The 274076-nt window shown below is 39.1% G+C and overlaps 6 protein-coding genes across 25 annotated transcripts; 3 read left to right on the top strand and 3 right to left on the bottom strand.

Moving 5' to 3' along the window:
* Positions 1–12999: 12999 nt before the first annotated feature.
* Positions 13000–88439, top strand: tjap1 (tight junction associated protein 1 (peripheral); the record flags this gene model as incomplete). Of its 8 annotated transcripts, none has more annotated exons than XM_079473865.1 (11): positions 13038–13360; positions 38250–38377; positions 53483–53542; positions 59873–60068; positions 62557–62585; positions 69724–69885; positions 76199–76265; positions 79704–79733; positions 81442–81549; positions 82916–82999; positions 85174–88439. In XM_079473865.1, 8 exons carry the CDS (start codon positions 59913–59915, stop codon positions 86596–86598), a joined length of 2061 nt encoding a protein of 686 aa, XP_079329991.1. In that variant the 3' UTR covers positions 86599–88439. The 8 variants fall into 8 exon arrangements, with proteins under 8 accessions (XP_079329995.1, XP_079329994.1, XP_079329991.1 ...); XM_079473867.1 differs by having other exon boundaries at positions 13049–13360; positions 59882–60068; XM_079473868.1 differs by lacking the exon at positions 79704–79733 and having other exon boundaries at positions 13028–13360.
* Positions 88440–94348: 5909 nt separating this feature from the next.
* On the bottom strand, positions 94349–103310 carry lrrc73 (leucine rich repeat containing 73). 4 transcript variants are annotated; one of them, XM_079472633.1, is made up of 7 exons: positions 103149–103310; positions 102938–103042; positions 98826–98986; positions 97940–98062; positions 97538–97638; positions 95969–96164; positions 94349–94719 (listed from the first exon to the last, which is right to left on the bottom strand). In XM_079472633.1, the coding sequence occupies exons 3-7, from the start codon at positions 98887–98889 to the stop codon at positions 94646–94648; spliced, it is 558 nt and encodes a 185-aa protein (XP_079328759.1). In that variant the 5' UTR covers positions 98890–98986; positions 102938–103042; positions 103149–103310; the 3' UTR covers positions 94349–94645. The 4 variants fall into 4 exon arrangements, with proteins under 4 accessions (XP_079328759.1, XP_079328758.1, XP_079328756.1 ...); XM_079472632.1 differs by lacking the exons at positions 102938–103042; positions 103149–103310 and adding exons at positions 95828–95900; positions 101373–102236; XM_079472630.1 differs by lacking the exons at positions 102938–103042; positions 103149–103310 and adding an exon at positions 101373–102236.
* An 889-nt stretch (positions 103311–104199) lies between these two features.
* Positions 104200–108306, bottom strand: yipf3 (Yip1 domain family, member 3). Its single transcript, XM_079472635.1, has 9 exons — positions 108015–108306; positions 107529–107738; positions 107322–107428; positions 107193–107238; positions 106932–107024; positions 106673–106804; positions 106337–106450; positions 106096–106219; positions 104200–105568 (listed from the first exon to the last, which is right to left on the bottom strand). Exons 1-9 carry the CDS (start codon positions 108084–108086, stop codon positions 105438–105440), a joined length of 1029 nt encoding a protein of 342 aa, XP_079328761.1. The 5' UTR covers positions 108087–108306; the 3' UTR covers positions 104200–105437.
* Positions 108307–109147: 841 nt separating this feature from the next.
* Positions 109148–118651, top strand: ncoa4 (nuclear receptor coactivator 4). 4 transcript variants are annotated; one of them, XM_079473279.1, is made up of 10 exons: positions 109148–109332; positions 112845–112971; positions 113653–113793; positions 113915–114003; positions 114203–114311; positions 114865–114942; positions 115035–115166; positions 115331–116269; positions 116548–116640; positions 116736–118651. In XM_079473279.1, exons 2-10 carry the CDS (start codon positions 112846–112848, stop codon positions 116739–116741), a joined length of 1713 nt encoding a protein of 570 aa, XP_079329405.1. In that variant the 5' UTR covers positions 109148–109332; position 112845; the 3' UTR covers positions 116742–118651. The 4 variants fall into 4 exon arrangements, with proteins under 4 accessions (XP_079329405.1, XP_079329406.1, XP_079329403.1 ...); XM_079473280.1 differs by having other exon boundaries at positions 109152–109332; positions 114868–114942; positions 116736–118647; XM_079473277.1 differs by lacking the exon at positions 109148–109332 and adding an exon at positions 111319–111502 and having other exon boundaries at positions 116736–118647.
* A 6071-nt stretch (positions 118652–124722) lies between these two features.
* Positions 124723–129679, top strand: LOC306903471 (uncharacterized protein). 4 transcript variants are annotated; one of them, XM_079472655.1, is made up of 2 exons: positions 124723–124792; positions 126529–129673. In XM_079472655.1, exon 2 carries the CDS (start codon positions 126611–126613, stop codon positions 128003–128005), a length of 1395 nt encoding a protein of 464 aa, XP_079328781.1. In that variant the 5' UTR covers positions 124723–124792; positions 126529–126610; the 3' UTR covers positions 128006–129673. The 4 variants fall into 4 exon arrangements, with proteins under 4 accessions (XP_079328781.1, XP_079328778.1, XP_079328779.1 ...); XM_079472652.1 differs by having other exon boundaries at positions 124740–124864; positions 126529–129679; XM_079472653.1 differs by lacking the exon at positions 124723–124792 and adding an exon at positions 125463–125684.
* A 14683-nt stretch (positions 129680–144362) lies between these two features.
* qkib (QKI, KH domain containing, RNA binding b) lies at positions 144363–213907 on the bottom strand. 4 transcript variants are annotated; one of them, XM_079472556.1, is made up of 7 exons: positions 213220–213810; positions 194248–194390; positions 177697–177813; positions 165065–165208; positions 148485–148572; positions 147719–147979; positions 144363–146759 (listed from the first exon to the last, which is right to left on the bottom strand). In XM_079472556.1, the coding sequence occupies exons 1-7, from the start codon at positions 213359–213361 to the stop codon at positions 146656–146658; spliced, it is 999 nt and encodes a 332-aa protein (XP_079328682.1). In that variant the 5' UTR covers positions 213362–213810; the 3' UTR covers positions 144363–146655. The 4 variants fall into 4 exon arrangements, with proteins under 4 accessions (XP_079328682.1, XP_079328681.1, XP_079328684.1 ...); XM_079472555.1 differs by having other exon boundaries at positions 145027–146759; positions 147719–148003; positions 213220–213907; XM_079472558.1 differs by having other exon boundaries at positions 145311–145539; positions 213220–213411.
* Positions 213908–274076: the final 60169 nt, after the last annotated feature.

Here is a 274076-nt window from a genome sequence, read left to right on the forward strand (position 1 = left end):
AACTAATGTTCATCACCTACCCTCATAGAGTCTGCTGCTGTTTTCTATGTCAGTATCAGGATCCTGTAAGTCAGGATCTTTTGGACTCTCAATGTTGAACGCAACTGTGCACTGTGGTGTTGTTTTCTGCCTGCGAGCCTGGTCCCCCTCTTCTCATTTTCTGTATGCCGGGCATCCGTCTTTGAAGTTATTTCTGCATGTGTCTAAGTTGCAGACAGCATGAAGAAGTGGCTGATTGACCTTCCCTTCACCCTAAACCTCCCTCTCAGATGGAGGACAAGGTGGCGCACGCGCCCGTGCATTTCACAGCCTCTCACCCCGTCCCGCTCCTGTGACTTGGGTTGTCTGTTCACACCCTAAACAAAGTCCTGTGTCACTGACAGATCGTAGCGGTGTATAACACCGCCTTGATAAAAAGCTTATATTCCTCTCAGACAAGAGCATTGTTTCGAGTTCACTATTTGAAGGATCCTTAGTCCTGGAGCCTACATCCTTTATTGCCTCCAGGTCTCAAAGTTATCAGTTTTGATTGATTTTCTTCTAAAGCCTTATTGTCTTATTTCAAGTGTAGTCTATCTTAATTTTATGTCTATGTTTTTCCACACCAGGGCTTCAAGGCGAAGTATTCAAAGACTCAATTTATGAAACGGCTAGACGATGGCAATTCATTTAGATCTCTGAAGCTTCTTGTGAGACGTAAACTGCTTCTATGGCCTTGACATCCTGGATCACTTTTTATTATGAAGACCCAAGGTCTCAAAATACTCCTAATCCGCTTGACATCTGACTGTGCACAAATCCTTTTGTTAGCTCTCTATGATAGGTGGAGGCACTTAAACTACATTGGTCGAAACTTGACACACACAAAATGAGCAGCTGAACTCACACCCAGTTGACCTACGACACCCAGGTACTGACGTGGCATCCCCAAAAAGGAACTCCATTGGAAATACGAAAGTGTTGTGGATCTTGGCTTCTTGATTGTAAGTGCATTTTTTCTTGCTCTTTATAGAAATGTGTTTTGTAAGAAGATCCCATTCAGGACATTAACACCCTTCTTCCAGTGTGCAACAAGCTTGCGGTAGGAATTAACATTCCATAGTTGGGATGCTCATCTCCTGTCACGTATATCTGGATGGCGTTTGAAGCACCTAGTGCGTAAATGTCCTCAGACTTCATGGCCCAAGGGATCTGGCCCCATTGTTGTAACCTAATCTTGTATCTCATTGTTACATTAACTGCAGGCGAAGTGGTTAAGAGAGATTGTGTGGTCTGGAAGAAGGCTAATTTTGACCAGATGGGTGGTGACTTTGAAATAGCTGGCGGTTGAGAGGTGGTACATTTAGATGTAAGGTGCAGCTGTGGGAAGCCTTCTTCTCTAACTGGTAGTAATCTGCACAAAATGCATGATGGGTTATCCATCAGGTGGTCTTGATAGCTGTTTTATAGAATGACTCTCACATATGCTGAGGTGAGGTGCTACTCTAACCACCTGGCAGAAAATGCTCTTCTGTTTATGCTGCGATGAGATTGGCGCTGCAGAGAACATCAAACACTCCACACTGAAGGCAACCTTGACCCCAGAGCAGCTGGAGATAGAGAGGAATACAAAAGGCCAATGGGCATTGGATCCATGGATGGCAAGAATATACACACCTTTTTGTGCAAAGTGTTGTGTAAAAGTGTGGGTGGACCTTGTCTACAGTTCGGTCAGATGGACTTTGAAGCAGTCACAACTTGTGAATATTCCCGGTGTTAGTCCAAGAGAATTGTGTTTAGTTTTGTTATGTTTTATGAAAATGACTAATGTTATAGGCTAAAAAGTGGATAAGATATGGCTAAGCAAAAAATATGAATGTTAAAAAAAATGTTTATGGAATTTGACTGTTTTACTTTTGAAATGCTGTCAAACTAAATAACTTTTGGCCGTGAATAAATTATTTTAAATGTTTTTTGAAATACTACATTATAGTAATTTTACCTTGCAAAAAAAATTATTTGACATATTTTCTGGCACTCCAGCTGCTGGAAAATTACAGTTTTTATGGGTATTTTTAAATTATAGCTGCATAACAAAATAATTCTTTGTTCATTTAAAAAATGCCCTTTTTTATTAACAAGTATACCTGTATGCTTTGTGTTGTTATAAAAATGGTAATTAATATATTACATTTATACAGATTTTGTTAACAGGTAATTCTTGTCATTTTAAAGTGGCCCTAACTCAAACAGTTTCTGTACATCTCATGTTAATCTTGAGTTCACAATTATCCCATTTGATCACATTTACAAAAGACAGCTGTAAGATTATTTCCGAAAACATGCCTGGAACTAAGCATGTGCGCACACATTGCCAAGAAAACAGACATCAGTTTCACTTACCACGTGCGGTTCATGTCCGGCATCTTTTAGCGCTGGGACCGCCGCTCCATCTATCAGTTTCAAACGATCTCGAAATCCAGCATTATATCCACCGCTTATATAACTTTCATCACCCAAATCCAGCAAACAAACAACACAGCTGAACTTCGCGAACATAGTACTCTCACACTTTCTGAGAGTGAAAGTGTCTTGTGCGCATGCTCCTTTAAATCTAAATGCTCTTTTATTGAACCTTGTTACACCACATATTAAATATGAATTATTAGTAGTTATTTATTAATTATTTTAATGTGTGTTTTATTTCTTTAGATGAACAACAAAATTACATTTTCTGTGTTGCGTGAAAACCTGCGCAACTTGATACAGTTGAGTGACAAGCAGCTTACACAGTAACATGAGCTTTCTAACTCCCAAGGAGCATCACAATGGTTTTGATTTACGACCACAATGTACTTGACCTTCTCACCTCAAGCAGCTCTCTGTGTCTCAGAAGACAAGCAGTTGCATGATGCTCTGCATAAACTAGGACAGTTCACCAAACAAACCTAATAAATGTTGATATAGCGCTACATCTTGACACGTCTGACATGGTGCAATTTCACCATATCTAACTCTATTAGTTCATTACATAAAAATGTGTAAAGCGAAACAAGTTGATAGATTTTAAGGTTTTCAATTTCAAATGAGTTCTCTAAGTGATATTGATTCTCATCTCCTTGGGAAAGTGCCCTAACCAGGGGAACAGTCTGTGTATCAATTTTAATCTAATCATGAAAAGAGCTTCCTAAAAGATCAATGGAAATCCTTTTCAGAAGCAATCTAGTGCTGAGCTATGGCTCTCTAATCCATTCCTGACCACATGACTGCTGTTCTCTTTCCTTCTTAAGCTAAATGATACTGAAAAGTGACTAAGACAGGCTGTCAAACTTGTCTGGAGTCTCTGTAAAATATGAATGAATATGGCCATCAGCTAAATAGCGTGTTGAAGGAGTAGCACGTGTACAGAAATATGGAGTATGTGACATCTGATATTTAGCACAGCAGAGCAGAGGACTTGAGCTTCATGATTCATTCTTACAATTTACAACACTAGAGACATACAGTATGGAAAACATTTCTAAAGTGATGTAATTGATTTAATATTATAATAAAGTTTTTATCGAATAGTCTTTTCTTACTGAATCTTCCTTTATCTCATGTAAAATCCATCCATCTACACAAATCTTTATCCCATCGACATTCTTACTTTCTAAGAGCAATCACATCATCAGATAGCAACAAACATATTCTTTCTATTCTATCTTTGAGAGATTGTTATATGAGATAATCGATACTTTTCAGAAAATATAGATGCCGAAATAGCAGCTTTTGAGTATTGATGTAGCGATACTGCAGTATAGATGTGCACATCCCTACTTTAGGATTCAAAATTGCTCTTCACAACCCTGCGGGTGATGCCACGGACACTACCTCCATGTTTTTTACAGTTTCTAGCTAAAAAACGACACTGTAAAAATGTGTTTGTTGTTTCAAGTTAACAAATTAAGTTTCCCGGCCTTAAATGTTTTAGTTAATTCAATGTAAAACATATTGTTTATTATGTGAATTTGATGCAAAATTGTTATGTTAACTAATATTTTATAAATATTTATACAATTTGAATTATCTAAGAAAATTAAGTTTCCCGGCTGCTTAAAAATTTAAAGTTAAAACAACTGCCTTCATGCAGTCTTAAAGCAGCCTTTTTGCCAATAAAATTTGGAGACATTAGTTAAAGAGAGAGTGACACCTGTGATGCTTAACTTGGGATTTAATTTAACTCCTCCAACGGCATGTGGTCTGACAGACGTGACCAAGATTTTGTGAACCGTTCAAACAATTACCACAATTTTACAGAGAACCTCTTGTTGTCTTCATATGTCAAACAGAGGTTCATTCCCTCCCGCACACGTGTCTACACTTGCTGTAAAGTGCTCAATTGTGCTGAAATGCCACAAGCTTGTGAAGCTGAAAACATTTACCTTTTCTGTGCAAAATGAGGAAAGACGACAGCCCCAAATAATTCCTTTTTTTCTTCTTTCTCTTAGATCACCATCCCAGTCCTCAATGACAGTAACACAAACTCCCCGAAGCTGTTTATTGCTCGCTGCACTATATCAGCATTTTCACTCAGCCCTGGAGTGCAACAGTATGCTCACAGGCAGCCACCTGTCTGTTGAGCTATCCTCTTCCAAACGTCACGCTGATATTAAATGATAATGCAGATGTGACTGTGCCTACATGTGGGATACATACAGGCCAACTAGAACTCTGTATGTATGAAAAAAGGGAAGTTTTCAGAGCTTCGAAGTTAGTTACTAACACGGCCATGAGCAGAACGCAGTCATGATTTAGGCAGTTCATCATCATATAAGGAAAAGTGAGAGGCGAGATATATCAGATCTCTGATTTCACAGCAGTGAGTGACAGCCACTGTAAACCTATGGTGGTGGGGGGGTCATCAGAGCTACGTCTGTGAATGAAATCAGGGAGTGATGGGTGCAACCAGACCCTAAGTATGGGGCGCCGTTTGTAAAATGAAATGTGTAGAAAAAAACTGTCAAATTTCACCAGATTTAAAGCTAAATCTAAACGCTTTATCTAAATCAAAATCTTTAATGTAGACAGATTTTTTATGTAATTTTGAAATGTTAAATCTAAATCTAATTGTTGAATTAATTTTTTTATAAATCTAAATCCTACATATAAATGTAAATATTTTAGGTAAATCTTGTTTTAAATGCATAAATATAAATACCATTTTATACAAATAATCTAAATGTTAAATTTAAATCTAAATGTTGAGCTAAACATTTAGAGAACATGTACAATCATACCGCCCTTTGGATTGCGGCAATCATGACAGAGTAGCGCGCCCTTACATGTCACCGTAATAAACATGATTCAACTTTATTTTTTTCTATTATTTATGTAAATCTAGTGAAATGTATGTAGTTTTGTTAGTAAATATGACTAATCTGACAGGTTTTTGGTACACATTTCATTTTACAAACAGTGCCCCATACCTAAGCACCAGAAAATGAATTTGTGGATGAATTTTAAACTTTACACTGTCTTTGCATAGGAACATTTGGAGTGTAAATAGTCACATGACCAGAGCTTTGGCTTTCTGCAATCTGACAGGTGCATTTTGGATATTCTGAAACCCTGAATGAAGTTTGAAAAGTCTCTATTTAAGTGAATCAGTTCATCTCAATCATGGTCCTCTCACTCATGCAGTGTTCATAGCCTTGTAAAGTCTCATTTGTGATACCTGTTCAGACAGTTATAGTTCACCTAACTCATTCTCTATTTGTTCCAAATCTGTAAACTAAATGTCTTTGTTCTGTTGAACACCGAAAAATATATTTGGAGGAATGCAACCAAACAGTTCTTGGATGCCATTGACTACCATAGTATAGAAAAATGACAATGGCAGTCAAAAGTGCCCCAGAACTGTTTACTGTCCTTATTTGTGTTCAACAGAAGAAAGAAATTCTAAAGTAATTGTTCCCTGGTAGTCAATGGGGTCCAAAAACTGTATGGTTATAAGCATTCCTCCAAATATATTTCTCTGTGCTCATCAGAACAAAGACATTTATACAGATTTGGAACAACTCAAAGGTGAGTAATGATGACAGAATTTTCTTTTTTGGGGCGAACTATATCTTTAATTTGTTATTACTGCGACCGCAAAATGCCGTATTTTTGACAGATTGTACTAAAACTTAAAGATGAGTTCATATTTGTACAAATTAGCCACAATATAAAATAGTCATGAATTGCCATGAGACTGTGTTGGTGCCACCATCATCAAGTCCTGACTATTACCTCTAGCTCATCTTCAAAGCAATGTTCACTGAAGTGTAGTAGATCAGATCAGATCACATGAACAGTACCCCACTATAAACACCTCCTCAATCTATTTTGGAAAAGTCCAGATTTGGACTCAAAGAACAGAAGAGAAGAAAAGATTCCCCTCATGATACCAAAGCAGGCTGAGTCACTGTTAAGTGCTTATAATAACCGGACACCTGATCTCTGACTGCTGATGTGGGGCTGAAGATGCATCGTAAGACATTGTGAGACATAAATCATAAAGACAGAATAGGTGACAACCTATGTCAGATCAAAAATCCTCATGTGAAGAAACTGTGAACACAGGAGCCAAAACCATTAGAATTGCATTCATCTTTGACACTATCTCTATAAGCATTTTCTTAATTTTTCATAATTATTACTGTACAATATTTTTGGTGCTTAGCATTAAATAAAAAATTGTGTAGTATCTTTATAGTTCTAAGTATTATAAATACTACCATGATGTACAAATACTCCACATTAGTTTACATTACTAAAAATATTTAATATTACACTAATTAGAATAGGTTCATTAAATAAGTGTCATCAAACAATGTCACAATGCAAATTTCTTCGTCTCAGTCTGGTTTTGTAAGTATCCCCTCAAGATACAAAATCGTCAGCAAGTGGTGCAATTTTCATTAAAAATGCAATTTTAACAACAGCAGTTTCATACCAAATGAAAACTGTGTCTAATCCTGAAGGTAAAAGGTAAACAGAATACACAATTTCACAAAAATGTCCAGTCATCGCTGTTTCATAAAACATCAAGTTGCTGTTTTCCAGCTGCACCTGAGCAACTGTAACACTCCCAAGGAGTTTCCATAATGCATCTGGTGTCTGTGCGCTGACCGGAGTCCATGCAGTGAGGGTGGTAAACCAAGCTGCTATTTCAAGTGTGACATAGGGCTCTACGCCTTTGAAGTCTGAAGTACAAGAAGATGACTTTTATACCGACGCTGTCATCTGTCAACACCTATATATTGAAAGATGAGCAGTGTATATCACAGTCCTGCTGACCTGAGCAGTCTAACGTATTTTTCCATTAGAGATGGGACCTTTGGACAGACTAATATCACAGACCTTCTAAAATAACAGCAACGGTTGTAATGGAGGGAGTGGGGTCAAAAGACGGCAGCTGCAGAGGTCTGTAGTACGCTGGGAGTGATGGACATGACGTTCTTCGCAGCATTGTCCTCAGGAAAATTGCTTTGTGTGGGTATTGTCTTTCCCGATGACTGGCTTATTCGCACTTGTGCTACAACGCGTTGGAATGCAAGAACGCTGAGGTTGAGGGGCCGTCTCTAAGGTCCCTGTTGAGAACGACCAGTCTGTCATTGTTGCTTGTAAAAATAGCCTCATCATTCTTCTGAAAGCAGCTGCCTGCACGGCTGCAGGGCTGCAATCTACCGGGACAAAGAAGAGGAACAAAAATGGAGCAGTTCCCTGATTACTGATAGCTGATGAGAACACGCCAAGTGTTGCCTTAATGAGAGTTAATGAGCGTCTGTCTGATCTTTAGCTCACACAAAGAGCCATTCAACTGATTATTATATGACAAAAAGAGATGATAAGAGAGGATACAGAGATAACAAGCGACTAATGAGGAAGAGAAAACATTTGACTTCTTAAGACTGAAAGATTGCTTATTAAACAGACTAAAAAATACGTCTGTGCATTCACAACTCAACATACTTTCGACACCTCTGTATTCTTGCAATAACAGATTCAATTTCAGTAAGAACTAGACAGTTTTTTAGGGTCATTATTTTACCTACAATAAATCAATTTTAATGTAAATACGTGTTTGTGTTGTTTGGGACCAGTTTGGTACTTATATTACCAAATTATAAATCAGAGAGAAAATTATATTTCGAAAAATGTTGGTAACCAAACAACAATGATTTCTGTTATGTGGACACAAAACCCGACATTTCTAAAATAAAACATACACTCTTAAAGGGGTCATATGGCGTGAATACATGTTTTTCGGTGTCTTTGGTGTGTTATAAGTTGCCCATGCATGTATTATACACGTAAAATGGCTAAAATTAAAGTGTCGGAACAAAAGATGCATTCTATCTAAAAGCGAATGCTCACCCAGACCTGCCTGAAACGCTTCGTGTAACCACACCCTCACAAATCTATGTCAGTTTGTGTTATGATTTGACTAAGACCGCCCAAATGTGTACGTACGTAAGGTGGCCGTACCTGTCAGTACAATTGCTTTGGAACCTTATGTGGCGATACATTAAAAATAAATATTAAATTAGAAAAGATTGTAGCAATGTGATATACAGTAGGCCTATGTGTTTCTTTGAACCATTAGCAATTGTCATGATCACGGGTGGTGAGACACGGACAGAGGACCCAGGTCCAGACAGCGAGTAAGGGGTTAACAGATATTTAATAATGACAAAACAAAGACCCACGAGGGGGTAATAGAACAAAACATGGATACAATAACATGACAAAACAGGACTAAAACTAACTACACTTAAACAAGACAAAAATTAACTTTAAACATACACTACAAAACTAAACTATACTATACTATACTATACTAACTAAACTAACACAACACAGAGGAACTCACCAAACAAACCGCAATGAACCAGCACAAGACAGAAGACACAAGGGCATTAAATAAGGGACCAAATCAAGAGGGGAACAGGTGTAGGGCATAACGAGACAGGAGAGAGTTTATGGAAGGCCATAACTGCCTCTCTCCACACAAAACATGAGACTCTGCCATGATCCTGCCACTAAACCAAGAGAAACATGACATGATGCGGCAGAAGCATGACAAACAATGATGAATTGACTTGATTGTTTTATTAGTGTATCTATTATTTATAAGTTTGTGTTTGCATGTGACAGCCTGTGACCTTCTGAGGAGGGTGAGTTCAGCTGTAAGAAGTGATGATCCTCCACAGCAGAGTTTTTGAAGTGATCGACTACTAATACTGAATGTATTATCAATGTCACAGGCCAAATCATTGAAGTCATTGACAACACCAGTAGTGGTATGAGGAATACTGTATTTTACTGCACCAGAATATGCATAGCATATATGTTGGAGCCATATGCTTGGATGGTATAGTTTTTTACATTTTTAAGGATCTAGATCCCATTATTGCAACATCAAATATGTGTATACTAAATTATATACCTGCGAGTTTCCAAAGCAACACGAGGAGGCTAAATCATCTCAAACAATGTGAGATTATTCATTTAGACATTAATGGACAAATATACTGACAATAGTATATCTGTCTACCATAATGTACTGTAGATTCAGTTATAGTATATGTGTAGGCCTATTTATTACATTGAAATATAATATAAAAACTGCCTCGAGAGAAGCGGTTGCTTATGTACACAGTAGCTACATATTACTGCTTAACATTGCAGTGTGGGCAGGTATATTACGGGAGTTTCAAGATTTTGGTTCAAGCTGCTGGTTCATATTGCTCTATGCTGTTAGTAAATAAAAAGGCTATATAATTTGATTTAATAAAGTAGATGCAAACTGTAAAAATACAGTTTATTGACATTATGAAGAGGCGTTTTTCCAGCGACATTAGACTGCATGTTTACATACAGAAAAGCAATACAATCATTTTCATATGAAAAAAATCATATTTTAAAAACGTCAAAGCAGATTGAATGTATTGATTCATAATTTCCTTTATATTTGAAAAACCCGTGTGTACAATATTTCTTACAAGCACCGTTTCCCCTATCGGTTTATTATTAGATAAAATAACATTCTGAATGTCTGAGAACCATAAATGACGTGAGTTGACCAGTGTTGTTTGGCTCTAAATCACTAGCGCACATCCTCCCCTTGTGGCGTCTCTTGGTATTGTCATGAATTGTACCAACGCAAAAAGCCCGTATAAAGTACATCAAATATGAACTATTGAACTAAACTTTATTTGTTAATAGGTACATCAAATTACAACTTATACCAACAAATCTTAGATGCATAGTCTTGTATGCTTTTAGCAGGCTCATGTTCTTAAATCACATGCAGTTCAGCCTGCAGCCTGCATCAGTGTGCTTCATTGTTATTTTTACAGTTTGGTTACCGCTATGGTTTCATGTTTCATAATGATGTTTACCAAACATAAAGGCTAGATAGTTACAACCACCCTTATTTCTCTGAGTATGCACTTTTCACTCAAAACAAACCAGACTCCTAATGTATCCTTTGACTGTAACCAGCAGATGACTAACGTGTTTGTAAATGCTGACAGTAGATGATGCTTTGCATTTGGTATCATTTATCATCTGAATAAAACATGTCCCGGTCATTTCAGCCCAAAAGAAACCCATCCCAACCCCTTTGTCCAACCATTCTCATAATGTTCCCAGATTTTTTAATTATTTAAATAATCTTTGCAATTATAGGATAAGTATCAGATCAGGTCAGACAAAGTAAATCAGGTACTATCATGATGTACTTCGCTATTAAAAGTCAAATATATGTACACTGTATATTTTTTACAATAATGACATATGACTTGAATTGTAAGGAATGTGTGATTGGTTGCACTACATTTGAAGTTCTGAATAAATATATTTTGTTACATTTTGTGTGAAATAATGTCACAATCCAAAAAACAAAATGACATTTCTTTAATATACAGTATGTTATATATCTTACGAATAAATGTACTGTAAAAATGTGAATATATGAGGTTTAATAGTCTTCCACAGATATTACAGTATGGGTCTTATTGATTTGCTTTAACATTTCTTCAGTAGCCAGGTCTTGGAACTTTGGCTGCTTTCTTTGGCCAAGGCCCCCCCAAGAGGCCATTTGACTGACAATGGTCAGAAAGTCCTTTTATTATTTTACGTAATCATTTCCCAAAAAGCATTTTCCAACACTTTATTAATCTACATGTAGTAATTTCAGGTAAGTGGTCAAGTATGTGGTTTCATTGAATCACACATGAGATATTTCATCAAGAGTCTTCTGGTTTACTTGGCACCTGCTGGTTCACTGTGCGATCATACTTGTTGTCTTTTTTCAAATGAGAAACAATTATAGAATTATAATTAAGAAACCATTTTATTCTCATGGTATATACATGGGCATAGCTGTGTTGGTGTAGATTTTAAGAGATATGCTTGAATGTGTGTATAGGCACTGGCAGCATCATGACCACAGGTGTACTCAGAATGAATCATGGTTTGAGTCATTTGAAGTCTCTCCTCTGCGCTTGAAATGCAAATGTTTGCCTTCACAGCTCTCCGATACAAGGCAGCAGGAGGTCTGGGGCAAGTAGACCATGACCCCTTAGAAGCACATGCTTTGTGCCGGCTGTTCTGAGGTCAGCTGTCTGCCTCTGTAACAGACTGGTTCAGCATTAGTATTCAACCTAAAACTGACACTGGCTGTCAGATGAAAGCCGCTCGTCCTGAAACAACAACAGCACCTCATCTCACAGAGGGACTCTTTACTTCAGTGAACAGAGTTCTCCTTTAAATGCTCTGTTACACTCAAACAGTGCGGGAGAAGGGCTTCATTTATTTGATCTCTCTTCGCTTTCCCTCACCTTAAAGGGATGGATAGAGATTGTTGGTCTGGCTACTGATACAAGACATGAAAGGGAAGTATAGGAGAAATTAGAGCAGATTTTCTTTTTTGAACAATAAGAATTTGCACAGAGAAACCAGGAGTCAGTATTTCGCAATGACTTTTGGCCAGATCTCAGCACACTCCCATTGATGATGCAATTAGCTTTACAAACATACTCTTAGCAAGGAGGCAAACTAGCGCCCATGACTGCCATCTGGTGCCGACATTTCTCTCCAGGAGATATCGTGTAGCGTCGAGACCTCAATTTGAATGTTACAAATGTATGACATAGGTCAAAGTTAGATATATTCTTATAAAACTACTTGCTAAGTCGTTAAAACGGAACTTTAGCAATAATTTCGATGTGTGTATGTATGTAAGTTTGTCCTCAAGGTGGACAGCGAGTGGCTCAAAAATGAGACGCTAAATGTATTAATCTCAAACACAATTCTATTTCATTATTCAAATACTTGAGGATGTGATACAGTATGTGTTTTAACGTTGTTTTTTATGTTACAGGCAGTGACGTTTGCTACAACAACCCTATAGCTTTAGAGTTAATATAGACGATTACAGCGTCAACTAAATACGTGCATGGGCCAAATTTAAATTCCGGTATACCTCCTCAAACAATCAATAACTGTTGGGTAGTTTTTATTTCATTTAATATAATGAATGTACAATAAAACATTAATATAAATGAATATTCATGTACATTGTTTCAACAAATTATTTTATATTTAAAGACACCGGGGCAGGCGCGCGAGTCCATTTAAAAAGGAAACAAACAACCATAATTTATATTTAGTAGATTAGTAAATACAAACTGTTGTTAATTACAGTGTATGTAGGCTAATTGCTTTTCAAAGATGTGCAAAGATGTACTTAAAATTAAAGTTCCTATTTAAGAAACGAGTTTTTAGTTGCAAAAGAGGGTTCTGGATATTTTTGACATGGAAGCACAGACATACAATATTTTTGGACATTCCCTGTCAAATAACACGTGATCAAATCAAAGCACCAAGCCATTGCCCTCTGATACCATTACTTTTCTTTTGTATAGGTGTAACTGCACGTATTGCTGGAAGAAAGTTACATGACGCTCCTGCCGTCTGTCTCATCCCAAATTCCAACACGCGTGACGAACTCATCGCGTCGCGTCAGGATTCCTGAGGATTACCCGGCGTGCCCCGCGGGAAAGATGGCGCTGGACGGGAGTCGATGAATTTAAACTTTATCTGAAATCTGCAGCAGTGGTTATCAACACCTGCTTTTAGCGGTAACGCTTTTCACATCCACAGGCTGAGATATTATCGCGAGGGTTCCGCGATTGAAGGAGATCGCGGAGAGATCGCAGCGGACGCTAGCAAGTGTGTTAGCCAGCGAAGACGAAGGAAAAGCGGGGGCAAAGTTTATTCAGTTTGTGCAGGAGTCACCGCGGATCTGCATCGAAGTCTGGGTTTAACTGCTCAAGATCTTTTAGAGGTAGGTTAGAAGTTAATACTGTTAGACGGGTGGATTTTAATAGGTATTATCAAATCTATTTTCATACATTTTTTCTATACGCGGGCCAGTCACAGTTGAGATGAACTGATAAACACAGCAGTGTTGTACAGAACCTTAACAGGAAACCCATCTCATCAGATATCTGCAATGCTTTTAGATTATGTTGTGTATTAAATGGTGAAGATTACTAATCTTTAAAGTGCCAATGCCGGCAAGGGGCATGGCCGTGGGCAGTAATAAAAATAAGCCCGTCGGCTGTGTATTTAATGCGTGTCCCTTCTATTCACAGTGTTCTTTCTAATTCACAGAATTACAACAGTATCCTTCCCTATGTATTATTTTCTTCCCCTCATCGCAAATATACTCAGTTTAATGCTGCCAACCAGATCCGTCTCGTTTAATACATTACTGTTTTTTACGGCTTTATCTAAATGATCTGCGACGCGATTATTACGCCGTTGCTTGAAAAATGTAGTACAAGTGTAATACGGCTGTAAAGTAAAGGCGAATATTTCGACGAACATCGCAGTTGATGCTGTCATTGCGCGAGTGCATTATGGAGACTGCACAGGTAAGTTAGCGCAATGCTTGCGAAAGCTGCTGGTATACATGCGCGTAATCAAGCTGTCGGTTTTTGATCAGTACACGTTTCGTGAGCGATTTCTCATTCTGAATCTTGAAATGCCTACTTGTTCCTGTGCATCAAATATTTAGCAGCAAAGATGAACTGCGATCACTGAATCGAATCGTGAATCGAATATGCGGTCAGGTACATCGCGAGTGCACGATGATGTCAGCAAAGCAGGAATTGTTTGAACGTCCCTTTTGAATCATTAGTAACGGATCATACGGAGGACTTGCAGTTAAACTCGCACCTTGGCTGTAATGCACATTAAAGTGTGTTTAGCTGTCATCGATAGTCATCATAATGTTGATTCTTTTAGACTTTTAGCGTGCAATGAAATAAACAGAGCTGTTTCAGTAACGTTAGCCACCAGTGTTGTTATAAACCAAAAGCGTCACTAATCCAGCTCTGCGTGAAGGAGATCAGCGTTCTAGTGTCATTGATTTCTCTGGCTGTCTTAAACCCTAGTGAGCATCCTACCTAGAAAGGAAAGCCATTAAAACTTCAGAAAAAAGTTTACTTGACGTTCAGAATTGTTTTGGTTCTCTTACAAAACTGTTGCTGTTAGGGTTGTCACAATATAACTTGTATTCACAATAACTATGATTATCAATATTATTTTAATACAACACATATGACAATATTGTCAATAATTCAACTTCTCTTTTACTTTTTGCTTAAAGAGCCACAATATGTACAAATTGTCTTTCCCCTTTACTCTATTTTGAGCATGATTAGTGGTCAAAAACGAATTTGACTTATTTAACTTTACTAAAACATTTCAATAGAAATGGGGATAAAATCATTCAATTATCATTCATTCTTTTGGCCACAATAAGTGTGAAGGGAAAATCTTATATCGTGACAGCTACACATTTGCAAAGAACCAATAACTGCCGAGTAGTTTTAATTTAATACAATCAATATACAGTAAAATTTGAATGTAAGTTAAATATAAAATAAATTGTTATATTACTAGCCAGACCGATGGACGCATACCGGAAGTTAACTTCAGACCATGCCACGCTTGTGTGTCTGTAATGTACATGCTATGTACTTATTGTGTAACTGTGCAGTTACTAGGTACCAGCACTGAAATGAACCCTATAGCTATTAGCTAACTCAGGTGAAAAAAATATATAGCTGTATTTTGTTGGGAAAGAACACTGTCATTCCGCTGCAAGTACACTTACTGTGAAGATTAGTACTTTGATGGCCAAGCAGGTTTCCGTATGGCCAATGTAATGCCAATATATATATAATGCAAGATGAAAATTTTGTGTATATAGCTGAATTTAACAAATCTCATTTACACAAAATGGTTTGTAAATAACACTTAATACTGGATTTATATTACAATTATTGATGATATCGTTAATCTCAAATTGGCCTGTCCGCTATATTGTATTATCACTATATAACAATGTAGTGCACAGCTCAAATGGTTTTGAGACCTCAATAGACAAGAGGAATTATAGGTTTTCTTTGTTTAATGTTTGTTTAAAATTACCGCCAAGCTGTTCTCAATCCTCCTCTGTGTTTATTGAGTGTGCTTACAGTGAGTTGATAAGTCATGCATGCCTCAGTCATTACTTACAGATGGGTAATGTCGATAAGCAATCAGTAAAGTGCCATTAGATTGGGGCTGAATATGTTGCTTGCGAGGGAGAACTATTCAGTCTTGATTGTTTTTTAACCATGCCACGGAAAAGCATTGAATTTATTTCAAAATTCAATTTTTACACATAAATTGGCTATTGGTTATTGGGATAAGTTTAATTTTGCTAGCAGACGTTACGAATAAAATGGCAAACAAAAAATGGGACAAACATGTCTAAAATCAATAAATAATCCTCTAAAATAATTTTGCGGCCAAAAATCAAAATCAGTAAATAATGGGCTTAAAGGTGTGCTTTCGTGCATGTGTTTCCTGGGACAAAATCTTCCTTTTCTCGGGCCCCCAAAGCAACATCCAGCAGTCTATTTTATCTCGCTTCACTCAACGAACGTGGGTTCTGTTAGCACATCACACGAACCGCTGGTGTCTGTCGATTCTTTGAGAGACTTGCCTGGTGATGGTTTGCGAGGATTTGTGCTAGGCGCTGGCGTAATAGCGCCCCTGTGGGGGTTTATCAATTAGGAAAAACAGCCAGTGTGAAAATGTTTGAGGAGGGATTTGTTGAAGGATTACTCTGTCAAGTAGCGCCGCGTGATACTCAACTTCGCGAAAGAGATACGGGTTGTATGCAGTCTAGAGTGTTTAATTGATAAGGGCGTTGAGAGACAGCTAATTGTTGAACGAATGATGCTGTTTAGCTTGCTTCAATTATGTAATGTGTAAAGTTAATCAAGGGCTCTCTGGTGTTTAGTTGAGACTTTGTTTAAAGTACATAGTTGGCATCGTCACATTCCCAACCGGTGCCTGTTGAACAGTTTCACTGTCAGCTTTGGGAAAAATATTTGCACAATGATTTGGATTGATTGAGATGCTTTGCTAAGTCATTGCAATGCAGATGATATCCTTTTTTATTCATTGTCTTGCCCTAGTTGGATTGAGTCCTGTATATTAAGATACATTAAAAGTGTGTTGATGTTGACTTGAGGTGCACTCTCAATTTGCAGTGTAAAAAGGCATTTGTAAAATACGAATGTTCTGAAATGTTCAGCTCTGTGATTTGTTTTCCATATATTTTTGGACCTCACTGTGAACACCTGCGTAAATTGCATAAATTCAATTGATTTTAATTTGTGATAAGATTGGAGGGTGGGGATGTGTGCGTCATCATACAGGCGGTGTTCTGTCGATTTATGCTACACAGGGTCCTGTCTACGTTCTCTACGTCATGCACGCGCTTGTGCATGACTGCTTCACTCATAAAGCAGAATTTGTGAGTTATCTTTATCTATCAGTAGTATGTATGGCAGAATCTGTGACAAAAAAGCGTGTGGTGTTATTTTTAATTGAGTGGCGAACTGAACAACGATTTGTAACGTATACATTAAATCCTGAGTCTGGAAGTTGAGATGGCTATATTATATGATTAACATTATAACATTATCTATATACAGAGACTAAAATAGGGCATTCTGCGATTTAATGGCTTGAAACTGTACAAAGGGCTGATCTAGTCACTGCTGAATGCATGTATTTAAATGAACTAAAACTGCAACATGCAGCGTTTGCAAGTACCTTGATTACATAATTAATGCGGACAAACGCTGTATGAATGAAGTAGATGCGTCTAGTGGATTTCCATACAGGAAATCTCCTGATGCCACAGGATTCTTTACCTTTTGTGTTCAATTATTGTTCAATGAATTATGGCCGATAACAATACAACTAAAAGTTTTCCTAATATAAACTACTCAAGGGCTGCCATTTGTTAATGCCATCTTATTTTACATTGGCATAAGACATTTGCACAAAGCATCGACCTATTTTATTAAATATTGTTTAGGTGACTGTTAAACTAAAGAAAATTGTACTGATATTTCCAAAATTGGTAATTATAATAGTTTGTTCTTGTGTTTCGAAAAAATACATGTAATATATCTTCCTTATTTTTTGTTCTTGGCTAATCACATGCCTGCAACCACATCTTCTGAACTTTAAATAAGCACAAAGAACGCTAGTGCTCGGTAGTTTGTATAGTTTTTGCACACCCGGTTCATCAAAACTGCAGCTGTTATAATCAAATTTTATGTCTTTGTTCTTTTAGCCTTCATATTTAAGCACCATCAATATGAGCTGTTAAATGTCTCTCATATCGCAGTTTATGAAGTCAGTTAAATGCATGAAACATTTTTTTTCCATTTAGCATTAAATACACCAAACCAGTGATGCTGAAGATGACCTTGGCATTTGAAATTAAAATTTCAGATAAACTGTATTCTTCAGTGTTTGCCCACACTGCACAGCTTTTCATTGAGAAAACACGTCAGGCATTTCTGAGGATGTGATTGGGGTTTTACTTTGAATACATTGCTGTGCTGAATGTTTACTATAGTTTCATTGTTTCAAAGTAATTTCCATGGTTTTCATTCAAGTTCATTGACGTGTCATGGTATGTGAATGGTACCCATTGGTATACTATGATTCCACCACAGTATTACTCAGGTCTTAATCTCAGCCCGATTCTCCATTGACCTTAAAAGCAGCACATTTCTTCTTTTTACTAAATATTTGTCGAATTTCCAAGTAATACACACATTTAGCTATCAGTAAAAAGACCAGTACCTTGTGTGCTGAGATACGACCTGCATGTCTTGAATGTTTGAAACCTTCTTTGCTCAAATAAAATATTTTTGTACAGGAGAGCGTGAGAGTCGTGAGGATTGTGTGGAAACATTCCTCAGCTTGGCCGAGCTCCCATTCTGCTGGAATGCTCCTCAGTAACAGCCATTCAGTTCTTGTGGAGGTTTACCCAGCACTTGTTTGCTCTCTTTGTCAGCCTGTCGGCTCTGTTTTTATGTTTGTTGCTTGAATCCAATTATCTTTGACCTGCAACACAGCGTGCACCTATTCTCCATGCCGCAGACACAGGTTACTGATAATTTCTTCTTCTATTGGTTCTAAACATTCATCAATTATCATGAAAGATGTTTAGAGGTTTTCATTTAAACGCAATGAAAGCGCCCATTATCTGGTAATGACTAAATAAGCAGTTGAAATGTCAGCTTAAGGTCAGTACTTTAAAAAAGGTGATGGCTTGTACTTGCTTTTTAATTAATTTCATGTCTTCACCTCAGATTTGTTTTTGCTATACCTTTCTACCCATCAATAAAGAGGATTCATTTTAAGGTTTAGTATATTTTCATAATGTCAGCCACTCAGTTTCTAGCAGGACTAATAGATAGAAATGTTTTATCTTTAGGGATGTTTGAATAAGTGTTTTGGAAAATGATTACATTGATGGACCGAAATGAAAATTCTTGGCAGAAGCCGAATAAAATTTAAACGCTTGGCCGAACACCGGACATGTTTTTCTATTTCTTCTATTTAATTAGCCAATTTTTTTTACTATTGCATAAACTGACTTAAAATAATATTGAGAAAAAAAAGATTGACCCCTGTCCCTAAATCAATGGAGTAACTGACTGCAGAATGTAATTGTAATCTGTTTGCCTAAAACAAAATAGTTCATTAAAAAGTGTCTTTCACATAAGCCATCATCCATTAAGGAATGCATGTTGAGGCTGATTGACCAAAATTTCAGTTCTAGTCTCTCTAAACTCTGCCCACAAAAGCTGACCAACTGTCCTCTCAGAAGGTGTACCAGAGATGCACAGACAAAGCTCGACATTCCATTCTGTGGGCACGCCACCACTGTGTGATGTCAAAGGATGCCCGGACCAGAGGACTAGACTTTTTCATTGTCTGCCATTTTGACGGCCAGTCTCGTAAAAAAAAAACGTCATAATATTTTTTCACTTGCCAGGTGATATGTACTAATTACCATTATTGTGGCGTCAACGCGACGTACATGTGTTCTCTGAACTTGAACTGTAATACTGTAATAAAAAAAAGTTATTAGTACAGACAAATGTTTATGTTCATATGTCCAGTCAGTAACAATGACACTGTTTGAGTGACAGATGCAAGAAATGCATCTTTGCAGAATCAGATCCACAAACAACGTTAGAGATCGCTGTGTTATTAAAAAGTGCAAAAAGATTTTCAGTTCGTTTTGAAACTATTGTGAATCAAATTAATCATAGTCGCCTTGTTTATACACGCCCCTGCCTCTGCACCGTGAGTCTCTGGTGATCCCGGGTGGGTTTTCCTTAATGGACGAGGCATTTATGAGTAAGGAATGGGAAACGTATGTGTCCCTTCACATCCCTTCTTCACAGGGCTGTCGTACCTCTGGTCACTTGCGATCACGTTCTAATGAAATTAGAGAACTCCGTTTTTAAAAATGTTCAAAAATCATGTTTCTTTATTGTTAATATCAATCAAACTGCAGATGGTTTGTTTAGATGAAATCCCAATACACAGTATGCAAAAAGTCAGTCTGTTCTTTGAAGACAAGTCTGGCTATCCATGGGGTTCAAGTCTCCTCCACATTCCGGTGAATCCCCCTCCCCTCATGTCTTCTTTCTCAGTCTACCTGCACTAGTTTTTGCCTGTTTTAACAGAAACCATAAATAGTAATCCTCACCGCACGTTAGGACTGACCACACATACACACCAGCTGCTAGAAGAACTCAACGTTCTAGAGATCAGAATAGCAGGTGGCTGTATAGCTCATTGACTTACTGCCCGTGTCATAAAGATGGCCATCGACCTGATGTTTACAGACATCATCAGGTTATCATTTTCTTTCCCAACACTTCCTCTAGAACATTGGTCACCTCAATAGTTTTGCTTGTCATCAGGACATTTCATCACGCTCCATATTTCAGCAGTTCTGTTGCTTGTGTGCAGCATTGCTTGTGCTTCAGCTTCATTATTATGCGTAGTTAAAGGAACCGTGCACCCCAAATTGAAATGTGTCTTTTACCCTCATGTTGATTCAAACATGATCTAAACAAGCTTCAAAATGAAAGAGGCAAAAGAATGTATCATAAGATGAATCTATAATTTAAACCAAAAATTACACCAATGATGTCTGTTATGTTTGGACATGCGATGCAAGAGTTTGAATTTTCTACAGAGAAAAGAAAGTTTGAAAGGTTCCTGCAAGGAAAACCGGGAGCCACGCGCATTTCAAGCTCCCTAACTCAAACCACGCCCATTATAAACTCTCTCTGGAATCGCGTGCATTAAAAGTTATCTCACTTGCAGAAAACTCGTACATTACAATCTCTGTCTTGCATGTGGAAAAGCCTAAGCCGCATGCATTGCTATCTGTCTTGCACGAAGAAATGCGTAAGGAACGTTTGTAATATTCATTTGGAACATTCATTGACAAACAACCAACTATCGTCTAAGGAATTAGTTATCGCCAAAATGTCTTCCTAAAATCGATACACTATAGTATTGTAAATCGGAAACAACCCAATCTCTTGTTCCTGTTTTTCTTTTCCACTCGTCATTCACTAAAAGGTCAAAGTGGGACGGATACATTTATATGGGATCGTGTTTAGGCAGAATGTCCTATTTCTGTCAGCGTTGCCCTGGAGCTCACGTTACAGGTGCGGCAGACGTCTTAAGTTATCTAGTTGACACAGTTGAGTACTTGCATTTCCATTACAATGACACGCTTTCATTCTCTCTCCTTGTAAAGGAATGTGTGAAGTTGACCAGTAGTTTGCAACAACGCTAAGCAGAATATCAGGAATCGTTGCAGTGGAGTTCAGGCTTGATGTCCATTTCTTAAAAAAAATATAAGGATCTATAAGGATCCAAGACCTCTGTTTTTTTATGGCTTTTTTATGAAATAAATATGCTGTTCTGTCCTGTCTTTATCGAATACAAATCACCTTTGCCTGTTTGAACCATTCCCATCGATGGATTCAGCTGTTCAGCCATGTTTCGTTCTGTTTCTGGCATTTAATCGCTCTTGAGCAAGTTTTTCAGTCTGGATCGTTCAATCAGTTCAGTCAGGTAAGTATAAATGAAACTTGGGATCAGAAACTCTGTTGAGATCAAAATGTTTCGTGGTATTTCTGCACATAGTGGAGGACAAGATCTGTCTGCTTCCTTAAGCCGGATTTCTCACAATCCATTGTTGTGAGTTTGCACTGGCGTTAATAACATTTGTGACTTAAGGAAGATTATTTAGTTTTTTCTATATGCTTGGAGAGTTTGATATCCGGTTGAATTTGAAGCTGAATATGAGAGATTTGGTAGGTATAGGAAAGAGCTGCTCTCCAAGTTTGGAAATGAATTAAAGCATCTAAAAGCAAGAAACGAAAAAGTTCAATTTATATTAGAATATTCTCAGCCGCAGTCTCTCAGGTATATCAGAGATGGGACCTGAATGAAGCGATAAATTGCCCCCATCACTCCTGGGGTTTGCTGGTGATATTGAACTGTTGATGAAAGAGCGTCAGTGTAGTCAGGACTGCATGTGTAGGCAGAGCTCTAGACTAGAGGTCGACCGATATTGGGTTTTCTCTGGCTGATGCCGATTTTTGAGGCTGATTATTTTTTTTTTTCACCATCTCATAAAATCGAATTAAGTGATTAGAAGTGATATTGAATTAAACGTTATAAATTGTGCCTCAGAGTGTTAGAAATTCTCTGGTACAGAAACAGTATTGATAACGTCAAGAGTTAACTGTAATAATTTAGCCGCTGGGCTTGTCACAAGGATTTGGTACCCGTTCATACATGTAACCTAAACTATGTGTAGTTAAGAGTTCCAAAAAGTTACTTGCATTTTCAAGTAGCATCATATTTAATCAATGAAATATATAAGGCTAGACACAAAATGAAGGATAAAAATCATTTAAGTCTTAAAAAGTTAGCATGCAGACTGGCGCATCACAGTGTTATGCCGCTGGTAATCTGTTTGCCTCTGTTCGTCACGTGTTCCACAACAAAGCTTAGCTGCTCACAGATGCACCTGCCTGTTAATCGGCCTGTATTTGTGGTACAATCGGCTGATGCAGATTCATTAAAAACTTCCCAAAATCTTCTGATCAAACGGTCGACCTCTACTCCTTTTTGCCACCAACTTACAATTAAGTCGCACCCTTTTTTTATAGTAATCATAATGACCTTGCATAATGACCTCAGTTGATGAATCATTCTATTAATTTGTCACTCTGTTATTTTTAATAGTCGGCTATTGACCACTTCATATTTGCGGCTTTAACACTTGCAAGCCCAATGAATAAACTTCAGGTAAAAATATTCTAAGAATGAGTCACGTGAAACATGTATTATGTCTTCCGACCTTGCTTTTGATTAAAGTGTGATGAAGAGAGACCGACATGTGCGGCTTCATTGCGCGCTGCACAGAATGGTCAGATTACGACATCAATGTTCCGTGAGAACGTTTTATAAGCATATGGAGCCATCTGTTCTTTTATGCCGTTTGGTCTGCGCAACAACGAATGAAGTCAAACATACACACTTTAGTCTGGAGCGCTCTGGTCACTCTTTCCTGCACTTATCACAACATGTTGTTCACCACTCAAATAACATTAAATGTTCAAATAAATCTTTGGCGGGGCAAAAAAAAAAATGTACGCACTCGCACTAATGCCAACCCTGTGAAATTTTACCTCAAACCTTGCGAGCATTTTGGTTACAGTCTAGAGCCCTGGAAGGGTTGTTGTATTTACACGTCCTAACACAGAACCCCCTGTGCCAGTGTGAGAGAGCGTTGCTAGAGATCGGAGACTTCCCCCTCCCACCTCAGGAAAACCTTGATTCAGACACAGGAAGCCACTCACACTTGCCCCCGAGCTCCGTCTGCATTCACAAATGGAGCTCTTGAGGGACTTGCTGGCATTCTGGAGCTCTAACATGACATGGACTGAGCCTGACTGCATTTCCCATTGTTGTTCCTCCTCTGCTGTTTTCTATCATGGAAAATGACAGCAGTGGCAGTGATTGATGGAGGAAATCTCAGAGAAGAAATGCATTTGATTTGATTTCCCCATGTTGTTTAACATCATGTGTGGGTGGTATGTTGTTGGAAAGAATTGATTTTGGATCTGGTTGTGATTCTGGTTTCTTAACAGTCTGTTAGTGATGCTTAGTACTTTTTATTTGGGCTTGGGGGCTTATTAGTTAAACATTAAAAATTGTACAATAAATTTTTTATATGTGGTTCACATGGTGATTCATTAACAGACTGGTTTGGAGTGAAAAGACTATGGATACGGAATGTTTTGTGACAGCAGGTTACCTTTTTCCACATCGAGATCACTGTGGCTGTTAGAGTCAGACAATATTTAGATTTTTCTTATCATTGAATTGAGCTATAAATCTACACCGCAAAATCAATATACAATTACTTGACAAGAAAAGTGATCTAAGATATTTAGTCTTGTTTTATGAAAAATAATATAAGTTATGGTAAAAACAAGCAAAATCTGCCAAGTTTTTTTTTCTTGTTTTTACCATAAGCTTACTCAATTCTTATATTTTTCTCCTTAAAAAGAGAATTAATATCTTAGGTCACCTTTCTTGTCAAAAAAGTGCATCTTGATCTAACAATTCTAGATATTTGTACTACAAAAATAAAAGATTTACCGATCGACATTCCCTTTAAAACGTATCATCTGAGGTGGTGAGATATGAAATTTGTTCAGTTGCAAAGAAATAAGCCATGTCAAAGAAAATGTATTTGAGCGAAACAAATCTTTTTTGACAAAATACTTTACTGTTTAGAAAGCAGACTTCTAGTCATTATGTTACTTTAAAATATAATATCATTTTGATTATGATTTATTTGTCAACTACCCATTTACATTGGCATTATCTACATTTGTGGCAACATTGCTTTTTCACTGTCGGTATCAGACATCGAAAACCCAATTTTTTTCAAACCCCATTTTTCCACTTAGCACAAATACCATTAGCTGAAAGCATCTGTAGGAGGTGCTTAGCACAGCAGAAGAACTGCTGCGTGTGTTAAATGCATTCATGTTTGTCTACTCTCACAGTCAGGAAGTCCACACCACTCTAATCTAATGGAGAGCTCCTTAAGATGAATGTCTGTCACAAAACATTATTCATCACGTAAGGCTTTCCATCATCCGTGAGGCATGTGCTTTTTTTGTTCAACCAGTCTCTGATAAGCTTTGTTTAAAAACATAGACGTCATATATATATATATATCATCAAACCTTCTGAAGACATGTCCGTTCAAGCTTTCGACAGTCTGTGAAAAACTGAGCATGGTTTGAACAAAGTCAAGTCTATTTGTTGACATAGTGCACATGTATTGGGTCAGCTGTGGCCTAATGGTTAGAGCGTTGGGCTTGTGATCAGAAGGTTGCCAGTTCTAATCTCAGTGCCAGCAGGTCATGACTGAAGGGCCCTTGAGCAAGGCACCTTACCCCTTATTGCTCTGCAGTAATGTGCCACTGTATGAAACTACTTGTAAGTCGCTTTGGATAAACGCGTCTGCCAAATGAATAAATGTAAATGTAAATGTTCACGTTTTTAATTTTTTGATGCTTCATCAGACAGTTGCTTGTAGGCAGCTCACTAGATTTTGGAGCAGAGCCGCACTGCAGCTGCCCACATACATCCTGATAATGTTAAATGATGTTGCACCAATCTACTGTTGTCTCTTATATCTCACCATTACTCATTACTCTCAAATTCACCGCTTAGAAGGTGAAGAGGGGCGATCAATAGCAAGTGCCTTTCTGATCCCTTATTTTGACAAATACATTTTTATTTTGTGCTTCAATGTTTTGCTGCCACATTTCTATATACTGACATTTCCAACGCTTAATTATAAAATCCACAAAAATCAAAACGGGCATTTAAGTCTCGGTGTAAATCCATTGTCAATGATGGCAGATCATCATAGCAAGCCCACACATGGATTTTATTTTGCAGTCATACCCTCCAGTGTTGCTCACTGTAAAAAATGCATAAATGTCATTCATCATAAAACCATGAATCAACGAATTTGAGCTTATAGTCTGAATTTAGGGTGAGGTAAGAGAAAAGATGGGGTGCTTATGTAAAAGCACACATAATTCGGGTGGAGGCACGTGGTTTTGTTTGCGTGTGTACAGTAAGTTCATTCACTGGCAGGCTAATATAAGAGACGTGACTTCACACTTGCACTGGAGTCTCCATCTGTCTTTGGGCTCGGTGTGTCCCTGCTCTGTACACAATCAGCTTCAGTGTATCATTCTGTTGCTCTTGTAAGGCAATGCAGTTAGTTTATTCTCACTTTAAACTCCAAAGTCTCTGTGTTGTATATTCGTGAGTAGTTTTGTATAGATTGTACCCGGTTTTGTGCTTTAAGGGACACAAGCTCGGTTTCAGACTTTTTTGGGGATATTTTTAAAATAATCCTGGGTGAGCTTCTATTCTGTTCTTCAAACTGTTGACTGGATTTATAATTCAGCAGCGATTTGAATAGTTTTCATGTGTCTTGTGCTTTGTCTTTCACATTGCTGTTGGATGACTTTATCACTCCTGAGATTTGATTTTGTTGATATTCAACAGACACTGGACTGGAATGGCCACAACACATCTACAAATGCTGATTTCAAATGAAAATTTGGAATGGTCATTTATAGGGGTCATTTGGCCCAAATACACATTTTTCTGTGTCTTTGGTGTTTTATTAGTTGCCCATGCATGTATTAGACACGTAAAATGGCAAAAATTATACGTTCTATCTAAAACCGAAACGCCTCGTGTAACCACACCCCCACAAATCTACGTTGTTTCATGGTATGACTTGACTAAGACCGCCCAAATGTAAACGCAAGTAAGGTGGGTGTACCTGACAGTACAATTGCTTTGAATACTGATGTTCCAAATATGGTAAGAGGCATTACATTTCCGTCACACGCTTGCAGTATTTGACCAATCACTACGCACTGGTTAACTGGCCAATCATGACACACCTTGCTTTACAGCGCGATGAGCTTTGTGAAAACATCTGTGTGTTTCAGAGAGGCCCCAAAGAGGAGATACAAACATGCACAGTGTGTGGAAAATACAGCGTTTTTGAACCTTAAATTGTGTATACACATCGCATTACATCTAAAACAAACGATAATGTTTGTTTTAGCCATGTCATATGACTCCTTTTATTTTTTCTGCAGTTGTAGTTATTTATGCTGAAAACTGTGGAAGGATAGGGCTTGACTGTGTATTTCAAACAACCATGTTGTTGCTTTGCTTAATAGCAGTTTCTTATAATATCAATCTCATCTTTGCTTGTTTGAGACACATTGTGCTCTGTAGGTATTACTTCATATTTCTTCCGCTCTCTCATGTGTTAATAATGTAATGTTGTACTGCCTTCCATGTATATATCGGTAATCACGGTATAAACAGTATAGAACAGTGGTTCTTAACCTGGGTTCGGTGAGTCAGTCTCAGGGGTTCGGTGGAGGTCAAGACACACACCCGACTCATATGATTCGTGATGACACACCCCGATTGGCCATCATTGGCTGCAGGTGATCACGTAACATCGCTTGGCCTATCTGTGCTGCAGGGAATTTGGTGCGCCCAGTAGTCGACTTGTGACTGTCGTGATGGTATGTCGTGTGATTTATTTCTTAATATTTTAATCCTTTCATACTAACTATGTCGAGCAAAAAAAGAATTTGGTCGGACGAATATGTACAATATGGATTCACGTGTATAACGGAACGTGATGGGAGTCCGCGTCCTAACTGCATGATTTGCAATGCCAAATTGAGCAATTCTAGTCTAGCACCGGCAAAACTAAGAGAACACTTCCTTAAGCTGCATGGAGATGGACATTTTTTTAATGGTTTTGTTCTTTAAAACACAGTGATGTTGATGCACGGTTCATTTTGTGCACCAGTAAAATATATACCTATGTTTTGAATTTGAAAAAAATCATATTTTATTTTTCCAATTAAGAAGGGTTCGGTGAATGCGCATATGAAACTTTTGGGGTTCAGTACCTCCAACAAGGTTAAGAACCACTGCTAGAAGAATTGCTACTGTACTAGGGTACGTTTCCCAAAAGCATTGTTTGCCAACTAAGGGGCCGTTTACAGGAGACCGTTTTCAAGTGAAAGCGCAAAGGGACTGATAACGCAAACTTTTTAAAACGGGTTTCAAAGTGCAAGTTTTTGAAAACCACGGCGTTCTCATTTCCGTGTAAACCCCGAAGTACGCAAGAATGAGAAAACGACATTGTGCGCATGTGTATTAGGTGTGGGGGTGTGGTATGCGCGTGTACATCCAAACACAACGAAGGAGAAATAAATACATCAATCTGTGTAAACGTGGATTGTTTTAATAACGGTGTCCTGTGTACGTGAAACTTTTCAAAACAGCAAAAGAAAAACTTTACCGTTTTTCATCGTGTAAATGTGGCCTAAGGTTGCAAGTTCCATCATTCCAGCATAGTTCATCAATTCAAGTGTTTCCAGAAACAATCGTTTCAACGATCAATCCCAAGCAGGATCGCAAAGTTGCATGGTTGGAACTACAGGTCTATAGCTGTGGTTAAAAGCATAGTTCCTTTTTATTATGACATGTAGACTTGCATGAATCATGCCTTTACATGCATCATGTCTTTGAGCAAGCAACATGCAATGGATTCTATATCCATCATTTGAAATATATACAAAATGAATTGTAGATTGTAGATAAGTTAAGAAAATACAAGGGTACAAGGAGTGACATGAGAGGAAACTTATGAATGAATGAAATAGCGTGACATAAAACAACAGATAACAAGAGTCGCTGTTCAATGCAATGCATGCTATTTACAGCAAGTATTTGACACTAATTCGATCTGAACATATTTATAGTAGACTAGAAGTCATTACTCCACCACCACCACCTGTATGGCGTCATCAACTAGATTGCGGAACCAACTTGGTTCAAATGATTGCTATTCGACAAAGTTACTACGGTAAACAGTCGTAAATACATTGTTAATTTCGCCAATGATTTATCGTACTATTGTGGTTAACCAGTGAGATGTCATTTTCTGGGAAACGCGTACCTGACTGACACAATTTCAACGTTCTTCTATTTTTAATGTTATACTGCTCTGCAATTTGCCAGGGTTAAAAGTGTCCCTACCCCCTTTGCAAATCATAGAAATGTAAAATGTTTAAGGATATAACCATGAAAAGGAAGTGGGTTGCATTAAAATTCAAATCCCATCTTTTCTCTTACCTCACTCAAATCTCAGTGCCAGCAGGTCATGACTGAAGTGCCCTTGAGCAAGGCACCTTACCCCTGATTGCTCTGCAGTAATGCGCCACTGTAAAAAACTACTTGTAAGTCGCTTTGGATAAAAGCGTCTGCCAAATGAATAAATGTAAATGTACAGAATGTCAGCAGTTTTTTGTTTAAATGTCTCCTACTTCTGTTCTTTTTATGTTGTTGCATTATATTATGATGTTTTTTACCCTTGCAAGTCATTAAATATCAGCAGAGCTTTCAAGTCACTCTAAGGTAATTACAGGTGCGTTATGTTAATTAGAGCAAGTTCTGACATTTAGGCTCCATGTTGTTCATGTTGTAATGGCAGAGCGTGGCGTCTTTTGATGGATTACTCGCGCGTTTCTTTTTAACAGAACAGATGCATTGCCATCTGATGCTTTTATTTAATTATTACATGGTATATCTTGGTTAAGTATCTTGGAAAGGCATAAGGTAGTATATAGCAAAAACATATAATTTTTTGTCAATTCTCCCCCTGTACTTTGTTTACAAAGGGCAAACTCAAGCCAATACAGTTTTTATAAAATAATTTTTCTTGATACAAGGAAGTATCAAGGTTTTATTCACACTTTTGACTTCTTCTCAGCCAACCCCTGGACTAGCGGTTAGCACATTCTTTCCGAGTCGCTTGGCTTTCTCTGCTCTCCGTGGAATAAAAAATAAATAACAACAGACTGACTTTCATATGATTGTCGGTACGAGTAAAGGAGCTGAATTTGATGCCGGCATTCACTGAACAGTGTTTCTGTGAACACTCGACTTGAAATGTCACTTGAGGCTACATGGACGTGGATATTAGATTTAAGATGCATATGCCTGCAGTTTCTTTAATGTCTTCCATAGGCAAGACAGCTTACTGTTCTGTGCTGTACAAATAAATTGAGTCCATTTCACACACAGTACCTGGTCTTCTCTTTACCCCAGCGTGTCTTTCTGGCTTTTGGTTCTCTATCCGTCTCATTGATGGAGACGGTCTCTGCTTCCTAAAGCGTGGATAGAGACAGCTCATGCAAGAGTGGTTCAGTTAGGAGCTGAATGAAAGGAGAACGAGATTTCTTTCTTATTGGCTTTATCTTTACGATCTTCTGCTGCTGCGTAATTGCAGGCCCTCTGGGTCAAATAGGAGCGACGTGTCATAGGTGTGAAGCAAACAGCCTTTGAAATGAAGCTGAGAGAGCAGAGGTGTGGCTAAAGACATGGGGTGCCTATTGCCCGACTCTCCATCTGTTCTCCTGCTGCGGAGGACCAGCTGACAGACTTACATTTAGACTTGAATCCTAAATAACATGAACTAAATTCACCTGATAAATTGTTACTTTAATGGTTTATATATATTTATTTTATTTTATTAATAATATAAGGAACCTGACCTATTTTGGGGTAAATTTTCTAATGTGTGTGTATTGTGTATCTGGTTATTGTTTATGCATCATTTGGTTCATAATGTCATGTGTTGCTGGCTTATTTGTGTTGGTTTGTGGACAAGTGTCTCATTGAGCATGTTTGCTGTAGTGAAGTGGGGCTGTTTTTGGTACAGTTAAAGCACATTTGTGCAGGGTAGAAGGCATGAGAGGTCTGGTAAAGTGCTTTGTATTATTCAGGTGTGTGTGTGTGAAGAGCAAGATCAAAATTAATAGACACTGTTACTCATTTAATTAGACATATTCAGTTTCATTAGCTGACGCAGACCTTAAACGTGGCTTGCACGCACGCGCGCGCACACAAAGACTGCACTTTTTCCCCTAATAAAATCATTTTTATTTCCCTGTATTCTGTGTTTTCGGTTTACTTTTCAATTGTTTTATGGTTTAATACAAATTTGTTATGCAATAATTTTATATAGGACACTAGTCACCATTACCAATATCCAAAATCCCATTGTGTAATTTGAACAGGATGGCTTTAAAAGTACTATTTTTTAAAACTATTTTAACAGTTTAAACTGTGTCATTCACACATGGCTTAAATTTGAGGCCCGTGCAGGGTTCTAGCAATGCATGATCGAAGCGATGTGAAAAAGGGTTAAACGAAGTGCTTGTGGCGCTAGATAAGCATATTTGAGGATATAGCGCAGAAAGATCATCATTATAAATGTCATGGGTGCACGAGAGGGGTACAGATCCATTGTGTAGATGCGCTGCTGATTTTTAATGAAAGAAATGTTGTTTGTCAAATTTCCCTATATGCAGATTGTTATTTTAACTTTAAGTTTGCGTGTCTGCGTTTCAACCGAGTGAGCGTGCACTTGTAAGTACAGTACTTGTTTGTGTGTGTGTGCTGCGCACATTGCGCTGAAGCAACAGAGAAGGGGACACATTTTGTTTAGCTGTGAACAATGGCACAACAGTGCTGCAGAATTCATCGTTAGAAAATGTTTTTTGTTGTTATATGAAATTTGTTTTGCCTCGTTTTAAGACTGTGGCGGAACAAAATAGACTGTGGCCGTCCCCCATAGTCTCGTCAATGAATGGGAAACTTACATTGCAGGGTTCTAGACTGAGACTAAATAGTCGCATTTTGTGACAGTGCGAGCATTATTATACAAGTACTCACTCATTTGAGACCTGGAAATTTTGAATTTCTTCTAGTTGTTATTTCATGTGGAAAGACAAGTAGAAGGCGACCCGCCACCAGTGCAGGCTGTGTGTGATAGTCACTCACGTGTCACTGATGTTTCCCGCTGACAAGCTAACACACAACATGAGCACATTACTACCAGTCGCTGTTTGCTGTGACGGATATCTTGAGCACGAGGATGAAGGATTTAATATGCGAGACGTTTAAAACAAAACTAACCGCGTTCAGGAAACTTAATTTATCTGTTGCTTACTTGAGACGGTGCTGGATCATTTCAAATCCGTTCAAAGCAAGAACAAATGACAGTGGAATGCTCTTGTAGTTTTATTTGATGTTATATTTGAATGTGTTATGTGAACATTATGAAAAAGTCTACAATATCTGTTGGTTCAAATTAATTCACATTACAGTCTTTCTATTTAGCACCAATCAATAACAAAGCTTAGACTTTGCCTCTTTTTAAATAAGCAGAACCGAATCTGCTGTCATCAAGTAACTTACCTATATGTCAGTATCAGTAATACAGTTACTTTGTGAGAAATAATTGAATAATTGCATTGCAGGCTGATTTAAAGTGTGCCCCAATTTTCTTTTGCTTGCGCTACTAAAAATGCTCCTAGAAAAAAGTCTGGAGCCCTGCATTGTCATCTCTCATGAAATATAACATGCTTATCTTCTCTTTGTATTTCACACCAGAGTGATTTGTATTCACTATGCATGTTAATATATTTTAATACTTTTGTGTTAGCGTGTCGCCAACCACTAGGGGCTGTAATCTTCACTCATTCCTCAATAGCTGCCCTGAGTGGTTCACTGTGATGGCCTGAGATTGTTTGGCACATGTTCATCTCAAATGAGAATAGATTATTACATCATTTTGAGATGGCAGGTATTTAATCGTAAGAGGCCTAATAACACAAACTTCTTTAGTGGTTGACTTGCAGACAATTGACATGTTTTATCTCTCACTTAGAATGGGAAAACTTGCAAAAGCTACATCAGTGTTGTGTAAGATATTTTTAAGACTGAAAATGTTTGTTAAACAGTTCAACTTTTGAGTTCGACTCATTTTATGTGATTATGAGTCGAGAACTCATTAGTATGAAAAATACAAAGGAACTGTTTTTGAAAATAAATGCTTTACACTCTTATCAAAGCTTTTGTGAACCGCATTTAAATTTGTATTTTAATTTACGGGATATATACCGTATATACTGTGTATATGTATACAAGTCAGTTTTTCATCAGACCTTCCGTGTTTGGCAGATTTTGAGCTGGCTGCCTGTTGCCACATGGTCAGTGGACAGGCCAATGTGAGTGAGTTTAGGATCAAGCGTCTGCTACAAATTGCACTGACTGCTCCCAGACCCGACCACGGACTCAACTCAATCTGTCACACAACAGATACTTGTGACTCAGCTTACCCCCCGCCCTGCTCCATGTGTGTTTGTAGAGCCTTTGCAGCTCCGACCCTGAGCCCATGTGACCAGCGCTGTGTTTGCCAGCATCCGAGGATCTGATCGGATTACGTGGTGCAAAGGATTTAAGCCTTTGTGTGGGAAGCTTTCTTTATGTAGACAATGCTTACTATTGGAAGATGAAGACAATTCTGTCATCATTTGTTCACCCTCTTGCCCATTTCAAACCTTTATGACTTTCTTTCATCTGCAGAACGCAAATGAAGATATTTTGAAGAATGTTGGTAACCGAACAGCATTGGGTCCCATTCACTTCTATTGTATGGACACAAAACCAATGCAAGTAAATGGGTGCCAGATAACAACATCCTACAAAATATCTTCTTTTGTGTTCTGTGAAAATAAAGAAAGTTGTACAGGTTTGAAATGACTAGAGACATATTATCCTGGTGTTTTCTGTTTTGCCTATACCTGCAGTTCTTCGAGTTTATTGGTTCTGCTTCAGCTTGTCGAAACGAGCCTGAAATGCATCATTATTTCCCTGCAGTCATAATGTAGGGATGAACATAAAGATCCTTTCATATTTTTCTTGCAAGCTTAAAGTCTCCCCCTTGATCAATTCAACCTAATACGTCACCAGATAAATCATACGGTTATTGCTGTTTTGATTCGTCAAAGGGTCGCTTAATGCTTTTCTGAGGTGGAAACTCAGATTTCTCAGACGGTGAGCTTAGGGCGGGGGCTGAGAAAGTAGAGATGACAGATGAAAGGATTGAATACTAGGCGTCATAATGGAGGTTGATTATTTTGTTCTGATTTTGGTGCCTGAAATGTTCTGGACGTCACGCTTTATGCACGTACCCACCTTCCCTTATTTAATGCGCCCTTCATCTGATGCCTCAGTAAACATTCATGAGCTTTCAGTGCCCATCCACAACTGTGCAGCTCTCCACTATTGACTCATTTTGATCTCCTCATCAAAAAAGATATTTTTATTGGTTTGTCAGTGTCATTGGCTAATACTGCTGCAGTAGTTATGTCCCGCTGGTCCTCAATGCGTAACGGCAAGTTTTACGTCCTAATCTGATTGCAGTGTTTCAGGCTTCATGCAGTCAGTCAAAAGCTAGATACCGTTTGTCACGATGTAAACCTGTGACAGCGTTGGGACTGAATACACACACATATAGATATACCGCACACACATAGACTGCACGTTATCACTGTCTGCTTGCCGGCACCGTACATCACAGTTACACAGATCCGTGTAGCGGTTCTATGTATTATGCGTTTATATTAGTTGAAGTGTTCTTTTATATACTTTATTTAAGTACCATTACAGGGTTATGTTACTCTTGCATCTATGTTAGCAATTACAATGCTACTCTGTTATGAGATATGTTTTTGTTAACTTTTCTGTGAGTTACAAATAACCACAAAACCACATACATTTGGTTTATAAGATTTTTTATATTTGCCATAAATACAGGACAACACTTAACTGTTTTAAGACCCATGTTGCAAAGCCTGTATGGTTATCCTTTTGAGCTATTTAAACGTGAGGTAAATTCGGTTTCTGAACAGTACAGCCATGTTACAGGTGGGTGTGTGAAGTCATCGAATGTTCCATGGTTCATACCTGTGAACAAGTCACATTCTTCTGTGATTTTGTAGAATAACCTAATGCAAACGTATGTTTATTAGTCATAAATGTGTATATGCATTTATATAATATATATGTAAATCTGAGAGGTAAAGTAATGAAATATACTTAGGTAAGTATATTTCATTTTTGAAAAGATGGTCCGTTCCGGGGAGGGAACAGTCAAACCTATAAATGGCCCCAGGACGCAGTGTAGGGTAGTCTGATGTACCGCTTGTCAGATCTCATTGACCTAGTGGTCGTGCAACGTTTTTATTTTGAAAAAGATTTTTTAAAAGTTTTTGTTTTGCCTTTTGTCTATTGCTTGTCACTTTGGGAGGCTCACACTAAATGGCTGCAAAAAAAATGCTGCAGTTTGCTTTGTCACTTGTGGCCTCCATACACCAGGAGCATCCTAACACCATTTGCCGATCTGCAGGCCTGCCCAGTATGTGCATCTGGTTTTTAGGAAAAGTATAGTAACATTTTTGGATTCTTTAAAGGCTTTGATTCTTGAAAGTAGGGTTGATCACGGCGAACGATATTTCCTTGATATGTTTTTTGGTAGCTTAAAAGCGTAAGCCTTCCTTTATTTTGTGCCAAACAGGCCTAAATGATCTTTCTTTTTTTTGTTATTCTGTAGCATATATTGTTCCCTTTTGCAAATGACAAAGACGTCAGTTTAAAACAAACTTTTGTATTTATATTTTTTATTGGTTAATGCAGAACAACGAAGAGGAATGAGGCACAAGAACGCAAGGTAGGCTATAACCCAACGAGATTAAGCTAAATATAAACTAAATATAAAATGGCAAATGAAACCAAATAAAAGCAAATTGTTCATGCTTGTTTGGTGCAAATTTACACAACCTGAAGGAAAAAATATAACCGAATGCTGTGAAGTTTAAATGAGCCAGTATTTTTGCAACATAGCCTAACTGCAATACGAAAGGCACCATATAATAATTTTTCAGTTATATGATGTATAAAAATGTGAGTTTAAAAATAAGTTTATCGTATTTTTTATGCAAAGTTTGAGAAGATTTTGTAGCATTTAGATTTTGTAACCATTTTGGAATAAGATAACGCCGATCGAATAAAAAACCTGTTAATAGGGCCTAAAGCATATTGCACATAATGCAATAAAAACCATAAATAAACATTTCGGTCTTGCATTTTGAAGTTTCGCATCAGAAACGAGTGATGGAAACGCCAGATTTTGAATTAAAAATTAAAAATTGAAATAAAAATTTTGCTTGCTTGAGGTGCTTTTTCATTTACTTAAAAAGGGTTAATGAGAGATGGAAATGCATTTGCAGAATAAATAGCTCCAAAAAGTCACGTAACTGCACTATGAGACGCCGTATCCTGATTAAACCAGAGTACTGATCTTTTTACACAACATCAGAAAGGTTGTTATGGTCATTCATAAATGCCTGAGCAAAGTCGCAAGTATTTCTGCAATTGCCTCTTAGAACTGTCACGACTGTGTTTCCCAAACAGCAGGCATCCTCAAAAGCACTGCATGCATTTATTGTGTTTCGTATATGAAAATTATTACAGTCAGTGACTTTTCTTACTGATATTTAGTGGCAGTTTATTAGTTGGATGGCAATGGTGCTTATTTGCAAAGGTTTTATGCAATATTCCAAATTCACAACTTTGTATGGAAATCTGGCTAGTCTCCGCACAGAAACACACAGGCTTCTCCGCAGCACGAGCACGAGCATGTAAGGTGCACACAGCGCTGTTTTAAGGTTGGTAAACGATCAAGTTTATTGAAGCGCTGTGTATTTTCGTGTTAATAGTTTAGATAAAAGTAATTTCAAGTTTAAACTGCGTTTAGAAGCAGACAACGCTATTCTTGCATCTGACCTTATATTTGGTGATTTGGATCAATAACATTCATCTATGATTTAGCTAAAGACAAATAGTAGGCCATTTTTTTGTTTTTGATTTACTACCGAAAAAAAATTACATTTTTATTTCCTTTTTATTCATAGCCAAATTATTTACGATTTATTTTAGATGTGTGTCATCACTACACAGCTTTTACGGCATTGTTTTTGCCTTATGTTCACACAGGTTGTTTTCCGGGACTGATCCCGTTAATGTTACTAGGTCCTCTTTCCTGAATCACTTTTTGGATAAATCAGGGATGCGTTTGCATTCACACAGAAGGCACTCTGGAAATTTTTTGGCAATTTTCTGGGATCAGCGGTCTGTGTGAATGGGGTATATGAGAATACAGACCGGTGGTCTTGCTTTGCTAAAGCAGGCATGTAATTGGTTTCCTCTGCTTTTTATTGCTCTTGCAGTATTTACTTGGTTGTGTTCAGGCAGCTTTTCAGCTCTTAAAAGAGTAAACGGATTAGTTTGCTTTCAGCGTTGTTATTGTAATTTTATGCAAATGTAAAAGGTTTAAACCTTTAAAACTTCTTTATGTAACTTTTGAGCTGTTGCCTTGCGGGCCTTTATACATAAGAGTTCACATGAGTTCGATTCCAGCTTGTCTTGACAGCTCATTCCTCTTTGAAACTTATTTTTGTTATAAAGGAGTTGTTTATCATTACACCTTTATGTGATGTAGAAGAAGGTTTGTACAGCTTTTTCCAATATGTACATAGTTTAATGTGTTTAATAGTTAAAAACTGGCTTGGAAAACATTAATAGTAGTAAAAGTAGTCCATATGACTTGAATGTTGATCTTCAAAGTCTGACAATTTGATGACCAATGCTTTCCATGAGGAAAGTTACAATATAAAGAAAAGAGCTGCATACATATACTCAATTGGTGTCTCAATATACCGGCATTGACAAAAAGAATGACATTAAAGTTTTTTTAATTGGCTTACACTCTAGAAGTGATACTAAAGGCTCAGTCAGTGAAACTGTTCGCTCATTTAACTCATTTTCAGACCAAGACTGAAAAACCAAGCTCACTCAGTTTGAAACCACATTTTAATAATAATTAAAAATACAGCTAAATAACACAATAAAAAGACAATAATAACACTTAGAACATATTTAAAAACAGTTATGTGCTTTGCAAATAAACTCATATTTGTTATTTATTTATTTCAATAGAGTTTGTGAATTCTTCTAGCTATGTTAATTGTGAAGTAGTCAAATTATGTCAGCCTTAGTACATACATAGTATGTGACGTTTTAAAGACCTGTACCTTTTAAAAAGGCCCGAAATAAATTGTTCATGTCAAACAAGAAGATCAGACTTGCATTGAACACAATGATGGAGTGTTGATGGCAGTTTGCCTGTTACAAACTGCCAAAATACATCACAGGTAATCTATATAGCAAATCTGCTCAGACAAAAACATCCTGGCGGAGACGTGCTGTTTGTCCCAATACATATATTTAAGATCTCTCTCAGTTGTTCTTGCTGTTTTCCCCAAAAACGTCATTGAATCTTGGCTGGTGGCAGGTGGTTTATGTCTGGATTGCATTGTCAGGGGAATATCCAGCTTTCTGCAGACCTGTCCCTCACATCCATTAATCAAGCCACTTTCCCCTGATAAAACACACATTCATTAGCATCTAACCGCTTTATGGCACCATCTCCGTCTCGGCCCCGGGGGAGCAGGAGGGGTCGGTGAATCAGCCTCTGTGAATGCAAAGCAGTCAAGCGGACGTTCATTTGAGACACGCTCCCGCTGTCCCACGGGCCTGGTCGCGTCTTATGACACTTAATCCCTAGCCCGTGTGATTGGCAGGGAGTTGCGCTGCCGCCAATGACTGCCGTGTTTTTCCATCACCTGCTTTTGTTTCAGGTCATTGATCGTTGGGGGCGGAGTAGCGGGAGAAAGAGGACAAGAGACGTGAGAGATTGAGTTTCCTTGGCGACTGGAGGGACACACTTGGGGCGATGACTCTGGAGAATGCAACATGCACACTTGAGGTGAGGGGCAATGCCATGCTGTGTTTTTGTAACTCTCTGTGCGTACGTCTTTAGTCTTGAATGTCGGGGCCACCTCTACCTGTCTGTGCCGGCTGTCAGTTATTCAGAAGTCTATTGGTTTCCTAGGAAATGAAAATCCTACTTTATCTCCAGCTCTGTTGTAACGAAACTTCTGTTAGGTGGCCATATCTTTGTTCTTGTCTGTTCTTAGGGTATTATGGCTGGGCTTGCAAATAAGAGGTGTTAAACAAAGGAGTGTTTACAAAGTGATTTACAGAAGAAATCATACATAGCAATTTTGGTCACTTTTAAAAAGCCACATTTAAAATCTAAGAATTCAATGCTTTGGATAACAACAAATGAAGTTTTAGTTGCTGTATATAGTTTGTACATGGTGTGTAGTTCATCACTATTTAACTAGGTACATGTTTCACTAACATTTGACCTGCAGAAAATGTTGAAATACTTATCCGTTTCAATTTAAATAAAAAATGAGTGTATCAAACTGTTTTATCATTCAAAATGTAGTGAAATGCAAAGACTCAAAATTTTGCCAAAAGAGCTCATTGATACCTACTCCCCGGTCGTGCAACGTTTTTTTCACGTCACTTGCGCAAATACAACAAACAAATCTCTCAAGTAATAAAGAGTGTGAACTTCAGTGTTTCTGCTACATTTATTTTGCCTTGCCTGGCCACCACACCCAGAATCCTCCCTTCCATTACTATATTGACACACTTTTCTAGGCCTGTCGCGACAGCAGCTTTTTGTTTGGTGATTTAATTGCATCAGAAATTATTGATTATTGTCATTTTATATTATTAATAATATTTTATGCCACTGATTAAGTAACGATAATATAATATTTCAAAACACCCGTTTACAGAACAAAGACATTTTAAAAGAATATTTGAACATTGAAATTAAATTGGAATGTAAATAATAACTGGAGGGTAAATGTTTCAAATAAATAAAACAGACACTTCCAGTCCTCAATTATAATTGGTTAATTTACCTTAGAAGCCGTTATGATGAAATTTAGGGTGAGCAGCACAGCACGATTGTATGTCATCATGTGGCTGTTTAAAATACACTTGCACAATTGAGCAATGAAAAACAATGTCTCTGTATCTGAAACTAATTTTCCATTCGTGAAGTGCCCTTCAAAGGAACAAAAACGCAGTTTGAAATTTGTCTAAAGTGTTGCACTTGACATATTTAAGAAAGTTTGCAACTCTTTCACTAGATTTAGTGACTTTTCCGACCCCTTTAGCGGCTTTTGTTTAGAAGACGCGTATAACGACAAACCTTGTGTCTTTTTGGATAAACTGTTCATTCAGTTGGAAAGTGACATCAGTATTTCTAGGCTTGTGCGAAATTTCGCTTTCCTGGTGCAAGAAACACGTCTGTTAGTGAGCGGTAGACTTCAGGGAGAAGCCAAAGATGTTAAATGGAAAGCATACAACCTAATGGCTAATGCTTATTTACATTGTCATTTGGCAGACGCTTTTATCCAAAGCGACTTACAAAGAGTTCGGGGAGCAATAAGCGATATGTCATACAGAGAGCAATAGTACAATAGGTGCTAATACAATGTTACTAGTTTCAACAAAAGCTAGACCACTACCTGTTGAGAGAAGAGGGTTAGTGTAGGTTTTTTGTTTTTTTCTTCATATGTCTCATATAACATCTCACTCATGGTCCTGCTTGACCTTAGTGCTTTGTTCGATACTGTAGACCATAACATACTTCTAGATTGCTTACACAATTATACCTGTATTGAGGGACAGGCACTACAATGGTTCAGATCTTACTTGTCAGACAGACATCAATTTGTCCATTTAAATGGGGAATCATCAAATCTAACGCAAGTAAATTATGGATTACCTCAGGGATCGGTTCTGGGACCCGTGCTGTTCTCCATATACATGCTGCCCCTCGGAAACATTATTAAAAAACATGGAATTAGCTTCCATTGCTATGCAGATGATACTCCGCTATATATCTCATCAAGACCAGATGATTCCTCCCAGCTATCCAAATTGGCAGAGTGCATTGAAGATATAAAACATTGGATGACCTGTAATTTCCTTTTAAATTCTAATAAATTCTAACAGAAATATTACTTATCGGACCAAAGACACGCAAACCGAAAATTTCTGATTATAAATTGCAAGTTGAAGGATGTTCTGTTACTCCAACAAATACAGTAAAAGATCTAGGCATTTCGAAATCACATCTCAAATGTCACAAAAACAGCCTTTTTCCACCTAAGAAATGTTGCCAAGTTACATAATATTCTATGTGTTGCTGACGCGGAGAAGCTTATTCATGCATTTATGACCTCAAGACTTGACTACTGTAATGCGCTACTTAGTGGTTGTCCTGCATCATCAATAAACAAACTCCAGTTAGTTCAGAATGCAGCTGCCAGAGTTCTAACCAGGTCCAGAAAATACGATCACATAACCCCAATTTTATCAACCCTTCACTGGCTACCCATTAAGTATCGTATTGACTTTAAAGTTCTTTTAATCACTTAGAGAGCGTGACACTTTAAGGCTTTATAAGATCTCAAAACGCAGGACTTTTGATAACACCTAGAATAACTAAATCCACCAAAGGGGTCGAGCTTTCTCATACGTAGCACCTAAACTCTGGAATTGCCTTCCTGATACTATTGGAGGATCATACACACTCGCTCAATTTAAATCTAGATTAAAGACGCATCTTTTCAGCCAAGCATTCACTTAATGCAAACTATGCTAAATAAACCACCAGGAGATGCTGACATTAGAAATTATTTTCGAGGGCTATAACAAGTTAAACTATTCATGTTCTGTGTTTTACCCTTTTTTTTCGTTTTTCCCCTGTAAAGCTGCTTTGCAACAAAGCAAATTGTGAAAAGCGCTATATAAATAAAATTTTATTGAGTTGAATGTCTGTCAAGTATTCGCCGAAGAGGTGTGTTTTAAGTCGTTTTTTGAAGTTTGTGAGAGATGTGGTTGACCGGACCGCATTGGGAAGAATTTTCCAACAGGAAGGAGTAGTAAAGGAGAATGAGCGGGAAAGGGATTTAGTGCCCTTCTGAGAAGGAAGGGTGCTGACAAGGTGCTGCTCGTTTGCTGAACGCAGGGTTCTTGATGGGGTGTAGGAGTGTAGTAGGGTGTGAAAGTATGCGGCGCAGATCCAGTGATAGTCCTGTATGCAAACATCAGTGACTTGAATCTGATCTGGCCTTCAACATGCCAGTGGAGCTTATGCCCTGGATGCCACTCTTTAAAGTGTGGTGATTTTATAAGACGATGTGTTTTGGTGATAAAACAGAACTTACAATAGAAACAGAAAATATGTAAATGACAACAGCTTTATTGGACAATAAGCTGTATGCAGGCCAGGGCTCTACGGTAACTTACTTTTTTAAGAGCACTTTTTTTTTAAGGAAACGTTAATTTAGCACTGTATAGCATAGGGATGGGCATTTTTCTATAATTTCATATTTGTATATCTGAGCTCATAAAATTCTAATATTTGTTTATTGAAAGTGGCCCTAACTTAGGCAGTTTCTGCATATCATGTTAATCTTGAGAATTTACAGAATAGTATCGCACCCTTCAAGTATCCGTAGAGTCTTTAGTTTGATCACAGACAGATACAGGTGTACGATTATTTCCGAAAACATGTGAAGCGTGTGGGGAGAGGGGAGGCGGAACTAAAGCACGTGTGCACACATTGCCAAGAAAACACAGACATCAGTTTCACTTACCGCCTGCGGTTCATGTCCGGCATCTTTTAGCCCTGGAACCGCCACTCCATCTATCAGTTTCAAACGATCTCCAAATCCAGCGTTATATTCACCATTTATGTAACATTCATCACCCAAATGCAGCGAATAAACAACACAACTGAACTTCAAGAACATAGTGCTCTCTCTCTCTCTCTCTCTCTCTCTCTCCTGCACACAAGTGAAAGTAACTTGTGAACATGCTCCTTCTCCCGCTCTCCATGGTTGATGCCTGGGCGTGCCACATGCTTTTCCGGGAGAATCATCCAATAAAGGACTTACAAAAGTTATTATGAAACGGATTTTCATGTTAGAAAAAAACTTTACGAAATATTCATAACGCATCAATATTATATCCTGTATATAGGTTTTTTAATGTTGAAAAAGAGAAAAACAAACTAACCCTAACTTATGGGTCATTCACACGGTATGTGGTGAGTACCTTTAAGCCGTTGTGGCTGCCGTTCGCAGCTGCGCCTGCCGCAAATAGCCTTGCCCGTTGAAGTTGCAGGATTTTGGATGCATGAGCACCATTTGCGCTCCGACAATCGCGACTGCCGCGTACATCTTTGAATCCACCATTACGAGTGTGAACAAAGGGAGATGGTCGCAGTGTAGGGCCCTGTGTATGTTAATGTTCAGAGAGTAAAATATAAACGGGTCTGAAGTTGATACCTTTAATGCCTTCATGCAATCTCGTAAATTCGATTATTCCCACTTAAACCTGGAAATAATTAATGGAACAGTGCTCTTTTAACGTTAAAAGATACTTGTAATGTTTTTATGCTACTAAATTGTGACTAAATACTTATAATGTCAGTAAATCCAGACTTTAATTTTGCGTTTGTGGTGGGAAATATAACTTGGTACCAAATAACAGTCCATTGTTTATGTGTAAAGGTTCACATGCATGTATATGGCATTAGAAAAAGATTATAACCATATAAAGGGATTTTATACCTTTTATATCTAGTGTGATTATACCACTGCTTCATGTCCTGAAACCATAAATGAGTGAGAGAGAAAACTGAATCTGAACTTCTAGTTATTCTAGTTACCTTCCTCAGGATCCTGCAAAATAAAAAAAAAACTTTTTAGTAGCTCAGATATATGAACCATTGCTGTCTGTGTGTTAAATTATTCATTTCAGGTCAGAACAAAAGTGAACATGGGCCAGTAGATCTCAATGCTGCTCAGCTCAGGTGCTTGTTAATAATGAAGGATCAAGCTCTAACCCTCTGTGGACATTTTCTTTTCTTGTTACATGTTTTATTCTTGTCTGTAGGTTAGGCTTTCGAAAGGCTGTTAAAGGTAAACAGATTGTGTAACTTCGTGATCTCGCTCTTTTCTTAGTGGATGAGGGCTATGTTAGTGTACTCTTGGAAATGTTCATGTGAACTGTCTTGTTAGCTTATCCTCCCAAATGCTGTTTTGTGTAATCATGGTTTTGTGCCATTCAGAATTTACTTTTTACAGTAGGGAAATTGTTAAGATTTTTTTAGATATCGGTACTTATCAATGCTGTTATCGATTCTACGGTCTATAATTCGATGCAAAAAGACATGATGTGAAAATATGTTAAACATTTTAAGTTTCTTTATTACAGCTGAGCTTTAGATCTGCAGTTTACAAATCCTGCTGAGCAAACAGAAAATGCCACATAGCAAAACGCGTGTGTGTTCCTTAGCATACCATTTACGGCACTTGCATAGGAGCACATCATAATGTAATTCAACATATTTACTTTACATAACTATGGTTATTTGGCTGGTAGACCGTATTTCTTTCTTCTTTTCTCGTTTTAGGTCTATATAAATGTAATTACTATTTTCCAAGCAAGTCATATTTTTTAATTATATGTATTATTTTTAATAATCTTATTGGACATTTACTTAAATTTTATTAGAGTAAGTAAATATACTCCGTGGCCGAATTATTAAAAATAAATTTTATAACTTGGTCTCAAATAAAGGAGTTTTATTTTGGCGGGTTGTCGCAAACGACTGTTTGACGGAAGCTTCCTTGTTGTGAAACGCGGTGCAACCATATCAGTCTTTTACTCATAAACACGCAAAACAAGCAGATTACAAATGCATCGCGGAAATCATATGGCCCTAGATATCATCCCTATGTTACACTATATACCAGTTCAGCATGAGGTTTAAATAAGAATTTAGCTATCAAAAGAAATGAAAATCCTTCAATGAAATGAAGTTGGTTCAAATGCGTATGGACAGTTAAATCGTAGACTTTCACTAAATCATGAACCCAGACGATGCCATCGCCAATTCCAACAAATGTTTCACTTTCGTCTTGTGGCGCTCGCTGCTCTGTGCTACGTGGTGCAAATCGCGTAAATGCATATGAACAAAGCTAATGGGCATTAAACCTCACACTGTACAGATCAGACAAGCCTTACTTTTTAACTTTTAACTGTATAAAGAAGATCTCGCCCAACCCTATCTCCTAGATGTGTGCTATCAGGCAATTGCTATTTTTACATTCTGAAATTTAATTTAAAATATATAATGTATATTAAATTAAATATATAGAGTAGGCTGTTTTTTAGTGGTTAGAGCATGGCGCTAGCAACACCAAGGTCATGGGTTCGATCCCATGGATTGCACATAATCAAATACAAATGTATAGTATCATGCAATAAAGTCGCTTTCTATAATATAATATATAATATAATTCTGCCTTTAAGAGAGCCAGGGTCTTTACCAGTGCCAGAACCCTAGTACATGATATACAGATTCACAACTTTGGGAGCTAGGGAGCTGATTGAGACACACCCATTGCCTTACGCTAGCTTAACCACTACGATGAATAATCAAGATCATAAAGATTTAACTGGGTTTTTATTTGCCCATTACGTCTCATAACAACTTTAAAGACTATTAACTAGATTTATAGTACTGAGATAAGGTGCAATCCATAGATGTTACATTAAAAACAACCCAGAGGATTTCTTCAAAGCCGTTAGACGCACAAACTATTTTATAGACATTTTTATTGACTTATCTGTCTTGTTTTGACAATTAAAATGGCTGTTGGACAACATATTGTCTGTCGTTTGAATTAGAACAGGCAGTGACAGGCTGAAAGAGTTTACTAGCTACACAGTGATATAGAGCAATATTGTTTTAGTTTGGGTCTCTTAAATCATTACAGCTCTGAGCAGAATGTTAAACTCAATGATAGAATAACAGCTCAGACACTGGATGTCTTACTAGAGCTCTGTTTCATATGCATGTTGCTACAGTTTTAAAGAAACTTGAGATGAAACGGACAAAGGTGAACAACTCTCATGGACAAACAGTCAGAAATGTTTATTTCTCTGCATTAAAAATATCTAGCGACTAGCGTAGTACAATAGGAAATACGAAATTACATGAAGACTACCAAAAGACAGTTGAGTAACCTGTAGTTCACCAGGAAGAATATAGGTCTTGCAACACCAAGGTCATGGGTTTTTAATTTCTATTGGAAACGTATTACGAACAGCTGGAATGATGACACTTACAGTATCAGCGGATCTGAAGCATATCATCTTTAGCGATCATCTTAGTGTTGAGTGTCGTTTTTTGCTCTGCCCGTCTAGCATTAAACTTAGTTGATCTGATCATGAAACTAGCAGATTGCCGCTGACATGTTGACGTAATGTTAGCGAGCTTGAGACATCTTCAGTTGTCTGTTGACAGCTTTTAGGTGCGTTCTTAGCAGAGCCACCCTCTGGTAAACGCATCACCACTGCATCAACAAAGAAAACACTGGGAATTGTTTTTGTTGTTTTTTCGACAACTATCGTACACACTAATCAATGTTCGAATTAAATCAAGTCAAGTCAGCTTTGTTTATATAGCGCTTTTGACAATTAAATTGTTACAAAGAAGCTGTACAAGAAAACATTGACTATAAGCAAAACATAAGGTTATGCAAGTCAAAACACGGGTCAAATATCAGACAGACTATAAATTCCTATATGCAGTGTTAATTAAATAAAACTATACAATTCTGGCAGCCCCCCCGGCCAGACAAACAGTGCAAAACAGTATGCAAACGGTGGCGAGGAACCCAAAACTCCATTGGAGGAGAAAGAAAACCTCAGAGGGAAACAACAAAAAAATAAAATTATCCCGACAAACAGACATTTAAGCAGATTGTAACATATACTTGTATGAACTCTTTTGAAAAATAAACTGGATATAAATGTGTGGTTCACTCTGTAAAACTTAAACCTCTATAATCTTTGTTGTTACTTTAAATGGTTGTTACTCAACCAACTGGTTGAATCCTTGAAACATTCTATTTAGTCAGTGGCGTTGCTAGGCCCTTTTTTTGGGAGCTAAAGCCCCCCTAAAGTTCTAGCTTAGCCCCTTAAAATATTGTACGTACAAGTCTGTACAAGTATTCGAGATCACTTTATAGTCCCCTTTTAAACTCTTATTATGAAAACAGCGGCAGTCTACGTTATTTAGTTCTTCAGTTCATAGCAGCACAGAGTGGATTGAACGTCATAAGCAGAGTACAAGGTGACATCTGCATCTTTGCCATTATTTGTTATAAATGCAGCTTACGTAATATGATACGGGAGCAATACAAGACCCTTTCTCATCCACTGTAGACGTTTTGTCTGCGTTCACCCCTCGTCACACTGTTAACTAGTTGTTTACGTTACCTCTAGCAAAATAAAATCATTTCACACCAATGACGGCATACTTAACATCATCATGCTTTTTTTGTAGTTGCGCACAGATATGTGTCATTCATCATGATGTGCTGTTTTATTTTTCTGCACCTAGTTATTGAGAGCTGATGGTAGTGTCGAGAGCCCCGGAAGGACGACGAGCAGATAGAGTAACTGTAGTTCAGCCTGGTGCGGCTGCTGTGTTATTTATTGTTCTGAGTTCCGAAGACGAACATTTTTATTATTAATTTAAAATATATTGTGGATGTAATACATGAACACGCAGTCATGCACAGAAGTGACAGCTGCTAATCAGAATGAATGGCAGGGAAAACATATCAATATCATATCAAGTTATTTCTTTCAGCAGTTGATAGTGACATTTATTATCTGGATATGTGACAGTTGTTGTCACTTTGAATTATAAATGTTGCAGATCGATAGATTAATGTGATATTAATTTAAATAACTTGTCTTTAATCTGTATATTCTTTCTGAAGTATTTATTTTAGTAATGTAAACAGTATGTGGTGCTAAGAGAGTGGCTATGTACAGTATTATTTATTTATATATATTCTCACTGGAGACTGAGCCCCCCTAACATTGAAAACCTAGAATCGCCCCTGTATTGTGATATTAATTTAAATAACTTGTCTTTAATCTGTATATTCTTTCTGAAGTATTTATTTTAGTAATGTAAACAGTATGTGGTGCTAAGAGAGTGGCTATGTACAGTATTATTTATTTATAAATATTCTCACTGGAGACTGAGCCCCCCTAACATTGAAAACCTAGAATTGCCCCTGTATTTAGTACTTTATTTACAACTTTGGTTTTGCTAATTCTGCACAGTACCTCTGCTCAGTGTCTGATATCCTGAAACCAAAATATCACCAAGTAACAGAGGTAGCACTTTTTCTGGGCACTAGTTCAGTGTCGGTCTGTTCTGCATCAATTTCTCCCATTTCCACACTGCGCAAGCCCCGCAAGTCACGTGACCAAGCACACGCGCCACCGCCACAGAAGATGACTCGTTTTTTTCCCCGCATATAAAATGGGCATTTTCCCCTTAGAATGTATGTCTTGTCACGTCCACGAATGCACTTGTTTCCTTAATATAATCGCAACATTTTGCCGTCATGTAATCGCATAGCCTGACATCGCGATAGAGATACGATATCCTAAACCTTCGGAATATATATATTATGATGTTGTGTATGCAAGATTAAAAAGATGCGTCTTTAGTCTAGATTTAAACGGACAGTGCAGGGAAGACTGTTCCAAAGTTTATGCGCTAGATAGAAAAAGGGTCTGCCGCCTGCACTTGATTTTGAAATTCTAGGTATTATCAACTGACCGGACGCCTGAGAGCGAAGTGCATGTGAGGGACTGTAATTTGAGAGAAGTTCACTCAAGTAGTAAGGAGCTAAACCATGCAGGGTTATAAGCAAGATTTTAAAGTTAATGCGATGCTTTATAGGTAACCAGTGCAAGGTCGACAGAACCGGGCTAATATGCTCATACATTTTTGTACGTGTAAGAAATCGAGCTGCCGCGTTTTAGACCAGTTGGAGTTTTTGTAATCGGCCTGCAGGACAACCACCTAATAGTGCATTACAGTAATCTAGTCTTGATGTCATAAAGGCATGAATTAGCTTCTCTGCATCTGAATGTGACAGCATATGACATAGTTTCAATATATTTTTAAGATGGAAAAACAATATTTTACAGGTGTTGGCGACTTGTTTCTGAAATGACAGAGTACTTTCAAATAAAACGCAAAGATTCTTTGCTGAAGATGAGGATTTTATGGAACATCCATCAGTAGTTACGCAGTATTCTTGGTTGTTATGTAGGGCGGTTTTCGGTCCAATAAGTAACACTTCAGTTTTGTCTGAGTTCAGTAGTAAGAAATTGTTACTCATCCACTTTTTTATATCGACTATGCATTCCACTATTCAATGGAATTGCTGTGTTTCATGAGGCTTCGAGGATGTATAAAGTTGCGTATCATCACCATTGCAGTGAAAGCTAACTCGGTTTCGCTTTATTATATCTCCTAGAGGTAACATGTATAATGCGAAGAGCATAGGCCCTAAGTCTGAGCCCTGTGGTACACCGTACTGGACTTGCGATTTGCGTGACACCTCATTGTTTATTGCAACATATTGAAAACGGTCAGATAAATAAGATCTAAGCCATTTCAAAGCTATTCCCTTAATACCGACATCATTTTCGAGTCTATGTAGGAGCGTGCTGTGGTCAATGGTGTCAAATGCAGCACTAAGATCTAGCAGCACCAATAAGGAGATACAACTTCGGTCAGACGCTAATTACGCTAGCAACTAATCGAATATTTGTGATTCATCCCTAATACGTAGAAGCTTCAGGATAGGTTTGAATAGCAAAGACATTGTTTAATTTAAACAAAGTGTGTTTCCACAGGAATATCAAGCGCAGGACTAAGGTTTATAATTTTAAAGCACAGCAATAGAAAACAAAGCTATCTGATGCACGTTTTATTTGAATGGAGCAAAATCCCTTTTTTCATTTCTTTTGGCATGTAGTATGAAGACTTCTTTATGCAGTTTGACAATGAGCCAACTAAACTCACCAAAGATTTGCACTCCTTCGTTTTTGCTGGCAAATTGAGATGCACCAGGAACACTTTTGGAATTGGATCAGATTCCCTGAAATCCAATTCTGTTGGAATCTGGAGGTGCCTAAAGATTCCAGCCAGTTGGCTTAGGTGTTTATTGACTTTTTAGAGTTGTGTGTTAGCAATCGTGGTGGATTCTAGATTCAGGAAAAAGCTCACAAACTATGGGGCGCAGATTGAACGTGGCTGGTGAGTAGAAAAGAACAGGTGGAGGAGATCACGGTGGAATATTCTGATGGTATAGATATGATTGATTCACCTCCTTTGACAGTCACTAGGCATGCTGGAGGCAGTGGGCCAAGTATCTACATCGAACAACATCTGTTGTCCAATTTCCACATTCCAAGAAAAGTGCTTTGCACCCTAAAAGACTTAACAAATATTAAGGACTTGGGTCAGTCTGAGCCTAGGTTCAAGCACACCGTGCCCTCATTTATACCAGTCAGCTTGAAGGGTGGCTGAAGGTGATACATTTTGAATGAGCTCTCACACCTGTTAAATATTCAAAACTCTAACGGTCAACTTAGAAAGCGCATCAGTGTTTTTTCCGTTTGACGGGCTGGTGGTGGGTGTCACTCTGCAGAATAAAGGGCTTGACTCAGATAACTGACCTACACACTGAATATGCACCCAGAGTGTTTCCATTTGCTTAAAAAATGAAGCAATAAGCCCCAAGCAGTGGGTTACAGTGCATTTTCTAACAGCTAAGGGAGTTGTGGCGCGAAGCGGACCATTATAATGGGTACTGTTTAGCGCCTGGTTAACATTTTGACAAAATTTGTACATGGTAGTTTTACCATTTAATTATATGAACACCGATATATTGGCCGATGAAAGCAATTTTCACACTATCGTCAGTCAGCCAATAGTTTAAAAACAGCTGATTATCAGGTATCAGGATTGACATATCCTGACATGCCTTTTAATTAGAGATGCACCAATATATCGGCCAATAATCAGGCATTTTTTCACACTATCGGCAACCAACAATAATTAGGGCCGATATAACCTGTCAATCAAAAGAGAACAGGACAATGCAATGACTTTGTGCTTTGTATATATAAAATGTAAAAAACATTACCAGTTGGATCTTCAGTTCAGTATTAGTATCAACAGCTATAATCGGTATCAACAGCTATAATCGGTATCGATCTTTATTTGGTATGTTTTGTATGTTAGTAATCAAATATTTCTTATGCTTACTGTTTTTGATCAGACATTTAAAGATCTACCTAAAGGGGAAGCGATTTTATGGTGGGACTTGATTTCTCGTGACACCCATATTTGCGGCATACTTGACTAACTTTATATATGCTGTGGCTGTTTACTATTGTTTGCACTATAATAGTGAGGGGAATTAGCTACATTTTTCAATGTTTGCTATTCCTTGTTTTTCCTCTGTAATTTACAAGTATTCCTTTGCATAATCCAGTCTTTTTGAACGGTTTTGAGCCTATAATATATTTACAAAATTAAGAGTCAACATCCCAATTTTGGTAGAGATGTAACGGTAGGAAAATTTCACATCACGCTTATAGTGAACAAAATTATGAACAGTATTATCTAGATTTTTTTACAATGTGCTGGAAATATCCAAAAAAGTACTGATTCCAAGTTTTGTATTGATGTGACTTGCTAAAAGCACTCATTGATGTTATCTATTTGATGTTTATAACAACAAAATTTATTCTGGCACAGTGGGGTCATTAGGTAAAAGTTTCTCTTGTTCAGGTTGAACACAACCTGAAGTAAGTAAATCAGACATTAATTTAAACGCAACACAAATCAGAAAATCCTCTGTCTGCGTGTGTCGTGAGTTCAGGTGTACTTTAGGACCCAGGAGACACTGGCAGTCATAAGAGCAAACGCCAAAGAAACAGATCTGTCTGTCTAAAGAAATATGAAGAAAACGTGTTTTGAATGGGTCTCAGTATCAGCGAAGCACCAGCTGACCGTCATGACTGGCTGACTGCCATTACCCTTTTTTTTCAGAAAACTGCTTATATATATATTATACAAATAGTTCATGGTTATCTATTACTGAGAGAATATCTAAACATTGTTATATCGGCGTGAATCTTGAGATTTATGCAGGTATGTGAATCTAAGGTATGATCAGAAGAGATTGTGATTACTTGCACTCCTTTGTGCTTGAATAACATATTACTTTTCTACTTCCTTTTCAGCAAGATGACGTGTGAGAGAGATTGAGGACAGTTCTGCATTGACCCTACGTTTTGTTCACTGATCACATGTATTCTTTGCTAAATTAAACACATGGTTTTGTATAAATTGAATATTGTCAATTCAGAGTATTTTTGTACGTGTCTTCTAGGTAAAAGTATTATCCAAGTTATGTATTATATTAATATATATATATATATATATATATATATATATATATATGTGTGTAAATAAGTATTTCTGTAAATACAGTTGAACAAAAACAACAAAATAAAAAAAAAATTGGTTTCTGTTGTGGGTCTGCAGCAGAATGGTCATTGTTTAGCCCTGGATTTATATTGTGTCCTGCAATGTTTTTTTTGTTTTCTTCCTACTATGGCGCAACATCCTCTAAATGTAACCTATATCACTTACTGTCTATTGCTTTGAACATTTACTAGATACCATTCTATCTACACTCCAAGTACATTCCAGTTCCCTGACTCTATGAAGTCATTAGCCCCTTTAAGGGCTAGTGTAAGTGTTTGTTAAATAAGTCCTAACACTTTTCTGTTTTAATGCTTGTGTGTAGAAAGATAAATAGTATAAGCATGTGTGAGGTTATGATGCCCTGACATTAGAAGTCAATGCTTTGAGCTAGTCACTAAGGTCTGGTGTATTGTCCTCTTGTGTATTTTCTTTTTTTTTTTTGTAATATCTTATACTATTACCAAAACAACTTGTTCTCATAAAAAGACATATTGACAATAAATTAAATCAAACATATGACCGTGTGTGTGTGTGGGCGTGGTTAAAAAGTGATGCCCAACTTTGCACTTAATTTAATTTATTATTAAACATGTATTAATCACTTTTTTATTCATGTTGCATAGTTACAAGCTCATCTTGAGAATAATTTAAGGAGACAGAGCTCATAGCTAGTAGTAGGCTAATATTACAACACGAGAGGATCAAAAAGTATGAATGTTTTTAATCGTTTTTTATTGGTATATTTGAATAAAGCCCATATTCTCTGATATGCTTTAGTTTGCCTGTTGCCAAATATTTTGTCCAACCTTAAAAGTTTAGTATTTTGTCCATTTTGTATCGTACACTTTATATTATGCTGGTTTATTTTAGGAGCATTACAAGCAAATATTGTACAAATATACCCCTCCGAACATCATTTTTGGCCACTACTTTACATCTCTTATCATTCAGACATTGAGAATCAAGATTGACAACAACATCGTGGTGCTCACGTGCACATTGTGGCAAATGGGAACAGAATGTGGTTGCATGTATGAATAGCTGGTTTAAGACATGTAGTTCATGATATTTAATGATGATTCGCTGTGGATTAATGGGTTACATGTGTGAAAGAACGTTTTGTCTGAAGTGTCATTCATACACTCGCACCTTGTTTGTGAAGAGCAGGAGATGATTATTGTCCTGCTGTGGTAATTGTGGGGGAAGTTTTGTCTCATGCAGGAGTTAATGAGCAGACTGTGTGTTAATGAAGCAAGCTGATTTCTAACAAGCCTGGCATAAGTCGTGTGCAAATGGAGATATTTATGTTGCGTTGACGCATTTATTGAAGTTTCGAATATAAAGATTTCAACAAGTTTACAGACACAGCTTTAGGAATTTGCGAATGAACAAATGTTATCTTTTACATTTGTATACTATGCATGTTGCTCTTTTATTATCTTTTAGTTTTTGGTCTGGGTAAAAACTCAACATCTTACTCTTCAAGGTGATGACAAAGCACATTTAAGTTATACCAGTTCCTCTCTGTGTGTGTTTCAGAACACTTGGTGCCTGAGGACCCGTGAATGAGGACAGCACTGACACCAACTCTGCTTTCTGGTATGATCCCCACTGTTTGGAAATACACGGTTAAATAAATTGTTGTGTTTGTACTCCGTCGTCTTTCATTGCTCGAAATAGCTCTAACTGGAACTTATTTAGTCTCTACATAACTCTTTTAATACGCAGTTGTGTTTAATGTTGCACTCAAGCAGTCAGATTCAGTTCAGTCATGAAACACATTTAAAGGTTCGGAAAAATAACTTTTCAGTGCAGTTGATTTTTGTCTCTCATGAACTCAGTCTGACTCTTACTTTTAGAGTTTGATTTTAAGTGACAGCACTGAGAAAACTTTGCTGTTGTTTTACAAGACACCTTACAGAAATACTGGAAGTAAAAAAACTTCGTTTTTTACTAGAAGTTTTCTAAAATTCATGACTGAGAATTCATATTACAGACACTTCGGTTGAAACCTTGTATATGCATACATTCATTGTATATATGAAGAGTTTGGTTCCAAAATGAGAACTCCTTTTTTTTAAAGGCAAAAATCATGTTTCTATTGTGTTATCATGTTTTTATTGTGTTAGTTAAGCTGTATTTTTTTAGTGGTTATGGCTTAAATCATAACAAACCAACTTCAGTTTGATTAATATTAATTGGAATGCACAATAAAAAATGTCATGATTTTAGAAAACATTTTGCTCAATAATTCTTCAATTCCTCAATACACATTTTATTCAGACAAAAAAGTGTTTGGCACAGACATGTGTGTGTGCGTCATTCATCACTCTGTAATTACACTGTAATTTATGTAAGGATTGTTTGTTACAGCAAAATAAATTCCTGCAGGGTGATCAGCACCCTAAAGCTCCTTTCCAAATGAGTAAATAATTGGACACAAAATATTAATTTTGAAATGTCGAGTATTTCTGAAAGCCTGTAATAATGCTGGTTAATGTAATAAAAGTTTTGGCAATAATAGCAAATAAAAAAACAAGCTGATTTAAAAAAAAGAAATTGCATTGGATTCAGACTGGTGAGGATGAAGTTGACCTTTTTCTCCAAAAAAGTCCCATTGCCGTAAATGCCAATTCATTTTGACTCCTGCTACACAAACGGTGTAACAGGAGACAGAAGTCCCAACACCCATATAGGATGACACATTTTGCCTAGTCTCGCATAGCCAGAAGGTCTGGATCTTATCGCCACTTTCTTTGGCCAAGGCCAGCCCAATAGGCCATATGACTGACAGGTAAAGCAACCAATCACGTTTTGTCTTAAGCCTCGTTAATCGCAGTAACAGAGTTTATGCCGTGAACCTTGCATATTTTTAAGAAATAAGCGTTTAGCCAATCGTGATGAATTCTTGTAGCAACCGTTGTAAACACAACAGCTTACTTCTTAGATCAGACAGATTTGTGTTGTTTCCAGGCTGTCCGTTAATGAATGCAACATGCACTACCAGAAATCCTGTGAAATTAAACCAATGAGATGACGACTTTGAACGTGTTGAAGTATTTCCAAAAAAAGTGTGCCATTTGCATCTGGGCATCTGAGGCTGAGACTACATTTTGCTTGTCCTCTCGTATATGTCGGGCATTTCCTGAGGAGGGATCTTTTGCTGGGCCTCTAACATCTGATTTAAGGAATTGAAAATGGGCTCTGTCTGAAACAACGAGAGGAAGTGTGTGGGGTGCCAAAAATGGCTCAGTAGTAGCTTCACAAAAATGATTTATTTGGGAAATGTAATAATGCGAATTTCTCACATTATGTTAACTTTTTTTTTCAATCGAATGCAGGAGGAGATTTATAAATATAAGTAATTTTAAAATGTGTCAAATGTAAGCGAGACTTATTGAGAACATCGCATCCAGAATAAAAGTTTGTGTTTGCATAATATATTTCTGTGTACTGTACATATGAATTTTTATAAACACATACACATACATGCATATATTTTTCTTAAATATATAATTGGTAAATATAAATAAATACATGTAAATGTTTCCTATATATGTATACATATATGTATGTGTATAAATAAATACGCACAGTACAAAGACATATATTATGTAAACACAAACTTTTATTCTGGATGAGGTTCATCATGATTTGACAGCCGTAGTATTGTTTATGTTATTCGGTTCAGCAGATTGAAAAATATGTATCATTATGTAGATCATGCATTTTAGGTCACTTCTTGTTTTTTACTTATTTATACACTTTCTGTTGTCCACAAGCATGTTGTGATTTGGTCGCAGGCATTGATCCAGAAAATTGAAAAATTATCTCAAATAATTGTATTCGTATGTTATCAACTGTATCCACGTTATCCACAGGATATAAAAGATAAAAATTGTCCAAGTTAGGCCCTGTTCCCCATTTTGCCAAATCAGCTTGGACCCTGATAATTGCCGTTTGCTGCTATATTCTTACTATTAGATTTACTTTTAAATATTTTACAAAATCCAGATTAAGTGTCTAATCTACAATCTGGATGTTAAACGTTCTCAGAAAGGAACCTGTACTGTATTTGTGTGGCAATGTGATGATAGTGAAGGTCAGGATGTACAGTAATTCCATTTATTCCGTTCACATAGAGCTCAAGCCCTCAACCGCAGCCATTAGTTTTTTCCTGACAAGTTTAAGGTTTAGCTGTAGATGAGTTTCTTTAAAAGACCTGCAGTGTTTTCAAGTACCAGAATGTAAAAGCCTTAATTCGCTAATTGAAAGACCCTTACATAGTTACAGACACATTGATACGCTCTTGTATAAAGTGCGAGAGCATCCGCACACAGAGCATGTTGGAACAGAGACTCCTGTTGGCTGAAATGAGACGCACCGTTTCAGTCTCAGTGTTGTCTAGTTCTTGTTCTGTATACCAAATGAGATGTATAAAGCAGCTTTTCAACCAGATGTTTTATGACAAAAGTGAAGTGTATTTTTGATGTTATAAAATACTTTTTTGTCCCAGTGTGTATTTGTGTCCTGACTTTCCAGAAGCATAATCACTTCTGTTTTCTTTCCCGGCTTGAAGTATTTCTAAACAGGAAGTTTGGGTGTGTCATTTAAGGGCAGTTTTCTATTTTATAACAGTAACGGTTTTCTACTTGCTAGATGGTTGCTGGAGGTATTTGGCAGAGACATTCGCATAGACTAGATGTACTAGAGAGCATTTGATTGGACAGAAATCTTTGTAATGCAAGATGAGTTATTAATTTTTTTATTCCATCTTAATGGAATGGAAAGATTAAATGTGCTTAGTTTAGTCCATTGTTCCATGTTTAGGTGTACACTAGCTCACCTACAACCAAAATGGATGTAGACTAAAGCCGCAAAAATTATATAAAATTGCTCTAAAGAAGGACTTCTTTCCGAGACTTCGGAGTCATGGTGAATTTTCACATCATCTTTCAGCAGACTCAATATTTCACATATCAGAAATGTCACACTAGATCTGTGTGGCTCCTTTGCTTTCCAGCCCTTGTGTGACTGGCAGGGAGAGCTTCAGTCCTTTTGCCTAGATATGCGTAAGAATTAAGAAATAACAAGGCAACCTTCATCTGCTGTTTAAAGATACCAGCCATGTGAAACAATTACTTTCTGTCTTTTATTCTCAGAATTCTGTCAGAGAAAATAATGGCATGTTTAGTTTCTATTCAAGTCAGACTTTGTTAAAGAAAACTATTTAAATTGGGTGTTATGTGCTTAACAAAGCTGCTTTGTTCTGGAATTATGGTTATCAATTAATGGTGGATGGATAGATGGTATGCAGACAGAAAAAAACTAACTTCATAAAACAGTGTACAATGTCCCACATTTGTTTTTATAAATACATTGCTCAAGTTTTACTGTTGGTGTAGATGGAATTTAATCTTGACACTAAAAGTTAGACCATGACCTACTAAGAGTAGAGTAAATAAACTTTGTGTGAAACTTGTGTGAACCTGTAAGCGTGTATACTTAATGTATTTGTGCATTTTGGGTAGAGAATGACGTCAAGAGAGAAAATCGGCCTGCCATCATAATTGGCACATTTTGGCAGTGACCCCTCACTTGTGTGTGTCCCAGCCTGTGCCCTCCACAGCATTAGCAACACGTGAAGGGAACGCCATTGATTTCTTATTGGTGCCACGCTGTGACACACCAGCCAACTCGCTTTTTATTTTTACCATTTTACCAGCCAGGAACTTTAAATATAGCCAGAGCGAGGAATAATGCTGTGCTCCCGCTGGGGAAAGTGTTACCTCAGATAAAGTGGAGAAAATATAAGTGCTTACCATGGGCTGCTCTTCTGGTGTCATGCACTTGTAACATTCAGACGCAAGGAAAGCCATTGTTGCTATATGCAATGAGGAAGCAACAGGAAGCAGTCAGGCAACTTGTATCAGCTCCATCTCATTTTTTGCTTGCTTTATGAATAGTGTCTCAGCCATAACGACAAAGACTTTTATAATTGATCGTATCTATGACAACCTTTTGTTAACCTTGACTTCAACCAATCCCATTTCACAGGGTATTTTGCTTGACGTTTCTGTGCCAAATATTTCTGACAGTTTTATGGTTATGTATCTACCTATCTTTTGACTGGCCATCATTTGTTGAAGATTTATAGCCCTGCCCATCCAAGTGTATATTATAAGTGATTATTACACAACTCGTTGGAATGCTTGATTCTGATTGGCCAGTTGCTACATTTGCATGTTCATTATTCCCAGAAAACAACCTCTCAATACTAATAACACAGTAACCCGGATGCAGCATATCAATTTGACATTTTTTTTTGACAAATTAAATATAAATCTAACTATTAATTACATATATGATGTTATATTTACAAATGGTTAAATCAAACTGCCTGTTTGTGAATTCTGAACGTTGTTTCTTACCTTAAAACACAAAGTAAACAGCTTTTCCTCGCATTAGTTCTGGATTCGGTAAAAATTAGCTAATAAATTATTTCAAATTCACATTTTATGTCCAGTTTTATTCTCATTTGGCAAGTAGCCGTGTAATAAGCGTGATAATCTACAAGCATCTGGCTGTTATCTGGAAATCAGCCCCTTCAGTGTGATACAAGACCCTCCGCTGATCACACTGCAGGGTTTATTTCTGCGATAACAACTGGCTGCCTGTACATTATCCCTTACTTGGATCCTGTCCGCACACCCCCTCTCCTATTCTAAACATAGCCTCCTGTGATCAATAAAAGTCATGCAGGCAGTGGTTTAACAGTTTGTCTATTGGAAACACACTCCAACATGTAATCAATCACACTTTAAAGCAAGCTCGCTTTTCGGTCCCCCGTGCCTCAATATGTGTGACAGTCCATCTATCTCTTTTTATCTTTCTGCTCAAATCTATCCTGTTGACAGGCACTCTTCAACACATCTCAAGTATTGAGAGCTTTGGTGGTAGAACTGGGCGGTTTCTCGGTTTAAACCAGTAAAAATGTATAGAAACAAATGCGTAGATACAGTATGCTTATGTTTGGTTTTTTGTCCATTTAAATCAAGCATCTACACTGTAAATAGTTGAACATAAAGTGCTCTTTTATACAACCCTGAACATTTTCAGTACTTTTTTAGTTCTATTAATTATAACAGTAGTTTTTATTTTATTTTAATTAAATAATTTTTTCTTTAAATATATTTCTAACAAAGGTATTGTTTGTCTTTAGAGTTTACCAGATTCACACTTGAATCTTATATTATTATTTATACAGCAAAAGTAACTATATTGCGACGTATCGTTTCCACTGACAAAACATTACTTATACCATGGTCATAGGCAGAAATCGATGGGGGGGATGATCATTTGAGGGTCCCCCAAAAATAACTGATGTCCAATGGGGCAAAATCTAAAAAAATTAAGTTCAGAAACAAGAGAGGGGAAAAAGAGGCAGTCAAGGCAATTTTATTACATTAACCATTGGATAAAGTGATTATTTTCTCTTGAATACAGATAATGCTTAGTCAATAATAAATTAGTCATTAAAAAAGTAGAGTTGTGTCTACTGTTGGGTTTGGTTTTTCCTTAAAAAATTGCCCTTCAGAAATGTTGTGTTTATTGTCACTCCAACTGTTAAATGTTATTCACCATGGTATAATATTTTTGTCAAATGGCACACCACTATTTAATGATCGTTTTAAGACCAGCTCCAGGTTCAGCATTCCCTGCCATAGCTGTTCTTTTATTGGTTGTTGCTCTTTTAAATGCCCAGTGGCACTGCTTTCATCACAGCCTATTGATTCAGCTTTTTCGACATGTGAGAGGAAGATGTAGGGTGGCAGAGAGAGTGAGATAGAGAGGAAGGGGATAGACTGTTTGCACAGGACAGGGCTGAAGGTTGCTGCTCTTTGGATTCTCATTCTTCTCTCTCGGCAGGACTAACAGACAGTGCACGGAAGCACGCTGATCTCCCAGAATGACGAGTGCTGCACCTGCCCGGAAACCATACCGCAAGGCGCCTCCTCAGCACCGTGAGACACGACACACTGTGCCGTCTTTCCGAGAGGAAGTTAGCGAGAGTGTCCTGCCGTCCGCCAGCCCTGCGACGACAGCCCAGCCTGACTCCTTCCAGGTAAATTTACCTCGAAATCATGCACCCTTTTTGCAGCGAACAAGCTTTACGGACTCTTATCAACAGAGCCCTGAGAGACCTGTGTGGTCACCAGTTTCCGACAGTGAGCTGGAAGTCTCTAGCCTGTCTAGCTCAGAGTTTGAAATCCTCCCCCCGCCGCAAATCTTCAGCCATGATTCTGTCTGTACGAGACTTCCTTCCAAACCTCCGCGGCAACAGAAAATTTACAATTTTATAGTTCGCAGTGACGATCAACTGGTGCTCTCATCTGATCTCACCTCCTCTGAAGACTCCCAGCAGGGCATCCGAAGCAGCTCGCCGTCACACTTCAGCAGGAGTGTGGAGCATTGCTTGGTCTTCAAAGAACAAGCGGAGATACCACCCCATGCTGTTCCTTTGATGAATGCCCATCCACCCAAAGGCATTCTCAAGCAGTCTCACCAATTAGGAGTTCATGCTTCTGACAGTCTGCGCAAGTCCAAGTCCGCAGAGACGCTGGACCGGACGCGAAGTAGCGGACGCAGCAGGAAAAGCATGTCCTTGGACAGAGGCGTTGTGTCGTCTCCCGTTGGGCTTGCTGCATCCACATCATCTCCCAACTCTGTGCCACCTGATTGGAAAATACCCCTTCTGGAAGAAAAGATCAAATTTTCCCACTTCCTGGATGAAATCACCTACCGGGTCTTTAGCCCGGCCAGTCTGAAGATGTTGGGTAGCAAGTTGCCACCAGCCTCTTCGAAAGGAAACCACACCAAGCAGCAAAACAACCCCCAACAATCTGGATTAAGGGATCAACAAGACAGAAATCAAGAGAGGGGTCAACCTTGGGACAAGTGGGCAGCCCAGCATAACCGAGCATTTGGGAAATCAATGGAGGGACGACCTAAGACATGGCATATGTCAATGGACAGTCCAGAGAGGGTGTCAGAAAAACAACATACTCAACGTGAGGGGACTCGACCTAAAGCTGAAGGCCCCATTAACAGCTGGGTGGGGGGCAGTGATGGTTCAGAATGGGATGACAGGACTCCACAAGGGGTTCAATGCCAGTCTCAACCCCGCCAGGTGTCTCATATAGAGAGCAGAGCCCAGCAAAAGCAGAACAGTGGTAAATCAGAGATGATAAAGGGTGAGATTCCAACCATTCGTGTGGAGGGTGAAAAAACACCTGAATCTAAAGCTTTTAGCATATTTTCACAGATCAAGGTATGTGTTTGACTTTGTCTGATATTGTGTACACACTGCTTCTGCATTAAAAATAATTTTTAATGCAGATTGGAACAATTATGCCTGAATATTCAATGTAGTTAAAAGAAGTAGGTCACCCAAATTCTGTCCTCATTTACTCACCCTCATGTCATTTCTGATCAGACATTGTTTTGTGCAACAAAATAGTTTGAATGTTGCTGCACATATTTCCACATTAAGCTCCAAAAAGGACAAAGAGAAACATAAAAGTAGTAAAAATGATGTCTCCGCTAAATCTTGAATCTTACATTTTGGCCACATTCTATATTGTCATATGCAAAGACTAAGGCACATTTTTGTAACCCCTGGTCTCATTATTGTTATTCAAAACTAGCAGCATTTAAATTCTTCAAAATGGCCAAGGATGGGTTCAGAAAGTTTTTCAGTTTTAAACATGGGAGTAAATTAAGAGGTTATTCGGTTTCTGTAAGTGTAGGCACAACATGACCAAAATCCACATCTGAAGCATAGAAGCACCCACAGATGAATTTCTCCTAACAAGACTGTTTGCAAAAACAATTATCCCCAATTATCACACTTTTCGTGAATTTTGTCCTTCACAGTTTTATTTGGAACACAGATTTTCCTTCAGCAACACCAAAATTAGTCGGAGTTGTTTGCAATTTTACTCTAAAAAATGCGTTTCAAAAACATTTGTCAGAAAGAATTTCCATTTTCTAACCTGTTGGATTTGGTTGGCCGTTTAGCTGGCAGAAAAAAAAACAGGCTGTCAGAACAATTTCATAGCTTCACATGCGTATTGACCCGTTCGATAGAAAGGAAGACAGACTATGTTTAACCCTTCCGTTCTATCCCTTCTGTTTTATTTAGTTTTTTCAGCAATTATTAAGTTAATTTTCCAGAAAGGCCAGAAGTTATTTCTAAAACGATAATACTCTATTGATACTTCAATTATGTATGCATTATAGATTAAGCGTATTGCATAACTCTGTATGAACTTTTCTTTTACTACAACTTGTAGCTTTCCATTTTATAATATAGAAAATATTTATTTTGAAGTTTTGATGTTTAGAAACTGTTGTAACCAATGATCATATCGGAATGTATTGTAAGGTGTATGTGTACCCTTTTGTTAAAAAACAAATATAGTAGAGTTTCGAGGGTTGGCTGTATGAAATATTTACTGTAATATAGATCTGTTTGTTCCCTTAAAACTCAAATATTCACGTGTAAGGCGATGTTCAGTATGCACATAATAAATTGATGTTTTTTCTTACAGGAGTCCTTATCAGATGCCGACAGGATCAAGTAAGTCTTTCTATGACATCGTAATGAAATATTTAATCTTATTTATTTCTTGTTTCAATGCTGCTTCTGCATATATTCCGTTGCTTTTGTATTAGTCATGATGTCCTTTAAAGTGTGCCACCTAAGTGTTAGGTGTTATGTGACACCTCACCTGACCTGGCTCAAAGCTGATTATTCATTGGATCTTAGTGTTGTTTGACCTAGTTGGCCAGGAGCCAATCAGGTGAGGACACGTCTAGAGGATATCATCAACTGATTAACCTAGAAACTCTCGAGGGATGGGGAGATTTGGGTTTTTGGAAGTTGTTGAGCAGGAGGAAAGTGCCCAAGTGCCCATCTTTGGATAGCAACAGACTTTTTTCCACCCACTTCCCCTCAAGTGCTCACTGTTACTCAGTCAGATTCACTTTTATCATTGACATCTCGCTATCTTTCCAGGGATACAGGGATTTTAGGGCTTTTAGACTTCAACACCAACCATCAGGTATCGCATGATCAGTGATAAGGTTCTCCTTTAAAACAGGGATTCCAATACCTCTGCTGCACATTTTATGTACTGCATTAGCTTTCATTTCTCTCATGTGATGTTGAAGCGTGCAGGATGCAGTCAGGCAGGCTGCTTTATTGATCGGCCTAGTTGTGTACTTGATGCGTGTAGAGAGCAAATGGTGGATGGAGTCTGAGGATGGGTTTCTCCATCATGTGTTTCCACCTCCCTCAGGGTTTAAACCTCCAACGGATCTGGTGCTATTTTTGAAAGCTTAGGTTGTGTTTTCACCAAAGCAGTTATTCCTACGGCCAGCGTGTGCTTTCAGTTTTTTGTATTTGAAGCATTTTTTACTTTGTCAAAAAAAGTACATCAATGTAAGTTTTTACTCAGCCGTACCATCACAGAGCAGGAGTGGCGTGACTAATATCATCCATAAATATTTTTAAAAGTTAGTGTAAAGTAAATATTTAGTTAGTGACGGTTTCATCATAACAACATAAACAAATGTAACAGCGCATGTGCACTTTTGTGACACCAGTTTAACTTTCGGTACACATTCACAAACAATCGTGCTCCTGTAGATTATTTCTGATAACAATTCAAATAAACCTAGAAGAACCTTTACTTGGCTAAGCTTGTCTCTCCGATATTTAGAATTTAGACTGCGATACCAAGCTCAACCACAGTGTCAGTGTACCATACGGTTTGTTTAAACGTGACCGAATTACAGGACCCATTGAAACATACCCATCGAACATAAAACAAATTCCACAAATCATTTATTTAATACAATTATTATACAGTAAAATAAGAATACAAATGAATATTAACGTAAATTCAATAAAATATAAATAGTTATTGTATTAGACACGAGCCAAACCGGAAGTTTACTGGAGGTCAGGCACGTGTGCGTCGGATAAAACTGTCAATTAGTATGAATGGCCTTTCCCCCACTGCATCAGTGCGGCTTCATGTAAAATACTTAGTTCAAAACAACAAAATATAATAGTTGAAGGTAATGTTATAAACTCAATATCAGCATATAAAGCAGCTTTTCAACAGGCCTTAAAACGCAACAGATATCTATTCAAGAAACGGTAACTGACAAGACAGTCTTTGCAGTGAAAACAATGTTTGCTTCGACATTTCGTATCCATTAAATGGTTTGAGCTTTTCTGAACAAATGTTAGGGTTTGTGCGCCCCCAAAAAAACAAATTTTATGTCATAAAAAATGTAAAGTTAGTCACGCTGTAAGGAATGTAAGGTCTCTTATAAGCACGTGCTCGCTTACCCTACGCTTTTTACATTTACAGGAATTCTACTTACTTTGCTCTTTTGCTCTGTTGGTGCAGCGAACATGTGCCTGAGAACAAGCAACAGAAAGTGAGTTACATTGGTATATTTTTAGTGTAAAGCTGCTGCCCTCTTCTCGCCCTAGGGCATGAATCATTCATGTTCCTGTTTCTTTGCTTTTGCGTTCAGCAGTTTCACGTGTGCGTAAGTGCCCCTTTCTCTGCTTCCATCAGTCTGAGATGTAAAAGCAGCTCAGGAAAGTGGAATTACAGGAGCCGGCATCAGTTAAACATTTAGTTTGTGTGAGCTTTTGGATGTATCAGTAGATAAAGATGTTGAGTGGAATTCGATTCCCAGTGTCCGTCTTTAATCACTCACTGTCAGATGACAATGGACAGATGGTTACTTTACTTTTTTGGCCGTATTTGATTGTGATTCTTAAACAATGTTTTAATAGTAATGTTATTTTTCTCATTCTAAATTCCGTTTCACTTGGATGTGTCAAAATGCAGAAGTAAAACAGTCGCAATATCCGGTTCACACAGACTTTAAAAGATGGGTGGTATGCAATTGGGATATGACAATAAGCCAGATTCGCACACTGTCGATGTACCAATCTAAACATGCTTTCACTGTAAAAAGCAATTATAGAATTTACTTAAAGATTATAGTTATAGTTTGCTTTAGATGTTATACACTGTGTATACATGATTTAAGGTTTAAAAACGCTGTATTTTCCACATACCGAGCATGTTTGTATCCCCTCTTTTCTCCGCCTCTCTAAAACATGCGGATATTTTACAAAGTCATGGCTCTGAAAAGCGAGGTGTGGTGTGATTGGTCAGTTCGCTAGTGCGTAGTGTTTGGTCGAATTCTGCGCGGAAATCTTTTTTCCACGTTGCGCGTTTGATTTTTCAGATCACACAAAGAAACAACAACATCAAACCCAAGTCGCATTAGTCCATAACGAAGTGTTTTAATATACTAACTTAATATACAAAGTGTTTTAATATACTTACATGCTGCGAATCTGAAGCGCCAGACAGTCCTTGCTGAGTTTTAACAGTTGGAATTGCCCCACTTTTTAACACAAGCTTCCGTGCATAGCCGGTCTTGATCTCTCCCAGGTTCGTGAAGCAATCATCCGTTAAATGTACTGCACACACTTGAATATTCGGAATGTACTTTTCTGGAACAGTATTGTACATAAAATGTTACCATTTGTTTTTAGTTGCCTTGTCCTTTGGAAGGGCAAACAAAGAGGCTTTCGTCTCGCAACGAAACACACAGCGTCTCAGCGACATGGCTGCGCCGGCGACGGACTGGTACAACCTTACCTGCATTTACATTTGGGTGGTCTTATTCAAATCATACCAAGAGCTGACGTAAATTTGCCGGGGTGTGGTTACACGAGGTGTTTCAGGCAGGTCTGGGTGAGCATTCGCTTCTAGATAAAATACATCTTTTGTTCCGACACTTAAAGTTTTGCTATTTTACGTGTCTAATATGTGCATGGGCAACTTATAACACATATTTCCAGGGAATCACTCCTTAAATGACTCAAAAAATGTAGTAAATCTCACTAGTTGTTTTTTTACAATGTAGCGACGCTGGGTCACGTGCTGTAGCTAAGAGTCCTGCTTTAGTGCTGTAAGGGTTTAATAATTCATCTTGTGGATGTGTAGCTATATGCATTGTGGCTCACAGTCTGCCCTGAATGTTATAACCTACCTACATTCCCTTACACCACACTTAGTTTCATTAAGTGCTTTTAGTCATCAGGAAATGTAAATGCTCATCTGCTCAGACTCTGAATGATTATTCATTATGTGTTAAGCACTTGATAAATGTATTGTGAGGACATGCTTCGTTCAAATGCTTGTGAAAGCAGTGACTAACTGTGCAGCTAATTGACTCAGTGTTTCCAGAATAGGACTGTTAAAGGCACAGTGCCACCACAGGACTGTTAAAGGCACAGTGCCACCATGTGGTTGTGTGTCCATACAATGGAAGTCAATGAAGGAAAATGTTGTTTGTGTAGTGATAGGATGTTTCATTGTACATTGTAGGCATGCGCAGTGTGGGATAACGTCAGTAAAAGTTGCTTGCTATGGCACCCACTGGTCTCCGGTCCATTCCTAAGCGAGATTAATATAATACCATATCATCGTGTCAGAAGTAGACGTACCTTTCCCAAATTTCACCCACACCATATCGATCTTTAGATCCAGTTTACCCGATTGCAACGTAAACTGAGAGAGAGATAGAGACAGGAGCTTCGGAAAAATTAACAAAGCAGTGGAAAAAGTCCCAATGCTGAATGACAGCAAGTTAAACATTTAAAATGGATACATTGTTCTCCATAACCCTTCTGTGATTTTGGCAGTTGGCCAAATTGGATTTGCAGAATCGAGAGATTCCGCATAGCTGCGGGTATCAATGTGAGAGGTCAGGAGTATCAAGTTAGCTTGCTTATTTACACAATGGCCGATAAAACGGAATGATATACCGAGTACGCTGCCTGTGACAGATGAAGAAAGAAAGAACTACAGCAACGTCAAGGACTCGTTTCCGAAACATTTTTTATGCAGGCACAACGTGATTTATAAGAGGGCTAAATTCAACAAAAGGTGCCAAGACCCCGGTGAAACAGCCGAAGCATTTCTTACTGCAGTTTACAAACAAGCAGAGAATTGTCAATGCGGAATTCTTCAGGAGGAGGTGATAAGAGACAGATTATTTGTTGGACATGGTCATGGACTGTCAGAGAGATTACAGTTAGGCCTGTGACACACTGGATGCGTGGCGTTTCTGTTGCGTGTCAGCTGCGTCGCGTTTTCTGTATCTTTGCACACCAGCACCGTGCCTGACGCGGCGCTGGCGCGCTGCTGCTGCTATAGGTGACGTAGAGGGAGGCCTCCGACAGACAAGGGTCTTGTATTCACGACAAGTTTCAACTTTTTTTACATAAACTACACCTTCCAAAATCCGAAAAATGGGTAAGTGGGCTGTCTGTATATTTAAATAACATTTCCAAATCGAAGTGTAGCCTACTTGAAAGTGTCAAGTCACGTGATTTGGATCACCCTTGTTTACATATGGGGAGAGAGTTGTGGAAGGCTATACTTCATGTTAAGCATAAATATAAAGCCTACTGATAAAGGACACCGTCAACATTATTGACGGCAAAATAGACTATGTTTGAGAGGTGCAATATTTGAAAATCTATAATTATTATATATATATATATATTATTATTTTTTTTTTATTACATTTAATTACATTTCATGAAAAATAGGCGTCGGTTCTATTCCTAGCATGCACGCGTTTTCCGCGCGGCTCGAGCCGCGCCTGAGACGTGCATCTCAGGCAGGCAGTGTGCAAGCTCTTGCCTGTTAACATGGGAGCCGATTTAAAAACGGACACGCCATGCTTCTGAGACGCTCACACCACGTATCCAGTGTGTCACAGGCCTTAGACCCAGAGCTCACACTCAATAAAGTTGTAACAAAAATAAGACCGATTGAAGAAATACAAAAGCAGACAATATTAAGATAAGCTAGTGGAGCCATAAAAGAGGCATGTTGAATTACAAAACCAAACCACAACATGGACAAAAAGGAGTACAGAAGAAAAAACTGACAGAATGAGAAACAGTGATGGAAACAAAGCATGTGGCAGGTCACAAACACACCCACTGAACAGCTCCCCTGCACTAGATGCTGAGTGCAGAAAGTGTAAGAAAAAAGGGCACTTTGTTCCCTTTTGCAAAACAAAAACTGGATTAAATTTATCATGATGAGGAGGCAGACAAGATTGAAACTGTTTTTGGGAGTTCTAAAGTTATTATTAAAATGATGTGTGGCAAAAGACTGTTGCGGTGAATGAGGAACAGATTACATTCAAGTTAGACACAGGAGTGGCAGTGAGAGCCGTTCCAGAAACTCCGAAAGGAGTCATTGGATCCTCAATCCTGCAACAAAGAAGTTGTGTGGACCAAGCAACACTCCAATAAATGTGAGCGGACAGTTTGATGATTCATTACAGTACTTGGATAAAAAAACGCAGTGTTCTTGATACCAAGACTCCTGGGATTACCAGCAATAAGAGAGCTGGGTTTACTCCACACAGTCGACACAATTAACAACATCAGAAACAAATTACAGATCACTACACCCCAACGTTTTTATAGGATTAGGCATACTGGAGGAAGATTACAAAAACAAATTCAAAGAAACAGCCCTTTGCTCTGTCGGTGCCCCGTTGCGCGCATTTGCCCATGATGAAAATGTAAAGAGGAGCTGAAAAGAATGGAAGACTTTGGTGTAATTGCACCCATTAAGGAATCAACTGAATGGTGCTCAGGTATGGTCATTGTAACTAAACCAAATGACAAAGTCTGTGTCTTTGTGGTTCTTACACGGTCTCTAAATTGGATGTTACCGCTGGATTTTGGCATGTCCCATTACACAGAGACACCTTTTGGTTGATATTGCTAACAGCACCTACCCTTTGGCATTTCATCTGCACCAGAGCACTTCCAGAAGCTCTTAACAAAGATGCTGGAGGGAAACTTGTGTCATGCTGATGACATCCTAGTGTTCGGGGCTACACGCAAGGAACATGATGCCAGACTTCTTAAAGTTTTGAAACGGCTGGAACAGAAAGGTCTGACACGGGATAAAAAATGCTAGTTTGGAGTGCCTCAGGTTAAGTTCTTATGCCAAATAATCAGTGCTGAATACATTCAAGCTGATCCAGACAAAATAAAAACCATCACAAAGATGCCACAGCCTCAAAACACGAAAGCGATTTCTCGGCATGGTAAATTATGTCAGAAAATTACATTACAATTACAATATACACTAACATTGCAGGGCTGACAGGTCCAACCAGAGACCTGCTCAAAGTTTAAAAAAGTTCTTCGCTGGTTTCAGCACAGTACTGCCCAGATAGATGGACAAGATTTCAGTTGATGCTACTTTTTTGGACTGGGGGTGCATCATCTCAGCTACAGACTACAGATAAGTGGAGGCCTGTGGCCTTTATTTCACCGAGCAATAATCGGCGGCTTTCAGGTGCTGGTTGGTGTGTTTTCAGAGGTGTTGTTTTGTGTTTGACGCATGTCTGCGTGTACCTCAGATGTAAGGTGTGAAAGCTCACACAGCTGATATGTGAGTGTAGTCATGACAATGGTTAAGCTAGCCATATGAATGTCACAATTATTTTAAAATACTTTCTGTTGGATAAACTTTGTCTTGTTAGATTAGTTTCTTCTTTTTAATTAGATTAGAGTTGAAAAATTATAATTTTCTTTACTTTTCTGAACTATCACTCTGCTGTTCATTTTGCAGGATCCTACAGCAGCAAAATGAAGACTTGCGTCACCGCCTGTCGCAGACCACTCATAAGATGGAGACTATGGAGACAGAGTTTGAGACCAGTCAACATTACATGCAGGCAGAGATGGGTCGCACCAGAGACGACCTTGAGAAAATGAGAGACAAGTTCAGAAGGTTAGCTGTGAATAGTTACACCGTAACACGCATGTATGTAGTGCGTTTTATGTGTAATTTTCTAAACAATTACATTTTGAATACGTATATGCTTTTTATGTAGTCAGCACAATGTTTGTCATGTGAAGATTGATATTCTGCACTGCATGGAGAATGAGATGACAAACTAATTATTTTCTAATGGCAGAGGCCTACGCAGAGCCGTGTACCCTACGCACTTACCCCTACTTACACGCACCCAAAAATGTAACTATGCATTACAGCATCAACAGCACAGTACACCATATGCTGTACTAGGGCTTGGAAAAATGACGGAATATGTCGTTACCGTGGAATAAAATGTCAACCGTATTGTAATGTAAATAAGTAGGCGTGGTTAACTCGAAGCTCTGCAAGTTGTATGATGAAAAAACATGTGAATTAATGCATCCATAACAAACTAACATATCAAATATTCTTTTGACCTTCTTGTAGTCTGTAGTTTCGTGATCCGCTCCAGTCCAGTGCTTTCTCTCTCACCAGCAGTGCTCATGCAGGGAAGCAGTTATCTGCGTGTGCATATTAAAAAAGCTCATTCTCACGTATTTCAGAAGTCAGATTGTTTTGTACAACTGTTTATAGTTATAATAAAGTTTAACTTCAGGCGAACCGAGGTGAAAGATGTGTTGAACTGCGCGATGATGCCCTTTCACGTGACGCACCAAAACCCCCCCGTTTTGGGAGATGTGTGGAGCCACCAGAGACTCGCAGTGCAAAGACAAGCGCGAGAATAAACAAACCTAAAGACGGAGAGTCGCAACACAATAAAAATGTGCATCTAATAGAGAATGAAGAGCGATGAAGACCTACTGTACAGACCCCACGAACACCAGTTTATAATACCCCGTCATATACTCTACTCTCATTGTTTGTGCATATATTCATACTGCATTGTTATACACTATCTTCCTAATGTATCTGTACATGTACATCTGAACATCAGAACTTAATTTGATGTCTTTAGTAAATTTTCATGACTTGTTGAGCATTCAAATGAACTTTAATAAATAAATAAATTAAGTAAATCAATCTAAGAAAAATGTGGTATTTGATATAGAATTATAAAGGGATATTGTAATGCCGCTATAGTCGATATAAAGGGAAAGGTTCTGGATTGCAGCTTTAACTACAGTACGTCATATTAACATCACAGTATTTTAATACACAGTGAATTCTTGAATTCCTTCTAAACATTTGAGATATTCTATAAACGTTGTTGAAGAACTATTGCGAAGTTATGGTGTTTCTATTAAATGTCTATATTTGTCATTCCAAAATCTCGGGTGGATATGGTTGCATATCAAAGCTACTGCACTAGCCATTATTTACGATTTAAGAAGATGTACAGTAGGCGTGTTATCCATGCATTAATAGCAAGGAAAAACATGTATCCTTGATGTATTTCTCGGAGGGTTAAGTACTCAGATTCACATCTTTAAAGAATGGTTCATGTTACTTTTAAACTCCAGACTTTTGATAACTCCTAGAATAACTAAATCCACCAAAGGGGATCGAGCTTTCTCATACGTAGCACCTAAACTCTACGGCCTTCCCGACACTTTTCGAGGTCAGAGACACTCTCCCAATTTAAATCTATATCAAAGACACATCTTTAAGCCAAGCATTCACTTAATGCAAAATATGCTAAATAAACCACCGGGAGACTGCCTTTATGAGATATTATTTACTAGAATAATGTGCTGTGCTGTGTTTTTTACCTTTTTTGCGTTTTCAGTTTTTCTTATTTTCTCCTGTATAGCTGCTTTGGAACAAGGCACATTTTGAAAAGCACTTCATAAATAAGATTGATTTGTATTGAGTTTAACTTTTAAGTACATTTTAAAGACGGAAAAACCTGTTTCCATTGCAGTTGTGCGAAATATTCCTTTTTAAAATTGCTTGAATAAGCACTGCATGTGAGCCTCAACAATCTTGGTTCCCTTGGGCTTTTTTTTCGATATGGAATTTCAATTACTAAAGTGTCTGTAATGTCTCTCTTTCATTACCAGTATTAGAAAAGAACAGAAAGACAAAGCTGTGGAGTGAGATTGTTGTTTGACTTTAACATCCTGTGTAGGGATGCACCGATACCAGTATCGGTCCAGATACCAAGCTCATGTACTCGTACTCGTACAAATTCCCGATGCCAAAGACCGATACCTCACGTGACGTAATTGACAGAACGTTCCAGTGCACACAGAGACACCTGCCGTAGCAGACACAATGTCATAGAGTGTTCACACCTAAATCGCGCTATTCGTGTGTAGTTGGGACGCTTGAACATTTTGAGTTTACTCGCTTCAATCGCGAGTGAAATTCGCGTCATGGGAGGGGCTTCTGGCAGGCGGCTCCAGTCTTGTTGCGAAATGGCGGACATGGATTTTGTTGAGCAGGTAGCTGGGCATAATGTGCTATGGAAGGCTGAAGATAGACGTAGACTCGTTCGGCGCCGTGTCTGGGTCCATCAGATCCTTCAGAGGCGCAGTCCTTCATTGTTGTTTCAGATTTCTGCCTCCGCTCGCTATGTCATAATCACATCACTACTAGAGCAGGTTCCTGATTGGTTAACGAAATGAAAATTTTCACCAAAGTTCAGATTTTTCAACTCGTGCGAATAACACGAACGCTCAATTCGCGCCGCCTCATTCTCGTGAATCGCACCGCAAGTAGGTCTATCGCGTCTTTGCATTGACTTAACATGTATATCACTCTCTCTTAACGCTTCATTCGCGCTTAGCAGTGTGGAAATATTTCAAAATCAATGATGACGACCCACGCATGGCAATCTGCATGCTTATGTCCCTGGTTTTGCCCTTTGGAGGTTATTGGACATTGTGAATTTTGGCTTTGAAAATTTTTGATAAGCACATAAGATTGATTTATTTTTTCATAATATGAGTTGAAGTTGTTAAAAATAAAGATGCTGATATGTTCATTAGTCTCATTGTGTTGTTCTCAACACCTAAAGCGTCGGTGTCGGTATCGGCGAGTACCAGGGAAAAAGTATCGGTATCGTACTCGATCCTGTGCTGTTTGTCTGAGAGTTTAGTGTCATGGTAATGATCAGTTTTTCTCTGTAGATGCATTCTTTTTCCAGTGAGCAAAGTTTGGTTACATTGAATCAAGCTTTATAACCAGGAGCAATATGAACTTTATTATCACAATTTGTTACATGTCTTAACAAATGAACTGGCTTGATGTTGCAACTTAAGGTCATGTTCACCTTCAAGGGTGCCTTGGATTCCATTGTGGACAGAAATATGAAATTTGCTGGAAACCTGTCATGCACGGTAGGGTCACGTGTCGTAAGGCTTCAGGAGGATTTGTAGAGGCCCGCCCGATGTACTTCTGCCCATCTGATCCTCTGCGAGCGAGCCGCTGTGCTGCAGTCTACTGCAATCGCGCAACTTAATCTCCAATCAGGAAGCATCTTCAGATGGCAGTGAGATTAAATTACCCAGCATTCCTCCCATCAGAAATATGTGCCGCTCGCAGCTCCATTTCCTTTCCCATTCTACCAGAACCTGTATGCCAGCTCTCTTCAGATGATTGCATAATTTAATTGTGATTGGTTAGTGGTCGTGCACCATGCTATGTGCGAGCATTTCTGTGCAGCATGCCATGTGTGGGCATTTCTGTGCGACCTCCAATCTAACAGTGTAGCGCAGTCGCATGTGGAGCATGGTGATGTGCTGCAGATGGAGGGAGGGGAAATATTGGAAGAGTTGCCCTAGTTGTCCTTGTAAATGGCTGTTTGTTTGCGTACTCATTTGTTTGATCTGTTTCTAGTTTATTGGCAGTCAACGCACATTTAGCTCCTCTTTCTGAAGAGTTAAATTATTATTATTTATTTTCTGATGTGGTTAGGTTGGAATTTCCCCTTCGCTTGTATTTCAGAGCGATCATCATGCAGCAGTAATTATTGCAGGCATTCACATTTCATCAGCACTGGCCGTCTGCATCCGTGAACTTTAGACAGAGTTTATGACTGCGCTCGATGCCGATCAGCACAGCTTGCTAAAATGAATTTATTCAATCCTAATTGTTATGAATCCTGACAGTAAGGCCCCTTCTCATCCGCCAGCCAGTGAAGCATTATTGATCAGCAAGAATGAAAGAGAGATTGAGATGAAATATGGTCTTGGTAAGCATACATTTTTAATTTGTATTGATGTTTCCTACTTAGGTTGGGTGCCTGAATCCTAGTATTGTGAATTCAGTACCGATTCATTCATCACCTCATGTACATTTACATTTAGTCATTTAGCAGACGCTTTTATCCAAAGCGACTTACAAAGAGTTCAGGGAGCAATAAGCGATATGTCTTAAAAGAGCAATAGTACGATTGTTACAAAGTTACTAGTTTCAATAAAAGCTAGACCACTACCTGTTGAGAGAAGTGAGCGGGTTAGTTTTTTTTGACTGTCAAGTATTCACAGAAGAGATGGGTTTTAAGTAGTTTTTTGAAGGTTGTGAGAGATGTGGTTGACCTGACCGAGTTAGGTAGAATGTTCCACCGGGAAGGAGTTGTGAAGGAGAATGAGCGGGAAAGCGATTTAATGCCCTTATGAGAAGGCATGTATCATATAGCCGAAGTCTCATTTTGAGGGGGCTCACTCCTCCTCTCCCTTATGAAGCACTACGGTGACTGACACTGGACTAAGATGTATGTTATCGCTTCTTTGCCGATGGAAATATCGTATTTATGAAACGCAGTTTTGTATGTTCATGGCTCCTGTAGACACAACTTGGAGAACTCCATGTAAGGGGACCTGCAGTGTATGTAGATAGAAATAGCTCATTCTCAGGTAATAAAAACGTAACACTTCATTATGTAATGTCTTTATACACCTCGGAACACAGTTATATATGTTATATTGCATATTTTGGGTGAACTTTAAAGAATGTATTTGAATGGCTGATATATTGCTTTAGTTGTATATTTGCTTGCTCATAGTTGCATGTTTGTGCTTTTGTTATGCCTAAATATGTTTGTTCTGTAAATCAATGAACCCATCTTCAGCCGGCTCTGCTCATAGTCCCTTCATATACACTTTATCACATATACGCATGTGTTGATCAGACACTCGGCCCTCGGTTATCGGCTGTGTCCTGTTTTCGGCTACAGCCATCTGGAGAAAAACGTCTGACTTTGCTAAAAGTGACACTGATGTCACTTCATAGTTAACCCCCACATCCCTAGAGGTTTACTTTATAGTGCTCTATTCCCTAAATAGCTGTTCGGGTTAAAGGCATATAGTATTACTTACCCTTGGAAATATGATCATACTTCTGAATGAGCCCTATATTCATCAATGAATGTCTGTCTGGTGTCTAGAACAACAGCTTGAGGTATGATGAGTCTTGTTGAAAGCCACTGTCAAATATTGGAACATGGAATTCCCCATGTTGTTTCTACATTAGCTCTCGACATACAAACTGCTCTACATAATGAGTTTTGTAAATACTTAATCTCCTTCGGCAAAGAAGCGAAAACGTGACGACATCTTAGTCCTGTGTCAGCCACCATAGTGCTTCAAAAAGGAGGGATGAATGGAGTGAGCTGTTGGTTGCAATTTACAACCTCACCACTAGATGCCGTTACATTTCATACACTGGACCTTTAAAAAAAATTTTGTCTACAGTAAACAGCCTATTGATACACACTCAGAAATAGGTGTACCACGGTATTAAAGTGCAACTTATCTCTATTATTTTGTTAGATGGTGACTATGCACTTTAACAAATGTGTCTTGTAAAGCTAATAAACATTTTGAGGTGAACATTCAATGCCTAATGTACTACCATTATGTTGTAAAAGCTATAAAGATTTGGAAATACATAAACTCAAATTGACCCCAATGTAAGGAATGTCTCTGTTTCCTGCAAAGCTAATTTATCTAACTTGAAATTTTCCTTTTCAAAAGACTTTCAGATGAAGGAGAAATTTAATGGCTTTTCGTGATGAAAATATTCTGTTTCTTAAGTGCCTCTTCTGACTTCTTCTGTAATCTGCGTTGGCGTTCTGACCGCTTGAGGATTTCATGTCTTTGCTTTGACATCAGACTCACTCTCTTACAACTTTGTGCTTGAAATACGAGCACTTACTGAACCGGTATCATGGGATGCAATAAAGTTTCACAGCACAGAATATCTGTCGTGTTTAACTGCATTGTTTGTTGTCGTCTCATTAGCTCACACAGCATCAGGACGAACTGTACATTATATATTTTCATAAAGTTTTAAAAACGATTTTGTTTTGATTTTCCCACAGACTTCAGAACAGCTATACGGCATCTCAGAGAGCTAATCAGGACCTGGAGGAGAAACTTCACGCCCTGGTAATTTGATGTCACATGTAACACACCTTGCGTCTAAAATTGCAAACAATGACAGTATGTAAGGAATTAGATGAAGTAGGTATTATCCATTCAATACATGCTTAGAAATCTTATGGAAAGCAGATTACACCATTACACCTGATTTTCACTTTTGGATCACTTTTGTGAAAATCACAGAAAAATGCATAAAAAACATTCACACCCATGATTTTGTTATAGTTATAGGAAATCAAGAACATGTGTGAGGACATATCAGCCATGCAGTGTTATTGGTGAATGTCATGAATGGACTTAAATTCCCCCTGTAGTTGATAATTTAATGCTGTAAGACACATATTTGAATTATTTTTAAATATATCCATCTGATGGTCAGTGACAATAACTTCGTCATGCTTTAATAGCTTGAATGTAACATAACCCTTGCTGTATATAATATAAGTTGAGGTATGAATATGAATATTAATATATTAGTCTCCGCCTTCCACTTGGTCAGCTGCATGATGTGATTGGTTACAACATGATTGTGATAACGGGTGGATTCAATCTGCAGTTTTGTCTTTAGTAAAATTTTAAGAAGATTTTTAAGAAGAAAATACTTTAATGGTGTTCACTGATGAATTTGCACAAGGTTTGTCTTGAAAAAAAAATCTACTGAAAAAAAAATTATCGAAAGGGAATTGATTTCTACCACAGGGGGACTTTAATCTCACCACACAATACTAACATTTACATGAAGTGATTTAGCAGACGCTTTTTTCCAAAGCGACTAAGATAATATACTATCAATGTACGAGTTCCACTGACTGCTTGCTACTTGTCTGTCAATTTGTATTAAAAATATCAGTATATTAAAAAGGCACAAGTGCACTGAACAATGAAAGCAATAAAAATACCTTTTTTCTGAAGTATACCCACAATCCTTCAACATTTTAAGAATAAACTGACTGTGCTTGTGTTAATATTCGAGTGTTATGTATTGTGTCACTGTTAGCTGAGTTCTGTTTAAAATTCAGTCCCATAAAATCTAAGCAACCCCCCCTTTTCAGCTTTAAAAAGGATTGATCTGCCATTGATGTTTTCTTCCGTTCAATAAACAAACCAATGCAGCATTCTGAATGGCCACTCTGGTTGTGATGGTCACGGTTAAGAGCTTTGTGACGGATCAGTCTGGCACCCAGACAGCAGATACAACTCAGAACGTTTTTCCCCTGTAAGCTTTGAGTTGATGAGATTTCCTTTTTTATCAGATTTTCAACTAAACACCTACAAGGTTTAAATAATATCCTAGAACAATCCTCCAAAAAAACGAAACAATGAACATCTTCAAAGCTGATCGAATCAAATATGAAAATGTCCTAAAAGGGACAGTTCACCCAAAAAATTTAATTCTGTCATTGTTTACTTTCCTTTAGTTTGTTCCAAACCTGATGACAGAATTTTCATTATTTGGTGAACTGTCCATTTAAGCCTCTTTTGCTGTTTGTAAAACAGGAAATACATCATCATATCTGTCATACATACAAGCGTAATTTATCAAACATTGATTAAAATATTTTTCGTAACTGGTTGTTGGAATAAATTGTTAAAGGGTTTCATATTTTATAAAAACGCAGTTGGAGCAGGTATGAAGCAAAATTTTCCCCAGACTCGGCCCTGCTTCAGTTCCCCCACAGATAAAAATGTTATCAAATACGCATCTATAATAAGCTGTTTTAGGAATCTCACATCAATCTTAGGTGTCTTGTGAAATTATCTCGAGAGTAATTTAACCAGACTGGGAAACTTTAGATGGTGGATTTCAGAATGAGACACTCTTTATCTCATCCGAACGCTGCATGTGTGTAAGAGGGCTGCTTTAGTAAAAATGAAATATGTTGTATTTTCAATTAAATTCCAGCAGTGCCTTCATGCCGAAATCTCATATCCATGACACCCGCTTAGAGATCTACCAATCACAGGTGAAACAGGTGGCGTTCTTTTCTGTAATCTCTGGCGGGGATTATCTGTTGCCGTCCTGTTCTTCCTTTTACGGTGTTCTCTGGACACCATCCCAGATTTATCAGCTTCGTCTCTCCAAATACAATCAGTGTACAGGAACGTGAAAATCTGTGTTTAAGATTAACAACAGCATTTTCTGAAAGACTATTATAAAACGGGCAATTCAGGTTCTGGATTCTGAATTTGCAGACAAAATTATAGATTATTTTTATTGTTTTAAAACTTGGCACTTTGTTTTTTAAAACAAAAATTTATTTTAAAGCAACTCTTGAGTTTTAATTACTTTTGCACAATTAGAAATTTTCTTTTTTTGTTTCAGTGTCTGTTTTTGTTCTTTATTATAGCACTGCCATATGCCTTTGACAACACTCACAACACAAATAAATGAAAAACAAACTTGAAACAAAATGAAACAAACAGTGGTATTTTCTTTTACATATAAATCAGACAGCTAGTTTAATTGCATGCTTATCTTTGACAGAATAAAACAATAGTCTAAAGTCAAGCTTGACACAAGAATTAAATCATACCACCCAACATTCATTAAAAATAAAAATAAATTATCATTTGTAAACATTCCTAGTTTCGTAGTTAAATTATTTATCTTTTAATAAACACCAATTATTTTTCACTGACAGTTCTCGTGTCTATAATAGTTTTTTTTTACCAATAATAGCCTGGGCAATACCATACAAATGTCAACCTTAAAATGAAAAAAATCTGGTTTTTCATGTTTTCATACTGATAGGTGAGATTGGTCAATGGTTGGTGGTTTAAAAACCCAGGTGAAGTCTCTTTAGGTTTTTAAAGCAGGTAAGTGGATTGTCACATCCATATAACAATACATACTGTATGCCTCATAAATGGGGACATTCAATAAATTATTTATAATAATTATAATAATACATTTAAATAAAATAACTATTTTGTGGCCTGTGATCCATCTCTTCTCCACTTTTTGGGTGTTATTGCTTCTGGTTTGCACATTTTACAATGCACAGAAATCCTAAAAAGCATCCTTATTGTCACATCCATAACGCATGCATTTTTCTCTTTACATTTTTCTGATGTCTGAACTCTATTGTTGGGGGTTTAGTAAAATATAAGCAGATGGTTCAATATATTGAGTGTTTATATGTCAAGTTTTGACTGATAATGTCACATCCATAACACAGGAATTGTCCACCTGGTTTTCGTGTCAGAGAATGTATCTTCTGTTGACTTCACAAACTCAGTGAACCACTGTCTTTCTCTTGGCTGTTTTCTTTCTGTTTTTTGCACCTCGTCTTAATACTTCCAGAAATACAGGTTAAAACCTTCAAATCTAAGAACTTTAAATTAAATCTCTCTTTCTCTCTCTTCCCCCTCCCCTCATGCTGCCTTGTGACTTGGGTATTTCACCACCATCATCATCTTTATATTCATCATCATCTTCATCAGGCTGCCATCAGTCAAACTTGGGTCTACGCAGTTGCGTTTTTGTTCTATTTCTATTTATCCCTTTCCTTCAGTCTGTCTCTTCCCTCCGCACATGTATCACCGTGGTTACCGTTCCCATGACTCAGTGCATCTGTCTCAAGTTCTCTTTTCCCGCAGTAGATGGCTGTGGTCATGCCGGTGTCTGTGCATGGGGATTGTGGGATAGAGGTCATCAAATGTTTTGACAAATGGTTAAAATGCACAACCTTGAAAATACCAACAATAGCTGCAATGCAAAATATGCACGTGTGAATTCAAGACTCCCTATTTGTAGGGTTGTTCCAAATGTAAGCGATGTCCACAAGGCCATTAGCTACATTTACAGAGGGTTAACGCTACGTCATTGAAACAACATTACGCTTCAGATTAAATCAAACGTGAGACAACATATGGAGTCACATATGGCAAATCATAAGCAGCAATGCATGCGTCTGTGCCACCTTTAAAATCAAACAGGGCGACCAAGTAGTCCGAATGTAATGTAAATATGATACCTCTGTACCTTTCGGACAAAACCTTCAAGTGCCCTGCACTTAATATTCTGTGAGTACAGTATCTAGAAAAAAAGATATACTGAATCACGAAACCTTTTAGAGTTATGTACTATAAGCGACTGTTGGTATTTTAACCACTCGACTTCAACTTTGGATGGTTTGTATGTGACTTATTATAGTTTTCAATCCTTTTTAACTCGCTCTCAACCTGTTTCTATCCCCATTCCCTGAAATCACACTCATCTGGTGTATGCTGTGCGTTAGATTATACTGGCTGCTGCATTGCCTCGGTTTTATGTGGACTCTGCATCCCGCTCAAAGCCTCCCTAACTCTCTTTTATCGGTCCACATTGTCTGCTTCAGTCAAACGGTGACCATAAAGATAATTGCTTTGTTATGGACATGGCAACTTCCAGATGAAGGGTCACGGTTTGTCTCAGCGTCTATTTCCGTATCTCTCCGTTTCTACTCGAAACAAGAATCGACAAAGCTGAAGTATATCTAGAGTAACCGAGCATTGGCTAATCGTGTTCTCTTGAAAGATTTTTCAAAAGCTTTTGTTCAGTAATTGCGGTACTAAGACATTTCGGCCTTCGCGTCAAGGCGGCGGTGTAGTGCCCTCATGTAACACGTGCACCCGGCAATGAAAAACACAAAATCAGGAGACATGTGGCATTTTATCATTGCTGGCCAAAGTCAACTCGGACAAAAGATGTGAATGATGCACGTGAATGATAACTGTAAAAATTATTTGCAATTGCTTTTGATGTTACACTGAAAAAAAAGTCCAGTTACCAGTTGGAAATAACATTACAATTAACAAACAATGACGGATGTTTTTGCTTTTCCTTTAAGCCCTCTTTTGATAAACATTGGTTTATCAGAGAACAGAATAATTGGTGACGGAGAGAAAGAAAGACACTGATGCTTGCGCATCGATTCAACAAAATGAATCCTCAGCTTCTTTATTGGTTGGGGTTATCGGATATGCAGTTAATCTGCCTTGCCTCAGCCACATTCCCAAGCTCAATGGATTGCCGATTCCTGTTTATTGCCTTATCGGCAATTAAATAAGAATTGAAGGAAAGTCGACTGTTTTGTTCCCGGTCCTTGTGTGAATAGCTGTTGGTGATTGAGCGAGAAGTTAAACTGACTATGTTTGCGGTGTAACGTTTATTTTAACACAGTCTCTTTTTTCCTCACAGCTCCGTAAAGTGGAAAGAGACAAGAAGACTATGGATCAGGAGATAGTGGAGCTCACAAATAAACTGGTGGATGCCAAAAACACTATCGACAAGCTGGAGGAACTGAACGTACGTTTGTGTTGTTGAGACGTGTTTGGACTGGAGTTGTCAGTGCTGCAGTGTTTCTGGGATTGATAACCACTGGAGCTGAAAATTGAAAGTTGCATGCACAGGATCTGTGCTTAGCCTTCATAGAAGCCTATTGTTACATCTGTCTGCAAGCCAACCAATGATATGTGCCTTCCAAAGGTGCACAGCATCTCCTTAGTAATTTTTGTCTCATTTTATTTATTGGTGAATATGTGATGATATATATTCAACAATAAACAAATATGAGAAATTTAGTAAGAAATGACTGAGGAGTTGCTTTACGAAAGAATAAGACCACTGTCCAATGCCACAGCTACCCTAAACTAACAGTATTGGTTAGTAAAAGTAGTATTTCTAATATAATTATTATTGTTATCCATTAATTGTTAACTTTTCTATTTTAGAACACGTTTATTTGGGTTGTATGCTAAGTGTTTTCTTTTTGTTTACATAACATACTTGGGGTGGTTTTCATACTGTGTATAATCATTAATTACATTTGTGTATATAAATTGCATTATTTAATATATTAATCTACCTTTTTTTTAAATACATCATTATTAAACACACACACATGAGTTATGTAAATCAAAACTTTTATTTTGCATAGTATTAGTCATGAATAATCATTTGACATCTCTTATTTTAATACTTCAAAAAGTAGTGCTTAGTGAACGTTAAGGTAAAGGCAGATAGGAAAGAGATTGGTAGGGCAGAGAGACTGATGCTTTCTTTTACCTGAAAGAATCTGAAATGTGACAGATTGGTATTCTGTTTTTAAGATTTGAAGTAAGGAATAACACATCTTCAGAATGCAGGTAGTTTGAAATGGTGCCGCAGGGAACTAATTATAGTGCTGGAGAAACGGATATCTGTCTGTATCGCTATATTTAAACCGTGTGCTTCGTTTCCTTAGACAGATAGTTTTCACATCAATCATAGCTCCAGTCTCAGAGGAACGTGTCAGTAGAACCATTCCCTTTTTGGGCATTTTGGTTAAAAATCCTCATATCATTTATGTGGTACCAGTCAAAAGATTAGATTAGATTTATTAGATTAGATTAGATTAGATTAGATTAGATTAGATTAGATTAGATTAGATTCAACTTTATTGTCATTACACATATACAAGTACAGTGTAACGAAATGTAGTTTAGGTCTAACCAGAAGTGCAATTAGCAAGTGCAGGATATTCAGTAAGAATAAATACAGAATGCAATATTGAGAAAATATTAAACAGCAAACTTGCAAACAGCAAAAGCTTTTAGATCAATATGTATCGACTGGTAGTGTGTACGTGTTGTCTTTTTTGTATCATTTTCTGTATATCTTTTCCCAAATGCAGGAACGCTATCGGCAGGACTGTAATTTGGCCGTGCAGCTGTTGAAGTGCAACAAGTCGCATTTCAGGAACCACAAGTTTGCTGATGTAAGTAATGGCTTCTGATCCTCATAGCGACGCTCAAACGGAATCTTGATTGTGTAGACGGTGCGTTAAAGCTCCTGTAGTTCACAAGTGATACACATTTACCCCCTGCGTGTTTATTACACTTTAAGTTAATTTAATTATGCGTGTGTATCATTGTGTGCTCTATTTAGCACGTAATGACATCCTACTTAAATCTGAGGACATGATACAAGAGTGGCTTTTTTAAATGGATTTGAGTTTATGATGTTTTTCAGAGAGGATTACAGAGATAGAGACCAAGAGAGGAAATTGTCGTTTTAAAAATAGCACCACGTTTACAACAGCTATTCAAAATGGAGTGTATGTTTGAGCACTGCGAGACACGTTTGGTCTTTGGATGTGGACTGTATTGACAAGACACCTAACTGTGGACACATCTGTCGGTTTGGCCTTTGTATGTGTCCGTGGGGGAAATACAACAGATTGCAGGCTTGACGGACAGCTCTGTGTGTCCACAAACAGAGAGGTATCCTCACACATCTTGACCTTGTGGGTATATGAAGTTTGAACACATCAGGACATGAGCACCTCATGTTTGTCTGGGTGGTTTAAACAAAAAACTAAATCAGGTTTGGAGCAAGAAAAAACGGTAGGTTTTACACAGATATGGTGAAATGAAGATATGGAGGAATATTCCAGATATGGAGGAATATTCCAGATATGGAAAAAATACAGATTTCATCTTTCATTTGAAATCAGAATGTCATTTTCCTATCTTTTGGCATATTGTCAATTGATATTGCTGAACGAATCTCATCTTTTGAATGTCATTGGTTCTAGTGGTTACAAAACACACCGCGACCAATGAGATACAAAAGTTCAAGTCCTATGGCTTGGTGACATTAAAATTAATAGCGTTTCCACTATATTCATTTAGCTGCCACCACGGCTACAGCTTCTCTAAAAAAAATATATAACCAAAATTGCTTCTCTTTAACGTGTATGTGGTGATTTTGTCAGGCGATGTTGCGATTAGAAATCAGAACTGACAACAGAAACAGAAAATATGTAAATGAGAAAGGCTTTATTGGGAAATATGCTGTATTAAAATACAGAATGTTCAGAGAGTAGAACCAAACGGGTCTGAAGTTGCAACTCCAAAATTTATACAATGAGGTCATGAATATGTTTATTAGTGCGTGGCGTTATCCAGCGCCACAGTTCACAAACTCCTAGTGGAAACACTGTTGTAAATATTGTAGTTTGTTAACCATACCCCAAAGGAGCATGTGATGGGCATGCTACGTCAACTGTACATTTGCATAAGGAATATGTTGAACATCATTGTGAGTTAGGGGTCATGAAGGGGTCATGTTTGGGAGTGCGGCCTGGACGCATTGATTCTACCATGCCCCACACCCAGAAGAAGTAAAGGTTTGTGGGTAAATGCAGCCTCACAGGATCGTTACAACATAAAGCTAAACGGGACTTTGTGATCACTGATTTTCCCTGTCTTTTTTCCACAAATCGATAACCTGCCTGGCTTCGTCCCGTCATGCCAATCTGTAAAACGACATAAAAGTCCTCATCACCTGCCCTTTTTTCTTTTAGTGTCTATATCTGTCTTTTTTCTGTCTGTCTTGGCTCTCTTCAGTTATAATCTAATTTGCGGTGAGCTATTTACTTGCTATTCTTCTATCCGGGTGAATCAACATCGGGTAGGAGTTAATGAAAAGATGTTTTTGATCATGACTGAGATGACCTTCATTGGTGGTGTATGGTAGATAGGCCTCACTGAACACCTTGTTCACATCCCTGTATTCACGGAGTACATGTTGAATTCATGTATAAATTGCAACTTTTAAGATCAGATAGAGCAGAGGATTTCATCCAGAAAGTGTGAAAGCTACATAGTAACATAAGGAGTTCCAATTGGCTGAACACCTGTTTAACCCTTAAGGAATAGTTAGCCCCCCAAAAAGTATTCTGTCACCTTCATATTATTCCATAGTTGTATTATAGTAAGCTTAAAAAACTAGCAAAAAATACTTTTATATTTTGGCATGTATGTCTTTTCCGAAGACATAAAACTTGAGGCTTTTAATGTGACCCTAGAAAATTCAATATCTCCAAAAAGATAATAGTAGTAGGTAAAGTGAATCTTGTGACATTTTTTTTTCTGCTGTGTTTTTCAGTTGCCATACGAGCTACAGGACATGGTGAACAAGCACATGAAGAGCAGCTTGCCTAACAAGACACAGGGCTCTCAGGGAGCTCAAGCGCAAGACCCTGACACTCTCAGTCTTACTCCTGCAGATGTGGTGCCCACATCCGTCATTGCTCGTGTTCTTGAGAAGCCGGAGCCCCTAGTCCTCAACTCAGCCCAGTCTAGCAGCAGTGCCGGTCGACCAGTGGCTGAAGACGTATTTGTACACGTCGACATGACTGCACCCCAGGAGGATGGCGGAGGGCGTGAGAATGGGGGCCCTGTTCATTCAAGACCAAGTTCTGATCAGCAGCATATGAACGGCATGAGTCGAAGCCAAGGCAGTCTGGATGGTCCGTCAGGTGAAGATGGTGCATCCCCTTCTTTTGAGAAGCTGAATCCCTACCCAGCTCCTCCACCGCCACACCCGCTTTACCCAGGTCGGAAAGTAATCGAGTTCTCCTCTGACGACAAAGTGAAAATCCCCAAGAACAGCCCGTTGCCCAACTGCACGTACGCCACCCGTCAGGCTATTTCTCTCAGTCTTGTGCAGAATGAGGAGGAAGCATCCGAGCGCCAGCGCACCATGCCCAATAGCCCTGCTGTATCCGATGGTGGGTGGCGGTCCGGCACGTCCTCATCGTCCGGTGGAGGGCATGCTTCTCACCAATGTACACCACCGCACATGGATGCCACAGACACTCTGTCCAGTCATTCGAGCCCCTTTAGCAGTCCTCCTCAACCCCCAAGCGCCTTTGCCAGCTCAGGTAGTTCAGAAGAGGACCTGCTGGCCAGTTGGCAGCGCATGTTCGTTGAAAAAATGGCACCATCCACTGACGGCTCCCTTGTAAACCGTACATCCTTCAGCAGCGAGACGGTTAAGGATCTCCAGAGGAGCCGTAATGGAAAGTCAGGGGTAGGGGTGCACAGAGGTGCTTACTCTGATGGTGAGGAAGGATCTTCAGCGCAGAGTTGGACGGCGAGCCGAGAGTCCAGTTTAGATACAGACACCAGCAGCATGGCAGACCTCCGGGCTAAAAAGACGCAGTACGGCGGGAACTTTTGCCAAGAGGAGGGTGAACGTCTACTCATGGCCCTTGATCCGCTCGACAACGATGGTGCTAGCGGTGACACCATGGTCACCGTTGAAAGCAGTCCGGCTTCTACGAAGCGTCAGGAGTTTGCTGAAGATGCCGGCTCAGCGAGAAATTCTGCTGAAGAACGAGATATTCTGCCCCAGGACTTACCTGTCATTGGGTCAAGGGTCCTAGCCGCCCTGGAGGATTTTGCAGACAAGCCCCCTCGGACTGGCTCATCGAGACCTCTGAAGAGTCCCAAGAGGATGGGGGTTCACCATTTACACCGCAAAGACAGCCTTACGAGAGCTCAAGAGCATGGAAACCTGCTGGACTAAGACTTCCAGGTTCACTCTTCTCTTGTTCTTTACCTTGAGTGCTCTTCATCTGGCAATCACTAGTCCTGGCGGCACACGACAAGATGAAGGGATATGACCAGCGTTGCTGGAGCCATTCCTGATCATGCTGCTGTTGCATTCTTACTCTGCTGTCCTCTTTCTCTGGGGCATGGAGCTTTCTAACAGTATCTCTCAGAATCCGGGAAGCATCGAGAGGACACTACTTGAGGGATCGTTCCAGAATGTCTGAGTTATAGGTGACTTTCACCACTGCAAGACTTGTCTCTGCTTGGCGTGACATAGTTGAGGTCAGCAGGACATTGCCTTACTACGCCTCTGAGAGAAAGGTAGATCAGCCTTGGGACTGATCCCTGTGGTGTCGCCCGGACACATAACACCTTTAAATGGATTGTTTTATAGTTACTCTTGCCGGGTGTGAGTTCTCAACCCAGATGACACATATACAGTATCCCAGTCTTTTGTTGCAAAAGATTGGGATGACACCATACAACCACAGCTTTGCAGATACCGTCAGGTAGTCTTTGGGTTGAAGCGGTGTTTAACGGATTCTCTTATCTATTTTCAGTGCCTAACCCTTGCCTCTGACAAAGGGGGCTCTCCATCACCCTTTAAAAGGACGTCTTGTTCCTTTAGTCTGCTTTCAGTCAGTATGAATTAAGAGGATTCTTTACCTCAAATTTTACCTCTCTTCATCGATCTGCCACTGTATTTCAATACACGACCAAAAGACAACTTTTTTACTTAAGTAAACAATATGAATCACGAAAGTATTTAGTTTTTACTGTATTGATATTGTTTCAAAGATCAAGTACTTGGATACACTTCCTGATTTGTTTTCTCATTTCTTTCATTTGACTAATGATATTTAAATTTGATTTAGAAAATGTTTTTTTTGTGTATTTATTTGTCTTGCTGGTTGAGTCTGAACTCTCCTGTTATTTCACTTAAGCAGTTAAGCACTTACATAAGTGTATTAGAACAGAATATTGTCATGAAATTGGAAAGTATACAAACCCTAACATTAGTAGTGCTTACTCAACTGGAATGCATTGAAATTAAACTAAATCTGTGCTGTATTTGGGATTTTTAAAACATATGGCTGCGGTCAAAAAATATCTCAGTCAAATTTTGAATGACCAGTATTTAAGAGTAAAAGTACTTTGTTCTGATGTGTCATTGGTATTTCATGTTGGGGTGTATTAATGCGCGTCCCCGCGCTGCTGACGGCACACATTGCCATTCAGGGGAAATGTTAATATTGAAACAAGCTATGCATATAGTAATGTTAAAAAATATTTGAATATTCGAGTCTGTTAATGTATTTGCTTACAGACAAATGAGGAATGTTGCATCAGTTTTGCTCGAAATTAGCCATTTTTGCCAGAAGCGTTAAGACAAACACATATAGATTCTTGTTTGGTTTTTAAACTCTTGATTTCATGGAAAGCCATGGTTTTATCTTAATGAATGTAGTCGTTTTTATGTAGCATCCACTTTTATATGTTCCGCATTATTCTTTTAACTGATCTGTTCCTGCTGTGTGTATTTCAAGGGGAATGTGCATCCCACCATCATTTGATGTTTTTTCGTGTGTGTATTTTTGTGTAGATTTCTCTTGAATTGGGGTCATCAGACAGAAGCTTTCTTTATTCCAGTCTTAAATTTCAGTCATTTCATTTCAAGCCTGGTTCAAGTCGATTTTGAACATTTTATGACTTTTATCAGCTTTTCTGAGTTTCAGACCGAAGCATCCTTTGATTTGTTTTGGATGATTATGTATTTTAGAGATGATTAAACTCAATGCTGCCTTTTTAAGTGCCGCTTGTTGTGTTTTTTGTAGTTTTGAATGACGTTTTCCGCATTTTATGTTTGGTGGTTGGCGAACCTCATTCGGGTGCTTCTTCCACATATCCAGATTGCTGGTGAACAACCTTCAAGATGTTGGAAAGTTAGCAAAAACAAAGCACGCCCATTTAGAAAGATGATATGATTGGTCAGTTTCACTGTCACTAAAAATAAACTCTCTCATTGATTTACTGTAATGTCAGCCAGCGGTATGTTAACAGATGGCGCCCGATGTAAGCACACATTCGACTTATTGAAACATGCGCAGGTGGCGCAGAAAGCGTATGACATCGCAGAACTGCGACTGCTCCGTGATCTTGAATTACTCTCGCGAGACTTGGAAATCTCAGGTTGATAGAGTACATCGATCCTGGAAGCCAAATGTACATATCTAATGGGGAAGATCGGACGACTTTTATTGAAAATAATATTTTAAAGTTTTTAAATATAATTTTTACGATAGTTTAGGTCATCACAGAGGACCCTGAGGGTTCGCTTCTGCTCCATATATTGTCAGTGATATGCAAGGTAAGGATGATGATGTTTATGTATGATTCTTAGAATTTGTTTGTTTTCTTTATGGATACAACAGTATGTATTGTGTTTCAACCGTATTCCTGCACATTGAATTCCTGTTAACCTGTTGTTTATTCACGACATTCCTGGTCTACCATAAAACTGCAAACTATTAAAAAAAGTGTAATATTCCTTAGTGTAGTGCAGAAGGGCTCCCATATTCACACGTACCATTTTCTTGTCATACACTTTGGTGTTTCAGTCGTTCTTTACAATATATTAGGGTACCACTAATAGCCCATGATTAGTTGAAGTTTAACTACCCACCCTACTGAATAATTCACATCTGATCATGTTCCAAAATAGCTCTGTGATGCTTTAAAGAGATCAAGTATAGCCTGTCAAGGTCTCTCATGTGGATGCATACGCCTTTTAATATTTCATGGTCTCATCAAATGGTACACAGTTTGTCCAAATAAAAAAGGGAAATAAAGGCTGAAGATGTTCCTGTCTGTGATACACTGAGTGTATAAATAGGCTTTTTTCTATGGTCTCCTGCAACTTTAATACCAGATTTAATTGTGCACATCAGAGACGTGCACATCTTTATTCCAAGGTGACCCTTCAGATGTTGCAAACACAGACATGAAAACTCTACTGAATAAATTTAGAAATTCAAGGTTGTTCTCCAACTAAACACTAAATCCTTACTCACATAAAGCTGAGGTCTCTCTGATAGAAAAACATGTTTCTTTTGTGTTAAGCTTTTATCAATAGGCCAGCTTTCATGTAACCATCAACAACATGTCAAATTGAGTCTTAAATTGGCCTTTGATATTGACCAATCAGCAGCTGACATTAAATCATAAAGGATCATATTTACTTTCTCAATAAATGTTTCTTGTGCCTAATTCTTTGAGACAGGTTTCATGTGCAAGACAAAATGTTTGTTTATGTACCTTTTCATTGTGAATGCCTGTGAAATTGCATTTATCCACTGACTTGACCTACTTGAGGCTACTGGAAAATGTAACAAACAGTCCAACATCCACAATCCAGCATCACAATCAAGAGAAATTTCCAATGGATACAATTAAGTCTTGATCTACATTTAATTTTATTATGCTATTTGACTATAAATCACATAAATGCATTTGGCGGACGCTTCCAGCAAAAGCAGCTTACAATGCATTATATGTTTTTTCTGACTATGTGCAATCCCCTGGAATCGAAGCCCATGACCTTGGCACGATGCTCTAACCAGTGAGCTATCATCACATTTTAATATATTCTAAAGTGAAAATGCTTTCTTATGTTCAAATTCATTCTTGAATCTGGATACCACCATGTGTCCTGTTGTGTTTGTTGGTTGATTCATGTTCTGGTGTTGAACGTGTTGTTGACAACTGCTCTTTCATGCAAATCAAATATAGATCATTTCATGTTATAATTTGTCAACTGATTTTACTTGGTTTACTTTTATCCTACAAACATTCCCCAGTCTTACAGATGTCTAACAGCTGCAATAGGGTGCTTTTCCATGTCTTATGTTCCCTGGATGTTGTCCCATGCAAACAATGCCATCATTGTTTATGGGAATTTTTTTCTGTTACTAGGTTTTAGGACTGTGATGTACCATAGGCATTTGATTTGTCACCTTAAAAAGGCTTAAAACTAATCTTATTTCCTGAATATGTAAACTGAAGTATATTTTAAAACAAATAAAGCTATTTTAAACCTAATTGGTTTGAACTGTATAATGTCAGCTCAAGGCACAGCTTTCAGGCAGTGTTTGTGTGATCATTTTAAAGTGTCAGATGACGTCAGTGTAGCCACTGAAGGACAGTTGTGATGTAAGAGTGCCCACCGGTGGTCAGGCGGCTTTCAGTCTGTAAGTGGACACTTGTGCACTGTGATTGTCAGAACTTATCCAAGCAGTAATTCGGGTCATTAGAGCACTTCAACTGAACAGTGTAGATGGCATGGTTGCTTAAGCTTAACACTCTCGTCTATTCCGCCCCTCTTTGACTTTGCTAAACACGCAGTTTTTGCTGAAGTGACATATAAGTGAACACTTTCATTCTTGTCTTTCACAGACTACATGTATAAAGTCTGCGTTGTTCACACTACAGGTCCTCAGGTAAACCCAGGTGATCAAATTTCTGAAATCTCTGTTTTGTTTAATGACTGATGGATGGTGGTGTATAACAAGATTATAATATTAAAAGATGTGTCGCCTTCATATTACCTTTCTATAACTAGGCAGGAAAACCAAAGTGTACATTATTCATCTGAATTGAATTAAATCAATATGTGTTGCTCTGTTTCAATGAAGGATCTTTTGGGGGTGTGGAGGAAGCTTGGAGGTCTCACAGTATGTTATCATAACACATTTAATTCAATTTCAAGTATGGACCATGACTGCCATAATTAAAAAAATAATAAACAACTTATAGGATTTACTTAATATTTTTGTGTTACGTTCATTTATTTTAAGTAAGTCCTACTTCTTTCAGCGTATACAGTATGTAATAGGAAATAAAGGAAATTTAGTCCATGGGCCTGTTTTTCGTACATCGCTTACTACATCCAAGATCAAATGAAACCTCAGAGATGATCTAATCTCACTAATCATGATCTTGATCATTCTTCGAACACACCTGTTTTTGATGATTATTGTGTCTGGATTAAATTGTCTAGGATCATTCACGCTCGCGCACTGTTCAGAAAGGCAGCATATATTGATAGAAGAAGCAGTGATCAGCAGAGCTGCTATTGGCTGGTTGTTACATCAAAAGATGTTTCCCCCCACAAAAGAAAGTGTTATATAACCATACGTGTTCCATGAATAGTATTGAGGAAAGTGTCTGGAGGACTGTACTTAGATTGGATTAACTCGGTAGCAGTTGCATGCGTCCAGATCATCTGAAAGGCATACACATCTGCTGAGTCTGGCACAGAAAAGTGGTACAGAGATGAGTGAAATATGATTTAGTTCTGCTATTGTATTGCTCTCCGCACAAGGCGCATCCATGTATAAATCTTTTAAAGTCTGAAAGGTGGAATGCTCATAAAAAAAACTTCAATACATTGACCTAGAAAATATAAAGAACACAAACCTAAATCACGAAATTTTCTTTTAAAGATTGGGGATTAAGAAACCATTTATATTTTGTTTACTGACCTGGCAGCTCTTATTGTAGGTAAAAGATGATACTGATACCTGCCTATTATCCATGGAGATAAAGGAATGTGTGCCTAAGCATGTCTGTGTTTTACACAACTTGAATAACCCCATTCAATAATGTGCATAAATGTGACTGAAGAATGTTGACTCATGCAGATTAATTTTCCGTCAGTGCTGGTGACACGTACACCATCTAAGAGATTTATTCAGTCAGCTTCCTTATTGATTAAATTAATTTTTGCTAAATACTATTACATTACAATTTTTCATGCAAAATTTTAATTTATTTTCAGAAAATAACATGAGGCCTCAGAGGCCTGTTGCAGTGTATGACTTTAATCAAGAAAGACACATACAATGCTATTTGACATGATCATGACTGCATAATCTTTAGTTACCTTATAGCCTATAACATTTTGGTTCCTATAAGAGTTTGGTTCCAAAATGAGACATAACTGTTTTCAAAAATCATGTTTTGTATCATGTTTTTATTGTGTTAGTTAGCTGTATTTGTTTCGTTATTTTGGCTTAAATCAAAACATGAGAAGGTTTACGCTAACAGAGCTGTTGCTAAAACAACAAGTCCAGGATGATCGTCGAAGAACCAAACAATCCAAGATCATGCGAAGTCGCCAACAACCAACTAAATTAGCAAGGTACGAAGAACAGGCCCCTCAGTTTTGTATAAGCTTTTTATTTATTTTCTTGTTTATCAGTAATGACACACATGGTCAATTAAATTTTTTATACAAATAAAACCAGATTGACATTCAATCTTTCATACGGAGCATTTGGGTTTGGAATGATATGAAGGTAAGAGGGTGATAACAGAATTCCTGAGTGAACTTTTGAGTGAAGATTTCTTTGACTGAACTATCCATTTAAGTTTTTGTGAAGCTACAGACATAAGACATACAATTACATAAGTTAAAAAAAGTAAACTTAAAATAATTATAGAAACATAATTAAATAACGAGAATTCATTTAAAAGTGATGCATTTGAATTATTTGCTAATCATATAGTTGTATTAATACAGGCTAACCACAACGTATAAACACACCTGAGCCAAGCCACACGGTTTGGCATGAACAAGTGAAGGTGTGGTAATGGTTTTGTTTTGTCAAACTGACATTAAACATGTAAATGATATGTTTTGGGAATTTTGTCGTTTGAATTAACGTTACTGGATATTACAATCGGTCGTTAGGTTTGTTGTTAAAATGTTGAGCTTCCATCGTGCTCAAATCGAGAGCGCAAACTCACAAGGCGCGCCGAATGTCAGTGCTTTGCACACGTTTTTAGATGCGACATGTTCGACTTCTGTCAATAGTATATCCCCTTTCGTTTGATTGGCCAACTCAATTAGATAGACACTTCAGATCGCTGTTAAGACAGCTGAGGTAGATCAGATCTGAGACCAGTTATCTAGGCGTTTTTCTACAATATTGGCGGTACTAAATTGTAGGCCTACATATAAAAAAAGGAAATTAAATTTTTATGATATGACCCGTTTAAAAAAATAAACCAGCACTAATTCATTGTTTATATTTTATTATTTGCTAATCCAGTCTCATTCTTTAGTAATATTCTTTGCATTGTTGATTCCAGACTCATTCAACTCTTCAGTGCATTGCCTGGCTGGATCTGATCTCATTTCACTTTCAACCAGATTTTTTTGTGTGTGTAGACTTTAGATTAATGAGTATTTCATCATGTTGAATTCTTTGTCATGTCATGAGGAAGAGCACAGAGTGAATAGGATTCATTACCCACTGGAAAATTGGCCGTTCATTTGTCTGAGTCCTTTAGCAGCTTGGTCGATTTCATTAATTATAGACTATAGTTTCCTTCCTTTATTATTTGCCTTTCCTAGCTGCTGTATGAGAGAAGAGGTAGCCTTTAGGTATTGGGTGTCCATTTCTGCATTTGATCCCTGGCCATGAATAGAGACGCTTAGTCAAAGTCATGATGAGAGGAAACAATATCGTAGCATACGAGTGGGGTCAGGCACATCTAACACACCTATCAGCCGTTATCTGACTTAAATGCTGATTTACAGCTTTAGGCTGTAAATAAAGACGATTTATAATGATGATGAAGAAAATCGTTTTAGACAGTATTTTAATAATCTGGTCTAGTGTTGGACCCAGAATGAACAAAACAGGCACAACGACGCATTTAAAAAGATGTAAACTGATTTATTCAGACATCAGGCCATCACATCAACCCTATACAGCCGAACTATCAGAGCATACTGTTATTGGTTAAATAGGCATTTATAAATAGACTGTACATCTGTAAAATAAATACTTCACTATTGCGTATTATAAGTCACTTGGTGTTTAAGGTTTTTGTTCCAGCTTTCAACTGTCTTCTGCTAAGTGCTACAGGTCATGCAGTGTGAGAGGAAACACACACAAACTGGTGATCTTGCAGTAGTCGAACAGTGCGAACACAAAACAAAGGCAGCTCCAGTATCACATCTCTGTCTCTGCCAAAAAGCTCTCACCCAGTCCTGTTGTCATGAGGACCATCTGGGAGCTGGAAGAGTCTGGAAGGGTCAGAGACAATTTGGTCAATGAAATGGATAAACATAAAGAGGATACACCAGCTCTGAACACCTAGTCTTAGTCTACTCAAGGTTCTTCTTTAAAGTCACGGTACAACCAGAATTGAAATGTTGCCATTTATTCATACTCAAAACCCTTATATTTGTAACATACTTGTAAACATTGTCTGGTAAACTAGATTTATTGTTTACAGCTCATGGACAATACGTTAAATACTTTCTCATTTGTGAGCTGTTTTGGACGAACACGTCTGCAAAATGAATTTACAAGGGCTTGAAATAAATAGACAAGAAATAACTCTTATTTAAAGGCAAAATAGATTTTTTTGTAGTAACCTAACATTACATTTTATTCTAGGCCTAGTTCTCGGTTAAATTGCCATATTGAGCATTTAAATCTATTTGTTAAATTATTATTTTTTGTAATTTGAAAAGGAACAACTTTTGTTGTTATGAAATATGACCTCATTAAAATAAAAAGAACGCTCCTAAAACAAAAATATTATTGTTTAACACTTATACTGTATATCCAAATATGATTTAACACATAAAAAACAATATCGTGGCTGCTCTTTTGTATATAATGGAAGTAAATGGGGACTGGGTCTTTTGAGCTCCAGCATAAATGAAGAAGCAACATAAAAGTGTCATAAATGTAGCAATGTAAGTCTTCTTAAGATGTTCATTGATCCTTTTGCTCTTTGTCAAAGCGAATACAGAAGTCAAATTTCCTCAAAAAATGGAGCATTTATGGAAAATCCTTGAATCATTGTAAAAAACATCCCAAACCTGACGCAGGGCATTTTTGTTTTTTATCAATTTGTATTTTGACAGACCCAGTCACCTTTTATGTTCCATTAAAGTAAAAAAAACTTGCATGGATTTTGCATAACTTAAGAGTGAGGAAATGATGATAAAGGGTTTGTTTTCGGGTGAAATATCCGTTTAAATTCTAACCATACATTTAATAACTTAAGAATACACAGGACAGAGAACAACTCGCAACCTGGCTTTAAATAAGAAATCCAGCTTTCTATTTCACAAATAGTATCTCTCCTAAGTATTGCATGAGAAATGTGAATTTCTGTACTTCCTCCGTCTCCAGGACTTTTAGAACCGGTAGCTTCAGGACAGTCATCCACTCACACAGAGAAGCAGAGAATCTGAATGAAAAACAGTCTTGAAGCGAAGAGAACAGGCTGAGAGAGTTTGAGACTGGGTCAGCCCTTACTGCTGTGGGGAACCCAGGCCGGTTTCTCTCGGGGGGTGACGGAGCTACCACGGGCCTCTCCCTCTTTATCTTCCTCCTCCTCTCCTTCTGAAAGCAGATCAGAGATTTGCTGCTGCAGCTCAGGGCTGATATCGTTCTCGGATAGAACTAGCACACGCAGGCTGGTGGGGTAGTTCTCAACCATGTCAAGGAAGACCTGATGACAGAGGAGCAAGCAAAAGCAAGAGGTTAATGAACACGTGATGTCAAGAATGTCGAAAGTCTGTTGAAAGTAGTGAAAGTTTACTCAAAAGAGAGAGTGAATGAGTGAAATACAATTTTGAAAATACAGGTTTGTGTATCCCTGGGAAATAAACCACTAATGCAAATGCTCTTTGAGCAACAGGAACAATAAATAATGTCTGAATTGTCTTCTCCTGAAAGAGAACGATTACTAGGACTGTGTCTGAAATTCAGTTTCAGGTCGCAGACTCATCATTGCAGTGCATCATGGGGTCATGGAATGACTGCACTTGTCCACTCAAAAGTGCACTAAGTGAATGGGGACTAACTTTATGAAAGATGGCAATTCCTGTTATGTGTTTTACCACAAAGTAACAACCAATACTAAAAAGACATTCATATGTAGTGAGCATCAGAGGTGTCACCGCTAATACAGTGAGACAACTCTGCCCTCTAGTGGAGGACAAAATAATCCCCTTCTATCAATAGACCTCCTGGCAGCTTTAATTCCAGATATAAAGATTGAAAGCTTTTAAGGGAATAGATGTTTCATCGTGTTTCCTGCCTAATCCATTATTCCCCTACAGTGCTTTTTCTTTAGGTGGTAATAGGAAATGGATTAGGATGACTCGTGGTTTATAATATGTACTGTATATTTGATCTACATCCCTTTAATAGAAAAATTGTTATGTACAGTTATGTTAGGGCTGTCACAATATCAGTTATTCACTACATGATAATTGTAATCAAAAGAATTCATGACAATAGTATCCGATAGCTATTGATTTTCTTTTATAAATAACTTAATGTTATCAGTCAAATGCAGCAGTTTTTAACCCTTGTGGTTCTTCAGGCACAATTTGACACTACAGTGATAAATAATTAACAATATTACGATATGTGAACGAGAAGTATTAACAGAATTTTTATGCTTCATGGTTCTTTATTCATGAATTTTAATATCACTGGTATATTGTGACACCCCTAATGAATGTCTTACCCACATAGCCTATAATTCAACAAGTACAAATCATAAAATGATCCACGTGTAATAAATTGACAGTTTAGATTTCATTATGCACTGAAAATATTGCTTATTAGTTTTGTATGATGCACTTTCCTTAAATGAAAAACGGGGCTGGGACATCCTTAACTTTTGGTTTTCACTGAAAGTCATGCAGGTGTAAAACAATATTAGTTAGATTAGTAAATGACATAATTATTGTACTATATCTCATGTTCATATTGGAGTAAAATACAGCAACAATATATGAGTAATTACCTAATAAGACTATATTCAAAATTAGCACTATAAAGTGTTGAATGATGTCATATATCTGAATGTACCTGTGCTGACTGATTGGTGAGTCCAGTTCCCTCCAAATCCAGAACTTCCAGAGTTCTGCTGGACGCAACAGCGACGGCCAACATCCCAGCGATTTGATCCCCTGAAAACCACGACCAATGAGGAGAGCTGACGCAGAGCAGTCAGAGTGAAATTGACATCCTTGTGCGGTTTTAAAAATGCAAGCACTGCAGTTCTACAGTTTGATTCACTGGAGAGCAAGGGTCAGCAAAATACTGTCCAAAAATATATAGCCTATATATCAAAAACATATCCAGGCCATCCATAATACTTCAGGGAAAGACTTGCTTCTTGCAGAAACTTAATCATTTACCCATTATCTGTGTATTAGGGACACACCCACACCTTAATACTGGGAATTAATGTCTGGAAAAATTACTCACCCAAGGGATTGTAGTCAAGGTTGAGGACACGTAACTGTGAGCTGTGAGCGACCGCGATGGCCAGTCGAGCCCAACCCTGAGTGCTGATGGCTGGGTTTGCACTCAGTGTCAGCTCCTTTAGCCCTGTACAGTATTATTCATCACATTAACACAAACACATCATTAATACACAAGAGCTGTCAGGAAATCTCAATTCATTTAAAGGTGCAGCATTTTCATCAGACACAGAATAGCATCATACGCCAGTTATGTATCCAAATCTCCCAATATTGTAACACTCTCAAAGTCATTATTTTATGACAAATAGACATATGTCATATAGAGTATTGTAGCCTGGATATATACACAGGTATGAATTGTATTAATGTACAAATGTTTTCTTCATCCTTTTATAAACAGCCAAAGTGCATAAATGGGAGGCCTCTGATGTGTGGTCCATCTTAATGAAGTCCATACTTTGGTTGATGTTGGTTTAATGATATATTTCCATTATTATAGTGCCATCTAGGAGGATAATGGGTGACCTGTTTATTTGCTGTGTGCGGTAGTGTTGGGGTGTAAATACAGTAGATGGTTATACAGAGCACTGAGGGATTTTAAAAGCTCAGTGGTGCTGTTTAATCCAGTCCAAACGTGATGATGAAGGACGCCTTTGTAAACAAAAAACACACAATTATGTTTGATATTCATGTTAGTTGATGTGTTTTTGCATCCTCCTCTGTCCTTATCTGCCTCTGCCTTTTCACTGCTATTATAATACTATAAGGGTTGAAATTGAATGCGTCATAAACTTTTTTGTTTTCTCAACACCTTCATGACACACAGTATATTATAAACTGTATTGTATTATGAATGTCTGTTTACTGGTTAAGTTGTGAAATTGTACCTGATTTGGCTCCGTCTGGAGGCAGCATGCCACATATGAGACGTACAGCCTCATCTCCCAGCATGCAGTCCCCCAGGTCCAAGGACACGAGTGAAGGGTGAGTGGAAAGGGCTCCATTCAGAGTGACCAGTCCTGCATCTAAAAGCGGAGTCCCGTGTAGGCTGTAAGTGCACAGAAAGAGTGGACAGAGATGCAGAGACATCACATTCTGTGTTAGATTCACAGTCTCTGAGGAAAACAACCATGCTTGTAAAAAATTGGGTTTCATGTACCGTAAGCTTAGGCTTTGTAAATTTGTTAATTAAATTAAAGGCAACATCGGAGATGCTTTTAACTAAATTAAACAGAAATAATGGGTCAATCACAATTTAGTATGCAAATAGATGCAAGAAAGAAGACCATTTGCAATTTAATATTAAAATACTATAACACTACAATCCCAGAGAGTTAGAATTTGACTACTTACATTCTAACACTGCAATCTAATTTTAATGTAACTTTAGGCTTCACAGACAGGGACTAGATTAAAGGGATATTTCAGAGGCAAAACTAAATGTCCCCATGTTTTACTCACCCTCAAGGCATCCTGACTGAATGTGGTCTTCTGAAGTGAATCAATGCTTTTGTTTAAGAGAAATATACATATTGAGAGCGCTATTAACGTTGATGTCTAACTTCCTTTATTTCTCTGCTGCGTGTGAATCTTAGGCTTGTTTTTCCGGCAAGCCGAGGGATAACGGAAGCTCGACATCAACGTTAATAACGCTGTCAATATGGTCATTTCTCTTAAACAAATGCACCGATTCGCTTCTGACGACCTTTGTTAAGACCCGTGTCGAGATGTTCTTTGATCGATGGATGCACTTTTTGGAGCTTAAAAAAACTGACGTCCATTCAATCCCATTCTACCGCTATGAAGTAAAATGATACGTGGTATAATAAATCCGACTGCATTATTCTTCAAGGCATACTAAGTTACATTGCTTTGGTTAAACTGGGACATTTAAACGTCAAGTGTTTAATGTTTTGGATGGTCTATTGACGGAAGTGAAATATAACATACATTTGTTCAGAGGTGTAGAAAGACCTTACATAATGAAGCGTAATGTTTTAATTATCTTAGAATGAGCTATTTCTATTTACATACACCGCGGGTCCCCTAACATGGAATTCACCATGTTGATTCCACAGTAGCCCTAAATGGACGAACTGCACTACAAAGCATGTTTCGTAAATACATTATCTCCTTCGGCAAAGAAGCAAAAACATGACGTCTTTGTTATAGTGCATCAAAAGGGAGGGGGAGTGAGCCGTTGGTTGCAATTCGCAACATCACCACTAGATGCTGCTATAATATCCACATTATGTAAAAGTATACATTTGTAAGTATTTTAACTAATAGGTATTAATGTGGCTTAAAAACAAACATTGTTCATGTACTTCCTAAGATAAAACTATGACATTCACATATTTTTTCAAATAAGTTTTTTTGTTAAGATAACTCAAACTTTCATTTTTTGTCTGTGAAACCGGGCATCATTCATTGCATCTGGGTATGTTGGGTGTGCAGGTGTTGTGGGCCTGGGTGGATTGGGGGCACGCATCCAGGTATGTATATGGGCACAGAGCTGACTTGCTCCACTGATTGGACAAAACTGTGTGTATGGAAGGGAGAGCAAAACACAGGGTGGAGGGAGGGGAAAGAGATCGGCAAAAGACCTCGAGCTGAAAGCGGGACATTGTATATGTCGTAATGTATGTAATAACTTTAAAACTTGCTTTAAAAAAAGGTGTTTCTTAACAAATTCATTTTAGCACTCCCAAGACAACGTTTGACTAGAGAAAGCAATTTGGCCTAAATGGATAACCAAAAAAAAGAAAATAAATTCAATCAAATGCTAGTGTGTTGTGTTGACATGGTGTACTCTGAATATGTGTTTAAGTAGTATAGTATGTTGCTAGATGGTATCTTAAGAGAGTATGGAGATCTGCTGATTTCTAGATACTGTATGGGGTAGAACGAAATAATATGAACGCCGACAAGGGAAAACAAACCTTACGATATATTGTTTCGCAAACAAGTTGCGTTCAACCGTGTTTTGGTAAGTATAAGACTTTTTTGTCTTCTCAGGCCGACTGTTTGGAGCGCAATAGTCTCCAAGAATTTGACAAGAGTGAGAAGCAGTGTTCCTACTTCCCTTTCTAAAGCAACTGCTAGATGTCTGATGGATGAACAGTACAAGATTACACTGTATAACCCGTTCTATAAGGGTTTGAAGCTGTATTAAAGGCTGGTCTTCACATTATTTTGTCCAACCCCTACAGTAGGGTTCTTTCAATATAAGCCTATGGATTTCATCATCTGTCAGGCAAAAAACACACATCTACACTATCAATTTAGAGAAGCATTCACATCCTTAAAACACACGTATGGGCTGCCACAATACTATAGTTATGGGTTTTAACATATTTTGCCGTGTTTATAAACAAACGCAATGCTTGTCTTGTCAAAGAGCACTAAGACTGTAACTGGGACCTTTAACTTACAAGAGGGTCTGAATGGATCTGTTGGCCTCCAGCGCATCTGCCAGCTGTTTCGTCCGGCTGATGGTGGACACCACGCCGAGGTTCAGGTTCAACTGAGCGAGCGAGTGAGACTCCGCCACGCCGCGACACACACGGCCGAAGTCCCGATCGGACAGCTGACAGCCACGTACAGACAGAAGCCTCACACTGTTCTCCTTCAGGCTCTCGCATATATCCTTGATTTCAGCTGCGGACAGCGCCTCTCCCGTGATCTGTATGGAGCCCGGCAGCATCGCGACGGCGTCAGGCTCGACTAACGGCCCGGCTGGACAGCATTACCGATCCTTAAAGAGATGCCCTACAGTCTCCACATTACTAACTTACAGCGAACAAAACGCGCTTGTAGATCGACCACACGCCGGCGTATGCAATAACATATCTCGTTTTAGCAAGAGAATATATACGATGCGTAAATGAACGAGCGGTTTGCTTGCGATGTAAGCTCAACGGCAGTTGTTAAAGTTGTGGTGCCTCCGTTGTCTCCACGGCACTGACATCATTGGCCATCGACTGAAAAAAGAGCACGGATGCGCATTTTCTAACGCAGCGTGTATGCCAGTACATAAGCTACAGGCTCACGTAAAGGTGTGGTGCTACTTCAGCGTTTTGTATCCTTAAGCTTGACGTTTCTCTGCGCTTCAGTCTTTGCAGCGTCGAGGCGAATACGATGATGGTGCGTTTGTACTGGCGGTTACTATGGACACCCAGTAGATGACACCTCCGTTGAAATGCTCTGAACTAACCCACCACCACCATCATCATCATCAATACACAAACAGCTACTTATAGGAACACCACTTGCAGGCTTTAGGTAATCCCCTCAACAGCAGAACGTGGGATTGGCTACAATATGTGTGCTCGGTGGTTACAGGGGAAAATGGTCGAGCCAAAATATGTTGAGGTAGTGAACATTTCTTTTGTGAATGGAGGATTGGTTGGGTTTTGGAGGTAGTCCAATGTCTAATGCATTATACATCTTTAAGAGCTATGGCTGTCCCCTCCCTTATCAAAATTAACCATATGGTTCACTGAAGTAACCATATTTTTTTTATAAAAAAAGAACAAGTTTCCCATGATCTAACTATAAACTATTCTGTGTGTTGTAACTGTACGGTAATCTATTCGGCAATGAACACTTTTATAATAAATCCATAATTTATTCACCTGAAGGGTTGGAGATGGTAAATTTTTTTATGGCCATTTATTGGAATAATGCAATTGAACACTCCCACCATGAAAAAGCCTATGAATAATGTATTCTCCATTAAAAAAAGATGCTGGCCCCCATTTGGGGGTCAAAATCTATTTTTAAAGATATCTGTGTTCTTTTGTTTAAAACAATATTTCAAAGAAATTACCCCGGATGTTTAAATTGAAATTACACGCAATATTAAGTTGACGTAATTATTAACATTATTAAGTCTGCACAACTCATCAAAGTTAAAAGCTTTACTTAAATCAATAAATTCGCACATTGTCAATGAGACTTGTAAATAATGTATTATTTGGCTCTTTGTGAATGTCACCTGTCTTTTCCTCAGCAACAGGATTTGCAGGTGGATAGTATAACCAATTGTACCCACATCGTGTCTGGTTGCCTGGCCATATCTTTGTGACAGACTTAGCGAGAGCTGGAAATGTGAACCCAAACAAACACAGTTAATTCCTAATGTAGCTCACCTTAACTCACCTGACCATTGCAATTATAGACGTGCTCAAATTTGTTGGTACACTTACAGCTCATTGAAATAATGCTTCATTAATCCTGAAGAGTGATGAAAATAAAGGCTATTGTATTATGTTTACTTGCATGCCTTTGGTTTGTCATAGAATAAAGCAAAGAAGCTGTGGAAAGAGATGAATTATTGCTTTTTCTACAAAGATATTCTAAAATGGCCTAGACACGTGTTGGTAGCCTACCCCTTAGAAAACATAATACATTATTGGATCATAGTGATATTTCAAACTAATTTGTTTCTTTAATTAGTATCACACATGTATCCAATCTTATCATCAGTCATTCAGCCTATTTTAATGGAGAAAAGTAGTCACTGTGCTGTTTGGTATCATTGTGCGCCCCACACTGAACACGGGCCAGAGAAAGCAAAGGGGAGAGTTGTCTGAGGAGATCAGAAAGAAAATAATAGACAACCATGGTAAAGGCCACAAGACTATCTCAAAGCAGCTTGATGTTCCTGTGACACCAGTTGCAAATATTATTAAGAAGTTTATGGTCCATGGAATTGTAGCCAACCTCCATAACTGCCAAAGAGATACAAGCTGAACTTTTAAGATGTACACCACACCTACAGTGAAACATGGAGGAGGCTCGGTTATGTTTTTGGGGCTGCTTTGCTGCATCTGGCACAGGGTGCCTTGAATCTGTGCATGACACAATGAAATCTCAAGACTATCAAGATATTCTAGAACGAAACGTACTGCCCAGTGTCAGAAAGCTCGGTCTCATTAGCAGATTCTCCAACATTTGGATAAGGACCCAAAACACACAGCTAAATCACACAAGAATGGACAAGAATCAAAAATTGGACTAGATTCTGAAGTGGCCTTCTATGAGTCCTGATCTGAATCCTATCGAACATCTATGGAAAGAACTGAATCTTGCAGTCAAACCTGAGAAAGCTGGAGCAGTTTGCCCAGGCAGAGTGGGCAAAAATACCGGTTAACCGGTGCATAAGTCTCATTGAGCGCTACAGAAAACATTTGCTTGCAGTGATTGACTCTAAATGTTGTGCAACAAAATATTAGGTTAGGGTTTCCATTCATTTTTATCCATGCCATTTTTCACTTGTTTTATTATTTACAATATTATGTTGAATAAAAAAATCAGATTTCTATTATAAACAATGGTGGATACCAATTACTTGTCAGTTTCATGTTATTTCAGGGACAATTGTGCATTCCAAAAAATTTGAGCACGTCTGTATATTGAACAAACCTATTTGGGATTGAAAGCTGTCTGTATAAAATTCTGTCATTTATTCACCCTTATATGATTTCAAAACCACAAACAGTATGTCTTCTTTCTGCACTATTGTGATTGTTTAGCATGACATAGACCAACATGTGTTGTGTCTTTGAACACCTTGAAATCTTATTTTTAATTCCACATATCCTAACAAATTCACGTTAATATAATAAACATGCATCAATAACTCTTTAACCGTTACCATACAAATACAGGCCATAATGCCATGATAAAGCACAGCATGAGCTTTAATTCCTTTATTTTCTTATTACACAAAGCTTTTAAATAGTAAGATTACATGAAAAAGATAACATTACGAGAGAACACTTCTAACCCTAAACCAGAGCTTTAAATAGAGACTGCAGCACAATAGCTGCTTAAAAAATGAATAAGAAAAAAATATCTCATGCACCACCTTTCTCATCTTCAAATAAAATATCATTACAGTTCTCTATCTATTCACTGTGCTTTCTAATCAAGACAAGATGTATCTGCTTAGACCTCCTCTTCAACTTTGAACAAATGAACTTAAGCAACAAGATCTAAAAACAGAACAAGTGTTGTGTCATGTCATTTGCTGTAACTGAAACTGTTTTTGTGGACAATCAACTGGAAAGTGCGCTGTTTATGTAAGCATACTTTCAACGAGCATAAATATCCAGAAACTAATTATGGCAGAAACATTCTGAAGGGTCTTTTATGTCAATAACATTAGCATCTTAAAGAAAGTCTTTCTTGTTGATGAGATAAATAGTTTTATCCAAAATTTGAATAAACCATCTAACATTAGTAGGCCTGTAAAACCTTTTGCAAGAAAAAAGATTTAAGACAAGTGTAAAGGGATGTGGACAGCCTGTCAAAACAGCTGTCTCATAATAATATGATCCACACAAGTCACCTTGAGCTAAAAGTATCCCTTAAGATCACTTTGACAGTACCAGGATATCTTTAAGATTTAAATGGTGCTCTGTAGAAAGTGTCCTGATCATACATACACACACTAAACTCACACTGGCCTGTGTGACCACCCAAATATATAATCACTGTGTCTGTACAATTGCAGCTATCGTCTTTATGGTGGCATTTACAAAAGTGTTTGCAACAACGGGAACATCTCTGGCCACTCTCTGAATGGGAGGAATGTTGGGTCCTTCCAAGGTATCCAGAATACCTGCAGACACAAGCAAAAGACTGTCCATCAATTTCCAATTAAACGAAAAATGACAAACTCCTAAACTGATTTAGAGATATCTGAAAAACCCATTGCATGTTTCCTGGATCGTGTTTCTGACGCATGAACATTTTCAAACTGGCCTCATTTTACAGCTGATGGTCTGAAGATAGAAAGGACTGAAAACACAGCAAAGTTCAATGTGTCTAAAATTAGATTAAAGGAAGGAAACTCAATTACTAAAGGTCACAATAATGCCAAGAAGATTTTCTCATATACCTGCTCTTCCGTTATATTTTTGCTCTAAGGGATTAGCACACTTAATATAATTTAGCTTATTCCATTCATTTAGTTAATTGAATTTTGTCTAGCAGAGATACAGACACAGTAGCCTTGGTTAGTTTATATTTATGTCACTTCTCTGCTTAGCAAAGCTATTCTGGAAAGATAGTTACGGTACTATAATTATTGATTAAACGTCATTCTTTATATTGGTGGCCGTACTGCACATTCTACAGATATCTCACCTTCAACCATCTTATGGTAAGCAAAGTGCAAGTAGAGCAGAAAGAGCATGTGCAGAGCAGCCAGGGTGCCACACAAGATGAGCCGAGGAGTCTGATCAACGGTACGGGAGATCAGCACAGCCACCTGAGAGAAAGACACATTACAATGACACTGAGATTATACAGACATGTAACTGTATTGACTATTTAAATAAATAAATACATTATAACTATATTTGGCCCTCATATGGCCTTTATTTACCATGCGGAGTGTAGAGAGCCCCCCGATAGCCAGCCAAAGAAGGTAGAAGAGTGAGTGGAAGTGGACGTTGTAGGTGATGAAAAGGACCACACAGTGGCCAAAGAGACCATAACCCTGAAAACATAATATAACAATGAGGCACTACTCAACTAAAAGCTCAAATTTAGCCATTCATTCAACTTCACATTGTTAAAAACATAACAAAGGGGAATGACAGAGTGTTAAAGTAACAAATATCAAAGCTCTTGTTCTTTACAACACAAGACCACAAGCACGCTCTATGCAGTTTTGAATTATGGCTTTTTCTCTGTCATATACTCTGTTCAAGGTACTTACTAGCAAAGACAACATCTGCAGCATTGTAATCTGAGAATTGCAAATGTAAGCAATGAAGTAGATAAAGGAGGAGACTCCCAACCAGTATCCAAAACAGGTTCCAATGGCAGTGCCCATCAGGGTGCCCTCTCTCTGTTTCAAGAAATAAAGAAACACAAGTCTGATGAGCAGAAATATTGTTCACACTGAACACTGACATAAGTGACTAGATTTTTGTTGACAGACAAATCTGTGGAATGTTAGAATGTATTTAGCTTACGATGACAGTGTCTGATGTCTTCATGCCATGAAGCAGAATGGCCACCATTGTGAACACCAGCATCAGTGGTCCATACAGTTCTCCAGCAACTTTCTGAATTTAGATGGAAGAAAAAGTGCTTTATGAAGCTACATAACATCATACAATGAATTCAAACAAAATGCGTATTATAAAACCCTGCAACATTGTGGCCTCTTAAAAGAGAGCATATGCATAAATGTGATCATCTTTCAGTTTATCAGCTCAGACAAGCAGCCTCACCTGTGGAAAATTGATCACTCGGACAGGAATCAAAGATTCAATCAACCTGTGGATTAACCATGTTTTAGAATCAGTGGTAATGTTTTGGCAAATTTTGTGAAAACATAGCTAAAAACACGTGCACCTCACCGGTTTCTGACTTGAATAGGCTCCACATCAAAGTACGGTCTGAGGATGTCAATATTAGCATACAGGTTGAAAGCTTTCGAGGCCTGACGCTTTCCTGCCTGCCATACCTGTGTGAATAAAACAGATACACAGATTATCAGTAAAATTATCCTTTTAGGGACATACATTCTATCTCTGGGTGCACGTGTGTCTCTCTTCCAGTCTCACCTCATCAGCAACCTGTCTGCCCAACTGTCCCTTCAAACCCTTCATGCCGAGGAACTCTCCATCTTCTCCAATGTCCTCCTCCGTAGCCTCTGCCTCGGTGGCCACCTCCTCCTCCTCCTTCACGGACTGATGCATCTCCCCCATATCCTCAAAGCTGGATCCAGATGTGTCGTCCATATTCTCCATGTCTATCACTGCAGAGTTACTGCCCTGGGGTTAAAGTTCAAACAAGTCCTGTTTTGAAGTAGCTCAGACAAAGGTTATGATAATTGAGGATGGGTTACATCATCACATTTCTTTTAAATAAATTGGAGCGCAACGTGGAAAAGTTAATTATTCAGTACTATGATCATAGTATTACCTATTGTTAAGTATCTGTATCTATGCATCAGAATCGGGTATAGGTTAGGCCAAACAAAAGCTCGTTAAGGAGAACAACATATGCTCATATCAATGATAAAATTAAGGAATAGTTAGGTAAATTACCTGGATAATGTTGTCATCAAATCCACCCCATGGTTCCGTATTCGTGTTTTTAGTTCCTTGAGGTCCCGACATTGTTTAGCGTTAACGTGAACAAACCACGCAGAGACGTTAGCTTTGAGACTATCAATGAAAATGGTACAACCTAAACCTGTATTGTTGTGCTCATTGTCCTTTGATGTAAACACTCGATTTTTGCGATTTTTAGGATTGTTTTGCCAGCTGTACAACGCTAGCACAGAATTGACACGTGACGACAAATTCTGACGCAAGTTCCGCCAAACTTCCGTGTTTTAAAACAAAATCACACACAATATTTTAATAATAATAGTTGTATTTGCCACAGTATGTATAAAACAAGTATATAATATATATTAGGTATCTATGTATAACTATGTACCTTTTTTATTTTAAAACCAAAATATGAGGCACACATTTAAAAAAATGAGATTAAAATATTTAACACATAAAAAACTTTCACCTCACGTCTTTTCACATTAAAACTCGTTACTTTAATTTTAAATAATATAAAAAAAAATATATAAACGGAACATAATCACAAGCAACAAGAACAAAGCAGACATCACAACAAGGTGAAATCATTCTGTTTGCACTGGTTGTCTGGTCACCACAGGCTTTTTAAAATTCTCACTTACATCACATATTTTCCCCTCACCATATCAGATCATGATTTTGAGTTATGTTCATCATAGTGGTTTCACGTAACAGTTTTTTGTAAGTACAAAGATATTTTATATAATATGATATGATGATTAAAACATTTCGTATTTGACATAACATTTTAGCATGAGTTATTATTTCAACACACAATGATTGGATGAAACCTAAGATTTCTAAATGTTTCATAAACTGGCTCAAACTAAAATGTATAAAATACAGGAAAATGGTTGCCCGATGTAACAGTTTCTGCCTACTGTAAAACACGTAATCCCGTTGCCCAATGCTAAATGTTTGTTTTATTGTTTAACCTTATTATTGTGCATACTTAAATAAATAGTTTGTGGGTATTTTAGTAAATGTTTATGTAAGCCAAGGGCTTGTAAATCGTGTTGATTGCTTATTCGCCACTAGACGGTAGCACCGTTTCAGTCAAGACCAACGTCGAGAACGCACACAGACAGTATCGCGATAACATGAAGTCTCATGACGGGTGTCTCATCTGGGCTGGCTCTCCTTGACATTAGCCTTGCAGGCATTTTACTGCACGAGGGGTTTAAACACTTCTCCTCTAATATATCATTTATTAATTATTTTTATTTGTGTTTTAACTTACGTAAAAGTTACTACAGCAGGATTGCAGGTATGTTCATATATGTAATTTGTAATGAGAGCTTTAACTTTACTGCTAACTAACGTAGCGGGGAGGGGCGTTGGAATGTGAATCTGGGGCAGAGGTGCACGAGCTCTGTGTCTTTATAACCAGACTTCACTGGTGTTGAATGTTGAGAACCATAAATGCGCGTTCTAAGTATAAATAACCCTTTTCATGTAATTATTTCAATTAGAAAGATTTTTCACGAATTGATATGTAGGGTATTGATGGATTTGTTGCAGTGTTTTGTAACAGGGGCTACAGGCGTGCGACATTTAGGAGATGTTTTCAGTGTCCGTTTCACATGTACAGTTTCTGTTTCGTTGTATATTTTACTGTATAATTAATGAGCCATGTTTAATAATCTATACACATTTTGCAAGCAATGTAAGATTTGTGTAATCGCTCTATCAAGTTTTGGAAAGTATTATTGCATAAACGGCCTTGTAAAGGGATAGTGCAGATACAGAGAGACGTTATCAAACTAATAACGTTGCACATGAATATTTACCATAGAGATTTCGTTTTGGAAACTTGCATTTTTAGTATTTACAACATAGTTTCCAAAAACGAAATCTCTGTGGTTAATATTAATATATAAATATATATAAGGTAAGATATAAATCGACCTAAATGACAGGTACCTTTAAGCAATTACAGCATTACAAATGTGACATTTGTAGTCAAAACATACAGTGCATTCACAGCGCTTTACTTTTTCTACATTTTGTCATGTTACAGCCTTATTCCAAAATGGTTTCAATTCATTATTTTCCTCAAAATTCAACAAACAATACCCCATAATGACAACGTGAAAGAAGTTTGTTTGCAATCTTTTTAAATATATAAACGAAAAAAGCACATGTACATAAGTATTCACAGCCTTTGCCATTACACTCACTAAGGGCCTTAGTCAGGGAGGTGACCATGAACCCGATGGTCACTATGACAGAGCTCCAGCATGTCTCTGTGGAGAGAGGAGAACCTTCCAACCTGATGTATCTTGAGAGATCTTGCAAAGACAAAGTGGAGAAACTGCCCAAAAATAGGTGTGACAAGTTTGTAGCATCATACTCAAAAAGACTTGAGGCTGTAATTTGTGTCAAAGGTGCTTCAACAAAGTACTGAGCAAAGGTTGTGAATACTTATGTACATGTGCTTTTTTATTTTTAATAATTTGCAAAGATTTCAAACAAACTTTTCACATTTTCATTATGTGGTATTGTTTGTAGAATTGAGGAATAAGGCTGTAACATGACAAAATGTGGAAAAAGTGAAGCGCTGTGAATACTTTCTGGATGCACTGTATATATTTATTAATTACCATCGTATTAAACCATCTGTAATTGCCTAACCCCTGTTTATATAGTCTAGACATCATAAAAATATTTTATTTTAGATTAGGCAAATGTTTGCATTACGGGGACAAAAAGGATGCATGTTTTAAGACGGCACGGGCTATTCTTGGAGTTCAGTGAATTAAAATGTAAAAACCATAAGCAGCAATAACCTTCAAGGGAAGAATGGATCGCTCTTCAAATTTGTATTTTGATATTTGTGTGTGCATTTCTAAGAAAGAGAAAAAGACCTCACAGGTATTTTAACCTCCAAGTATTGACATCTGTTCTGAAATATCAGTTTGGTAAAAACGTGATATTTGGAATTCTTGATTTGAACTGGTATACAGACTAAGATTAGCTTTTTTATATTTTACAGATGGCTTATTGACATTGACCTCTTTTAAACACTGAGCTTGATGCCAGTGATAGCAGAAGTTATTTTAAAGACGTTCACAAAGAAAATCATTTGTAAAGCACAACATTTACCATCAAGGCAAAATGCTCACTGCCCTATCCGTGTTTTTTTAGGTCATTTGAGTTTACTCAAATCAGCTGAGTCGTATGTTGCGCGTCCCCTCACACTGGCCCCATTGCCGGTGTACGTGCGGTATGAGTCTGCACTAGTGGAGGCCGCAGCCTCTAGATATCTTTAGGCGGAAGTGCCTGCGTGTGTGATGACGTAGAGTTGGTCGTGGAAAGAGCACTGCTCCGATAAATCGTAGGAACAATCAGACATTCTTTTTGTTGACAGTAAATGAAACGACACATTTGGATTATAACTCGACCGCTATTGTTTATCGCTTGATGGAACAGACGAGGTAGGAACAGTATGTGCTTTGTTAGAATGAAAGGGAAACGAAACTGATCGCGCCGGTGTCTTAGCTTTATGTCTGTGAGATGCCTTTGTGTTCGGAAAGAATCGTTAAAACCTATTTTTATGGTGTCATGTTTGACATTAAATGTTTGTTTTATTATTGTTAACCTCCGAAAGGTAAAATAAACGAACCTTAGCTTATTTTGGTATTATATTTTAAACGCGTCTTTACGTAAACGAGGGCTTTGTTTTTAGTATTTTCGATCATAGTCATTATTTATTATTTCTAATGCCCTATAAGCATGTGCCATTGCATTAACCATTGCGTTTTTCATGCAAGCCATGCAATGCAACGTATTTGAGAGAATACTATTACATGGCTATTTGTGTGAAACGTTGTGAAATTAATCCGCTGTAGTTTTTCTGGTTTGTGATGGATGAGGTCAGGATTGAATACTGTAAGATTGTTTTAGGTTTTTTAGATGGCATAATATAAACCTTGCGCACTTTGCATCTAAATGAAGGTTATCAAATAAAGATCCACCAAACAAGTCTTCAATGATGTTATTTGGGTGTTCTCTTCAATAAGACAAGTTACGCCTCTTCCTTTTGAAGAGCTGCTCCAGAATCATAGTTTCTTGCCCTTCAGATCCTGTCAGCTGTATATTATTTTACACTTCACGTGTTGTTCTGACTTTGGCAGGCATGTCACATTAGTAACGCTGGGATATGTGCAACCTGTCAGAGAGGTTCTGAGTCTACAAAACACTGCACTTACATATGATAGCAAATGTTGACTGTTGACAAATATTGCCACCGCATAAGGCTTTATGTGTGCAGTTAAGCACTATAGTGGTACGTTCTTGTATCTTTATTGTTTTAATTAAACAATTTCTTGATAATGAAATATTAAACCTTATTTTATTAATTTGCAGTGTATCTCATACAGTTTATCTAGTGATTAGGTGTTTGGAATAACAGAAATAAATCCTGGATCTAGATACTGAACAAGATGTTTTACTTAAGACTGAAATGCCCTATTGGATTTATGGTGTTGTTTTAAACCAGTGATGTAAACCTTGTGGCGTTTTATGAAATGTATATTCATTTACCATAGATTTTATGCAATCAAACTTAAGATAAGTAATGATACCAACTTAAAGAACTGATGTTACAGCATTGTATTACTGAAGTTTAAAATTATTCTTTATTTGGGGCAGGTAGCAATGCACCCTTCACAAAAGGGGGCTTTACAACAGAACGTTTGAGAACCATTGGTTTAAACAGTGCCTTGAGAATAGGGACCATGGTAATATGTCAGCTAATGTGTTTTTATTTGTACGCAGCATGTTACCAGCAGGGCAGAGAGAGATAACTTTCCTCCGGCAGTGTATTCAGGCCCACGCCCAGTTAGAAGAGGCCATTGCTGGGGTCATGAAAGCTGAAGTTCAGCTCAAGAGCAACTCCAGAGAGGTGAGTCACAAGAGTTTTGTGGACATTAACATATCAAACTAAAAATAGGTCTGTTATTTTTATTCCATTTTTGCGTAATTCAAAGCTCAGTGCCTGTTTTAGACATTACTTCTAGTGGGTTGTGGACACTGACGTCTGTTTAGCACTTGTTCATGTGTGCATAATGTCAGATTATGTGCGTGATTATTTCACAACATAAAGAGACATCCATCCATTTTACATAAACACGTTTTAGTGACACAATTCATAATTGTTACCCAAACTGACATCATCTTTGAAGAGATGAAGGATTGTTATACCACAGCTCAACATATTAGCCCTGAACAGGTGTTCACAATTGAGCTATTGTCTTCTAAATGGCTTCTAAGATAAAAATTGGTATTTACACAAATTTTCCTAATCTGTATTGTGAAACCCAATTGGAAGTCCCCATAATCTCTTAGTTACAACACCTGTATTTTTCTCTGACTTTGGTAAATAGACTTTGTTTCCATGAGATCACTGCAGGCATTGCTAAAGAGGTAGGGACTTGTTAACCAACGCTGGCGTTTTAAAAGCTGCGGGGCACCCGAGTGTCTTCTCATAAAAGCCTGACCCACCAACTCGATTCGCACCTGCTAGACGGCATGCATGTACATAAATAGTTAGCCAAATTTATAGCCGTGTCTGGTTGGTTTTCAGGTGAAGTCTCAGCTGCACAGCTGCATCAGTAGACATCTGGAGATCCTGCGCTCTCGTGAGGTTTGGCTTCTGGAGCAGGTTGATCTGGTGGAGCAGCTCAAAGGAGAAGCTTTGCAACAACAGCTACAGCAGCTTCACTTGGTAAGTGTACTTTGTTTGTAGCACTGCCTTTATGTAGTTCTTATTTCTACATCTTCGCTGCAGTGCGGTGTTACAGTTGAAGTTGCTTAATGCTTATTTTTTATTTCATGGTTTTTAATAGTTCAAGGGCCAGTTTGACATCCTAATTCATCAAATGGAAAATTCAAAGAGTAACAGTCCTGCCACGCAGCTCACCAACTGCCTGGAAAAGTAAGAACCAACTCAACCTTTCTAAATGGAAAATTTGTGTAGAATACTTCCTTCAGCTTGCCAAATTACTGTTTGTGGAAAAGTTTTTTTTCTGTTTTAATCTATCGAGATTCAGCGATAATTTACAGGAATGAATGTAAATTATGGTTTGTGATAGACGAAGGAGACTAACTAGAGAGCTTCTGTCTCGTCTCTCCAGGCTTTCTTCTCTGAATCTGACTCCTGATGAAACCCCAGAGATGAGCTTCCAAGCAGATGTCTGCAACTTGCGCAAGGCTATCACATCCTTTGGGACCATTTCCACACAGGTTTGTGAGAGCTAGTGCATATTTGGACATATAAGACACGGTGGATATACATTTCAAGAGTGACATGTATTTAAAGAATGATTGTTGTGATTTAGACATATATATATATATATATATATATATATATATATATTACACACACACACACACACACACAGAGAGTAGCCTAGACGGTATGTTTATAACAAAGGTATGAGGACGCTATATTTAATGTACAGTGGGGCAAAAAAAGTATTTTGTCAGCCACCAATTGTGCAAGTTCTCCCACTTAAAAAGATGAGAGAGGCCTGTAATTTTCTTCATAGGTACACTTCAACTATGAGAGACAGAATAAGAAAAAAATCCTGAAAATCACATTTATTTGCAAATTATGGTGGAAAATAAGTATTTGGACTTGCACAATTCGTGGCTGACTAAATAGTTGTTTGCCCCACTGTATATATATTGTAAAAATATGACGTCCTCATACCTTTGTTATAAATAGACTGTCAAGGCTACTCAGTCCAAGCCGTTTTACAAAGCTCATGCATTCATAATATTTCCCCTACTTTAGCAGGAGATGTCACAGACCACCAACTCTTTTGAGAGATCATGTTTTCTCCAGGACTGCCCAGTTTCTGTTAAGAGACAGGTTGGCTTTTAATATTTTAAAACTTAATTGTGATGTTTTTCACAGTATCAGAATAGTTATTGGTATAATACTAGCTACTTCTGTTTACTCAGAAATTAGATGCTGAATGGGCCACACCTTTGGCTGAGTGGTTGTTGGGGAACCACCCTGTAACCAGTCCTCCTGTAGGACACCAGCTTAGCAAGAACCCCCAGAATTGGCTGCTTGTTTCTGAGGATTCTCAGGTATTGTTTATTCTTGAGGACATGATGGAAATGTTGTTAAAAGCAAGCCTTGAATGTTTATTATAGTTACAAGTGAACCTGTTCGTAATGTGGACTTGGTTGTTAATATGGATTTTACAGTGCTTGTTTCTTACATTTAGCATTGGTTTATTTTCTCCATGCAGGAGGATCAAAAGGTTCCCTCCTTTGACTTCCAGAAAGCTTGGGGTCAGCTCCAAGATTTAGAGTCATGGCTTGTGAAGAAGAAATCACCCATTCGTGAGCGAACCTGCAGCGGCAGCTCAACCTTCTCCATTGAGATGATCGAAGAAAGCGACTTAAATCTGGATGATGTTGAAGAGGAGGTCCGGGAGGAAAAGAGTGCAGAGGAAGAACCCCTTAACAAATGGCTCGTCACCCCGAGTAAACAACATAAGACCCACCAAGTCTCCGATGATGAACTACGCTTCAAACAGATCACCAAACCCTTCTATGAAAGCTTTTCCACCACCGATTGGCTCCAGAAGTCCGACTGCGGCTCTTGCTGCTCCACGCGCGTTGCTGCTGTAGAAATCGAAAACCTTGGGAATCTCAAGTGCCTAAAGACACCTCCTCCAATCGCTACCACCACCCCGACCACCAACTCCGACTCAGTGGAGATGTGGCTTCAGAAGACCATCCCTCTTGAGACCCATTGCAAAGCCAACGAGACCTGTGCCAGCTATGCTCAATGTGTCTCCGATGACAACTGTGGAAAAGAGGCCATGAGCGCTTGGCTCCTCAAGAAAGAAGGCCGAGATAAGAACGGCGTACCTGTCAATAAGAACGCCACAAACAAAGCTTCCTTTCACCAGCATGAGCAGCAGCAGAAGGTTCAGGCCATCCTTGAGGCCTGGCTACACCCAAGCAACAATGCCAAGACTCCTATCCTGCCCGACCTGTCTGATTGGATGACCCCGCACATCAAATACCCAGAGAGCTCCCCCACGAAGCCTTTGCAAAGTGATAATTGGCTTTTGCCTGCAAAGATACCAAGCAAGCCAGAGAGTGAGAATGTGAAAGAGCAAGACACCAAAGACATCGAAGAGGACAAATGGCTTCTACGCAAGCGGGTGAATGCACAGGTGAGGCTTTGATGTCTTACAGTATATGTATATTTGTATGTTTTAATAGTGTATAATACATGCATATTATCTAGTAAAAACATATTTCCTAAATAATAACTTTCTAAGCCTTATCATGATGTACAGTGACATTTGGGAATATTATAGTAATGTACATAGGCGGAAATCTAGAGTTCATTGTATTGAAATAGTTGTTGTTACAGTGTATAACCTTAATTTAATTAATTTTAGAAAAGTCACATGACAAAAAATGGATTCATTATTTTTCCTGTTTGCAGGAAAGACTTGGTCTGCCCACAGTATGTGATCTATTTTCCTGTATGAAACTTGGTGGGGATAGAGAGAAGTGGCTACATCAATCATCTACACAGGTGAAAAATTATATTATGAAAGAGAACACACCAAACCTCAAAAATTGTAAGTTGTCAGAATATTAATCATTGATACCATTTTCTCTTTTTTTCAGCTATGAACACACCACTGCTTTTGAGTTTCCTATTTAATGGCTGATTGTTGCACAATATTTGACTCCTCATGCATCTCATCTCTCTGATTTGTTCTTTCTGGAGACTGATAGAAAGTGAAGTGAGCCAGCAGTCTTGTCTTATACACAAGGCTGGCTGATGGCATGACAAAGGAGTATTTTATGCTGGGAATTTTCTGTCAATTTGCTTGTTATTGGCAGAATGCAGTCAATTCAGGTGATGCTGTGGTGACCAATGTGTTCTTGCAATTCGTTAGTGTGATTTAAAAATCATAAGAAATGGACCAGATTGGGACATACAAAACAGAATTATTCTCTTTTTCCCAATAGGGCGACGTGGGAGGGGCATGGAAAGTAATAAATTAAATCTATATTTTAATCACGCACTGTGATAACAGCTTTTGTATTCATGTTTTAAAACCCTGCACATACGGAGAAGGATGTACTCTTCAGCATTGAGTGCTTTCCTTAACCATAACACCTCTGAATATGTGAATATTTATGTAGAGCTTTGCTGCTTTATAATTTTCTGTTTCTTTGTTGGTTTTACGCTGCAGTTTATTAAACACACTTAAAGTATATTCACCAATAGAAACCAGCTAAATATAGCGTAACATGCAGTTGTCAGTGGCACTGAAGTGTTTACTGGCCAAACGTGAATCGGTGCAGCAGATTTGTTTTGAAAGGAAAATCTTTCTGCTAAATCTGCATTTGAAACCTCAATACTCTGATATCTTGTGCCTGACATTGTGTAGCAATGCTTGTGATTAGTCCACCTTCACTGTTTGTGAGCAAGAGCATTTCATCTTAGTTTGCCTATTTCTAATGCGTAATGGTCAGCGTGCCGTAATGTATGTTTGCTGTGTGGGTTTTCTGTGTTCGATAGATATATCCTCTATAATGGTGTAATTTCGTGTACCAGTCATTTATTTAGTAAAGGATTTGCTTTAAAATACACATTTAACAATTCAAAAATATTGAAATCATCTGCACAATAGTTTAAATATTTTTGCCTGCTGGTTAATGCAGGACTGCAGCATTATCTACATGTATTCATTCCTCTTACTAGTGCTGTGATCTGTTAACAAACACTTAAATAAAATATATTTCTTCTTACAACACGACTGTTTTATTTTCTGTTGCCAGTTTTTGCTGGCTGGAACAGGATATTTGGTTGAAACAGAAGATAAAGTGCTACTTCTGGCATGAATCAAAATGTCCCCATGTTTTACAGACCCTCAAGGCATCCTAAGTGAATATGGTTTTCTTCTTGAAGAATAATGCAGTCAGAGTTCTAATACCACATCTTTTCTACTTCCAAGCGATAGAATGGGAGTGAATCAGTGTTATTGTTAATAGCACCGTCAATATGAATATTTCTCTTAAACCAACGCATCGAGTAGCTTCAGAAGATCTTTGTTTAGAACTCCGAGCCTTGTTGAGCAGTTTTTTGACCGATGGATGGACTTTTTTGGAAGTAAAACTCCAACTGGATTATTCTTCAAGAAGAAAGTAACATTCAATCAGGATGCCCGAGGGCGAGTAAAACAAGGTGAAATTTGGTGAAAAATCACAGAAAACTGATGATTTAACAAAAAATATTGTTTGTTCCAAAAGCCAGAGAAATGTACATGTCTGTAGTATATTCATATGCAAAAATATATTTGCCATTATTAAGTTTACGTATATACCTCCATGTAATCATTCGTGTCACCAGCCTTTGATTCACATTGAAAATAATCGTTACATTCCATATTTTGTTTATTTTATATTACATGAATTTGAAATAAGCCATTATAAGACTCATAAAAGTGAAATGCAAATAAGAGAATGTCACTGCTTGGATCAAGTTTTGAATAAACAATGAAAAATGTTTTGTTGAATTGTCACAGCCACACAGACTTAACTTGTGATTTTTGAATGAATTTGTTTGTCTGCTTCAAAACTAGTTGATTAAAACCTTTGTTTATGGTCACAGTGATCATGTGATGGGAACGTCTATGATACATTTTCATATGCTGTTATCAGATGCTTAAGGCAACAGACATTCCTCGATTAATTCTTCATCAATAATGTCAACAACGTATTGTTTCCTGCACTCTCTCAATCTCTCTTTCTCCCTCTCTCCCCCCCTCTCTCCCTCTCTCCCCCCCTCCCCCCCTCTCTCCCTCTCTCCCCCCCTCTCTCTCTCTCTCTCTATATATATATATATAGTACCTAATGCCAAAGGCAAAATCATCTATTGCATGGCATAATTTTAGGCAGCTGTTTTTTATAATAAAAGAAAAATTATACAAAAACAAAATTGTCTCTTTTAAAACTAAAGGCTTGTTTTAAAAGCCAGTTAAGCCAAAGATAACTTTTGACCCCAAATGTGTCCAGTCATAGTCTCACAAATGTAAGCAGCATTACAAAAATGCAGTTTAATTTCCCTCACCCTGCTCGACAACATGGAGAAGAGTGATAAGGGAAGTTTCCCCGCCCACCCCAATTGAAGAATAGATAAGTATTAAAATGAAAGAATGAGTGCATGTAGAGGTTACTTAACCATAACGACAAATAACATCAATACATGTAGAAGGGGCATTCTGTATCAACTCTTTAAGTAATGTACTGTATGCTTTTTGAGGGTTGGGGAGTTTACGGTTTATAAGTATTATCGTTATAGTCCACATGACATGTTTACAGTTACTATAAAACAAAACCAAAATGGCACAAATATGCAAAACAACAACGCAAAAAAACAATGAAAAAGTAACCATTACTGATTTTATAGCACCATTAGGATCAATCCTCACCACCACATGTAGTAAAAATGTTTGGAAATGGTCTACTCTGCACATCATATGACCTTGAAATGTCAGATAAATTAAGTTATGAGTGATATGAGAGACTTTGGAAGGCCGGGCGAAACGCATTGATGGCAATATTATTATCTGACTTTGAATCCTACCACCGCCTTTTCAGAAGCGGAACTGTGAAATAGTTTTTCCCCCTGAACTTCTTCTCTCAGAACTCTGCAGCAAAGCATGATGGGAAATGCAGTTGTGGTTTCATGTGCTAGCAGGAGTTTCCTTAAACACAACAAGGAATCAGAACATTTTTATAAAAGCCCAGCGATCTTTGTTTTCTGTATGAAAGAGGTTCATCACTGTAGTAAAAACACCTGCACTGTATTTCCTTATAAGAACTGTAAAACTTTCTGTTTACATTTACATCTAGTAATTTAGCAGATGCTTTTATCTAAAGTAACTTACAAAGAGTTCAGCTAGCAATAAGCGATATGTCATACAGGAGCAATAGTACATTAGGTGCTAATACAAAGTTACTAGTTTCAACAAAATATATATATATATATATATATTTTATTTTTCATTTATCTGACAAGTATTCACAGAAGAGATGGGTGTTAAGTAGTTTTTTGAAGGTTGTGAGAGATGTGGTTGACTGGACCGAATTAGGAAGAATGTTTCACCAGGAAGGACTTGTGAAGAAGAATGAGCGGGAAAGCGATTTAATGCCCTTATGAGAAGACAATACAAGATGCCGCTTGTTTGCTGAACGCAGGGTTCTTGATGGGGTGTATGAGGGTGTGAAAGTATGCCGGTGCAGATCCAGTAATAGTCCTGTAGGCAAGAATCAGTGACTTGAATCTGATACGGGCTTCAACCGGTAGCCAGTGGAGAGAGATGAAAAGGGGTGTCACATGAGCCCTTTTGGGCTGTTGGAAAACGAGGCGTGCTGCTGCTTGATAGCCTTGCAGGAAGACCAGCAAGGAGAGCATTGCAGTAGTCCAACCTTGAGATTACCAGGGCCTGGACAAGGAGTTGTGCCGAATGGTCAGTGAGATAGGGTCTAACCTTTCTACAGTGGTATCGTATGAGTGAAACGAATTGTAGATCCGGGTGTTGTCAGCATATCAGTGATACGAGAAGCCATGTGCCCATATGATGGGTCCCAAGGATGTCGTGTAGATGGAAAAATGCAGCAATCCAAGCACCGATCCCTGAGGGACCCCAGTGATCCTGTGGTGAGCAGTAGACAGTGAGCCCCTCCATGACACCCTGAAGAATCTGCCCAAGTGGTAGGATTTGAACCAGAACATTTTAATGGGAAGGGAGGGTCAACCTTGTGGCACTCACCTTCAGAGCCCAAAGTGTTGGCAGGTCACCATGTTCAGGAGTCTGAATGAGAGAGAGCACAGATTAAGAGTTAATGTTGATATTCACAATTTCCCTAAATCCCAATAGCACAGTTGGCTTTTCACAAACAGGAAGTTATTTGTCAGATTTTTCTCCGTCACACACAGATTGTCACCTGGGTTATTTCTAGGTTGGATCATTCATAAACTACTTCCTTGACCTTTCTAACATTACGACATGTGACTACAGTGTGACAGGGAATCTTTATCAAAACATTATCAAGTAGTGAGTTTTGCACGTCAGACAGAAGGAGTGCAGGAGACTTTGGCACAATACTGTACACTCAACCAATCAGCAAAGATCTGCATGTTAGTGCAGCCTTGACCACATGACCACTGTGCAGGTCACACAGGTGTGTACACACAGATGTTTCTGAGCTATTGATTTCAAACAGCCAACACATCTGATTTTAAAATTTACAGACCTAAACATACATGACCAAACACAGAAAAATTTACAAAATAATACCTCCTGGTTTAGTAAATGTCTATTCCTAGGATATCCCTGGACATTTATATTTAGTAATAGCACTTGTTTTATAGATTATGCTTGACATTATTGCACAAACAATTCCATCCGACCAGATAACAGCTGCAAAAACAAACACTGACTGAAGTGGACCGGAATCTTGTAAGGTCAGAAAGATTTCTGTCTATATCAGCAGTTTTGAAACAATCGTGTGTTTTTCCTACCAACTTAACTATCCAAACCCAGGAGATCATGTAAATCCATTACATTACTGTTAATTCACCTAGCAAATGTTTTGAATGACTTAAAATGAGAATAAATTAAGCAGAAGCAATAAATACAAGTGAGAAAACTATCTTAGTAACTTCTACATAAGTAACTGAACTACATATTGAGGTTTAAATAAAATATTTGATTAGTTTTATTATTTTATTTTATTCATTATTTTATTATGTGAAAGAGTAGATTGGTTAGCAGACTGCTGGGTGATCCACCGGATCAGAATCAAGTATTCTAGATATCCTGTAAAGATTTTTTTATTTCCCCACATTCATTTGATTTAAATTAGTATTACAGCTAAAGCATTTTCTTTAATATATTGACGTAAATAAGTTTATTTTAAAGGAAAATTTAATGTGTCTAATTTGAATGGAACATGGTATACCACAACACGACATCACAACTTGCTTTGGTTTGTCTACCTATTCATGAGAATGTTTTGCCACTGACATGGAATGTGTCCAGTCTAGTGTATGTTGACTGATCTCAGCTTTCCAGGAAATGTACTCATTGTTAACACTATGGCGAACACTGCCCTCTGCTGGTTATATGCTTTATAAACCGCGCGGTCATGATGTCATAAAAGATTCAATAAATAATTACATTGAAAAGTACTTAACGCATATTAATAATAGTCAGTATGTTTACCTTGTTCAAGAATCAATCTGATTGGATTATTCATGTAGACACAGTGACTGCATTCCTAACTCCAAATGTGTGGATGTGCATGTGAGTTTTCGTCTCTTTATGACAGGTGTTATGTAAAAGTATTATTTGTGTGCATTATGTGCTGTACTTACTGTACATTTTCGAGGTTTGGACCTAGCCATGTTTCTGGTTTCAGCCCATTCGAAGTCTATTTACAGCTCCAAAGACAGCACCTTTAGGCCAAAATGATTAAAACCATAACAGACAGACTGAAAGCCCAATAACATAATCATAATTTAACGCTGTCAAATACTAAGTAAATTACTAGTAAATGTTTTAATCTTGTCATTGCAATTGTAATGCCTATAATTTAATCCGTAATGAGAAAATGTGTTTTCAATAGCAGAACCTTTGGACATAATTGCATTTATATGGGATTGCAGTAAAATGTGATGAAGACATTTATTCATTTGGCAGACGCTTTTATCCAAAACGACTTACAAGTAGTTTTTATACAGTGGCACATTACTGCAGAGCAATCAGGGGTGAGGTGCCTTGCTCAAGGGCCCTTCAGTCATGACCTGCTGGCACTGAGATTAGAACCGGCAACCTTCTGATCACTTCTGAAGAACAACCAAGATACCTGTGATGCAACAGGAAAGCCAGCTCGAAGCATCCTCGGTTCTTGTTTGCTCCAGTGTGTGAAATGGACACATCTGTATCCTGTCAGCACATTGAAATCCCAGACAAGATCAGCCTTAATAAATCTCAAATACGGATGGGGCCGCTTTCTCTGCAAACTTGGTAAGTGTGGATATGCTGAAATCTCTCAAAAAAGTAAAAGTTAGGAAAAGCACAGACAAAGTCTTAGTGTGTTTATATTAAAGATACGTTTGTATTATTCATTGTTGTTGTTTTAAAACGGCAATTTAGTTATTTGACATAAAATACGACAATGTCCAACATTAGAGAAATAATAAAAGGGCAGTTGTTCATTTCTATTTGCCTCAACTCATTTAGTAAAATAAATCATTTTCAAAAATGTAATCGTTACATCCCTAATCTCAAATATAAAGACAAGAGGCAGAACCATACATCTCATCTCTTACCTGTGTGAGATACATTAAGGTATGCAGAGAGGAGCTCATGCCCGACACTGTAAAAACAAGATGCACTTCTGTCTCTGTATGCAGTGTGTCAGAAACATTTGAAAATAAGATCATTTCTATTATATTGATATTGCTGTAGAAATATTATCTTTCGTCTGCCTGTAGCCTACTCATGTGATATTTATAATCTTACATATACAATACAGTTACTGCTATTGTATCTCCTGTGATTTACATGGCACTACATCGAGCTCTGTCTTTGAATATTGTGGGCCAGGAGATCCAAACAATCATAAGAAGCTCTCGAGCTTGTTCCTGGTGGCTCCATCTCCATATCTACCCGTCAGGTCATTTGCACATTTTACTTGCTTGACAACTTACGTCCAACTTAAAACGAATGGCTCTGGGAAACTTTTGTTAACTGATGGGCAACAGTGAACGCCCGCAGAGTTCGATTCCAAAATGATGCCTCCGTTTTTCAAAAATCATGTTTTTATTATTGTGCATTCCAATTAATATCAATCAAACATCAGTTGTTTTGAGCCATAATAACAAAATGTAAATACAGCATAACTAACAACTAACAAAATAATAAAAACATAATAAAATGCATTTTCTTCTCATCTTGGAACCACTCTTCACTTGTAATCTTCCAGTGAGCTAACGTTAGTAATCAGGTCAGAATAAACACCTTTATTTATTCATACTTATGTATTCATGTTACATTGGGAGATCCTCTATTTTGTGTACTTTTGTTTTGTTCAGTTAATAAAGTACTGATATTACAGAGATTGCTGAAATGGACGAACGTGCTCCTTCCAAAACACCTCTATCCTGTATAACACGATCAACGTTCAAATTTCGACGTTGTGATTTACGGAAAACAGCTTCGTGGTGAGAATAAACCGACATTAAATCATGCTCGCGAAGCTTTTATCGAATGACCACCGCGACAGCTTTTGCGACTACAAACGATTTGTAACCAGATTCAAAAGCATATGGACAGTGATGCCCGTGTTTACTAATGAATTTACAGGTCGATCCCTATGGTGTATGTACGTGGCAACGACCTACGGCTGAAAAATAGATGTTCGACCTTCTGCAGTGCTACGCAGACATATCGGCATATGATATTAAAGTACCGCGAGAGCGAGTCGAAAGCTGTGCTTTCAGGTCGTTCTCGCGGTAGTTTTTGTCATACGACAATGAGTCTGCGCATTGCCGCATTAGGCCAAACACATCTAAACTGACAGTCGTGACGACACCGGCTATGATCTGACAGAGGTGCGGCGAGAAGCGATTTCCAAGGACCAAACAGCAGATTATCTTCTCGGTAATTACTTTATACTTTATATTTAAAACCGATTTAACGGATTTCAAAGCGACGGAAGTGTGGACGCCTTTGGTAAGTCAACAAATGAAGTGCAGCCGTGGGAAAGGAAGATGATACTACAGTGATCGCTTGGCGCTCAGTTTGCTGTTCTGGGGAATTTAAATGCATTTGAGATCATGCGGCCATACCGACCATATGTCACTGTCCGAGTCCTCCCTCATCATCACAATAACACGACTTGTGACTCAAGATCTTGCTCTGTTTGGAGGGAATTTTAATGTTGCTTCAACGTGCAACATTCACTGGCTTTTTGGACCGTGTCTCTTGTATTATCCATACATTGCAATGGTTATTGATTACATTATATTCTCCGACCAGCCGCGAGTGCCAGTTTTCACGCCACTTGGCAGTAAAACAGAAAGTACAAAGTGTACGGCACGTAGTGCGTGTTAGGATGCATATCTACCTGGGCTACATTTATATAGATACACATCATGTTCTGTTGTCTTTGTATGTGATATTGAATGCATGTGCAGTTTTATTAAGGTTGAGATTGAATCGAAGCCATATGTGTACAGTCAGGTTAGGTCGAATGTCCATTCCTCACAAGGTCAGAGCGCTTCACAAGCCATTTTTGTCTACATTTAGTTTCGAAACGTCAAATCCTGACGCGGAGATGTTTAACACGAGAGAAATTAAATGCGTATAAAGGACACATTTCAGTAAGACGCGCTCGGATGGAGCCCCATTTAATCCTTTCCCACAATGCACCGTGTCCATGCACAGTTGTGCTTCCTGTTTACCACTGTATCGCTTTTGTTTAGTTGTTTTCCCTTCATTGTCGATGATTTTGGCAAATTGTTTTGGTTCTCCTTCTTATAGATCAGAGAGGGTGAGTTTATAAATAGACGAGGCTGACTGACGTTGACGCGCGAAATATGCGGAGATGTGGGAGTCATCGCGGCATGCTGCAGATGAGGAAATACCTCGCGCGAATCTACTTTCATTTTACACTTCGACATATTGTCGCGTTTCGATGGATTTGGATTTGACAGATTGCGCGCGAAGAACATTCTCTGATGTCTTCAGCGTCGTGATTCTGTAGAATGTCAGAATGAATCTTCAGAATCGTCTCTTAATGTAATGATTCTTTGAAACGTTCTCTTAGAATGATTCTTATGATCGTTCACTATGTCAGAATGATTCTTCAGATCGTTCACTATGTCAGAATGATTCTTCAGATTGTTCACTATGTCAGAATGATTCTTCAGAACATTCTTTAAATGTCATCAAGATTGTTTGTAATGTTCTTTGAATACAAAAATTATTCTTTGTGATGTTCACTACATACAATCATGAGTCTTTGGAATGTCCGAATTATTCTTCAGAACCTCCTCTAAATGGGGACTAGTTTGGAAATGTCTATACATTTTAGAAAGATGTATTATATTGTCCCATAAATGTGAGCGATTCTTTAGAGCATTTTATCATTCTTCTAAATACAAGAACGATTCTTCTTAATGTTCTGTATTATTTCGATTATTTAAGATCACTTACTAAATTTAAGAAAGATTCGTAAGAACATTCTTTAAAAACGTGTAAACGTTATGATTAATAAATTCAAAGATGTGGCAAATGAATCACGCCGGTGGACATACTATATATTATATACTAGAATGTTACATAAAAAGCAAGTTATTTATAAATTTCTCACTTTTATTCTTGTTTCCTACCAGGATTTGATGTGTAAATTAATCCTGGCATAGTCAACGCTCCCCAGTGAGATTGCAACCAGAAGGGTCGTGAAGATCAGGCCTAATGGAAGAGATAGAGACCGAGCTGACCTGCTCCGAGCAGGATGCTTTAGGAGCAGACTTCATCACGGTGGAACTTGACACCCAACCCATCGAATACGTGGTCAAGTGGGCCGAGGCGGGCTCCAAATTCACTATATCCTGCGTGAAAAAAGATTTGGAAGATGGAGCCTGCTTCACTTCCGATCAGATGGTCAAACTGGATCCGGACGAGACGTTCTTCGTCCCTTACGAGTCCGTGTTCCCGGAATGCGACGACGGAGTTCCGGATTTGATGGCGACGCACGTGGAAGAGGTGGTGAGCGAGCCGGACTTGGATGATGGCACGGAGCCTGGGATTAGTCAGCCGTGCGACGACGCGCAAGTTTCCGATACATGCTGGCAGAAGGAGGCTTCTCAATCCAGAACCTATAACTGCCACATCTGTGGAAAAACCTACAACCATTCGTCCAGTCTCGCACGCCATCTGCACGTACACTCGGATAGGACGTCCCTGTCCTCCTCTAAAGAGTTCGGCAAGTTAGGGGACAGCAAAAAGTCTCTCCCGTGCAACATGTGCGGGATGAGGTGCAACGGTAAGCGGCTTTTGGCGATACACAAGAAATGCCACAAAACCAAGAGACTGCACACGTGCAACATATGCGGCAAGACATTCAATCACAGTTCTAGTTTGTCACGGCATAGGCTCATCCATAAAAAAGGCCTGGATAAAACAGTCAGGCCGTTGTACTCGGACCCACCCCCAACTCCTATCATGGCCCAACACGCTTTCTCATCCAGTCACAGCACGAACAGAAGATCAAACCCCTCAGGACAAAGACAGAAGCAGTACCAGTGCCCGCAGTGCGACAGGGTCTTCAGCCACTCCGCCGCCCTTTCCAAGCACCAGGTGGCACATGTGCGACAGCTGCTCAACACGTACACGCAGGGCAAAGATGAGCTCAACAAATCCTCGGACCTGAAGATCCGCCTGAAGCTGTGCTCTCGCGACAAGCCCAACTACTACACCCTGTGCAAGAAAAACAAGCGCAAAAAGGGCAGCAAGAAGAGGCTATACCTCCCAAACGAGGAGCGACCGTACTCCTGCTGCATGTGCGAAAAGCGCTTCAGCCACACCACAAGCCTTTCCCGCCACGAGCACATGCACGCCAACGACAAGCACTACACCTGCAACGTCTGCAAGAAGACCTTCATTCGGCTGTCCAACCTGAAGCAGCACCAGCAAACGCACGCTTCGGGGAAGCTCTACCGGTGCCCACAGTGCGGGAAGACTTTCGTTCACTCCTCCAGCTTCTCTAGGCATAAGAAGGTACACATGGGGATCAAGCTGTCCCCGAAACATTGCGACGAGGAACTGGTCATTGATGAGTTGGCACCGCTGGATTTTGAGTCTGAGTGAGATGGACAGAGGTGTTGAACTCACGCACAGCAGACTCAGGGCTTCTGGACCTTTCTTGACATTTTGTGATACCGGTCAAGGGCGAGCTGATGAGGAAAATGGTTATTGATGTGTGTTTGATGCTTTTGCTTTACCCCTTTTTGCAAAGAATCTCAGTGTGTTCTCAAGAGTTCTATCTAATATTCCAGTAATATTTAAACCGTTCTGGCTAGAGGGTGGAGTGACCGCCTTTGTTAATGCAAAAGATGTTTGCTTGTTTTTTTGACATTCCCTTTTCTGTTCCATTCACTTTAATAGCCGGGTAATTATTTGCCAGCCCGTCTGTGTTATTTATGTCTCTATTTGTGGGTATTCACAAAGAATCAGCTGACATTGGCAATACACATGTTATTTATTTTCTGTGCTTGCACTAACCTGTGAAAACCAAGTGCTTATTTGGGGGGGGTTTGGCTGTTCAAAGGTGAGAGCGTGGGTAGTCAAGGACAAAGATAAGGTTGAATTGATGGTTGATAGTAGAGTAACAGTACATTTTATATGCAATTTTTGTGACCCGGGTTCCATTAAGTGCAATCAGATTGCAATCTGAATCAATTATTTCCCAATATTTAGTGACTTAATATCTTAGACCAACAGATGCTTTTTCACCTGAAAATACTGTTCCAAAGTTAAAGCGTTTGTGAGTGATTTTATCATTTATGGTTTGTCTGGAACTGATGGATATGATTGTGTGATTTTTACACATTGTTCCTCGTACTGATCATTTGTCAAAATATGAAATCCATATCCAGTGGATGCTTGTGAGACATCAATGTGTACAGATTTAAAATATTGCACATTTCGGTGTGCACTTGACGAATAAGAGGATATACTCACAAAAAAAGCTTTTTACTTCTGTATATGTGTAAGAAGATGCCGTTTAAAAGTTCTATCTGAATTATTTTTCTGTATAATTAAATGTTATGGAATAGCCAAGGGATTTCATATTTTAACAAGCATTGCACTATTGTATTTATAGACAAAAGCACTACATATTAAGTGAATTGGAACGGTTGTCCTTAACACCGGAGAACTTGAAACTTGGAAATATCTTCCACGCATTCTAAAAATTGATCAAGTGCCCTCAGCTGCTTAGTGTGAGACCAAAGCTTTTCAATGCGCACATGCACCACTTCCGTTCATTACACAGCATTCAGTCAGTCTTTTGTTCAGTGTTCAGTTCTGGACCTTTGCTTACTGTCTGGATTTGAATTGAACAGCAATTACTAACCTATTTTTGGTGTTTATGAGACTTTGGAGGGAGGTTGCACAAGTGAAGCACAGATTACACTGTTACATCCAGAATGATGTTTGTTATTAAAAAGGAAAAGCGACATTGTGTTAGAAATGTTTCCTTTGTTCTTGAAGTGTAAAGTATGTTCCCTGATTTTATGGCTCTTTTATTCCCATTGTTCTCATTATTCTTTGCTGTGATAAAAAAGGGGTCCTCTCCTATCCACACTCCTTGTATTTTGTTAGTCATTTAAGGTTGGTTTTGGTTGCTGTAGCTGTTTCAATGCAGCAGACCTTTCTTCACTAGAAATGTATGTTTTTGTGTTGTGTTTGCCATTAGATAACTGGTTATGTGTCTTGCATTTTTGTAATAAATCATTGATTTGAGAATCATTGGTGTACTGGATACTGGAATATTTGGTCAGTCTTTCCATTGATCAGCCCATCCATTCAATGTGTAGTCATTAAGATCCAGATGTAATTGGAGTATTAGTTTATGTTCGGTGTCACTAAGATATTCATTGTCCCACGTGCTCATCCCATTGTGCATAAATTAGTATATGGATGCAAGAAAAACACTAAAGGCTTTGCCAACAGTGCTTTTTCTGTTTCACATGTAGTTCTGAGATCAGCCAAAAGATGGCAGCACACGACCTGTAAATGTCAAAGCATTAACTCACATTTGAGTTTTTCTTAATCTGTATATATTTCTTTGTTCTGATGAACACAGAGAAAGATATTTGGAAGAATACTTGTAACCAAACAGTTCTTGGACTCCATTGACTACGATAGTAGGAAAAATATATGAATCATGTTTTTGTTCTGTTAAACGCAAAAGAAGATATTTGGAAGAATGTAGGACAGCAAACAGTTCTGGGGCACTTTTGACTACAATTGTCATTTTTTTTCAAGAACTGTTTGGTTATAAATATCTTTCTCTGTATTCATCAGAACAAAGACATTTATACATATTTGGAACACATAGAAGGTGAGTAAATGCATTTTTTTTTAGTGAACTGTCTCTTTAATCTGAGTTATGATGAGACTGATCTTGAATCAGGTAAATAAATACAGCACAGAGACATTGAAAAGTTTGATATTTTAGGCCGAATCCAGTATACTTCAAACGAAGAACGAATATCATCTTATTTAAAGCTGTATTGCGCAACTGGTTTTGTGTCGTCATCACGGTTTACATTAAATTGCAGGTTGCCTTACGTTCTTTACATTCTTCACAAAATCACATGTCAGCTCAAATTCTAAATCATTATTATAGTTGATTGAGTTTTTACAACTTTACAAACAATCCCTGAGGTCACCTACAGACGTGCTTGATGACATTGCATTTCTATATTCATTTCTGCATTGAAATTTGTTTTTCTAAGGGAAACATTATCCTTCACACTGGTCAATATTAGTGTTATATATTATATATTAGTGTAATATATTATTGAATTAGTATATTATTTTATTACAATTCATATAAACAAAAATATGAATATAAATATAATAATATTTATAAATAATCTGATCATACATAAAAATCTATGAATATAATTCGGGCGTGCCTAATTTACAGTCTTTATTTTTGGTTATAAAATAACAATTAAGCATTTTCCTTTTGAGGCACAGACCTATAGGGGGCACTCTAATATCATGCACAGAGCGATTGCTTCCCTTTAAGGCTGTGCACAAAAATTTGAAAGACTGAAATATGTCAGAGTTAGTCAGGCTGCCATGGGATCAAAACAGATGAAGAGATGAAGAAATGTGTTTGGACACAGGGGCGGGGCAGATCGAAAAACCCAACGAAAAGAAAAAGCAGCTCCCATTAGGATTCTAGTGCTCCAGCGGGGAGTTCTTGGGCCATCAAAGTGAGGCAATCAAATTTGCCATTGTTGCCATCCTTGCAGGCCGAGGCTTCCTGGTAACTCAAGTGAATTAGCCGAGCTTTTCTACAAGCCTAGAAACAGCTCCTTCTGTTCCCCAACAAAAAGCCCATTGAGATGAAGGGAGTGCTGGCCTCTCCAAGCTCTCGGAAAGCCAACCCCAGGCCGATGAATGGAAGCCCGAACTCTCATCAAGACACTGTCTGCTGTGGGAAATGTTGGTGATGTCATGATCAATGCATTTCGTACTGTTTTTGTTACTCTTTCACAGCTTCACCCCCGCCCCCCACTTTGCCAGTGTTCCCTTCCTGTTCCATTTAGACCCCCATTATGGGATGCAAAACAAGGAAAGGGGGCAAAACAGACTGAAGCTTGGTAACCATGGAAACGGCAACACAGAACGGCAAACGGGAGGGGGACGTTCTTCTTTGAAATCCGTCGGTCGGGGAGGGAGTGAATGCACAGTGAGGGGCAACTGGCAAGAATTACAACACCTCCAAAACAAATCTGTAATTCTTTATGCTCCATCAGTTCACCCAGACAAAGAGTTTGAAAGTTCAATTGAGTTTCATGATCTCACAGTCTCCTATATCCAGAATCCCAAGAAGTCTTGGAGTGAACTTTTTTGATTCATGTGCTGAGAACAGTGAACGCTGTGGAGAAGATGCGTCATTCTTTGATATTTCACTGTGTTATAAAATATTTGCTACTCTGTGTGATCTGAGAATCAAGAAGAGTCAATTTCACAGATTAAATGCAAAGAAACCTGTCAGGATAGGATGATTTTTACTTTTTTCAACAGTAAACAACCTCTAAAGAGATTCCGTCATCGTTCACTCACCCTCAGATTGTTCCAAATCTGTATAAATGTCTTTGTTCTGATAAACACAAAGGAAGATATTTGGAAGAATGTGAGTAACCAAACAGATATCATGCCCTAATTTACAGCCATACTGGAAATAATAAGTATAATGGGAGTCAATGGTAGATGATATCAAACAAAATATATGTTATTCTATCTTGTGGTTTTGTCCAGGCATGTATGTGTGACGTTCACCCATCAACAGAGATCGAAGTGAACTTCTCATTCTTTGGATCAAACTGATCTTCAATGAGTGGAAACGTGCTTAAGTCTTTGAGGGGGTAAAAACTATTGTAAACGCAGAAAAGTTCTCACGATGGTTTGTAAAGACTCTTCTCTTGCTTGTTTGGCTACCTGCCTGGGTCACTTCAGGCTAACTTTTTTTAGTTTGATGCTAAATGGTGAAAATAAGCATTAAGGAACCAACTCATTCACTGTGTTCTCACAGGGAGAATTAGCATATGAAATGAACATACTCTGAAACATTCTTTCCTCAGAAAAAATAGAGCGAGGGATGAATGTCTTTACTTTCTGGTCCCTGCTGCAATGCACCCACCGAGTGATTTAATAGTGAAGTATTTAACTGTGTGTCTCTGTAGCCTACTGTGGGAGTGATTTGTAGTCGTAGCTATTTGCATAAATTGAACTGAATGAATGTGCATTCCGACTGGAAATTCTTTTCACACAATCCCCCATGTTATCACAATTACCTGCGAATCAGACATTCTCTACTATCGTATGAGAACCAAAAGCGAGTGTGACATACACTGAAATGTCTTTCATTACCGTCATTGACTTCGGGCGATCACATCCATTATGAACATTATCCCATCTAGAAAGAAATACTCATTCTTACCATTCAGTGTCATTGTTTGAAAGATTCATGTTTCTCAGCACGCTTTGATTTTCAAACGAAATAGAAAAAACTGTAGGCCTGTTATGTTTCTTAATACATGTTTTATTTTTTTCGTCTGTAATCCCTCATTTGCCAGTTCTCATCATGTGGTCCAGTTGATTGGACATTACATGGATGCAAGTTTCAAGTCTCATCAGAAATGGGCATTACACTATGTCGGTTCCTGATAAGGCTGCAGTTTAATAGGGGTTAGATTCAGCTAGTGCCAAAGGGCACAATAAGCAGATAAGCAGAAGCTAATTACTCCACTCTTACAACAGAGCCGTGCTGCTGTTCATTTAGTCATGTTTATAATGCACAAACCTCGCCTCGGGCGAACAAACTGAAGCGGGAAGCGTCAACGAATCCTGCAGTGGAGTGCTCGGAAATTCGCATTAACAGCAGGCTGTTTCATGATAATACAGCTCATTACAGCTCAGAACAAAACAATGTTGATTTACAAAATATTCACTATAGGAACATCAGGTGAAAACAATCGGATTATGTGTTGTTCCGAATGTTTTGAATGTGATCATTATAATATGGTTTCAACCTTGTAATACAGTTAGGGCACGGATATGTAAAGAAATAAATAAAGTTAAATATTATATATTATCTGACATAATGATGCAACAGGTACACAGGAAATAACACGTAATTAGTGCCATCAAATCAATTAGTTGTGATTAATCGATTAAAAAATAAGTGCCATGTTTATTTATGTAATTTATACTTGTACTTTATAGTTCATAAAGTTTATTTAAATTATATTTAAATATAAATGTATATATATTTCTGTATATTTCTATATAATATGAGTCATATATATATGTATATGTGCGCGCATTTATATGTACACAGGCACCACATGCCCACACACACAAATACAGTATATATATATGTATTGTATAAATACAAACACATTCATTTGACGGCACTAAAGATTTATTATACAAATTGCAATCATTACATAAAAATGAATACATTTAGTTTAAAAATGTGATTAAATATTTATAGATTTACGTATAAGGTATATACAATAGTATAAAGTATACACTGTAATAAGTATAACGTTTTTATTGGTGGTCCAGACTGGCCCACATTTGCAAAGTTCATCCCTTCAAACCAAATAGCATTTGTTACAAAAATGATATTAGATATTTTCTCAAAAGTAATTTCCCTTTTCAAGCCCCTTTCTCCGATATCTTTCAAAGCTGATATTATTGATTTATGTAGTTTTATAAATTCACTTCCTGTCAAGATCCTCACATTTTCTAGGCATGTTCAACGATTGCAAGTCCAGATTTAAATTACATTTTGACTGCTATGTCTATTATTTTACCCATTGCACGTAACAAACATCTTTTTAAAAAACAAATATGTACTTGTGTTTTTTGTCTTTCAAATAAATGGCATTTGGTTCATTTGGAGTATGTAATAATATACACGTTACTGCTGGAAGCACATGCGTTACCCTCCTTACATGACAACCATTTCGACCGACTGGAGTCAGCATCGCCCCGACAGCATGTCCTGTTCTGCAGTGAAGCACGCCACCCAGTCACCAGAAAGCTGAGCCGCAGCGCCCTGCTCGGACATGAAGGTCAGCAACGCTCTCGGCTCAGCTAAGACGATCCTTCCTGCTCCTGCTAAACACCCCCTCAGGGCTCTTTCTCTCACCCAGACCGGCTCCACTTTCTCTCTCTTGGCCTATTGTAAAGCTCCTTCAGATCTCCCTTGCCCAATTACCTCCTCATTAGACATCCCCCCCTCTTCATCTCCTCTCAGGCTCATTGCGTTGTGTTACACTCCACATTAGGGGGGCGTCTTGGCTCCTAAGTGTGGGGAATGAGGTTTGCCGATTCAGTAGGAACGTGATCCCACCCCCACATGCTAATGCAGTCAGCGTGGGGACTGTCTCTCTTTCTATCTTTGTCACTTTCACTCTTTCAGTCTTGAATTTGCAAGGTGAAGGTGTCATTTTGTTCATTTTAATGCTTGATAGTATTGCGCAGTAAGCAGAGACACCTACAGTATAAGTTAACTATCCGTGGGTTGATTTCCCCTTAACACAGTGACTTGGAATTCTATCAAAACATTACTCCCAACTGTCTGAGATTGCACCAGCAATGGTTTAGGTGAGGTCTATCTGTTTGTCCAAACCATGGCAGTAAAACAGGCTTTAAAACAGTCCACATTTTTACAATTCCAGATTTGTTTTAGGATCACTATTGACACACCTCACGGTTGAAGTGCAGATCTAGAAAGCTGAAGATTTCCACAGGATTTTAACACATTACACTTACAAGCTTTTTCCCTTTGCAAATTTGTTTATAAAAAACTTTGGTTTATTTTGAAACACTTACATTTACCAATAAGTGTGTTGTACTCCATTTAACACATTTTATCATGCTTCCCATCTCCCATAGGATGTTTGTTGGTTAAAATAAATTTTATAAATTTGTGTTTTTTTTACTTCTTGGTGCTTCAAAGGGACTTTTATTGTAGAACAAAAAGCATCTGCGTAATTGACAGCTTTCTATTGACTATATAACTCTGAAAAGGAACAAGATTTTTGCCTTCATGTAAATATTTATAAACTGCAGAATCCAGAAATGAACTAGATACATTTAATGTAAACCCCTGAAATATTAAAGTATCTAAATAAATGTGACATGAGAAGTTACCATGATTAAAGACACCATAGTTAAACCACAGAGACAGAAATGAAATGAATGAACATTTTTCTTTCTGTTTCTGTGCAACCTCCTGCTTTATTTTCACACAAAGTGAGCTTTTGGCTTACTATCGCTCAACGTGTTAACACCGTCAGATACAAAATAATTTGACATTTATATACAAGTTGTAATAAATTTAAAATTCACTTGTTTACTATTGGCAAAATAATCTCTCTATGCTTTGTAAATGTATAATGAACGCCGTTGATTCTGTTCTTTATTTGGTTTGATATGTTGTAAACATAAGTGTACCAAAAGTCCTGTACCTACACAGTTCTTACCACCTCCTCTCTCGCCCCTGTCCCCCGCTTCCTTCAATGCAGTTTTAATTACCAGATGAACTTCTTCATTTTCCTACACATCCCTCCATCTCCTCACTGTGGGATGCAGTGCATCTACGCTGAATATCCTCTCCTCTAACCACGGGATAATTGACACCCCCTCTGCCCTCAAGCTGAGCGGAACTGTGCAGAAAGTGAGGGAATGAGAGAAAAGAATAGTGTCCCGTGGCTGAATCGTGAGATTTGGGAGTCTCTTTCTTTCCTTGCGCAAACACACGCTTTCATGCATCAAAACCCGGTGGTGACTCAAGATGCGATTTCTACCACCAAACAGCCAGCGGGCCACTAGCGCGTCTTATCAGCTCTGAGCAGAGGGCAGGAGTGGCCTAGGCAATTCGAGGCCTGTGATAGACACGGCAATTCCCATGCACGACCTGGGATTGGTCCGAGAAGACTGTGGGAAAGAGAATGTGGACGTTTGAGAGACTGTAAAGTGAGGAACACTGCATGATGATATGTGAATGGAGTGTTGTTGGTGGAGAAGGTGAACTTTAAAGTGCCTCTTAAACAGACATTGATACTGTATATATTCACTACATGCCATGCTTTTAAGAAAACAGCAATATAAGACAATAAATCATCAAAGCATTCGATTTTGGCAACTCAAAATATTGTTGTGACTTATTGCATCGGATTTTCTCCGTCTTTAAATTGAAGGAAAAGTAAAAATGTGCAGTTGTGCCAATTGAAAGGTTTAACCGGTTACAAAAGAATTGGGAGTTCAGTTTTTGGAAAATTTGGAGACCTGAATTGATTTACAGTGTTATGGTATAATGACCACATATATTATTTGTATATCATTCCCAGCGTTGGATTACTGACCGGGCCAATGGGACCAGTGCCCAGGGGCCCTTGACTGCAACGAGCCCGAGGGGGCCCTTGACTTCAAGGTTGCGCCATCCAGTTTGGTACAGAGAACCCAACAACAATGAAAACAAATGTTTATCTTTGTTTAAATATATGGGTCCCATAGCCTATACAAGGCCTCTGTGGATACCCTGTAAAAATAAAATGATCAACAAATCATGGCAACATACGTTTTATCTTACTTTAACTTATTAAATTAACTTATTAATGAAATCCCAATACATTTAAATAGCATTTTCTGAATCTTTTGCTTGATGATTTGATGTTTACAGACGTATCACAGGGGCATTTTATGGTGAAAAATATGTTTTTATTTATGTGATGCATTAAATGCATATGTTTGACACTCAATTAAAGACGTGTGTTTTTTACGCCTTAATTCGGTCCATTCTTGATTTAGAAGCACAGGCATTTGACGCAGTGCGAGAACGGTTTTAATATTCATGATCATCTTAACTTTCACTTTCTATAACTGTTAATGCGCAGCTAAGGGAAGGAATCTGAAAAACTGTGGGAGGTGGGCCCTTGGAGGTAACTGGCCCCGGGGCCTTCGAAATCATAATCCATCCCTGATTATTCCTAGTCTCTTTATTAGAATATTACCATTTATGAAATCAACCGAAGTCAACTCATGTTAGAGATCAAGTTATTTTTTAATTAACCTTTTTGTTTCATTCTGTGAATTACTAACAATATTTCTCCCAAATTACAAAGTTTCTATTTGCATTTATTTCCACAAAATGAAACCGGTAATAACAGGTCAAAATAACAGAAAATATGTTCTGTTTTTTTCAGACCTCAAATACTGTAAAGAAAACAAGTTCATATTCACATTTAAGCAACATATTTATATATGTTTTTATAAAAAGTAAAAAAAAAAAATTTTCTGTGATAATCTTGATTTTTATCACAGTTCGGCTTGTCATGCTGTCAGTCTTTCCCATTGCTGTGGGATGACTTTGTTACTCCTGAAGATTTAGTTAAAATTCAACAGACACTGGACTGGAAAGGCCACAGTACATCTAGAAATGTACATCATTAAATTAAAATCTGGAACGGTCTTTTACATTTTTCCCGTGGCTGTTAATATGGTGATTAAAACAACAAAGCCCAGTGGTGATCGACCTAAGACTTTTACTCAGTACTGTATTTTTATGATACAAATGACAATTTGTTTTGCACAAAGTCATTATTTTACTCATTTACTTATTTAATAAGAAACCATGTAAAAATGTATTATTATTAGGCTATACTGTACGCTATTATATTGTATGACCGTAAATTATCCCTTAACTTGCTGTGTAAGGCTACTAGGAATGTAACAAAGTGCATTATGCTAATATTGATGTGTGGTCACAGATATGCACCTAGTGTTCATTTTATGATGCTTTGAACAAAGCTCATCAAACCGATTTAACTATTGTATGGTGGGCAATTAATATGAGTTCATTCGAAAACGTATGACTGTTAGAAAATAGAATTAAGCCCCATCTCTAAACAAAATCCATCACTTAGGTCTTTCATACAAATGGGCAACTTCATAAAGTAGTTAGGAATTGACATATATGTTTTGGGCTACTTTACAGTTGGAAATGTAAGCTTTAGCTTGAAGCCGCTGAAATTCGTGAAAAGTTTTGTTATGTTACCCCCTCGTGGGTTTTTGGTTGTCTTTCATTAATAAATGTCTTAACCCCTTTCCCGATGACTGCGTCTTGGTCCTCTGTCCATGTCGCACCTCGGTCATGACAAATAAATGTTCATTTTCTCTCATCTTTCCTCTCGAGTCTTTCTGGTAGAACTGTCTATTTTTAGAAAGCAAGTCAGTTAGGTAACTAAAATATTACAATGCCTCATTTAATGTAAGGCTAAGCATTGCAGTGCCAAAGTCTTTGAAATCACTGAAAGTGCTCATCTGGCAATATCCATTATTGCAATAACCAATAATGTCATAGTCTATTCTGTTGAGGCGGTATTGATCGTCCCGGTCAAGGTCAGATGTGAAGCTGCTCTTATTCACTGATTGATCGTCTATTATGGGAGAGCGTTAAATATCCCTCGCATTATGTAGCTTTGAAGCTAATGACAATGCCAGCCGTGACTTATTAAGGCCAAGATGAAATAGAGCTCTACCAATTCTGAAAGTGCTTTCTTGGCACAGATCGTGGCTGATTCATAGCACCACCATCTTAAGTCACAGACTCCACCAAGAACCTCCCATCAGCAAATTACCGCTATGATGAATTGCTGCCGAGTAATCATATGCAATATTAGCTTTATGATAAAACACCCAGATGTACTATCGGCTTTTTAATGAGGGGAAAGCATAATTATTTATCTAAAATATATCAAACTGCCAAGACCTCACAGGAAACACAGACAAGGCATTTAATGTTGTTTATTACATACATATAAAATAAGATACAAAAATACATTATAAACTCGTAACAATGGCTGTTAAAACAGACATGTCTTATAGGCAATACTTAGGCAGGGAACACACATGTTTGGGGCTGAAAGACTCATATGCACATGTATGATAGACAACATCACATGAAAAACGTCATTCTTAAAGGTGAAGTGTGTCATTTTAATTATTACGCAATTATAAATCCAATAATGTAATGTAATTTAAAGTACTTTTCCTTTTTAATTTCCAATATACAAAATATTTGATTCATAGGTTAGTATGTCCTACAGTGCTTGTTTCAAGGTCTCATCCATTTATTGGTGTGAGTTTAGGGGCGGAGCTAGCTTTTTATCCAACCAACTTGCATGAGGCAAGCTGTTTTAGAAAACCAGTTTAGGTTTGCCGAAAATACACACTTCACCTTCACAAATACTCAAATGTATTATTTGCTAAACCAGCACAAACCAGAATAATTTACTCGTAATTGCTATCGAGAGTGAGACATCATGCTTCAGCGATTACAAAATAATCTTTCCTATATTTTGGACCAAAAAGTCAATCTGACGAAATCCAGACACATTGGACGTTGACATCAATACCTTCAGTCTTGATCATGATACTACTATGGCACTGCTGAATTGTGAAAACTGAAGACAGACACAACAGGAAGACATGTTTGAGATCACAGAGACTCCCCTCAAGACGTCACAGGTCATTCTGTTGCATAGTAAAGAAAGAGTTTCGAGGGGGATACACATTACTATGGTGAAGTCCGGCTCTGTCAGTACACACAGCTTCAGCACAAAAACAATTCAGTGTGTTCCCATCACCACCCGTTTTGTGACATATTTCCACACTATTATTAGAATGCACACAATTCGACAGAAAATGAATTGATCAAATATGGCGAGTGAGATATCCACAATTGTGAATGGTCAAGATAAAAGGCAATAAATAAGCGTCGACTCCCCGAGTCTGTGAATAACTGTGTGGTGTAAAAGGCCTTCAATTAGGATGAAAATTTGATTGGTTGCAGTTGAAACAGGAAGGCAGGTACCGGCTGGTGGTTTACCGCGGTAAAGCTGTGTGTACTGACCTGCCGCTCTGCTCATTCGCCACTTGGGATGATATTCAGATCGAACACGAACCATGAGAAATCACAAGGCACTTTCATGATATTTCCCTAGTAACCCCATCTGCACGACGAGAGGTTTGTTTTGGTCATCCACGTCTACATCCAATTATAGAAAACTGGATTGTTTTCACTTCATAAAGGGTTCAGTATTATTGTTTTTTTCTCGGATAGTATAAAAACTTTAACTTGTAAAAATATAAGTTCTCTGCTGGATATTAAAACATCTTCTGTACATGTCTTTTTTACTCTGAACATTTATCTACAGATTTCATACATTTATACAGCAGATAGGCAAGCATGGCTTATACATCCTCGAGGAGGCTAGTTCGCTGAAGAGTTGGATTGTTCCGGAAGGGAAATGCCTTACACAGATGCAGAAAATACATTTTCTTACATATTGGATTGAGTCGTCGCTGCCTCACGCCGCTGGGCTGTGATCGATTCTCAGATGTTGTATTGTGATACTCAACGGCAGAGACATTGAGGTGCAGACGTTCGGCAGTTCACAGGATTTCCATGATGCGAGGTGCATGCACCCTCCACACCATCATGCAATACATTCATTGACGGACTCATTACCGCAACTTGAGCGACTGGAGGGCAGTTTTGTGTTGTGAATCGCTGAAGGTCTGGCTTTCATTTAGAGAGGGTTGGGCAAATTATTATTGCTTATTGCTTACAAAGAGTGCAGATCTACAGTCGCAGGACCGTCCACCTCTCCAAGAAGTGAGTCCGGAGGCGTCTGCCACCCGCATCCCACGCGAAAGCACATCCACCACCTTTGACAAGTGAAGGCTCTTAGATACTTTTGTCTTTCATGTATTCATTTTAAGAGCAGAGATGTGATCTGCAGGCAGGGAATGGGGAGGTCATCGTTGGGTGAAGAGGTCAGAAGGTCAGGGGTTAGTTGCCAGTGGTGGCTGAGTGGGTTAGAAAGACAAACGAACAGAAAAGGGAAATAGGGAAACAAAAAATAGGGAGGAACAGAAAAAAGACAGAGAGGAGATTAGTTTCAGCTAGTGGAAGCAGGATGACAATATGAAAAGCATTTAGAAAGCTATCACAACCAGGCTCTACATTCAACCACCGCTCGCACAATTTGAGGTTGCACTAGACATGAAACTGTATGACGGCGAGAAAAAATACTTAACACAGGCGTGTGAACACTAACGCAAGCTTAATTTTAAGAGACTCGAAAAAACACAGAACACCCCCAGAAATTTTCTGGCTGCTGGGGTGAAAGTGTAAAATAACACGGTTTACATGTTTTTCTTGTAAATTTGGAGACTTTTTGTGTAATCTTACGGTTTTAACCGTATTTTAAAAAAGTTAACAACAAAATTTTGCGAAATTACAGATTTTTACATAATACATGGAATTTTTATTTAAAATAACGGAAATATCTGTAAAATTACAGTATAGCTATAATAACTTGACTTCATTCTCATTTTGAATAAGATCACGCTAATGCTATGCTATAGACCATTTTGCAAAATGTGAACGACACTGGTCCAGAAGCCCCTCCTGTTTTTGATTGTTTTTGTTTGTTAGAGTAATAAATCTTGCATTTTGCTCTAACATTTGTGTACTGTCCAAAAATTTAAACAGGAAGTGCTCCTGGACCAGTGTTGTTTACATCTCGCAAACTGCTCTATATCGCACACATGTGGCAAATGTTGAAAACGCACCAAATGAAGCTCACAAGATTTGCATTCACGTACTTGTGTAAAGATTTTTGTGCCTAAAACAATTCGTGCTGGGGGTTGCTTGAATGCGAGAGCACTTGAAGAAACTATGGTCTTTATTTTTGTAATACAGTAAAATCATGAGGTCAAAGCATGATTTTACATACAGTCTGACACACAGCCTATCCTGACTGGTCACGTGTTAAGAAGGAGAAAATCAAGAGAGAAAACATTTATAGGAATACAGATGTGTCTAACGGTTAATAGCAGTCAAGTGATGGGACCCAAGTTGCAGGCACACTAGAAATATATGCAGTCGTTCCCATTTGCTAGCTTACATGCATAAGTGAATGGAACCCAATAAAGTGTCATTTGACCGCACCATGAGAGAGAAAGCTGCTCATGAAACAACGGGACAGATCTGAGGACAGTCAGTGAAGGTCACGGTAATACCTGACTGCTATTAAACATTAGAGCCCTAGTTATGATGGAGATGAAAGATTCATGTCATCTTAAGAACTTTGTCAGAATAATTCATGGCCAAAACAACCAATGTTTTTTATTCAATAAAAAATTTTATTGCCTTTTTAAATTCTTTTTTTAACTATTTACAACAACATAAAAATCTTGGCTTTAATGATACAAAGCAAAAACTACAAGGAATTTTCTAGCATAAAAGCCATGGAAATTCAAGCTGTGGGATTCATAGCCATTACTGTCAGCATTGCAGACTACAGACAAACCACAGGACACATAATATAAAATGCTTTTGCATATAAACATTGAAAAAATCCTGTCATTCATATATAAAGGCCTAACATATATCCAAAAATAGAGGAAATTCTCTAACGTGGTGCTATAAAGCCGCTATGATGCATATTTTTCTTTCCTACAAATAGCCCTCTATAATAACCATTGCTATCTCTTCCAAAATACAAGTACATTTTGATAATTCATATACATTCCTGCTTTATATATTTTTCGATATATATTTTTATATATATTTGAAAAGCCACAAGTAAATACTATTTTCTTTTCAACAACAAAAAAAAAAACTAAAAAAGAAGCTTACAGTAAACCATAAAAAAGTATCAAGTGGATTTTTGTTCTTTTTAAATGCATTCATATTCTGACACGGACACATCCGTGGAGCGGAGCCGATATTACTCTCGGCTCAACGGTGGTCGAACATAAGACTCAATAGATTCATTTCAGTTGAATGGTGTGAGGTTTGATGTGGGTTTGACTTTTTCAACAAGTCTGCTGGGAGCAGAAGAGATGAATGTTTCTGACATCTTCAGTGCAAAATAAAAAGACACGTAGAATCTCTTTTTCAAATTAGGCAAATATCGACAGATGGAAACAACAACAATAATAAAGTAAACAGCTGAAATAAAAAAAGTGATTAGTGTGGTCCAGTACAAATGCACAGAGTGAAAATCTGGAAGGTCTGTGCAAATGGATTCTCCAAAGTAGATTTTCTTCAAAACAGTAGTTCCATTATATAAAACATGTACGAAACACAATAAGATATGAAAAAACATCGAAAAGGATGAAAGCAAAAAACTCAGAATGTGGTCTTCTTGATATCTGTGGTCTTTATGCCATTTTAAGTGAGCCACATTTAAGATGGCACGAAACACCTCTATCGCATCATTAACCATGCAAACACACACACACATAGTGATAAAACAACCTTCGCTAAATGAATATAAAGAGGAGCATGAAATGTTTCAAAAAAGATTTTAGAAATGTTTTTTAGTGATTATGGGGATGTTTTGATCAACAGACAGTACTTGGTAATATTACATGCAATGTAATGCATATGTACTGATATCTAAGCTGCGTCTGAATTCGCTCACTTGTTCACTCATTCACTATTCACTATATGGGGAAGAAGTGAATGAAAATGAGTGAACAATTTTAGACACTAATGTAATACATCCTGCGTCTTACAGTACTGTCGCGGACATTTGTCATAACGCTTATATTACAACTGTGTGGCTATATGGATTGTTTTGTAAATAGTAAATTTGTACCTTATTTGTCACGTTTTTGTATTAGTTTTTAATAAATGGCTCTTTTATGGGATCTCAGGCTTTCAAGTATGCTGCTCCTTATCTGTGGAACATGCTTCCACAGGACATGCGTAATTGTGACTCTCTCACTACTTTTAAATCTCGTCTGAAAACATATATTTTTAGGCAGGAGTATATATGACATTTTATGTGTTTTTTAAGTGGTATGTAAATTGTTTTATGTTTTTATTGCTTGTACGGTGTCCTTGAGTGCCATGTAAGGCGCCATTAAATAAAATGTATTATTATTATTATTATAAAGAGAACAAAACAACTGTTTGCCACGTTTATTCTATTACGTTTAATAAAATGACTTGATATATTTAAAATAAAACACTGCTATATATAACATTCATTTAATCTGTTTATTCTCACTATTAACAAGAACAAACACAAGTGTATAAAGCGCTTCCGTGGCATCAACGGTCACTCTCCTCCAGCTGATTTTAATCAGATGGTCGATTCCCACTGTATCGTGGAAAATAGAGAGTGAACGAGTCTACATCGGATGTACACTCAAAATTAGAATGCATTGTGGGTAAAAAGTAGTGAACGAATGTAGGGAATGAGTTGTTCGAATGAGTTGTGGGTGGCGAACACCCGATATAGTGCACTATATGATAGGGGGCGAAAATCAGACACAGCTTTAGTTGCAAAAGCAAAAATATTAAAAAAATCTTAAAATTCTTTCTTTAGTCTTAATCATTTTTAATATGAATGAATAGTTGATTTAATTCTTTATAATATTTCAGTTTTTATCCCTTTTCACACTTTGGTGTACGCTAAAGGAATAGTTCTATAAAGGAGTCGTTTCTATTTTTGTTACGTCAGATACATTTTCTTTTCTTAAATTTTCATAATTGTCAATGCTCCATCACTGTTGCGTGCACAAAATCACGACAATATGTCCATCTATTCAAGTGGCTCCTACAAAGTCAATACATTAAGCCCATTTGCTGTTTGAGTAACTAGAAATGGGTTGAAAACATGAATAGCTCCATTATTTATCATCAACATCATGTTGAAATCATAAGGTCATCCAAATAATGGAATAGAGTCAACCACTCCACCAGCGCAGGGAAACATCACACGTGTGTGTGTGCGTGTGTGCATGGAGAGATTTCAGAGGCTATAAAACAAACACACTCTAAGCAGCTTATTAAATGCGTGTAAGGCCGAGTCTGCGAAATTCAGACCGTAGATGGCACATTATTTCACATGGTCATACCGCAAACGTTGCACAACAGATCACCACCAACTGGTAATGAATAGAAGCACATGAACTAAACTAACCTCGTTCTGCGGTCACTACCCTTTGGTAAGGATGGACGCGCATTTCGTGCCTTCGAACTTTAGTTGTCACCGCACCTGCTTGGATCACAATGACATCACCAGAAAAACACAGATGAGGTCAAACCATCACAGTTTTCAAATCACACAGGTTTTAAAATATTGAGCGCTATGACCGCACAGGACAAAGTATTTAAATTAAGGCACAAATAATACTTTTGTTTTATATGCAACACGTTGTTCGTACAAAATTCATTTCAATTTTTGCGTAGCTTGGATACAGTATGACAGACGAGAGTGACGTGGCTTTACCAGTCACGTAATCTTACATTGCAGCGACAGCGTCTTTAAATATAATACTGATAAACTCACTCTCCGAGCGATGGCACAGAGAGAACAAACATTTAGGCACGTCTGCTGTGGTACAAAAAAGGAGAATAAAAATGTACGGCAATGCATTAAGTGATTAGTAAAGGTTTTTTTTCCTTTCGGAAAACCGAAACATAGCAGTCAGGAGCACAGTCCTAGGGTAACGTGTTACAATACAGCCTCAGTGGGCTCTGGGAATAACCAGTGTAAACATACAGGAGTGTGTTTGGCTGACTGCTAGATTCATGCTTCTGAACAAATAACGCTCGAAACCAACAAGGCAGCTGTGAACGAAAGCGCATGTGTGTTAACACTTGGATGGGGTGAGGGGCACAGTGAGGATCCTGGGAAATGCATTTAGCCTTTTGTAGGGAAAGCCACACCTAAAGAATAAAGGAAGGGGAAATTAGTGCCGGGACTGTCGGTCCTCGGGGAAACAACACCTGACTTCGAAATAGTCCCTACTCTCCCCGCCTCATTTGACCCCCGCTGTCCCCTCACCATCCTCATGTTGCCCCTCCTGACGGCCCTCACTCTGATCCGCTCATACTGAGTGATGGGGGTCATCCAGAAAGGCTTGTGCAGCAGTTTTGGGGCTCAGTGCTTTGTTTCCCTCATCATTGTACACACACACAAAACTAAACACATCACATTGAAGATAAAACAAAAATACAAAAACAAAACCAAACATGACGAGGAAACTGGAGTTAAAGAGGCTGGAAAGTCCAGCCAGTCCGAGTTGGGACACGGGGAGTGGGCGTGTCTGTGGTCTGAGGGTGGGGTCTGTCAGAGGGGGAGGGGGGGCGTGGAAAGGGGAGGGCCACTTTAAAAGGGAGGCCGACCGGTTGGCTCTCCACGCTGGACTGTGATGGGAATGTGACAGGTCTGAAAGCCCAGGTAGAGGGGCAGCTCTTCGGCCTTTGAGGATGCTGTATAAGTCACACAAGAGAGAACACAGGGTGAAAATCTCACCTCTTTAAACTTTCCCCACATATTTTCTTCTCATGGGGTGTTCACACGTACAGCGATTTTATTCTTGCGTATCGCCCAACGTACACTTCACTGCTGTAAATCGCTGAAGGTGTGAACGCCCCTTTACTGTCATCCACCCCACATACTGTAGGCTACAGCGAAACGCCGATGCAGTCTTATGAAGTCGTGACGTGTTCAAGTTCGCTTTAGACTAGCTTAGTAAACATGCTTATTGGACAGTAGCTAAACCCGACTTCATCTGCTCTAATTGGACACGCAGCTCTTGGCGTCGGGACAGGCTTTTTGTCGCTGCTCAACTTAACACCGTGCCTTTGGGAGAAGTCTGTGTTAAACTGGCAGAATGCTGTTGGTAACATGATATTCATAATCCGCTTTTCTCAAGTGCTTTAATGAAGCCATACAGCTTGTGTGGAGAGGACAGAGAAAGAGAGAGTTCTCATTATTCACATGAAGCAAGTAGAGCGCTTAAAAGCCAAATCATTTATGCAAACATTTCTTAAAATAATTTATTTGATATGATGCTAAATGGATTAAGAGAACGCGCTTGGTGTATTGTGTTTTAGTTTTATTGCCTTATACTGTCATGTATAGGCTGGTGACCCTGAAGTTCAGTTTAAGCTCGTGCGTCGGACCTACGGCGTAGCCTACGGCATAGCCTACGGCGTAGCCTACTGCGTAACCTGGCGCGCATCTCTCCAAAAATGTACCAACGCGTCCACTCAACGCAGACCCTACGCGGATCACAAGCGCTGTGATTGGTCTGTTTGAACCGCTCCCTCAGTTAAGAGGATTTAAACTGGTGTTAGGCGAAAATTGGGCGGCAAACATTTTAGATCATAAATAATTGTATACTTGGTAAAGGTAGGTTCTGATTGGCTAATACAGGTATGCTTACCTAACACCCCACTGGAGTCGATTGGATACTCAAGAATAGAGGTGCCCGGGGCCAGCGTATAGGGATAGTCGTAGGGCGTTGCGTAAATCAGGCCGGACTCCGGGCCGGGTTGCACCAGAGTGGTGGAGCCGTTGGGCATGACGGTCTGGATCTGGCGAAGGAGGGGCATGAGGGTGGGCCCAGCGGGCGTGGGCGTACGCAAGGCTGTGGGCGGCAGGACGGGCGCAGGGCCGTGGATGATCCGGGGCGCCTGGGCGCTGGCTGCAAGAGAGAACGCAAAGGCAGCTGCAGTGAGCGGGAAAAATGTGAGGGTGGGGGAAAGATTGAGATGGGTGGGACAAAAAAAGACAACCATTAGTATCATGCACAGGAATACACTAGACATAAAGCATGTCGGCGATGCTAAAGCTGCTCCTGATCATTAGTAAACAAGGCAAGGGAGAGGGGGGTGTACGGCGTATTTAAACAAACACCCTCGGTAACCATATCGCACAGCGGCAGGTTTACAGCGCTTCAGTGCTTTTTAGCAAAGCAGCAAAGCGAAGAGAATGTTGTCACAACATCCCTCAAATGAAGAAAACATTGTTTCCTAAGATAGCTGTGTGTTCTCCATTAGTTTGCTTCATTAGCTGCTAATTCTGCATCAGAATACACAGCCGTTTGTCAGAGCGCAGAATCGGGGGTTATAAGAGAGCAGTGGTGAGGATTACAGAAAGCTGCTGTCACAAAGGCCGCTCTGTTGTCGCTAGAGGAAGTGGTGACTTACGTGATTTGATATTGGCGTCTCTGTAGGTGCCGTTCAGAATGGCTAGTTCCATTAGCTGCATCTTCTTCAGGCTGTCCTCTCCTTCCGCCTGGCCATAGAAACAAACACAAAATAAACAAAAATAAGCAAATACATTCAAGCACCAGTGTAGTTACGAAACACATATTCTACATGCTAACTGCACTGCAGATATTTTGTGTATGTAGCTAGAGTTTTCATTTCCTGTTATAATCAATTGCTAGAAGTAAATTCTGTCCCATAATGATTGTTTTCTTCATTTTTAGCATTTGGAACTAATGCTGCCTTGCAGTCACCTCAGATTTGGTATATTTCACACTTCGACCTGGAAATAATTTCTGGAACTGTTATCGTTCAATGTTACTAAATACTTTTAATGTTACTACTAATGCTAAGGTAACTCGGATTTCGGATATTATGTCATAAAATATCTGACCTCAAAGCGTTCCTGTCAACAACGCGTCACATTAGCTACATGATGTCTCTATGAATGTAAGAGAATTCAATGTTATTGTTATATATGGTAGCTATTCAAACGTGGGCATTTGTTCATAAACAGTTTGTGGATATTTTAACGCTGATGTTCATACATATTATATGTTGTATAAACAGTTTAAAGTGACCTCGTTTTCAGTTCCAGATGTTTACTTCCGGGATTTAGGACAGGAATACCCCAAATCAGAGTCGCATGGAACATGGTGCATAAATCTAAACGTAATTTCCTGGTTTGAGGTGGGAAATATTCTAAATATGAAAATGCCCGCTGCAAGCGCATATGAGGTGAGCGTGAAACGGACATTACCTTTGTCAATGTCCATCTGGTGCAATTATTTGATTTGAGGTCATTTGACCCATCTCATACTATAACTCATACCTCTAAGCAACAGTTATGAGTAGAGGATAAAGAATAGAGGATGCTGATGACACGTTTCCAAGTCATCATTTGCCATTGCAAATATCTCAACAAATATCGCTCAGTGGACGTTATATTGAGGTAATAATCGTACATTGAGATTTTGATATTGTTACATCCCTACTCAACTGTGAATCAGGGTAAGTTAGAAAACTGTTTTGAACACTGATTTGTATTGACTATGTACTGATCTTGACATTAAATATGCAATGTAGTATTTACTAAATAACAGATTATTTGTGTTTATTTTTAACAGGATACGTTACAAATTGCAGCTTTATTAATCAAATTATGTGTACTTAACCCCCCCAGAAAAGTATTTCTATCTTTAATTCCTGTTTAAATAATAAATTACAAACTATTACAAATGTTTCTAACTCTTTTAGAAAAGGCAGCTAAATTCAAGTGCATTGCATCATGTGATACAATATATTATGTAGTGTTGTCTGTTGTATACCACACAACCAAATGTTCCAGGTAATACATGGCTAGCGATAATTAGTATACTGTGCACAATAAAGATTATACGGGGTATGTACACAGATATACATTATTCAGCAAAAACAGCATTCTGAACAAAGCCAATACTCATTTGAATGGCCATGCGATCAGAGATACCCAGCAATCCTCTGTTTATGCCGTGTGGAGATGTTCTACATTGAGATGTATTTACAGCCCTGCAGCACAGCTCTTCTAAGCTCGTCCCTCGTGCCCTCCCGTCACCACTGAAACACACAGCCCGCTCCCTGTGTATCTAAATATCAATACTTTATTAAGTCAAGAGCCTGTTGATGAATAGAGCGAGACACAGCCGTTATAAATCACTCTCTGTCTTTATTTAATCAGCCTAATGTGCTCCGTCCTTGCCAGAGAGGCCTCTGAGAGCATCGGCCCGACTGCTGAATGCCGCACGGTCAACTTATGACTTGAGAACCTGAGAATGAGGGCAGAAAGTTTGGGCGAGAACTCTTTTTGGAGATGACCTATATAACAGAACTTTATGAAGCTTTTCAAGCAGAGGTTTACGAAATATCTAACTGAAATAAGGCGGTAATGAAAAGCTGCATACGATATGAAAAAGTTTTACATACTTATAGGCCCGGTTTCATAGACAAGGCTTAGCTTAAGTCAGGACAATGCCTTAGTTAATTAGGCCATTTAAGTCGCTTTTATTAAAATGCCTTATAAAAAACATTACTGATGTGCATCTTGAGACAAAACATTGGCACTGGCATATTTTAAGATAGATAAAAAAGTTATTTTCACTTAAGACAGCTCAGAGTTCCGTTTAGGCCTGCAGTATCCGGTGTGTGCCAGTGAGAGGTGCTGTGATGTCATCAAAACATGCTGAGAAGTTTCGGGGTGGGATCTGAGGCTTGCTTTCTCTCTCAGGGAGTAATTTAAAAATCAGTCTGTATCATTAACCACATACAACATTTAGCACCACAGACAGAGCGACTTCCATTTAACTTTACATTTTTCACTCTGTAAGGCTTCAGCCGGCCCTTTTTCTATTGATGACATCATAATGTAGCAAACTGACAATGTGACTCTGTCTCTTCCTCTTTACTATCTTGCTTTCATCCATCTTTCCAACCTCATCTTTCTCTCTCTCTCTCTCTCTCTCTCTCTCTCTCTGTCTTCTGCACTGTTGCCGCTGGCTCTTCCTGCTCACACCGTGCACAGAGCCCCACACTGACAACACAAAGTGCCTCTCTGCACCAGAGCTGTCGTGCTAATGTACGAGTATCAGCGCGGCCGCTCGGCGCTCGAAGGGAAGCCCATGATCTCCATTTCAGTTTAATATAAAGAAGGCCCTGGGATGGCAAAGGTGCTAAATCAAATTCTCGCTTCGGCTACCGGGTTGTGTCTGATTTGCCTGTGTGTCTATTGAAGCGAAAGAGAACTGCTTTACTTTGATGAAGAAAACATTAAAACAACTGAACATGTAGCAATATCATATTTTTAGTTTTTTAATAGCTCGGATCATTCAAACTGTACTGGATATTTTTTAATATTAAAACTGCATTTATGGTTTTCTAGAGCAAAAAACTGACTATTTATATACTTAAATTGCTTTTTTACTTTAAATGAAACATATGCATTTTACACATAATGTAACACGCTGACAACCCCTAAAACCCCTTTTTTATTTCATGTTACTGTTATTTATAAATAATCAATGCATTAACGTCTAGGCTATAAATGCAGTGTATAGTCACATGTGTTTCTGACCACCCCAAAATATGAATGATGACCAAATGGAGCTTGTTCCGAACCCTGTTCACACCTGTTTTTAGTGTTGTCTTCTTTGACCTGATCCCCTGATGTGACTATCAGGTGTGAATAGGGCCTTAAGGCAAAATGAAAAATATTAGAGACACCAGCAGCAGCTCCCATTAGACCCAATATGTGTGTGTGTGCGCTCTGGTCAGGGAATGTAAAATGCTTTTAAAGTCCGCTTGCATAAAGAGAAATCACTCTGGAGCTATTCAGACTGGGATCACAATGACCTTTACTACACAATGCCTGCCAGCATACAACTTTCCATCATTGCCCTGTCAGGGCTGCCTCTTCATCTCTCTCTCTCTCTCTCTCTCTCTCTCTCTCTCTCTCCCAAGCTCCATTACAAAACCCAGTGAGCTTCTTTGCCATGTACAAATGAACCTTACGAGATGAATGCTAAGAAACGATTCCTTATAGGTGACTGATTTGAAACGCTCTTCAATGGCTCGGTACCAAATGAAGCCCTTAGTACATATGAAACAAACGGAGCACTTGATACTCATACATATTTGTGAACGCCCCCTTTATAGCCCTATGGAGCATCCACAACTCAATAGCACAGCAGAACTCTTCAGTCTATTACCGTCTATGTGCCAGTATGTCTTCAAAGTGTAAATTCAGAGGACAGTAGGGGCTGAGGGCAGCATTTGGCACAGGGCCGATGATAAATCTGTGTGCCACAGCATTACCTCACCTTAGATGAATAACACAGTTAACTCAAACATTACATTAAATACTCCATATATTGTATAACAAGATTAAAATAATTACTGATGCTTATCCGTTTTCAAATAAAACATATTACATTTTAGGTAACAATGTATTATTAAAAGTGATTTTTAAAATAAAATGTTTTGTTAGATTGTCTTTTACAATTTCATGTCATATATATGTCATGTGGTATATATTTTTCTTGTTGTATTTCTTTGTATTTTTTCAGATCAGGATCAATTGTTATGTTCGAAAGTAGAGAGACACTGAGAACTATTGTTGCACTTAACCTGTTATTTCTCTTCTTGTGTCCTCTGCACTGTTGATGTTCATTCTCTCTCTCTCTCTCTCTCTCTCTCTCTCTCTCTCTCTCTCTCTCTCTCTCTCTCTCAAAGCAAAGCAAAGCAAAGCAAAGCACTCAAGTGATTGCTTTCTCTGTAACAACTCAAAATATGATCCAATTTTATATTTATTTTATTACACACTTTATCTTGTTAGCAGCAATTTCTCAAGGGCGAAAACATAAGCCGAACGTGTCAAACGCTGCTCGGACTGTCATTGGCTGAACGTGAGAGCTGAATGAATGAGAGGTGCCTCAATTGGCCGAATGAGGACGGGAGGACCTGGCGAGTAAAAACCGGAATCTAGGACTCCAAGAACCCGTCCCACTCGTGGAGAGCGCAGCTGTTCTCTTACAAAACATAAGACACGACCCACTGGCTTCCAGCCACAGAGACGCCTCATCCTCTCAACAGTCCTTCCTGTCCCTCCATGTCGCACCGGAACCCGCTGGTTTATCTCACCCCATCCCTGAGCCTCACGTGTCTTCCTCTGAGATTCTTTGCATAAGAATCAGGCCTTCAACCTCATGCAGAGATGCTGTTAATGAAAATGTACAACAAAACGCTGATAACTAGTACAAAGATGTGTCGATCGGGTTTAGCATATCTTGTTTAGGATCTTTAGTAAACAAAAGAAGCAGAGTACCTCACATGATCTAGGCTTAAGAAGGATGAAGTGGATGAATTCTGTGCCAAAATAATGAAATAATCTGTTTTAACACTCTCGCCATCTGCTGTTGGTAAGACAAAGTCCCACCCCAAAATAACGCCACAGGAGCTAATGTTGCCGTGCAATGTTCAAGCAATGTTTGATGGCCCTTTAAAGTGAATGTTTATACATAATCTCGCGAATCGAACACGAAACACTTAATTAACAAATAATTTCCATTGGTTTCAGGGTTTGTCCTGTTGTGTTTAAGGTTCATCTTCAAAATTATAATTCTGTCATCATTTACTCACCCTCTTGTCATTTCAAATGACTTTGCGTGACTTTCTTACACAAAACACAAAAGAAGATATTTTGAAGAATGTTGTACACAGCCCCCGATTCACTTGCATTAGTTTTGTGTCCATAGAAGAGAAGTGAATTGGGGGCTGTGCTGTTCTATTAGAACATTTTCATTTGTGTTCTGCAGAAGGAAGAACATACCGGTTTGAAATGAGAAGAGGATGGGTAAATAATGACAGAATATTTCAGTTTGATGGTGAAAGCCAGGCTTTCTGACACTCAACACAAGCTACAAATCAGCTGTAGCTGTACCTCCCTACAGAGACATATGCTAAGAACAACCAGACACACATTTATTGTGAAAATATACATATTTCCTGTTGCTTTCACATGCTTGCAGATACACACCTCTTATTGGGAAGATAAAAAAACGCTTTATGTGTAAATTCAGCTTAATCCAATATTAATGTTGCCTGCTTGCTGTACCTCTTGTACTTGACTTGTTAGGTATGATGAGCACTTGTTAATTAAGAACAAAATGAACCGAGAACATATAGTGCCGTAGAGAGAAGAAACAGTGCGTCCATCCACTAAAACTACTGTAATGATGACCCACAGGAACGTTTTATTTGCTCAGAGGTTGCTCTTTCATAGCTCAAGAGATTTAATGGAGCTCTCTCTTGTGTTTTATTTATGTATCGACCAGGGTTGGGTGTAGCTAGTTACTAAGTAATTTGTTACTGTAATTTAAGGACTTTCCCCTTGAAAGAGTAAAGTAAAAGATTACTCTAATTTAATTACAGTTACTCTTCTCAAAGGTTTCTCTTAAAATGGCTTAGGAGAAATAAAAAAAAATGAGACAACTCTTCAAATTCATGAAGAGTATGGAGGTGAAAAATGAATGCAGAGGTAAAATAATCTTGATTTGGGTAAATCTGATGAGAAATAAGTGGATTTTGAGATCTTCAGCAATATTGACTTTTGACTGCAGACTTGACAAATCTGAGCTCAGTTTGTGACATTGTTGACATCTCTTCATAGATAACCTGCGATATTACAAAGATCTCATCTGTGATTATTCATTCTGAAAATATACTAGCTCTGAGTACACATGTACTATGGTATTTACATAGTTATCCAAGCTACCTCAAAGAAAAAGTACCATGGTGTCATGTCCCATAAAAAACATTTCCATATTACTTAAAAATATCCACCGTACTTCACCATATTCACGTCCCAAGAATTTACATAACACTCCAAGCTATTTATGGAACACCATGGTCAACGTTTCTTTTTGACAGTTTCATAATTGTCAAAGCTTGAAATCTGACTGTGAATAAAGTACATGAGTTTAAATTAAAAGTTAGTTTAGGTTTCCACTAAAATTTCAGGGTAAATTTGGCCACATAAATGAGCACAAAGATCATCGACCCTATTCTTTGTCTAAACACACGCAGAGGTTAAAATTAGACCGCAGGTTATTTCAGTGAAAGGCAGGGAAGTAGCCTTTCCTGGATGTGAGGGAATATACTCAGGGTCACAGACTAGAAAAAAAAGAGACACACAGAGAGTGGGAGAGAGAGAACTGTGTATGTATCGCTCATGCCTTTACATCTAGAGAAGCAGTGTGTAAACATGCATCAAATTTAGCCGCAAACCTGTGGGAGAGTACCGAGCTTATGCTCTTACTTCCCCACACATGAGCTTTCATGTTAATTGGCTTTGAGAAGGAAAGTACTGCAAGTGTCCCTGGTGCCAAAACCTGTGCGTATGTGTGCGTGTCTGTGCGCATACAAATGCTGCTTGTGTCAAATAAAATCCTCATCTCTTATGCGGACCATAAACAACAGTAAAAATTGGATGCATTTGATGTATTAGACTTAGCAAAACTGTACAAAATGGTACACTGTACAAACTGTATACCAGTCATCCCTTAATAGGCGGACCGCGGTCAGGATCTGTTACTTTGCTTCATCAATTTTTGACTATTTTGGTTGTTTAAATTCTTCCGGAAAATATAAAGATTTTCCCCAACCTTATCCCTACATCTAACCCTCACAGAAATCATTCTGTATAGTTTAGCCTGTTAAATAATCACTCAACACTAAACACGCAAATGCGCGAGGCCGGGTACGTGAGTGATAATAAGCGTCAGCTGTGCATGCACCGGTCTCACATCTCTCACGGAGGAGCTTCGGGAGAATAAAAGGACGAGCGACAGGAGTGTATGACGAGAGAGAACCAGGCCTGGACTTTATGTTGTGTTTGTTTGGCCTGCAGTTGACCGCGAGGGAGCTGCCGGCATTTCACTATAGTTTTATTGTTTATTAATTTAATTTAATTTAATTTACGTTCGTCGGTTCCTGTCTCCTTCCTTCCTTTTATGTTACAACGATCTTCTTCGCTCTTTGGAAATAAATACAATTTGTATAATACGTAGGCATGTCAAAACAGAGTATTAAAGGTACAGTATCTAAACCAGCCTGTGTACTTCTTTAAGGCATGCACAGAGTGCAAAATGTTCATGTGAGACAAATTCTTAAAATAACGATCAGCAATATAAGTAGTAGTACACTTCAGGTGGGAACTGCTGTATAAGTTTAGACCACTGCCTCTTCTTATCAGACAACAGCAAGGTATTGCGTGTGCTTGTTGGTTTAACAGCAAGACACGGTTAGTTAGGGCAGCACACACTGATACAAATGTACCGAGACATGAAGTTTCCAGACAAGTATGCAGAAGCATCGAGTAAAGCGGGCTGTGGCAGTGATGTGCTGTCAGAACGCAGGCATCCTACTCATTGGAATTTAAGAGGTGCAATTAGAAGGAGGAGGAAGTCTCATACATCAAACTGCCTTTGAACAGTGGAGACACCAAACCGAGGGAGAGAGGGAGCGCTCTCCAAAACTCACTGTATCATTGTAAAACTCTGTTTGTTTAGCACTCGAAACACACACACTTTCATTCCTTTTCAAAAACACACATTCTTCCTCAGTAACCCTGCAACATAAAAATACCATTTCTCTTTTCTCCATTCAAATAAAACAGGAGCTTTGTTCTCTCATGTGCAAAAAATATGAGGGTCTGCAACAGAAAGGTTTGTCACAAAGTCAAAAGCATGATGGGGGAATTAAAAAAGCCAAGAGCATGAGCAAGTGAAAGTGCTCCTCAACATCACACAGAATATTCTGATCCTCCAGCAGAGCATCTCCCACAGAGCCCTTCACGTCTGCACCACACTGTCTCAAAAACAGATTTGAGTAATTTTGCCTTTTAAAAATGCATGTGTTCCTGTTTTATTTATCTGAAGGCTGCATGTGGATTCTAAACATCGAGAAGGACTATCTTCCCGTCTGAATGAGCACCGCCGATGATGATGTGAACCGCTGCTGGCTGATGATCTGCTACGTTAATGGTGTAATGAAACAAACGGAAATGTTTGATCAGGGACGCCGTACGACACAGAAAAATCACAAATTACATATTATAAATATCTCACTTGATTCTTCTAGACAGCAATGCCATTTAACGGAGAGCAAAACATCTGCTTAGACACTTAGACACAGAGAAGAACTCTGCTTCATAGGAGATCTCAACAGTGTTGTGGTTTTACAAAATACCACCCCAGTCTTCTTTCTCAGACTCTTTCATAGCTAAAGACCTAAATGGAGTTATCATGTTAAAATCTAACTTGAGTCCATTATTATTTTGAGAAATATCTCAAACAATCTCCATAAATAAATCAACATAAATTAACGCGCACATATCGCCAGTGTTTTATATCTTGGAAATGTCCCAATAGTGTTCCATGTTGTCATTTTAATCTCTTTACTGTGGTGTTGGCATTGGCCTGAAGGAAGTCCAGAGAATGATAAAGTCCCACCTGTCGTGTGCCCTTTCACGATCAACATATACTTTTTCTTCACCCCAGCAGAAATGACATGAAACTGAAAAGAGACTGAAAAGAGACTGAAAAGCGAAACCTCCGGAGATGACAACGAGCAAGTGATTTAGGTGTTTTCAGGAGAAAGGCCACCTCGCTTTGGAAAAGTCAAGCAGTGTTTATAGTATAAGTGCAGCGTTGAGGAAAGTGACGTTTGCTGACAGAAGCTCTGAACGGGAGCCTTTATTTTGCCGATGACATTTAGTTTCCGTGGTGCCCGGTGGAAGCAGCTGTTCTATTGGAGCTCAGCAGAGCAGAGAAGCTGGATTCATTTCTGAACGGCCATGGAGTCTGATTCTTTACACTGCTCATCCATTTACACAGGGATTACTGTGTCAGAAGGAGAGTACAGAGGGGAACAATGGTGTTTGAGTATGAAGGAGCATGTCCAACCCAGAACTCTGAAGAAAGATCTGCCGAATTTGTAAACAATTTGGAGGCATGAACAGCTAAAAATAAAAATCTAAATAAGGATACATTTACAAATGTAAATCATATTTTTTGCACATGAGAGAACAAAGCTCCTGTTTTATTTGAATGGAGAAAAGAGAAATGGTATTGTTATGTTGCAGGGTTACTGAGGAAGAATGTGTGTTTTTGAAAAGGAATGAATTAAGGAGAATGTAAAACTAAATTCAATCCATTGTCTTTTTTACCCCATTGGCAGATTTAGCTAAAAATAAATGTTTTTAAATGTTTTGTTCCCCTAAGAACAAAACTCTACATTCACAGAACCTGTTTTTCTGACAACATTGAGATACATTATAACCACAATATGTAATTAATAAATAGTTTCCTAAATAAATGATCCAAATAAAGTTTTACCTCTTAATTAATTACTTAATTTAAGTTAAGCATAAATAAATGTTTTTTTAATATGATTAAATTTTTTTTTTACAAAACAATTACTTTTTACATATGAGTTTTGAATGGGAAAGCTGTTTGCTTATCATGCTTTGACCTATCGAAAAGAAATGAACAGTCTCAGCCTTATTTAATACATTGCACGCATGTTTAGATCGACTCAAAATCATAACATGAATGAGTGTTCTTGTTCTTGAAAGAACTTGAAATTTGAAAGCAGGGGCGGTGGGTGGGGGATTGAAGCCCCTCTTTAGTACAGTCACATGACCCTGTGCGCTCATTTGAGGAAGGGGCCTCCCACCAAGTTGCTCTGGTAATGCTCTCTCTACCTCATGAACCCCAACTCACCTCCATTCCCCCTGCAACCCAACTGTACCAACACAAGCTCCGAAAACAATGAGTTACCCAATAACATCATGAGAGGGAAGAACACAGAGAGGGGACAGAACAAAATAAGAGCGCAAGAGAAAAGATACCGGACACTGAGCGCAGAGAGCAAGGGCCCACTGGGAGCATTATCCAACCCTGCGGGGCAAAGAACCTCGCTTAGGATTTCCACACTCCACTTGTAAACAAAGAGCCTTTTGAAGCTCGTTCAGCCTCAAAGTCATGGATGACTTCTCAATCATGTGACCAGAGAGATGTCCCCGCTGCTCACAAGTACGCCACAACCACACACGGAGTAACACCCGTCGACCTGTTACATTACCGACCCTACGGAGACCTTTCCACTAAAGATGGCTGTGTGAACCTGCACAAAAATAGGCAAAAACACGCAGAGATTTCAAGGGATTCAGAGGTGCATGCGCATAAATGATCACAACACGTCTTATTCAGAGAAAGACATTCTCAGGCAACACGCACACACACATTCCCGCCAAGCAAGGCATGGGCTCTATTCAGGCTCTCTCTCTCTCTCTCTTCAGCTGGTGCCGAGCACTCTAAGAAACAGCAAGAAGCAGAAAAACATGTCATGCAAGAGGGAGCCTATTGTGCCGTGGAGGGAACAGATGGAAACTCCCACAAACCAGTGGGCCCTTCATTCTGCTGCCTTCTCAAAAAAGAAAAAGAAAAAACCACAGAGGCACAAACAGCTACACTTGCTCTGCTCACCCACAATGCACCACCTTTGCTATTACATGCACTCAGGCATTCTAACAGAGATGTGAGGGGTTTTATGCTGTCCAATATGTGACTAATGCTTGAAGAGCAAGTCACGGGAATCCCGAACAGAACTTGCGAGTACTCCACCCAGATATCGTCTCTTAAAATCTTCTCCCAGCAGTCCCTCGCAATCCGCAGAGCTTATGAGCATGTGACTGGAGAAACTGTTTGAGAGTCTGATTTTAGAATGTAATCTATAAGATGCATTTTTACATTTGATTGGAAGTAGATGCCATTAAGTTGGGGATGTTGTAAGTGACATAACGCTATTAGGTTTTCCCTGCCCAAATATCATAAATATAGAGTAATGGACAAAAGTGATGTATATATTCAGATAAATTTGAATTATGGGTTTCACAATAGTTTGGTATGGTCAATAACCGTGATATTTAAAACCATGGTCATCGATACACATGATAAAATAGTAATTTACCACCCGTTTATAGTTTTGCCTTAAGATCCACAATGTTGACAAACTCTCTCTCTCTAATCGAAATTTAAGTGTGATTTGTTAGCCCAAAAGGAGAAAACACAAAGTAAACTAAATTAATGTTTGAATTTTCATAAAATAGATATCATGGTAATATTATGAAGGTCAAATTTTGGTCAAGATAACCGCAGTGTAAAATTATGATATCGTGACAGCCCTACCAAAGACCCCAATGATAATCCATCAAATATGAGATGGTACACAATGTGCAAAACCCCAAACTTGGTGAAGGTATTTATTGGACAAAATAATTTCCCCCAAAAGACCCACACTGTATCAGGGAATGTTTTTTTTGTATCCATCAAACTCCAACACCAAAAAACACCAATAAACCCCAACAAATGCCAACAAACAAACAAAAACATCAAACCCCAATAAACACCAACAAACCCAAACAAAAGCTCAAACACCAACAAACATTCTAAAATTCCATTAGCATTGATCCACCAAACGCCAAGGGGTTTCACACTGACCTGACAGTTTGTTGGATTAGCATGAATTAGCCTTTTAATGCATTTTAAATTATACATTACATTAAAATAAAGAGTGAAGATGTCAATTGCCCAAAGTTGGACATCACTTTTGGCCACTACTGTATGTGATATTCTTGTAGATACAGCACAGGTCAACTGGATCTGATTATCCGGCTTGGAAAAAGCCACATGATGAGATATGACATTCATTTCCATAGGACAAACAGTTTGGGACGCTCTACACTTTAGTTTAAAATGTGTTTGTTAATTGTCAGCTCCTTGCTCAAAATCCAACGATGATGAGCAAGACAGACAGTCACACCACTCACACAAACAACAACTACACCCACAAAACCCTAGAGACAACAAAAACCAGCGTTCAGAGATGAGAAAGATCAATCTCCAGCCAAGCGGGAGATTTGAGTGACAGAACGTGCTAATCTGAGCCGTACTGGTGCAGGGATGCACTTCGGCCCCCGCTGGCCCTTCACTGTTTACTTAACTTTCCCTTCTCTCCAACTGCAGGTACATCTTGGCCCACCACATGCGCCAAAGAGGGGATGTGTGTGTGCATTGCGTTGTAGTGGTCCCTCCACACCCAATTTGAAATTTCACTTTATCTCCAGCCCTGACAATTAGAGCCTTTTCTATCAGTCATGGCTTCAGGCTGGGAGGCACGGCAGGGCGGCTGACAGACAGGACTTTAATTAAAGTAGTCCCTTCAGCGGTGACCATTTAGGCCTAGCAACCGCTAACAGACAAGAACGAGAAACGTCAAGAGCTAACAGATAGTGGCGAGAGCTTCACCTCACCGCAGGTTTAGACGCTGCCTACCGGCTTATGTTCTTAATAAGGGCCTTTCTGAAACGGGCTTTCCCCGGGGTGTGCATGTAATTTGGTGCTGAAGTTGTGTGTCTTAGCTTAGGTTAGCATAGCTGAAAATACCCAAAGCAAGGTGACACGAGACGTCTGTTTTTAGTAACAAAAGTTTAGTAACTTTAAGCTCAAGACAGTAATGCTCACCACTTTGGGAACACATTGCTCAACATTTTGGTCGGAAGATCAGATCCTGCTGCTGGACAACCACAATGTGTCAAGCTACTGTAGAGTTGAAAGATTCTCAAATATTTTTGAGCAAATCACTGATTTTTTGTGGGTTATCAAATATTGATATTCTTCATCCTAGAATTTTCAGCAGAGCTCAGGAGAGTCTGGTGAGACCCTGCCTCAGTCCGCACAATCAGATGCAATTGTGAAGGAAAGGCTTTCATAAATTCGTCACAAAGCCATTGATGATAATTGCTTTTTACTGTGGTAGCAGCATCCTGCTGGTCACTGGCTTCCCGCGTGCACCAAACCGGCTGCTGCCACTACTGCTGATTATGATGATGAGAGCAACGGTGATGATGTAGATTATGATGATGATTTCAAAAAGAAGACTGAAGACTCCTGGTGTGCAGGTATAATGATCACTGGATGCATGGTTTCTCCAGAAGGTAGACCGCCAATCCAGCGAGCAAGCAACCCACTGACAACCGCATTTTATGTGACGTGTTCTCCGCAGGAGCGGTCTGTAATATATGCTGTCGAAAATGAACATTTCCCGTAAACCCCAAGGTACGACGCGAGCTCCGTCCACATGTGGAGAGGCAGAATGTACAGCGTAAATGCCACGCGATGCAATCGATCAGTATGCAAATTTCAGCGGGGAATATAGAGATCTTTACAGGAGCTGGATCACGACATTGGCGGCTGTTATCTTAGAGCAAACAGAAAGGAAAGAATCTCAGACTATCTGACTAAGAAAAAAAGCCCCTGTAGGTAAACGCTGTGTTAATGGATTTTACCGTGGGATGTGCAAGGGTACTGCTGGACATCATATACAGCCGCAGTGGGGCTGTGATTGATAAGGAAGGGGCGGTCTCTCTCGGTGGGCTTAGGTGGCGGGCGAGGGAATTGCTCAGGTTAAATGTTATGTGGATACTGCGGCTGTAGCTGTGGCCTGTGTCCACTCGAGTGGAGGTCCACTGATTGGGGAGGTGTGACTGTTCTCACTGAGCTGATTGAAGGTGTTGGCAGTTGCCATGACAGCCAACTGGAGCAATAACATATCATCTTTTCTGTGCTGGCCAAGTTCTATACTGTTCTGTTTCATTCGGTTGTGTTGTCTTTGGGTTACACTGTCATTGGTCATATTTTTAAACCTTCAAAGGAAAGTTCAAGGTTCGAAGTTAAGCTCAACTGACCGAATTTGTGACTTTTTTTGTGACCTTTTTAAAAGGAGAATAAAATAAGATGTATTTGTAAGCAATAGCAAATGCATTGACTAACAAGAGCTAACAATGGAAAATATATATTTTTAAATATTATTAAATTGTTAAATGAATATGAACTAAGATTAATATATGATGTAGAAGTATTGATCATTGTTAAATCATGTTAACCAACCTTATTGTTAAGTGTTTACTATAACTTTTTAGAGCAATCTGTTAGCAGTGCAGAGGTTGTGGGTTCGAGGCCCAGTGAAAAAAAAACCCAGTAGGATTTACTTGATTTTTTGTGTTCATTTGCATGAAATTTTGTACACAGATTTTAAAATAAAAACTATGCACACAGTTTTGTTAGTAAATTTATTTACAAACAGTGCAAAAACTTAACAGTAAAATTTACTTAAAAACAGTGCAAAAACTTACAAATGTACACAAAAATTCCGTAAATCCTACTAGCTAAAGTAATGAAAATGTACACATTGAAGGCATTTGGAGTCACTTTGGATAAAAGCATCTGACAAATGCATAAATAAGCACATAAGCAAGTTTGTCGTCTAGGTCTGCCCTTATGCCACACACCATAATAACTATAGTTTTGACAACAATCTGTGATCTTCTTTAAAAAAAAAGCAGCTATTTTAAAGAATAAAACCAAAAAATAGCAGAAATGAAAGATCAGGATATGACAGATAGGACTCGTATGAGCTCTAATAATTCATGGCTCTACACAAAACACCATAACAAACAACAAAATTCTGGTTGCCTTTCTACATCAGTCTTTATACGGCAAAGACTACACAGGTTTGTATTGCAATATTCATGTTTTTACACTTGAATCACAATAAAACAAGAAGGAAATTATGCATTCCTCTAGTACAAGCTCAGTGGTTAGCGCATGGCACTAGCAACGCCAAGGTCGTGGGTTTGATCCCAGGGGATTGCACATACTGTGCAAATGTAAATATATAGAATAATACAATGCAAGTTGCATTGGATAAAAGCGTCTGCCAAATTCATAAATGTAAATGATGCAGCTCAGAACTGAAATGTGGATTTGTGGACACCAGAAAGAAAATAACACATTTGCTTACTGACAATGGCTCATAATTGTAGACTCACACAAATGTAGCATGCTGAACTCATACTAAGTGTACACGTTCAATGCACATGTAGTGTGCAGCGTTATCTGAACCTTCATGAGTATTGTTCTTAATGAATGCCCCACAGCCAATAAAATGGATGAGACTCACTGGTCATACTGGAGCTGTTTTGAGACTCACTGTGTCTTGGAACACTATAATCCAATGACCATGACCTAAATGCTCTTACTATAACATCACATGACCTGATTCTCAAGTTCATGTGTTCTGACAAATACAACACAAGTGTGAGAAAGCAGCAGAATTTCACCTATGACAGCTCTTGAATATAGATTTCAGTATTTGTCATTCATGATCCTGAACAAAACACATGGACACTATCTATATGGTCTCACTACAGGGCCTATGGATCAAGATGGCTAGAGCGGACCATTTTTGGAGAATATACGGAAGAAGAAAACTCTCTGACCTGCTCCTTGCATTCAGAGCACTTCATTTTTATGATGTTAAATGACAGCAGGTGTCATGTAAACCAGACTATTACTCAACCCCAGCAGCTCTGAGCAGCACTTCCTGCAATCCACGACAACATTTTGAGAAGGTTTCACTTCCCATTCATCAAGTGACACCAAAAAGAGAGGAAATGAAAGGGGAAACATTTAAAGGGCCGAGTACACTCACAGACACACTTTCTAATCTGATGCCATTTCAACTCAACCGCTCTTTCACAAACAAGGATTTTGTGCTGAAAGAAGCTGTCTGAACCATGTCTGTTTTGGTCTCCAGTAAACCGCCAGGCAGAGCTATTAGACGTAATGGGTTTTAAAGTGCAAGTGCTGGTGATTATAAGATATTTGCACATTGTTCTGCCGGATTCTCACAGAACGTTTTAAAACTCTCTGAATCAGTGGATGGAAATGGTAAATTATGCAAGTATTTAACCACGGCATCAATAGACACAACTGACATACAGTGCACTCAGTAAAGATGGTAGACAAAAAAAAAGTGTGTGTAAGCCGAAGAAAACTAAGTTTAGACCGAAGAAAAGCGGCACTCACCGCAGGCACAAGTAGCTTGTTCACTTCCTCCACCGCACGCTTCAGCTTGATCTCAGCCCGGTTCTGTGCGTCCTCCACTGTGATGAGAACATGAAGGTCTTCATTTAAATGCTCCCAGTTGGGCTTTCCTCTGTTTTGCTCCTCCTGGACAAAGAGACACATACGTTTTAGATTGACTGCATGAATCATATAGCTCCGTAAAGATCGGAATGTATGTCTACGCTAGTTTTGGCTTATCTATTTCTCCTTATTGATTTTCCAAAAAATATTGGTTTAAGTGGTCAAATGAGTTGTTTCAATCAACTTTATACAGTTCATTAACTACAATATTTGTTGGCCAAAACAATGGTTGGGTATTTTCTATGTTGTATTTGTTATCTTTTAATTTACTATCGTTTTGCTGGAAAGCCTATAATGGCTGGTTCCACTGTGACAATTTACCCCATGTAGTGTGACCAAATGTGTGTTGAATGACCTGTATCATTGCTTTAGGGTAATAAAAAAGTAAATGTTCAATAGCTGTATTGTAGCTAAGGTTTGTATCTTTAGAAACTGATTTTCAAAAAATATTATTTCCTGAATAGTATTCACTAGCATGAAATGTGTGACAACTTGCCCCATTTGTTTTCCCATGTGTATCTGGCTACTATACGTCCAGAATAGAACACAAGTGCACTACTTAATGAACACTGCACATGTATACTACCTAATCCTTTTTAACAGCAGGTACTAATGCAAAATGTTCATCCCATTTAAAACCTTAGTAATACATTTTCTTCAATTTTGTATAAAAATGGCATAACAAGTGGGTCTGTATACGGCGCCACCATGGCAGCAGGATCAGATGGCTGCTTGTCGGAACTGGATTACTTATCCCTGTTGCAAGTCTTGTCTATGGTGTATTGTGTACATGTTTTTCTCCTCACCTCCCCCATGTTATGCTTTATCTTCTTCTAAAAATACATTTCGTTGCACTGTACTTGTATGTGTGTAATGACAATAAATTGAATCCAATCCAATCCAATCAATAATGTTGTTCGATTTAAATATACAGTGAAAAGATGTTAAACAAGGCTTAATTATAGTTCATTTGTCGAACTGAATGTGGAAGGTCAGGTTCAGTCACTTTTCCAACATTTGTCCTGTCTCTGTACATTCACGTAAGTTACGACAGACTACATTTACATTATTGCTTCGCCAAACAGCAACTTTAAACAATAAGCAAATTTAAACAAAATTGAATGAAAAAAAGGAATTTGACTGATAGCATTATGTCACGCCCTCAGAAACGAGAAAACTCCAAGGCTTACAAAAACAGGTAACTCTTCAATGTTTGACATTCAGACATTCAGACATTCAATAAACGACCCGGGACTAACAAAAACACAGAGTATAAAAAGTCTTTGGTGATGGCAATGATGGCTGACAGGTGCGGGAAACGAGGTGATTACGGATGACGAACAGGTGCGGGATCGTGAGAAATGAAGTCCATAGGGAAAAACAGGTAGGGAAACGGACGGGAGTGTTACAGTACACCCCCCTCCCCAAAGGCGCGTCCTCGCGCCAACGAAACACCAGGTAGGGGGGGTGGGCAGCTGAGAGACTCGTGCGGGACATACAAACTAGGACGGGACAGGGAGTCTCTCAGCTGGCTTCCCCTGGCTGTGGGTCCGGAGGCTTGGGCTCGGGCTGTGGGTCAGGAGGCTTGGGCTCGGGCTGTGGGTCCGGAGGCTTGGGCTGTGGGTCCGGAGGCTTGGGCTGTGGGTCCGGAGGCTTGGGCTCGGGCTGTGGGTCCGGAGGCTTGGGTTCTGGGCTATCCGGGGCCATGGAAAGACTGGTGGGTGCCGGGCTCCCCGGATAGGCAATGTGCACCCCCCCAAAAAACATTTGGGTTGGCCCCTGGGGTTCCTTGGGCTCTGGAGAGAGCTCAGAGACGGGTACGGAGGCCTGGTGAGGCTCAGAGACGGGTACGGAGGCCTGGTGAGGCTCAGAGACGGGTACGGAGGCGTGGTGAGGCTCGGGCACGGGTACGGAGGCCTGGTGAGGCTCGGGCAGGTGTACGGAGGCCTGGTGAGGCTCGGGCACGGAGGCCTGGTGAGGCTCGGGCGTGCTTCGGGGCGCTGGCACGGGAGTGCTTCGGGGCGCTGGCACGGGAGTGCTTCGGGGCGCTGGCACGGGAGTGCTTCGGGGCGCTGGCACGGGAGTGCATCGGGGCGCTGGCACGGGAGTGCATCGGTGCGCAGGCACGGGAGTGCATCGGGGCGCAGGCTCGGAACACCAGAGGGGATCCAACTCCCGGAGTACCTCTGGTGCGATCAGGACCGGTAGCTGTGCCCGGGAAGGCCGGAGATTTTGACCAACGCGGTCCACGGATTCCTCCCCCGGGAGAACCTGATCAACTCCTCCAGGGGAAGGTCGTCCGCGTACGGGAGCAGAACGGCGGCGAGCAGGTCGTCGTCCAGACCGGTCAAAAACACACGGTTAAGTGTGGGATCGTCCCAACCCACCCGGTAACACACCTCAAAAAACTCCTCCACGTACCTCTCCAGTGGCCGTCCGTCTTGAAGAAGACCCACGAGCTGGTCCACTGGAGAGATGTATATGTAATCCATTTTGCGGTCGTTTATTCTGTCACGCCCTCAGAAGCGAGAAATCTCCAAGGCTTACAAAAACAGGTAACTCTTAATGTTTGACATTCAGACATTCAATAAACGACCCGGGACTAACAGAAACACAGAGTATAAAAAGTCTTTGGCGATGGCAATGATGGCTGACAGGTGCGGGAAACGAGGTGATTACGGATGACGAACAGGTGCGGGATCGTGAGAAATGAAGTCCATAGGGAAAAACAGGTAGGGAAACGGACGGGAGTGTTACACATTATTCATTTATTTCAAAACAATAACACATAATATCATCATTATCCATTATAATTGTGTAGTTCAAATCTGTTATTGTAAATCTGACATCTTTAGCATGCAGTAAACAACACATACTGCAGTAAAAGTATGGCAGTATTCAATTTCAAACTCATTTGAACATGTTGAAATTCAAGAAAGGAAATTGGGTCTTGTTTCAACGCCTACTCTTGTGGTACGGTTTCATACTTTGATAGGACCAAAGTTACTGCAAAACTAATAAAAAACAGACTACAACAGCAGAGGATGTGCAAGATAAAAAGCGAGAGGCAGCTTCTTTGATCTGCTGCTTGCTACCAAAGCAGAACTCAAAATGCCATGTACATGTCATCCAGTCAGATGCTGCTGTATAAAAAGACCTCAAAAACAGCTCTTACAGACTCAAAACAGGCCGTGGCACAGGCTTAAAAAACAACCAAAGACACAGTTTTGCAGTTCTATTTGCTGCCTCTAGTGGAGCTGAAATTTCAAACAACACCTTTGAAACTGAAGTCTAAACTGGATGACACAATACACAGACTCGAAAAACATTAACAGACCCATCCAAATGTGGAATTAAACAGGTCGAGGATTGCCGATGACAAACAGCTTAATTGTTAGAAACCCAGAGAACAATAAGTTGAAGGGGCTCGATTACGCTCCACCACCGTTTCCATCTGCATTTGGCTTGTTTTTCTGTGAGATTTCCAAATGAAAAATCAAGATCTGATTTCTGCAATAATCAGATATGCAAACAGTGCTGTTTTTTGCTCCCCACGCCTGCAAATGGGAAATTGATGGCAATCAGCGTCGGTGTATGTGTTGGCGCGTTCTGCCTGCTGATTTTCATTAGGGATGCATTGTTGGCTCTTTGGTGCGCAACAGAAAAGGGAAGAAACAGGGTTTGCATCAGTGCCGGCGTCGCCAAACATACTCGATATGATTAACTATACAGGATAGTGTTATGAGGTCACTTCCTTTTTCTCTTTGTTTGCCCCTCTGGTTTCGCTTGGCTGATTTACTCGGTCTTCCTTGTTTGTGACAAGCGCAAAAAATTTATCTGAGACTGATTGTCACAGCCCAGCAACCCACCCACGGCCATTGTGTCAATAACTCTCAGAGAAAGCTGGGCAGAGACAGCCAAGAGGGACTGGCGGTGTGTACGTGTGCGTGCCAGTCTATCTGAAAGTAAGATACAGACACTTGCTTTCCTGCCGAACAGCCAGGTTGTCTTGCATCGGTCCGCCGCCGTCATTCCTCCTCTGGCCCTGCGGGGTGGCCGGTGACAGGCTGGTAGTCAAGGTGATGCTCTCTCATCGTGAGACATAGGAAATATGTCCGACTGCGGGGCGCTCTACCAGGCTTTTTGTTTACACCCTTCTCCCCTATCGCGACCTGCCTCTCAGCCGCCCATGCAGTAACTGAGCAGAAGCATAATCGATGTCCATAAAAATCTATTGTCCTGTTCTTTTATTATCCTAACTGAAGCAACTACAGATCCCTGAAGGAGCACCGACCCCTCTGTGAAAAGCTGGGGGAACTAATATCACGGCTTGGGCAGGAGACGAAAAATTGACCATGAGGTGCATTAGTGTAATAAGACATAGGTTTGTACAAAGTGAACTTGCATTTGTACTCCGATTTCATATTCTGATTAAAGGAATAGTTCACCGATAAATTAAAATCGTTTTTGTTTATTCACCCTCATGCCATTCCAAACTTGCAAAGTCTGCAGAACACAAAAGAAGATATTTTGCAAAACGTGGTGTACCAAATAACACTGGAAACTCATCGTAGATGAAGACTTCCATCGTATGAACACAAAACCACTTAGACAATTCTCAAAATATATTCTTTGTGTTCCATTAAATAAAGAGAAATACACAAGTTTGGAATGACATGAGGGTGAATAAATGATAAATGACAGAATTTTCATTTATATATGAACTATCACTGTAAGCCTTCATTCGGATAAAGATGTTAATATGCTAAATTCGGAATTAACCAACAAACCTTTTCCTGCTCTTACGATTTATTTCAGTTTATTGTTAGTAATTCTGCACAGTACTTAAATCAGCTCATTCATTCTCAATCCTGTCCATGACAACAGCACGCAAGAATGAAATAAATTGCTAAATGTAGGTCAGGAGTTTCATGCTGTGCTTTCATCGTTATGTTTATTGATTTATGTTTACTTCTTTTGAAGTGTGTAATTTACTTGATATTCAAATCTCATCTTAAAACAGAAAATCAAGACCCTGATTTCCCAATAATGTAAACACTGTGGTGCATTCAAAACGTCTAGCATGCTCCACCAATGGTGGGGGGCGTGGCTAACTGCTGTCCAGCCAATGGAAGATGAATGGGACTGCCGTAAAAACCTGATGCTAGTGTTGCATCTACAAAGACACCAGTTTTAGGACAGGTGCATCTGTTCATTTTATTATTTTATCTTGCTGGCACGGTCTCCACATTTCAAGTCACATGCAATCTCAGACAAACTACCCTCGGAGAGAATAGCAATGACCACGAGTCTCTTTCTCACGGGATAGATTCAGGAGAATGACAGAGGGCTTTGCCCTTAAATCCAGATGATTTGGTGCTTGTGTAAAAGTGCAGCCGCATCAAAGCTTCTTGTTAGAGGGTCTAAAAGAACAAAAGAAGAAAGCTTCACATCCTTTGCTCATGAACTCTGGACTTGCTGGATTTCATCCTAAATTTGTACAAGAATGTAGATTGTTAAAACAATTGTCATCACACTACTGTATGAATGAAGTATGTCCTAATGTCCTGCACACTGTACATTAAAGAAACACAAATAAAATGCATGCTGGAAATGTCCTGGGTGATGTGAAAAGGGGCCAACAAGGACCTCTGTGGTATAGCCTAATCCCAGAGGAAGGGGGATTCACACCCCCCCCAAAAAAGTTTCAAGAATGGTAAATGTTACCAGAGCAACATGTCTGTGATGTGTGGATATTTTACCTGATGTATCTTCCTAAACCCACTAAATGTTGTGTTAATGTGAATTTGCACCAAGAACAGTAATAATTTTGCTTTATGTGACAATTTCCCATCACTCCCTCTCTTACTCCTCAAATTAAACCAGCGGTTTCATGCAGCTGTATTGTGACTGACCTTTGACCTTGACCTGGAATACAGTGTATGTAAAGGGCCTCTTCACATGTGCAAAGGCTACAGCACATAATTAAATCCCAGTAGAAATAAATGTGACAGCTCATAAGGCGTCTTTGAAACAAGCCCTTAAAATCAACTAGTAACTCAAAGCACCGAACAACAAGCTCTTTTCTCATCGGATATGCCCAAAGTGACAGTGTGCTTAAACTAATACCATGCTCCTGCTTTAATAAGTGTGTGTGTGAAATGTGACAAGAGGACCCAGAAATGAAATGCTGTCACTTTAGCGCGCGCACACCTACACACGCAGGTCTGTTTAGTGACGCTGAAAGCAGATGAAGCTGAAGTGATTGTGACAGTTCTAATAACAGTAATTGCCAGCGGGTCTCAAACTGCAGCTGAGTCTCTCTGACAGAGCCAGTCGGAACAAAGATGAAGGCACCTACATCAGCAATACAACACTCGGCACATTTACTCGCTGTATCTGCGGGAGTCTGACGATGGGCCCTGGGCTGATCTTCTGTTTATATAGTGCTCATAAATATCATTAGATAGCTGTTTGTAAATCAAATTAGGCTACTTTAAAAATAGAAATAAAAAGGAAGAAACATACTAGCTGGAATCTGTAACTATTTTTGGGCTAAAAATATAAATCAGTTACTGAGCAAGTACATAAAAAATCTGTGTTCAAAGACTTTACCACAATTCATAACGATAAGCTTATAATATTTAATTGGTGATGTCATGTATGATTACGCAGTTTTAAGATTATTTCACCCCGATTCAACTGCTATTTTATGTTTTAAACAGAGGTGGAGACCGAGAGGCAAAAGTTACAAATCGCAGCTTTAAAGGTTCAAGGTGTATTTTTTGGAGGATCTATAGACAGAAATGCAATATAATCTACATAACTTTGTCTAAAGAGTATATAAGACCTTATGTCGTGAAGCGTTATGTTTTATGATCTCATAATGAGAGCTATTTCTATTCACATACACCGTGGGTCCCCTTGCATGGAGTTCTCCATGTTGTTTCTACAGTAGCACTGAAGGGACAAACTGCTCTACAGAGCGCGTTATCTCCTTCGGCAAAGAAGCGAAAACATGACAACATCTTGCTTCCAAAGGGAGGTGGTGGAGTGAGCCGTTGGTTGCAGTTCACAAACTCGTCACTAGATGTCACTAAATTTCATACACTTGATCTTAAAAGTTTCAAGAAAACAAAACTGGGGTTAAGCTGTTATGACGTGAAATTTTACTACATTCCCCTAAACTTCAAAAAACCCTATTTAAAAACTATAAATGACACATGGTCACTGTGCAAAATCTTCACCAACTCATAGCAAGCAAATATATGCCTACTGAAATGTTAATCTCAGCACTAGCGTGTTGTCTTGAGCTGAATGCTTGTTGATATTTTAGTCAAGCAGCTGTATTAATTTCCCTTAAAGCCGCACAAAACCGGCTTAGACAAGTTGAAATCCTTGTTTTAATGCAACGGTTTACTGACAGGTGAGTGGGCGAGCGTTCACTGTTGTCCAAGATGCATCAGGATTAGCTGATTAGCTCTGGGACAAATGCAATGTGAACACATGCATTTCTGTCTCTCTCTGAATATGATTTGAGTGACTGAATATGAAAATGTAATACTGGATGTTTACACCAGGTGAAAACAGGATTGCATACATTAGGTCTATAATCAAAATCATGAATATTTGACTAACAAATAGGAAACTCCCTGCAACCAGTAACTTCAGAAACCGCGAGTGTGTGTATTTGTCCACATAGGGCTGTCAATCACTTGGTCATCAGTGTTGTACAGTTAAAAAGACAATTCTCCAGGTGAGAGTCGATGAAGAAAAATTGAAGAGGAAACATCAGTGTTGGTAAGATCTGTTAACATCTTGGAACTCTTTTGCCCTGGTACAGATTTTACCATCTCTGTTGTCACTTACCTCTCACTTTCACATCAAAGCTGTGCTTTAGGCAACGTTGAGACGCAGAAAGACTAACTAAGTTCAACATAAAGGCCAACGCCGATCTGACATTGTGTTATAACAGCTGAAAACTGAAAAAGTTTATGAACTGAATAAAAGAGGAACAATAAGAGAAAGCATCTGCAATCATCGTGATGCTTATACACTTAATAAAATACGTGTCATGATTCTGCTGCATCATGTCAGGTTTCTCTTAGTATAGTGGCAGGATCATGACAGAACCTCATGTTTAATGTGGAGAGAGGCAATTATTGTTGTAATTCAGGTCTCGTCTCTGTTCCCATCCTCTCGTTATTGATTAATGCCCTACACCTGTTTCCCTCTTGATTTGCTCCCTTACTTAATGCCCTTGTGTCTTCTGTCTTGTGCTGATTCATTGTGATTTGTTTGGTGAGTTCATGTCTTGTCAGTTTAGTTATTTGTAGTTCATGTCAAAAGTTAATTTAAGTCTTGTTTAAGTGTAGTTAGTTTTAGTCCTGTTCTGTCTTGTCATAATATTCCCATGTTTTGTTCTGTTACCCCCACGTGGGTCTTTGTTTTATTATTTATTAAATATACGTTAACCCCTTAACCGCTGTCTGCACCTGGGTCCTCTCTCCGTGTCTCACCCCACGAGAACCATGACAGAATGAACCAGCACAAATCGGACCCAGCAGACAGAGGGATCGTTGTGGCAGCAGTTGAGGCTGCCGGATTCCCCTCCAGGGTTAGAGGTTGCCGGACTCCCTTCCAGGGTTGAGACTGCCGGATTCCTGCTCAGGGCCGAGACCGCCGGACTGCCTTACAGGGTTGAGACCGCCGGTCTTCCCTCCAGGGTCGAAGCCGCCGGAATCCTGTGGCCACGAAAGATCCCCAGCCGGGCATTCCAGGTCGGTGCAGCCGGGCATTTCCGCCCGGTGGAGCTGGGCATTCCTGCCCGGCGGAGCCAGGCATTTCCGCCCGGTGCATGCGGCCATTCCAGCCCAGTGCATGCGGCCATTCCAGCCCAGTGCATCGTGTTTGTGTCTGCCGGCTATCCAGTTTGTGTCTGCCGGCGCTATCCAGTTTGTGTCTGCCGGAGCTACCCAGTCCGTGTCTGCCCATGTTTGGACTTCCCTTTGGACTCTTGTGTGCCCCTTACCTTGGACTCTTGTGCTTACTTGTTTTGATTTGTTTTATCATGTTGATTTGGTTTTGCATTTGTCATTGTCTGTCTTGTCTTGTTTGTGCCTTGAGGAGCATCAGGTTGCTGCTCCTTAAGGAGAGGCTTCTGTCATGATTCTGCTGCATCATGTCAGGTTTCTCTTAGTATAGTGGCAGGATCATGACAGAACCTCATGTTTAATGTGGAGAGAGGCAATTATTGTTGTAATTGCCTTCCATACGCTCTCTCCAGGTCTCGTCTCTGTTCCCATCCTCTCGTTATTGATTAATGCCCTACACCTGTTTCCCTCTTGATTTGCTTCCTTACTTAATGCCCTTGTGTCTTCTGTCTTGTGCTGGTTCATTGTGATTTGTTTGGTGAGTTCATGTCTTGTCAGTTTAGTTATTTGTAGTTCATGTCAAAAGTTAATTTAAGTCTTGTTTAAGTGTAGTTAGTTTTAGTCCTGTCTTGTTATTGTACCCATGTCATGTTTTGTTCTGTTACCCCCTCGTGGGTCTTTGTTTTATTATTTATTAAATTATTTGTTAACCCCTTACCCGCTGTCTGCACCTGGGTCCTCTCTCTGTGTCTCACCACGAGAATCATGACAATACGTAGTATTGATTGGTCAAAAAGCTGTAGTTTATTCGTGTCAATGACTAATAATAACAATTAACTGTATTAAACTAAACGTAAAATAAATCATTTTTGTGGCTAAAATATGAATCACTCACCTCGAAACTGATAAAAAGGGTTTAATACCATTGCTTTCATCAAAAATGTTATTATTACTTACAAAAACTCAAATAATGCAAATAATTTCCTTAACTATTTACTGAGAACCTTTAATGTTAAGTAATTTAAGATAAATAAAATTTAATTTTTAAAAACAATTCATCTAGATAAAAAAACACTTACTTTAAAATGATCTGCGTTTATGTCTAAACCACATTCTTAAGGCTTGAATAAGTTCCATAGATATCATTTTTTGTGTTTTTTTCAATTGCCCTGTCAAAAATCCTTATACGTCAATGACCGATTCAAAATAAAGCAGATAAAATAATCTGTAAATTTGAAGGAAATTATGACAATGTTAAATTACCTCTGATTCATCTCTGAAGTCACTTAGGAAAATGTCTTCTAAATTAATAAATGTAATGTAAAATATTTGTTTGTTTGATGCTTAGCAGTTGTTGGTGGTTTCTCAGACCATTTTTTTGTCTATTTTCAAAATTATGTTATCAATAAATTACAGATTGTTGGTTGGGGGTTGCTGTCCTGCCAACGTCAAAAGAGACAATCATTTAATGACACTGTGGTCCCTAGATTTGTCTTGGGTTTAAAAAGAAATCTAAAACAAAACATTCTAACCCGATTTTATTATTTACTACACCAGTTGAGAAAATGTTTAGCAGATCATGCAGAAAATAAATATGTTAATCATCCAAGTATTATTGGCCTCAAAATGGCCAATACATTATCCATCAGTTAAACTCACACATGGAATTGTCATCCAATATGTTAATGAATGAGCATAATCCTGGAATGTTTTCATCAAAAACCTTAATTTCTTTTCGACTAAAGAAAAAAATACATAAACATCTTGGATGACAACAGGGGTGAATAAATTATTATGAAAATGTATGTTGAAAGTGTTCAGTTCCTTTGAGCTGTGTTCACATGTGTGTGAACCCATGAAACATAACGCGAAGGACAAGGGCGGTTGTCCAAGACGAGAATAATCTCATAAATTGCATGCAGGCAGATTAAATCAATAAGACTCAATGGCAGATGCAAAGTACCAGAACGCCTGTCAATCTCCACATCCCTTTCACTCATACGAACATGCCTTTGTCTAACATTGTTTCTCTTAAAATCAGCGCAGAAAATGGGAAACAAAGCGTTCCTTTTTGTTCTAGGCCTGTGTGTGATTCTCCTACCTGTACTCATTTAGATTTCAAGAGATAAGTAAATGCGATTGACATAACGTGAGATCTGAGGTGCAGAGATCGTGAGAACCAGAGGACATCGGCGGACAATGAGATTTTCCGTTATCTACCAAAGCAGCTTGAGACTCGAAGGGCAAAGGCAGGAGAACCTTTAAACACACATGTGAATGTTTGCAAAAGAGCTCCAATTGACCCCGTCAATGTCGGACGGACCCGCGCTATCAGAAAAGGACCATCCTCGCGCACGCAGGCGCGCACAGCTGAGATCCGATACGCAGGCGACCAGCTGCGCTCCGACAGGATGCAGAGCCAATCCAGATGTGCGGAGAGCGTTCCGGGATGACAACAGACCTTTTCACAGAGCACTTGTTTTATTTTTTCGCCAGATTCTTCTGACGGTCGCTCGGGATGGGCTCAGATAACTATCCGCTTCCAACACTTGTCCAAATACGGGTCCTACCCAGCTAATGGAAACACGAACGCGCATCCAGATCAGATACACGTGTGTGCGCAAGTGCGTGTTTTGAATATCGGGGACATCTGCTTAAAAACGCGTTCACACTGTGCGCCGGTCCCAAAACATGCCAATGATCTTCATGATAATAAACTTTGTGTTTGTGTTCACGTGAACATGTGTGTTTACTCAAGTGTTAATGATGGACAGTAAACGTGACCCTGTTCATCCAGACCCTCCCTGACCCCGACCGCTCGGGCGTCGTTGGCCCAGCATGGGGTAAGGGGACTGGGGTCAGACTGGGAGAGGAGCCCTGGCAGGGCTGCAGGATCCAGCCCCCGCTCATCTGAGGCCAAGTACAATGTTTGAGCACTTGCCCACATCTCTCAGGAACGAGACGCAGCGAGAGGGGGGCTTGTCATTCCCTATAAACAATCTCAGATGGGTTGGTGGGCAGTGCAGACCGGACAGGGCTAGTTCACTCTCGCACAAACTCGTCCAGGACAAATGCGAGGACAGATATTACACCACACCAGACGTATTAATGGTTGTTTACTGAGTGAGCTTTAATTGTGGGATGAGCAATATGTTTAGGCATATGGATGAATCGGCCAATCAGATACCTCCATCTGTGCACGGTGCAATCTAAATGTGATTTTTTAACACCTCCGATTGTGCATGCGCCTTTGTACGTCCGTCTCCAAAGTCCAAGTGACAAATGCAAGTAACATTTTCAGGCCAGTTGGCTGGTCAACCATCATTTGAGAACTAGGATGATCAAAATCTCACTTGGGTATTCCTTACTCGCAAATATCTGATGAACAAATATGAGGTACAATCTTACAATGCTTAAATTGTGTGAAATGACATTACAAAAAGACTGAAAAGTATAGGAACTGCTTAATAAACAAGCAGGAAAAACCCAATATCATTTGTATTGCAAATATATAATGCAAAAACATTTTTATAACCAGAATAATCCACCCGCCATTGGCACATGATGTAATTCATGTCTTAGTATGTGCTTTTTTCACTAACTATGTTAATACATGCATGTGTGTATTGTAGATCTTACCTTCTTCTTGTCCCTCATGGAGCCTTTTCCTCTCACCATGATCTTACATCCTGTCTCTGCCTCCAGCTGTTTGGCCGTGAGACCCCGCGGGCCCAAGATCCGGCCCACAAAATTAAACTGCAACACACAAACACACAGCACTAAGTCTCACTGCATCTGTCTGGATGGACTTATTAAAGACAGGTTTATTCGCCATCCAACAAGTCAATGTTTACAACAACAATGCTATAAAATGTACATTTTGTATTATAAAATTTTTAAAACGTCTTTGTCGACCTTGTGAGTTTTGACATTTAAAAAAAACTCGGACATCTCCAACTTGTTCGACATCACGCCAATAAGGCCATTGTTGGGGGGGACAACTGAGAACTGAATCCCGGTCCACTTAACACAGTAGTTTCATTCATTGTTGTAGTTGTAGTCATTGATGAAATCATGCAATATTGTAGTATCCTCTTTATTTCTCTTTGATATGCCATTTAAATTACAGTAAGTGCAAGATCCTGCACTTTCTTGGTTCTTTGAAATTTGGCAAAAGTTGAAATCATGTTGAAGTCTTAGGTTGCCAGACCCTCATCCATATATCATACCACTTGTGTCTTTAACATTAAAACCCCTATCAAATCCATATAAAGTCAGTTTCACTATAAAGAGAGTATTAGTGACAAAGATTATCACGGATGCGTAAGAGTACAAATAAAATCAAAAACCAGAATTCACCAGGATGGTAAGAATGAATAGTAATTCTGTTTAGGAGACACTTTGTTCTAGAAAGTTGCCAAAGTGTTATCGTGAATCTCATCAGCTGAGACTGAGACAATGTGCAGAGAACGGCAGCAGATAGCCTCTCATAGACCCTCACTGACAAGATAAGAGGCTCCAATCTCCAATCAATGCTGACCTGAAGGCTGCCGGTCAAAGGCTTAGGCCATGATGTAAAGGAGAACTAACAGACCAATGTGTGTGCGTGCTTGCGTTTCTTTCTCAGACAATATCAGACCAACACTAAAGTGGGGTCAAGGTTTATTACAGCCAATAGCTTTTTATCCAAAGCCTGTGTGACCCATGTTATTGGATTTCAGTAAGTAAATCAAAGTTCAGAAAGTACATCATTGCACACTTAAAAATAAAGGTGTTCACAAGGTTCTTCACAACGATGCCTAGAAGAACCATTTTTGGTTCCACAAAGAACCATTCAGCCAAAGATTCTTTAAATAACCATCTCTTTCTTACTCTTTTATAATCTTAATAAAAAATACCTTTTGTGAAACAGAAAGGTTCTTCAGAATGTAAAGGTTGTTTACATTGGAACTAGAAGGCTTCTAAGACATCTGTCAAAAAGTATTTTTCCCACGATACAGAACATGACACGACTGATACCTCTGACCCCATGACACAGAATCGCATTCGATGCGAAGGGTGCACACTCATGTTCGGAAGTGGTTTGTGTACTTTATGAAACCGTGAACTTGCGTGATCACTCAAATGCCATCTTTATTCCCCAGGCACTTTTTCTTTCTCTTAGGGAACTCCGTTGGAAGACAGACTGTGTGAGGTTCTCAATGCACGCAGCCTTGCGTTCTGTAAAATCGCATTTTACACTGTAGACTACACTGCTCTAATCAATAAGCCTCCGGGGGGTCCGGCTTCATCAATGTGTTTGGTATTCTGACGCTACGCTCTTTTCACATGACTGACTCCATGCATAATTGACTACTGGTAAAGCACAGTCACCGAGTTATTTTTTATTTTGCCACCTTCATCCTTGTCCAAGTGGCTTGCTGATATGAATGAAAAGAAGCAATTAAATTTTACTTGGAGGCAGAGAGCATCAGTGTGTTACATTTGCATGCATGTGCACCCGTCCTTCAAATAAAAGTAAAGTGGCGTGCATGCATACATGAACGAAATACACATGGGGGAAGCTAATAGAGGATGAATGTCACTCCGCGATTGTGTAATTAATAAACCTATTATGATGTACATATGGTACCGTTTACAAGCCAATAATTCATATTTAAAGTTGCAATTTTGAACCAGGTTTTATATCAGTTTTAAGATCAGTTATCAATTAATTTTCATGAACCGGTTGTGTGTACAGAATTGAAAAGCAAGTTGCTATTGGCATAATTGATAGCACATTTGTGCAGAGAAAAGACTCACATGACTAAAAACTGTTAATAAAATGTTTGATAAACATTACTAAACACAAAATATAATATACTGTTGGCATTTATGTTTCTCAGCCACAAGATACCAGAATGATTACCAGAAGGTTATCAAAAGGTCACATGAATGTTGAAGGATTCATCTTTAGTCACCTTCAAGTCATTTAAAAACCTGTATGACTGTATGTAAGAACACAAAAGGAGATATTTTGAAGAATGAACATTGACCCCCATTGAGTTCCATTGTAAGACATTTTTCCAAATTCTTTCTTTTGTAGTACACAAGAGTGAAATTCAGGTTTAATGACATGGTCAATGAATAAACAATGACTGAATCTGTATTTTTGGGTGAAGTTCTCTAGTTTGTTCAGGGTCTCGGATAGAAATGACAAGCCTCTTGTCTAGCCGAGCAGTAAGAAAGGTTATGTATGTTGACAGCCACTGTTGCTATGTGATGGGATGCAGGTCGGTATATCAAATCAAAGGCTTTTCTCCAGGCCTGCACAAGCAAATGTCTCAAGGTGCCTTTGGAGATGGAGTAATCATCGTTCGAGACTCCAGAAGGAACAGCTTCAGTCCGACACCAGCAGGCGCAAATTATAGATCGGCGCTGTCCCTGCAGCATTCGCACATCTGCCGGGATTACATACGCGCCGCTCTGTAGCCTATCACAGAAGGCCGGATGACCTCCGCTCTCCGTCTGGATTATGTGACGCTCGGGCCTGGTGAGAGCACTTGAACACACAAACACATATGGACAGATCTGAAAAAGCTTGCCTTTATTCAGCTGCTCGGTTTCCGAGTTGTTGGCAAGGATCCCTGATGGGAAAAATATATTTCGGTGTCCTTCACTTATTGTGATTTCAGCTTGTACAAGCTTGTATGAACACTAAAAAAATGTCAAACATGCCACAACTTTTAAACATTTGATAATGATGTCAGAGTACATTTAACTTTGAATCTGTCATTTATTCACCCTCACGTTTTACAAATCCTGTATATGACTCTTTCTTCTGTGGAACACAAAGAAGATATTTTGAGAAATGTCTCAGGGGTTTTGTGTCCATACAATGGAAGTCAATGGGGTCCAATGTTGTTGGTTACCAACATTTTTCGAAATATCTTTTGTGTTCTGCAGAAGGAAGAAAGTCATAAGGTTTGGAAAGAAATCTAAATGATGAGAAAACATTTACCTAGTGAGATCGCTACCTTGTTCAGTTTTTTAAACACACTTCTGTGCAACCCAATACTTTCTATTGCCAAAAATAGAACATGAAATGAAAGTGAAGCGTCAGGAGTTGACTGCAAGTACTTTAAGACGTGCATGTGCGTATTCTCACACGCTCTGCACACTGAAAGCGTTAGTGACAGCATCATCTCCTCTATCTGAATGAATGCACCTCTCAAATCTCCAGCTGTAATGCGCGTTTCGATGCCGCTCCATCAAATCTCGCCGACTTGTATCTGAGCCTTTTGTGTGGGCCTGCTCCTACTGTGCGGCCTTCAAAACTGCTTTGATGAACGTCTGTGTGCGAGTTTGTGAAGATGGGCATGCAAGTGTCTTGTGCTCTTGTGTTGAGGGTGTAGAGAAGAGAGCAGGTATTACATTTTCATCTTCTCCCATCAGGTGATATCAGGACAGCGATTGCAGGCAGTTGCGAGAAAAGTTAGAAGTAAGATGCTTCTGTTTGTGTGAGAGAGCACGGTCAAGTGTGAACTGCACATGCCTGCTCATGTATAGACCACTCGCAATAAAATGCTGTTCCAGAACTTCCTGTTTCAGTTTTTTGACACTTCCCAAACATTAAAACAAAATACAACCAACATCCTCAGCAGGCGGACCGCCGTCCGGATCCGGACCTTCGCTCCGTTCCATCCGGAGCGCCAGACATAGCCTAATAAACCATTTAAAACATTTGACTATTTTGCCTGTTTAAATTGAGCCGTGCGTCTTCACAACGGAGAATCACACCACACCCGCTCTCAGGAACAATTATGTAATTTATCTTTTGCCGCTATATCCTCTAATATCTTTATTTAGCGCCAAACGCACTTCGTTTTAACCCTTTCTGCTCTGCGCGCGCTGCTTCTCTCCCGCCAAACACACGCCGCATAAAGAAAAGCAAACAAGTGCTTATTTTAACAACACTAGTGCAGACACGCAGAGCAGGTTAATGGATGCACAACCGTAAACAAAATGCAGGCAATATTAAAGTATTTGTATCCGTCAGTCTGTTTACTGTTCGCTATATGTCTCCAACCTTTCAACCAGATTTGTGATATTTTATTAACCATAACGTTTTTATCTACATTTAGCATTAGCATTATTATTCAGCATGTAAACCCAGGCTAACATCTCATAATCAATTATTATATCAACCATAAAAGATTAATTTCAAGCATTGATTTAACTAAGATGTTGGTATTATTCAGTCAGTATTGAAGATTTTGTTATATTTTCACAGAATGTTCTGTAGGATGATATTATGAAAGACCTTTGCTGGGTTTTCACAAGCAGGGTCACATTTTGTAATGAACAACGTTTTAATTGAGAAATGGTTTAAAGATAGAAGTAGTTCTGGTCTGAAAGTGAAAAGGTGACAATGGCATGAAAAGGCTAATTTAGTTAGTAAGATTTTAATTGTTATATAGCATTTGCTGTTTGCATGTTGTCAGTAGTTTTTTTATTTACAAATATTATTTATCAGACTTCTGTTAAGAGGTCATTCCCCTAAAACCACAGAGCCTACACATACATATATCAAAATATGACATAAATGGCCTGATTAAAGATCATATATTTTATACAGTATATCCAACTAGGCTAAATTGCTGAAATATTTATTTGTTTTAAAAATAAACATGTTGTCACGACCTCCGTTTGGAAGAAGATTTTAAGACCGGACCTCTTGGAACTTTAATTGAATACCCCTGGTCCAGAACATTTCTAACAAATCAAACTGTTAAACTAATATCTTTAAGATTTAATTATGTATGTAAGAATTTAAAAATGAAAATAAAACGCTTTATATTAACTAACCATTAACTACGACTTTTGCCTCAATAAACCTTTTCATTTTTGCTTATTAATAGTTAGTAATTTAGTTATTAGATCTAGGTATGGGATAGGATTAAGGATGTAGAATATGGTCATGAAGAATATGCGCTTTATAAATAGTAAAATAAAATATATTAATAATAGAAATGCAAATATGCAATAAGTTAATAGTGAGAATTGGTCCCTATACTAAAGTTTTGACCAAAAATTAAACTGGAAGCAATTCTGGACTAGTGTTTACATCTTGCGAAGTGGTCTATATCAGTTTGTGTTGTTGTTGTTTTGTGTCAGGCTGTTGAAATATCAGGATGGCTGTCGTGTTCTCCGTTGGGACTCGTTCTACATTCTTCACATTTTAAATCCCTGTCCCGTGAACACAAACACATATTCTGGGTGTTATTGTTTTTTTGTGAAGGGTTCCGTTCAGGACGTGTCCATTTTGAAGAAATAAAGCTCCTTCAAATCAATAACAGCGATTATAGATAATTGAATGTACATTTACTGCACCATGTGAAGCAATATAGAGTTTACCCCAAAATAAAAAACTGAAAATGAAGCCTTCCTTACACATATTTAGTTTTGGGGTTGAATGAGATGTCAATAGATTGCGTGAAGCTTCACACCATTCCATAGGTTCTCTTGCATCCTGAGAACACTATTCATTCTTCGTTCCTGAGCTATAAAAGAGCAATGTCTAAACAATACGAATTCCGACATACGTTACCCCTACACAACATCCCCCTTCATGCCAATGCTAAACTGTATAAAGGTCTAATGCTCTCTTAAACCCCCCAAACTATTTCATTCATAAATGCAAAAACAACATGGGACTCATAATCACATCGCAGGGGCCTTTTTCACTCCGAACGCCCCCTCTCTCTGGAAGACTGAAGCAGCAACGGATAAAGCCAGCTTGACTTATCGGCCTGATCTCCGTACAGCATACCTCAGCTCTTTAGCGCTCTGCCGCCCGAAACAAAAGGCGCTTAAAAAAAGCACAGGCAGTTAATGGAATCTCTGATATCTGCTGTTTAAGACCGAGGCCCTATTTACTCATTCTGCACAGTGGAGATTAAGTGTGTTTTCCATCAACTACAATAAAATAGGCAGCGGGGACGTAATTAGGGTCGTTTAAGACAGCGCGCATGCGAGTCTGCCACAGACCGCGAGTGATGGCATTATCTTATGAAGATAAACGACTCGGCTCTGGTAATAGGCAAATTAATTATTGCATGGCTTCTAATAGCACTGCGCTCTGATTCCCTGCTGCAGGATGTCTTTTGTTTTCATTATTGCGCGGGACAAGCAAGGGGAGGAAAAGCACATCTCTCCTCTGACGGGGGCTCGTAATGAGGACGGGAGATGTCTAACCGAGCGTATGCCTCCGTATCTACAACACTTGATCTCAAACGTTTTATCCGAGCTTCCTGAGCTGATAATGAGTGAGTGCTATTGATTGGTCGATTCCCTTGAGGTTGTCTAATTTCACTCTGTTAGTGTGTGCGAGGGGGGATTAGCAGGGAAGCTGAAACTTTGGACTGTTGTACCTGTATATGAAACAAACTGAATAACGGTGTTTAATATCTATTAAAGGGTTGCAATGCAGCTCAAGTGATGTCAACTTGCATCGACAGCATCCTTTTGAAAAAAATGTGAACTCCATCATCATTTTCTTGCCCTTGTGTCATTACACAACCTGTATTCCTTTCTTTCTTCTGCAGAACACAAAAGAAGATATTTTGAAGAATGTTGGTAACCAAACAACATTGACCCCCATTGACTTCTATTGAATAGACACAAAACCACTGCATTTCTCAAAATATCTTCTTTTGTCATATACAGGTTTTGAATGACATGAGGGTGAATTTTTATTTTTGGGTGAACAGTCCCTTTAACTGTCAGCTCATATAAGAGACTTTTTGACATTTACCAGCATAAAGCTACTTTTAATATAAAATAAAAGTCTGCAATATAATATTATGTTATCACCAAAATATAACAAATTTCCAAAGTAAAACTAGATATTTAACAAGAAATATTTAACATCGCGACTGCCTGATCTCATTTTGTGATTTGTGTTTTCTATAAAATTGACCTTTTATTAAACACTCATAATGAAACTCATAATAACATAACAGTATTGTATATCCACATATGACATGTTTGATCATTGACTTGACTCTCATTGCTATGGACTGATGTTCATGTGTCCTGAAGGCATCAGGTCTGACAGTGCAGAGAGGTGAAGCGAGTTGCCCGGCGGCTGTAAACCATCACAGGTCTGCGGTGGTGTTGTGAACGCTCATCATGTCCTAATGAACCCTAATTAACCTTCATTAGCTGTGAGGTGATCCGGAACGCCGCTGCACCTCTCCCCTGTGTGCGTGTTATTGTTTATTATCAACAGAGTAATGAGGAGACTCGCTCGCATCACCCCGCCGTGAACACAGCCGCGCTCATGTGTGTGTGAGACAGCTGAAAGCATTTTAGCCGAGGTTATGTAGGTGCTGGAGTCTGTGATCTTGTTTCAGACAATACTCTGTCTTATTGAAACAATTTGTTCATATCAGAACCCCGCTTACTATACTGTCTTTGCACCACACACTAGGTGTCGGCTCTGACAATAATTCAATCACATTTCTTTACAAATGATTCTAGGGCTGTCAGACGATTTATAAACACATAGCCCTACAAGTATACATTTAGGAAAATATAAACATTTATATATCATTTAAATTATTGCTAATATAAATAATGTAATAATAATGTACATATTTTCTAAATATGTATACAGGTATGTGTACGTATATGTGTTTATTAATTATGTGTACGTATATGTGTTTATTAATTATTATGACAAATCGACAGACGGAAAGAAAAACATATTCTTGCCTTTACTTTACTTGCATATAAAAACATTTAGCAGATTTTGATCAACTTTTTAATGTGTGCATTCTATGCATCATTTCTGTTCATGTTTTAAGATTTTTTATGATTTATAATTGTAATTATAGCTTTTCTGTGGCTCAGTGGTTAGAGGATGGCAATGCAAAGGTCATGGGTTTGATCCCAGGCGATTGGACATACGCAGATGCAATGTCTAGTATAATGCAATGTAAGTCGCTTTGGATAGAAGCGTCTGCCAAATGCATAAATGTAAAAGTATAATGATTTAATTTCTAGTTTAGTATAACATATTATTTTGTGTATTAATTATTAATAATTATTAATTATACTATTATTATTAATAATAATATATTTGTCTTTTTGAACAGCTATATTTTGTTTATTGTAAATACACTATACATGTATGAAATTACAAACAGGTGTATAAAAGGTTTAATTCATTACATACATTTCTAGGCTTTCAAGGCTTTTAAAATTGTCTCCGTCATTTCCACACATAAAAACATAATTGTGTTGAGCTTGAAAGAGTAAAAAATTCACACACAATATGCACAGACACACGCGCACATATACAAGATGAAGTCACATTAATCAACACCAGCTGCTCCATCTACAGCAGCCAATACCCCTGTTAACGTCCAGTAGTTTTGCTTCCATTAGGCCCTCATTCAGTTCTGAGTTATGGGTTCATCCCATCAGACCCATTTAATTAAAACAATGACACCTGGAGAGAAGAAGGGCAGACGGCCAAATCTTTTTTATGAAAGAACCACTCACAAACACACACACCATCTCAACACACTGCCATTTTGATCCATATATATACTGTACATGTGGCCACAAGGACACTTTCATAAAGTCCCTCACACACTCTTGTCCGAACTGTCCGAACACAACAGTCTTCCCAAAATAGCAACGTCTCCGTGTGGCACGATGCTGGTCAGGTAAGGTGAAACTATACTGTATTGTTAAACTCCCAGAGGACAAGCGGATAGACTTTAATATATAAGATATGGATTTTTCTGGGGATATAGAAAGAGTTGTGAACAAGATCTCTGTCATTAAATTCGGCCTACTTAATATTAGATCACTAAATTCAAAGGCAGTAATTGTAAATGAAATGATCACGGACAACAGTTTTGATATACTCTGTCTTACCGAGACCTGGCTTAAACCAAATGAATATTTCGGCCTAAATGAGTGTACCCCACCAAGCTACTGTTATATGCATGAGCCACGTCCGGTTGGTCGGGGTGGCGGCGTCGCTACAATATTTAGAAACGTTCTTACTGTAACTCAGAGAACCGAGCATAAATTTAAATCATTTGAAGTGCTTGCGTTGAACATAATTATTCCTTACAGAAGTAAAAAACCTTTGCTTTCTTTTACATTGGCTACGGTGTATAGACCCCCGGGTCCCTATACTGATTTTCTGAAAGAGTTTGCGGACTTCCTATCGGACCTATTGGTTAACGTTGATAAAATACTAATTGTCGGAGATTTTAATATCCACGTAGATAGCGCTACCGATGCATTAGCACTGAATCAGTCCAAACAAAATTGTAAAAACTCAACCTCCAAATCTGTCCTATGAATTAGCACCAACCATCGCTCCAAAACAAAGGCTCCAGCGTTTTAAACCTATAAAACAGGAAGATTTAATTAAACTTATCGCAACTTCTAAACCTACAACTTGCTTATTAGACCCCATACCAACTAAACTATTAAAAGAGATACTACCTGTTGCAATTGAGCCCATTTATAACATTATCAACTCGTCAATTAATCTAGGCCATGTCCCAGGACCCTTTAAAATGGCCGTCATTAAGCCTCTAATCAAGAAACCAAACTTAGATCCAAATGAACTTGGAAACTATAGACCGATTTCAAATCTCCCATACCTGTCTAAAATACTAGAAAAAGTAGTGTGCACTCAGTTGTGCTCTTTCTTACAAAATAACAACATGCACGAAAAATTTCAGTCAGGCTTTAGACCGCATCATAGCACTGAAACTGCGCTCGTTAAAATTACAAACGACCTGCTTATAGCATCAGATAAAGGTAACATCTCACTCCTTGTCCTGCTTGACCTTAGTGCTGCGTTTGATACCGTAGACCATAACATACTTCTAGATCGCTTACACAATTATACCGGTATTGAGGGACAGGCACTACAGTGGTTTAGATCTTACTTGTCAGAAAGACATCAATTTGTCCATTTAAATGGGGAATCATCCAATCTAACGCAAGTAAATTATGGATTACCTCAGGGATCGGTTCTGGGACCCGTGCTGTTCTCCATATACAGAGAAGCTTATTCATGCATTTATGACCTCAAGACTTGACTACTGTAATGCTCTACTTAGTGGTTGTCCTGCATCATCAATAAACAAACTACAGTTAGTTCAGAATGCAGCTGCCAGAGTTCTAACCAGGTCCAGAAAATACGATCACATAACCCCAATTTTATCAACCCTTCACTGGCTACCCATTAAGTATCGTATTGACTTTAAAGTTATTTTAATCACTTATAAAGCCTTAAAGGGTTTAGCCCCTACCTACCTAACAGAGCTTCTATCACACTACAACCCATCACGCTCTCTAAGATCTCAAAACGCAGGACTTTTGATAATACCTAGAATATCTAAATCCACCAAAGGGGGCCGAGCTTTCTCATACGTAGCACCTAAACTCTGGAATAGCCTTCCTGACACTATTCGAGGATCAGACACACTCGCCCAATTTAAATCTAGATTAAAGACACATCTTTTCAGCCAAGCATTCACTTAAAGCAAATATGCTTAATAAACCACCAGGAGATGCTGACATTAGATATTATTTACTAGAATAATTGGATTTATTATATAACACACCATGTAGTGTGTTTTACCCTTTCTTGGGTTTTTCGTTTTTTCCCTGTACAGCTGCTTTGGAACAATGCAAATTGTGAAAAGCGCTATATAAATAAAATTGAATTTAATTTAATTTAATTAAATAAAAAATCCTCATTATCAACGTAAGAAGAGACCTGCATCTCTGTTTTTATGTACTTGCTCAACTCATAGAAATAACCAAAGTTATGGATTGCAGATTCAAGTATCTAAACACGCATACTGAAGAACGACCAAAGCCTAGCAAAGAAAATCAATCACGTTTATAATGAAAAATAATGAGAGATAGCTGCTGATGTCGACTGTGGACGTGAATGACCCAAAAAAGGACACACTGGGAGAAATGATAGATGACTCCATTGCAACGCAAGCTCTGCTCGCCACTCAACAATTAAAAGCTTTGTCCCCGCCAAGACCCTGCGCAGAGTATTTATAGCGCTCTTCCACGGCCCGGCATCTTCTCTCCAACATTATCTCCCATGAACACACACAACAATAACTGTAGATTTGTACCTTCGAATGAAAGGCAACAATCATGGCGAGCGCAGCCGCTCTTCTAGGACGACTGTCTTTCCCAGCCTAATAACATTGTTCAGTAAATCGGAACGGCTGCGCGCTGCCGGGAGAGGAGCGACACGGCGCGAGTTTGGAGGAGCAAATTAATTTGTGTGCCGCTGCGTGCCTGTCTGGGAGACGAGTGTGTGTGGGGCGTTCGAGATGCGTGTGAGGCCGTTCTCTCTGTTTTATCAGGCGGGCAGGCCGCTGTTCCTCTGCCCCGATTCCCCGACCTCATCATACCCTCACATTCATCATCGTGTGCACGTCCCAGGCTGCTTATCTTCCTCACTCTTTCTTTCACACTCTTCCCTTCCTAGTTTACCTCATCTGAAAATCCATCATGTCATCCCGCCCCTGACAGGGAAATATCAGCGGGCGCCTGACACAAAATAATTAGAGATTTTTAAGCCCCGCTGGGGCCGATTTTCATATGAACCTCGCACCTCATTCATAAATCACGAGTTCTTCTGTTTGGTAAATTGAACGTTATAACTGCTGTTACGAAAGCGGGCTACAACGTGGCAATTTATGTAAGAACGCTGTTGCAATTGAGTCTCGTGTAAAGGATTGGGCGTTGTGGCCAATCCACCAAACCATTGTTTTAACCATCTGTTCCCAAATGTGTCATTTTGGTGAATCAACTTGAAACTAGCAAAGTCAAAGTTACAGGTTAGATTTTCAGATAAAGGATTCACAGTTTAAACTTTTTGATTATGTTTGTGAGTCTAGTAGATGCACATTTATGCCTTTTTTTTAAAACACTTATAGGTTTGGTTTGTCCCAATTATAAGCAACAAAGACAGCTTATATTAAATGTTTGTATAAATAACCTCAGGTTCAATTGCATTTATAAAAATGACATTCGTGACATTTAGCAAACATTTACTAAAAAAGAAAAACTTCTGATATGGGTGTGGAAAAATATGTTTATCTGGAATAAAGAAATGCATAATTTTAGTAATTGTTATTGAAAATGGGTCCCATAGACCCCAAAACACCATACAGGGTTAAAATTATTCATGGAGATGAATTAGACATTACAAATCCTTTTTGTTAATGAAGTCTGAATAAGAGATGCTTTAAACATCTGTCTAACACCTCTCAAGACAATATTTGAGAAACACACTGTAATATCCAAATAAAATACACAGTGATATTAATGTGCTGTATCAAAATGTCATACTGCATAATCAGCAACATCAATCGCAATCAGCAATTCAATATACAACAAAATGATTATTCTAATGTCACTTATAAACAATCGAGAGGTCAACCGACATCCATGACCACCACACATTCACATATCAAACATACACACAGAGAGACCCAGCAGCCCTCCATCAACCTTCTGAGAGGGATAATTGGTGTCTCTCTGAAGTTGTCTCCTAAAGAGAAGCTGTGATGTTTAATGACTAAAAGTTGAAAGATAATGATTGTCCAGAGGGGGTCTTCAGCAATTAACATGACTCGCCCCTCTATCAAACGTCTGGTGGGACAAAGTGAGGCTATTCTGACCACAATACAGAGATTACAGGCTCACCAGAGATCCTCCAACAACAAGCCTTTATTTAACAACATCATCTGATATATACAGTATATATAGTGTATGTATATTAACTGATTTTTATTGAAAATATGACATTTTTCAACTTTAACAATCAAGTAAATTCAACATAGAAAGAAATCGGCAAGACTCAACTGATACTGATGGCTGTGTGAGTACTCCTCATTTTATCGCTCACACTCTCCACCTCCTAATGAACCCAAACTCACTAATAATGATCCTGGGTGTCCTTCAGAGCAGCAAAGGCAGCCAGAACCTTCACACACACGCTCACACTTTACTGCAGCGTTTGCCAACCCTCCGAGTTTTAAGAGCACGGACTAAATTACCCAATGCTTTAACATCTTCAGGCAGAAAGCACTACCGTCTTGTGAGCTATTAAGTGCATTTATAATACAATCTAAAAAGGTTCCTTGATGCCATCGAAGAACCTTTAACATCCAAAGACATCTGTGTTTCACAAAAGGCTCTTTGTGGTGGAAAAAAGCTTCTTCGGATTCTAAAAAGGTAAGAAAGAGATGGTTCTTTCATAAAAATGGTTCTTCTACGGCTTCGTTGTGAAGAACCTTTTAAACACCTTTATTTTAAAGAGTGTGTAGATTCTCTTCATGGACCAAAAAGCATGCGTGACCACACTATAGATTGTTGAGTCAACGTTGTAGGTTGGATTCGTGAAAGACTTGCAACGCTACAGCTCCGGTGGTGGTAAACAACAGGGCCCTCTCTCAAGGGAAATACAGGCGGATAAACAGCCCTACTCGGACCAGGAAAGTTGGAGGGCGTTAATCCCAAACAGTGTTTACACCCCTGCTGGAGAGACTCCATTAGTGCTGGCCATGCAGGAATCAAGCTGGGACAGAATAAGTTAATTGGGATCAATCAGCTCGCGACTCCACCGGCTCCCCAGAGAAGGAAGCCTTAGGCAAGCAGGTTCTGATGGCGATTACTTGAAAGATTTGTTAACCACTGACTGGGTTGTTGGTGATTCAGTTGAGTGGGTCTGACTCACAAACTGAAGAGGCGAGGCAGAATTCAATGTCACCCCTGTTACTGCACATGTGTAAAGACTGGAGGGAAAGGGCTGTCCTTAAACCTTTTTCTTGTTATAAATAATTATTATTCCTTTATGTTTGTCACTGGTTTTTGCAAAATATCAAACTGATAAAAAGTGCTTGTCAACTTTAACAACTCAGTATTTAATCATTTAAAAAGTTTCGTTTTTTTCCATTCCCTCAAAACAGTTTTGTTAAGACAGAGACGACACATGCAGGTTGTACAAATGTTGATTTTCCATAAACTGTTCCTTTTAAAATAAAAACACTTCTGTCAGCATTTAATCACCACCATTTTTTCATTGACTTATTGTCATACCTTGTATTACTTTCTTACATTTGTGGTGACACAAGTGGTATTTTTGTGAAGATGTTCAAAACCATTTTCAGTACAATGAAAGTTGAAAAGGGACTTTTGTAGCCATATAGTAGGTTATTTTTGTGTGGGATGGGCTCAAACTTTCTATTGTTTCTCTGATAATCTTTCCTTCCACTGTAACTTTTATATCTTATACGACTCATGTTTTTGATGTCATTGATGTTTGTGGCATTAGGTGTCTGAATTCTCTTTTATGGTTTAAAATGAGCCTCCAGGATATTCTTCAAAACCCACAGTTTTTCACAAAACAAAGTCCCGGTGGTTTTGGACAACACAAGAGTGAGTAAATAATGACATCATTTATATTCTTGGGACACCTAGTGCTATATTCATAAATATTAATAAGTCTTGATGAATAAATTATATCTAAGATAAATCGCACATTACTCATCCATGGCCAATATTCATCAACACTAACACGCTTTCAGTTGTGACAACTGCACTTAAATATTCACTCGAAGAAAAAAGACCTACAATTTATATTGCTCAGAGGTACAGCAAAAGCCAACCGCAAGCCATCAGCTTAATAACACGATAAATTAAATGGGCTCATAAAATGGACTCTGGACTTTGTGCAACCTCACTTCTTCAGTTTGTCTTAATGAAATCAATATACTGGATGTGAGCCCAAGTCTTAATGCAAAGAAAACTAGATTACATTGACTTGTATGTCTCTGTAATTAAATAAAGACTATACTGGGCAGCGGCACGGTTATTTACTATTCCATTTACTTATTTCGCTTCGGTAAAAAGCTTGCGTTTTGGATTTATTTGTAAATCATTTTAAGTGACCTTCAAGTTCTGCCCTTGAATAGTTAATGTGATTGAACAACACAGTCTCACGGGGATTCGTGACATTGTCACAAACTGTAATCTATTAATTTGTGTTTACTGACACGAATTTCCCTCTTTTTTCGAGTCAGTCAGCACGATTTTTTACATGCCACCAAGAACGACTTTTAATCGAATGTATTTTAAAACGCAGTATCTTTCATACTGTATGTATAAATATCTATCAACGCAATCTGATTCCGGAATTCATACCTATTTTACAAGGTGCCTCATTCGTGTGAATTCCTATTTCCAATGTCATGCTCACAAAAAATGTTGCGCTTACTGACGCGATGCACGCATTAATAGATTCCAAATTTCGTGTCAATGCCACGAACTGCAGTGAGACCGGGTTGGATTGAAAGCTTCTTGGGACTCTCAGGGCATACTTTCAATTGTTTGACCATTGGATTTTCACTTTACACAAAATAAATGATAAATTATCTAATCATGTGATTTTCTTTTAAGTTGTTTACTGATGTAGTTATTTTGGTCGATTTGTTTACCTACAATTTTTAAAATTTTTGTTTCAGATGTAATATTTTTAGCGCCGATGCTTCACAGGGAGTGAATTTAGGAGCAAAAGAGGGTTTTAGACTGTCAGCATGGTAAAATATCTAAGAGAAGTTGCCTCTCTGAATTCATCTTCTCTAATAGCCCAGTGCTATAGCCATCAAAGCAGCGCCTGCATAACCGACTTCAACAATAAATTCAGGCAGACTTTAAATCGCACTGTTAGCGTTTCTATTGTTATGCATGATACGTAAGTCTCCATTTTGTGAGCGCCGTGATAGTTTCTTGCAATAAAAGGTTATTCATCCTATTTATTATAATATGTATTACAATATCTGTCAGTTATCTTGCTAAAGGGCTGCACGGTTTGTTCTTTTGATAAATGTTGGTCTGCGTAAACACCCAGACGTGTTTGGCAGTGTTTATTGGGCAGTTTCTCACATTGTGAGCATTACATGTTTAAAGCCTACAAGTCAAAACAGATTAAGCATCTGGACACCCCTCTGTTTCATTTTGTTATGCTCCCCTTATGCGGGGGTTTTCAAAAGCACAAATACCTTAAAAAGTGTTTTATTGTTTGTTGTGGACAATCTCTAGTGGAAATGAAAGTGTGTTTGTTGTGTGACTCACGTCAGGATATTCTTTAACAGGCACGTAGAGTTTCTCTTGGAGCTGCACAATTGGGCCGACCGCATCTGGGAGCTCGGAGCTTCTCTTGTCCGTGCTGCCATTTAATGTGTCGTTGTACATGTCCTTTCGTACCCTGCTGATCTCTGAAACAAAGCGGAAAACAGGCAATGTGAGCTAACTTCATCAATCATGATGCAAACAGGGCATGAATAGAATGAGAGACTTCTAGGTAATGTTGGGATATAGTGCCACAGCTCTTAAAAAGTTGGCACTGTCATTACAAAAGAGTTACAGATTCTTAATAAACACACCTATAGACGGTGTCAAAGTGACAACAGAAACAAACATTACTGCGGCAAAAGAAACCGAGAAGAACCGTTACTTGGCTAAACTTGCCTCTCCAATATTTTTGAATTTAGACTGTGATACCAAGCCCAACAGCGAGATGTCAATGTACCATACGATTCCTTTAAATGTGACCGAACTACAGAACCCATTCAACAAACTGTTTAGTTAATAAAATTAACATACAACAAAATTCAACAAATCGTTTATTTAATACAATTACTATTTAATAAATTAATTCTATAAATGAATATGAACATAAATTAAATAAAATATAAATAGTTATATATTACACTAGCCAGACCGATAAACTATAAAACTCTAAAACACGGCTTGACTGTGAGTACATATAAACAACATAAGCAAAAGCCACCTTAGCAAGAACAGTGGAAAACACTGACAATATGAGATGGGTTGAGAGAGCTTCTCTGTCTTTAAACAGCTGTTACTGGGTTTGTAGGTTAGTAGAACCACACAGGAGTTTTCTGAGAGGATCGCACTGCCTCCTTAATGACCTCAAGAGGTTTGCCCGAGGGCTGCTGAGACCTGTCGCTCAACTGCAATCCAGCTTTAATCTTCAATATAGCAACACAGCAAAATACGGTAGCGGTGTGTCACCGAGGCCTAAAAGATTCCTTGTTTTAAACTACAGCCTTGTTGGGTTAAAAGGTGATTTGTGCGTTTTTAGCAATGATCTTAGAATGATGATTGGGATTTATGGATGCTTGGAAGGGATTTTTATGGCACATTTCCATATCATCCATTGCTCAGCCAAGCATGAAATCCCACACCAAAGGTTTAAAAAAAAGCGCATTGTACAATTACATTGAACAAGGACAGATGGAGAACGGGTAATCACAATCATTACATGGGATCCCTTCTGTCACTTAATAAACTGAGTATGAACTGCCTGTTTCTGAAAGAAAGGCAGAGAGGAAGACAAAATCAGACGAAGAGAGATAAGAGTGAGGTGGAGTGAGAGTGCTAATGTAGTTAGAAAGACAATTAACACTACTAACTTCATTAAAATATCACAAAAGACATCAAAAATCCGGATCCACAGCTGCTACAGGAGCAGGTATGGTCCGCCCGCGTACAACAGCTCATGCGTGAGAAAAGTGCACTAGTCCACTAGGGGTCAGTACACACACAGAAACTGTGCATGGTGCCGTTGTCGAAGAAGAACGATACAAAACCAACACGCTGAAACCAAGAACAGTAAGCTTAGAAGCATGTCCTACTCCGTACGGTTTGGTTGTTGCACTTGTTGTCTTGATGTTTGCTCGGATTGTTTGCAATGGCGAATTACTTCCTCTAGCATTAAATTGCAGCGGGTCTGTGAATGACGTGACTCAGCGCTGCCCTCTGACGGTCTGGTAGAGCACACATACTCATTTGTAATGCGCATGTGCCGAACGTGGACATCTGCGCTTAATCCGTGATGAGCATGCTCAAGAAGCTTTGTGGACGCGTTTGTTGCGCGAGACAGACGCGGAAAGTCAAGTATACTTGTGGCTTGATTCTATTACTTGAGGATGAATTCCCTGGTGGAAGTCTCAGGGGCAAACCAAGGCCCAGGGAAAGTTCCCACACTACCACTGACTCACACATAACACACCAACTCAAGACAAGAAAACGCAGAACACACAAAATCACATGCTCTTTCAAATTGTAAATCATGGGCAGTTTTCCTTAAAACCGTGATTATGTCTGATTTGATTGGTTAGAATAATGCTCATGTGACAATCCAAACGCTTCCCCCAATACATTACAGTAAGTTGGACCTATAGCTTGAACAGACACTTCAACCAAACGCCTATTTAATAGTGGTGTAGGCTCAATAAATCACAGCTTAAAAGACCCCAGTTGATGGCCATAAGTGAAGTACAGGCTTGGGTTTTATGGCAACAGTGTTATCAAAAGTGATTTAGGCTTATCTCAATGACATAGAAGGCCACCGCCAAGAAAGACAGAGGCATTGAAGGAGAACTTTCTCAAAGGCTGTGCAGACAAGAATGATGGCACCTGCACGTGAGAGGCGGCGTTTGGGAACATGTGTGCCTAACTCAACCGTGCAGCAAGGGCCATGGATCCGTGAAAACAGATGTAATTATTAGCGAACGAGTGTTGCGTCTGGACCGGTCTCCTTCTGTTAACTTCAGATGGAATGCAACCTTGAAATCATAAAACACAGTACAAAGGGTAAAATATTGTAACAGACTACTGATTCACATAGAGGTGGTGAAGACCATGACTTTAGCCTGATTATTTAGGATGGCCCAGTAAGCGTGACGGTTTACGTGAAGAAAAGGGACCTTGAAACTTGCATGAATGGTTTTCGATCTGTAAATAGGTAAAATGCCACATTAATTCATTACTCCTAATTGAAATACTTTATTACAGTACATTTTATTCTCTATAAAATTGTATAGACCTCTGAATGTGTAGACTTGCATGCAATGGGTTAGACCAAACAAACATGTTAACAGTTAATGGACTAAAACTGTTGCAAGTCGATTAGTTGAATCGGCTGGTCCTAATCTAGTTGATCAAATTTATGAAAATAATAATTTAATAGAAAATGTATATATACAAACAAATATATAACATTTCTATTTTAATTTATATATAATATAAATATACTATTTAAATTTAATACAGTAAAATTAATACAATATTCAAATATCAAATATTTAAAATATAATTTATTTTTAACCAATGCAGTAGTTAAATTACCACAACACCATTTAACACAAAACTTACAAAGTGCTATATTAATGCTAAACCTCCTATCATACCGGGTCTCCTCAAGATTCGTAGACCCTTTTTTAGGCAATACATTGGCCAGTTTTATACATATTCCATTTTTACACTTAAACCAAGAAGTAATTTAGGCATTATACTATCATTTTAAAACACTATATACGTCCCTGGTTCTTTCGAACAAGGATTACATACCTGATTACATAATGTGCCTTGAGATGCCAAATTGTCTCACAATTGCAATAAAATGCACAAACTCTATATGAAATTTTCTAATTGTGATTTCAATGATAATCTTGCCTTGTTATTGAGTATTTTGTTATGATAATCTAAAACACAAGCTTATTCAGATTCCATATTATCATCTGAAATATACGTCAAAGCAGTAAAGTGTCCTGACTCTCAGTGAGTATATCACCGCTGAGATGCTGAGGATTATCCTCTTCCACTCTGGAGCTGAAAACACACCTTTCACTGCTTCTAACAACTGTGAATTAAGCTCCGCTTTCCTCCAGCTCTTAAAGGCTGAGTTACTTCCAGCCGTCAGTTGTCATAGCGCTACAGGCTGTAAAACCCTTGAAATACACATAGGGAAAATATTTTGTTACTGAACAGTCAAACTCATTTACCAGACAGACTGGAAGCCCAGGCGATGGTTGCAAGTGCATGCTGAGTGATTTAATTAGACTGTCAGATTATGTTGGGCCATGAGGACATTTTTATAAATGCTCCCATCCGAAAGTGTATTTGAAGGCATAAACAGAAGAGAACGTGTGATGTTCATAGGTTTGTTTTCCTGCGTGGGCTGATTAGGGAAGGCTCTCCAGCGGTCAGATCGGACCCCATACTGGATGATGATTAAACTGTCAGTGGTGATTTATGGACAACGTTATTACAGCGTTTTAAAGGCGTTTTTTAGTGATTTGTCAGCTTTCTTGCCCTTAGAATTCAATCATTTTCCTGCGCTGGCCTCAAGGGCTGTGCTTAGCGCACTACTGAGCACGCAGGAGCCACCTGCGCACATACTGATACACATTCTGGCACACATTACGTGCACTGACATACACAAAAGCTCATGGTGTAACAGATCCATTCACGCTTCCTTCGACACAGATTAAGAAAATTATCATAATTTAATTGCAAAAAACAGCCAACATATTACAACTGCGTAGATTTCAAAACACTTAGGGCTAGTTTGTGATAGTAAGCGACGATCTCTCAAACCAGCACAGCCATGATTTAACATCCACAAAATTGAGCCAACATTGTCTTACTGATCAAGCCAGTTAAAGGTATAGTTCACCCGCACATAAACAAATTCTGCCATCATTTACTGACCACACAACATAGACAACAAAAGTCATCCGTTCTGTCATCTATAGCGTCTTCACATGTCTTCACAATTTATGAATGAATGACAATTTAAATATCAGTCTGCTTCTCATACAATTCAAAATATCAAGAGTACAAAGTTTGAGTTGTATAGACTATCATTATTTTGAGTTTTGGAGTGTGACAACTCCAGGCTCCATTCGCTTTCATTGTAAATTAAAGAACCGCTATGACAATCTGCATCTTTTCTATTTTTGTGTTCAAATCAATTTAAAATCTGCATTGTTGCAAAGCAGCTTTACATTAAATACAAATGAATACAGAAATGACAAAGGAAAGAAATATGAATGAAAACATGGTATTATTGCACATTTTCTTATGATACTTGTCTGTGAAAAATCGTCTGTTATTTTGTATTTTTTTGTAGAAAAAGAAAAGCTGGAGATAAGCTTTAAAGTTTAAAAATATGATTTGAAAACCTGATACAAAAAGAGTGTGATACAGATTTTAAGAAATCGGGGAGAGTAAATAACTTTCAAATGTCAGATTATTGGGTGAACTATACCTTTAAGAGACCCCATAGGGTTAAACCAGCACAGCAGTCATCTGGACACCAGCAACATATACAAACCGACAGGGATCAAAATTAATTCTTGTTTTTTCGCTGTACAAGTCCCTAAAAAGGAAATGACACTCATCTGCATCCCTGCGATGCTCAATCAATACCCATGATCCTTCCTCTGTCACTACAACACAATCTGCCTCCCATATCACAGTCCCTTTCACCGGCATCGCAAACCATTAGCCGAGTCTGAGAGTGAACAAGCCTCAGCAACTGCACAAGTCTATCAAGACAGCCATCTCCAATTGTAATCACAGCTCCGCTCAATCACAGAATTTCACACTGCAAACTCTGGCAGATGCGGCCGCCACGCCTCCGCTGGCCTCGTCCAGATTACCGCTGACAGATCACCGATGCCGGAGTTTTTTTTATATTAATCAAACAGCTGCTAAATTACAGGTCCTCCGACCGGATGACAGTTTCAACTGAAATGATAGCCGGACGGTGACATCACAGAGCGCTATAGGTGACGGCGCCTGCAGCAAGGCCTTCATATGAACAGATGGATGAGGCGCAACATCGCAGACTCTCGCGGCATGAAGAGATGCATGTGGTGAATGGAAAGAGATATGGCAAAGCAAGGAGGGACTGCAAAAAGAGGATGATTATAGAAGAGAGAAAGAATGAGAAATGGTCATGTGAAAGAAAATCTGAGATCTCTTTAATACAGTATCTCAACTATTTCTATGATATTAAAATGATCAAATAAAATAAAATGATCAAATAAAATAAAATAATCCAATACAAATTCTTACCCTCAAAACTGTCATTTCAAACCTGTTTGACTTTCTTTCTTCGGCAGAACACAAGAGAAGATATTTTGAAGAATGTTGGTAACTTGGATTGGTTTTGTGTCCATACAATAGAAGTGAATGGGGGGCGGTGCTATTTGGTTACCAACTTTCTTCAAAATATCTTATTTTGTGTTCTGTGGGAAAAAGGAAGTCATAAAGGTTTGAAATGACAAGAGGGCGAGTAAATGATGACAGAATTTTCTTTTTTGTATTTTGTTTATAGTTATTGTCTATACAAACAATAACGTATAAATAATAAATGAAACAATACATCCCAACAGTATTGGAGCAGTCTCTGCAAACAGCTGACTCACGCATTGATCGCCTTACTTCTTTATAGACGGACTGATGAATAAATATAATGAAAAAGTGTTCTTAATTGCAAAAACTAATTCAGAACTAGGAGGCTGGTTTAAAATGTCTCCGAATAGCAAGGAGGAAGAGAGAAAGGGCTTGTGTACAGGAGACATTACAGAACGGACAACGAGAACTAGATCTTACCCGGCCACAAACATAAATAAAAAAGCTGACGTGTACTGACACACTTTCTAGAGAACGAAAGGAGAAAAGAAGGAATGACGGAGGGATGGGAACATGGAGAAAGACAGAGAGAGAGGCTGCAGAAGACATCCTTCTATGTTTGTAATCACGCAGCTCTGTCAGAGTCGGCCGCATCGCGAGCGAAGGTGGCAGCGAGGAGGTGGAGAGAGGGCGCGCTCTCAAACTGAGATGCCATCTGGGCCTGCGCTCTCCTCGGAATGATAATACTGCCCGTCCCTCAAAAAAAAAAAAAAACACTGCTTACACACGCCTGTGCTCAGATGAAAAGAGAACACATGCCCGCTGGTGTAGACACAAACAACGAAACAAGTCAAGCAGAATCTTCCGGATTCCTCCAGAGAATGAGGCTGTTGAGCTGGATGGCTGAGAAAAGACATGAGAGACATGCTAGAAGCACTGAATATTGGTTTCTTGGTACCTGTCGCTAACGGCCAATTAAACTACTTTTTGCTTTTTTGCAATAAAATTAAGTATGGGTCATTTTATCTTGAGTATAAGACCCCAGATATCTCACAGATAGATCACAAAACTGTTCCAAGGTTTAACAAGATACCAAACTAGATGAAAGTTAATTCAAATAGTTGGATGTGAGAAAAGCGTGTTATAAATAAAATGTATTATTATTATTATTATTACTTTGTCAACCATTGTTTGATTTGTTTCCATTTGAATTTTTTCTAAGGATTGTTAAAGGTATACAATTCTGTCATCATTTACTCACCTTCGAGTTTTCCAAACCTGTATACATTTCTTTGTTCTGATGAACACAGAGAAAGATATTTGGAAGAATACTTGTAACCAAACAGTTCTTGGCCAACTTTGACTACCATATTAAGGAAAATTGCTTTATCATTTCTTTTTTGTTCTGTGGAACACAAAAGAAAACATTTTGAAGAATGTAGGACAGCAAACAGTTCTGGGGCACTTTTGAATACCATAGTATTTGCTCCTACTATGGTAGTCAATGGGGGGCAAAATCAGTCTGGTTATAAGCATTCTTCAAAATATCTTTCATCAGAATACAGATTTGGATCAACTCGAAGGTGAGTAAATGATGACAGCATTAAAATTTTTAGGTGAAGTATCCCTTTAAGAGAAACAGAGGGAGTACGTTAACATCCACAAAATAAAGAGATATCTATAAAAAATCTGCTTAAAAAGAAACCCCTTTTCACCTGTTTACATGCATAATAATAAACCAGCTACACAGAAAAACGTGTTTACACGGATGTTTGAGACTTGACAGGTTTCATTCGTGCGGTAAAGTCATAGTCGATAGTCTGTTGAGTAATAAAAATTCAGTGGGAAAATGGTCAGAAGGTGTATTTAAATCTCTTCTCATGTCCGCAGTACCTGCATTTGCAACAATAGTTCTTCATTTTGATGTTGCTATCAACTGCATGATTCGAGAGCAGACTTTTACACGTTATTTTACTATTACTTCCGTTTGGAACTTTTACTACTGCGCTTTCAAACATGCGCACATAAACAAAACTGAGAGAACACCGGTAAAGCTGTTTACATGCAGCGCGAAATCGGAGTAATGGGCAAAAAAACACCTCTACAGATCGATTTTTGCTTAAGCCGATTATGACCTTTCCCCAATAAAATGTATTTTTCACGTTTACATGACCTAACATATATCAGCGTATGAAGCATTATCGGCGTAAACGTACTCAGTGACAAAGCTAAGAAATACAGTAACTGAAAACTAGCAAGCTTTAACAGACCAACCTCTGACCAAAAAATTACCCCATCTTTACATTTTTCTACGGAAATTGAGAAATTGAATGACTGTACTGGCTATGAAAGCATATGACGTCAGAGTTAATAATCTATGAGACCCTTCAAACATCTTTCCAAGAATCCTGTCAATGTGCTGTAAATAAACAGTGAGTCAGCAAGTCACCGCTCGACTCAGCTGTAGTACTGCTACCTCAGTCCCACGCAAGAACGCATTCCGGCGAATACAAATTGTAGCTAATCGAGGTTAACCAGCACGCCGGGCGTCAGCAGAGAGCTTTCGAGCTTCAATGTCATAACCTCTGCATTGTTATAAAGTACAACAGGCACACTCCATTAAATTGCCAGCGCTTTAAAAAGGACGGTTGACAAGTGATGTAAAGCGTGCCCTCTTTGGCGGTTAAGTGCGTGTGAGACTGGAAATGCACTGACGCAACACTTTGTGTCCTCCTGCGCCGCCGCATCAACGAACTGCGACAGTGGCCACCTGTGCCTGGGGTGGAAAAATCCCCCAGAATGCAACAGTGCAAACAGGGGATGCTTCAGTGACAGGAGGAGAGAACAGAGGGGGCTACGTTTCCCGCATCACCAGCTCTGGCACAGACCCACTTCAATTAGCTCAGTGTGCTGTAGAGGGGAGCAGACACCGAAGCGTCTGCAAGCACACACTTACTGCAATAAAACAAACACACAAGCATTAATTCTCATACAAAGACAAACCTATTAAAAGTCATGCTGAAGAAGCAGCGTCTCTTAACCGCAAGTTAGTTTTTCACATAACGAATCTGCATGTTCGTATATTTCCGAGCCCTTGCTCTCTTGTGTTAATGCCCTTGTGTGTTAAAAAGCCTAGATCTGTCTGCTCGCTCCGTTGTATGTAATGATTTCTGACCTATTTAAAAGTGCAAGGCAGCACCTTCCTTTTTAGAACGGTATCGGTGCCATTTAAATAAATGTAGGTGGAAAGGGGTTTATCCCATCAGCCAGAAAAGGCAGCCCAAGGCCTCGGGGCAGCTCAGGTGTGTATGTGAGACTGCTGTTTAGGCACATTTATAAAAGAGAGCATGTTTGTGTGTGTCGCCTCAGGAGGTGCTGACACAGAGGAAATGATGGTTCTTAGCAGCCAGTGCTACTGAGCTAATATGCAGCAGGAGCGAGGTTCCGCTTGGCTCCGTGCTGGGGCCAGCATATGGGCTACTCTGTCACACAAACGCACATGGAACATGCCCTCAGGCGCTCTTTTAGAACTACTGAATCTTAAATACCTGCAGTGAAGGCCTGCTGAACAGCTAACCAAGGCCTGCAATGACACTCTACAGTAAACAACTAACTCTGTCTCTCAACGGTACCTCAGAACAATACTCACAATCATACAATGGAAGTAAATGGAGAGCAAAGTTGTTTGGTTCCAGTGTGTATTTTAACATTTATGAACTAACCCCATACACCTTCACTGTAAGTGCTTCACTAAAACACTTTAGCATACTAAAAATACATAGTATAAGGCATCTCAGCATGGCTGAGGTTTAACTGTAAACAATGCAGGTTACATTGGTAATCCATTCAGTAATGGATAAGATTCTCCATACAGCACACGCTGTGGGCATCAGCTGACAGTACACACAGTCTCAGCGTTGTTTATATATCAGTCGGCTAATGAAGGGAAACACAGGACCGTGCAAATCTCCCTCTCCGCCTCGGGCTCTCTGATTGGCTGCTGCCTAATTGTGTTGCGTTGTCATGGGACGAGACGGTAAAAGAAGTTAATAGGTTAATTCGACAGAATGAAAGCCACGTGCATCACATGCTCTCAGGAAGGGAGGTCACATTTATGCGGCAAACATGACTTCTTAGCTCCGATATCTTGCCTTTTTTGTAGATCCCTCATTCACAATTTTTGGTGTAAAGCACACACTTATAGGCCTCCTAACGTGAGTGATGACATATGCAGAACTGTAAAACCTTAAATCTACAGTATTCATGAGCAAGCCCGATCGAACAAATCAAGGGCAGTTATGGCTTTAGTCTGATGGAGCTATTAACGGGGACATCTTTGGCTGCATACTGACATTATATAAAAACCTTCGAGAGCCATTAGCCTTTAACAAAGGATTAAAATGCACATTTGTGTGTAAAGGGTGTGAGATAAATCAGGCTGAGTAGGTAAGGGAATCGATCATTTCTCAGATGGCTGGGATTGCTCTTTATCTATATAAAACAGAAGAGTCTAATGGATGGCACTTTTGATGGTCCCCGCGTGTCCTTTAAAAGGCATCTGCTTGGGCCCTGGTCCAGAACATTTGAAAATCTTTCACAGAGGCTAGATTCAATTAAGCGTCTCTCCCGCACCTTGAACCTTGGGCAACTGACGAAAGGTAAACACATCAATCTCCGTTTGCTACCCGATCCGTAACAATTCTCAAATCTGACCAAGCGTTACCTTTGAATGTGGAGCGGACTGAAAAAACGCCCGACGACAAAGATCCATGCTGATCTGGTCCGAAAAAGATAAACCGAAAACAATTAACAAATATACTCAGTTCTGCTCACGCCATCGGTTGTTAAGCACATTATTAACCACTGATAGACTGAAAATGGTTTACTGATGTCAATGTTAGACTCCAGAGAGCAGCAATGTAATTCACATTTACACACTTCAGTTACTCGCCCTCATGTTATTGCAATCCTGTATTACTTAACCAAACAACACAAACAACAGTCCCGTTGACTTCCATGGTATGGACAAGAAACCACATTTCAGAAAAACATATTTCGTGTTCCACAGAAGAAAGAAAGATGAGCAACATGAGGGTAAATAAAAAACGAAGCAAAAAGGCCAAATATTACGATTGTCCACATTTTAGAATAATATTAAAACAACAAAACTTTGAATATTGAAGATATAGAATTTTACCAAAATACAGCTCCACCTAACTTTGTGACGTGAAGTTTTTAAAGTAGCATACAATGAGCGATATATGTTCTCAGAAAAAAAGGTTAGATTTAAAAACTGACAAAGAAGCATACACAAAGGTGTAAAAGATAATGAGAAACATAAAATCAGTCAGGTGTGTCTGAACGTTCGTCTGGCAGCGAATCCGCTGCTTATACACACAACTTCATACACAACAAGGAAATTTCTAATAATGACGAATCCTGAATTTAAAAGCAAGTAAAAGTAAAACAAACCAAAAGAAATTGCTTTTTGATTAACATGTTACATCTCAGGCACGCTCACTGATACCTCGCTGGAATATGAATTATTTCGGGTTATAGGATTTTTGCTCTCGGAGGCAACAGACAAGGATAAGAAACGACGGGAGAGCAAAATCTATTGACATAAACGAGCTCAGATGTTGCCTTTTCATTCGGCCTCTTTCTTTGAAATCAATACGACTCTGTCGGCGTAGGTAGATTCTATTCACATTCTCCTCTCATCCACTTTCCTGGCGAGCCCGTGGCGGCTGGAGACTTAGTCAGCAGTCTGTGAGAAACAGTTTCAATTACACAGAGTGCTTTTAAAATGAGGGATGTGAATATGCATTATAAAGCGCAACACTGATGTATTCACTAATAATAACGGCATCGCAGGAAGCTGCCCGTAATAATCCCTGTGATATATAGTGTAACTGATAGATCAGGAAAGGGAGGTGGGCAGGCCGTGTCATGTGATTGATTTCTCCTTCAAATGGCGCTCTTAAGAGGGGAGGACGAGGACACGTGACCCAGTGACCCCTGTTATTGGTACGTCTGAAGTGCTGTCACATGACAGTCTGTGAGCTTGTGTTCTTCACCTCTGCTCTAATGACTCCTCTTATCTCGTGACAGCCAATGATAATGTTCAGGAGAAATAGAGCGAGCCTGCCAATCTAAACTAGCTTGATCTGTGCGCTGTTGCTTTTAGTAACCTGCTAAATCAATAGTATATAGTACACCTCCTATTTTGGATGCATCTCAAAATATAACTGTGTGTTTTAACAGAATGAGCTAAACTAAGCATTGCTCTACAGTGTGTTGGCACACAATGGGTCACAGAATGTGAGATGAAGGGAAATTGCCCAGAAATATGGCTGCAGACTCACAACCTAGTAAACAAAAAGAAAAAATTGTCACATGGTGGACACCTTGAAAACAGCTTTAAGTCTCCCTATGAAAACCAAGAGGACATGAAGCTGACACGGAAAGAAACACGGTGACAATAAAACGTTTAAGGATTATCAAAAAATAATAAACAAAACTTAAAGGGAAAGTTCATCCCAAAACCTGTATGACTTTTTCTTCTGTAAAAGATATTTTGAGAAAAGTCTCATTGCTTTGTGTCTTTAAACTGGAGGTCAATGTTGTTTGGTTACCAACATTCTTCAAAATATCTTCTTTTGTGTTCTGCAGAAGAAAGAAAGTCAACAGGTTTGGAAGATGAGCAAAGGACGAAAGACTTTTTTTGGGGATGAACTGTCCCTTTAAATTCATTGACATCTGATCCTGAATGCTCTACATTGACATCTGATCCTGAATGCTCTACAAAGGCCAATGTGTAAATCTGATTCAAATCTGTGATATTCTGTGGGGTTCTATTGACCTTGACTAATCTCAAGTTTCATTAACAGCGTTAAAATAAAAAATAAAAGATCTTCGGAAATACTTCATGAAGCATTAAGCAAGAATTTTTTTATATTTAATATGGCAACGCCGTGTCCTACAGCAGCATTCTTGTGTGAGTTACCTGTGTGTCTGTCAGTCTGAAGATTTTAATGAGTATACAGCTCATTTCCTCTTCCTCTAAAACAGCAAAGTGAGAGGAATTGTAAAGCATCTCAGAAAGGACAGCTGCCAAAGAGAGAGTCCTGGAGAAGTTCATTCTGCATAAATTGACTTTGACCCCACTAAAACAACTCAGGATTAATAAATTGCTCCAATTAGGTGATGAATGGACCACTTAGACTAATTGTCAGAGGAGCAGGAGGCTCTGTGGTCCTCAAGGGAACTTTAAGGAGCTTCCCTTGAAGGTAAACTGTTCTTTTGTTTTGTTTTAGAAGGCAAGGTCATTGAAATCTGTCCTCTGGGTGTGATTACCAGCACCCTTCAGATTTGCTTTCTGATGTGTGTGAGTAATGACCCCTGTTAGAGCTCTTGTCCTGTTTGGGAAGTGAAAAACTTCATGTAAGAGCTCTGTTTTCCTGGTTCTATGAATGGGGCTTAGTTCTGAAGTAATATTATTATACAATACATTTGTGCAATTACGCATATTTGACTGGTTACTCTGGAAACAATTTCTGAAACCATAAACAGTGTATAATAAACACTGCGTTTACATTATTCATTTTTTATTATCTCTGAAGAAATTGCAGAAATAGGTTTCGACTTTGTTAACAAAATATTGTGCGAAAGTAGTATTTTGCTACGTCATGCCTCAAAAACTATTCTGGAAAATCTGGCAAGTGATTATTGGTACCTTGAAAACACACACACTGTACTGGTGAAGCCCAAGACATTTCATAGAAGAAGCAAATGAGACAAACAGATCATTCCACCTGATCTCACAGGAAAATATTTTACAAGATGAAGATTTTGATGTCAATCGTACTAAAATGTTTGATTATTAGAAACAATAGCAAGCATGAAAACCCACCCCTGAACAAACCTGTCACTGGGATGAAAATAATCATACAAAAAATCCCAATATACGAATTAGCCACCAACTTGCTAAAGCATAAAATAGTTGAATTACCATGAGATTGTGTTGGATGATTATTTTGTATTAATGTCAGTGGATGAGCTGTGGGTGGTCTGGTGGTCCATCTTAAATGTAATTAAAAATGCATGTACAATACTTAAAAATAAATTTTAAACCGGACAGTGGTCAGTCATCTTGAGAACTTATCCTACTCCATAAAGGAGCAATTTGGTGTACAAACTATCAACGGCCACCGAGTATTACAGTGCTTACAGGGCCACATTCATCTCTGTTTCTATTACCGGCTCTATTCAAACTGTAACTAACTTTATTCTCTATGGGTGCCAGAAGCACAACTTTGCCTTATGGGCCTTGTACTGATGGTGGCGCCTGCTCTCCTGATTAAATTCATCACCTTTATTACAGCGCGGAGAGCATGGCCTAGCATGGCTGACTGCTCCTGTTAGCCATTGAGAGCATTCATCTGCACTAACGGGGTCGGGGGCTTACGCTCGGTCTGTGCATCAGCCCGTGAGCATCGTGGCTGCTTCACGCAAATGCATCGCTCACAGGTGACGTGCCAGGGCCAGTCGCCCGTCTCATATCTAAAGGCCACGCAATACCCTTCAGAGCGAGAAGAAATGTCTCTCTGCAACACTGACTGTGGCAAGTGCCTTAAAATGATGTGCATCAAAAACAGATTTTGTTTGCTCGTTTTATGTTAAGAGGAAATTGTGGCATTCTAGACTTAAAGTAAGGCGATATGTAGGCTATGCTTCACAAAGAAGAACCTTTTTTTGTCTACAAAAAACTTAAACATCTGAACCTTACAGTTTCACAAAAGGTTCTTTTATGGTGAATTTTTTTTCTTGAGATTATAAAAAGGTAAGTAAGAGATGGTTCTTTGAAGAACCTTTGACTGAATGGTTCTTTGTGGAACCAAAAATGATTCTTCTATGGCATCTCTGGGAAGAACATTTTAGGCACCTTTATTTTAAAGAGTGTACTGTCATGATTCTGCTGCATCATGTCATGTTTCTCTTGGTTTAGTGGCAGGATCATGACAGAACCTCATGTTAAATGTGGAGAGAGACAATTATTGTTCTTATGGCCTTCCATACTCTCTCCAGTCTCGTCTTTGTTCCCATCCTCTCGTTTCCCTCGTTATTGATTAATGCCCTTCACCTGTTCCCCTCTTGATTTGGTCCCTTATTTAATGCCCTTGTGTCTTCTGTCTTGTGCTGGTTCTTGTGGTTTGTGTGGTGAGTTCTTGTGTCTTGTACTCTAGTTTAGTTATTTGTAGTTCATGTCAAAAGGTAATTTAAGTCTTGTTTAAGTGTAGTTAGTTTTAGTCATGTTGTTGTATCCCTGTTTTGTTCTGTTACCCCCACGTGGGTCTATGTTTTATTTATTAAAATATGTTAACCCCTTAACCCGCTGTCTGCACCTGGGTCCTCTCTCCGTGTCTCACCACGAGAACCATGACATGTACAAGGTTTCGATGATAAATCGAAAAAACTAAAATTGTTTTACTAAAAAAAATTACGTGATTATTGTTTTCCAACCCCAGACTTCAATATAAACCCTTTTTTTCATTCTTTTTCATTTTTCGCATAAAAAACTAACAGCATCTTTTCATATATAATTTGGCAAATTACAACAAATGAGGTTAATTATAGATATTAACCATATATGCTGTAATCATTTTTTTATGTGGGACCACTAGACCAGCTACCTTAAACTTGAGTAACAAAAACATGAATCAATTATTTAATTTATTATACAGTAGAAGTAAATGGAAATAGAGAAGGGGAGTTGAGGTGGCTGCATTAGGTGAATTTATGGGATAAGATCCGTCCAAATTGGCTCCACAAGTTACTAAAAACCATTCTTTCTCATTTGATTTGCCATTCTACAACATGCTTTCTCCCTCAAAGTTCCTCACTTAATACAGGTTGGATGGGTCAGTGCCTTTCTCAAGGACATAATAACACACCCAGACATTATTCAGTTTATACTGCAGCAACTTACCAATATGAATATATGGTGAAACCTATGTATAATATGACCAGCTCAGATCTTACCATCATCTCAAACATTGGACAAAATATTGTATAGTATTGGGCAAAAAAGCAATAGCTCTGCATTAGTGCACACTGGACGCCTGATAATATACAAAGTGATGAAAAAATTCAAACAGCCAAATATCCTTTTATTGAAGTAAAAAAATGATTACTGTAGAAATAGTGATCTCGTAATGACACAAATTGCTTAAATTCTGAAGTGTTCCCAAGCTACTGTTGATATTACAAACAAGACTGTAAAATGAATGCACATTATGAGATGGATGCAAGCCGACACAAACGCACGCTCATCCAAACAGAGCCAGATTTGTTGGATATTACAACACCCCATGGGGAATATCACACATGCAATCTCAAACGGCTCCTGAGCATTTCTGATAATTTGCTCGCCTCTGTTATTGATGATGCTACATATTTTAACACTTTCAATTCTTTTTTATTTCCATTCTCACAAAGCACGCTCATGTATCTTAATTTCACGTATGATCAACGTAGTGGACCGGCACGAGCTGTAGACCATAATTTAAGCTCTCCTCATCCTATCAGGACATGGCAGAGCTGAGCCTGGCAAAAGCCAGTGATTTAACATTGCTTTAGTGATGGTTCCACATAGTCGCGCAGCAAAATATAAATGTTGTACGACCCAGCTTTTTAAAGCTGCCTACGAGTTGCACACACACACACACAAGCAGCCCAATGGAGATATTCTGCATTCTTTTTTATGCATTTGCGAGAGTCACAACAGCATGCATTTGCACTCTTACCATGCTCATCTAAACATGGCTCAGTTCTGCAATGACCCGATAGTGGAAGTGAAACCCATAGCTCAGTTCACCCTCATGAACACAAAACTATCTCTCTCGTAACATCTCACAGTGTCAACAATTCGGAAATACGTACACTAACACAACCTAGACCGTGACAAACCCATAAACGGAGGTAGGTGGAAACTCGACTAAACTGGCTTACTCAAATAGATTGCATTTAACAGGATGACGCATCTCAATGCCAGGTCCTCACCACTTCTCTGTAAAAAGCTGTGAAAACTCGTACCCATGTGACTCATAAACGCGAGTGAAATCCGAAAATATTTAGGATATTGTCTTGTGAAATCCTTTGCAAACTCCTGATAACGCGGCTAATGTCGTAGGCGAGCATCACTGATTTATTTTGGAGACGAGAGACCTGTAAATGTGACTGACAAGCGTAAACAAGAAAGCAACTGTGAAACAGGCAAACGAATAACTGCTTCAGTTTACAAAGCGCAGAATGCGAAGCCAGGCCGCAGGCCCACCCCATGGGTCTATAAACATGTCCTCAAAATAATTGTAGTGAGTAAAGAGACGCTTTTTAATGTTTTTTTTATTCTATATAAACTAACAGCTGATTAGAGTGTATTTTATAGAATACTTAATAGACGACTACAAATTTACATTAGCTAATATTTTAAAGGGACATCACATAGGAGGTATCGCATCACTCGGCTGCGATTTACAGTTGAATAGGACGTCCTGGTATTTAACCGCAGGTACCAGGGAACTGCATTCCTTTAGCAACATGTTGGGCACAGATGATTCACCGACAGTCATGTACATGTGACTGCGAGTGTCGGCAATTAGAAACCTACCAATCTGCCTACCTTGCGCAAGGGACAGCGCTCACGAATATGTCACAAATATAACAGCTGTAATGAGTACGTTATGATGAGTAATGAGCCGGTAATGTACAGTAATGTGAGGAATGATTGAGATTTACAAATGTAATTTAAAGCAGTAGGTTTGCTTAGTAGACTACGAAATAATACTTGTGAATCTTCATTTACATTTTTGTGCGTATTTTACAGATTGTCTCATAGCTGTTGCATTCTCTAAAGCAAATTAATTGAAAGTGTGTTTGCTGTAGTAACACTAAAAAGAGAATTTGGCGAATGTCTTCAAGTTTTTTAATTGAAGTCAAATAAGTCCTCTAGTCTGTAGGCAGGGGTCAAACTTCATAGACAGCTCAACATCTAAAACCCAACCATAGGTCCTTTGAACACTGTCAAAACCTAATCTTTATTTGCAACACAGGCCCATAATGCGTATAAATCATGTGCCAAATTCTGCAAATAGACAATTATACAAAAAAACTGTCTAAATTATATAAACAACTTGTAGTACATGACGTTTCCGTGAGGATTTATGCTTACCACAAAATTCTAACCCTTTGACCGCAATTTACTGTAGGTTACAGATGAGGTGGATGGCTCTGAATGACCACTGTATAACTTTAAACACACAATGGTAAAAACTGACCGGAGCACGAGTATACTTTAAAATCGCTTTGTTATACATACAGTAGTTGGTTATTGTATGGATTTTGTTTCTCTTTTTTTTTACAACTGTTGTGTTATTTTAAGCATTTGTGGGTTACTGGTCAGGTGCGATGGTTTAAATACAGATCTCGCGCAGACTACAAAAAATAAACGGTCCAGTCTCAACGGGGTAAGTTTCTCTCGTTAAATTATATATATTTAGCTTATTTGCATACATTTGACTAAAATATTGTTTCAAAGTAGGCCTATATTCCAATAAAATGACATCTTTGTTTTGTAAATTAATTACATAAATTCTGAATAATCTCTTGATGAAAATCTTTCAAATACTGTACTTGTAAATATCTCGATTTAGACTATAGATTCTTCATAGTCTTATTTTTACCACAACGCAACTTCTGTCTATCAGCGTTGAGCATGGAGCCTTTGCATAATACGACTTTATTGACACGAACTAAAGCAAGACGCTAAAGTGACAGCAAACAGAATAAAGTAATTTCTCATGCCACAGGTAGTCTCTCGATTACCTTCAACAGAGAAGTGGCGCGAATGATAAACTTACGCACCGATTAATACCCGAATGAAAGATGACAAAAACATTAAACGCTCCCGGTGTCTTTGACAACGTCGTATTTATGGTTATCGGAGATCTAAATAGTACGCGGACGACTCGAGCGTCGTTCCCATCGTAGTTTATCGGACCCCAGGCTTTGACGGACACGTCAGTCTCTCTGCATTACCTTCGTCCAGAAGCCGCTCGAGGTGGTTGAAGATCCCGCAGAAGTTGGGCAGACTGCTCATCAGTTTCTTATCGTTCATCAGCTGCATCAGATAATCTGGGGTCGGCTTCGGCTTCTCTTTCGTTTCCATTTCCCCAACCATATTCCACAAGAATCACCACCGAGACCCCAAAGCAGACAGAAAAGTCCCAAATAAATAGTCTGAAGTATAAATAATAAATAGGGTATAAAAGCGCAACCGAAAGAGGCAAGTGTTTATCGCTCGTGCGCGGAAAGCCTCGCGTCTCCTGTCTGTACGCTGCTGCAATACTGCGATTCGGGGGATGACAGTTGTTTTAGGGAAGCTGATTAAATAAAACGAACAAAAATGTAACGCGGACGGGTGGAAGGGGAAGCCAGGTCTCTTTAAAGAGAATACGAAAAATTGCCCGGTAAATTCCACAAGTTTCTCGTCACCATAAGACGACTCCCGCGTGCCCGGCGCCCCTCTTGAGATGCGTTTTAGCGAGAGATTTGTCCTTAACTTCCTCCTCAGGCGTAGAAAATGTCCCTTTCCCCCGAGCTCCACAAAGCTTCCTGTGTCTTGTCTGTGTGTGCGTGCGTGAGTGTGTGTGTGTGGTGCGCAACGCTGGAAACGTCTGTCCCTCCCGTCTCTCACGCGCAATGAAGGCGCTTTCTCAATGAGATTGGCATTCGGTCCTCCGTTACCGACAAGCTCTGCCTGCGCTCGTCACATGATCACACTGAGTCCCGTCAGCCCAAAATCAGACTGTGGGAGGAGAGAGAGAGAGAGAAGGAGAGAGAGAGGGTACATTTGGAAAACAATTAGCCTATTTGCAGACCAGAATCTGAAGCATTGTGTGTAAAGATGTGCAACTTGCATATTGTGGGTATGTCTTCAAAGAACCCATTCTATTGGAGTTGCGAGGCATGCAAATGCCAAGTAAACATCAACCTGTTATCACCATTTCTGAAATTGTTTGCATACAGATGGCACATTGCAATAAGTGTTCTTGACCAAAATAAAATATTGTCATTATACTCAACCTCATTCTGACCCTAACTACCTTAAAGAGTCTGGTAAATGTCACCCAAAAATGAAAATTCCTTCATAATTGATTCATCATTTCATGGAATGCCTTTTGAGGAACACAAAGAAAGCTATTTTGAAGAATGTTGGTAACCAAATAAATTGAACACCATTCCATTTTAGGAACAGACAATTCTCAAAACAACAAATACAGGTGTGGAATGAGATGAGGGTAAATGAATATGATGAAATTATTTCATAATTTTCATGAAATCATTTTCATTTTGGGGTAAACAATCCCTCTACTCTATTTAAACGTACAATTTTTTGACTTTTGTGAATGGTTATTCCACAGATTTTTTCTCATGGAGCTATATTAAAAGACCTGTTTACTCTTTGGCACGTTGGATGGGAATGGTAGTGATTGTAAAGGAGAAAAGCGATTGACAAAACGCCGGAGAACATCAGAATGAACCACCATAGTAAAGAATAAAACAAGGCATTTATCTCAATGGGAGGACTTCCTCTGAAAAAAATCATTACACAATGCAGATGGAGGCTAATGCTTAGTCAATATGTGCCAATACTGGGCTAAGGCAAATGCTATGGGAACAGCTCCTCCCTCTGGATTACACTGCTTTTTAATTTACATAATTAAGATTTTTTTGTTATAGACGCTGCGTATGCAGAAAGTTTACACAGAGATTCATTCAACGATGGAGAAGTTTAATGTGCTACAATCTCATTCTTATTCATAAATGTATTCATTTAATTCAATGGAAGTTTTGAAAACTACTTTAGTTTAGTAGTACACTAGCATAAAAATAGCACTGAAATTGACATTTCAGAGAGCACTAAAGTTATTTTCCCACACAGTAAGCATTATTTATGACTGGTTAAAGCCCTTCATTAAAATGTTTATATAAATACTCTAATTGGCTTAATGGTTCTGTCCGTTCTTTTGTCATGTAAAATGGTTCTCATGGCGCTGTTTGGCTTTTAGATACAGCCATGAAAGCAATTGTTCCAGTCGCTGTTTGACGTAACGTTGCTTCATCACTTCTATTCACGTGAATGAGAAAAACAGGGTCTGTGTATAAGAAATAGCCGGAAAACAAAACCGAGGCAGAATGTGGAAAAGCGCACCGGAGGGTTGAGGAGATGAGGATAGAGAGGGCTGGCGGCCCAGTATCTGACAGCATGGAAACAAACGACCCACCAGAACAGGAAGGGATTGTCCAGGTCCTGCCCAGCACCTTTTCATCCTTTTGTAATGCCCGGGCCTTTCACATGCAGATCGCCTTGGACGTGGAGGCCTGCGTTAGGGAGGCTTGTCCTCCGGAGTACAGAAAAAAACCTCGCTCCTTCGAGAAGGGCCCCTCCTTCTCACGTCCACCCCATGGCTCTTCGCTCGCTTGCTCTCCAGACGACGGAAGACTTGTTTGAGAGCAGAGGAATTACGCTAATGAATGCATTCCTTCACACGTGAACCCTGAAACCGGGCAAGGAACAAGTGCACCGTCTCTCTCAGACATTAGTCTTCTCTCTCCATGTCCCTCTTTTCACTTGTTAGGTCTCATTCAGATATCCTGCATCTTCTCATGAACTCTCTATTCTCCTAATACATTTTGTTGATATTTGGAGTTCTGGGCAAACTTCACCCGCATCCATGCATTTATTCCTGGACAGTGCGGGGAGAGCAGCAAGTCAAAAAACTCCACTGGGGTAATAGACCAGATCCAGTAATTATACAAATAAACTAAACAAAACAAAATTTGCTATAATAAAAACAATCACAAGACAAATCAACTTGTGGAGAAAATAGATAAAAAGTGGAGTTGGGGATGGAGGGGGGAGTTAAATTCAGCGTGCCACTAAGCAATAGATTGGTGGCAGAATGAACAAGGATTTAAATGAACCTGTGTGTCGAAATTGGTTTGGTACACATCAGAAACAGCTAACTGTCAGCTGATGCGCTCTTGACTGACGTGGCCTTTCTGAACTAATGCAATGCTTGATAATAGCCCATCAACTGATGAGAGTCCTGCTTGGGATTGTGTCTTGGTCACCTAGTGGTCTTCAACGGAATTGTAAAGATTTATACACCTCTAATAGTGAACATATATTTGTTTTTATACTTTAGATGCTGATGATATTGTATGTTGCATCTGTCTACCCAATCCCAACATTTTTTTACACTTTACATACACATACCTCTGAATACAAACAAGCTCAGCCTGTGTAAACATTACAATTCACCCGTGGCAGAAGCGGCAGTAGCTTATTTAAATATAATATAACATGGATTAATTTAATGACTAACCTTTAAAAAAATATTTAGGAAATCAATTTCCTGATGTGTCCTCCATAAACGTGAAGAATCTGTGCAATTACAGTTGTTTTGTGAAGCCAGGGTGCATTAAATGTAATTCAGTCATGAATGATTGAATGCATTACTAAACAACCATAAAACATCAATAATAATTTCCATAACTGTGCTTCGAGGCTCATTTCCAGTGCGAAATGTCTTATCGAACACATTACTAAATTTGATCATGTTCCACAGAATAAATCGCTCATTAGTTCCAATGGAAGCCCTGTGGCCTCGGGACAGACCCAGCAGTGAGACTATGCAACCTACCACAGGCACAAAAATCCCACAGAAAGACCCGACCGGGTTGTCCTTTTCGGTGACCGAGTCTGATGCAACACGAATCCGCTGTGTACTAATTTGATGCGCTGTAGAGATAAAGAGAGGAACTGGTGTTCGTTTCAGCATCAGAGGTATGGAATGTGGGCCATTTAATGCACGAGTCAGACAATTCCTGTCGGACAGCCCTTTATACCGACCCACATGGTTAAATGAAAAGAGAAGTAATTAACAGAAAGCCATGCTGGATGATATAATGTTCAAATCAGATGAATAGAGGGAGCGATGGTGGCTTGGTACAGTAGGTTAAAAATGGAAAATTGTATCACATAGACTGCAATGAGATGAAGAGCAAAAATGGCATACCGCCATCTTAATCCAAATGTAGGCCAGGTTAGGTCTCAGAAACGACAATGGATTGTGTCCATGTGTCAGATCACAAATCCCTTTCTGAAGGTATCACACAATCATTTCACTTCAGCTCCTCCACTGTTCTATGTGCAATTTATTAGCTCAACAGGGGATCCCTGAGAGACGGTCCTTTCATTTTAGAGGAGTTTCTTTTTCCGAGCATACAGTATTATCTCACAGGGTCATTTGAGGTGTTTGACTGCATTGAGCCATTTTCAGACGATGGAATCACCATATTTAAGACGAATCTTTTTAGTAATCCATGCTCTATCATACGAAAGATTAAAATATATATTTGTATGCTCAAAGAATTCTATCAAACTGCATCAAGTGAAGGAGCATGTGCAGAAATGATTCAGTAGCCTATACTTTAATGTCTCAATGACATCAAATTTCATTTATCGATTTCATCTCCATATATTTGAGACATGTTTCACAGATGCAAATGCTCAGTCTTTTAACTGAAAGCGCTGAACGGTTTTTCTCCACTGAGAGACGACTCGCCTCTTTCTATGACAGAATATGAATGATGAGATAATCTAATGGCATCAATATGATGCTATTATAGGCTGCCAGTAACAGAGTCTGAATTCCATTTACATTACAATAACAGTCTCTTCTTCTTAGACCTTATCATATACCAACCAATTTCTCCTGCTCCTATGTTTTGAAGATTACCGATACTGTATCTAGTTATTGGATTATTTATCACTATTTATAATCAAACACATCCTAATATTTGCCCAGCGCTCTAGTAACCATTTGTAAAGTCATATCGTGTGTGTACGTTTGCATGTGTTTTGTGACAAAACGTAGCAGCATAGAAACAATTTAAAATCATGGCCGCACATTAAAGTCAGTATGAAATGACTTTACTCATGCAATGTAAGGCATTTTACAGTGTGAAACGGGATATTCTAGAAGAAAAATATGAATTGAATTTTGACAGAGAATTGAATGTATGATTAAAAGTGGCTATATGACACGTAATTTGAGGGGAGGGGTTGAAAAATAACAGGGCTTGGTAACAGAGCAATGAGGGCCACCAAGTGTAACATGTCAAATTTTGTGGACAATTTTCAAATGAATTACCCCATCAGGCCATATTTCATGACAAAAGGTGTGATTAAATGTATTTCGTGCACAAAAAGGGAAACGCAGGTTGCATTTCATCAACGCATGTGTAAAGTCAGCACTTTATTCTGAAGCAAAAGCTGATTTTGTGCACAGAGTTCACAAGTTCCATCCATTTCCTGGACAATAGGGTGAATGTGCTTTTCATTTCATGGATTAAAGAAAACACAAAATAGAACAAGCATGTCATGAAATTCAATTTCATTCCCCCTTTATTGTTTAGACTCCTTAGCATCCCTATGTATTGCATACTGCACACATACACTTTTGCACCAGACTTTGGGCACAAGTCATGAAAAATATGGCGGCAGATGCAGATATTTGTAAAAGTGCAACTATAAGTATTGCTATGATGCAGAAATTATTATAAATTATTATAAAAAAATCTGAATTTGCTATAAATGGTGTGCCACATATATCATTCATATTCCTGGATGTAATCATTGTATTGGTGATGCTTGTTAAACATTCCTCATGTGTAACGTTTGTTTTAGCAAATTCTTATAAAGGTTACACTTTGTTTAACAGTATGACGCTTACAGTATCCTAAAGCGACAAAAATGTGGTATTTGGGTTAAGTTTAGGGTTGGGACTTATTACACAATGAATATATTATACAGTTGAACGGAATACCACACACTAATGCTATGGCTATTTTCGTATATGCATTTATCGTTGATTGTAATTTAATGCTAAAATGTCTTCATACACCCTATCACAGTGACAGCAAATTTGGCCATTTCTTCAGGAAAAGCTTTGCAGGTTTTCTAAAGCGCTTCAGTGTTTAATGAAATGTGAAAAAATACCTGTCCTCAGCTTTGTTCTGCACTTTTTGGGACATAACAGTCTCACCAGCATGACATATAACGTGTGATGTGTGTATTTGGGTATGTGTATGTGCAGTCACAGTGAACAGTGACACAGACAGCGATTGTTTTCGGTTGGGAACACTGTGCACTATTGCAACCTGCAGGGACCAGAGCACAGATCCAGGACACAAAGACAATTAGTGTCCTTCCAGCTCGGAGACATCACCACAACGGCCTCAATCAAACAGCCATACACAGATAATAAGAGCTCCTCCCCTATACTACAACAGAGAGAAATCTGCTCTGTGTCACACTATTGACTGTACTGTTGCTTTGTGCTGGATCAGGTTGAGACCAGTAACCGGAAAAGTATGGGTTACTAAGAAAGAGGAACGCCACATTTAGTTTTTTGAGCAAAATACAACAACAAGATACACTGTACAAATGTTGTGTTATTTTCAACCCAGTGTTCAGTCAAAAAGGATTGTATGTTCCGTAAAATGTATCAATATTTATTTGTTTCATTTGTTTGTTCTATTTTGAGACAATGTCGGGATATTAATGTTAGCATTTTCTACATATTTCAGAGTGTATGTCGGAGATCACTACACAAGCAACACATGACTGAGGTGTATGATGTTCTGGTTCCTATATAGGGTTAAAATCCTATTTTCATTATAAATCTATGAGATTTATTACATGCTTTTTCAACAAGACTCTTCATGCACATCATGCACATTAAGATCTGTTATAATGGTTAGTTTTTTTTTTTACAGGAGAACATATTTTGGCAGCACAGTGGTCCAGTGGACTGTGTGCCGTCATGTTGTGCGCTTCAGGCAAACAATGCTTTTGTGGTCCTCGACACCAAAAACTCTAACTTTAAAGAGGAGAAAATACGAAGATAATGGCTCAACTCAAATGAACCATGTTTACCTCCACTTAAACAGCACAAAAAGAACAGAGAAATAAAGGAATATTAGAGCTCCGCTCAACTGATGCCTGACCTGCTACTCTTGTCTGTACACAGAGGCGAAGCAGATTTGAGAGAGGAGAGCGATGAAGCACAGCTCTTTTGTTTACACTGCAGTAGGCTCTCTATTCATGTGTGTTAGAGCGAACGTCTGCTGTTCAAGCAGACAATGCCGTGTGTCTGCAGAACGCTCCGACTGCTCAGGCAGAGGACTACATCCAACGCCGCACTAACTGACAGCATTTATGACATAGTGGGCAAATACTGCCTCTGGGTATTATATGTGGAACCAAGTAAACAGCCATAATTCTTCTTGATGTCTTAAACGCACAATACATCAGGCACAATTACGCCCTAAGGTGTTATAGACCATATAGGGGAATACAGAATGGGGCTTCACAATAAAGTGAAATGAACTCAGTACAAAATGCCATTTACATTTATGCATTTTACAGACACATTTAATCCAAGCAATTTGAGTTACTGGATTAAATAAACTTCTGTTTGTAATGATCATTTAATTGTGATTTTTATGTAAAAATGAAACATTTCCTTAGCTGTGACAAGTACGCAGACATTATTTTTATTGCTCATGGGCGGCCTTGAGATTTCTATGTATTAGGGATGTTTATGTTTATGTATTAGGTAGTGCTCTCATGGAATTTTACAATTCCTTCAGAGAAATAATATTAGACAAAGATGAGACAGTTGTAGACATGCAGTACATGTGAGAAATGAGAAATTTCATTTCATCAAGTGAGTATCTGATGAGTCATGTTTCAAGTGCTGTTGAAATCAATGATTTTAACGGCTTTGTTTTATATACTGTGTAAAGAATATATATATATATATATATATCATAGAATTATGTGCTTCTAATTTTGTATTACATTTATATTATTTTCTGTTCCAACATGACAATGTCTCTGTGTACAAAGAAATGTTTGCTTCCGTATAGTGTGGAAGAACTTGACTGGTCTGCATAAAGTCTAGACATGGACCCAGCTGAACACCTTTGAGTCAAACAGTCATCCCCCAAACCCATCAATGACTTGTTCACAGGGATACAGTCAGAAAAAGGCCTCTTCAAAACTGTTGCAATAAAGATGGAATAAAATTTCTTGAATATGGTACTATATGGTATAACATGATACTGTATTTCCTTTGATTAGAATTACTGATTACCGGATTAGATAAACATGTTTATGAGAAGGGGGTGTCAAAATGATAATGAGATCTCATTTGTGCATTATCAATCTTATAACTAATGGTTTTAAATCAGTAATAAATTAAATTATTCCCCCGAGAACATTGCCCAGTGAAATAGCTTTCCATATGCTAATATCCAATTGCTGTACTTCCAGAGTCTGAGTTGGAGCGACTGCACAGGTGCACTGGAGCAGAGAAAATGGGCTCTTTTCCGCTCTCTTCACATTCCCAACTTAATCCCAACAATGTGGAATTCCCACTTTCCCTTCCCATACAATTCTGAGGAAAGGGGGTAGTCGGGACTGCAAAGAATGGAAAACATTATGCCCCCAGTCTTGTAATGAACAACTCACCATGATGTTAACAGTTTTAATGATGCTCAATTTAATCTGTTGAGCTAAGAAGCTTTTGCTGGTATGAAGATGGTGTATAACTGTGCTCATACATTTTTCCAAACACAAACAGCACATTAAATATAGGCCTATGAATAGCTCTGGGTGTGTACGGAAAAGTTTTTTCTCATCTGTGTCTAATCAAGCATCATCTTACAGGCCTTGGGTCTTGTGGATCATTAGCCAAGATGGAAATAATCAAATTTTTTTCAATGATTTATTAGGTCAAGAAGAAGAATGGTTTGTATGGGTCAAAAATGGACAAACCCAACAGTTGGGTTAAATTAACCTAGAATATGGGTATATCTGACCCAACAATGGGTCTAGCCCAACATTTTGGGTTAGTTTATAATCCAATGGTTGGGTTTGCCAATTTCTTACGAACGCTGGGTTGAAATAACCCACATTTTTCTAAGAGTATATATCCCGGTAACAGTATATTTCTTTATATAATTCTGCTTAAAAATTAAGACAAAGAGAAAGAATATTTTGAGAAATTGCCAATATATACACACCTGTGACCACAAATCAAGTGGCAACCATAAAAATACTTACATTACATCATTTACTCACCCACATGACATTCCAAACCTTTATGACTTTCTTCTGTAGGACACAAAAGAAGATATTTTTAAAAATATTGGTAACCAAATAACAATGAACCCCTTTGTTTTCCATTTTATGGACACCAAACCATTGAGACATTTCTCAAAATATCTTCTTTTATGTTTCAAAAAAGAAAGAGTCTTGAGGGATGATGGTGAATAAATGACAACAGAATTGCTGTACTTTTAATGGTAGAACTTGCTTTATGAAGCTTACAGTAAGTGTTGTTGTGTCTTATTACACACTGACATCTGCACAGAATGTTCCAGCTGAAAGAGAAGGAAGACGGCGGTTGGGTGGGAACGTGCAGCTGCTCAAGTTCTCTGGCAGGGGCTGTTACCGGCTATAGAGAACCCAAAGGATGGAGCTGAATGCTGGGGTGTGGGCTTTAGTGAAAAGCTCTGTTCGGTGAAATTGGTCTGGGTGTGATTACGTAGCTGTCATGCTGCCGAGTGGGCTGTGGCCTCGGCATGGTTGTCAGAAGGAGAATGGGTCAGCGCTGAAGCACTGGGAGCTTGAGGCTGACTGGAATGCACATCTTGAGTCTGAGTTGGAAATATGGAGTATGCAGCGCATATGCAGGTTTTTACTCAAAAGACATAATTGCTGGAGTAACAAACAAAGTATATGTATTTACATAATTGTATTCCACATTTCTCTCTTTGTGCTAATGGAAGAAAGTCAAACATCATATGATAAAGGAATACATTTTTTATGTTCACCTCCTATGCCACTGGTGTCTGGTGATTTACACAGGGAATTACATGTTAACAGGGCCTCTGATAAAAGCACAAATACAAGAGAGAATGACAGGCGTTTTCCCTTTCAAGGCCATAAATTTCTTGCTTTTAACTCATTTTTCTGGTCCTTGGGTTCTTTGTAAAGACTTTTTTTATTGCTTGCGATTCACAACATCTTAAACGCCTGCTCATGTGTTTAAAAAGCACTGGCATTGAACCCAGTGTAAATGACCTCCACGCAGGACAGTTAATGTATAATGTCACTCACTTGATGAGCCTTTGTTCCCCAAGGTTGAGCAATTGTTTGGCTGATATTGATGGTGACCTTACTTGTGAAATACTGGGTCTGAAGTGGCTATTTGTGGACCGCTGTCCGTGGTTGCCTGCTGTCAACGTAGAGTTGGAGCAGGTGCACACTTGTCAAGGCAAACCAGGTGTGAATAGGGCCGAATATAAACCCTGATATCTACGTGGGATATTTGGGTGGATTCCCTTATAGGGGTGTCCATGTGTTAACCAAACATAAGTTGTGATAAACAATGATCATCTCTTTACTGCATCAGTTATTTTTAATACACAATATTAATAATGGAAAAAATTTAAAAAATACTTTTGTCCTAGCTTAGTGCTTCTAAAATGTTTCTCCTGAGAAAGTATTTTTTGAGACTACTATTTGCCAGATAACAACATTTGCAAACAAAGATAGGATGTATAATAAGGGTTGGGATGACACCGCCCTGCTGCGTTATAAAGTGAAGAGCTGCACGGAGACACAGATTTTTAGTACAGCATGAGCTGTGCAGTTATAAATTGAGGCGTGCATCATCTGTGAAGCTCAAGCTTCAAAGTTATAAAGTGAGGCTTAATTGTATAGTTATTCTGATGTTAAACTTAATAAAAAAGTCATAAAGTCAGGTGCGTCGTCTTAATACCATGCGAGCTGCACAGACATGTGTTTTCTTTATACACCACAAGCTCAACAGTTATTAAGTCAAGCCAGTCTAATCTGTACAGTGCGAATTTATATGCCCCTTAGCCTTGTTCATATTTGTTTACAACGCAATTTGCAGCCGGCAGAATAGAGCAGCGAAAGTCTCGCGATGAAAGAAAAAAAATTGTTGGAATCACGATGCTTGCTCAACATCGTCAAGTCTGTCAGCCATCGATGATGGACGATGGCATAGTTTATCGGCCCAACCCTATTTGCAATATCAACTCATTTGAAACAAAGTCCACCTCAGACTTTGAGGTTGTGGGTTCGAATCCTGTTTGGTGCAAGCGTTACGTTTATATGTAATGTTTTCAATTTGATTTCATGCTCACACATTCTTCATAACCTACTTCAGACAGCACTTGAGTGGGACTTGTTAAACCCCATACCTTAAAACTATGAGATTCTTAGTTGGAATCCCGTGTGGAGCGTGAGTCATGCTTATATGTTATGTCAACATTTCACTCTCACCTGTTCTTGTCAACCTGACAGTTTTTCATGTACATACTGTTTCTGCCATTTTAGCTCTTGTTACTATGCGCCGGGCGTGGCTCTGCTCTGTGCTTGTGGCGCCTTAGGGGCTTGGCCTAGTATCGCTGCTTGCAGCTTTAGTTTAGTTTTTGTAATTATTGGAAGCCAAAATTAAAATTGATAATCAATTACGATTCGTTGCACAGCCTAACAGCAAAGAGACTTATTCGATTCTGAAACTCACAAATGGATTCTGAAAAACAGTTTGAAATGCCCTGGTGTATATATGTTAACAATCATCTAAAATGGCCTAAAATTACACAAAACTAAATCACTCCTGAGATATAAGAGACCAACATCTGAGAAATCTTGGAAACAGACACAGCTGCAGTCGTTCACATATGTATTTAATTACCACAACACAGGTCTCAAAGTATATCTCATGAATTTCCTACGAGTCCCTTTTTCTGAAAGCCATGATTCTGTAAGCCTGCCATGATGTTGCTTTTAGAAGCGTACGGCACACAATACCATTCCAAATAATCGTTGCTATGAGTCAAATGAGCTTCATTCACCTCTCTGAATCACCACAGAAGAATTATACCTTCATACACCTGCATGCTTTTATGATGCAGATATACACACACTCAGAGCGACGGTTTCCAATAACAGAACATTGTTTGGCTCTGAACAGAATGCCAGCTTTGCCCGTTGCAGCTAATTAGCACATGCTAGCCAAGCATTGAGCTATGGAGACGAAATTGTTATACCTGGAGGTGAGGGTATAGATGTTCATTTACAGAAGGGTGATAAAATCATGACCCCTGGACGATTCAGAACCAGCTCGGATGTTTCTAAACTGGCCAATCTGTGATTTTAACAACAGTCAGTGAGAAGCATTTATTGGACAACAGCTTTGTATGCTGATTAAAACGCAGACATGTTTTCCAGTAGCCCTAAATTATAGAGCCAACATGTTAAGAAAACTCGATTAAGAACAGAGAGTAAGATGAATGTCATTTGAGCTTGCGTCAAAAGATCATATATTTTAGGCCAATGGACTGCAGATGAATTTCAATTGAATGGAAAAAACATAGTTTGTCCTGAGACAACGTATTGAAAATGTATTTGCTTTTGTGTAGCTGTGGCTGTAACAAATCTCAAGTGGACAATAGTTTTGGTTCAATAGCATTATCCATTTTGACTTTAAATAACTACTAACTAGAATGTGCCATCAATGGCTTTGCACATTCAAAACCTTGTGCATTCTATCAAAAGTTATGATTGAAATTGGAATATAATCAGAGCGTCCATTGTAAAATTAGCTTAAACTTCATATTATAATTTTAGTTGAATTTTTTATCATTTTGTTATGTGCCTTTGTGATTTTATTATTTATCAAATTTAATTTAGTTCAATTACATTTTCTTTCTTTCTTTGAAAGGCAATAGTGAACCTGAAAGGAAAAACGTGGTGTAAATTCTTCCATTACATTATGATTTGCATTCTGAAACTTTTCAGAACGATTATGTACTTGTGTATGTTCAGCGCCCGAGAATCACTGCTTACAAACTTCTCTTGAAAGGTTTTGGTGACATAGCGTAATTCTTGTCTCGTCTACTCTCAGACTAGCATACCTCAGAGATTTGCAAAATGAGAAGAAATGTGAAGATAAAAACCACCCACAGTAGCACACTCCTGGGAAAACCCTGTGCTAGACAATACTGAGCATGGAGATCAAACAGCTTTTTTTCAAATTTGACAGATGGCTTTTCCCAAATGACCATCTATTTATGAAAACTCATTATCCACACGTTCCCATACAGACGTGTGCACAAACAAACACGCACATATACACACTCAAGAAACCTGAACTACAGGTTACATATCAAACTTCAATCCCACTGCAAGAAGTGACAGCTTACTGTAGTCAAGAGCAGTTTTGTGAAGTCAGCGACTGGATGCTAAGAATAGTACCCCTTATCTGCTGTCGCTCCAGTGCAGCGTGCTTTGTCACCTGTCATCATCAGCCTCGAGGAGTGTCCCTCAGGAGCAGAGGTACATCTGATCTTTTTGAGTTCACCCATCCCTGTCCTCATCCCTGTGTACTGTCCTCAAGTAAACACACAGGGCCTAACACTTCTGACACAGTGTGTCGCCTAACTATGTTGTGCCCACACAACATCTCGCTCTGTTCATGGAACATCAATGCTACAGACGTTACAGAAAAATCAGTTCGAATCCTCAGAAACCTTTGGCATGAGGTAAGACAATTCTTAACTGAAGCAATTCCATGCAAATGTCAACCTAACCTTGAAAAAATAGTTTTTATGGTTTTCACCATACCAATAACTCAAGATTTGATGGTTTAAATGTCAATGTAAAGTTCTTAAAGTTCATAAATTTGAGCTGTTGTAGTCAGTTCTGTGTCTTATATAACTATTGTCAAAGACCTAACTTGTGTTCATAAAAGGTTCTTTACAACAGTTATAAATCAGAAATAGGTAAAACCTGTATCTTATTTATTCACAAATGTATATGTGGCACCTGGAGAATCATGTGTTATGTGTGAATACTATTACATTTGCAGGTTTGTGGTTGCATGTTTATGTGTGGTCTATATTTATCAGCTGGGAATATCACACCTCATCTTCTGGCTTTACATGTGAATTTCAGTAGTGATTTCAACAAGGTCCCAGTGCCCTTGTCAAAAACTGTAATGGGTAACAGATGGCTGTTAATCTAAAGGGTGAAAGCGTCAGAGGGCAGAACAGAGCCAGCCTATGATCTATGGAATACTACTCAAAAATAAATGTACTACTTGGTTACGGTGGCAAAACCCATCATTTTATGTTTTATATAGAACTGGAGGCCTCTAAGATAAAAATTGTACAAAGGGTACCAGACATCTATAACACTGCCACACAAAAAGCTATAGCCAACGTCCATCCATAGGTGCCGTCGAATTTGGCTTCACAGTTGACAAGTGTTCCCTTAGATCAATCCTGATCTATACGCTCCACTGTTCTTAGCTGTGACCCCAAAATACCCCCAAAGAGCAGCTCATAAAATGGTATCATCACAATTTTGATGTTGTCCCCAAATGAGCAGTTTGCCTCTAAATTAAGCAAACTAACTCATCTCATTTTTATTACAGAGAAATGATTAAAGGGCTTCATCTGCAGTCATTAATATCTGGTGATGCATGAATATTAAATAGGTTTATATACTCTTTTTTCCCCCATGAAACGTTATGCAAAGCTATTTGACGATGCAAAGCTGATGGTATTAAAGAAAGGTTTTGCAAATGTTACAGACAGTACCTACTGTACAGACAACATTCGGACAACCACAAGAAATCATTTAGTTCCTCATTTGCAAATAAATCTACAAAATTAAATTTACAGTAATTCGTATACTCTGGGAGTCTAGGAGGTAAGTAATTCTTGAAGAAATGTTTATTATTATAGGATACGTGTATTATCTGAGCTTTAAAGTGGTCTAAGTTGTCCTTATAATGGTGAGGCTACTTTAACAAAATACACTTCTGGAAACACATTCTAGATGTAAATAATTATTGCAGGTATGTTTGCTCCATGTTACATTAGTTTTCGAATAGGTATACTTCTGTTAAAATAGCAAACTTATGAAAACTATGGAATAACAAATGTAACAATGTTGTGACAAAAGAGTCAAAAATACTTCCAACTTCTGTCAAATTTTAACATCTTGATCTACAAAGGCAAAGTGCAGTAACTACACAAACACTGAAACTGATAAAAATGCCTTCAAAGTTTTCACACCAGCCAGTCATTGCAGCCAGAAACGGGACAAAATTGAACCAGGAGACTGCCTGTCTCGAGTTAACTTTCAATCTGTGTTTGTTGATTTGGTCTGGCTAGTGGCTAATAATCTAACTATTTATATTTTATTTTATTTATATGAATATTAATTTATATCAAAACTTTGTTGGATAATACTTGTATTAAATAAACAATTTGTCGAATTTTATTGTATTTTCATTTTATTAACTACACAATTTGTTGAATGGATTGTGTTTAAGTTGAGTCAAATAACGGTTCTTCCACTGGTAACCCAAAATAATACTGGCTCGACACTTTTAGCTTGCTAGATAATGTAATTTTCTTGATATTTATTTAGCTTGTTATCAGAAATAATTTACAGGGACAGTGTACTGGAAGTTACGTTCGGGCCACAAAAGCGCAGTAACCTTTGTTTATGTTGATGCTTTGAAACTGTCTATAACAAATATTTTATAACATTCAAACTTGAGCCTTCAGGTCAAAAGATTTGCAAGGTCAAGAGAAAATTTTCATTTAGATGGTTTTGTTGCATGTAGGACTTAATCTTGAATTTGGTGTTTAGCGTGACAGGAGTCAAAAACGTCAACTAAAACAAATGTCTTCTGACGGATGTGAGAAACGGATGTTGGGATCAAGGATCAAGGGCAGATCAAGGCTGCGTCTTTTTACCAGGGCTAGCTCAAACCTCTCATTTGTTTTGACGAGCACTGCGCTCCTTACTGATCATTAATCGTCAGAGCTGTTAATGAAGAGCCTCTTTAGACCAGTGAGGCTTAATGAAGGGCCTTCCTGTAGTCACCTCTCCTCCAGTGAATAACTGTATCATGACGGCCACTTTCCCAAGCACTGGCTTACCAGAGCTAAAGTTTAAGCACTCAAGTAGAATTAACTCAGTCTCAAAAGAGTGACTTTGCCTCTTTCCTCTGTTAATTGGAAAGTGTAGAGCCGTACTTTTGAATGGTTTTAATTAGCACTAATGGCTTTGTTTTGTTGGATCACTTTGGAGATTGCTTTGAGTGAGTGTCTCAGAACGCCTGCCTGCATTATTCTGTGCTCGTGGAGCTTGTGGGTGTTTTCATTCGAGTGCTCTAAAGCATTTTTTTATTATTGCAATAGCAAAAATAGCTATAGTTTGTCCTTTTCATTCTTCAAACCCTTCCAAATCCATCCACATATTATCTCTTCATAGCCACCTGTACATTAATGTTCATAGTGTTAATGTTCATAGTATATAGCCATCTGTATATATTATTCATAGTATAAACCTACTGTCATATTTTCTTAAGAACATACCTACTGTAAAATATTCTCATAGTCCATGCCCACTGTATAATACTTTACCAATATTGTATTCTGTATTTATTCAAACTGTATATCCTGCACTTGCTAATCGGACTTCTGGTTAGACCTAAACTACATTTCGTTACACTGTACTTGTATATGTGTAATGACAATAAAGATGAATCTAATCAAATCAAAAATTCAGCTTTTTCTATTTTGTAACTTTATCTATGCAAAATGTTGTTTTTTGATATGCATTTACATTTACGCATTTGGCCGACACTTTTATCCAAAATGACTTACATAGCATTATCCTATACAAGTATATGCAATCCCCTGGGATCCAACCCATGACCTTGGTGTTGTAACCGCCACGCTCTTACCACTGAGCTACAGGACAGCTAACAAATAAGAATATGCAAAGTCTGTTTACAGGTAAGTAGATTCATTCAGCAGCATTGTTTGCAAGGCCTCCGAGAAGTTGTTTCAGTCATAGCAAGATTTGCAGTCCTATCTACTTGAATGGAAACAGATATTTCTAAAATCGTTGGCAAAAATCACAATTCATTTGCATATTTCCAACCAACAATAAAACCTTACATTAACAGAACACAAAAGAAGAAACTGTTGTTAACTGGTGACCATTCGCTTACATTGTTTTTCTGTCCATACAATTGAAGTGAATGGGGGCCAGGTTTAAAAATAACAAGAGGGTGAGTAAATATGGACAGAATAAAAGTTTTTGGGTTTTGGGTGAACTATAACTTTAAGTACGATTTTCTTCAATTTTGAAAGTGTCACCTTAACGTCTTCAAATTTGAAACATAAACCTTTTTGCTGAACACTAAATTGTTTTGCCGACCCCATCCACTGAGACATTTTTTCTGTTTTGCAGAAGAAAGTCATAACGTGATGGTAAGTAAATGGGAGGGGGAACTAAATGCCGAGCACACAATACATCGTCGCATTGATTCGCTCTAAGTTTGTGTTTTTTCATAATGCAAGTACGCGACGATTGCCAACAAAACACAGACAACTTACCGTGTGCGGTTCATATCCCGCATCTTGTAGCGCTGGGACCGCTTCATCAATCAGTTTTAAACGATGTGATAATCCAGCGTTATATCCAATGTTTATATAACATTCATCACAGAAATGCCATGAGAAAACAAACACACCTCAACTTCTCTCCCTATCACAAGAGTAAAGAGCTGCAGCTGCAGGTCCACAGTGCAGCCAATCTTGAAGCAGTGCAGCCAATCTTGATGGTAAGCGGGTCTTCCAATCGCTTGTCAGTTGACGCATGGGCGGGCTATTTCTTTCGCCTTGCCGTGGGCATGCTTTTCCGGGAGAATTGACCAATAAGGAACTAAGAAAAGTTGTTACGGTTTTTCATGTTTGAAAAAAACTTTCAGAGTGTATCGAGCACAGAAATACTACGTAATACGTCCATCTTTTCTTTTGGCAAGTTACCCATGTTAAGCATGAGAAGCCAGAATGTCTAACATTGTACAGAAATCAGAATGCATGAAACAGCGTTAAATCAACTCTTTAAGTAATTTAATTATTGGGTGAACTATCCCTTTAACAAATGTTCTGACCAAGCTGTACAAATTAAATCATCACTTGAGAGCGGAAGAACTTTTTAAAATTTAGAATTGAAGATTACAAAGACGAAAAATGGTTGATTTTACTTAAATTATTGACAAAAAAACATGAAATGCATGAAATCAAATAAAAACTTTAACATACACATTTGCAGCAACATAAAGAATGTCAAATCTTAAATATTTTTGTGAAATGTTCCTTTAAGTGTAAATGGATTGAGCAGAATTACACATTCTACACACATGCTGAACATGACCCAGACATGTTTGAGATGCGGGTTATGCATGGTTACTGGGTCAGCTCAGTGGTGGCTGTCAAACACAGTGTATCAAATGAGCTTTCATCGTGAAAGGCTTGTCCAAGGGAACTCACAGTTTCCAGCAGTGGTCTTGCTAGTAGATTCCTTGAAAAGGTCTGTACTGAGGGGGACAGTGTGAGAAGCACACATCTGACACACAATATCTGATCATAACTGAAGTCTTGAGAGAATGAACCTCCGACCTTTCAACTGGAACTACGGTCATTCTGCTTGACTCATTATTTGGTGGGAATGAATGCCGTGACCTGCTGGGATCAATGAGCGGACATTGTCATGCAAAAATACGAGCGCAGCCTCCTCAGATTCTTTCAGAAGATAAAGAGTTTCAGGGAATTATAAAGGAGGCTTTATGATTTAAGCCTGGGTGGTGATTATGCTCTCTCTCTCTCTTTGAACGGGAAAGAGATGGCTGAACATGTCAATGCGTACGGCAAAAATAAAATGTGATGCTATAACTGATGTTGTTTACATCTTTACATTTATGCAATTGACTCTTTACCCAAAGCAACTTACAGTGAATTCAAACTGTAGATTATTTGTGATTCCTGGGATCAAAGTCATGGACGTTATAGCATTGATAATGCCAGGTTGAACACATATAAAGATTTAACACCTAAATGACACTAATTTACTCGTATCATGATTTGAGTTTGTTTGGAGCATTCCCATTTCTAAGTCAAGTGCGAACGTCAAAAGCCTTGATGTAAGAGATGACAAAGAGCCTGTTTTTGTAGCAATCTGGGTTTGAGGCGTGGAGATTAGACCGCATTAACCTGCCTCACCCTCCTCATTTGTTGGGTCATTATCATCTGAACAGCACATCAAGAGATCCTCACTTTTCCAGACACAGAATGATATGGCTTAAGTCAAGAATATAAGGCCAACAAAACCAACCAACCAAATGGCGAAACAAGAATTTCTGTACATCCTGACGAAGGTGCTGAGTCCTCAATATTTATAGATCTTCATCTAAGGCTTGGAGAGGGGGTCAGCAGATATTAAAATAGGGGTGAGAGAAGCTTCGTCATCCGTGCCGGGATACCACAGTCGTGACATTCATCCATGTGCCGAGACTCTTCCATTCAGACGGAATGTTGTTGTTCCTTGTTGAGTATCAGACTGACTTCGACCTCATTTACAATGCTGACATCATGGACATTTATCAATACAATTGGGCGTGGGGACCATTATGACACACTGCATTGGTTATGATGGTTTCATTTTTGGAATTTCGTCAGGATTCACATTAACTAAACCAAACTACCATAAAGTAGCTCTGCGTGACATTTTGAGGTTTCTAAACGTTCAACACAGAGCTTTTCTTAAAGCATTGCTGTGATATGACTGAAACAACACGTGTGTACAGGGAACGCAAATAGTCCTTGTGAACTAATGGCATTATCCTGTTGTTTGTGTTTATTTCCAATAGTAAAAGAGTTGTTCAGTCATGACATTCATTTGTAGACCGACTCAAACATTTTCCCATGGGTTTTTATAATAGCGGTATCGAAAATAGGGTCTGGGCTTAATATTTCTTGAAAGTATTTTTTTACTTACACAGTCATATCTCAAACAAGAATACTGAAACACTGTGTGAAATGTTGTTAAAAATTATGGTTGTTTGATGAATTAAACGTTATTTCATGAGGCACACAAATGTCTTGCTCTTATAGTACAAAAAGAAAGGAGAGCTGGTGATATTCTTAAACATTTATACTAGCTCGTGTATTCAGACATTTTAGATGAAGATGAAATAAACACACTTTGATTGTTTTTGATAAACAATCTCACACTAGATAATGACACAGACATCCAGAGATTAGCTTTTTAGCGTGAGCCAGCAAGGATAATAATAGTATTGTAGGAAAATAAATTAAATAAAGAGCTAGCGATCAAAAACTCTCTTCCAAAATAAAAGTTGTTCAGCAACTGAAAACGTCTTGCATTGCTCGGCACATTTCAAACATAAAGAGCTTCATTGACTTTAATGGGAGCAATCGAATTATGTTCACCCCAATATACCTTGTGAAGCTGAAAGTAAATGTCATGACTCACGATATAGTCATCCACATCACATCAGTATTAAAACACTCATCACATTACAGTATACGTTTAGGGTTATATTGAGCTGTAATGGCTTCCAACAAGCATAATAATAACAGAGATGCTTTCACCTGTATCCCTGCACAAAGTTCCAACAAAATAAAAAAATACCAGTTCACCTAAAAATTTTAATTCTGTCATCATTTACTCACCCTCATGTCGTTCCAAAATTGCATGACTTTCTTTCTTCTGCAGAACACAACAGAAGATATTTTGAAGAATGTTGATAACTGAACAGCGGTGGCAGCCATTGACTTCTATTGTATATACTATGGACACAAACCCAAGTGAATAGCTGCCATCGCTTTTCGGTCAACGACATTTTTCAAAATATCTTCTATTGTGTTCTGCAGAATAAAGAAAGCCCAAGGGGGTTTGAAATGACAAGAGGGTGAATAAATTATAAATCTTTGGGTGAAATATCACTTTAATGTGATCTCTTTAAAGGCCCACATTGCTTTTTTGACCCCTCACATTTGTTTAGCACTGTGGCGATGCATGTGTGACATTCCGTGGCCTTCATTTAATTGAGTTAGAGCTGAACTGTGATATTTGTGAGGTGTCGCACACAGTGTTCACTGGCAATATAACAGTGCTGTGGTCATCGAGAAGCTCTAAGAGCTTCTGAAAAACGTAGACCGTAACACAGAATGATATTGTTGATTGTTTTTTGGGTCATTGTTAAATACACTGACCAGAACCCACAATACTGTACAGTACTATATACAGTATCTGTTGATTATGGCTACAAAGAAGGATTACCACCAAGAAATTATACACCAAGAAAGTCCCTCCATAGATAGCTTTTTAGGCCTGAAACTAGCTAGCAGTTTACGCTGTTGCTAAAGTATGATCGTGAACTTACATCAGATTGGTCCATAAAGATTCTGAGTAAAGGTGCAGTTCTAAAGCGTCATTTATGAAACAAACTTGCCGAAAACTGTGCATATGGTCATTTCCACACAAAACTTGGGATTGATCAATATGGATTTATGTAAGTGACTGGTCCATTCAGCCCTCACATCAGGTTTCAGCTCATGTATGCACGTTTTTGTGTACACGAGAAGGGCCATGTTTTACTCATTTCATATCCATATCTGAAAAGAAATTGGAAAATTAGATTTAACTGCGCAAACTGTTGCATACTGTAGTTCGCTTTAATACTGTATTTTCTAGGATAAAGTTCAAAAATACCTTTGTATCTAATGATTTGACTACATTTTGTTATAGTAATACAAAAGTATGCACATTTTTTTCATGTTGACATTTGGTAATTAGGAATTTTCGGCAACACTTCAGTATAGGAGGCAATTCTCACTATTAATTTGTTGTTATTAACATGCCTATTATTGGCATATTGGCTGTTTATTAGTATTTAGAAAGCACATATTCTGCATGACCGTACTCTACATTCTTAATCCTACCCATTTCCTAAACCTAACTACTGTCTAACTAACTATTAATAAGCAACAAATGAAGAACGTAATTAATGGTTTGTTAATAGCAACAATTGCCCCCTATCCTGAAGTGTGACCAAATGTTCTTATGTTAAATACTTATAATAACAGGTGTTTTGTTAGATTGATAAATTCAAAGGCGCATTGAAAAAAAAATCTGTCATGATTTACCCACCCTAAAGTTGTTACAAACCTGTATACTTTTCTTTGTCCTAAGAAAGAAAGATATTTGAAAAATGTTTGTAACCAAACAGTTCTGGGGCACCATTGACAATTATAATAGTTTCTGTATTCTGTATATGGTTACAATGCTTTTTCCAAATATCTTTCATTGTGGTCATCAAGAGTCACATGAAAAACCACAGAGAGATGAAGAGCCGGATACCAGTGTGTCTCTATCGCCGTTTCTTTCTGTGGTTATTAATAGTGCTGGAATTCTTATCTCGGCACGAGCCGCTATCAAAGTGAGTTGCTTGTGCCAGTCTCAGGGTTCAGCGATCGATCAACACAAGAATCTGAGCACATGCATAAAATCATCCACATGGACGTGAATGACAGACTCAGACAGACAGTGTAAATGTGGATGAATGGATGTTATGTGCCTGCTGTGGGACATTACAGTTAAACACCGGTGAGAGTGTCTGTGAGACCGAATGAGCTCAGGAAAACAGTTCCCTCATTCAGGACAATCATTAAGCACTGTCATGGAGATATATGAGATGGGTGGAGAGGGGGAATGAAAGAAAGAGATTATGGGTGGGTGAGGTCTGGTCTGGTCTGAAGGATGGTGACTGAAGTATTCTGCTTTCAGAAGAAATATTGAGTCCAAAAAAGCTACATGTCACTGAAGGCAGGACATTACAGTAATTTTACCACAGTAAATAGAAGGATAGATAGGTCATCTGAAAATTCGGCGTTATTTACTTTTTCATATGTAGGCTATGCTAATCATTTTATTATAAGAAATAATTTTTTAAAGGCAGGGTAGGTGATTCTTTCCAAAAAAAATTTGTTTTGCTGGTCGGAAGTCTCTTCACACAACACAGTCTCACAGGAATTAATGACATTGTCACGAAATGTAATCTATTGATCCGTGTTTATACACATGGATTTCCCATTTTTTCATGTCACTCAGCACAACTTTTTATGTTTCACCCGGTACGACTTTAAATCTAACATATTTTAATATGTAGTATATCACACAATCTGATGAGAATATGTAGGCTACCTATTTTACGTTGTCGCTTTGCCAGCTTGTAAAGTTGTGCATTTTGGCAAAATTTGTCTTTGCGGCTGTAGGGTTTGCGGTGGGGTAAGGTGTTGGTTAGCCACCTCCTTAAATATGTACGACTTCTTTTGAAATCAGGTTATAAATATATAAATGTACATACACACATGGTCTGTGTGTTGAAAAAAAGTGCTGAGTGACTGAGTGAGAGATTTGTGTCCACGAACACAAATCAACAGATTCAAAATTTTGTGCCACAAACTGCCTTGAGACTGTGTTGCTTTACATACGATAGCAAACTATGTTAAGTGGTCAAATATATTTATATAAGCTCATATTGTCTGTGAAAGGACCAGGCTAGCTAACTGCTAGCAAATTCAAAGCTAGCTTGCTGTTGCTAGTTTCTACCTTAGGAAATTTTAAGAATGGTCTCGTGGGTCAATAACCACAGGCAATAAAGCTGTAAAAAATACATTTATAAATAAAAAACAAGCATAAATAAATACACAAACAAAATTCACAATGCACTGCATTCCAAGTCATAATGTGAATTGCTTGTGTTCACACCAAATGCCAATAGAACTATTTGCGCGAGTAAATTGCATACAAAGTAAATTCAAAGATGCGAATAGATTAATTTAAATAGATGGCAAATAGATGCCACGAATGACGCGGACTGTGCAAACATTTAAGATGGCAAACATTTAAGTTAACATTAAGAAAAATTTAAACATTCAAACTTATATTTTATAATTCCAGGCTGTGAGGACAACCTAATGATATTGGCTTTTTAAAAGGGGGTGGAGCTACTCAAACGCATGTCCGAGGGTCTCTTATGGCTTTGGTTTACAAGGCAAAACATTGAGAAGCAAAATAAGAAGTTTTAAAAAATGTATTGTCACCCACCCAGTGCGCCAAGGAAAGTGATTTCAAATAAAACTGCGCTTCTACTGGACATTTCAAAATGAATCATCATGTTCATTTATAAAGCGTATGCCTAAATACCTGCAACAATGTCTAGACAGTAACAGTCAACTAGAAAAGTTACAGGTCATTAGCAAAGCTCCAAATTAATGAGGAGAAATCTCATTTCACTATCATCCTAACCGGAGCACCTGCCATGGGAACATACGAACCCCACCATCCACGTCTACCTCTGAGAGCGTCAGCATTACCCTCCACCGCTTCTCTCTGCATTTCTCTCTCTCTTTTTTGCACTCATCTCCTTTCCCCTTGCATTTCATCTCCCTTGTTCCACCACAGTTCCCCGGTTCTAATTGAAGTAGTTAATTAACTGAAAAAACACATTAACACCTTTCCAGGCCATTAGGAGATGTGGAAAAGGGTGTGTGTGAGAGCGTGTCGAAAACACTCGCCCGAAGAGCATCATTTTCCTCACTCGTCTTTCGCGCTCTCTCGCATTCTCCCTGTCACCGCGTAGACCGTGGAAGGTAAGGGGGGGACACAGGTGTGCAGGTGCCAGGCTGAACTCAGCCACTCAGATGCTGTTAATTTGTTTTTGTCTCATCAAAGCAGCACAGACTGTAAGGAAGATTGAGAAAATACTTATTGTGTGAAATAAAAAGAAACAAAATTGGAAACGGGTTTTATGTGCCGTTTTACGGGGGCCGTCGCACAGAAATCTAAGAGTGGAGTATAAAGTGTATCTCGGAGAAGGATGGAGCTAATACTTCTCCGATAGCAGGAAAGTGGTGATAAAGATGGCAATTGACTAAAATCTGATTACGAACTGACTCATTCACATTACTGCTGACCTCAAAAGCAGATAGACAAACACTTCCCCTGAGACTACGATTACAACAAATACCACAGGAGAGAAAAATCACAAATTTTGATTTGTGATTTGATCATTGACTACCATGGTAAGAAAATCTGCTTTATACGTTTCTTTGTTCAGTTAGATACAAAAGAAGATATTTTGAAGAATGTAGGAAAGCAAACCATTCTGGGGCACTTCTGACTACTATTATATACATTTATCCTACTATGATAGCCAATTGGGTCCAAGAACTGTTTGGATCCTCCAAAAAAAGACACACCAGACCTTTAGGATTTTGAGGGCATGTGAATAAAAATATAATGGCATCCATGAATAAATCATTTGTATTAAACACTGCAATGTCCTGTAAATGAAATAAGAATAGTCAATTTTCATTTCATGGTGACTAAATGAAGAACTAATGGAGACTTTTGCTTGGGGGTGTCTTGAGAAACAGATCCTCTTTTTTAAATTTAAAAGAAAGTCTCATTAATATAAAAAACTGTGCCCAAGTTTACCAAAGTGTGCCATCAAAAGTCAGAGAATTTAATGACTTTCACATTAAATTGACACAAGACTGAATGATATTGCTTTAAATGAAACTCCAAGAAAGGAATACCAACTTCACCCAACAATGAAGATTCAGTCATGACTCACCCTCATGTTGATGCAAACCCGTATGATTTATGTTATTCTTTGCAGTACAAAATAAGACTCGAAAATGGACAAAAGCCATCATAAAAGCACCATATACAATTACAATAAAACCCTTCCCTCTGTTTCAACTTTCACACCTCATTGACATTTGCATATAAAGTATTTCAATACGCAAAACCTCATCTTGACCAAATTAGAGAAGGTACTTTTTTATTTCATAACTTACATTTTGGTAGCTTTCTTAGCAATCATATGGCTTCAGAAGATTTAAAACTATTGTCATACGGACTGCTGTTATGGTGCTTTTCTGTCATTTGTGCAGTCGCCTTTCACGTGTATTGCACAGGAAAGAACTTCATAAAAATGCTGCCTAACCTTTTTTTTACAGAAAAAAAACCATAAGGGTTGTAAATAACAAGAGTGCAAGTAAATATTAAAATAATTTTCAGTTTTGTGTGAACTGGCCCTTTTAGTCTCCCGAGCTATGAAAGCTCACTCTCCGAGCAATGAAATGTACCGAAGACTGGCGAGTCCTGCAGCTGAATGAAAGACGGTGAGATCTTGACAGACACACAGTTGCTGGTTGCCAGTGACGATAGAAAAAGCGCACATGTTTGCACCCAGAACTGTCGTCTACTGTTAATGGCAGAGATAAAGAAACAGATTCTCATCAGTCATCCGTCCATACTCTGCCAGGGGAGAGAGAGCACAGCGGCATTAGAATGCACTGCTTGTTTTGTGTTCACAACCCAGTACCAGTTCACCAGTGGAACCGATGGGCAGTGACATCCACACATCCACACACAGACATTCACTTATCACAACGCCCCCCCCTCGCCTCGGCTTAAACAGACCAGCCTTTCTCACAACCTTCACACAATGGTCTGAGTGTACCCAACCCAGTGGACAGATTGAGTATGTGTGTGTGTGTGTGTGTGTGTGTGTGTGTGTGTGTGTGTGTGTGTGTGTGTGTGTGTGTGTGTGTGTGTGTGAAACAGAAAGGACATAAATGCAGATTTGGGTGTGCTTCTCACAAACAAAACAAAGAACGGCTTTTCACGTTTTTCAAGCCTCTTTGAAATGCCTGACAAACATGCATCTTTTACTTACAAGGCCATGCTTGCAATTTCAACCTTTGATCCTTATTTGTGGTTACGTTGGGAATCTTGTTTGTTTCTTAAAAGTGTCTTCTAAACAGTAATCAAATTAAAGGAGAAATTGATGGCTCAGTTTTTCCTGCTGAGAAAGTCAGAGCAGATGTTGACAATGTCACAAACTGAGATTATTGTTTGCAAGGTACCGGGGACCTTGAGATCTCTTTAATGTCTCAGTTATTTCTCCTAGAGTGTCAGATATTCTCCTGAGAAAGGAGTCTGAAATCTCAATAATGTCTCAAACTGAGCTCAGATTTTTCCAGTCTGCAATCAAAAGTCAGTATTATTGAAGATCTCAAAATGAACTCTCATCAAATTGATCCAAACCCAGTTTATTTTACCCCTACAATATACAATAATTTGACAAGCTAAGCAATACTATGAGAAACACATGAGACTATGTTTATACTTGTACAAAACACAACTGAGAGCTCCATCAAATCTCCTGAGCTATGAAAGAGCCACCCCTGAATAATAATAGCGATATCATCTAGTGATAATCCCGCCCTTAAACACAATGTAAAATGATGGTGATTGGTTGCCGTTCACATCAGTCAGACATATCTTATCTGCCCGAATAGGCGGTTATTCACCAGAAAAACTGGATCAAAAAGTCAATAATGGGTTTTGCAATGTGATACAAAGTCGCCTACTAGATTCTTTAGAACAGTGAGCTATTTCACCAATGATTTGCTAAGCAAACACTTTGAAGGGTCAACATCATCTCTGTCTGGTGGGGGACAGGGAGCAGTGTGATAGATATCACCCACTTCAGAAAGCACATGACTTTCAGGCCGTGGGTATCATCGGTGGATGGGGGGGGGTGCATTGTTTCATCAAACAAAAGAGAATTTTCAGATTCTTGTAGAATCCCAAAGGAGCAGATGTGAACAGTGCTCGGACTGTGCTGAAGAAGGTCATGACACTAAACAATGTTTTTACACGTTACAACAGAAAACTGCATTGTAATTTTCCTAAAGCTTTGTATTCCTCCCTTCAAATCCGTTATCCCATAATCGCAAAACATAGTTTTCATCGAAGCGGTTTCGTAATGAGAGGTCTCTTTAATTTAGAATCGCCCCGTTTCATCTTTGGCTTTTCTCTCTGCCACACGATAGAAATCCCCCTTCCTCAATTTCCCACTTTTAGGAGCCTAATCCCTCAGACACACAGCATGTGTAGCATCTCGATCGTTACACAAACCTTTAAAGCAGTTACTCTGTGTCTTGCACAGCCAGGGCTTCAGGCCCGTTTAAAGAAAACAGGGAAATCAATATTTCTTATTAGGAATCCCTGCTGATGTGCCTGAGGCGCTCCCGTCCTTCTACTTTTTCAATTCTCTCAAACTCTCCTTTGTATGTTGTTTCTTCAGAGCTGTTTTCTCTTGCACCGATGATGGAAACATTTTGATTTGTGCATTTTTATCCTAATGCTTCCCAAATATTGACACGAAACTTGTTCCTTATAGACTGCAGGGTTTTATTGAAGCATGCGCTGATGCGATCACGGTGTGTGGATAAGGAGATGTCGATCTGCATGCGAAGCAACGCCGTGCATTTGAATACAAATCTTCTATTTAAATACAAATCCGATTGACTTCAGGTCCTTCCTCATTCTGATTCCCATCATGTTAGGCGTGCATAATTAAGTCCTGAAAGCCCTAGACCAGGCGGTATCTGCATACGTCTGTTTTCTGTGCTGATCTTAAGGCCAAATTCTGCAGAATGGAAACAAAGTTAAAAGAGAAAGTCTGGGAAACGCTACACTTGATGGTTTTAGAAGCTTAGAAAACATAATCAGTTAAGCCAAATACATTTAATGAGCAAACATACAAGAGGGAATATTTTTAATGGAATCTGGTGCCTTTTGTGCAATGCATCTGAATGAATCTGAAAGGTCCAATGTGTAGTTTTTGGGGGATCTATTGAAAGAGATGCAATATAATATAACTATGTGTTCAGAGGTGTATAAAGACCTTACATTATGAAGCATTATGTTTTATTAGGCCTACCTTAGAATGAGCTATTTCTATTTACATACAGAGCGGGTCCCCCTACATGAAATTCACCATGTTGTTTTTACAGTAGCCCAGAACGGACAAACGGCTCTATAGAGCATGTTTTGTAAATAGATTATCTCCTTCAGCAAAGAAGCAAGAACGTGAAGACATCTTACTCCTGTGTCACCGTAGTGTTTTGAAGGGGAGGTGTGGAATGAGCCGTTGGTTGCAATTCACAACCTCTCCACTACCTGAATGTCATGCACTGGACCTTTAACAGTTGTACCTGATTTAAAAATGTATTTAGTATTAACATCAAAAAACTACTTTATGATGATGTGTTGTGCATTAACATTATGCAATTATACAGAGTGTAAATTATTATATTTATTACAATTATTTAAAGGATTACAACTTATCGGGACAATAAAGCCCTACACCTACGCCTAGCCTGACTCTAAACTTTATGATTAAACACTTGTGAGACTATTTTCTAATATTATTAAATAATATTTGGTCGATAGTCAAAAGTATCTGCCACACGCTTTACTTCCTATGCCACTGGAGTCACTGTGAGTCACTGTTTCAACAGTTTCGTTCATAATCATTTCATTATTCCAAGACAGGTTCTAAATACACACTCCTATATAGAATCTTTAGGCCACAGTGCAATAATATTGGTATTCTTGTTCTTTATAGTTACTCAAAATGTTTCTATTTAATTATTTTATCTTTATATGATGTCTGGTTTGGAATGTGGTGCATTGTGCAATTATATTTTAAGTTCTTTCTCCTTTTGGATTTTGGTTGAACAACTAAGTGTGTCTGAAGGTGATTTGCGTAGCCTCGATGGGGATCAACACTGTCCGGTCCCGCATGCTAAGTGCTAGCCACAAAGCTGGTTTCTCTTTCTGATAAACCTTGCATTGGGTTAGTCACTCTATTAATTCTCTTGTGCTTCGTTCCCACCCTTCTGAACTATGTTGAATAAAATGTATGAAAAGATTTTTTAAAAGGTCTTAATAAGTATTGAAATAAGTGCCATGATTCCTGTATTTGCCCTGTAATATGTAAAAAAAGCTAGCAGTAAAGAAAAATACTGCAATAGCTGCGTCCCATTCAGGGACATGTTCCATGTGCACCTGCAGTCTTGGTTTATGAAATTTGCTGTGTGAGTTCAGCATGTTCCCAAGAGTACATCAATGTCTGTCCTTGTTTACTCCCGAATTTTATTGTATCTTTGTTTTCCAACAGTGGTATTTGACCACCCAGACCACGTGGTGTCCGTGACTGGTTCACAGTCTGAAGCAAAGCGGCCGACACCTTAAGGCGTGGTGTAAGACATTGCAATGGGAAATTAAAAGCACAGGCACTCTGAAAACAGCACTGAATGTCTTCAAAGGGGAAGCAGTGGTGATGGAGGTACTGTCTATGTCAGGGATAATTGGGTTGTTTCTTTTGTATCCCCACAGGTCTGTCTCTCTCTTTTTCTCTATTTACTTAGTAAAGAAGACTGTTTTAAGAGACGGCGGAGGGGGCCCGTGGAAGACGTTTTGGGGGGCACCGGCATTTCATTGTGATTGATTGAGAGGGCCATGGGAAAGGGCCATTGGGATAATGCGCAAGTTTCACGGCCGTCCATTTCAGTGCCTGTTTAGTGTAGGGCTGATATCATAAAGGCCAGCCTGAAGCAGCCAGGCGAACGCAGTAAATGGAGTAATCATTCAGTACATGGTGACATAATGTCCAGAATATTTTGATCATAATATTATGGTATTTATGCCCCATTGATGTCTTACTGTTAACAGTATCGTTTAGTTCACCCCAAAAATTTACTACCAACCACATACTGTTTTCTTTCTATTATAAGGGGAATGTTGGAAAGTAGATGGTGATTTACACTGACACACTGCAAAAAGAACAAAAAGCACCATAAATGTAGTTCAGATTACTTAAAAAACATATTTTCATAAAAGTCTTCTGAAGCCTTGTAATAGTTTTGTCAGAGGAATATAAATCAGTCTGTAATTGCCTGATAACCTTGCCATGTAACGGTAACTTGAAACTAGTGACATTTGACTTCAAACCAACATACTGTAAACATACGCAAATAAGATTTTAATGCTTTCGTTTGTGGAAAAAAACCACATTCCGACTTAAATCTAAAATCCCATTTATCCTTTTAATCAATAACGTAGCAGCCTAAAATATAGATGAAATATTTTATACATCAATTATTCAGAAGAGCCGTTTAAGTTTGGTTAATGAAAAGTTTGTCCGATTCATTTAAAGAACCCATTGCGTCTGTTCCCTGGACGTCTCCATGATGTTACCGAGCATCTCCATCTGTAGTGCTACGCCGAGCGTAATACGAGATGGTAATTACCGATAGGCTCCCAGACCTCAAGAGACAGAAAACACCTCAGGTCTCATTAGATCACTCACTGGCCCATCTCATCCCCTCAGCCTCACTTCCCTTTCTAATCCTCTCTCATTCTCATGCTATATCTTATTCCTCATGTTTATCTTTCTTCACCTCTGCTATTGCAATTCATTTCGAACCTTCATCTTTCAATCAATAATGCCTGTGTGGCCCATTCACATTCTTTTTATTTAGCATGTTGCATCATCTGTTTAATAGGAAGCAGCTGTTGTATTGTTTGCAAGACCCGAAATACATTACATTTGGCAGATGCTTTAGAAGCGACTTACATTGCACGATACTATACATTTGTATCAGAGTATGTGCAATCCCTAGGATCGAATCAATGACCTCAGTGTTGCTAGCAACATGCTCTAACCCCTGAGCTACAGGAAATCATTTTTTAAGCTTCATTATAGCCCAATAACAAGGCATGTTTAAAGGGTAACTTAACCCAAAACTTTCAGACATGTATATATGTATTTGTTCGGTTGAACCCAAAGAGAGATATTTGGGAATTATGTTAGCAACCAACAGTTCTGAAGCACCATTGACTGCCATGGTAGGAAAACATTCTGTTGAACACAAAAGAAGATGTTTGACGAACGAAGGAAAACAAACTGGGGCTCTGCGACACTTTTGACAACCATTTGAATTTTCCTTCTATGGCAGTCAATGGTGTTTCAGAACTCTTGGTTGCTAATATTCTTCCGAAATATCTCTCTTTGTTTTCAACCGATCAAATACATTTATAAATGAGGAGTTACCCTTTGAGCTAAATTTAAACTGTTTACTAAAAATTGTATTGCAATTACATTTAAAACACGTGACAACTTGCCCCAGCTTGACATTAATGGAACATACCCTTTTCCAGAGAACACAATTTTATCCTTTTACTTAAAACATGCCTCAAGAGTTTGAGTTTACTACTTGCCTAAATGTATGGTTTTACTTTCAGCTATATCAAAACTAAAAAGACTTAAATAAAAAATGCTGAAAAAAAATAATGTTCAGCTAAAAATGTTGTTATAGAAAAAAGTACTTTTAAATAATATTAATAAAGCTTTATAATAATACTCCTTGAGTAAATAATGACTGCATTTTTATTTAGAGTAAACGATCCTTTTTAACCGTCTAATCCCAGGATTATGTCTTTGTGTTGCTTTCTTTAAATCAGAGATCAAGTCCTTTACTTTACTGAAGTATCAGTTAATCCATCACGTTCCATACAGCTCTGTGTGAGACTGACAAGACCAAGGGCATTTCATTGATTAAATCGTTGATTGATTATTGATCACCTGTTTGTGCCGATAGACCAACACACTTACTTGTCTCGGGACAAGCATCAGCCATAGACAGAAGAAGAGGCTTAGATGAGAAGAATCTGATCTCTCTGTTATCATTTCAGCTGCCTGCACCTGAGGAGGGGCGTCTGATTGCTGTGAATCCCCTGGATTTGAGCGCTTTCCAGCGAGATTCACCCACCTCAAGCTGTACCTGCTCCCGGAAAAGACCACTGAGTTCACAGCTGTGCCCCTCGAACTGAGAGAAAGCTTGGTATGATGGGTTTAGTTTAAAGGGGCAGTCATCAAAAACCTTTTACATGTGAAGAAAGAGTCTTTAGATTAAAATATGAGAGTTTAATTTTATTAGTGGCCTAAAGAGAGATTTTATTCTACATGAAGCAGGTTGAGATAACTTCAATACGTTAGGTGCAACACAACATCGGTTGATGTTGAACTTTAAAGTTGAGCAGAAATCTAAAACTCGGAATTAACCGGTACCAGTAAAACACAGTATAAAAATGAACACAATATTTATGGCAAACACGTTACTGGTATTGTGGATAAATATTTAAGCATTATAGAGCTGACACAGAGAATTGTGGGAAATGTAGTTTTCAAATGTAAAACAATTACATTGTCAACATTACAGTGATAGTGCACCCAAAAATATTAATTCCATTACCATTTATTCACCCTCTTGTCATTTCAAACCTGTATGACTTTCTTTCTTCCACAGAACACAAAAATATATATTTTTTAGAATGTTGTTATCTGGCCCAGTGCTGTTTGGTTACCAACTTTCTTCAAATATCTTCTTTCCAGTTCTGCAGAAGAAAGAAAGTCATAAAGGTAAATGATGACAGAATTCTTATTTTGGGGGAACTATCCCTTTTGCAGAACGACATGATCCTTCCAATACAAAGCCGCCAAAAACACAAGGCAAATTTCTGTTTGTAAACCAATCTCACGCAAGGTTTTATCAACATTATACACACATTCGTTCCGCTCGTGTCATGAACGAGGCAGGCCGAATGCTCTTCTAAAGAAGCTTAGGAAACGTTTACAAACCATTTAGTTTCAAAGGACAAGCTGACCTTCATGCCCATATAACAAAGACATGCCAAAAGCTTCAAACCATCAGCTGAGGTAAGCTTTCTCCCGTCAAGTCTTAAATATAGTCAAATGCACCGTGATCGAATTGTTATGGCATTTTGCAGCATAAATACAAAAAATTAAATATTACTGTCAGAACATTTTTTTCCGCTCTCGATAAAACCTCTCTCTGGTGCAGGCAGCCAGAGGCAATGTGATTGTTCAAAGGCAAAAAAGACGACTCGGAGACCTCTGCCTGTCTCCAGCGAGATGCATGACACACTAAGTTTGAAAACCAAGCGAGGTTTAACCGATAGACAAAACATCATATTGCGCATCCATTTCAATTGCAGGTCACACAAGATCAAAGTTAGCCCTGCTTCGTTCAACATCTCTTTGACAAAACAACAATACATACACATGGGGTCGCCAAATTTTGTCACAATAAAAAAAAAGCGGTGTGTGTGATAGCGTACGTACATGCCTGTTTTTCAGAAAGCTCTTCACGACTGATGGAAAGGGCTATTAACCAGCCCTGGGGAAACATGTTTACCTGCTGTCAGTGTTGCAGTATACATAGATCATTGTCATTTAAATGAGAAGCAACAACAATCAAACAGAAAAGGTAATTACATTTTACCTTTCGGTGAGATGGAATTGATTCAGTTAGCTGGGGAACATCAGATGGAATCAGAGTGCCTGCTCAAGATTCGATGATGAAGATCGCTTTTAATGCACTCTGACAGGCCAATGAATTGAGAGGCGAGCAACACGGCCCCTGCCTGAAATAGAGAAGGAAGGAAAATATATATAAGCAAATCGCGGTTTAATCAGGCCAGAGATGGTGACTTGTACACACAGACAAGAGCGGCCCTTCATGATAACAACAGAGCTGGAAAAAATGCTCTTTATGAGCCCTGGAGACAGAATGTAATGTGACTACGATGGGCAGTTTATTGTCAAATATACCTGAAATGATTGTTAAATGAAGTGTTAAAGTGTAACCAAAGACATTTCTAAAATTCCAGTTTTTTTGTTGTTGATGTCAATAGGTTTTGCCTCACGACTGCGATTTCACATCAAGTGGCAAAAATGTTTATCGTACAAAAGTAAACAAAAATGTCCTATAAAATGACATAGGCTGAAAAGGAAAGACCATTTTGGCCAAATTCTACTTCACTAGGAAGTACTCAATTTGAAGTGCACCTGAAGTGAGCATGTACATACTTGGGAAAATACACTTACCAAAGCACTTTATTTAACCTCAGAATGTTATCTTGTTTGTAACTGTTCAAAGTTCAGTAGATTCAGTATATTTTCATATATAAAGTATATTTGTGTTTGATGGTATTTTGTGTCCGTGCAAGAGTTTTAGACGTGGTATGAAATGGAAGTGTTCATATTCCATATCGGGACATATGTAAGTGTAAAATGGCTTCTGAAAATGAGAAAAAATGAAGGGCGTGTTTTGATTTCCCATATTGAGAACTGATCGGATTGTTGGAAGATGGGCATTGCTAACAAAATTGAGGCAAATGTACTTGTGAGTTTGCAGTCAATCGTGGATGATTATTTCCCATCGGACTAACCATCTCCCATGAAGAAAGCTCCTCCCCTGTGACAGGAAGTGATGAGAAGTCGTACAGAGGGGTCAACTTTTTTGATTAAAGATTATGAAGGCACAAAAATAACAAAATATGATTTATCATTTTTAAAGTCTCAGTGAAATAAAAAATGACAGTTCCTTTTTTTATTAAATATTGCAGCGTGAATTATAAATAGCTTATCAGTGTGAGTCATTCTCTTTTAAGAATTCCTGTGCCCTTATAATCTTCAGTTAAAACCTGAAAATGCACTTCCGCCCTATAGTAGCTTGTTGAAAGAAGAAACTAATTGAGAAACGCTAATTCAACTGCAGCTGCGCACAAGGAGATGCATTGTCAATGTGTCAACAGCGCCGCCATGTTGTACCTGTCAGAACCGCAGTATAATCACATTCAATTGAAGGGGGAGCAGAGTTTTTTCATGTTCCATCCATCCATTTTCTTCCGCTTATCCGGGGCCGGGTCGCGGGGGCAGCAGTCTAAGCAGAGATGCCCAGACATCCCTCACCCTAGACACTTCCTCCAGCTCTTCCGGGGGGACACCGAGGCGTTCCCAGGCCAGCCGGGACACATAGTCCCACCAGCGTGTCCTAGGTCTTCCCCGGGGTCTCCTCCCGGTCGGACGGGCCCGGAGCACCTTCCGGGGAAGGCGTCCAGTAGGCATCCGTAACAGATGCCCAAGCCACCTCAGCTGACCCCTCTCGATGTGGAGGAGCAGCGGCTCTACTCCGAGCTCCTCCCGGGTGACCGAGCTTCTCACCCTATCTCTAAGGGATCGCCCAGCCACCCTGCGGAGGAAGCTCATTTCAGCCGCCTGTATCCGGGATCTTGTCCTTTCGGTCATGACCCAAAGCTCATGACCATAGGTGAGAGTAGTTTTTTCATGTTTACATTTCTAAATCATTTTTGTTGGGTTAAAATCTTACGTAAATGATATTACATAATAGTCCCATTAAAGGAAAAGTGCATCTCAAAATGTAAATTGTGTTATTTTTTACTCAACCACATGACGTTCAACACATATTTTAGGTGACATCCGAGAGATTTCCAGGCCTCCTAATAGACATCATGGTTATAGTTGTTGTCATGGTCCAGAAAAGTACTAAAGACATCGTTAAATTGGTCCATCTACTCTTTCTTGTCAGTCTATGGTGCACGTTAATGAGAGCACCTCGATTAGCTTGGTCGGTGCATCCGTTAACTCCTCCCCTTCAACTTTCAATCTGCTGCAGTTCAATTTCAAAATGAATGCACAGCTATCTTTACACATCCAATCAATTTGCAGTAAAAACGCAAGCCACGCCTACTAATTTTCTCCTTTTAGTTAACGGATGCTCCGGCCAAGTCGTCTAATATACTAATTTTTAAAAAGAAAATTACCCACAGTGATAAACTATTTACTATAAACGCTGCAATATTTCATGAAAAAATAAGAATTGTCATTTTTTATTTCAATAAGATTTTTAACAAGAAAAAAACGCCAAATCAATGCTCATGAGGGGTGAGTTTTCTTCATTTCTTATGAATAAAGCGATTAGTGGAGACAAAATTTCGTAAATCATTAAAACAGTGTGAGAAATGTAAGTGTTATTGGGCTTCTCCCAATTCATTTCCTCTTGAGTTATGTGAGTGTGAGCTATGAATAATCTTTTTCTGTATTCATTCTTGAGGGAGAAAAAGACATATTATAATGGTGTCATTGGACGAGCATGACAGACCTTACCATTCATATTCACAGAGTTCTTATGAGCAGTGGATTGTGTAGAGGATTTCTAAACAAGGCCAGTTGTAAACACAGCGAGCTAACAGCCTATTGACATCCGCCGCACGTAGAATGAGAGAAACATTCAGCCTGGGCCAAACAGCTACGGCTCAGATTTTAGATGTTGGCCTTTCAAACTCTAGTCGTTCTATTCATGCATCCGTCCGTCCATCCTTTTATTTCATAAAGCCTCCAGCACAGATGTGCCCTATGATCACACCAAAGTCTCCTCATCCAGCTTTGTATCCACAGCGAATATGTGATGCTTGAGTACTTTTTTTAACAAAACAGGTCTAGAGAAAAGATCAAAATGGTTTCAAATTAAGCAATTTTTAAACATAATCTTTATCTATAATGTGATAAGAAAAAAGTGTCAGCAGGGAATACTTGGCTTTAACGTACTGTGTGTACAGTCATACAATTTTTTTACTTAATTTAAAACAACCAGTAATTGAATGCCCGCTTTCTGCTTTTGCTGGTCTGCTTTTAAAATTATGAGGATTATGAGAAATTTGATGAGTTGTGAATTGTGATCAAATTGTTCTTAAGATTTGTTTGTTCTTGAAAATAAAGATATTTGGAAGAATGTTTGCAACTGACATTTCTGGGGCACCATTGATAGTCATAGTAAAAAATATTTTGTGCTATTAAACATTTAGAAGAATTTAGGAAAACAAACATTTCTGGCTGGGGCAACTTGGTAAACATTTGGATTACCCCTGAAATCTCAATAGGCGTCTTTCACAATATGGCGGCGGCCATTTTGCCTGCCGCACTGCTGCCATAGCAATTCATTCATTCAGCTTGTTCTCTCACAGGCATTCATTTTATTAACCAAAAGTAAAAGTAGTCCGATTTATTCATGGTTTACTGGGAGATGTAAAATGAAGGAAAAACTAAATTACAAAAACATTGCTTTTTGAGCGATTTATTTATTTTCAAGGTCTGATTTATGTTATCTCCACAACTGTTCTGTGTAGTGAACGGAGCTAGAGCATTGACTGGACAAGCCTTTACCTACTTCTGCTTTGTACGCGTCACACTGTGAAAGAGGCCTATATTCTAAATATCTTTCTTTGTTCTTAACTTAATTAAATCACAGTGCACTTGCATCCGCGTCTCAGCCTGATTTGTCATCTTCATAACAAAAACAACACAGCAGTTATTGATTCTTCGCTGTTGTCTACCAGAAGTTACCTTTGGGACACATTTGCTCGTTGTTGCTGCTGAAATCGTCTATACCTTATAAATGTGCAAAACATATGCTTAATTTGAACAAAGAACCAGTTTTTAATTCTTAAAGGTACAGTATGTTTTCCAAAACATCAAATTTTCAAAATGTTAAAACATCAAGGAATAATTCGAGTTCTTTTTTTGTTACACTGGGATACCACAAACCCACAAAGAAAGTCTCCAAAAACATGAATTCATAGAATCACGCGAAGGTGCTGCTCCTCACGGGGATGAACCGATCACTCAATATCTCACTCTCTCTTCACTTCCCCTCCTGCTTTCTCCAGCACAGCACACTATCTCGTCTCTCTCTATACTCTGGGCACAGCTGTTTGTATACAGTCTCTACTGATAGCATCTGCCGTGCGTGTTTTGACTGGCTATGTGTTGTCTCCGTCTATTCTCCCCTTATCTCTGATGGCTTTCTGCGCAGGGTGGCGCGGCCTGCAGAGAGACAGAGCGCTGTCGCAGTGCTGTCATTTACAGAAGCAGCGCCCGGGCCCGCATCTCACACCCGATGCAATTTCCCCATCAGCTGAAGGCATTCCGTCAGCTGCTAAGTCTACAACAGCTAATGGAAAACGAGAAAGGGTACGACAGAATTTAAGGAGGTGGGGAATGCATAAAAGACAACAATGAGAGGGATAGATCGAGAAAAACTGGTTTCCTTGTGGACACAGATGGAGAGATTGTCAGGCTTTGAAGAAGAGTTCATTATGTTGTCATTATGTGGTGGAACACAAAAATAATGTTTAATAAAGCTTTACACGTCTGTTTTCCATATGACAAAAGTTCGTAATGACCAAGTCAAGCTTCAAGAATAGTGTATGGAGCTCGTAACATTGCTTGTGTAAGAAAAAGAACAAGTTAAAGGGATAGTTCACCCAAGAAATGATAATTCTGTCATAATTTAATTACCCTCATTTCATTACAAACCTTGTGAAACACAAAAGAACATATGACGAGAAATTTCTCGGTTACCCAACATTCTTTAAAATATCTTCTTTTTGTGTTCTGCAGAAGAAAGAAAGGCATACAGGATTGAAAAGCATTTTTATTTTTTGGTGAGCTGCCTTTAAGGTGTTATTCACAAAAATAACCCCCATCGTGTCAAAGGTAATTTTGTAAAAGGGTTCTTTTTTACATATTTTCCACACAATGATAAAGAAATTCAGATAGAGATACACATTTTTCATGTCCTTTTTAAATACGGAAATAGTTGTAAAACTACAGAAAAGACTGCAAATCTCTTTAAGTTTGCAAACACAGCACAATGTGTGAAGGAAACACATGTAAGACTTTCTCTCTGACTTTATCAACTCATTGAAGCCTTAGATGAAACACTTAATCCTCTCAGTATCTTATGTGGGTTTTCAAAGACTCGCTTCAGTGATGCTTTTTTTTGTGGCTGACTACTAACTTTCTTGACTGGACTTGTGACATCCGGACAACAGAGAGAGAGAAAGAAGACAATTCTCTGGTTATTGTCACATATGGACAAAAATGCGTGCTGTTTTATGTGACTGAGCCCAACAACACTGACCTCAACACATTTTAATATTTGACAACAGCTGAGATTTTAAAACTACAGCAGAGGAATATAACATAGTTAGACTTTGTATAAAAACGGATTGGGCAGAATAATAAATGACGGAGGAACAACATAAATAAAACAGGGTTGGGGCTGTTTGGGACACAATGTTCGGACACAATGTTCATGTATAGAATATTTTTAATATTTGAAAAAATCCTTTGCAGATGTGATCATTTACGTCATCCTGTAAGCAGGAAGCACAGTACGTTCCTCGTCATCTGCAAACATCACCATCACTTCTGAAATACGTCATGCCTCTGCAAAACTGTGATCGCATCGCCACCATCTCTCACATCCAGACAGCTGGATTTGAACTGAGAGGTATTGTGTGGCAAGGAATGCAGAATGGCACGGTTGACAGAATGTGATAACACAAAGCGACAAAGGATGGAGAATGCTAACAAGGATTTCTGGGGTGACTTAGAAAACGGCCCTGACAAAAGAACTTGTACGATCTCCATCACAGTACTTTCATACTGTAGGTCATTTAGGTGTTACATTTATTGGATGAAATGAGTATCGCTTAAAATCAACATAAAATTCTTGACGTCACTGGATGTTGTTTAGAACAAACGTTTTGTCTTTTTATGCTTTCAGTAAAATGTACTAGCAAATGCTGCCTTTGAAATGACTTATGAGCGAGGTCATGAATCTCTTGTTGGTAACTAAATTACGAATGTTGCAAATACTCTTTCATACTGACTTCAAGCATAAACTACATGAAACATCTCAGCTGAGCTTAGTTCACACTGTGGCAAATTCTTCAACTGACAAAATAGACTATGGAAGCAAAGGATGAGCTGTCAACTCCCAAAGACTGTCATCTATACGAGACCATCCATAAAATGTCTTCATCTCACAGAGACACCTTTGTCTCCACACTGCGTTCCACTTCAAAGAATAGACAGACACGAAAAGGAAAGAAAATAAATTGCTTGCGGTACTCTCAGGACCTGGAGGAGAAGATGGTGGAGGAGGACCTACTGTCCCCATTTCTGACCTTCTTGCTGACACATTTACTATCTACCCTCATGTGCCCTTTCACAGATATCAGAATAGAAACAAGTCATTGTAAACCAGAGAGATTTTTTCCATTGCTGGTAGCCACTGCCTCAGACCTGACTATCATAGTCTGACTCTGGGATTTTTTTTAAGTGGCACAACAAATAATGTCACAATTGCTAGAGCTTCGGGCACAAGGTTCTTACATCATAACACATATGTATAACGTGTGATCAAAACCTTCAAAATAATTTAAAGTTCACAGTGCAACATATTTTCTTCGTGCTCTTGCCCTGTAAAATACTAAGCCGTTTTACATTGCAATTAAAGATGCCATTAAAACATTTTTCAAAAGACACAGATTGATAGAGCTCAGCCCACTATAGACCTCAAGGATGGATAAATGCAAAGCAATAGTTTGGCCTAAATTTAATTGGTTTAATTGTCATCTAAGAAAATTATTCTATTATCTACTTTCTTGTTTAAAATAATAGATTTTCCTCTAGAACTGTGATTTCGTAGAATTTCCTCTTTTATTTTACAGAAATTTTCATATGTTTTGTAAATGTGGTATACGACCAATGTACATTAAATTGAATGTTACATTACAGAAATAAAGTGCAAATTGACAAGTTGTGTGTAATAATAACATTACAAATATGTAATTTTACTTGACAGATAAAATATTTTACGATGTATTTCTGGCGCCCCATTACCAGTTTTTTGATGGTATTTTTTACGGTTGGTTCTCACTTTTGTCTTATTTTCTCAGGATGTTTACACTGAATGTTTGTTATCCCTATATTTAACTAAATCTAATGGCAATTTGTAACTATTTTATGTGAGGGGTCGGCCGACAGCAATTCATATGAATTTGTGTGAAGACAATCTCAGCCTTCCCAGGAAAGTCTATGCCAGGGTACTGGAAAGGAGAATACGGCCGATAGTAGAACCTCGGATTCAGGAGGAACAGTGTGGTTTTTGCCGGGTCGTGGAACGCTGGACCAGCTCTATACCCTCTACAGAGTGCTGGAGGGTTCATGGGAGTTTGCCCAACCAATCCACATGTGTTTTGTGGATTTGGAGAAGGCATTTGACTGTGTCCCTCGCAGCATCCTGTGGAGGGTGCTTCGGGAGTATGGGGTCCGGGGTCCTTTGCTAAGGGCTGTCAGGTCCCTGTACGACCGAAGCAGGAGCTTGGTTCGCATTGCCAGCAGTAAGTCGGGCTTGTTCCCAGTGCATGTCGGACTCTGGCAGGGCTGCCCTTTGTCACCGGTTCTGTTCGTAATTTGTATGGACAGAATTTCTAGGCGCGGCCAGGGGCCGGAGGGTGTCAGGTTTGGGGACCACACGATCTCGTCTCTGCTATTTGCGGATGATGTTGTCGTGTTGGCCCCTTCAAACCAGGACCTCCAGCATGCACTGGGACGGTTTACGGCCGAGTGTGAAGCGGCTGGAATGAAAATCAGTACCTCCAAATCCGAGGCCATGGTCCTCTGTCGGAAAAGGGTGGCTTGCCCACTTCAGGTTGGTGGAGAGTTCCTGCCATAAGTGGAGGAGTTTAAGTATCTTGGGGTCTTGTTCACGAGTGAGGGAAGGATGGAACAGGAGATTGACAGACGGATCGGTGCAGCTTCTGCAGTAATGCGGTCGATGTACCGGTCTGTCGTGGTGAAGAAAGAGCTAAGCCGCAAGGCGAAGCTCTCAATTTACCGGTCAATCTACGTTCCTACTCTCACCTATGGCCATGAGCTTTGGGTCATGACCGAAAGGACAAGATCCCGGATACAGGCGGCCGAAATGAGCTTCCTCCGCAGGGTGGCTGGGCGATCCCTTAGAGATAGGGTGAGAACCACGCCCCTCAAAGCCATGATAGCAGACCTTACTAAAATGTAGGAATAATCTGATAGGAATTAATATCCACCTCACAAAATAGTTTTTGTTTTGGTAACATATGGAAAGATAAAATAAGAGTTAGGTTAACTTAAAAAAACTAAAATGAAATTCAAGTTAATTAAAAATATCATCAAGTAAATTTAAGATTTGTTCAATATTGTATAAAACAAGATACAAAATACTTTCTCATGATCCTGTCCTCCTAGTAGCTGGTTCTCTTGTTCTGGCTGACGGGATCATGACAGTCCCATGTCTTGTGTCTGTGTTGGAAGTACATGACCATTGTTTGTGTCTTTGTGCCATGTGCTCTCCTGTCTTTCGTCTTAGCCCCGCCCCCCTTGTTTCCTTATTCATTATCCTGTCAATAGTTTATATACTCCACCTGTCCCTTCGTTACCTCTCCTTAGTTGCTTCCCTATTTAAAGCCCTTGTGTTTGTTGTCTTGTGCCGCACCGTTTGTGATCCTACCGTTATGTCTTGTCTGCCCTGTGAGGTCATTTAGTTAAAGTATTTGACTTTGTTTTTGGTTCTGTTTTTCCCCCTTAAGGGATTTTCAGTTTTAAGTTGTTTTAAGAAAGACTTTGGTTAAGAGCTGTATGCATCTGGATTCTGTCCATGTAAATCATGACAGAATGGTGCAGCCAGTAAAGAATCCAGCAGACAGCTCGGTGTGCATCTCTACATTGTTGATCTCCCCGGGGTCCCCTCCAGGGTTGATCTCCTCAGGGTCTCTCTCAAGGGTCAATGTTGCCAGGATCTACACCAGAGTCTGCTCCTGTCTGTGGCCCTCCTTAATGTGTTCCTGTCTGCGGACCCCCCAGGGGATATGCCTGGGTGCGGGCCTTCAGGCTAATGTTCCTCTTTGTGGCCCATCAGTGCATGGTCCTTTGTGTGTGTTCCAGTCTGCTGGCCCCCCAGGGGATTTTCCTGGGCATGAGCCTTCTGACTATGTTCCTGCTTGTGGCCCACCAGATTGTGTTCCTGGTTCTGGGGCCTCATTTGAGTACTCCTGTTTTTAGGCCTTTAGATGTTATTTTGAAGTGTTTTGATTTCTGTTTAGATTTGCTTGTGTTGTTCATGTAATGTTCACCCGTGGGGCCGCCAGGTGACATCCCTTGGGGAGGGGTTCAGTCATGATCCTGCCCTCATAGTAGCTGTTTCTCTTTTTTTGGCCGACGGGATCAAGACAGTCCTATGTCTTGTGACTGTGTTGGCCATTGTTTGTATGTCTTTGAGCCATATGCTTTCCTGTCCTGTCTTAGCCCCCCCCCCCTGTTTCCTTATTCATTATGCCATCAATAGTTTACGCCCTTCACCAGTCTCCCTCGTTACCTCTCCTTGGTTCCTTATTTAAAGCCCTTGTGTTTGCTGCCTTGTGCTGCACTGTTTGTGATCCTTCCGTCATGTCTTCTCTGCCCAGTTAATTTAGTTATATTTGAGTTTTGTATTTGACCTGTGTTTTAGGTTCCTTATTTTCCCCATCGAGGGATTTTCAGTTTGAAGTTGTTTTAATAAAGACCTTTTGGTTTAGAGCTGTCTGCATCTGGGTTCTGTCCATGTGAATCATGGCATGCTTGGTAAGAAATTCATTTCCAGTAGTGTTATTCTTGCTTTTTTAACAATCGACTGTTTTTGTTCATATCACATTCATACAAGGAGCCCCAAATCACCTTTAGCTACCCAATTTGCAATCATTTTGTTACTAGTACAACAGATATAAAGACTATCTCCGCAGAGTTCTACACCTGTTTGTCTAACTCTACAGAACAAAACATCAACATTTGTATGTTGCCACACCCCTTTATAAGACATGTAATTTGGCAAAGCATCTCTCTTTTCATGTCTTGTCTGTTTTTGAATCGCTGACCTCGTGGAAGCAAAGGTGCCAACTTCCAAGGAATGTTGCAGGCAGATGTTTATTCAGATGAGCAGGCAGCTGTGATAAACTCTCCACGGAGGATTGAAATAATTTGCTAGTGCTGAAGGCTTTGACCTTCAAGCTCTTCCCTCCTGGTCCAGATGTGATTTATGAAGGGCCGACTGCCCGCCAGATCAAGTTAACCTGTCTATTGCCAGGGATTCCCCAACGTCTCAGCAGGAACGCCTGGCTTGGAGACATCTGAAAGTTTCCAGGTAATCTGATCACTGTCTCTGGAGAGGTGACCCTGGAGAAGGTTCGGTCGAGGGGCATCGTTCGGGTTCAGAAAGAGGAGAGACCCCCAACACGTGCCCACATTTGCACACACCCACACACTGACTGTGCTAATGTACGGCATATGTGATGAAACATTGTGAAAATGTGTATATTGGCATGCATTAGATGCTCATGGCGCTCGCCTCGGGATCTCAAGTGTAATCGTTTGAAAAAAAAAGAAATGTATGTCCCCAGAAATGTATGTTTCTGTATTTGACATTGCAATGTACATGAATGTTTTTTTTGTAGTGCTGATGCAACTGTGACTGTCTGTCTTACCCATAGAGAGCAAAAAGAAACTTTGGGAACAAAAATAATAATGATAGACAAAGAAGATGTGGATGGCACAGATAATTTTGTATGTGAATTCATGTGCAGGTTCATCTATCCAATATGAGATATTGTTCTGAATCAAAAGTCTCTATTTGTTCTCCGCTCAAGCTAACTGCAATCTAAGACAAACAGCCGAGACAGTAAAGAGATCTCATTTGTATTTTTCCAGGCTGTTCCTCTCCGCTCTCTGTTCTCTAAGCTCTTGGATCCCAGCGTGCCAGAGGCAGCGAAAGGAGACTTCACGCATGGACAACTACCGGATTGAGTCACTTTCTCACAGGAGTGCATTCGTCATTGTAATTAACCTTAATCATGGGGGGTGCACAGCTTTCCGAACGGGAGGGGGGAGAGTTGTGTGCGGCGCTTGATGTGTCAACAGTCGCTTCCATTTGAATTTCCATCTCCACAGTGACCAAAAAACAAAGACTTCAGCGTTAAGATTCTTCCCGATTCCTACACCCCTCCCCTCTCGCTGTAAGGCCCGAGACCCCAAAAAAGGGCCGGTCTCTTGAAGACTATATTGTATTCGCTTCCCTTGTGAATGACACATAGAGAACATGGGGATACTGCCAAGGGTTACGGCCAAAGGGGGCGAAACCTCAAACCACTGCCTTTCTGGCTTATACGCTCACACACAATTGCCCTCCCTCAGAGGGAGACCTCTCATTCTGAACGTCCGCTCATTGAAAGCAAAGGTCTTACATTTGAACACGTGTGGTTATTCTTTTATTCTCAGGACTGTATCCAACAGGTCCACCGGATATATTGTGGTGACAGTCTAGAGATCAGGCCTACAGTGATTAATAGAGAACCTTGCGAGCTCTTATTTTAATAATTAATAGGATAACGTGATGATTGCAGCAAACTCCTTAATGTTATTACACTTGCAAATTAGATTTTTGATGTGAAAGAAACCAAACCCGTCATCGGCGCTTCTGTCCAAGTAAATCAGGTTTTTAATGGTTGTTGCATAATTCATATAATCTGCTGAGAACACCTATGAAATAGAGAGAATTTGCATATTAAAACAAGCTTTTTTCCTCATTTTGGTTTAAAATGCGGGACAACCCATACAATACCTTCAACATGTATTAAAGAGATAGTTCACCAGACATAAAAATTCTCTCATCATTTATTTACCCTCATGTCATTTCAAACCGGTGTTCTACAGAACACAAAAGATTTTTTGAAGAACGTTGGTAAACCAACAGCATTGACTCCCATCGACCTCCATCGTATGGATGCAAAACCAGAGACATTTCTCAAAATATCTTCTTTTGTATTTCACAGAAGAAAGAGTCAAAAATGTCACGGAACCCCACAGGACGAGCGCAGACAAGGATCCGTCTAAGAAACATCTTTATTAAAGAACACAACAGGATATACCAACACCGTAGACTGACAGGAACATAGACGCTAATGCCACAGAGAACCGACAATGAGTGCATGAGAAGACTGGATATATAAAGAGCCTGGGTAATGACGGACTAGCTGGCAGGTGCGGTGATTACAAAACCAGGTACTGGTGAGGGAAAGTGGAGGATCATGGGAAATGGAGTCCTTGGGGGAAACACTGGAAAACAGGCATTAGATAACATGTAGTGTCATTGTAGAGTAAGCAAAACTAAAAATTTGTTTTAAAATGAAATAATATCAAAATGAAAATAAACATGTTCCTTAGTTTTCTGTTTGTCAGGCACCCAAAGGAACATGTTTAAGGTGAATGTGAGCAACCACATGTGTGAATTGTGATGACACTCACTTAAAATAATCTTGGCATCATTTGGTTGCAATTGCAATAATGTATTAGTGAAGTTAGTTTTAAGAAAAGCTGTTGCATCATTTACATTCAGACAAATACTATCCAAAGGGATGAAATTCATGCCTTTTAAATGTGTGGCTCCACATATTTTTGTGCCCTGATGAAAATCAAATATTAGATTGCAACTAGTGATGAGATACATTGATGCATATGCTACTATTTAAGTAGCCACTGCTCAGGGCATTTGTTAGTGACCCCCGGCAGCACCAGACTTACATCGCCATCTACTGGTTGGAGTTATTTTGTACCCCACCAACTCAATTGCCACGCTGAAATCAAACTTTAAATGGCACAATAGTCACAAAACAGATACAAGTCACTCACCAAATCCTTGAGAGCCATTTGAAATATCCTTCTGGTAGAGCTGTTGGCATATGAGGCATTTCCTTTGAAATAAGATGATCAGTGTTCAAAGAGAGGACCATATTCTAGCACAAATCACTGTTATTTGATGCTTGAAAATGACAAACTAGAGAGAAAAGCATCTTCCCCTTCGATGTTTATCATAATTGTGCCATTTGTGGCATCGGGGGAAAAGAGGTCAAAATGTGAAAACTACATTTGAAAAAAATGCATTTCCAAAGAAGAAAAGAACTGTGATAATCGCAACCAAGGAGCATATGGTGTTTCAGACGGGGGTTGTGAAAAACCTTTGAGGCAAAATAAATGTATCACATGAAAGTGCTGTTATCCTGTATCACAATGTTACAAGACCAGATGTAATCTGTGGACTTTTTCACATTTTCAATGTTAGGAAGATCTAAAACTGGGATATAATATTCACAATAAAAGAAAAGTGAACACGTTCAATTTAGAGATTGATTGATGGATGTTGAATTTTTATGGATATTTGAAAAGTTCAGTGTATTTTCTTATTAAATTTTCATAAATGTCACATAATTCACATGTTACTTCAGATAATAATCAATGGCCGAAATGGCACTTTAAAAGTGTGTGTAATTGTATAATGTATAATTGTATAAATAAATTAATTAATTAACTTTCAATGTGTCATAAGTGTCGTTGTTAAGTGTCATTGTAAAATAACACTTAATTTCCCAAACTCTTAAAAAAAGATGGCATAGAAGAACCTTTTGGTTCCATAAAGAACCTTTAACCTCCGAAGAATCTTTTTGTTTCACAAAAGGTTCTTTAAAGGTGCCCTGAACTGGCCGTTTTTATGACTTTATACTTATGAAGTTGACGTGGTTTTTACATTCGAAAACATCAAAATTAATAAGTAATTGGTTTTTATCTAACCAGGTTTTGAGACTGCGCCATTCCTGTCGCTTCCAATATTGACTGCACAACACAGCTTTTTAATTTTAGTCTCCCTGTAAATCCAGAGCAGGAACATCTTAAGAAAATAAACTTGAATCACACATTCATAATGTTGGAATGCAAAGGAAGGTTATGCAGCGACTGTGTTCGGGCACTGAACAATATATATTTTAACGGCATGTTTATTGCTTGCTCGCTCTATCTGGTGCGGCGCCACTTGTGTTACTTCAGTACTGTCATTCGCAAACCAATGGGCGGGGCTAGAGAAATAGTCGTTGATATTCTTCTGTGGAGGCGGTGTTCAACCTATCTTTGTCATAGATAGGTGAATTCCAGGACCTGGCGTGCACTGGGCCTGGTATCAATAACAGTTGTCATTTCAGTAACAAGGGCGTTTTCAGTTCTGAACACTTGATGTTAGCTTGAATACGACTACCTCTTATATAACAAGAGCTCGAGTTAAAATGGATGCCTTAATTCATCACCCCTTTAAGGCGAAAAAAGGTTCTTTAGATTGTAAAAAAGTAAGAAAGAGATGGTTCTTTAAAGAACCTTTGGCTGAATGCTTCTTTGTGGAACCAAAAATGGGTCTTCTTACTTGGGTCTCTATTCAACATTAGAAAGGTTAGACCCTATCTCACTGAGCATGCGACACAACCCCTTGTCCAGGCCCTGGTAATCTCAAGGTTGGACTACTGCAATGCTCTCCTTGCTGGTCTTTCTGCAAAGGCTATCAAACCACTTCAGCTGGTTCAAAACGCAGCAGCACGCCTCATCTTCCAACAGCCCAAGAGGGCTCAAATGACACCCCTTTTCATCTCTCTCCACTGGCTACCGGTTGAAGCCCGGATCAAATTCATGTCACTGATGTTTGCACACAGGACTATCACTGGAACTGCCCTGGCATACTTTCACACTGCTACACCCCATCAAGAACCTGGCTTTCAGCAAACGAGCGGCGCCTTGTAATGTCTTCTCATAAGGGCATCAAATCGCTTTCCCACCCATTCTCCTTCACAACTCCTTCCTGGTGGAACATTTTTCCTAATGCGGTCCGGTCAACCACATCTCTCACAACCTTCAAAAAACTACTTAAAACACACCTCTTCTGTGAATACTTGACAGCCAAATGAAAAAAACACTAACCCTTTGCTCTCAACAGGTAGTGGTCTAGCTTTTGTTGAATCTAGTAACTTTGTATTAGCACCTAACGTACTATTGCTCCTGTATGACATATCGCTTCTTGCTCCCTGAACTCTTTGTAGGTCTCTTTGGATAAAAGCGTCTGCTAAATGACTAAATCTAAATGTCTTCTATGGCATCGTTGTGAAAAGCCTTTTAACAACCTTTATTTTTAAGAGTGCAGAACACTTTGAATTATCCTAAATTAGCCGCTTGCAATTCAAGTTTCTCACAGGGCATCATCCAGCAAATCCAGAATTTTCTATTTGTCATGGGCCGGGTTACCCCAACATTAATGCATCTTGTGCTCTATATGTTAATTTGAAGGAATTATCAATGGATTCTTTTGGACGCCAAAAGATTTGCCAACATAGCACTCCATTTATAAAGCACACGCATATTCTTATCAATTAACATCTCATGCCTGTAAAAATAATCTATGCATCCTTCTCCATAAATAGGAATATTTTAGCATATCCACAGAGCCTTTATCTCCCCGAGATTATAATTATAATCACCTTTGCACTGCCATTTAGGGATTATTGATGATGTGTCTCGGCTTGCTGTGCATGTGGCTTTGACCGGACGACATGAGGAGGCTCTATGATTCATGCGGACAAATAAAAGCATCCAAGGAAACGTATTGATTTCATAGTCGGCGACCGCAGCAGACATACCGGCGAGACCATTTAACTTGTTTTACACGAGATCAAAAAATATTACCACAGATAACACGGAAGCCATGGAGAAGGTTGTCTTTGCTGGAAGGGAGGCAGAGTGAAGGCATTAAATTATTAATTGGACTGAAGTTAGATGCACTGGTCTGCTGAGACATATGAATCAATGTCTGCTTTTGTGGTGACGTGTGGCATTTGGGCTTTGCACATCAGACATGATGTGACAGAACTCTGCATGTCCTTTCGCATTCCTAAAGTTCAGTAGCCTACACCGTCAGTGTGGATATTATTCTGCCATCGAGGATTTATCTCCAGCATAGACGTAAAAGGTGTCAGTGTTGGTTGACATGAGTTCACAGGAAGAAATATTTGTGTTTGTTGTGGTGACAGGACACAAGAACAGAATTCTGTCATCATTCACTAACCCTCAGTTCATTCAGAGTCTTTATAAGGTAGCTTTGTGTAAGGGGCAGAGCAACATGTAAGTTTAAATAAAAAAACTGTAGTTCTGTCATTATTTAGCATTATTTAGCGTTTCTGAAGCTCAGTGGTAAGAGCATGGCATTAACAACACCAAGATCGTGGGTCCGATGCAGCGGATTGCACATACTTAGAAACAGATGTATAGGATAATGCAATGTAAGTCGCTTTGGATAAAAGCATCTGCCAAATGCATAAATGTAAATGTAAATGTCAAATATTTACGCCCTTAGCACAAGTACATCTATTAGACATCTGCTAAAGATCTGGAGATCTGGAAAACATCTGCTGTGTAAAAACATCTGATTAACATCTTAAAATGAGCAGTTTTACATATGTTTTAATTTAATACGCACCTTACACCCTTCCTTGAACCGCCACCTTAACGTGGTGGAGGGGTTTGAGTACCCGAGTGACCCTAGGAGCTATGTTGTCGGGGGCTATATGCCCCTGGTAGGGTCTCCCAAGGCAAACAGGTCCTGGGCGACGGGTCAGACTAAGAGTGGTTCAAAAACCCCTTATGATGTTGAAGATTACAAGGACCGTGACGTCGCCCGGTATGGCGCAACCGGGGCACCACCCTGGAGCCAGGCCCGGGGTCGGTGCTCGAAAAGCGAGCGCCTGGTGGCCGGGCCTTTCCCCACGGGGTCCGGCCGGGCTCAGCCCGAAGGAGCGACGTGGGGCCGCCTTCCCGTGGGCTCACCACGTGCGGGAGGGACCATAGGGGGTCGGTGCGTAGTGGATCGGGCGGCAGTCGGAGGAGAGTGCCTCGACAGCCCGATCCCTGGACACGGAAGCTAGCTCTAGGGACGTGGAACGTCACCTCGCTGGCGGGGAAGGAGCCCGAGATGGTGCATGAGGTTGAGAGGTTCCGACTAGAGATACTCGGAGCTGTGGCCGTAAAGTCTCCGGTGCCTGTCGAGGCGGGAATCCCCGAACCCGGTGGTGGACACCGGAAGTAAGGGAAACCGTCAAGCTGAAGAAGGAGTCTTATCGGGCCTGGTTGGCTTGTGGGACTCCTGAGGCAGCTGACAGGTACCGGCAGGCCAAGCGGACTGCTGCCCGGGTGGTTGTGGAGGCAAAAACTCGGGCCTGGGAGGAGTTTGGTGAGGCCATGGAGAAGGACTATCGACTGGCCTCGAAGAGATTCTGGCAAACCGTCCGGCGCCTCAGGAGAGGGAAACAGTGCCCTACCAATGCTGTTTACAGTGGAGGTGGGAGGCTGTTGACCTCAACTGGGGATGTCGTCGGACGGTGGAAGGAGTACTTCGAGGATCTCCTCAATCCCACCGTCACGTCCTCCATTGAGGAAGCAGAAGCTGAGGGCTCAGAGGTGGACTCGTCCATCACCCAAGCCGAAGTCACTGAGGTAGTCAAGAAACTCCTCAGTGGCAAGGCACCGGGGGTGGATGAGATTCGCCCTGAGTACCTCAAGTCTCTGGATGTTGTGGGGCTGTCTTGGCTGACACGCCTCTGCAGCATCGCGTGGCGGTCGGGGACAGTGCCTCTGGGATGGCAGACCGGGGTGGTGGTCCCTCTTTTTAAGAAGGGGGACCGGAGGGTGTGTTCCAACTACAGGGGGATCACACTTCTCAGTCTTCCCGGGAAAGTCTATGCCAGGGTACTGGAGAGGAGAATACGGCCGATAGTAGAACCTCGGATTCAGGAGGAACAGTGTGGTTTTCGTCCAGGCCGTGGAACGCTGGACCAGCTCTACACGCTCTACAGGGTGCTGGAGGGTTCATGGGAGTTTGCTCAACCAATCCACATGTGTTTTGTGGATTTGGAGAAGGCATTCGACTGTGTCCCTCGTGGCATCCTGTGGAGGGTGCTTCGGGAATATGGGGTCTGTGGTCCTTTGCTAAGGGCTGTCAGGTCCCTGTACGGCCGAAGCAGGAGCTTGGTTCGCATTGCCGGCAGTAAGTCGGACTTGTTCCCAGTGCATGTCGGACTCCGGCAGGGCTGCCCTTTGTCACCGGTTCTGTTCGTAATTTTTATGGACAGAATTTCTAGGCGCAGCCAGGGGCCGGAGGGTGTCAGGTTTGGGGACGACACGATCTCGTCTCTGCTATTTGCGGATGATGTTGTCGTGTTGGCCCCTTCAAACCAGGACCTTCAGCATGCACTGGGACGGTTTACAGCAGAGTGTGAAGCGGCTGGAATGAAAATCAGTACCTCCAAATCCGAGGCCATGGTCCTCAGTCGGAAAAGGGTGGCTTGCCCACTTCAGGTTGGTGGAGAGTTCCTTCCTCAAGTGGAGGAGTTTAAGTTTCTCGGGGTCTTGTTCACGAGTGAGGGAAGGATGGAACGGGAGATTGACAGACGGATCGGTGCAGCTTCTGCAGTAATGCGGTCGATGTACCGGTCCGTCGTGGTGAAGAAAGAGCTGAGCCGCAAGGCGAAGCTCTCAATTTACCGGTCAATCTACGTTCCTACTCTCACCTATGGTCATGAGCTTTGGGTCATGACCGAAAGGACAAGATCCCGGATACAGGCGGCTGAAATGAGCTTCCTCCGCAGAGTGGCTGGGCGATCCCTTAGAGATAGGGTGAGAAGCTCGGTCACCCGGGAGGAGCTCGGAGTAGAGCCGCTGCTCCTCCACATCGAGAGGGGTCAGCTGAGGTGGCTTGGGCATCTGTTACGGATGCCTACTGGACGCCTTCCCCGGAAGGTGCTCCGGGCCCGTCCGACCGGGAGGAGACCCCGGGGAAGACCTAGGACACGCTGGTGGGACTATGTCTCCCGGCTGGCCTGGGAACGCCTCGGTGTCCCCCCGGAAGAGCTGGAGGAAGTGTCTAGGGTGAGGGATGTCTGGGCATCTCTGCTTAGACTGCTGCCCCCGCGACCCGGCCCCGGATAAGCGGTAGAAAATGGATGGATAGACGCACCTTACAGACATCAAATTGATGTCATTCCAAACCCAAACGTTCTTGTTGTCACTTCAAAAGTGCATTTTGTCAACATGTTTTGTTAACAGTCTCTAAACTATATGAAAACATTGGTGCAAGAATGTATTTCTTACATTGTTAATGAAAAATGTAAAAACATTAAGAAATCATGTTTTCATAGTTTCGTGGGAATGTTAGCAAAACAAATTTTTTGTTTTCTGTGATGTTATTTTTTTGTAGTTGCATGAAACACAAAAGCAGAAACTTGCTATAAAAGAAGTCATTGTGTCTTACATTTACATTTATTCATTTGGCAGACGCTTTTATCCAAAGCGACTTACAAGTAGTTTTATACAGTGGCACATTACTGCAGAGCAATCAGGGGTAAGGTGCCTTGCTCAAGGGCACTTCAGTCATGACCTGCTGGCACTGAGATTAGAACCTGCAACCTTCTGATCACAAGCCCAACGCTCTAACCATTAGGCCACAGCTGACCCCCATACATTCTTGTGGCATACATTCAAACAACCACTGAAAGATTGAAATGAGTTACAGATTGAAGTAATGCAACATGCACTTAATGAAATAAAGTTTGCATTTTACAATAAAAGGTTTCTGTACAGTTGTTGTTATCTAAGGTCATCACACATGGTCAGTTGATTGTAGTTTTGGATTCTGATTTGTGAAATTGAATTTTGCCGTCTGCTTTCGAGCAGAGAAGTGTGTCTTAATTTCAGTTTAAATCATCTGACCTGTTGCGGCTCCTTAAAGATGCAATTCCACATAAAATGTGAGTCAAAGTGAAGAGAGAAATGCAATTTTCAATAAATTTTACAACACAGGCTCACCATGTTCTGTTCCCTTTTTTTCTTACGATCATGTCAAGTGATCAGAATGCATTTAAAAGGCTCTTTGCTTTTGTGAGGTCACAATCTGTTGAGTCTCTTTGACACAAATTTAAAGGATTTATATGGAGTGTGAAGCGATCATATAAATACACTTCTGATCAGAAATAATCATTATCTCACAGTCAAAATAATTGTTTATAGTGCGTTTCTAGTATTTAAACATCAGGCTTTGATAGCTTATGCAAAGCTGCCTGTCAAAGTGCTAATAGTGTTTTTAGCACATTGCTATTCAGTTGCTATGGTGTTCTGGATGGTTGCTACGTGGTTGTTATTGGCCCAGCCTCAAGTCTCTATGGATGTCTTGGTACCCTTCTATGAGATTATGTCGCAAGTTAGATCTCTATCCCAGGGCCGGGCTGGGAGTAAAATGTGGCCCTGGTCTTCTTGGTCAGGAGCGGCCCATGCACAAAACCCAGCTCACAACTCAATAATGCACTGAGGCACAAACCATTCTATAACACTATAATTCATAAATGTAAATGTTTGCTGACAAATATCATTTTACATCAGCTATAAAGTCCAAAATCAACATTATACAAATCTTAATATGTTAGTGTTTAGGATATAGAAATCGAAAAGAGAGGAGAGAAAATATTCACTCTTTGGGCTTAATAGTAAGTAGCTTACTTAAAAGCATCTTTAAAAAAAGCTTAGTAAGCTTTTGAAAACTGTACATTAAATACAAATTTGACAGAAAAATTTAAAGTAATTTCAGTACCTGTGATGACAGTTCTGCTGTCTATTGAATTCTTTCATGCTAATAAAATGGACCATATTTACACACAGTCCCATCTTATGCCTCATATGCTATAAACGTATCTGTTTATGTATTTTTATTGTAAAACCACTGGCTTTGTTATGTTTGCCTTCTTACATCTCAATACACCGTCATCATTAAAACTGAATCAATGCACTGGAGTTTGCGCATGTTAAGCGCCCAACTACCGACAATAAGTTCTGCCTCCTATAATTTGATTGGCTGAAAGTTCCGTCTTCTTTAGTTTGATGGCTGTATTCTGCTTGGTCTCTGTAATTTTTTTGGCTGAAATTCTTTGAACCTGGTCTTTATTTAATTTGATTGGTCAATCTGTTGACGTTGCTGAGTGCTTGTTACCACTGACGCATCAAACAACTGGGACACAAACCCCTAGTAACAAGTGAGCAAAAGAAAATAATTTATTGTTATTATATCTTTATACCCCAACAGTGGGCCAGGCCACATTGAGCAACGGCCCACCATGAAAACTCCTATGCACTGTCGTCCTGTAAAAACTATTTATTTACATATATTTAAAAATCTGACCGGCGCATATTTAAAAAAATGGTCTACGGCTCCTCTGGCATTGTAACATACTAGCTTCTTCTAAAAAACAGCACAATTTGATATATCGTTTATGTCTAGACGGGTTAAGGTGATGTCGTTCCAGCCAGTTTGTACAAACTTGATTTTGGTTGGGAATGTCACACCTACTGACTGTTTTTGCTTTGCTCTCACCCTGTTCTGTATGAAGACTGTCACATTCAATGATTAAGAACGGAATAAGGTGACAGACTAACTGACTCTCTGACTTTTCTCTCTGACTCCCTGTCACGTAGCGCAACGCCCCGTTTTGGCAGTAAATCAATGTGAAGCTCTACAGAATAAGAACAAGAGTAAAGCAAGAACACAAACAATTATAATAGACTGCTTTTAATGGAGTAACTTGGTCATGTGACGATGAATGATTGTGTATTTAATATGTTCATGGTCAACTTCACTGAGACAACACTTTTTACATTTTTCACGTATAATGTAAACAACTGCAATTCTATAAAATGTCAGTTTTGTACAGATTTTCGTGTATTTGAAATAATACTGTCAAAACTTATCAAGTGACAGAAAAAGAATGCAAATTTACAAGAAAAACGTGGAAAGCATTTACTGTTATTGTACAGGATGTAAATATTAAAAGTTGTAGAAATCTTGCAAATGTCTCCATTAGAGTTTCAGAAGAGATCTCAATAATGTCACAAACTGACCTCAGATATATGAAGTGTGCAGTCAAAAGTAAATTTTATTGAGGACTTCAAACATCTCCCATCAAATTGATCCAAATCAAGATCATTTTACCTCCCCAGTTTACCTACATTTTACACATCCATACTTTTCATCTAACTATAGTCTCATATGTTTCTATTTTTATTTCTCCTAACAATTTTAGGAGAAACACCTGGGACCCGTTTCAATAAGGAGGTTCAAGCAACACTGAGTTAAAATATTAAGTTGATTTACTCAGATAATCGCTACTCTGAGTTTTCTGTTTCAGAACAGCTGGTTTTGATGAGTTCAATCCACTCTGAGTAAGTTCACCCGAGGTTACGCGTGATCACCGCAGCTTTAAAAAGCCATCATCAATTGAGCGAAGATAACACGATTCACCATGGCAACTCCACGTGACAAAAAGCGCTCCGTTTATTTCTCGCCAGTCGAATTGGAGGCACTATATATATATATATATATATACAGGGGCGCAACTACCCAATGTTAGGGGGTATGCAGAAACAGTTTTGGCGCCCCCCTGCTGAATAAAAAAGTGTGCCGGACATCATCATGTATGGGCTTGAAATAATAAAGGTTTGTTTTAAAAGTATATCAGACAGCTACTGTAAGCCTACCATAATTATATGGTATATGAACACAAATATATAAAAATGTATTCATGGAAATTTCTCTGCCAGAATTTTTTTTCTTTCTTTTTCTTGTTTATTTAAAAAAGTACAAATATGACACACACATACTGTCACGGTGTCGTGCCGGACGAGACAGACGAGAATCCAGGGTTTCCATAAACAGGTAACTTTTAATAAACTGACAGACTGGTACACGTAACGCAGGACAAGACATTCAGACATTCAATAACCGACCAAGGGAAAACAGAAACACAGAGTATAAATAGTCTTTGGTGATGAAACTGATGGCTGGCAGGTGCGGGAAACGACGTGATTACAAATGACGGACAGGTGCGGGATCGAGAAATGAAGTCCATGGGGAAAAACAGGCAGGGAAACGGACGGGAGTGTTACAGTACACCCCCTCCCCAAAGGCTCGTCCACGCGCCAACGAAACACCAGGGAGGGGGGGTGGGCAGCTGAGAGACTCGTGCGGGACATACAGACTAGGACGGGACAGGGAGTCTCTCAGCTGGCTTCCTCCTGGCTTGGGGTCTGGAGGCTTGGGCTCGGGCTGTGGGTCCGGAGGCTTGGGCTCGGGCTGTGGGTCCGGAGGCTTGGGCTCGGGCTGTGGGTCCGGAGGCTTGGGCTCGGGCTGTGGGTCCGGAGGCTTGGGCTCGGGCTGTGGGTCCGGAGGCTTGGGCTCGGGCTGTGGGTCCGGAGGCTTGGGCTCGGGCTGTGGGTCCGGAGGCTTTGGGCTATCCGGGGCCATGGAAAGACTGATGGGTGCCGGGCTCCGCGGATAGGCAATGTGCACCCCCCCAAAAAACATTTGGGTTGGCCCCTGGGGTTCCTTGGACTCTGGAGAGAGCTCAGAGACGGGTACGGAGGCCTGGTGAGGCTCGGGCACGGGTACGGAGGCCTGGTGGGGCTCGGGCACGGGTACGGAGGCCTGGTGGGGCTCGGGCACGGGTACGGAGGCCTGGTGGGGCTCGGGCACGGGTACGGAGGCCTGGTGGGGCTCGGGCACGGGTACGGAGGCCTGGTGGGGCTCGGGCACGGGTACGGAGGCCTGGTGGGGCTCGGGCACGGGTACGGAGGCCTGGTGGGGCTCGGGCACGGGTACGGAGGCCTGGTGGGGCTCGGGCACGGGTGTGCATCGGGGCGCTGGCACGGGTGTGCATCGGGGCGCTGGCACGGGTGTGCTTCGGGGCGCTGGCACGGGTGTGCTTCGGGGCGCAGGCACGGGTGTGCTTCGGGGCGCTGGCACGGGAGTGCTTCGGGGCGCTGGCACGGGAGTGCTTCGGGGCGCTGGCACGGGAGTGCTTCGGGGCGCTGGCACGGGAGTGCATCGGGGAGGCCGGAGATTTTGACCCTCATGGCCTTCCATATTCCGCTGCTGCGGAATCTCGGGATCACACTCGCGCTGCTTGCGCTGTTGTGCCCGCCGATGTGGATGGCGCCGACGGGACTTCGTGGAGGAGTGGAGCGCGGTCCCGGAGTGAGTCGGAACGACCCCCACGTGGATGCCGGTACCGGACGCGAACCGCTCAAGCCACCGTCCAGCTCCCCAACGCGGTTCACGGATTCCTCCCCCGGGAGAACCTGACTGATCATCTCCTCCAGGGGAAAGGTCGTCCGCGTACGGGAGCAGAACGGCGGCGAGCATGTCGTCGTCCAGACCGGTCAAAAACATACTGTTAAGTGTGGGATCGTCCCAACCCACCCGGTAACACACTCCAAGGAATTCCTCCACGTACCTCTCCAGTGGCCGTCCGTCTTGAAGAAGACCCACGAGCTGGTCCACTGGAGAGATGCAGATGTAATCCATTTTTGGGGTCGGTTATTCTGTCACGGTGTCGTGCCGGACGAGACAGACGAGAATCCAGGGTTTCCAAAAACAGGTAACTTTTAATAAACTGACAGACTGGTACACGTAACGCAAGACAAGACATTCAGACATTCAATAACCGACCAAGGGAAAACAGAAACACAGAGTATAAATAGTCTTTGGTGATGAAACTGATGGCTGGCAGGTGCGGGAAACGACGTGATTACAAATGACGGACAGGTGCGGGATCGAGAAATGAAGTCCATGGGGAAAAACAGGCAGGGAAACGGACGGGAGTGTTACACATACATATAGAAAAGTCATTACAGGTTCACACCTCTCTCTCTTTAAAGGTCTGTGCTGATATATATACATACATACATACATACATACATACATACACATATATAACACATCTTTAAAGAGAGAGAAATGTGGCCCTTCCAGCTTCCATGTTACCCAGCAGATGTAAAGTAGCCTGTATGTCTGACAGCACAGCTGAGCTAACATGAAGCTAATGGTAAAAACAAATCCATGATAAACCAGCCTTATTGCATAAGTAATGTTTTCCAGCTTCTAGTCATTTATTGTGCATGCTACCTTATATTTACCAGTTCTTATTTTACTTTAATAAAATTGAGATATTTCATGAATGGCATTGGTACAATAGGGTTTAACCAAAATATAAATGTAGATATCAGCAGCAACATTATTTTGCATTAAGTTAGCAAACACTTGCCAGTCAACATTTATATTTGCAAGCCTCCAAGTTTGGTAGCAAATCTATTCATGATTCCACGGTCGGTTGCTCAGCAAGCTCGCTAGCTAACGTTAGCCTGTTAACATGAATATTGTATTTGCAAGAATAGACGTCACATTTGAAATCCTACCTGTTGCCTTTCACCATCCACGTATTTGGCTGCTGTCGCATCCCTTGACAGGCCATCTCCTTTTTCTATCTTTCCTTTTCTATGTTTAGCCCCCGAAGGCTTTTTTGTTTTATCCATCTTTTTCAAATTCAAATTTCAACGACAACTCACTGACACTGCGTACTTAACGTATCTCACGGCGCCCTGCCCACTCGCGATATTACCCTTCTATGTCTATATAAATTATATGATGGAATCTTATGAGGGCACCGGTGCCGCCTAGCCTGTTAGTCCTCTAAAATGTATATAAATTTATAAAAATGTATATAACTTTTATTATTTCAAATTTTTTAAACCATCGCGTTGGCGCCCCCCATGGTGCGGCGCCCCTATGCGCCGCATATAGCGCATTCCCACTTTTTGCGCCACTGTATATATATATCTATATCTATGTATGTATATATAAACATATATACCTACAATTTTTGTCATGTTGCAATCCTTCTGCAATAAAAAGAATATGGCAGCAGCTGAAAATGAAATATATAAACATCATTCAGTCCGGTGAGTTTAAATGCGCTTGCTAGTAGGATGCCTGACTGGGAAATGTTTGATATATTTAATAAACTGGCCTTGAAAGTTATGAGGACATGAGAACCGAGAACCTGGCTATAGAAGACAGAAAACTGGCCATGCTTGCCCCTGCACCAGCTATGTGTAACGGAGGCCAGCTAGTGAAGAGCTGTGTGTAAGCCTCACTCTTCGACCAACAGAGACGCTCTACTGACAGACGCAATAGGGACTGCGGCCTTTAGGCTCCTCGTTAGAGCGCCCGTCTCTCATTCAGACCGACATCTGTTCAAAGCCCGCGCAGAACGGGGCGAGTGGGACCGGTTACATGTGCACCCAATCACAACGGGAAATCCTAAAGGGTATTTGAATTATTAGAGGTGGCAGCAAGACCACATTTATTTGATCAGCCTAATTCAGAAAGACGTTCACCATTCACCTGCAGTCCTATGAAAC

This window comes from Barbatula barbatula, assembly GCF_947034865.1.
Source record: "Barbatula barbatula genome assembly, chromosome: 14".
Classification (NCBI taxonomy): domain Eukaryota; kingdom Metazoa; phylum Chordata; class Actinopteri; order Cypriniformes; family Nemacheilidae; genus Barbatula; species Barbatula barbatula.

Coding starts and splice junctions, on each gene's coding strand:
- lrrc73 (XM_079472630.1), bottom strand. CDS start 101,644: ATGCTGCCGGGCTCCATACAGATCACGGGAGAGGCGCTGTCCGCAGCT. Junction 98,987..101,372: donor AGATCCATTCAGACCCTCTT/GTAAGTTAAAGG, acceptor GTGCACTTACAG/CCTACACGGGACTCCGCTTT. Junction 97,639..97,939: donor CCTTGACTACAATCCCTTGG/GTGAGTAATTTT, acceptor CGTGGTTTTCAG/GGGATCAAATCGCTGGGATG.
- yipf3 (XM_079472635.1), bottom strand. CDS start 108,086: ATGTCGGGACCTCAAGGAACTAAAAACACGAATACGGAACCATGGGGT. Junction 107,239..107,321: donor CCTATTCAAGTCAGAAACCG/GTGAGGTGCACG, acceptor GTTAATCCACAG/GTTGATTGAATCTTTGATTC. Junction 105,569..106,095: donor TTACCATAAGATGGTTGAAG/GTGAGATATCTG, acceptor TTGTGTCTGCAG/GTATTCTGGATACCTTGGAA.
- ncoa4 (XM_079473277.1), top strand. Junction 112,972..113,652: donor TCAAGAGCAACTCCAGAGAG/GTGAGTCACAAG, acceptor GTTGGTTTTCAG/GTGAAGTCTCAGCTGCACAG. Junction 116,270..116,547: donor GCAAGCGGGTGAATGCACAG/GTGAGGCTTTGA, acceptor TCCTGTTTGCAG/GAAAGACTTGGTCTGCCCAC.
- LOC306903471 (XM_079472655.1), top strand. CDS start 126,611: ATGGAAGAGATAGAGACCGAGCTGACCTGCTCCGAGCAGGATGCTTTA.
- qkib (XM_079472557.1), bottom strand. CDS start 213,361: ATGGTTGGGGAAATGGAAACGAAAGAGAAGCCGAAGCCGACCCCAGAT. Junction 194,391..213,219: donor CGAGCGGCTTCTGGACGAAG/GTAATGCAGAGA, acceptor GCTTTGTTTCAG/AGATCAGCAGGGTACGAAAG. Junction 165,209..177,696: donor CCATGAGGGACAAGAAGAAG/GTAAGATCTACA, acceptor CTCTTTGTCCAG/GAGGAGCAAAACAGAGGAAA.